At 41.9% G+C, this 260575-nt stretch overlaps 2 protein-coding genes and 4 long non-coding RNA genes across 21 annotated transcripts; 5 read left to right on the top strand and 1 right to left on the bottom strand.

Annotated features, from left to right (window-relative positions):
• Positions 1 to 16993: 16993 nt before the first annotated feature.
• LOC145520421 (uncharacterized) lies at positions 16994 to 23113 on the top strand. Its single transcript, XR_014064457.1, has 3 exons — positions 16994 to 17937; positions 19110 to 20612; positions 21830 to 23113. It is a non-coding gene; the product is annotated as an uncharacterized LOC145520421 (long non-coding RNA).
• Positions 23114 to 29791: 6678 nt separating this feature from the next.
• On the top strand, positions 29792 to 183378 carry QKI (QKI, KH domain containing RNA binding). 16 transcript variants are annotated; one of them, XM_081524453.1, is made up of 10 exons: positions 29802 to 29985; positions 31619 to 31755; positions 32370 to 32487; positions 78619 to 78761; positions 99519 to 99635; positions 147762 to 147905; positions 171744 to 171831; positions 173166 to 173465; positions 176237 to 176311; positions 180269 to 183378. In XM_081524453.1, exons 2-10 carry the CDS (start codon positions 31684 to 31686, stop codon positions 180283 to 180285), a joined length of 1074 nt encoding a protein of 357 aa, XP_081380579.1. In that variant the 5' UTR covers positions 29802 to 29985; positions 31619 to 31683; the 3' UTR covers positions 180286 to 183378. The 16 variants fall into 16 exon arrangements, 14 of the variants coding, with proteins under 14 accessions (XP_081380587.1, XP_081380589.1, XP_081380579.1 ...); XM_081524452.1 differs by having other exon boundaries at positions 29804 to 29985; positions 31600 to 31755; XM_081524454.1 differs by having other exon boundaries at positions 29804 to 29985; positions 173190 to 173465.
• On the top strand, positions 53928 to 57493 carry LOC145519764 (uncharacterized). The gene is made up of 2 exons (XR_014063880.1): positions 53928 to 55678; positions 56575 to 57493. It is a non-coding gene; the product is annotated as an uncharacterized LOC145519764 (long non-coding RNA).
• LOC145519762 (uncharacterized) lies at positions 116382 to 119155 on the top strand. Its single transcript, XR_014063878.1, has 2 exons — positions 116382 to 116946; positions 118104 to 119155. It is a non-coding gene; the product is annotated as an uncharacterized LOC145519762 (long non-coding RNA).
• LOC145519763 (uncharacterized) lies at positions 121553 to 129315 on the top strand. Its single transcript, XR_014063879.1, has 3 exons — positions 121553 to 122172; positions 126672 to 127110; positions 127724 to 129315. It is a non-coding gene; the product is annotated as an uncharacterized LOC145519763 (long non-coding RNA).
• A 5762-nt stretch (positions 183379 to 189140) lies between the features above and the next one.
• On the bottom strand, positions 189141 to 197808 carry LOC145521944 (uncharacterized). The gene is made up of 4 exons (XM_081530891.1): positions 197661 to 197808; positions 196549 to 196777; positions 192182 to 192273; positions 189141 to 189344 (listed from the first exon to the last, which is right to left on the bottom strand). Exons 1-4 carry the CDS (start codon positions 197806 to 197808, stop codon positions 189187 to 189189), a joined length of 627 nt encoding a protein of 208 aa, XP_081387017.1. The 3' UTR covers positions 189141 to 189186.
• Positions 197809 to 260575: the final 62767 nt, after the last annotated feature.

A 260575-nucleotide genomic window follows, 5' to 3' on the forward strand; every position in this document is an offset into this window, starting at 1 on the left:
CTGCATGCACAGAAGACTGCATGCGACTGTTTGTCTTTCTTCCTGCATGTCCTCTCACTGGGTTAATACATAATAACTTTTCCTTAATCAGTCCTGAGTGTTCATTGGAAGGACTGATGCTGAAGCTGAAACTCCAATACTTTGGCCACCTGATGCGAAGAGCTGACTCATTGGAAAAGACCTTGATGCTAGGAAAGATTGAAGGCGGGAGGAGAAGGGGACGACAGAGGATGAGATGGTCGGATGGCATCACCGACTCAATGGACATGAGTTTGAGTAAACTCTGGGAGTTGGTGATGGACAGGGAGGCCTGGTGTCCTGCAGTCCACAGGGTCGCAAAGAATTGGACACGACTGAGTGACTGAACTGACTGAATTTATCCTTAAGGGAACGACCTTGACTTACTTGGCTCCATTGATTCCTGTGCGCTTTCAGCAGCCCCAGTTGGGTGGAGCATCTTTTAGGAAGAGCCAGCACACCCTTGCAGATCTTCCCTTGTTGCTCAGTCAGTAAAGAGTCGGCCTGCAATGTGGGAGACCTGGGTTTGATCCCTGGGTTGGGAAGATCCCTTGGAGGAGGGCATGGCAACCTGCTCCAGTGTTCTTGCCTGGAGAATCCCATGGACAGAGGGGCCTGGGGGCCACAGTCCACGGGGCCACAGAGAGTCGGACACGACTGAGTGACTAGGCCACCACTAGCACTCCCTCCCTCCTGCCCCGCCCCACCTTCTGCCCCGCCTCGGTCCCATCAGACGCAGGGCCCAGCAGGGAAGATGCAGGGGGGCACTGAGCCCCCCACACTCCCCCCTCATGGGGTCGCGGCCAGGAGTGGTCCCTCTAGGGTGAGTCCTAGGTGTCCATGCCTGGACACGCACCTTCGTGTTTCCGCCATATGCCACAAAGGAGGTCAAGACTCAGTGGTGTGCCCTGGGGGACCATCCATGAGGCCTGGGGACCCTTAAGAGGAACCACATACCGTTTGCATGTGTGAGAACGTCTGCAGCTGAACACGCAGCCGGAACATTGAATTCCAAATTTCCGAGGAAGCGAGAGAAGCTAAAACAGTGAATGGGAAAACGGGAAACCCTGTGCCCATGGCCGTTCAGGTGGGCCTCTGCCTTCCTCTCTGCCCTGGCTGGCTTCACGGTCGGCTGCCCCTGGATAATGGAATCTGAAACTGCCTCCCAAGCAAAGGGCGCTGCACCCTGTTAGGTCTGAAAATGAATAATGATGAACCCCGGGGCTTAGTCCTGGTTGGATAAGGATAAATACAATTTAAAATTGGAAATTTGTTTTAAATGGGCTGTTAATTGCTGTTGAGCTTTAAATATTTGAGTTTATTAATTTCTCCCTCACCCCCTGAATTATATTTCAGCAACATTCCCCTGTTATTAGGCTATTAAATCAGACATATCAAAAAGGAAGCATTTATTTATATCTTCAGAGACATGTACATCTAATTAAGATAGTGTTACTGTGCATATTTTATATTAGGCAAATGCTGCCTGTGATTTGTCTCATCAGCTCTGAAGGGCCTTAATAAGTGTTTGGAAGATTTGGCTTGAGCCGGAGGAGGAAGACGCCCTATGTCTGTCTGAGCAGTGAATTCTTAAGAACCTTCACCCTGAAAGAACAAAGAACGAGCTGTTCCTAGACACTGTAAACCCCCTTTTAAAGAATCCAAAATGGATCAACTAGGAGTTTGGAATTAACGTATAAATGTGTGTGTGTGTTAGTTGCTTAGTCGTGTTTGACTTTTTCTGACCCCATGGACTGTAGCCCGCCAGGCTTCTCTGCCCATGGAATTCTCCAGGCAAGAATACTGGAGTGGCTTGTCATTTCCTTCTCCAGGGGATCTTCTTGACCCAGGGATTGAAGCTGGGTCTCCTGCATCGCAGGTGGATTCTTTACCATCTGAGCCACCAGGGAAGCCCTAACGTATATATACACCACTCTATATAAAATAGGTGAACAAAAGGACCTACTGTATAGCATAGGGAGCTATATCTAATGTCTTGTAATAACCTATAATGGAAAAGAATCTGAAAAAGAATATATATATATATATATATATATATATATATAAAATACACACACACATGGGCTTCCCTTGTGGCTCAGCTGGTAAAGAATCCACCTGCAATGTGGGAGATCTGGGTTCAAACCCTGGGTTAGGAAGATCCCCTGGAGAAGGGAAAGGCTATCCATTCTAGTATTCTGGCCTGGAGAATTCCATGGACTGTATAGTCCATGGGGGCGCAAAGAGTTGGACACGACTGAGCAACTTTCACTTTACACACACACACACACACACACACACACATATATATGTATAACTGAATCACTTGGCTATACACCTGAAGCTAACACAACGTTGTAAATTAACTATATTAATTTTTCAATGGCTATTGGGGAAAAAAGAGAATCTAAAATAGTAACCTCTAGAAACAAGTGGTTGGAAAATTGACTGTAATGCCAGAATGAATGTGATGAAACCTGCCAACATCTGGAGAGCACCTAGTGGGTGCCACAAGCTCTTAATGAATCCTCGTCACCTCATGAAATAGTTTTATCCCCATTTTACAGATGAGCAAGACAGAGGCTTAGAGACGAAGCTTCCCAGGTGGCACTAGTGGTAAGGAACCCACCCAGCTGATGCAGGAGATAAGGGTTTGATCCCTGGGTCGAGAAGTTCCCCTGGAGGAGGAAATGGCAACCCACTCCAGTATTCTTGTCCGGAGAATCCCGTGGAGCCAGACAGGTTTTAGTCCGGGGGGTCCCAGAGAGTCAGATGCGATGGAAGCGACTTAGTACTCTATTTGCCCAAGAGGCAGAACCAGGACTGAAAGTAAAGCCTGATTGGAGCTAGTGCATGCCTTTTCCACTTCACCTCTCTTCATTGCCAAGAAGAGTTAGTCCATTCTAGAACATTTGCAACCAAGATGATATCACCCCTTCCCCCTACAAGGTGATGAGAATTGGTTCTTGGGAAGCAAGAAATTACACTCGTTTTACATAAAAGCACAGATATGCATAGAGCACGTGGTCAGGTAAACAGTGCATCTGTGGTACTACAATTTCATTACGCATGTGTCCAACTCTTTGTGACCCCATCAACTTAGCCCACCAGGCTCCTCTGTCCATGGGATTTTCCAGGCAAGAATACTGGAGTGGGTTGCCACGACTTTCTCCAGGGGATCTTCCCAACCTAGGAATCAAACAAGGACTCCCGTGTCTCCTGCATTTGTAGGCGAGTTCTCTACCACTAGCACCATCTGGGAAGCCCTTCAGGCTACATTTAAAGGGCTCAGTAGCCACAGGTGGTTGCCACCTCGACAATACAGACAAAGAACATTTCTATCCAACAAAGTTCTATGCCACAGAGCTGTCCTAGAAACAGGAAATAGGTACTTTTCTTGTAACAAATTTTCATTGAGAACCATCTTTGTGCAGACCCTGTTCTAAGCACAAGAGACGATCAACCGCAAGGTCCTACACATAAAGTTAAGCGCTGCTATTATTCTCACTACAGGTTTCCCTGGTTTCCTAGTGAGAGGGCAGCGGAGTGTTTAAGGATATCAGTGTGTCGGGGCAACATGATTCTGAGTCTGAGCCTAATGATATGGATAAGATAAGTCAAAGTCAAAGCCAAAGTCGCTCAGTCGTATCCAACTCTGCGACCCCACGGACTATACAGTCCATGGAATTCTCCAGGCCAGAATACTGGAGTGGGTATAGCCTTTCCCTTCTGCAGCGGATCATCCCAACCCAGAGATCGAATTCAGGTCTCCTGCATTGCAGGTGGATTCTTTACCAGCTGAGACACAAGGGAAGCCCAAGAATACTGGAGTGGGTAGCCTATCCCTTCTCCAGGGGACCTTCCTGATCCAGGAATTGAACCGGGGTCTCCTCCATTGCAGGCGGATTCTTTACCAACTGAGCTATCAGGAAAGCCTCAAATGACATGGATACATTTACTAATTCTCTCAGTTTCATCATCCATGAAATGGGTCTACTAATAATTCACAGGACTGTTGCAAAGATAGACTGAAGAAATGAATGTCTGGCACAGCAGGTGCTCACTACGTTACTGCTCCCCTAATTAAGATAAAACCTAGTCAGTTCCCCTAACTGTTAATTTGTTCATATAATAGGATATTTTTCCTGCTCTCTGGGATTTATTGGTTTGTTATGAAGGGCCCATCTCAGAATATTCCTAGAGGTTACTTGATAAAATAATACTACCGTCATGCTTAAGTTGTCATAGGAATCCATTCTTTAATTCGCATTTGAGAATTCATTACTCACGCAATAAGCTGAAGAACGTTCATGCAGGTCTTGGCTGCTGCAGTTACCGAAGGCTGGTACTTGAAGAGTTATCAGAAGGTGGGTCTCTAGTCATCCAGGACAGTGCGCTTAGCATTTGCACGAATTTCCCTTGCCCCCTATCACTTTGACGGGGCTCTACTCCCCACAGAAAATTACAATAATCTCTTGACCATCTGTCATGTGAGTCTTCCTCAGTTCTGGACCCTGAGATGGGTGTCCGTTCCACACAACATGGCCTTTGAACCGCGCTGAGAGTGCTGGGGTGTCCACAGCCATTGTGGTCCCACAGCCCTGAAAGCCAGGGTGGCCGACGGGCAAGGGACCACTCGCCTCCCCTGAGTTGGGGGCTGCTGTGTTCCGTCACCTCTCCATCACCTCAGAATCTCTCCCCCAGGCCACAAGCTTGGAGGGGGAGTGGCTTTTCCCCCATGATGGTTATTTTGTCCACAGAGTGCTAGTTATCATCTGAAAGAAGACGTGTCAGAGTTACTCCCTCTTACAGCCAGTAGATAGAAAAGAATCCTGTGCTTCTGAGAATTTTGTGACACGCTCAAATTTTGATAGAGAATTAACGTTAAAAGAAATTGCACATGGAAATCCTTGGACACAAAGAAAGGGCTATAACCCTCAGCTAGGTTTGAACTTCCCTGCCAGAAAATGAAATGTTTTACAAAATGATCAGTTTCACTCCATGGGCAGTGAGGTTGTGAATAAAGAAGTCTTTTTTTTTTTTAATAAAAAGGGCTTTTTCTTGTTTTCTTGTCCTCCAGAGTCCAGAACTTTGTTATATTCCCATCAGGAAACCCTGAGAGTGAACATTACAGTCGACTCCAGATTATTCATGGGTCACCTGGATTGGTTCCATTTCCTGCCGCCCGCAGTGGGTCTCCGTCCAATTACTCAGTTCAGGCGGCCAGGGAGGTGGGCTCCCCCCTCCTTCCTTCCCCTCTGGCAGTGAGAGGAAAGGAGGGAGAAACAGCAGAGAGAGAGAGAGTGGAGAAGGGGAGGCATCAGCATTTCAAAGCAGAATAACAGAGGAGGAATAATTCAATCACAAAAGGACCGGAATTGCTAATGCCTGCGAACCTCGGATAGCTGTATTGTTGGATTTTTTTTTTTTTATCAGAAATGTTTCTGAAAGAATTAAGCAATTTGATTTTTTTAAACTTTTTATTTATGATATGATTTTATTTGCAATAGTTTCAGGTGAACTGCAAAGGGATTCTGCCATACATATACTTGTATCCAAACTCCCCTCCTATCCAGGCTGCCACATAACATTGAGTAGAGTTCCCTGTGCTGTACAATAGGTCCTTGTTGGTTACCTATTTTAAATATAGTAGTGTGCACATGTCCATCCCAAACTCCCTAACTGTCCCATGACCCCAAGAAACTAAGCAATTTAATGTCTAAGTAACAGGGACTAACATAGTTTTGCCTTTGCACGAGAAGAGTATGTAGTTATAACTCAATGCAACCTGGAAGCAATTAGGTTATTCTTGGGGTTAGAGAAGCTTTCTTTTTTTTAAGGCCTGTGGTTGGTTTTTAGGATATGATAGAATGTGTAACAGAAAGCCTGGCCCTGCGCTTGGACTCTGATTTAGACCATCGTAATGTGCTCCTACTTCCTTTAGAATCTTGGGGCAGTTGGACACGTATGAAAACGTCCGCACGGGAAGCGAAGGGAAGCGGAGGAAGCTATGGATGGTGAGATAAGGCGCGGAAACCGTCAGACAGCAGCTGTGTGCCCCCCCCTCGGGACGGGCATGGAGTGAGCAGGCAATCTCAGCCTCATCCATAAGGCACAGTGTGGGCTTCCTTGCTACCGGCGCGCCTCTGCACAAAGGCACTCTGGAGGGGGCTTCACAACGATGGGGACTGATTCCCATTTGGATAAAGGTAACAGCTGGTTTAGTGGGAAAGAACCCGCCTGAACCCGCAGGTTCAATCCCTAGGTCGAGAAGATCCCCCGGAGGAGGAAACGCAAACCCCCTCTGGTATGCTTGCCTGGAGAATCCCCGAGGGCAGAGGAACCTGGCGGGCTACAGTCCACGGGGTTGCAGAGAGTCGCACATGACTTAATGACTAAACAACAACAATATGAATAAACCTGAAATTGACTCTGCTTGTGTCACGGCTTGTTTGGGATTAGAAAAAATGAGAGAGTGGAATTTCCCACCCACCTGTGAAAAGCTTCAGATCAGAGACCAGAATTAACTTGGGGGTCCCTGGGAGCACACGGAGCCCCCAGTAACGAGCAAGCAGACCCTGACCTACCACCTCTGGGGGGTCATTGCCTCCCTCCCTCCCTCCCTCTGCTCCTGGTGGCTCTGTGGCTCCGCACTGCTCGTTCTGGCTCCGTTAATTCGGCCCCAGATTTCCAACACCTACTTTAACTTACGACATGGTTTGGACACACTCACCGGCCATGACCTTGGGCCTCACCCCGGAATATTATTTTCAGCACTGCCCTCTAGCTCTCCCATTGCGACCACGGGCAGGAGGGGCTCCATCCAGTCTGGACCTAGAGGGACAAAGGCCCGCGCAGGGAAGTGCCCTTCCCACCCCCAGCTCCTGGGCGGCCGAGGGGCCCAGTCGGGATGGGGCCGAGGGATGAAGTCGGCCACGCTTGTCTGCTGTGTTCCTACTTCGAGGATGATAATGCCAAAGAATGCTTTTTTTTCCCCCAGGTTGCACCTCTGCGAACCTGACACTCACTAAGGTCTCACCTTTGCGGAGACAAAACCTGCACCCTAGCGACTTGAGAAGATGCGGGAAGCTCTGTCTGAGAAGTGCCTATGGATAAGCTCGGGTCACACTTCACCCAAAATAGAGCAACATGCCTAAAGAGAGGGCATTCCCAGGGGGTAAAGGATCCACCTGCCAATGCGGGAGATGCAAGAGACGTGGGTTCAATCCCTGGATTGGAAAGATCCCCTGGAGGAGGAAATGGCAAACTGCACCAGTACTCTTGCCTGGAGAATCCCATGGACGGATGAGCCTGGCAGGCTACAGTCTGTGGGGTTGCAAAAAGTCGGACACGACGGGGCATGCATGCCATCAACATCATCCTGATGCCTAAAGAGAAAAGGTCAAGGGAACAGCGGTCCACCCTGGAGCGTGACGTTTGCTCCAGTCTTCAAGAACGTGGTGAACACAGCCCAGGACAGGCGGTGGGGAATAAACAGACGTCCGGCCCAGGTGGACAGTACCCATGGGCACCAACACAGAGAAGCTGACACACCAAGTAACTGAGTGTGGGATGGAAGTTCCCCATCACGGGGCCACAAATACACCCCATGCAACGGGCAACTGCCAATCAGAACATTTCCCATGGGGGACGAGAGTCACCAGAGAAAAACCGCTCAGGAACGGAAAAGCTCTACCAACAGACCCAAAAGGAACAGGAGGATCATTTAAACCAGTGTGATATCAAAGAACCTATCTTTGTGTGGTTTCATCCTGCTGCTGTTTTCTCAGGTGATTCTCTAAAACACAGTTGACTATGTTCAGTTCAGTTCAGTCACTCAGTTGTGTCCGACTCTTTGCGACCCCATGAATCGCAGCATGCCAGGCTTCCCTGTCCATCACCAACTCCCAGAGTCTACCCAAACTCATGTCCATCGTGTTGGTAATGCCATCCAGCCATCTCATCCTCTGTCGTCCCCTTCTCCTCCTGCCCTCAATCTTTCCCAGCATCAGGGTCTTTTCCAATGAGTCAGCTCTTCGCATCAGGTGGCCAAAGTATTGGAGTTTCAGCTTCAACATCAGTCCTTCCAATGAACACTCAGGACTAATCTCCTTTAGGATGGACTGGTTGGATCTCCTTGCAGTCCAAGGGATTCTCAAGAGTCTTCTCCAGCACCACAGTTCAAAAGCATTAATTCTTCAGCGCTCAGCTTTCTTTATAGTCCAACTCTCACATCCATACATGACCACTGGAAAAACCATAGCCTTGACTAGACGGACCTTTGTTGGCGAAGTAATGTCTCTGCTTTTTAATATGCTATCTAGGTTGGTCATAACTTTCCTTCCAAGAAGTTAAGTGTCTTTTAATTTAATGGCTGCAGTCACCATATGCGTTGTAAATAACATACCTGTAATTTACATTTGGGAGAAGGCAATGGCAACCCACTCCAGTACTCTTGCCTGGAAAATCCCGTGGACGGAAGAGCCTGGTAGGCTGCAGTCCATGGGGTCGCTAGGAGTCGGACACGACTGAGTGACTTCACTTTCACTTTTCACTTTCATGCATTGGAGAAGGAAATGGCAACCCACTCCAGTATTCTTGCCTGGAGAATCCCAGGGACGGGGGAGCCTGGTGGGCTGCTGTCTATGGGGTTGCACAGATTCGGACATGACTGAAGCGACTTAGCAGCAGCAGCAGCAATTTACATTTTTCTAATGGAAAAAATTTCAGTTATAGCCCCAAGTAAATAACATGCATGATTTAACAGGAGATGAATAAAACTTTGGGGGGGGGGGACTCTGAAATAGTGCTGTTTCCTAACAAAATACAGACTGGTTTTGATCCTTGGTCCCGCAGTACTTTCATAAGACTATAAACTGGAATGGTTTGGGTTACAGGCGCCGGAATAACTTGGTTTACCTTTTATTGCCGAGCACTTTCAACTCGGAGGCGCCTTTCAACCTGTTCTGGACTGTGTTCCCTGTGTCGGCCACACGTGGGTTTGACCACGAGCTTCACCCTTAGCCTAGGGCCCCCCTCACCGGGGAATGAAGCAAGAAGAACAGTGTGCTTCGGTGTGAGCACGTATTGCTCTGACTGCCTCCAAACCCTCCTCATTTCTGGGGACCCCCCCTCTTCTTGGGGGGCACTGCTTCTCTTTCACTGCAACCTTCTGCTTCCAGCGGGGACTGGGTGACAGAGGACGTGCCCCCACCCCGGGCCCCTCACCCCATCTGAGTCCACGAGAGGCTTTCCCTGGGACTTTCCAACTGCCGTCAGGCTGGGGGCGAGGAGGAGGGCAATTTTAGTCAAGTGGTTTTTTTTTTAATTTTCTTCTTGTAGCAAAATTGTGAGATGTGGGACACAGGACCTGCCGGTAGTGGTGTCTCCAACCACATGCATGAAGTCTGTCTGAGGAAAGAAAGACATTCAGTGAGAAGAGGAGAGAGGCAGTCTTGCCAGCATTCCGAGTTCTGGCTCCAGGGGTCTCTGAGGCTCAGTTGCTTCTTTTCATCTGGGATTTCCCCGATGGCTCAGCAAGTAAAAAAAAATCCACCTTCAACTCAGGAGACACAGGAGACTTGGGTCCAATCCCTGGGCACGAAGATCCCCTGGAGGAGGAAATGGCAACCCACTTGCATATTCTTGCCTAGATAATTCCACGGACAGAGGAATCTGTGTTATTTGAGACTGTCAGTAAACTTTTTTTTTTTCCCCTTAAACTATTTCCAGTTGAGTTTATGTTTCTTAAAAAACCAAAGGAGTCGTAACTAACATATCTGTCTGAAGTGTTACACCGCCCGCATTTGTTATAATCCACTCTCATATCTGAAGGAATAAGACTCAGTGAGGTTAAACGTTATCCCAAATCTTACAGTGAGGTGTTGGTATAATTATGTCACTCCCCAGTATATGTTATTAGGAGCCTATATATGTAATTAATAAAGTTTCACACACACCATCTCCTTTGATTTCTGTAACAAGCCCTTCAAATGGGTTGGACTCGGACAAGCATTAGTCGCGCAGTCATGTGTGACTCTGCGACCCTCATGGAGGTTAGCCCGCCAGGCTCCTCTGTCCGTGGGATTCTCCAGGCAAGAATATTGGAGTGGGTAGCCATTCCCTTCTCCAGGGGATATTCCCGACACAGGGATCGAACTCAGGTCTCCTGCACTGCAGGCAGACTCTTGACTATCTGAGCCACCAGGGAAGCCCAGCTTATACAAGCCTTGTCAGCCTTAATTTTAGGTGAGAAAACTGAGGTTCAGAGACAATAGGCAATTTTTCTCCTGTTGGACAATCAGTAAGCAATGGGACAGGGCTTGGACCTTTGCCTTCTGATCTAATATCCAATGGTCTCTCCAACCACACCTCACTACATATCCATACATTCATCGAGACACACATAGACATGCATGCACACCAAGGTTCCAGTCAATCAAAAATGAAAATCGAATTCATCCAAACAACTGTTCTTCTAAGGAATATTTTTAAAAATATCTTAATATTTTAAAATATTGCTGTTCATAATTATTTGTACTTCTATTTTCTGCCAAAACATTAGTTCAGGAACCATCTAACTTCTGCAGATCTAACTGTGATAAAATATTTTCCATTATCTTGAGACTTGATAGCATATAAATAGCTTCCACTGTGTCTCTTTTGGTTTTGATACCTAATGAAATGTGAAAAAGCAAGATGACACATAAAAGAAAAGCAAAAGGGATTAACTTTGGAAAAGTTCCAAAATTAGATCATGTAATTAGTTCACAGTTTAGAAGCCTTTGGTGAAATTAGATTTATGCAAACAAATTCAATTCACATAGTTTAGGAAGACTGAATGATTTTGTAGGTGAATTCTGCTTAAAATTGAGGATTATATAAGTCTTAGTCCTCATTTTCTCTATGTATGAACTGGTTTTAACACCCAAGAAGACCCAAGAACAGACATAAAATTATTCACTGGAAAAACTAATGGTGGACATGAAAATGGTAGAAGACAGGCTGTAACAAGGCCAAATCACAGCCACTCTTAAAGACGTGAACAATCCTGGAAGGCAAAATAGCCAAGGCTCCAAACTTGATTGCTTTGGTTTTCACATCCTTGTGCAACACTGTACAGGGGTGAAACAAGTAAAAGGCTAGAGGGGATGACTGGTTTTTCAGTTGTATTTTTTTGTTATTTCAGGAAATCTAACACACAAAACAGTCAGAGGTGGGATCGCTGTCCTTGTAGGGGTCAGGGAAGGGAACACAGAAGCCCAGGGTGCTGTCAGCCCCTGGACGTGACAAACACTATGGGCCTCTCTCACTTGGAGCCTTTACTACTCAACATGGTGCTAGTAGTAAAGAACCCGCCTGCCAATACAGGCGATGTAAGAGACGCGGGTTTGATCCTTGGGTCAGGAAGATCCTCTGGAGGAGGGCATGGCAACCCACTCCGGTATTCTTGCCTGCAGTATCCCATGGACAGAGGGTCCTGGCAGGCTGGGGTCCATAGGGTCACAAAGAGTTGGACACAACCGAAGCGACTTAGCACACAGCACATTAGCTGCATTTAGCCACATGTTCAAATCTGGATTATGATAATTTGATCATAACTTCAGACATTACTCCACCAGAACTCCTCCTTAGATTATGAACATTCAGATCTAAGATGCAACTATGTAGATGACTAACCAGTATAAACAAATCACCCAATGGAGTAAGTCAACTCATCAAATGTTAAAAAGAAAATGTTTACTTTTTTTTTTTAACTGAATTGACTGGTTGTCTGTCTATATGACAAAATAAAATGATTATTTCATCATGCAAATATTTCTTGGCCGGTTTCCCCCCTGTTTACAGAACCAGCTATTTTCAGACGAGCTGGTACATGTACACACTGTCAGTGTAGAGGAAGACAGGTCAGGGAAGTTTCGAATTTGGCATTTAGCCAGAACACTTTGAATTCAGTCTGGATTCAGGCTCAGCTGTGAAGCGTGTGCCTCAGTGCAGGGCAGTAACAGTTTTAGGTTGAGAAAAATATCGTGATATGTAACAGCTGCCACTCCCAGCGCTTCCATGAAAACAGTGGGCCGGCCTGCCAGTTCACATCATGTGTGAGAACTATGTGTAAACATTCTGAGACAGGCCATGTTTTTAAACTTTGCAATGAGTTGGGTGAAGGTTTCGAGGATCAAATATTTGAGAAACAAAACCCATAAACCTGATGAAATGTGAGACTGGATGCGAGACTGTCACTTTTAATATTTCAGTTCTGAGTTAAGACTTCATAGAGATGTTTTCATTTATTCCTTGCTGTTTTAATACAGATTCAGATCAGTTCTGGTTTGAGAAATGATGATGTTCTGCAATGCTTTTCTATTTGCATGAAACTCCGTGGTAATGAAGTTGAACTGGAGAAGAACAGAGGTTGGATGAAGCAGGAGGGCTGCAAGGTTTTGCGAGGATGATACCTAAATACAGCTGACTGTATTTAGTGTGTTATTTAGTTGTATTAAAAAAAAACAAATTAAAAATTATAAACTGTTTTCCAAACATATATGCATATGTATTTGAATTAACCAAAAATTTCAATTTTGCCTATATTTCTCCACACATGATCATTTCTCTGACATTTTGCATGCTTTGCTCTGATGCCAGGAGAGGCTTTGTCTCAAGATGATTGCACACAGGTTTTCCATCCATCCTCAGACCAGAGCATTTCTGTGACCCTGGAGTAGTTTCCATGAAGTTCCTAGAAGGAATCCTCAATTGGTAGACACCAAAGAAGCTACCTAACCAGGGACAAACTATTTTTCTTATCAGATTTTATTGCTTATTTCTTATTCCATAATTAATTAATATTTTCTAATTATCATAGAAAACATAGCTCAGCAAGAATAAAATAATAACAAAATAAAAATTCTTTCTTCTAAATCAGCGGTCCCCAACATTTTTGTCATCAGGGACTGGTTTTGTGGAAGACAATTTTTCCATGCACTTGGGTGGTAAAGATGGTTTGGGGATGATTCAAGTGCATCACATCTATTATGCATTTTATTTCTTTCATTATTACATCAGCTCCATCTCAGATCATCAAGCATTAGATCCCAGAGGTTAGGGACCCCTGTTCTAAATCTTCCACGTTAGAAATAATATTGCTGTAACTTTGTGCATGTACAATTATTTATACAAAATAAATTCCCAGAAATTATGGCCCAAAGGCAAACAAAATTCCATACCTCTTGATTATCTACTATCATTGAAAGACATAGCAGAAATCTTGTATCAGTTAATAGTATATGAGAAAGTCTTTTTCCTTGCTTTGTTAACAGTGGCTTATATCATTAAGACATATTTATCAATTTTATGGGCAAAAAATACTTTTCCTTTTCCTGGGCACTCTTCCACCCTGTACAGGGTTTGTCTTTTAAAGGCTATAACCAACAGGCTATAAAAAAAAAAAAGCAAGAGAGTTCCAGAAAACCATCTACTTCTGCTTTATTGATACGCCAAAGCTTTTGACTGTGTGGATCACAACAAACTGTGGAAAATTCTGAAAGAGATGGGAATACCAGACCACTGGAACTGCCTCCTGAGAAATCTGTATGTAAGTCAAGAAGCAACAGTTAGAACTGGACATGGAACAACAGACTGGTTCCAAATCGGGAAAGGAGTATGTCAAGGCTGTATATTGTCACCCTGCTTATTTAATTTATATGCTAAGTACATCATGTGAAATGCCAGGCTGGATGAAGCACAAGCTGGAATCAAGATTGCCAGGAGACATATCAATAACCTCAGATATGCAGATGACACCACCCTTATGGCAGAAAGTGAAGAAGAACTAAAGAGCCTCTTGATGAAAGTGAAAGAGGAGAGTGAAAAAGTTGGCTTAAAACTCAACATTTAGAAAACTAAGATCATGGCATCCGGTCCCATCATTTCATGGCAAATAGATGGGGAAACAGTGGAAACAGTGACAGACTTTATTTCTTTGGGCTCCAAAATCATGGTAGATGGTGACTGCAGCCATGAAATTCAAAGACGCTTGCTCCTTAGAAGAAAAGCTATGACCAACCTAGACAGCATATTAAAAAGCAGAGACATTACTTCGTCAACAAAGGTCCATCTAGTCAAGGCTATGGTTTTTCCAGCAGTCATGTATGGATGTGAGAGTTGGACTATAAAGAAAGCTGAGCCCTGAAGAATTGATGCTTTTGAACTGTGATGTTGGAGAAGACTCTTGAGAGTCCCCTGGACTGCAAGGAGATCCAACCTGTCCATCCTAAAGGAAATCAGTCCTGAAAATTCATTGGAAGGACTGATGTTGAAGCTGAAGCTCCAACACTTTGGCCCCCTGATGCGAAGAACTAACTCATTGGAAAAGACCCTGATGCTGGGAAAGATTGAGGGCAGGAGGAGAAGGGGACAGGAGGAGAAGGAGGAGAGGATGAGATGGTTGGATGGCATCACTGACTCGATGGACGTGAGTTTGAGCATGCTCTGGGAGCTGGTGATGGACAGGGAAGCCTGGTGTGTTGCAGTCCGTGGGCTCGCAGAGTCAAACATGACTGAGTGACTGAACTGAACTGATAACCAATAGGAATTTTAAGAAATAAATTAGACTTCTGAGGAGTGTGTTTTAGTCAAGGGAGCTCTGACTTGGAGACCCTGAACTGACTGCAGGCAGACCATGGCCTTCTGTGGTGGTTACACAGATGGTTGGCTCTCCTGTTTCTGGTCAAGATGTGACTCAGAGATGAGTCTGCATCTTGCCCGGGTGATGACTGTGGGTGGCTTATTACATGAGGCCTCCTTGAGGTGTCTCCTCAGAGCCTCCAGTGGCTTGAAGGATGTGTGTTAGTAGGTTTGAGCCACATACCACCAAAAGGGGTAATAGTTCTGTATCTATTTATGCATAAATTGATAAAAGTTGTGTGTGTGTTTAATTTTTTTGATCAAAGCCATGCAACAGTCATTTTGAAACATTTCCTGAATATTCATACTGCTTTCCTGAGTTTTATACAAAATGCCCTTCTGAAATACTTTATAAACAATGTATTCCCCCCTCCCCACCAGGGGCAATCTGAAACACTTCTGTGACCCTTTCACTAAATTTTTCTTTAAAACCTAGATACAGTTCCTTTAAACTTAGATATAGTCAAGTGCCTATCCCTTCAGATAAGAAAGTAATAAATGACTATGAAATAATGCTGAGCTGATACAATTCCCTGTCTTTGCAGCAGATGAGAGACTGTTAATTTCTCTGTGAACAGTTTTTGTCTTCGTTTTTAATGATGAGGCTGATTTTAAAGATACTCTGGTTGTAAGCTAAGCCAAGCATATGTATTGCTTAGATCATAACAATAGTTACATACATAGACCATGGTCAATTATTATTCGGACTTCCAATAACTAAGAACCAAGTAATTCGATTTTTTGGGGTATGGGAAATAGGAAACCATGTCCTGTATCTTACTCTAAATGTGCAGTAGACAGATAAGCATCCACAATTAACAACTCATTTTCAGTCTGTCACGCCAATGTGTAGGGGAGTCTCCTCTTTATGGAAAGGGAAGTTGGAGACTCACACTGGGCTCTCTGTCCTCTCCACCACAGCTGCAGCTTGGCTGTAACAGGCCCGAGACAAGATTTCTCAGCCTTATTTTCACCCTCTGAAGATAACTGACAAGAGCCAGGTTGGGTACGCCACGAATTCATCAGGAAGTTTCAAAAATAACAAACACGACCTTACTCTTTTTATATATTACGACTTACAAATGCAAATAAATACCAGGTGAGGGGTAATGTTTTTTACAAAAGAAAAAAAAAAAGTACACTTTTAAACCAAACACCTGAGGCACAAACATTAAAGATGGTTACAGAGCCACCAGTTGGTGCGGGCAGGGCCTGGACCCTCTGCTCTGGCATTCTGTGTTCGCAGGAGGACAGAACAGAAGATGATTGAAGGTTGGAAAGATGACTGCTCCTGGCAGTGTGATATTAAGGCCATTAATACGTCTGCATTTCAGCTCCAGTGTGCCCATACATTATTCTATCTATTAAAATATCATAAAGATTCCCTATAATTAACGATGACTTAGAGTCTAAACCATAACTAGATGTCATTCCATGCAAACACATTTAGGGTGAATTCACTTTAAAGTAGAATTTAGCTCGTCTAATGAAAACATTATCTACCGGGCACTGAAAAAAAAAAAGGCATTCTATATGGTCAGTGCAATATAAACTCTGACAACCTTCTTATGCATTCATACTCAAATCGTCTGTATTGAAGGAATATGTATTGAAAGAAAATGTTGGCCAGTTCTTTGTTTTCTAATAAAAGACTTATTTCCAATATGGAAACGTTGGCCTTAATTTGCTTCATCAGTGGGAATAGCGGGGCAGCCCGCCCTCATTTTTCAATCATGTTTTAGTTCACATTTGTACCGACTTGACACCACAGTTATATTTGCAACTCCTGAAAGCAAAGATGAAACTTGGTTCCTGCCTTTGTGTTGAGCTGTACAATCTATTTCTCTCCTGGCAACAGATTTTAAATCTCCCTTCCTCTCCCCCTCTTTTCTTCCTTTTCATGGGAACTGTTCGGTGAGCGCCGACAAAGCCCTGTGTGTGTGTTTTCCCCTTTGCCTGGTTTCTGTGTCGGGGTGTGCAGGCGCGCATTCATTAACGTAATTCCTCAACATCCAACAAGAGCGCATCGTAAACCCGGGAGGAAAAGCCTCATAAATATTTAGATGCGCCTTCTACCTTCCAAACGAGAGTGAAAAGGCGTCTTTAGCGAGGAGTTGGTCTGGGTTAATCTGCATGTGAATCAACAAGAGGGACAAAAGGATGAAAAGGTGATGGAAACTCGAATACAAACCCTCTGGTCTCCAGGGGGTCATTCATCTTGTTTTTGTCAATACCCTGGCGAGGCTTGGCTTTTTTCTGCGCATGAGCAAACAGAGCGGTTTCCAAAGGCAGCTGGCGCAGGGTGTGTGCGCTTTGTTCTGTCTTGTGGTGTTCTAAGCCACGAAACTGCTGGACACTTTATATTTGATTTCTTCATTCTTCTTCGTCGCTGCTATATATGGGAACGATGCCTCTCTATTTAGTGATGTATGCAAATACACGAGGCAAGCAGTATGGACGAGATTTTTTTGCGTGGCAAAATATACGTGAAGCTTACCATTGTAACCTTTTTTTATGTGTACAATCCAGTGGCATTGACCACAATCACAGCGTTGTGTAACCGCCACCGCTGTCTATTTCTGGAACTTTTTCATCACCCCAAACAGAACTTCTGTACATATTAAACAACTCCAGACTCTCCCCTCCCCTAACATGAACAGCATTTTTTTTTTTTTTTGCTTAAACTCCGTCCCTAAAGTCCCCATATAGAGTTAGAACTCCTGGCACTCGATTTGGAAGGGACTGGGGTGTGCAAAGCACGGAAGAATGGAAGATAAAGATAAAGAAGTGACATAAAGCTGGAAAAGTCTTTTCTCTTAAGTGTGATTTCCCTGAGCCAATGAACTCAAAGCCTGGGAAGGAATATGGGGAAAGAAAAGTTGGATGCCAAATGGCCTGTCTAGTTTTCACCAAAATAAAAGAAAATGATAGTGAAAGTTAACAGCTTCTGAAAACGCTCCTTTGTATAAGAAATTGGTTTAAGTAAAAATTTCAAAGTAAAAGTCAAAGATAAAACCTTGTACTACCCAATAATTATTTGAGACAAAAAACTGGATTTCATATTTTATAGAATTACTCCACCAAATATTGGGGGCATACAACACTTGACTGAAAACTGAAGTGAAGGCCGGGAAGATAACCAGCTGTAAAAAATTCAATTAATTTATGTTGTTATTTCCCATTTTGCAAATCTTTGGACATATTTAGGTGTTATTGGTCAAATTCCATTACAAGGTAACATATTATGCAGAAAATTTGCCATCCCAACCCCCAAATTCACCACTTATTTTAAGAAATTTTTAATATAAGTTAGGTGCAATTAAAAAAATACATCTTGTAATAACCTATTATGGAGAAGAATTGAAAAAGAATACACACATACACATTCTTTGTGTGTATATATGTATATATAAACTGAATCACTTTGCTGTACACCTGAAATTAACAGAAAATTGTAAATCAACTAAACTTAATTTTTTTAAAAAAATGTGGGCAGTCCGATTGAGTTTGTTTTAATGGAATCTTGTTTCTGTAGAACATAGAGACGGTCTCCCTAAGAATGAGGATGATCAGTTGAGATCACATGAAAGTGACTAATATTCTTCTTTCCTTAGTGGAAGTCATGCTTGCTACCATCACTAATTATTTAAGGAATTTTCATAGTTTGCATAATGTGAAGATAGGATTATCAAGAGGATTTTTGAGGCCAATGTGGGTGGGGGTGGTTGGAGAGAACCTGCAGAGTCAGAGGACTCAGGGAACTAGGGGAAGGGGCAACGCTGGTAAATTGGGAACTTGCAGTCGTTATTATTATTTAATGGGAAAAAAAGGTTTCTAATTAGCTTAACCAAAAAGGCTCACTGACCAAGGTGACTGGGAAACATGAGTCAGACAATAACAAAAGTGGGATCTCAAAGAGTGTAGTAAGGAAGCGTTCTGCCATATTGGCGCACTCTCCTCTGTGTGGGCCTCTTTTTTTGATGCGCTCTTCCCACATAGCAGTTATCACCGTGGCCACTACATCCCTAAAATATCCTCACCCACAACCACCAAGAAGTCCTGTTTTCCTGACATTTCAGTGGGGGTGGTGGTGATGATTGATTAGCCTGCCTTGGGTCCGATGGTTCTATGGGAAGGGTGGGGAGTCCTGTGTGCCCTGCTGAGGGTGGCAGAGGTATTAAACCACACCAAAATCACATACATTTCCCACTCTATAAGGGGGTCTTCACGGAAAGGTGGAGAGGGGGCGAGGAAGTATGCTGAGTAGACAGCTATCGCTCCAACGGTTCACTACAAAATCGATCCTTCATTGAGCTCAGTATTCATGAGTTGTATTGGTAAGGATGAGCTAGGATGCTAGCCAAATGCATATTAATTTAACTACAATAAAAATGTCTCCTTTCTAGGTAACAGAATTGTGCAGGTGAAGAGGTCTGTTGAAATGGCCCTTCTCTAGGCAGTGCTTTTGGGACCCACACCTTAAAGTTTCCATCCACAGGCCCCAGAGGGACAGACCGTGGTGGAGGACACCCCTCACCTCGTATTCTAGAGACAAGAACTCAGTCACGTGGCCACACGTAACTTCAAGAGTGGTGGGAAGTGTAGATGAGCTGTGTGCCCAGGAAGAAGAGGAAATCATTTTGATGAACCGCTACTGATCTTTGCCTCATCAGTCACCACTGTCCTGCAAATGGGCTGCAGATCGAGACACTTGTAGTGGCCTAATACTAGAAGTTACTTATTTCTTACTCTGTGCCAGGGGTCGTTTCAGGGGCTTTGCATATATCAGCTCACACCTTCCCTCTCATCAACCTGAGATGAAGAAGCAGAGGCACAAGAGAGGTTACCAACTTGCCCAAGGTCGCAAAACAAGAAACTGTTGGAACCAGGATTTGATACAAAACAGGTTAACGACACAGGTGATGTTTGTAAAAGTTGTGCCAGGAAACAGTGGAAGTCATGAGGCTCCAGAAGGCTCTTTCCTACTGAGTCCACAGGACCGCTGTTGGGGCCTGGATCCCTTCGTTAAATCAGAGCAATTGTTGAACCAGCCAAGTTCACACCAGGGCAGGACGAACCGTCAAGGCCGTCTGCACAGGTCACCTTCCCAAGGGACCACCTTTCCACCAGGATCCTCGCACCCTTCCCCTGTCCTGGGCCTCAGGCTGAGTTCATAGCTCGCTGCTCCACATCCTGAAGGACTTCAATCATAATCCCACCAAAAGTCCATTGCTTTGTAACTTTCAGTTTACTCCTCCCTTTTGCCACCATGTAAATTTCTTGAATGCAGAGACAGTGACTCACTTTGTCTCAGAGACGATGCCTCATATCAATGCATGAAACAGAGACAGTTGCCCTAGGAGCAGTAACTGGATGTTGACAATAATTCTAATAGCCAACATGCATTGAGAGACTGCTTTCTTCCCAGCATGGCGAAGGGCTATATCATCATTGTCTCACTTTATCTGCATGGTAACACTCTGAAAAGTGAAAGTGAAAGTGACGTTGCTCAGTCGTGTCTGACTCTTTGCGACCCCATGGACTGTAGCCTACCACGCTCCTCCGTCCATGGGATTTTCCAGGCAAGAGTACTGGAGTGGGTTGCCATTTCCTTCTCCAGGGGATCTTTCCGACTCAGGGATCGAACCCGGGTCTCCTGCATTGTAAGCACACGCCACTAGGGCAGTCCTAACACTCTGAAGGGGGTATTGTCAGGGTCCTTGTTTTGCAGCCGAGGAGACTGAGCTTCGCTGAGCTCATGGGGTCTGCCCGGCATCACAGCAGATCCGGAGGTTTTCATCACAGCATCACCCTGCTGGGCCAGCTTGAATTCATTGACGAAGAGCCCCACGGCCTGTGCTCTGTAGGGGTCATGGAGATGCCCAGAGAAGCAGGGAAGCAAGTGCAAGGTCAGTGAAGAGGGTCCAGCGGGGAGTCTGGGGTGTGCGTGTGGGGGTGGAGGTAAGGCTAGATCCCCATGGCCTCCACCGAGAGGGGCTCTGTTAGGGACCCCGGTGGCAGACTGAAAGTCCGAACCGGCAGCTTCAAGCCCAGGAGAGAAGCCTTGGAGGGGAAGGAAGACAGGAGATGGAGTGCCTTTGTCGGGGGTCAGAGAGTGGGCCTGGACTCCCCAGGCACTAGGGCAGCACCCCCATAATGAGGAGGTGTCCCAGGGACCGTCCCTCCGGGAGAGATTAATAAGCGTGTTCCGGAAGTCTCGGAAATGGCTGACCCAGGTCTTCATTGAAATGTAAATGAGGTCAGGCTCTGCACTCCTGGTGGACTTTCCTGAGAGTCTCTCCCAACCTTGTAATTTTCCCCATGTTTGTAATTTTTACAATGACTTTTCTGTAATGAAAACTCTTTCTGCTTTTCCTTATTGGTGTTTGTTTTGGAGGCCAGGGGCACGAGGGGAGGTTGAGGGCTGTGCTCTGCTCTGTGGGCCCCCGGGGAGGATGGACGGAGCTGGTGGAGGACCCAGGAGGAGCTGGACAGGAGAAGTGAACGGCCTCGATTCCTGGGCTAACCGGGAGGAGGAGGGGGACAGGTCGGGCTGAGAGGCCGGCTGGGGACGCGGGGGCTGGGGGAGCTGGTGGCCTTCGGCCTCTTCTAGGACTTAGCTCTCAAACCCGGGAGGCATCTGAATCAAGGCGGATTTCACGTCAGTATCAGGCAGAAGCCAGAGCATGTGCTTACCTCTTTATTACAAGTGCAGTTGACGGTAAATTAGGAGGGAAAGACACAAGCTTTGCAAATCTCCTTTGAAAGGATTTGGGGATCAGAGACATGGGACAGCTGAAATCACCTGAGGCTTAGTGTCGCAGAGCGGGGTGGGGGGGCACTGTCCATAGGAACTGCTGGACCCTGGAAGCTTCTGGCTGCTATGCAGATGAGGCCCAGGCAACACCAACGATGAGGTTTAATTACCATGAAGATATTCCTTTGGACACTTAGGAAGGAGAACATAGAGTGAATGACAGCATTTCTTTTAGTCTTATGAGGTTAATCACCAATTTAATAACTAGATTCCAATAAGAAATGACAGGTCTGAGGACCCTTTTATTTTTCTTTTCAGAAATGCTTTCTAATATGTTGCTATCGTTAACCAGGACTTTTTCCTCAACAGTGTAGATCTCACCAACAATTTCAATAACAGCACAGACTCTTAAAGCCCTCTGAGCCACCTCCAACCGACCTGAACTTGAAGGTCTATGGGAAGACCAGAGCCACTGGAGCACTCTGGGTTGAGAGACGGATGGGCTGAAGACTGAGCTAGCAGGCAAGGACTGGTAGCTTTGTGTTTTGAACTTGAAAACTGAAACTGCTGTTCAGCTCATTTCCTGGCAGATTTGCCTTTTGGAAGTTGTTTCCTTGGTTTCTTTTCTTTCTCATGCAAGTGCCCTTTTCTGCCTTTATAGAATGACGCTGTTAATGAATGCTGTGCAAAGCTGAGACTCCTGAAGACGGTTCAAATGAAGGATCAATGACAGTGACAAATCTTACATTAAGCATTTTTTTTAAAAAAAAAGCTATATTTGCTGGAAACCCAGCAGAGTTTCCCATCTGGAAAGTGCAGAGACAGACCCTGAGAACAAAGTGATGGGACGCGCACGTTAGGGTGCTCACGTACACAGCTGAAGTCACGAATACAAGAGTCCGTGACATCGTACCAGCAAGTTTCACAGTTAAAGTCACTCATGGCCCCTCTAAGACCGCGTGGAGAGGCAGCTGGGGTGATAGGAAGTGACACCTCTGACCAAGATGACAGAGGAAAACAGAGAAGGCACAGGCAGGGAGGCAAGATACTGAACTCGAGACTGAGCGGGGCAGGGGACACCCCGGAGAGAGGGCCGAGCCCTGAGCCCAGATCTGTGTGGTCTGCAGCACAGCTCAGTGATGTGGTCGAGATTTTGCCTTGGGAAAATCTGGTCTAAAAATAGGAGACGAGTTTTTTGCTGTGGTCTATAGCTTGACCCTTGCTTAGTACATAATTGTTGTATACAAGTTACAATACACCAGTTTTATAAAACCGAGATATCCAGAGGAAAATTCTTATCAAGCCCTTACAATGTCAGGGATCCAGTTATAGTTCAGACTGAATCACACCCCCTAGGAATCTATTGATAATAACTCTGGCCCTCCTGGTAATAAGAAAACATGATGATGCATGTAAATTTTGCTCAGCATTAGTATTACAAGGGGCATGCAATTCACTATGAAGCCGGACTCACAATTATAAAATTGTCTATCTGAAAGATTCTTTTTTCAGCCACCTTGATTCATGTGTCCTGGCCTTCACTCTAAAATGATGTGCTGGAAACCATTTGGCTACATTTGGCTACCCTGAAAACCTCTTAAGAGGAAGTGTTGGCTCCACTGGTAAACTGCTTGGAGGCTACACACCCAGCCCCAGGACAGATCCACAGGATCCATAGGATTCTCCAGGCAAGAATACTGGTGCGGGTTGCCACGCCCTTCTCCAGGGGATCTTCCCAACCCAGGGATCGAACCTAGGTCTCTCACATTGCAGGCAGCTTCTTTACCCTCTGAGCCACCAGGGAAGCCCTGCAGATCCCAGGGGAGTGGACATCCTGGTCTCAGAGATCTACTCTGGCTGACGCTGAGGCTCCTGGAGGTTCACTTGCAGAGGTCAAGTTCACCTCGGGAACCCAGTGCTGCCACGGTCTTCCAGTTGCTTCATGTGTGATCCAACAGACTGGCTTGCAGGGGCCAGCTGTGAGTGTTTGCCTCCTCCCACCCTACTTGGTGATTTTAAGTTCCTCAAAACATGAACTATTTTTTTTCCCCGTGATGTCTGATTTAAATAACGAGGGTGGTATTCATTGTTTTGCTTAGCGATGTCTGCTGGGACGTAAGGAAGCATGGTTTTGCTCAGCGGGCGGTGGGGCAGATGCCCCTACTCCTTCACTCAGCTGTGCCTGCTGGCTCGAGCCGCCCATGCTGGGCACCGGAGAAAGCCCCTGACCTGGCTCTGTGCAGCCCACAGTGGCCCATACCTCATATTTTAAGCCCTGGGCCGGCCCTCAACTCTCAGTGGAATGGTGGTTGCTGCAGGTACCGTGGGAGCTCCTGCACTTTCCCGCCAGAAGGCAGGCTCTTCCCAGGTCCCTCCTCTAACCCCAGCCTGGGTGACCAGGAGACAGGGTGGGAGGGGACAGCCCCCCCTGTCCCCCATCTGCCCACTGCTGCAGAGCTGTTTCTACCACCCGGCTGGGAGAGCATGGAGGCCCCAGGCCAGCTCTGAATCTCCCGGGTTGCAGCTGACAACCCAGCCAGCCGGGGATCAAGGCTCCTTTTCATCAGGTTATTTGTCCTTTTGCTTCCTAGTGTCAGCAGTCCTGGGAACAGGAAACGGTTTTGTGCAATGGGAAGTGATAGGAAACTGATGACTAACTACTTTTGAGCTTTGCAGATATAGTTTCAATGTACATGTTTACACACATTCCAAGACACATGTGCGTGGATAAATAAGAGCTAAATCTCGCCCTTACTCCGGTCAGTTTTTAAGGCAGCTTCCTGTGCTCCCGGGATTCTGCTTCATATTCAGTCCTTCACAGAATCCTGACAACCTCCTCGGGTTCCACGGTCCCCTTTTACAGAGGAGAAGAGAGTCAGAGGCAGCTGACGTAGCTGCTGGTAAGTGCCAGGGCGTCCTCGGCTCTTGGTCTAGACACCTGTCCTCAGCTGCCTCCTCTAACGGCCGGCAAACCCTTCAGGGTGAATGTTCTGGGGCGTGTTGCACTGCATGGGGGGTGCAAGAATTCCTACAAATCATCCGTGAGAAAAGCGTTCCCACGGCTCGGCAGGTCACTCCATGGCTGGGCAAGGTGTTATGATTTCATATGTTCACTGTGCAGAAGGAAATACTTCACCGTCTTGAGTCTAGAGATGAAAGGCCTCCCTCTGCGCCCCCCCCCCCCACCAGGCCCCGAGCTCGAAGCCCTGACAGGGAGATGACCAGCTCCTCCGATCCCACTTGGTGTCCGCTCTGAAGCTCTAGCTGAGTGACCAGGCCCGGGTGATTAAGTGAAAGCATGCCTTTGTGAAATCAGGCACTGCACAGGCCAAAATGCAGAGACCTGGTCAGCTGCGGGAGAGGAGAAGGTCAAATCTGGCCATCGGTCCCTGGAGGTCAAGGAGCCTGGTGCAGGGAAGGGCCTGGGGCTTCCGCCCACCAGCAGCCAAGCGGCTGGAGAGGAGGCTGGTCCCCGGGGTGGGTGGTGGATTACTGCTGGCCTGTCCGCTGATGGGACAGCTTACCAGACCGTCTTTGAACCCCGTGAACCTGAGTCTTTCTTCCCTTTCCTCATTTCTCAATTTAACAGTTTCGTGTTCTGGATTCCTCCTTATATTCTCTCTTCTTTCCTGATAGTTACCTGGATGGGGAGATGACGCTAGCCCTGCCCACTGTGAGCCACCGTGCTGGCAGGCAACTTCCCGCTCTGACTTCATTCCAGGCGCACACTATAAATACAGGGCACTGGTTTTAGAACCGCGGGGAACAAAACATGTTACTCATTTCACTACGCTATGTTTTATTTCCACCTAGAAATGATGCGTGCTGCCAATGGATATGGAGAAAATTTCAGTGTAATTAATGCCAGTTAATCAAGTTGGTGGCCCTTGAAGATCTATAAAAGGGAACTGTGACACAGTTTTACACGTGGATTTGAATAGACTATTTAGGAAACAGTGAATGCTGTCATCATCAGTCTGACTTGGACAGTTCAGCCAGAGTATGTGAATGGCCTGATAGGACTGGGGAGAAAGCCAGGCAGCCGTTCTTCTTTGGTGGGAAATATAAACAGTTCACCATAAAGAGGATGAGTCATCATTTTTCAGCTCTGGAAACCTGCTTATAAAAGCATTATTTAGTGAAAAATAGAAAATAAGACCGAAGACTTTGGTATTTCATTGTAACCCAGTAAATACGATTTCTAGAACTCTTCTAATTTTGGATATGTGCTCAGAGAACTTATACATACTTTGGACAAAAAAAAAAAAAGCTATCCATTTTAGGTGCAGTTAGTAGAAACTAGCAAACTCAAGTTTAATGGACATGAAGATGTGAAGCAAACAACCTTCCAACACGTAAATAAGCTGACACAAATAGAGGTAATATTGAAAATGTTTTTAACAACTGGTATGGTAGGTGCTCAGATGAGGCGAGAGCCTGCTGGCCAGGTGGGAGCAGGGTGCCAGGTGTCAGGGTCAGGGGATTCCTGGGGGTTCTGGGAGAAGGGCTCGCTCATGTGGCTAAGAGCTCAGAGCAGTAACTATGTTTTAAGGGGTGTTGAATATCAGTGTTGCCAATAATTGCTTTTTTGTGTGTATTAAAATTTTTTGTGAATAATTGCTTTTAATTTTATATCTAAATAAAGTGCCTCTGATAAAATATCATTGCTATACAAGTCCTTCAATATTAAATCAAGAGGTACCACAGATTCAGGGGACCGTGGATACTATGGGCCCATTGTCCCAAGTAGTATGCTTCTTGCAGTCTGAGACCATCTCACACTCTAGGAACCATTGCATCACGTTGCAAAAGCTCTTCCCACAGTGACAGACACTGTGGCCCCTCCCTGTACTTCTGTTTCCTCGGTCACTGAGGGCAAGGATTTTCAGATGCTACTATTTACTTAGGTAATTATTCTGAGGTGTGAGGAGATTAAACAGCTGCTTGCCTTCTCTGGAGCTCAAATATGTCTGTGTTTCTTTTTGTTTGTTTCATTTATTCAAACAAATAATTATTGAAAGGAGATTACTTGTAAAGCATTTAAAAAGCAGAAAGAGCAACAGGCCTTGAAGTCTACCCTCTAGGAATTTTTATGTTCTCCCAGTATAAGTTTTCCACGAGGAACTCTAGATGCAAATTTTTAGTGTTCTGCTTTTATTAGGTTGTAATATGATTTTTAAAAAGGAGAAGATTTGGTTTTAACCCTTTGGAAATTATAAAAATAAGGCTTTTAGTCAAATGCACTGTATTGTTTACGGGAAACAAAAATCCACTTTTTGGATTTTTTAAAATTAAAAACTTTTTTTTATTTCAACAAGGAGTACCAAATTGGACTGCTAAGATTTTAAAATACATTTCTTATTGCTATTGTGAGACTACCCATCTGTACACGAGGTTATCTTAGGCACAGAAATTAAATTACAACAGAGTCCTTGTGGATGTGGATGAAAACGCCTTATACCGAGTCACAGGATTTCAGAACTTCTAGAGACATCCAAGATCACTCAGCTCAACTCTCAGGGACCGAGCTCCCCCTTCAGTGCTGCACAGCTCCTTCGGCTACAACTGACAAAGCCTTTTTATACCCAGCCCAGGATTCCTGTCTCTATGTGACACCAGCAGTATTTCAATCAGACAGACGAGCTCAACGTTTGAAAAGCTTCAGTATCACTATTGGTTAGAACATTGAAAAAAGACAGGCCGAGTTAGAGACGACAGCCTTTTAGCCATGGAAAGACAGACTTCTCAGGGCACCGAAGTTTAAGTCATAGAGGGGGCAGCAGGGTGCTGGAGGAAGTCACTCAGGACTTGGAAGGTCTGGTTTGAACATTGTCCCCAGAATCGTCCCCTAGTTGTGTGATGAGTCATGTCGGTTCATTAACTCTCTGAGCTTCTGGTTCTTCACTACGAAATGGGGGTAAGAATCAGTTCAGAGCTGCTATGGACTCAGCGAGGTAGTAACTGAAGTGCTTGGCACTTCTTAGGGACTCAGTAAACAGCCCTCTGTCTCCTTGGTCCCACTGGGAGCTCAGTTTAGAAAGTACAATACGGAAGAGAGAAACTCTGGAAAAACAGAACATTTAGTCTATCATCAGCTCAATTTCAGTAAAGGATAATGGCGTTTGACTAAACGGCTGGGACATGGGTAGGCACTTCCCATGCTCCTAAAATGTTCACTCACATGAGCTATTTAAAACTAATGCACAGATTAGGAATTACACAGTATCCGTTCAATATGTCAAAAAAATTTAACCACAGATTCATCCTGAAGGAACCAGATCCTAAAGGAGAACAACACGTGAACCCAACTCAGGGAAACACTATGGAAATCGTTTTGCAATCATAAAACCTTGAATGTTGGAAAGGTGATCAAGACACAGTGAGTATTCAATTCACTCTCATAGCCCTATAATTAACAGACAACTGTATTTTAGTTACTTTCTGTCAAAATATGGAACGAAGAAGATTGGGTTGCATGGCACAAGGGCCTGCATCTTGGCTGGGAATGGTTTTACCTCTCAAGTTTCCTTTAGGGTCAGAGGAGTAGAAACCCGATACCACTGGCTAACATTTACCCCAGCAGAGGTTTAAATCCAGTGTTAGTATTACATTTTCAAGGATCCCGTTAGTGGTTTAAAAAGATGGCACAGTTAACATTAGATGGGAATAGTGCCTTTTATTTTACAAATGCTATATTTATGCTAAACAGAGATAAATATGCCTCACTGAAGGAATCCACCGTACCATTTTATTGATTCCCTTTTTTTTTTTTGGTATTAAAAACAATTCCCAAGGCTCTTCTCTAGGAACACATTGGCTCGATACTCAAGGCCCACCACAGTCGGGCACCTCCTGTTCTTTACGGAAACTCCTACTGTAGAGTCTGTAAGTCTATACTTTCCCATTTTCAAAGTTTTTCGCTATGCCCTCCCTCAGTTCTGTTGCTTTTCCCCAAGCAAGACAGGAAACTCAGCTCCCCGTGCAGACTCGCGCTGGTCCTCATTTCCATTTGTAAGGCACCTCGTCTTACTCATCCTCTCGGTCCTGGTTAACTTTTCATATGGACGTGATGTTAGCTCCCAGCTTAGTCTGTAAGCGCCTTAGGGTTGATGACAGGCATTTAGATGTAACGGGGAATCAAATATTTGTTGATTAAGATATTCACACTTAAAATGTGTCATTTTCAACCTTTTAAACAGTAGCTGATAAACCATCTCACAATTTAAAAGGATACTCAAAAAAATCTATTCAGGTGATAAATAAACTTTACAACGATATTGGGAAAGGTCCATTCCCTTTTTGGATGATCTAAGGATTAAGAGGGACTGCCCTGGTGGCTCAGAGGTTAAAGCGTCTGCCTCCAATGCGGGAGACCTGGGTTCGATCCCTGGGTTGGGAAGATCCCCTGCAGAAGGAAATGGCAAACCACTCCAGTATTCTTGCCTGGAGAATCCCATGGACAGAGGAGCCTGGTAGGCTACGTCCATGGGGTCGCAAAGAGTCGGACACGACTGAGCGACTTCCCTTCCCTAAGGATTAAGGCTTTTAAAAAAAGAATATTTAGGAGAAAAAGCCATCAAAGACTGATGGCTAAGTCCAAGAAACATTTTAGTTCCTGTGAGAACTCCATGGTGCTGATGAAAAAAATACTGTAACTTTCTATTTTCAAATGTCAAGAATGGCAACAAATAACGCCAGTCAAATTTAAGAGAACAGAAAGTGTATTTCCACTCGTGGTTAATTACTGATAGATGTGGGAATATTTTCAGTGTCAACAAATTAGATGACACGGGCTTCCGGGGTAGCTCAAACAGTAAAGAATCTGCCTGGCTCCTCAGGTGGCGCTGGTGGTCAAGAACCCGTCTGCCAACGTAGGAGACGCAAGAGATGCGGGTTCGATCCCTGAGTTGGGAAGGTCCCCTTGAGAAGGAAATGGCAACCCACTGCAGTGTTCTTGCCTGAAAAATTCCATGGACAGAGGAGCCTGGTGGGCTATGGTCCCTGGGGCCACAAAGAGTGGGACACAACTCAGTGATTGAGCAATATTACATGCCATAATTTCTCACAGTGAAAAAAGTTTTATAAGGATCTTCAAATGGGAGCTCACCCATACATATATTGTAACTTACTGTGTAATACACAAATATGTTGTATCTTATTATGAATATAAAAAAGATGTTTTTGTAATAATATAAAGTCTTTCCCACGTTGTTTTAGCTTTTTAAGCTCCTGCAAGGCAAGCGATGTATCCCAAGAATTTGTGCTCCTCACTGTACTTGTCCTTTGTTGTGTAATTAATGGTGTAATACATACACATCAAATATGTGCCAAGCAGGAGTTTGAGAGAAAAGGAAGCGCTACTGTGGATACTGGCGGACAGGCGGGAGGCCTCAGCCTGTCTGGACCCAGTTCCGCGCCTGGTCCAGCCACTTACTGCTCTAAAGAAGCACTCTCTCTCTTTTTGAAATCTGGCTATTCACACCCACCCCAGATGTTTGCTCTGCGGATTACAAGAACTAATGTAGGTAAGGGTTTTGCATAGTTTCTGGTGCATAACAAGTACTCAATATTTTTTGGAACATATTTTTAATGTGCCTACATGTACATTCAGTCTTGAGGGGTTGGGAGTTCCAAACAGAACAAAGTGAAGTCTTTGCTCTCGAGGAGCTCACAGTGTAGCGGAGGGGACAGACAAATTTACGCACAGGTAGACAGTGTCATGTACGGGTGTGAGAGCTGGACCATAAAGAAGGCTGAGTACGGAAGAACCGATGCATCGGAGCTGTGGTGTTGGAAAAGACTCTTGAGAGTCCCTTGGACTGCGAGGAGATTCAACCAGTCCATCCTGAAGGAAATCAGTCCTGAATATTCATTGGAAGGACTGATGCTGACGCTCCAATACTTTGGCCATCTGATGGGAAGAGCAAGCTCATTGGAAAAGACCCTGATGCTGGGAAGATTGAGGGCAAAAAGAGAAGGGGGCAATGGATGAGATGGTTGAATAGCATCACCGACTCAACAAACGTATGTTTGAACAAGCTCCAGGAGATGGTGAAGGACAGGGAAGCCTGGTGTGCTGCAGTCCATGGGGTCGCAAGGAGTCGGACACGACTGAGAGACTGAACAACAACAAAGACAGTGTCAGGTGGAAATAAAAGCCATGAAGAGAACTGTAAGAGGGGTGGATGGGTAAGCAGATAGCAAATGGTAGGTGTGTGTGTCTTAAGTACATGCATACACTATTTTATATAGGGTGGAAAGGGAAGCCTTCTCTTGTAAGTCTTGAGAAAAAGTGTGTGTGGGGGTTGCTGAGAGATGTGTGGGAAAAACTCAGCAAGGAGAGGAAACACTGAAGTAAAGTCCTGGAGTAGGACTTTGAACGTAAGGGGATGGGGGCAGGAAGAGCCCAACACAAGGTCACCAAGGCAGCCGGAGGCCAGAGCACCTGGACCCACAGGCCTCTGTAAGATCTTTGGGTTTTTTTCATCTGTGGTGGGGGGACCACTGAAGAATTGTGGGCAGAAAAGTTACCTTCAAATATTTGAAAAGGCAGAACAGAGCAGCTATTGTCAAACGGTGTAACCATAAGGGATTTGATACATAGGAAATGAAAACTGTCTATCACTGTTCTTTAACTCTGATGTGGCTCATCAAGATTTGTAAGAACCAGTTAGTCATATGAAACTGCAGTTTCTATGGGTCAAAAATAGTGGAACACCATCAAAAGTTCTGACCTTATTGCATGGGGTTAGTAAAGGGGCAGAGGACACAGGCTTTAGAATAAAATATAACTGGATCCGAATTCCAGACCTAGGACTCAGGAGCTATAATCTTGGGCAAGTTATTTAATCTCCTTCTCCTTGGGTTTCCCCTTATGTAAAAATGGGGCTAAGAGCATAACCTAAGTTACAAGGCTGAACTAAAAATTAAATGAGATATACATTCAGCACAAGGCCTAGGAGCTTAATAAAGAAGTGAACAGATTACGGAGACTGAACATTTTACACTAGAGTCAAATGAATAACTTAGTACCAAAACCCTTCCCACCTATCATTCTGCCAGCTACTAAGGATACACACCTTACCTTAGTTTTTGAAGAGACAACAGCGTTTGATTAAATTACTATTCTCTGCATTTAGAATATTCATCCTTTAACAGATAATTAGGTGGATATTCTTGGCAACCCAGTCCAGTCTTCTTGCCTGGAGAATCCCTGTGGACAGATGAGCCTGGCCAGGCCACAGTCCATGGGGTTGCAGAGAGTCGGACAGACTGAGCGACTAAGCCCAGCACAGGTGAATATTCTATAGCTCCACTAACAATTATGGGTGTTGGTGAACTTAAAATACTTATGTTTAATGTTTTCAACTTTGTCTAGCAAAGCAATTCCATTTCCTCTATCGACTTAGCTTGATTTTAAAAGCAAACTCACTTTATGCTTTTTAAATGAATAGGCCAGAAGCTACTTGCCACTTGAGTTTTTGTTTGAAATGCATTTAATAGTTTCAACACAACTCAAAAAGTGTTCCTCAGAATCTGAAACAAAATTTTATAAAACAAACAAAAACACCCAACAAACCAACTTATTTAGAACACGGTAGACATGACTACGGACATGAAACTATTTCAGCATGTCACTCATACAATGGTCGGTTTTTGTATACATTATTTCGTATACATTATCAATTGAACATGTCATAAAGGACTTGCAATAAAATGCAGATGCAGATTTGGTGGCTGACCACATTCTGCAAACCAAATTTTTTAAACGGCAGTGTGGCAGTTCAGAAAATTCCTTCCCAAAGAAATCAAAATGTTTGAAATTGCAGGAAAACCCCCCGTGCCCAGTGTACGGTTATTTCTGCATGTGTGCAAATACCAGTGTTGACTTTGCGCTTTTCCAACCTAGGCACCCACTCCTCGGTCCGCCTCGCCATCGCGGCTGCATGGGATCTTTACTGGACACCGAAGCCGTCGCGAAGCGCTGCGGACGGAGCTCCCGATCCGCTCCGGACTCGGTCCCGCCGGTGCGCCCGCCTCGCCGCAGCGGCTCTCGGGAGGGCTGGGGACCAGGGAAGCGCGGACCCCCCCACGCCCGGACCCCGCCACACCGACCCGGCCATGCCGTCGGGCGGGCCAGAAGCGCCCACGGTGTGGGGGGGGACCCGCCGCGCGACCCTCGAGGCCGGAGGCGACCGCCAGAAGCCCGGGGGGTCGCCGTGCGCGCCCACCGTGGAACCTGTCCTGGCGCAGGACGGCCCGGAGGCCGGGAGCGGAGACTACGCTACGTCGCCGCCCCCGCGGGCTCGACGGCCCGGCCACCGCGCGGTGGTGGCGATGGTGGGGGGGTCCCCACACGAGGACCCCCGCCCACCCCGGCACGCGACCCCCCCCTCCCCCGGGCGCGACCCCTCCCCGGCCCCGCCCCGCCCCGCCCCACGCAGGCGCGTGGCAGGCCCCGCCCCTTCCCCCTTGGCTCCCGGGGCCCCGGCGGGGGCGGGGCGACCCTCGGAAGGGGCGTGGCCGCCGGCCTCGACGCACGCACGCACGCGCTCTCGGGCCTCACGGCTACGTGTCGGGCCACGTGACGCCCACCCTGAAATTCCCCCCGCGAAGCAACAGGACGTTAAAAAAAAAAATGTTTTGTGGGGGTGGGGGCGGGGAGGTTGGCTGAGTGGCTTTTAAAAAACCTATAGTAACGGGGGAAAGGGACGGGGCCGTGCGGCGGCGAGCGCGGCCCTGACATGTCGTAGCCCGTCCCGCTGGAAACCCCTCTCCCCCTAACGCCATAGCCCGACCGCGCCCGCCAAGAAGAGCCGGCGCGGCCGGAACCCCTCGTCCCCCCCACACCCCAGTCCAAAGCGCCCCCGCCGCTCGGCGCCCTCCCCTGTCCAGCGGCCCCTCCCTCCGCTCTCTGCTCGCCCGAAGCGGCGATTCCCCCGGCCCGGCGCCCAGGCCGGGCTGGCCGTGCCCGCCTCCGTCACGCCGGCCGCCGCCGTTCCCCTCAGGCCGCCTGAGGGAGACGGCGCGGCGGCGGCAGCGGCGCCTGGGCCGGGAGCCGCGGGGGGCGGCGGCGGCGGCGGCGGGAGGAGGAGCGCGCCGGCCGGGCCCCGCTAACGGCCGCCCTGCGCGGCCCCGCCCGCCGCCCGCCCCCGGCCCTCCCCGCGCCGCCGCCCCTCCCCCCGCGCCGCCGCCGCCGCCGCCGCCGCTGGCAGCGCCGCCTGAACTGAGGCGAACTCCGCCGCCAAGTGAGTGAGGAGGAGGAGGCGGCGAGGAGGAGGAGGAAGAGGAGGAGCGGAGTCAGAGCGCGGCGGCAGCGGCAGCGGAGAGGCGGCCGCGGCGGGGACCAGCCCAGAGAGACCCCGAGCCCGCGGCAGAGGCGGCGGCGGCGGCCGAGCGGGCGCGACCAGCCGAGCGAGCGAGAGAGCGGGCGGGCGAGCGGCGGCGGCGGCCCGGCTCCTCCTCGTCCGGCGCCGAGCAGCCCCGCGCCCGCACTCGGCCCGCGGAGACCCGCCTCCCGCCCGCCGGCCTCGTGAGGGACGCGCCGAGCCGGCGGCCGAGGAGCGGCGGCGGCGGCGGCGGGCCGGGAGCGCGTCGGGCCGCGGGCGGAAAGTGCCTGCGGGGGCGGGGAGAGCGCGGCGAGCGCGCGGTCCGGCCGCCCGGGCGCCCGGCGCGGGAGCGGAGCGGAGCGGGACGCCGAGTCCCGAGCGGCCGGCTGCCGGGGCTCCCCGCCCCTCCCTCCCTCTCCGGCGGCGGCGGCGGCGGCGGCGGCGGCGGGCGGAGTGAGCTGCGGAGCCTGGAATATGGTGGGGGAAATGGAAACGAAGGAGAAGCCGAAGCCCACCCCAGATTACCTGATGCAGCTGATGAACGACAAGAAGCTCATGAGCAGCCTGCCCAACTTCTGCGGGATCTTCAACCACCTCGAGCGGCTGCTGGACGAAGGTGAGTCCTGCCCGGCCCGGCCCCTCGCGGCCCGCGCCCGGGCGGCGGCCCCTCTCCCCGGGACCCGACGCCCGCCGGAGTGTGGGGAGGGCGGGAAGGTCGCGCGGCCGCCGGCGAGGGGACCGTGCGCCCGGGGCAGGCGAGGCCCGGGCGGGGCGCACGGAGGCGGCGCCGAGGCCGGGGGGCGCGGGGCGGGCGGGCCGGGGCCGGGGCTCTGGCGGGACCCGCGGGCGGGACGCCCCCCCCCCCCTGCGCTCCCTCACCCCGGCCCGGCCCTGCGCCGCTGGCGCCCCGGCGGGTGCGCTCGGGGTGGCTGCGGGGCCGCCGGCTCCCAGCCCGGCCTCGAGCTCCGCGACGGCCCCGAGCTCCGCGGGCCTCCCGGGGAGCAGCCCGGCCTCGCCCGCCCCGCGCCTCGCGGGCGCCTGAAGGACACCGGCCTCGGGGCCGCTCCCGGAGGGGCCACCCCCCGCCCCCCAACGGAGGTCCTGGCGTTTCCCGAGTGGGGCTTGTGCTTTTGTTTTTGGAAGTTTGCGCAGCTTGTAAATACTCGAGGGGACCGAGGAGCGTGGGGCTGGGTGAATTGAAAGGCATCCAGAGCCGACCAAAAGTACAGCCGCCGTAGCCGAAGGCGAGGACAAGATGACAGCGGAAAGCACTTTCCTGTCCTTTTGTTTGGGGAAGCGAGCCCCGTCGGGGAGTTTTAAGTTCACTTTCGGGGGCGGTGAACGCGAAATACCGCGAGGACGCGTGCGGGCGGCGTCCGACTTGGAGAGAACTTGGGCGGAGAGCTTTCCCCCGGGGCCGGGGCCGCGGCCGCCTCGGTGTGTAGGACAGGAAACCAAGGAGCCCGAGAGGGCGAAGACGAAGCGAGCAAAAGTTTGCAGCAGAGCTTCGTCGGCGGAGAGCTGCGAGGAGCGAGGACCGCCGAGGAGGTTCGTTCGGCCGACTCGGAGAGGGCTTGCCCGAGGTCCGCCGGCGCGGCTGGGCCGGAGCGTCCCCGTCCGGGGGCGTTTCCTGGCCGCCCGGGGGAAAGGCGACCACCGCGAAGGGGGTCATTTTTGAAAATTGAATAGCGTGGAGTTTTTTTTTTTCTCCTGCTTAGAAGTATCTCCGGGAGGACTGTTTGAAGAAAACGGAAAACTGCTGCATAGCGATGAACATTGGATTGTAGGTTTTTCGCAAGGGTTTTGAAAGATTTTTACAACAGAGCTGGGAGAAAGGAATCTGAAGGTTGGGGAGCTGGAATGTCACGCAAGAACAAAAGATCGGAAATATCTGCGTGATAAAAGGTGGTTGAAGAAGCATCCCAGGAGCTTTGGTTACCATGAAAGTCTCAGAAACAACTCGAAAAGTAGAAAACTGTCGGATATTACTGTGAACTGTTTTTTTTTTGTGTGTGTGTGTGCTTATATGTTAAACATACAGCAGTAGATAGATCTCATTGAGATGGGCGTTTTTTTCCCCCATTGTTGAAACAGCAAATCTGTTCATATCAAATTGTTCTGGGGAAAACTTGAGCTGTGCCTTTAAGGGGTTCTGCTTTTCCTATTTGTGTTGGCATTTGAAAGATTGTGGAGGCAGAAAACTTTCTGGAATGTCAAAAAAAAAATTGCTGGAACTCTTAAATTGAGTATTTCCAATTGTGGGCGCTAAGGGGCGCCAGTTATTTTTTTAAGCATAAGAGATGTTTGGAGCAAAATGTGTAACATTCTCAGTTACCTGATCTATATTAAATTTAGTTGAAACTTAAATCATAGGTCATTTTGTCATTTTGTGTCCATATATATATTTGAAGACACTTCGGAACAATTTTATCACATTTCATGTGATTTCATGAATTCACATGCGCTATGGAAGGAATAACGCTATTTTTTCTTGGCACATTTTGATGCATTTAAAGTTTTAGTAGCGGTCGTAAAAACTTTTGTTAAGCTTTTTCTTTAAGCGTAGTTATATAGAAGAAATCCTTTATAGTCATTAAAATGCAAATAAGCTTTGATTATATTAGGGTTAAAGTTAAGTTGCAGTCTGAATTAAAATGTTGGATTCAGTAAGACAGCATAGGAGATTATAAAAAGTTTGGAAATGTTTTCTTCTCATTTGTACTATTTGAAGTAAATAATTTGAGTTTCTCTGACTAGTTTTGAACGGTTTCTCATTTGTACTGTTATGTTGACCTGAAATCTCTAAATGGTAATTGAAGTTGGTTCTTACCTTTGGCGTGATAATTTTTAATCTTCTAAATCTAGAATTCCAATTATGTCCATTATTTCTAACAAAGGTTTGTTTGTTCGTTTCTCTCTGTTTGGAAATAGTAATCGTTTGAGTTTTAAATGTTGTAAACCACTGGTTGAGGAGGAAACAGTCTAAGTAATACGTATTTTTTATTTTTATTACGGTTTACTTCCATCTCTGTCTCAGTCTGTGTTGAGTTTTATTTAGCCTTTTCAACTCCCCAGCATAAAGATTGCTCCTGTATAGTAGCTAGGATGTTGAAAAAGGGACAGCATAATGACTAGGAAGTTTGATTGTTTTTTATCAGACCAGTACAAACAGGGAGGAAAAGGGGTTATTCCTTAGTATGGAATAAGCCGCTTCCTGTAATTGTTAGCCTTATTATAAACTTAATTTGACTTATGAAAAATATTGATTTCTGAAGTTCATCACGTTTTTATCTGTGCTGGGTGATTTGATTCTCAAATTTGGCACGTTGTCCTTTACTCCCTTTGTGGCCTATCATTATCCAAAACAGATCAATCTATTTGTTTGTGGTTAGGAATTATAATTTCCTTTGTCCATATGATTGGCTGAAGAATTCTTTTTAAATTTAGTGAAAACTAAATTTTATTTCAGTGGTTAGTTTAATCAAGATATTGTACTTACTGACAGTAGTTGTATCTTCTGATAATTGGAAGTTTTGAATGAGTAGCAATTTTATTTTGAAATATTTTTCAAAAGTAAGCTTTAAAAAAATTTCCTGGTCAGTTTGAGAATATTTATTTGGCCAGTTACACGTTTGGGATTTTTGTGTTCTAGATTTCGTTTGGTTGATTAAAACTTGAATGCTTTAGAGTGAGCATTTTAATTTTATGCCAAGTTAACCTGTAGTTTATATTTTGACTGTGGACTGTGACCAATCTTTTTTTGTTTACTGTTTTTTTTTGGGGGGGGGTAGGAGAGGGGGTGTCAGAGTTTCCTCTGAAGTAACTTTATTTAGCATGGTTGCTTTTTTAGGTTGTTGAATGCATTCTAGGTTGGACCAGTCTCATGAAAGACATAGTATCAGGTGATAATTCTGATAGTCTTCCACTGAGATAGAGACGATCACAGATAGGTTTGAGGTTTTAAAGTGTTAAACTGCTCTTCTTTTAAAGAGACGTTTTCCACGGAACCACCCTGGGACTATCCCAGGGAAAGAAGAGGGATTTTTTTTTTTTTTTTTTTGGGAAACCTTCCTTTGTCGTGAAAATGAAACTTAAGCAGGAACAGTATTTGAATGCAAATTTTGTTTCGATAAAGTATTGCAATTTAGAATTGAGACAGCATAAAAGTAAAAATAAAATCACTCTACTTAAAAATACCAAACAGGGGGAAATGGAGATCTAGAGATATTAAAATTAGGTTTTGAGTTTTCATTTTTAGGCAGATACAAAAATTAATGTGAATATATGGTATAGTTTTTGAGGACGGCTATCCTAAATCTTTTTATTGTGAATAACTGAAAAAGTAGTGCATGGCTCAGAAAAAGCAAATGTGTTAGGGTTCACATTAGTGATCTGAAAAATTTGTGTTCGCTTTTTCATGATCTTTTTTGGGGTTGGGGGGTGAGGAGAGATGTAAATTTTCTTTTTGACCTCAGTTTATTTTTTCTCCCTGTTTCCTCTCCCTTGAAAATGAGGGCAAAAACATATTTTAAATTAAAACTTGGCTTTGCTAGTTAAACATTTTCCAATGTTAAATGTTTCCATTCATTATGCATTCATTATTGAATGTATCATATTTTTAGTTTTCCTACACTTCATTTTTTTTTGAGAAATCTTGCTCAGTTTAGAAATTACATGGTTATTTTTTTGTATTGAGAGGAATTTTGTTATATAAGTTTATTATAGTTGGGTTTTTTTCAAAGAAGCATTGTTGACAATAATTAATATCTGTGACAAACTGATTTTAAGTTGAAGTAATTAATCTGTTCTTTAGGAGCAAAGGTTGTGTTCTTGTATGCACAAACCTTTGCATTATTGGTAATGAGAAGAAAGCTAGTTTTCATAATCAGTTTTTTGCATTATCCTTTTTTCTCCTCACCCAGGAGGTGTCAGCAGCTATAATAAGGTAATAATGGAAATGATAATTTGTATCATGGGTCATTTATTCAACATTTATTCAGTACTTTTGAAGCTTAACTTCTCTGTAGACAGAGTGTGTATATAAAATGTTTGTACATACTATGATGCAGGTGACTTCTTTTTCTTAACTTTATCCAGTTTACATGATTTTGTAGTAAATCTGTAGTCTCAAGACTATAATGTACTTGAGTTAATAGAAATAGGTCTCTGCTAATCACATTTGCTAGTGTGTTTGGTATGAGCACCTTTTCTTAAATGGCTTTGAGAATATCAAGTGAAACAAGTTAATTTTATCTTTTTAATGCTTTGTACACATCTTATTCCTGTTGTTATCCCCCTACTAGTCACAATCCTGAAGCTGAAATGCATCCGTTTTTCATAAGAACAAATGGTTTTTGGCTTCATTCTTAAGGGAAATAGATTCCTGCAACAAAAGACATGAAGTGAACCCCTTCTTCCCTTTCCTGAGCATGATTCAGGTGCTCCTTTTTTGAGGCCAGTATAAGGTTTTTGTTTTGTTTTTTGACTTTTTTTTTGGTATTAAGAGAATTACACCAGTGGTGATAATAAGGGCAACTTTAAAAAATCTGACTGGAACCACATTTTAATTTACTTGAGAATTCAATGCTGTTAATGTACTTTGTTTGACTTATAATGATGCAATTATAAGTAAAACTTGGCCTTACTCTCTTGGAGATGTTGGAAGTGCTATGCTATTGTTAAGTTTTAGTTTTTGATTACTTAAAAGTTGGAGCTCAGTGAACAGTTTTCTGTTACTTACATATCAGCTATTGTGAGATATGCAAGGATCTATTTTAGGGTCAAGGGAAGGGGTTAATGCATGGGCCCATGTCAAGACGTCATAGTTAAAATTATATGCTGATTTTTTATTTACATGGTTGACAGGACTTTGTCATTTTCTCCCACCCCTCTTTTTTTGACATGAAGACAGTTCAGTGTGAATTCTAAGTGCAAAAATGTATTTTTCTCTTAATGAGAACTTTTAGGAAATACTTATCCCTCTTTTGAATTGGCATTTCAGTGTTGGGACTCAAAATAGCTAGGTTGTTTTTACAGGTTTATTTTCATTTAACAGAAAGCAAAAATAGCATTAAACTTTTCATAGTACAGTGTGTTTTGTTAGTGTGACTCTGTTACGATATTTGACTGTAAATATAACCCCCTGGTCTGTGTTAGGTACTACTCTCTATATAGTTATCATCATACTTAATATTGTAATTTCACCTCATTTTTGGTCTGTCTCTGGTTTGTAATGTCATCTGTCTCTCTTGTCTGTTAGAAATAGTTTCTTCAAAGTGGCCACCTCGTAGCCTGCATATGTGCGATCTCGGATATTTGTTGAATTAAAAAATAGGTTCACACTTAAAATTCTTTTTTCATTTCTAGTTTCTCTAAAATACGTTCATTTCTAGTTTCTCTAAAATACGGGATTAAGAAGATGGTTTTGGGTAATTAGAAACAAAAAGGTACACATATTTTTCTTAAAAATGGTATTTTTTAGAAATCTTACAGTATTTTTTGCAGTACTTGCCCTCAAGGAGCTTAATTTTATTTTGCTACCATTGGGATGAATGAGAATCAGGAAGATACAGTTGCTTTACTTGAGCAGTAGTTTCTAGCCAGCCCTCATCCAAAGGGTATCGGTCCACCGGCAGGGAAGGCCTGTCAGTGTTCGTCTCAGCGTGTGCACGTTTTGGCACTTGTGGAATTACATAGGTGAGCCTTCCCCCAGTCAGTTACCTATAAAGGCAACATTCAGCAGATATATATGTCTTGTACTCTGCACAGTGAATATGAAAGATTTCTTCTCCCTAAGCGCTGCTTTGATGTGCTCAGGATAAATAAGGACTATTTGAATGGTTTTAGTTTAGAGGAAAGCTGAGTGTAAACATGGGCCGTTACAGTAATTTAACACAAATAGCAGTTTTTAAGACACAGGTGTTTATTGAAGCTAAGTTGAAAGTGTCATTACTTAGAAGACTGATAAATTGAAAATTTCAGATAACTGAAATTTAATTCTCTTAAAAGGAGTCTACTTCTCTGCTTTATCCTTGACAGTGTTTTAAAGTAAATCTGTCAAGAGTTTAACAAATACATAGCTTGTCGAAGTTAAGTGATTTATCCAAAATTCTTGTAATTAACAAGGTGATGACTGTACTTAATGTTCTCAACATTTCCTCAGTTTCCTGAAGCAGAAACTCATTTGAAAACCTAGCAATCCTGTCAAATCTAATAAAATAAACAGAATTGTGTTTATGTCTATATTGTTGTTTCATATATTGATTCTAACCTACATATTTTATTAAACTTAAGTTTTGCGGTTAGTGAAATGATTCAGTTTATTTTTATTTATTTTTTCTATCGCATTACTTATGTTAAAGCAGAATTTATCAATTTGGATGCTTTTCAAGGAGGTTGAAGTCTCAGAAAAACATGAAAGTGCAGTTAAGTTCATGAAGTGGTCCTGTGCTATATGGCCATGGTTGTAAGGAAAGGGTGTATGTGTTTGCCTGTGTACAAGCCTGCATGTGTATAAAGGGAGCCATGCAGTGGATGTGAGCTGGCCTTGAAATCCTTGCGCATGAGTGCTACAACAGTGAAGTTCAGAGCAAGGAAGTTTTTCAAAGTAAAAATCTGTCTGGCCTCAGGATTGAAATGATTATATATCAACAGTGGAAAAGGGAGTGGATATTAAATATCTTGCTTTTGACTTTAGCGCAGGACGAGTTGTTGTAAAGATGGGGCATAATCACCTGGTCATTTTCAGATGCTTGCAGGAAAAATACACAACATACATGTATTTATTACATTAAAAAGAAAACGCTAGTAAAAAGCAAACTTTTATGCAATTTTTATATGAAACTTTTCCGTTAACTCAATGTCATAATATTTTATAGCATCTGAAAACTCATTTACAAAGAGTGTTTGAAGAGACTTATATGTGGAAAAAACTGGGAGAAATATGAAACATTTCTTCTTAGATGCAGTTGAGTGTAAGGCGTGCTAAAGTGGTGCCAGAAGATCATGGAATTTCAGAGCTACCAGGGACCTCGAGTTGGGGGATAAGGTCTTCCTTCCGCAGTGGCAGAGACCGAGTTAGGAAGACTTGTGACTGGTCCAGATCACACAGCAGGGTGGGTGGTCTGTGGGTTGACCGCACCACTGCCGACCTGGAACAGAGAAGGAGAACAACTTCTGTTGCCTTGGGTTGCAGACATGATGGGGAAAAAAACCAGATGAGGGTTTTCCTGCTTCTGTGATATGTTGGGCTTCAGCAAAATGCTTGTCATAGTTTTGGAGCTATAATACACACACACACACACACATTATTAAATGGTAGATCTTTATAATAATTAAAGGGCTAATAATAAACACAATTTTAACTCATTCACTTAAACTGATTAGTAGCCGAAGGATAGAGCTTTAGCTCTTAAAATCATGGTACAAATAAATCTAGTGAATATTGAGTATTGTTTCTACTTTTTATTACTGTAAATTCCTATTTTTAAAAACTACTTGAGAGGAAACCTGTCAGAGTTTACTATTGGGCGATTCAAATCAGGAATATACAAACTTGTATTAGTTGTAGATTAGCGTTGGGTGGTTACAAGCATAGGTAGGCAACTCTAATGAGAGCCAAAAGGTGGACGATAGTAACTCCCGTGGAAATAGAGCTGCAGTAGGTAGCGCCTGCATCCTGTTCCCAAGGCCTACATCTGGAGCTTTCACTGTTTGTTTCCAGTAGATGCAAAAGAGTATAAGCCACCGTTACTTGCTGTATTATGGTAATGTGTCACTCTGATAGAATTAGAAGAAATAAAAATTTCAAACCAAGACTATATATGTTACTGTGAAATTAACTGCCCCTAATCCTTTATTAGTGTAGCTGCTGCTATCACCATTGTTGCAGTGATGCTCCCATTGTTAGAACAGGTATTCAGGTGTTGACTGCGTGTGGGTCTGTGTACACGCGTGTGCCAGCATAAACATGAAAATGAATTTGTGTTTCTGTCCATATGCTAAAGAGACTTATGTTGCAAAGTAGTAACAGTTCTTTGGCTAATAGACTTGGGATCTGTTCATGACTTTACAGCTAACTGATTAGTTTGGTGATCTTGGACAAGATCTGTAACCTTTCTGAACCTTAGTTTCTAAGTGGAATTATCAGCTACACTGGTAACTTCAAATCAAAATGCTCAGAGGATGGAGAATATTATATGCAAAAGAGTTTCTTAGACTATAAGGCAGCATCATCTAACTTCTGTCAGCATTTTCAGGTTGTTTTTCATAGGATGGGCGATCAGAGAAGCAAAGCAGTTTGTAGAGAATGAGAGAAGGAAAAAAAAAAGGAGAAGGGAAAATTATCCAAATGAATATCAGCTAGTTTTTGTGTGCGGGAGAATCATTCACTTCTAACATTCTGGAAGTTCAGAAGTCACTTTATGCCGAAGTGTCTAATAAGGATTTTTTAAGAAGTGGAACTTTAGTTGGTATTAATAGGTGAATGGTATTATTAGTTGGTTTTTAATGAGGTGAATGGGAGGGTAAAGGATGTTCCAGCAGAAGGGAAAAGTGAAGTATTATCAAAACAGTAGTGATGGGAGATTGAAAGACTTTCATAAAAGTGTGTTTCGAGGAGGTTAGTTGAGATGACAGATGCGTGTAGAGAGGCAGTGAGAACGAAGAGACGAGCGGAGCCGGGAAACCAGTTTACAGCTGTGTCGTGATGGGCTCTGAACGCGGGGGTGAACAGTTCAGGTTTTACTCTGTCTTGTGAGGAACCATTGATGACTTGGGTTAGATCAGGATGCCATGATGAAATCTCGGGGGATAAACTAGCAAGCATACATTTAAGGAAGTAGACTTTGGACACTGTGGACAATTAAGACAGTAGGGAATTTGGAAAGATTCTTATATTTTCTCCAAATATTTAAGAAAAAATATTTTTTGATTTTTCTGTGTTTCAGATTTTAACGTTTTCGAGTTTTTTTAAATGGTGTTTTAACTGAAAATAAACATATGCAAATTATTTTTTTCTTTACCTGTAAGTTACTGTCTTCATATTAAAGTACTGAGAACACATGGGGCTCATGTTTTTACCTGTCAGTCCAGTTTTTGATTACTTAGAATTGCTTTCGTTTCTGTATGAATTAAAGAGAATTGAAGAAACTCTTGGTTTGGGGAATCTTGGGAATTTTTTACATAGTTAGACTTGAAAATTTTGTTTCAACCACACTTACATAATACTGTTAAATATATGTGTGTCATCAAGTACAGTGAAGACTTTCTGGGAACTTGACTGCTCATCACCCACTTTACTTTGTGTGTGTGTTAGCGTGTTCGTCTCGCACTTGTGTCCACCCCATGGACTGTAGCCCGCCAGGCTTCTCTGTCTGTGGCATTTCCCAGGCAAGAATGCTGGAGTGGGTTGCTATTTTCTTCTCTGGGGATCTTCCCAACCCAGGGATTGAACCCAGGTCTCCCGCATTGCAGGCAGATTCTTTATTGTCTGAGCCACCAGGGAAGCCCACACTTTAATTTATTTAAGGTAAATTAGAGATTTTAGCATTCTGTCTCTAAATATTTATATATCTGTTTAAAAACTAACAAGTTTTCTACATAGTAAATTCACACTGAACAAAATGGATTAATCCTGCAATTCTTGTAATAACCAATCTGTATTCAGATCCCCTTGTGTGCCAAGTTGCTTTGATCCTGTTGGACTCTTTGCAACCCCATGGACTGTGTAGCTTGCCAGGCGCTCTGTTCATGGGATTTCCCACACAAGAATATTGCAGTTGGTTGCCATTTCCTTTTCCAGGGGAACTTCCCAACTCAGGGATCGAACCCCATCTCCTGCATTGCCTGCCTCTTGGGCACTGCAGGCAGATTCTTTATTGCTGAGCCACCAGAGAAGCCCCTCAGATCTCCTTTTATCTCTAGAATATTCTTCAAAACTGAATTGGCTTGTGGAAATCAGAATCTGACTCAGAATCACTTAGTGAATCTGATTGTTAGAGCTTGAGGCCTTAAATCTAGAATCATCTCTCTTTTTTTTTTTTGACACCGATGTAACTTTCTTGTTACTGAGCTTGTTCCTTTCTGTCTTCTGTATCTATTACTTTGGAATCCCAATCCACAGGTTCAAGTAAAACACCATGGGTGTCCCTTTCCCCTGGGAACCCAGTTTTGGTTCTGCTGTGAGGGAACCTAGAATATGCTCCCAATGGCAGAGTTAGATGCTTATTCTTATTAAGTGTTGGTTGGTTTTCAAAGTAAAGTGTTGGTTTGCTAGCTAGCTCAAAAGATGACTAATGAATTTTTTCTGTGTTTCGTGATAATTATTAAGGGCTCAAGAATCTTAATAAACTCACTGCAGTTAATATTCTTTGTGATGTTCAAGTTGTCACAGTTTTGGCCTGTGATAATCTTAACTGGCTTTTGTGTCTTTCGGAAATCTTCCTTGCTTTCTGGGACAGTTTGATGTCCCAAACTCACTTGCCCCACAGATAGAATTAACCCTTTCTGCAAGGTGGTTTTTTTTTTGTTTTTTTTTAGTGGAAATGGTATTAGAGATGTGAATTTAGTCCCTCAACATATTGGTTGCTGTCAGGGTGAGGTTACTCCCAAGCCATTGGCCGTTTTCTGTGAACAGTGCTCGACAGTCTCTGTTTTAAGTTAATGAGTTCATGTTTGTACGGTCAATTCAATTTTAACATTTATTTAATTTTATAATTGTATCTTTCTTTTTCTGCCAACACCAAAATAATGTGGTTTCTGACAGTGACAGAATTTCCTATTTACTTTATGCTACAATGTAAAGAACATATTTTCATAATAACATTACTAATAATTGTAAAACTACTGAACATATTTAATCATTTTTAATATATTTTAGACATGTTCCAAATTATAGGTGCAACCAGTGAGCTCTTGTTCTTCCAATAGATATAATTTTCTTCCTTCTTTCTTTGGCTTTATTTAATTTATAGTATTTTTTTCTACCAAATCTTGTTTTTGAGCTTTTGATGTTGTCAGTTATTAGCTAAGTTCTTTTGCTGTTTTACTGTTACTATTAGTTTTTACCTCATGTCCAGCAGAAATTATGGGAGAATATATATATTTTATAATCAGGGGTTAGTGAGTGTGTGTGTTTATGGAGATATGTTCCAGAGAGACAGAGAACTTTAAGATAACCTAAAAAGAAAAAGATTGTGTTGTTCAGGTTACTGCTTTGTATCTTAAGCCTAAGGATAGAGAGAGAAGAGAATGTAGCAGGCAAAGTGTTTTAACTTAGTGAATTTTTCTGAATAATGTTGGTAAAAGAATAAGGACAGGTCTAAGCTTTTAAGGTCCTATGAGTTAGAGGAAAAAAAATCCCTAGGTAGAAATTAAGTATTAAATTTTATTTTTAAGTAGTTGCAAAATCTCTACTGCAGAGTTTTTGTCCTTAAGAACTTTGGTAGTAAGGAAGTTATGTTCCAGCAGATGGAGATATTAGTACACAAAAGACAGTGTTCAGTGATTAAAATGTGTTGAGAGAGAACTCTCTTGCCAGAATAGGAAATTTTTCTTCCTTAAATTGTAAGAAAAGAGTTGTTGTTCAGGAATATGACAAATATTAGTTGCTAAATTTAATTTGGGGGTAGTACTTAAATCAGTTGTGATATTTCTTTAAAGAGTTTTTTTTTAAGAGACCACGTGTTACTATGTTGACTATATAAAATATGAACGGTTTAGGACATTGGATCGATTATAGCAATATTCTGAAATATTTTCTGCCTTTACAGCTTCGTTGTTTGAATGGCTTTTGTTTGTTTTGGAAAGGGACTGTGTCAAGTCTGTTTAAACGTACTGTTTGTATGTTACTTTTGCCGTTCTAAAATCTTTAACCAGACAGTTGATTTTGGTTTGTTAATCTAGGTATGAAAAAAAATGTGTGCCATAGTTTACTGTTATATGTTGTATAAAGAGAAAGTTCTTTTGGAGATTGTAGTTTTATTGTAGTAATAAAAAATTATCAGCAGTAAAAGGTAATTTTGTCTCACTTTATTATCGTTTATAGCATTCCTTATCAGCTTTTTTTGGTTAGGTGAGTATTATATATTTTGCTTTGAAAATGGCTTGCAATTTTAAGTTCCTTCTTAGGAACTTTTTGATTTGTGGAGATATATGTTTTACTATTAGTTACTGCATTTAAATTATATGTTTCTAGTTGTTAAACTGAGCTTTTTTTTTTTAAATTGCCAACTCAGTTGTCAAATACCATTTTTCCTTCCATTACTTGAAGTTGAACTCAGCCATGAGAGAGAAGGATGGATATGTTTACTTTGTTCATATTTGGAGGACCGGGAAGAAGAGGTCGTCTGTGGTGCCTTTGTAGAGTGGATAATAGCTTGCGTTTACCACCCCCCCCCCAGACTTTTGCTCTTTTTTTTTGTTATTCCTGAAATGTAGAGAATTGAAGATGCAAGCTTTTTTTTTTTTTGTCCTTGTGACATGGCTTGCAGGATTATAGTTCCCCTACCAGGAATTGAACCTGGGCTCTGGGAGTGAGTGCGCTGAGTCCTAACCACTGGACCACCAGCGAACTCCTGGAAACGCAAACCTAATTCACCGTTCACAGTGAGGTGCTCTGCGGCCTCCGAGTCCTTGGAAGGGTGGTGCTGTGAGGGCAGAGAAGTATCCTAGCATGCTGTCTTTGAACCTTAATGTGAATTATTATTTTTTGAAATAAATTATGTCATGAGCATTTTCCCCTGGCATTTTATATCATTTAACAATACAGTTTTTATGGTAACAGTTCATCTTATAGAGGTACATTTTAATTTATTAACTCTTCACTATCGTACATATCATTTTGCTTTCAGGAAGCTTACATGATGATGTATCAGTGGTTTCAGAAGTTTAATACTTAACTGTTTAAGAAGCCTTAGGTTACTAAGTGTTGTAATTCTTTTATTTTTGTAATGTGGTACTTGGAAATCAGCGTTTTATGTTGCATTCCAGTAGGAAATGATTGCTATTATGTGACATGCAATTTTTGAGTAATGTCAGTTGCATATTTCACATAGTAGCTTTTAATGACAGTGTATTTATTTGAAGTTTTTTATTCTATTTGCAGATATTTGAATGCATACTATTGTGTGGCATCTTAGGAAAAATACAACAAAGCTTCAGATTCATTCCATACCTTCAAGTTGTTTGAGTAGTAGGGTAGGTCAGTCAGTTCAGTCGCTCGGTCGTGTCCTACTCTTTGTGACCCCATGGACTGCGGCATGCCAGACTTCCTGTCCATCACCAACTCCTGGAGTTTACTCAAACTCATGTCCATTGAGTCAGTGATGCCATCCAACCATCTCATCCTCTGTCGTCCCCTTCTCCTGCCTTCAGTCTTTCCCAGCATCAGGGTCTTTTCCAGTGAGTCAGCCCTTCGCATCAGGTGGCCTAAGTATTGGAGTTTCAGCTTCAGCATCAGTCTTTCCAGTGAATATTCAGGGTTGATTTCTTTAGGGCTGACCATCTGCAGTGATTTTGGAGCCCAAGAAAGTAAAATCTGTCACTGTTTCCATTGTTTCCCCATCTGTTTGTAGGGTAGAAAGAAAAGTGAAAGTTGCTCAGTTGTGTCCGACTCTTTGTGACCCTGTGGACTATACAGTCCGTGGAATTCTCCAGGCCAGAATACTGGAGTGGGTAGCCTTTCCCTTGTCCAGAGGATCTTCCCAACCCAGGGAATGAACCCAGGTCTCCCACATTGCAGGTGGATTCTTGACTGGCTGAGCCACAAGGGAAGCCCCTTTGTAGGGTGGGTAGCATGAAATAAAAGTAATGAAGTTGGAACTTCCCTGGCTGTCCAGTGGTTAAGACTTTGTGCTTCCACTTCAGGGAGCGTGGGATTGATCCTGCTCAGGGAACTAAGATCCTATAAGCCTCACAGCTCACCTCCCCCACCTTAAAAAAAAAAAAAAAGTAATATAAAGTCATATAAACAAGAGAGAACTAAAGACTGTTGTTAAAGAGGTAGCTAGGACATGCCAAGTAGGATCAGTTCTCTACTGTAGATAAGCTTAAGTGCCTGGAGTTTAGCTTCTGTCCTGTTGATAATGGGAGACCCATTTAAGGGTTTTTCCCTTTATATCTTACTCTTAGGATTTTTTCTTCTCTTCTATATGTCTCTATATTTATGTTTAGTGTGTATTAATGTGATAGATTGCTATGCTTGCTACATATATTCATATTCTTGAACTTATCCTTTTCCCACCCCCCATTCCAATATTTTGCCACTTCAGTTCAGTCACTCAGTCATGTCTTTGTGACCCCATGGACTGCAGCGCGCCAGGCTTCCCTGACCATCACCAATGCTCTGAGCTTACTTAAACTCATGTCCATGGAGTCAGTGATGCCATCCAACCATCTCATCTTCTGTCGTCTCCTGCCTTCAATCTTTCCCAGCATCAGGGTCTTTTCAAATGAGACAGTTCTTCCCATCAGGTGGCCAAAGTATTGGAGTTTCAGCTTCAGCATCAGTCCTTCCAGTGACTGTTCAGGACTGATTTCCTTCAGGATTGACTGGTTTGATCTCCCTGCAGTCCAAGGGACACTCAAGAGTCTTCTCCAACACCACAGTTCAGAAGCATCAATTCTTCGGCACTCAGCTTTCTTTATAGTCCCAACTCTCACATCCATACATGATTACTGGAAAAACCATAGCTTTGACTAGACGGACCTTTGTTGGCAAAGTAATGTCTCTGTTTTTTAACATGCTGTCTAGGTTGGTCATAACTTTTCTTCCAAGGAGCAAGTGTTGTGGAATTTCATGGCTGCAATCACCATCTGCTGTGATTTTGGAGACCCCCCAGAATAAAGTCTGTCACTGTTTCCATTGTGTCCTCATCTATTTGCCATGAAGTGATGGGACCAGATGCCATGATCTTAGTTTTCTGAATGTTGAGTTTTAAGCCAGCTTTTTCATTCGCCTCCTTCACGTTCATCAAGAGGCTCTCTAGTTCTTCTTCACATTCTGCCCTAAAGGTGTTGTCATCTGCATATCTGAGTTTATTGATATTTCTCCCAGCAATCTTGATTGCAGCTTGTGCTTCATCCAACCTGGCATTTTGCATGATGTACTCTGCATAAAAGTTAAATAATCAGGGTTACAGTATATAGCTTTGATATACTCCTTTTCCAATTTGGAACCAGTCTGTTCCACATCCAGTTCTAACTGTTGCTTCTTGACCTGCATACAGATTTCTCAGGCGGCAGTTCAGGTGGTCTGGTATTCCCATCTGTTTAAGAATTTTCCACAGTTTGTTATGATCCACACAGTCAAAGGCTTTGGCGTAGTCAATAAAGCAGAAGTAGATGTTTTTCTGGAACTCGGTTGCTTTTTCGATGATCCAGCAGATGTTGGCAATTTGATCTCAGGTTCGTCTGCTTTTTCTAAATCCAGCTTGAACATCTGGAAGTTCACAATTGATGTACTATTGAAGCCTGGCTTGGAGAATTTTGAGCATCACTTTGCTCGCGTGTGAGATAAGTACAGTTGTGCAGTAGTCTGAACATTCTTCGGCGTTTTTTCTTTGGGATTGGAATGAAAACTGACTTTTTCCAGTCCTGGACCATTGCTGAGTTTTCCAAATTTGCTGGTATTTTGAGGGCAGCGCTTTCACAGCATTATCTTTTAGGGTTTGAAATAGCTCAACTGGAATTCCATCACGTCCACTAGCTTTGTTCGTAGTGATGCTTCCTAAGGCCCACTTGACTTCGCATTCCAGGATGTCTGGCTCTAGGTGAGTGATCACACTCTTGTTATCTGTCACGAAGATTTTTTTGTAGAGTTCTTCTGTGTATTGTTGTCACCTCTTCTTAATAGCTTCTGCTTCTGTTAGGTCCATACCATTTCTGTCCTTTAGTGTGCCCATCTTTGCATGAAATGTTCCCTTGGTATCTCTAATTTTCTTGAAGAGATCTCTGGTCTTTCCCATTCTGTTATTTTCCTCTATTTTTTTGCATTGATCACTGAGGTAGGCTTTCTTATCTCTCCTTGCTGTTCTTGGAACTCTGCATTCAAATGGGTATATCTTTCCTTTTCTCCTTTGCCTTTCGCTTCTCTTCTTTTCATAGCTATTTGTAAGGCCTCCTCAGACAGCCATTTTGCCTTTTTCATTTCTTTTTCTTGGGGATGGTCTTGATCCCTGTCTCCTGTACAATGTCACAAACCTCCGTCCATAGTTCATCAGGCACTTTGTCTATCAGATCTAGTCCCTTGAATCTATTTATCACTTCCACTGTATAGTCGTAAGGGATTTGATTTAGGTCATACCTGAATGGTCTAGTGGTTTTCCCTACTTTCTTCAATTTCAGTCTGAATTTGGCAGTAAGGAGTTCATGATCTGAGCCACAGTCAACTCCCGGTCTTGTTTCTGCTGACTGTATAGAGCTTCTCCATCTTTGGTCTGATTTCAGTCCATCAGTCTGATTTCAGTGTTGACCATCTGGTGATGTCCACGTGTAGAGTCTTCTCTTGTGTGTTCTTTTGTGTTTTTTTGCCACTTCTTTTTTAAATCTGTGCATACCTGCTTTGGCTTTTTGTTCTGTGTCATTTGGGTTTGCTGCTGCTAAGTCGCTTCAGTCGTGTCCGACTCTGTGTGACCGCATAGACGGCAGCCCACCAGGCTCCCTGGTCCCCGGGATTCTCCAGGCAAGAATACTGGAGTGGGTTGCCATTTCCTTCTCCAGTGCATGAAAGGGAAAAGTGAAAGTGAAGTCGCTCAGTCGTGTCCGACTCTTAGCGGCCCCATGGACTGTAGCCTACCAGGCTTCTCCGTCCATGGGATTTTCCAGGCAAGAGTACTGGAGTGGGGTGCCATTGTCTTACTTACCGCTTTATTTTGATGCTTTTTAGTTTCTTTGTGTGTGTCTGTTGGTTATTGTTTTGGGTTTAGGTGCAGGGAGGAGAAGGATTTCTGGATTAGGGAATGTGTGAAGAGAAGCTTCTAGAAGGGTGAGTTTCAGCTGTGTGCTAGAGGTGAGTTGCCAGCCTATCTTGGTCTGCCCGTGTGGTATGGGTCTTCCTTGACGTCTGGTTTTCATTGTCCTCTCCATTTGCTTTGGCTCTAATGGCTTGAGAGATTGCACTCTCAGGTTGGAGGGGAGAGATGGAAGATGTGCTCATTTAATTGTGCTTTGTGAGAGGCTTTAGGAAAGTGTTTTTGAGGCCTGTTTCTTGTAATGCTGACTTCTTCAGGTGGTCTGAGAATAGAAGGGTTCTGTAGTCAAAGAAGTACTACATATTCTTTTGTGAATTCAGTATGTGTTGATACATTAAATATACAGGACGTGCAACCAAGAATTTTCTGAAATTGGGTAAAAGAATGCATTTTTTTTTTTCTTCTTGGAACAAATGGTCTGAGGATATATTATGGGAAATACTAGAAAGAGGATTATAAAGACCTGTCTATCTAGAGAGGGGAAAGTTTACATAATAATTGTTTGGGAATCTTGATTTTGAATGAGAATGCTGGTTCAAGTCAGATCAAAGTACCCTTTGAAAAGACAATTAAACTTCATTTAGTTTGGGACTATTTCATATTCTGTCCTGAAGCAAGTGTCCTTTCTGGCTTTATATAACAACTGAGACAGAGAGTTTCAATAGTGAATTTTATTTGAATCAATGTATGTTACTTAAATAACAATGTAGATTTGCTGTTTAAAAAAACTAAAGTCCTGAAAGTAAAAACAGAATTTTGACAATTTAAACAGCAGAGTAAAACATGTTTTGAAATAGATATGCATATAGAAATATGTTGGTGTACTAATATATGACTGGCTTAAGTGTAAAATTTTTAAATTTGGGAACTACTGAATTTTAAGGTGAAGAAGAATTGTTACATTTTGAAAAGAAAACTATTTGGATTGTTTAATGAACATGGAGATGCAGTGATGCAGTAGTTTTTTGAGGTCTGTAAATCAGTAACCTGTTGAGTGTTTTCTGGAACTTCAATTTTAATCTATGCATAAAAGATGGTAGCTCTCTTTGTCGGTACAGTAGTTACTCAGTCTTATAAAATGACGTTTTGATGACATTTATAGTTTGCAGCAGCCTTTCAAAAGGGGGAAATACAAGGGTTGGATTTCACTTGGAAGGCCTGAAAGATTTTTATTAAAAAAAATTTTGTCCTTGTTCAAAGAAAAACCTCATAATTCAGATTTTAAAGCTGAAATGAATCTTAGAGATCACAGTTCCGTGCTTTCGTTGTATAGTATGTAAATGCATTTTATTTACAAAGGCTATGAAGACATTTGGCAGATTAGAAACTACTGGTTTCAGAAGTGATAGCTCTTTTGGCTCTTGTGGCAGAAGTATATCTGTAAGTTATATTAAGTTATATTACTGGCCAGAAGGTACTTTGGGGCCTGATCCCCTCTGTGGAGAATTATATCAGGACTGATAATTTGCATAAGGTGTCTACCTTCTGATGTGAGTGGTCTCAGTTATTTTAAATTTTATTTCATTACTTGAAATACCTGCCTACCGTGTTTTAGCTTTTCCTCTAAAGAGTAAAACTAAGCATCTCACAGACACAGTGATATTGTCATTAAACTGATGTTAAGTCAGTTCTCTTAAGTCAGGTTCTCTTAAGTTTGTTGTAGTCTCTTTCAGCATTTTCTTGCAGACTGAATCTAGGTCTAGGAACAGTTTAGTGTTTATTTGCATAAGAGCTTTCACTGTCCATATTTTATACAAATCTTTTAAAGTCATTTGTTAAAAGTTATTCCCCCTCGCTCTGCCCCCCGCCTTTCGTTATAGGTCATGTGTCTTTTGAACAATGTGGTCAAGTCCAAGATAAAGAGAAGGGAAAGTGAGAAAGCCATGTGGTATGTTCTGAATACTCAGTTAGGGTTCTCTCTCATTGCTGTACTAATACTTAGGCACGTTTGCATTGATGTTCTGTACAGGTTGAAAGAGATGTCTGTAAGAAACTTTGTCTTAAGTTAAAGACCTAAAGGGCAAGAGAGTCGAGGATGGATAAATGGATCAGTTAGAGAATGCTGGTAATGAAGGAAGGTGAAAGTAAGATCTGAGGTAGAAAATCCTAGGCTTGTGTTTAGGTTATAGGAAAAGGTACAGTTGTCCCTGGAGCAATACAGTTGTGAATTCCATGGGACATTTACGTGGACATTTTTTAACAGTAGATACTACAGTACAGCAAAGTCCATGGGTGGCTGAATTCACAGTTGTGGAGAAACTGGATGCAGAGGGCCAACATAAGTTAATACTGGATTATTCGTCTCTTTGTTCAAGGGTCAGTTTTGTTTATTTTACAGGGTGGTGGGGGTATGAGAAGTTAAAATCTTTCATTTTGTAAATTGAGTCTTGTTTGATTGTTAACATTATTTGTTGAATAACAAGTATATATATCCTGACAGTATAAAAGTGAACCAGAACAAATGGTATATATATGAACCAGAAGAGGTATATACCTTAAATTTTTAAATGTTTCCTAGGAAGAGACATACTTTGTTATGCACACATACATAAATATTTATATAATAGCTGAAATGGAAGCGTCATGAAATAGTAATTTTTATTACCTATGGTATAATGTAGTATTTTCGTGTTCTATTCCGTTTAAAAAATACTGGTTTTGACTAACACTATAAATTTAGTGGATAGTCATCTGTGTAGTTTTAGGAAAACTTATGTTGACTTCTGCTATAATTTAGTTTTCAGTACACTTAAAAAAAAAAATCTAGTACTTTGCTGCAGATACAAAGATGAAGAAGGCATAGTCCAGTTTTTAAGGAGACATACAATGGAATGGAGATAGACATGGACTGAGAAGTGCAGTACAGTGCTTTAACTGCTGAGACAGAGGCGTGCACAGGTGAAGATGGAAAGGGACCACATTTCCTAGCAGGAAAATGAAGATTTCTTCTAGGTTCACATTGTACATGCGTATGTGCTAATTCGCTCGGTCCTGTCCAACTCTTTGTGACCCCGTGTACTGTAACCTGCCAGGCTCCTCTGTCCATGGGATTCTCCAGGCAAGAATACTGGAGTGGGTTGCCATGCCCTCCTCCAGGGGATCTTTCTAACCCAGGAATCTAACCGGGTCTCTTAGATCTCCTGCATTGGCAGATGCAGTTATGTCTCCACCACCGAGCCACCTGGAAAGTCCAGGTTCACTATGTATGATGTGATAATTTCTCTTATTACAAGCTTCACTTAATGTGAAATTGAGTTCTCTTTTTTCCCTGTAAATTCTAAAATGAATACTGTCAAATTAACTTGAAAATAAGAGATTTCTGAACTTTTGGTTTACAGGCCAAGTTTGTAAATGTTAATTTTATAGATAATATTTAAAAAATTTAAATCTCACAAGTAAGTAGTATTGTTGTCCTAAATATGCCATGGTGAATAATTGTAATGCCATTATTTTGGAAACATTTTTATTTCTTTTCTGACTTTTTTTTCCTTTGAAGTTTATGTTGTGACTTATTAAGAAGGTAAAGTTAGATAGAAGTGTTCTATAAACAGATATATCTTATAATTTTCTTTGACCATTGGTTATTTGCCCAGATAGTGAAAGTTAAACTACAATACAAACCATAAACTTTTAAATGATAGGGTAAAGATGGATACTTAATTATCCAACACTTAAAAAAGCATTTTGTCTCTGTATTGGAATTTGAAAATACTCTGTATATTGACATTTGTGGTTAATTGATTTGCAACAACACTGATTGTGAAAGTTAGGAAGTTGGTTGCATTTTAGTTTAAAAACTGAAACCATGTCATTTCTGTAGACTCTCATTGTTTTTGTGGGTTACACAAAGGACCTGTTTCAGGTCCTTCGTGAGTGATAGGCTACTGCACCAGGTTGAGGGGGCTAATATCTATGGGGATGTGGTGGTTGCCTTAGGATGAATTCGGTGTTAGCAGTGAAAAATGTTTTCCTTACAGTTCTTGTGCAGCAGGCCATGGAGTAAAGCACATTTTTATAATAAAGGTGATGAATTTAATCGCAGACTGGCAGCCAAATGGAAATTGCAGACCTTGATACTGGGAGAAAATTGCCTATAAAGCAACTCTTGAGAGAACAGGCTTTAAATTTATCCACCCGTTTCAACATTGAGGAGAACATAGGAATCCCAGGGTATTCTGCTTGGTCTGTTTAGTTGAGATGAATGACACTTGAGTGTTCTGTTTAATAAGAGTCAGAGATGGTTGGTTTGAAGTTGCTTATGCTTTACACATGAAACCTTTAACACAGTTTTATATTTTATTAAAATTCTAAAATATTGCTGCCTTTTTATATATCAGCACATTGGTAAGAAAGTGAAGTCACTCAGTCGTGTCCGACTCTTTGTGACCCCATGGACTGTAGCCCACCAGGGTCCTCCGTCCAGGCAAGAATACTGGAGTGGGTTGCCATTTCCTTCTCCAGGGGATCTTCCCAACCCAGGGGTTGAACCCTGGTCTCCTGCATTGCAGACAGATGCTTTACAATTTGAGCCACCAAGAAAGCCCGCACATTGGTGAGCGTAATGAATTGAAATCCGTTTACCACACTTACTGTTATATGCCATGTAATTCATATTTCTACCGTTTATATGATGGAGTACAATCTTAAAGGATGCAGAATAATCTCGGTTTATAAGTACCATTGGGCTTCTCCGGTGGCTCAGTCAGTAAAGAATTTGCCTGCAATGTGGAAGACCTGGGTTGGGAAGATCCCCTGGAGGAGGGCATAGGAACTCACTCCCGTATTCTTGCCTGGAGAATCCCCATGGACAGAGGAGCCTGGTGGGCTGCAGTCCAACGGGTCGCAAAGAGTCAGACATGACTGAGCAACTAAACACATAAGTAACATTGAATTGATAGAATGTCTGTCATATAAACTGTCAGTCTTTACTATTTTATATTTAAACAGCTTATATTATAAAATTTAAGCACAGAATGGTAGAATTTCTATTATGGGAAATGTGGACTTTGTCATTTTTTTAAGTAATTAATGATTGTCATTTCTTAGAAATAGCTTAACCCTTGATCCAACATGCAGTGTTTAGAGTGTTTAATCTTGAATCTTGGTTTTATTGTTGCATGTATTTTGAGGTGCGCTTCCCCCCATGATACACATATTTGTTAACAGATATGTGTCCAAATTTAGAGAATTATTTGTACTATTGGAAAATGAGGCCTGTCGGAGGATGGTAAATGTTTAGCATGTAAAAGGCCACTGGAAAATATAAAAATATTTCTTAATATACTTACAGAAATCACTGGGTTCCAGAGGGAAATAAGAATTACCTCTAGGAGGTTGTCGAATTTTGCTTGGTTACACAACCCTGTTCTGACAGATTTTATTTTCTGGATAGTATGGTACATTATATCGTAAGAGTATACCTGTAATAAGTCTGTGTTCTCTTTGTGTGTGTGTGTGTAGCAGAGTTTTATTAAAGTATGCAAAGGGACAGAGAGGCTTCTGACATAGACATCAGAAGCAGGGCAGAGAGTGCCCCCCTCACTGTAGTCTTATCAGTGTGTTCTCTTTAAGTATAGAATTATGGAAGTGTTTACTTCTAAAGTAAATATGGAAGTTGAATATTTTTTGATTGAGAGAGCAAGAATAGAAGGAAGAAAAAAGTCTTAGAAATTTTATGTTTAGGAAACAGCTTATTAAAGTTGTGCACACGAGACTGAGGGTAAGAAAACAAGAAATAGGAGTATTGTTTTTTCTTATTAAAACAAGTACCAGCAAGTGTATCTTTGCCATTGGAAGTAGTTTCATTTAAATTACTTTAGTGGTAGATTGATTGTAATAACATCCATATGAGAAGTAAGCTTCCATGAATGTTGAAGATGGTAGAGTGTTTAACTATCTCTGAAATTTGCAAAGTTTAAAATAAATCATCTTCTCTCTTCTTTGATGTATGCTTGGTCTTTTGGTTTATTTGGTGGAAGTAAACTGTGATAGACCCTAAAGATACTATTCTTTGTGCTGTACGTTTGTGAGAGAAGTATAATTATTTTAACTCTTGATCCTCCTGATCCAGTAAATTGGTATATGGGAAACTGTATTTTCAGTTTCAGAAAAAAACTATAAAATTTCATGTACTTAACATACAGGATAAAGTTAGAATAAGGTATATGGACCATATATAACTTGTGTACATATATAATATGTATGTTGATATAGTTCAAATATATATTTTGTACATATAATATTTGTATATAAAGATACAGTGTATGTCTATAACATGACTTTAATGATATATAAGCATTGTGTATGTATTTGCTCACATGTGTATATATGTGTGTACACACCTGTAGACTTACTGTACTTCTTTGAAACTGTTCTATTTGTAGTAGGTTGAGTATAATTAATTATTTGTAAGCTGACATTGAATTCAGTTTCCATAGACATTGATGGTGGTTTATTTTTAAAAAAGGCTTTTGTTTGTCTTACTGCTGTGCTTCCATTCACATATAAATCTATTATTGTGATAAAGGTAGTCGCATTTTAGCTCAAGATTATCTATTACTATGATAAAGCTAGCCACAACTTAGTTCAAGATTGTCTATGTCAGAATCTGAAACACCTGGAGCATCTACGATTATGAGTTCCAGATGGATTTTAGAATTACGTGTTTGAAAAGTCATATCACTGAGTTAGCTCAAAATTGCAAGTTTGTCAGTGGAGTGTCCACGGTAATATTGCAGTTTCAAGACGACAGTGTAAGATGTGATCCTTTCGTGTTGTGTTGTTTGTTTTTGTGTAGATGAATATTTTAAGGTATTAAGTTGTAGTTACATAAAGGTATATTACAAACTAGAATGTCTCCTCAACTTCCTTCCCTCAAATTATTCATTTGATGTTAAAATAATCTTAAAGGTCCTGAGAAGTGGTTAAACCTAAACAAGTCGGATCCTGGAGCAAACACCTTTTTTAAAAAGAGTCTTGTGGGAAAGGTGCTGTAGAGGACGGTCACTCCCAAGTATTCAAGAGTTATTTTTATAAGCCAAGTGTACTGTGGGTTTTTTTTTTTTTTCGAGTAGTTTGTAAGATTTTCCGATTATATGTTTGAATATTTGAGGAAGAGCTTAGTAAAAATGAGTTGGAAAAATTAAGATGTCGCTTTATTACTCTGTCTCCTTTTGCCATTTGTGGTGAATTAACCTGTAAGAAGTCATTTGCAAACAGTATTTGGTAGGTACCTTTTCTAAGTATCTTTTATGCCTTATAGCTTCTGCAAAGAGATCAATTACAGATTTTTTGTAACAGCTACTCGTTAGATCAGCAAATACTGTCTTTCAGACCCACCTGTCAGGATATAGCATTTCCAGAGTATATCATTTTACATCACAGTCGTCATTGATAGTGATGATGATATGGACATACTTACGCATCAGGCATGTCTGCTCCTTCCCTTCCTCCCTCCTCCTTTTTCTTTCTCTCTCTCCCTTCCTCCCCTCCCTCTCTCCCTTCCCTCCCTCCTTCTCTGTCTCTCTCTCCCTTTCCATTATCTCCTTTAATCTTTCCAGCAATCCTGTGGAGCTTCTAATAACTTCATTTTATAGATGATGAAATGGAGGCTGAGACACTATAATTTTTTTTTCTCCAAAGATTGAACTTTGAACAATTTTTATATTCTTTATCATAGATTTTTATTTACAAGTCTTTAGTCAGCTCTTCTGTAAATTTCTTAAAAAGTAAAGTTTAATCTACTTGTTTAGGTTAATTCTGAATAAAGACCTGGAGAAGCAAAGTTTTTCTCTTAAGTTGTCCTTAAGAGACAATTTTATATGCACATTACATTAAATTATCTCAAGCTACTGTAATTACAACTCTTAAGGAAGGTGGTGGTGTGTTGACTGTGTAAATAGCTTGCTTGGCTTGAAAGTGTCATTCTTTTCATAAGAAAACTGCACAACATGTTCAGAATGCAGGAAGTATATTAAGTTTCTTTCAAAATTTGTTCCATTTAATATTGACCTTTTGAAAGTGGGTTTACTTTTTAAGTATTGATACTCTGCTGTCTTACTGAAGGTTCCTACCAGTGTCCCCAGGCACCTATGAATTGACCAGATGTTGAGAACTTATATGGGCTTCCCTGATAGCTCAGTTGGTAACAAATACATCTGCAACGTAGGAGACCCCGAATCAACTCCTGGGTTGGGAAGATCCGCTGGAGAAGGAATAGGCTACCCACTCCAGTATTGTTGGGCTTCCCTTATGGCTCAGCTGATAAACAATCAGCCCGCAATGCTGAAGACCTGGGTTTGATCCCTGGGTTGGGACCTTACATGGCCTTTTCCACCTTGTTGTTGTTTAGTTGCTAAGTTTGCAACCCCTTGGACTGAGCACCCCAGGCTTCCCCGTCCTTCACTATCTCCTGGAATTTTCTCATATTCATGTCCATTGAGTTGGTGATGCCATCTGTCTAACCATCTCATCCTCTGATGCCCCCTTCTCCTTTTGCCCTCATCTTTTCCAGCATCAGGGTCTTTTCAAGTGAATTGGCTCTTTTCATCAGGTGCTTTAAAAAAAGTATACTGAGGGATTTTTAGTGTACATCTTATCCTTTTCTTGTCAATGAAATTATTAGTCTTCAAAGGGATTTGGCTTCAAACCACTATTAAGGTAGGGTTTCCTCTTTAATGATGGAATTTCACTCAGTTTTCAGTGTGATAAAGGTGGTACGGTGTTGTTAGAAATGAGGTTTTTTTTTTATTTTGGTTTATATAAGTATTTTTCTACTTGTCCCTATCAAGGTGGGCTTTGGTAAAGACAACTTTGTTCTTAGAAAGTCTTTTCATTATGAACTTTGCATGGGGGAAAATACGTATAGTTTTCAAGGAACAAATACCCAATTTGAATGGTAACTTGCATATCTTTAAACCTTAGTATGGCTACTCTATAATAAATAACTCTAAAATAAACAACCTCTGGTTTGTGATGCATGAGACAGGGTGCTCGGGGCTGGTGCACTGGGATGACCCAGAGGGATGGGATGGGGAGGGAGGTGGGAAGGGGATTCAGGATGGGGAACACATGTACACCCGTGGTGGATTCATGTCAATGTATGGCACTTATTTTTTTTAATAAAGAAAAAAGAAATAACCTCTGTATTTGAGAAGTTTTTGAGTAAATGAAGTACCTAGAGCAAGAAAAACAGAACCACTTGCCTGAATAATCATAGATGTTACTAAAAATAAGTCAGAAAACTAAGATTTGGGAAAAAAATCCTTAAGTGGGACAGAAGACTATATTTTAAGCTTTTTTCGTGTATCAGATCCATCAACATAATTATGTATCGTAATAGTGATATATATCCATGCTTTTTCACTTTTATTCTCCTTTTCTTCATAATGATTAAGGTGCGAGTTTATGTATCTAGAATCCAGTTTTCCCTTGCTTGGTCTTTTCCCACTTGTTCAGTCGCTCAGTTGTGTCGGACTCTGCGGCCCCATGCACTGCAGCACGCCAGGCTTTCCTGTCCTCCACTGTCTCCCCGAGTTTGCTCAAGTTTATGTCCATTGAGTTGGTGATGCCATCCAACCATCTCATCCTCTCTTGCCCTCTTCTCCTTTTGCCTTCAGTCTTTCAGACTGTAGAACCAAATGAAACTATAGAACTCTGGCTTGCTCTCCAAAAAGTGCTTTGTCTATTGTTCAGGCCCAGGTATTTATATCCCAGGACACTCAGCCACATCCATCAATCACTGCTAGCACTCTATAATCTGTTTATGTAGAGACCAGTTCTTACTGCAGGATTGCCTGGACCATGTTGCTTACAGTGTGTCCCCGGCATGGTGCCTTTACCATAGAAAGATGAGTCGTATTCAGTCAGGAATAGCTTCTTGAGCATCTTTTATATGTCAGATACTCTACAAATATTTACATATGTGAAATAGTTTTTCCTAACTCAGAAGCTTAGGTCTAGATTTCTTTATCTTAGATGTCCTTAGAGATGAAAGTCCTTGTAGGCTATTGAAAGCTTGCACGATTTGTTGGAGAATGTGCAGCCAGTCCCTGGCAGAGCTTAAATGGGAATTTCCTTTGACTTTCATTTGGATTGTACCATTCTTCCTGTCCTTAGTTATTATTGCATATATATTTCTCTGTGTTTCCCTGCATATCTTTGATTTGGACCGTGTTCACATCTTTTTTCCCCCCCTTTTCTGTCTGGCTCTTACTGTCTGCCATCACTGCTTTTCCCATTATCTAGACCACTTGTTCTAGTAGCAGCCAAATTTAATTTTGGGAGATGGAGCAATAAAGTATGAGACAGACCTGGGTTTGAATCCTGACTTTAACTTTCAAGTTATGTGATGTTTGGTGAAAGTATTTAGTCCCCAAATCCCAGTCTCTGAACTATGAAGTGGAGATGAGAATAGTGTGTATGTGTAAGGAAATCCATGTACCCAGACTGGAGTCATAATGTGCTGTCCTACAGGGCAGACTTTGTAGGGAGATGCATCCTTCAGAAAGGATCTGATCTCATGACTCTCCTCTCCTCCCGTTGTAAGGGAACTCCGTTTAGTCCCCAGTGCAATCGTGCTGTGGCATTCCAGGCAGCCCTGGAGAAGGTCTGGATAAAGGGAAATAGAGACCGAGTAGCAGCTGGCTGGTTTGTTTACAGAGGAGAGCTCATTTTAAACTCTCTCCTGTAGGGAGGTGATGCTTCTTTGTGCATTTTCTGGTAGGCTCCCTTTTCCTGGGGGTTTTGTCAGCATGCCTACTCTTGGAAGCCCAGTCTCGAGCAGAATGTGAAGCCCAGAGGAAGCAGGAGCTCCCAGTCATATTTTGATTCTTGTGTATTTTATCTCTCATTTGATCTAAAAATACAACAGAGGAATTTAACGTTGGTGTAATAAAGGTGTTATTAAGCAACTGCTGTCGGTGGTGGTGGTTTAGTCGCTAAGTTGTGTCCAACTCTTTGCAACCCCGTTGACTGTAGCCCACCAGGCTCCTCTGTCCATGGGATTCTCCAGCAAGAATACTGGAGTGGGTAACCGTTCCCTTCTCCAGTAAATTCTCCTGATCCAAGGATTAAACCTGCATTTCCTGCTTGGCAGGCAGATTCTTTACCACTGAGCCACCTGGAATGCCCAAGCTAATGATAGACTCTCACAAATCCAGAATAGAGAGAGCTCGTTTGAGAAGGTGAATCCGTTCCTGTTACTTTAGAAGGAAGAGGAATGAGTTGTCAGCATATAACCTACTGATGCTTTAGTGGGGTTTCAGGAGTGTTTGTAGCTTTGTATGCCAAGAGCCCTAATGAGGTTTGCTCAGTCTCTGTTTTCTCCAAGGGTTTAGATGTTGGGAATATTGCAAAGGGCAAAAATAGAGCCATCTGCCCCCTCCAGGGTTTACATTTCTTTTGTAGGAGACAGGCAGTAGGCAGTATATACTTTTATGGTATATTAGACAGTATGAGTTATAAGGATACATTGAACAGGATAAAGGGAATCAGAGTGTTCTGGGTGGACTGGCAAATTGCAGTTTTAAATAGAGAGATTGGGGTGAGCCTCATTGAGAAATTGACATTGGAGCAGAGATTTAAGGAGGTCATTACAGCGTGAGCTGTAGTGCTGTCTGGGGAGAATGGTGTTCTATGGGGAGAGAAGAGGTTGGTGCAAAACCGAGACCAGAACCAGCATCTCCTTGTGTGGGCCCAGCTGCAGCTGTGAGTGGGCACAGTGGCTTGGTCAGGCGAGGAGGGCAGAAAGGTTGAGGGGGAGCGGCACAGTGACTGAGATGCGAAATCCCAGCAGGGTTCTGATAAACCTGGTCTGGCCTAGGAAGTCTCTGAGGTCTAATTATTTACGATAATGTTATCTGACTTTTTCACTTGTCCTCCTCCTTGCTTGAGTGTACATTGGAGTGTTCAGAGGCTGCGTGATCCTGCAGGAGGCTGAACTGAGAAGAAGCTAGGAGAATCCCACTGTCTCCATTAAGAAAGACATTTAAACCACATCCTCACTATTTTGTTGGAAAATAGAGTATTTTCTATGAAATGTTTTCTGTTAACATGTAATAGAGTTTGCTGTTTTTTTGAGCAAATCAAAAGTAATTTAAACACATCACTTTTGATTTCTAGTATAGTAGGTATTAATAGATACAAATCTCATGGACTTAAGCTCTCTAGGCTCCTTGTGGTAATATTTTAAGGATGGGGTCCTGAGACCCAAAATTTTGAGAACAGCTCCACTAGAGAGTTTTGAGCAGAGGAGTGACATATTGCTTGGATTATTGTAGGCTGGCTCTGGAAAATAGAGAATAGATTGACAGGGGGCAGAGGTGGAAGCTGGGAGACCAGTTAGGTTATTTTAGTAGTCAAAGTGGGAAATGCTTGAGGCTGGAACTAGGTGGTGAGAAGTGGGGTTCAGTATATATTTTAAAAGGTAAGCATATAGTACTTGCTAGTGAATTGGATATGATCTGTGAGCGAATGGACTTGCCATTTTCTGAGTTCAGGAGGAAAACGTCTGAGGGGAGGCAGATAAGGAATCTGATTTTGAATGTGTCAGGGGTACCTGTTTAGAAGGTGGTTGGATGCAGGTGTTTGGAGCTCAGGGAGAGGGTTCATCTGGAATGCCCTCACCCCCACTAGGTTTTGCTGGATTCTATTGGTAATGGTTTATATGACAGCACTTTGGCTTCCAGTGCACGTGTGCTAAGTTGCTTCAGTCGTGTCCAACTCTGCAACCCTATGGACTGTAGCCCACCAGGCTCCTCTGTCCATGGAATTCTCCAGGAAAGGATACTGGAGTGGATTTGCCATTTCCTCCTCCAGGAGATCTTCTTGACCCAGGGATTGAACTCATGTCTCTTACCTCTTCTGCATTGGCAGGCAGGTTCTTTACCACTGGTGCCACCTGAGAAGCTTCCATTTTAATAAGTTAAAGCTATATGATCTCAAAAAACATGCTGTATTCTACATTTTAAAAAGTTCACATTTAAACTGCTTTCCAAGAATATTAAATTATAGTAGAATGTGCACTTTGAGTTAGTGAAAATTTAATACAGGTAATTATGTCAGTGGCATATATAGCATGACTTAGATTTTCTGAGTCTTCAGTTCAGTTCAGTCGTTCAGTCGTGTCCAACTCTTTGCTACCCCGTGAACCGCAGCACGCCAGGCCTCCCTGTCCATCACCAACTCCCGGGGTTCACCCAAACCCATGTCCATTGAGTCGGTGATGCCATCCAACCATCTCATCCTCCGTTGTCCCCTTCTCCTCCTGCCCCCAATCTTTCCCAGCATCAGGGTCTTTTCCAATGAGTCAGCTCTTCGCATCAGGTGGCCAAAGGACTGGAGTTTCAGCTTCAACATCAGCGCTTCCAATGAACACCCAGGACTGATCTCCTTTAGGATGGACTGGTTGGATCTGATCTCCTTGCAGTCCAAGGGACTCTCAAGAGTCTTCTCCAACACCACAGTTCATTCTGAGTCTAGTTCTTTGTAAAGTAAAACAACTTTGGTTTAAATAAAGGGGATCATATTGTTTACCATATTAATGTTTTTAATACCCATTATGTTGACATCTGAATATGTTGCTCTTGTTACAAAGATGCAAGTTTTATTCCAATTCAGTTTTGATACTAAGGACCTTTTTGAATATTGGGTATAGCAGATTTTTCATTACGGCTTAAAAAACTCTCCTTAGTTTTTTCATTGTATGAGGGATTTGTCTCGTATAGGGGCTGCTGTAGCACCTGTGAATGTCATGTGATGTTAATTTGCTTTAGTTTGTGGGAGTAAGGTGATGCACAGGTAAATGTAAACATGTTGCATGATTACACATCTGAGGCTTTTCCTACATTGAACTTAGGTGGAGTTTAGAATACAATTAAAAAAGATAATTAAAAATCTAATTGTTTGCTAGGAAAAGCAATTCATCTCTCCTTCTTACACAGACATAATTCCTTCGAAATTTGGGGAAGTTCTGTTTCATTTTCACTCTGATTTTAACAAATTCCCTTTAAAGCCCTCAGAGACTTGGAGTTTGAAGAGGCTAAAACACATAGAGATGGACACCTTCTCAAATACAACTGTGGTAGAGCCTGCTTACTCGAGGGTTTGGTGCTTTATAAGACTGTCATTTAAACTGAGTCTTGGTGCCTAGTAGTTTTAAGACATTTTGAAATGTGTAATTCTGACAAGAGTGGGATTGTTTGTGCTTCTTAGTTGGTCACTGAATTTATTATTTGTCATTTCTTGTGATGGATTGATACAGAGAGAGCACAGAATGGGGTTCTCTATGAAGAAACAGGAGGATGCACCCCTAAAAAATTTTAGAGCTGGAAAAAACTACATGTGATCTGGTCTAACCTCATTTCACAGAGGAGGAAACTGAGACCCAGAGGTTAAGTTCAAAGCCACACAGCTACAAATTGCAGCAAATCAGAAATAAAATCCAGGTTGTATAAATTCAAGGTCAGTGTTTTTTCTCATGCTGCATGTAGTTCTTAGAAAGACTCTCTTTCTACAGAAGTGAAAGTCACTCAGTCGTGTCCTACTCTTTGCGACCCCATGGACTGTAGCCTGCCAGACTCCTCTGTCCATGGGATTCTCCAGGCAAGAATACTGGAGTGGGGTTCCCTTCTCCAGGGAATCGTCCAGATCTCTCATATTGCAGGCGGATTCTTTACCATCTGAGCTACCACAGAAGCCCATTTCTACAGAAAGGTCATCATTTATGGATTGTAGTCTTTTTACTTGTTCTTAAGGAGCATTTAAAGTACATATGTTTTTTAAGCAATATCTGATAAAATTAAAGAGATTATTTTAAAATTTTTAGGTATTTTGAATTAAAGATGATATTGAATGATTTTGAGATCCGCAGTGTTACTGCTAAACAGATGTTTTCTTTTTCTTTTTTTTTAGGCACTAGAAAAGTAAGATGTTTGCATCGCTTTCATTCTCTCCCACAGCTATCCTCCTTCGTTAGAATAAGTAACTTTGAAGGCTAAAGCAGACAGTTTTCTTAAAAAATGAGTTTAGACTTATAGAGAAACAGAAAAAATAGTGCAGAGGTTAATGTTAACTCATATAACTAGGAAATTAACATTGATTCAAGATTATTTACTCATTTGCAGATACTTCCTCAGATTTCACTAGTGTTTCTACAGGTGTGCTTTTCCTGGTCCAGAATCCGATCAGAAATCCCACATTGCGTTTGGTGGTGATGTCGTCTTTCGTTTCCTCTCTTCTGTGACAGCGTCACATTCTTTCATGATACTTTTCTTGACACTTTGGAAGGCAGCTGAACATTGAAGAACATTCTTGAACTTGGACTTGTCTGAGTTCAGGCAGTTTGGACAAGAAAACCACAGAAGTGCTGGTGGACCCTTCTAAGCACATCACACCAGAACACGTCTTTCTCTTGATATTGACTAGCATCTGGTTATGGTGGTGTCTGCCAGGTCTCTCCGCTGTGCGGTTCTCTTTTTTCCTTTGTAATTAGTGCATGTCTTGTGGGAAGATACTCTGAAACTGTGCAGATAGCCTTGTTTCTCAAACTTTTGTTCACCCATTTTAGCATCCATTGAATAGTTTTCTTGCTTGCAGTAATTATTACTCTGGTGGTTATCTATGATGATTTTTCTTATCCGTCTTTCCTACTATATTTATTATTGAAATTCTACAAGGAAGACCTGTCTTTTTCTCCCACTTACATTATTCAATTATTTATATCAGTATAAATGGATTATGGGTTATAATCCATTATTATATTACAAGTAAAAGCTTCTTAAAAATATAGTTTTGAAAAGTTAATACATGGAGATGATTCAAAATTCAAAGGCCTGTAAAGAGTATAGGGTGAAAAATCTCTCCTCCACTCCTGTATCATGGTTACCCATTTCCATTTCTATGAGCTTATTTTTATTCTTCCAGAAATACTCAAAAGGGTCGGGGAAAGAGTTCTTAGTAAAAATTGCTAGATTCTCAAGTATTACTATTTATCTGGATTGTGATAACACCTACCATTTTACCATTACATATTCTGCAGATATTCATGGAGAGATGTTTCTTAACTAGATTTCTTAACTTTCAGATTTAAATTTTAATAACAACAGAAATTAATATAAAAGACTGGTTTCTCCTGCATATTCTAAAAAATAAAGGACCAGGAGGCAACATTTTTATTAAATAATAGTTGATATGTAATAGGTAAAACTCACCCGATTTAAAAGTAACTAACCTCCAAACAAAATTCAATTTAAATAAGGTTCAGTTTTTTTTCAGTTGATTTTTATTCACTTAAAAAGTGCTTTCTTTTTTTTTTTCCCTAATAGCCTGTTGCCATTTTTCATTTATGTATCCATTTATTCATTTAGAATTGTCACTGTTCTGGGAACCGAGGCCTAGATTTCATTCATAAAACTGCTTTCTGTTAACATGGAGTTAAAGAGGAGGGCTGGAAAGACTCTTTTGGTAGTTGCTAGTAAACAGTGAACATATTGGACTAAGCTTGTTAACAGTATGGCTGTAGTAATAAACCAAAAATTGGTTTGTTCTACTTTCTTATTTTATATTTCTAATTATTAATACCATCTCTTAAAGTGAGTTTTAAAGGCTTCTTGTTCCAGAGTCCTTTATGAAACTGTAAATAAAAGTTGCTTGCACTATCTGTGATATTGGGCAAATTCTTTAATTTCTGAACATTTTCTTCCTTCCTGCTTTCCATTCCCCCCGTTTTTTTTTTTTTTTGGAAAATGTGTATTATAATAAATACTATCTTAGATTCTGTGAGGATCACATGATAATTCATGTACTGAATTTTAGCATGGTGAGGTGCTCATATTTTAAAAAATAGGTAAGTCTTTGTGGTTTATTTTTAGACTTGAGAGTCAATAACTTAATCCTTATTATAATTTTATATGGGGAATCCTATTCTGCATTTTGATTTAAATTAGTTTCTACCATCCTAATGAAAATAACGATTATTTTCTAAGTGTTACTGTTGTTAAAAAAAAAAAAAATGAAGTAACATGAAAACTAAATTGTCCCTGTAAGATCACCTCCCAGAGACGATTAGTCTTAGTAATTGTTGTATCCTTTTGTTGACTTCTGTGTGTCTGTTTGAAAATTCACATACTTCAGTTGTGATCATATAATAGACTTTCTTTTTTGTAACCTTTGAAAGAGCCTTTCCAGGGAAATGCAGCTACTGTTAAACACCTTTCATGATACATAACTGCTGCTGAGAACAGTCAAGGAACTAGGACGGACTATTTCATACTTTGATATGAAATTTACCAACAGTTTTGAGTAGTTAATTTCTGGCAGTTTAAAGGAGGGCTGCTGAATTTCATTTTGTCATTTTTCTTTTTGTACTTACAGTTCTGAATTGATTAAAAAGTAAAAAAGGGTCCCATCTATAGCATTGGCAGTAGCTTGATTCCTGCCCCCCCCCCCCGCTAGTTTCAATGTAGTTGCCTCAAATTTAAATCAGATTTATTTGGTTGAATAAGCAAAATATGTTCTATTAAATAGCGCATATTCTCTAGTAGCCTGCTTTTTAATTCATTTCTTTTCTTTACCTTGTGGATATGGCTTTTTAAAATTAGAACAGTGAAGTTATATTATTCTGTGGGTTTTGTTAATATCTTTAAAACTCCCTGTATTTAGTAAACCCTGAATTAGAGGTTTCTTTTTTTAGAAGAGATGTTTGTTGCCCCTAAGTGTACAGGGCACCTAACAGCCACCTCGTGGGGTGTTGGCAGGTGTCCTTCAGTTATAAGTAGACTTTTAATATTATTGTTATAAGATTTAATGAATTTCATGTGAATAGAGACTGGTGATTTGTTAATTAAGACCTAAAACAGCTAACATCTTACTTTGCCCTTTGTCTCATTGTACCAGTTTAGTGTCCAGCAAGAGATGGATGCAGATAGGGAAGAAATCATTGATCCCATTTAAACTTCATTTGGAATGATCAAAGCTGTCATTTTAACTTTGTTTGTAAAATTTATACTGTGTACCTCAAAGCATATATATATATATATTTATAAATAATTGACTCTTACTTTACTGAATAAGGGAAAATGTTAAATTAAAAACAGGCTTTAATGGTCAAATGATACAGTAACCTTTTCATTTCTTTCTGTATTTTAGCTTCAGCTATATTAATTATAATATAGATAATATTTTTGATGAATTTAAGTGCAAAGGTCAAAGAAACCAGGTAGATGCCCAAATGTGTATGTCTATCATATCATTATAGCCAGTTGTTGTTCAGTTGCAGTCGTGTCCAACTCTTTAAGACCCCATGGACTGCAGCACGCCAGGCTTCCCTGTCCTTCACCATCTCCTGGAGTTTGCCCAAGTTCATGTCCATTGAGTTGATGATGCCATCCAGCCATCTCATCCTCTGTCGTCCCTTTCTCCTGCCTTCTCTCTTTCCCAGCATCAGGGTCTTTTCCAATGAGTCAACTCTTCGCATCAGGTGGCCAAAGTATTGGAGCTTCAGCTTCAACATCAGTCCTTCCAGTTGAATATTCAGGGTTGATTTCCTTTAGCATGGACTGGTTTGATCTCCTTGCAGTCCAAGGGACTCTCAAGAGTCTTCTCCAGCACCACAGTTCGAAAGCATCAGTTCTTCAGTGCTCAGCCTTCTTTATGGTCCAGCTCTCACATCCATATGTGACTACTGGAAAAACCATAGCTTTGACTATATGAACCTTTGTTGGCAAAGTAATGTCTCTGCTTTTTAATACATGTCTAGGTTTGTCATACTCTTTCTACCAAGGAGCAAGCATCTTTTAATTTCATGGCTGCAGTCACTGTCTGCAGTGATTTTGGAGCCCAAGAAAATAAAGTCTGTCACTGTTTTCATTGTTTCTCCATCTATATGCCATGAAGTGATGGGACTGGATGCCATGATCTTTGTTTTTTGAATGTTGAGTTTTAAGCCAGCTTTTTAACTCTACTCTTTTCACCTTCATCAAGAGATTCTTTAGTTCCTCTTTGCTTTCTGCCATAAGGGTAGTATCATCTGCATATCTGAGGTTATTGATATTTCTCCCAGTTCGTAATTCCAGCTTGTGATCCAGCCAACTCAGCATTTCTCATGATGTACTCTGCATATAAGTTAAATAAACAGAGTGACACTATAGAGCCTTGACACACTCCCTTCCCAGTTTTGAATTAGTCTGTTCCATGTTCGGTTTTAACTGTTGCTTCTTGACTTGCATACGGATTTCTGAGGAGGCAAGTCAGGTGGTCTGGTATTCCCATCTCTTGAAGAATTTCCCACAGTTTCTTGTGATCCACACAGTCAAAGGCTTTGGCATAGTCAATGAAGCAGAAGTAGATGTTTTTTCTGGAACTCTCTTGCTTTTTCTGTGATCCAGTGATGTTAGCAGTTTGATATCTGTTTCCTCTGCCTTTTCTAAATCCTGCTTGTACATCTGAAAGTTCTCAGTTATCATATTGTTAAAGCCTAGCTTGGAGGATTTTGACCATGACCTTGCTAGTGTGTGAGATGAGTGCAATTGTACGGTAGTTTCAACATTCTTTGGTATTACTCTTCTTTGGTATTCAGTGAAAACTGACCTTTCCAGTCCTGTGGCTACTGCTGAGTTTTCCAAATTTGCTGGCATGTTGCATGCAGCACTTTCATGGCATCATCTTTTAGGATTTGCAGTAGCTCAGCAGTAATTCCTTAGCCAGTTGAGCAATTAGAATTAGCTGTCACAACATTAAGTTTAACATGTGGTTTGCATCAGATTTTTTTCAGTGTTTGAAAAAGTCATCCTTTTAAAAATAAATTTATTTCTTTTTGGCTGTGCAGGTAGGTCTTAGTTGTGGCTTGAGGACTTAGCTGCCCCTTGGCATGTGGGATATAGTTCCCTGACCAGGGATCAAGCTTGCATCCCCTGCATTGTAAGACAGATTATTAACCACTGGACCACCAGGGAAGTCCCCCTGAAAAGTTATTCTTTTAATCTGCATTGTTACAGATTCTGAAAATAATTTTTTAATCCTTTTTAAAATATATATCATTGAATTTTTTTTTTTCTTTACTACTGAGGTGGTAGATTTTTTATATTTCCCAATCTTTGTTTTCTTGGTTTAAATTTTTTGTTAAAATTCTAAATCAGAAAGTAAAATAGGGCTATATTTTACTCTTTATCTAGTCTTTCAATTTTGCAGCATTGAATTTATACACAGCATTTTATACTGATCTTTGGAAATGACCATTTAATTTTGTAATTTAGATTTCTCAGCCTGTGTTTTTCTGTTCTCCAGTATTTTTGTTTGTTTGTTTTTATTTCTGACACTCTTCCACAGAGTGGTTAGCTGTTAATTTGATAATTCTGATTTTAAAAGAATGTGCTACACTACTACTTACAAAAAAAAAAATTCTGAAAGAGATGGGAATACCAGACCACCTGACCTGCCTCTTGAGAAACCTGTATGAAGGTCAGGAAGCAGCAGTTAGAACTAGACATGGAACAACAGACCGGTTCCAAATGGGAAAAGGAGTACGTCAAGGCTGTATATTGTCACCCTGCTTATTTAACTTATATGCAGAGTACATCATGAGAAACGTTGGCCTGGAAGAAGCACAAGCTGGAATCAAGATTGCCGGGAGAAATATCAATAACCTCAGATATGCAGATGACACCACCCTTATGGCAGAAAGTGAGGAAGAACTAAAAAGCCTCTTGATGAAAGTGAGAGGGGAGAGTGAAAAAGTTGGCTTAAAGCTCAACATTCAGAAAACTAAGATCATGGCATCTGGTCCCATCACTTCATGGGGAATAGATGGGGAAACAGTGTCAGACTTTATTTTTCTGGGCTCCAAAATCACTGCAGATGGTGATTGCAGCCATGAAATTAAAAGACAGTTACTCCTTGGAAGGAAAGTTATGACCAACCTAGATAGCATATTAAAAAGCAGAGACGTTACTTGCCAACAAAGGTCCATCTAGTCAAGGCTATGGTTTTTCCAGTGGTCATGTATGGATGTGAGAGTTGGACTGTGAAGAAAGCTGAGCAGCACCAAAGAATTGATGCTTTTGAGCTGTGGTGCTGGAGAAGACTCTTGAGAGTCCGTTGCAGTGTAAGGAGATCCAACCAGTCCATCCTAAAGGAGATCAGCCCTGGGTGTTCACTGGAAGGACTGATGTTGAAGCTGAAACTCCAATATTTTGGCCACCTCATGTGAAGAATTGACTCATTGGAAAAGACCCTGATACTGGGAAGGATTGGGGGCAGGAGGAGAAGGGGACGACAGAGGATGAGATGGCTGGATGGCATCACCGACTTGATGGACATGAGTTTGGGTAGACTCCAGGAGCTGGTGATGAACGGGGAGGCCTGGTGTGCTGCGATTCACGGGGTCGCAAAGAGTTGGACACGATTGAGTGACTGAACTGAACTAATGAGAATCTGCTTAATAGCACCGGGAACTCTGCTCAGTGCTCTGTAGTCACCTAAATGGGATGGAAATCCTTAAGAAAAGTGGATATATGTATACTTATGACTGATTCACTTTGCTGTACAGCAGAAACTAACACCACATTGTAAAGCAACTATACTTCAAAAAAATTTAAAAATGTGCAGAATTGTAACGTGGCAGCGGATGGGATGCATATACAGTAGTTCAGATACAGTAAAAGTGGTGGTAATGGAAAAGCTAAAAGCCAAAATTAGTTAAGGCTTAATGAAACATAAGAATGATTTCAAAACAAAGCTTTTAGTTAAATCCATAGGTGAATTAGGGGAAAGGGAAATAACTCAAGGCCAATGAATTAGTAGGTTGAATAAAACAGAACTGTGTAATAACTGCTTTTCCTCTTAGGAGCATAATTCACTGACTGATAATTGAGCTTTAGTTTGGAAAAGGAAAATATCAGGATAATTAAAGCAGAGAAATATGAAGAGACAAAGCAGTACAGCCAAGGCAGATTTTCGGGACTTGATGAAAAATAGTTTTCAAGCTATTGGAATTTGAAAAAAAATGTGATGACTGAATATCAATTCAAGAAAACATGGAAAATGAGAGGGGCCTGACTGCTAGAAAGGCTAATACTCCCCAAAGCTGAAAAAATTACATTCTCAACTTGTTAGCACAGCCTTTAGATTCCAGAAGTGGTTATTTCCTGTTTAGCTCTGGTGGATCCAGAGGAAGATTCCAGTTCTAGTGTAGCTTGACATGTCATCAGATAGTTGATAAAATGTGCCTGAAGTTTTAATACCCAGGTTAGAGAAGTATGTGTGGTGTGAACTTGCAGTTAGTTGGATCCTTGCCTCACAGAATAATCATCCCTTAAGAATGTCAACTGACAGATTATCATCAGTCTGAAGGTATTAGTCTGGTAGAAAGTAACCATAAAAAAATGTTTGTCTACTGCTGTCTAAGGAAACAGCTGTAGAAGTATGAAATGGTTGAAACTTAGCTTAGACCACTACCATGTCAGCAGTGCACTGTGCTGGCCCAAGAAGTTAAGGTATTCTTGAAGGTGCAAAGGGAGCGGAGTGTTTGGGACTGGAGGTAGGAAGCCTTAGGCTGCGTACTCATTGGCGGTCAGGGAAGGATGTGTGTGGTTCAGGGTTTCCCATTTTAAAATAGACAGACAAATGAATTATACCTAAATGAGTAAGAGGGTATGAAACTATGTCATATAGCTTAGAGAAGAGGACGCTTAGATTTCAGAACTTTTCAAGTGTTTGTAGTCATGTGAAAGACGCTTTTTTATGAGCTTTGGAGTGTTGAGTGGGGGTGAGTGGGCGAAATTTCAGGAAAGAGAAAATTCAGTAAATTTATAACATTTGAGAACTTTTAATTTAGAGATGTCTAAAGCAAGTTTTCTTGATATTGGGGTTATTTTTTGGTAATTATAAGTAGTAGAAATTTGTATCCTTGGTGAGTAAGCAAATGGTTCTGAACTTTTACTTCTCTAAACCACTGTGGTAGTTTGGTGAAGGTAGTGTGGAGATGGGGACATTAAAGTCATTATATTTTGTAATGTTTGATGCAACAAAAGAATGTATAAAGCATACTAATTATGAGGCATTTGTATGTTTCATAAATGAACACCTGTGAGCCCACCACTTATGAAGGAATTAGAGCATTACCCATGCCCATACCTATGACAGGTTTCTGTAATACTTTGCCTTTGATCATGTCAGCTTGATAGGATAGCATTAAAAAAAGCTCTGCTTGCTAGCCTTCAAGAATGAAGTGCTCTGGAGGCAGCTTTTAAAACCATCGGAGTTATGGGGAAAATAATAAATGAATTTTTGCTTAGTGAGGTTGGAAACCAGTGGATTCATTCACCATCATTCAATAAGCAACCTTTAATTATAAATACAGGCTACCCACTCCAGTATTCTTGGGCTTCCCTGATAAACTTTTGGTAAAGAATTCGCCTGCAATGCAAGAGACCCCGGCTTGATTCCTGGGTTGGGAAGATCCCCTGGAGAAGGGAAAGGCTACCCATTCCAGTGTTCTTGGGCTTCCCTTGTGGCTCAGTTGGTAAAGAATCCGCCTGCAATGCTGGAGACCTGGGTTTGATCCCTGGGTTGAGAAGATCCCCTGGAGAAGGGAAAGGCTACCCACTCCAGTATTCTGGCCTGGAGAATTCCATGGAGTGTATAGTCTGTGGGGTCACAAAGAGTCAGACACAACTGAGCAACTTTCACTTAGACTTTTCACAGGCACCGAGAGGTTAAAAGTAAGAGACATCTAAAATGACACAGTTACTGTTAGAACTGGCATCAGAGCTTGTTCTGACTTAAGTGTCATAAGTAACGTGCCAAGAAGTGCTAATGATTTTCTGGCTAGAAAGGTGCTGTTGATAAAGGCGTAGTACTCAGCTGGTTGGACTCGACAGTGAAAATTCTAAATACCTTGTGAACTCAAACTGTCTTAATCATCTTTTCACTTTCATTAGCGCTGTCTTGTATGTAATTTCTTTCCTATTATTAAATTGAGTGATGTATTTTAGAGACTGAAATAAACACGGTAGAAAGATTTTTTAATTTTAAGAAAAGTAGAATATGTAATTTCATTGTGATTTTGCTTCACATACTCCTGTCATTAGAAAACAAAGTCAGAGTTCCTGTCCTCTTGACTTCTTTCTTGATCCTAATACCCTGTCTGTGGCAGAGTTGATGCCTGCTTTCGTGTCTAATCCCTATCTCTTACTTACTGTTGTTCTACCTTAGAGTACCTCTGTATTTATATACCTCCCATATTAGACTAAATTTTTTGAGAGCTGGGACCATGACTTGTTTAACTTCATTGCCCTAGAACCTGGCTCATTCTTCTCTCCATTCACCCATCCATCAATCCCATTTACTGAGTATTAATTGAGGACCCACTGTATTCCCAGGCATTATTGTAAGAACCAAGGATATAATAGGTAACAAAATTTCATGGAACTTTTAAGGTATTAAATAATCACAAAAATGTTTCTAGAAATACAGCATAAGTGGTAAATGTATCTTTTCTTTCATTATGTCATCTGGTCAGATAGATATATGTTATTGGGTTTTTTTGTATATTGTTTTTAAATCTAGTCATCTGAATTTTTTTATTTATGATTGATTCTTTCGACTTTTCTAAGTTAGATAAATTTGTTTACCTGAAAATCACTTTTTTCTCTCCAGCCAACTGTATTACTATGTTAATAGATTAAAAAAAATACTGAATTATTCTTGCATTCATGGTGTAAATTCCACCTTGTCTTAGTGCATTAGTGCATTATGCCAGTGATGTCTGTGCATTTAGGATATTTGCATCTCCATCTATAAGCAGATTTTGTCTATGGTTTCCTTTTATGCTATTACCAGGTTTTTATTTGAGGGTTATTAGCTTCATAATAAGAATTGGGCAGCTTTTGAAGAGGAAATTTTAATGGAATAAACTAATGTTGAAAGTGCTTCTTCATAGAGACCTGGACTGAAGGATATATGTTCAGTTTTAATTAGATTAAATTTTTCTCATGAGCTCCATTTAATTATGTGCTATAATTACATAATTATGTAAACAACCATTTATATTGTTGGTCACTAGAAATTTGATTTGAGAGCTGCTGTCATATGCTAATTTAAGATGAGCACTAATTTGATACTGGACATCTTTGGGGAAGATTTCATTATGAAAGCAAAAGTATAAAAAAGAACTTAAAGAATCAGGCCTAGCCTTTATAATGTAGTTAAATACAAGGTACCTTCTTTTGATTTTCTTTTACAAAAGTTCACTTGCTATAAGAGATAAACATTTGGTACACTTTGACAAGCAAATTGTTAAGAGATAAGATTTGTCATAAAACGAACATTGCCATCACTGAAGCAGAAAATGTACTGTAGTGCAAAATTTTCACCGATTGGACTAGTATAACTGGGTAAAAACATCTTTGATCATGCCTTTTTACTGCAGTGGATTTTATTTAACTGAAAGCAATTTAAATAACTAGTTAAGAAAATTAAAGTCTGCATTGCTTTTGATAGTTCCTTAATAGCAATAAATTGAAATTCAATGTTTGGAAGTCATTTAAATACAACACGAGTGGTAAATGTATCTCTCTTTCCAGGTGAAGTTGTATTTTTGTATATTTATGTATTCTTTAACCTAGTCGTCTTATCTAAATTTTCTTATTAATAATTAGTTCTTTTGGAATCTTATTTTTAAGTATCAATACTAGTGGACCCAAGCCTCTTCCCAAGGGAGGACATAGTGTATATCATTGAGAGTTGGTTACAGAGATATTCAGCTAAATTAATAATGACAACTCTTATTAGGGTATTCCAGTAGGTAGGGGCCTATCCTTCAGCACATTGTAAAAGCTACATAAAGAACTCTTGAAAGAATTGATTTCTTTGTACAGGACTTGATCTGTTAAATAGATTTTCTCTCTCTTTTTTTTTTTTAAGAAGTCATATTTATACCTGAGAACTGTCATGATAATTGTTTTAAAAAATCATTGACTTTAGGTATCTCTGGTTTCTTGTATTTCATTCATTAGCTCAGTGTAGTTTGATCTCCATACCATCTTTTCCTCACAACTTCTGGATCAACACTGACTTAGTGGTCAAATCCAAGGTACCCTCTTTTTGCTCTTTACCTTACTATGCTTTTGTGGTATTTGATACTGTTGATCACCCTGTCCTTAAATCTGTCATGTCTTAGCTTCCTTGATGCCTCTCTTCCCTGTTTTTCCTATCTACCTCCATTCCTTCTTGGTTTGGAGCTTCTTTTCCTGCTCCTTAAATGTTGCTTTTCCTAGGGTCATTCAGTTCTTTCTTCTCCCAGTCCTCCCTTAAGACATCTTTTTTGTTCCTGTAGCCTTAACCAATACGTTTGTGCATCACATTTAGACTTCTGAATCTCTGTATCTATTGGACATCTCTGTTTGGGTATTCCAGAGATACTTAAAATATCTAAGGAAGTGGTCCAGTTTGAATTTCATTCAGATAGATTAGTTCTGAAGTATAAAGGAGCCTTTGGCATTAAGTGTTGTCTGATAGGCATTCTTGGGGAGTTATTTGGCTGAAGCTATCATTTGTTTGGGCATGGAGAAATTAGGTAAAATAACTGGTTTGTATTATAGTGAATAAGAGCTTGGGCTCTGAAGTTATTTTTAATAAAATATATTATTTGGTGTAAATTTGATTTCTGGTAGAATTTACTTAAGACTGTAGTTCTGTTATACACAGACTTAATCCAGAGAATGACAGAATAGGTCAACAGCTCTTGACTTCTTTAAGTTTTAACACTTAATCTGTGAAATCCTCCCTTACCGTCTTATTTATTTTTTTCCTGGGCTAGTAAGAATACTTTTTTGTCTAACACATTTAAAATTTTTACTTTTAACAGAAATTAGCAGAGTACGGAAAGACATGTACAATGACACATTAAATGGCAGTACAGAGAAAAGGAGTGCAGAATTGCCTGATGCTGTGGGACCTATTGTTCAGTTACAAGAGAAACTTTATGTGCCTGTAAAAGAATACCCAGATGTAAGTATATTTTGTTTATATTCAATGTTTTGTTTTGCTTTTTTCCTGCTTCACATTCTTTGGAAAGAGATATATCTGGTGGTAAGCATTGGCAGCTGCTTTAACAAAAATTTCACCTAAGCAACTAGAAGTGTGAATAATTTAAAATTATTTAAAAATATATATTTTCATTTGGATGTTGCTGTGTCACTTTGGAAATGCACACAGTAAAGACTTAGTTCTAGATTGTAAATTGAGGCAAGAATTACGGAACGAGCTTTGGCTTGAATGTCAGAAAGCACCAGGTACAACTTGGTGCTTGTCTCTGATCTAACCTCCGAAGAAGCTGTACCGTCCTTTCAGGGAAATGAGGGGCTAGACTGTGATGGTTAAGGATCCTTGCCGTGCTAAAATTTTTATCATAACCACTATTTATAATTTTTTTCATCTTAGTTCCTTGCCTAGCTATTCTCTGAGTATCCTGTCCTGGATAGCCTCCTTATACTATACAATTAATTTTTAAAAGGCTCCAAACTCTTTGCCTTTTGTACAAAGCCCTACGTGATATGGTACTTTCTATCTCTGACCTCATCTTAAATGATTTTCCTTCTTCCTCAACACCCTGTAGTCACATTGGCTGTTAAGAATAAGTCTGTTCCCAGCCCAAGTACCTTTATGTTTTCTGTGCATTGATCTTAACCGGCTGGCTTCTTCTTGTCATTGAGATTTTAGCTTAAATGTCACCTTAGAGAGGCCTCCTCTGACCATTTAGTATAAAAGCAATCTGTTTACTCATTATTTCACATATGTCTCTATTTTTCTGCAATAGCACTTATTATCTAGTTGTTTTTTTTCTTGTCTCTCCCCAGCAGAATATAAGGTACTTAAGAACCTGTTTCTGTTACTTACTTCTATATTCCCAGTGCGTGTAATATTGGCACATAATAGGCATCCAGTAGTTGCTGAATATTTCGAGGCAAATCAATGTCTTTTTGCTGCGCTTCAGAGGACTTTTCTGAAAGGAAGTACAAGAAGGAGTTGATACTGTAAAGTCAAAAATGTGATGTGCAGTCTAAGATGCATTGATTATGTGGATACTTATCATAGTTTGGAGATTGGAAATAAATGTCGAGTTGATAGGGGGAAAATGTTGATATTACATAAGGTGAATTTCTGTTAATAATACAGTTTTCTTACAAGTTAATGCATTTACTCTTTTAAATAAGTATTTTTGTTGCAAATATATAAACAATTCTGGATGATGTAGACAAAAAAAGAGTTTGTTGGAAGATAATTGGATATAGTATTAAGGGTTAAAGGAATAGCTGGAGAACAAAGCTGTGTATAAGACAGGAACCAGGGCAGGTTTGAGAACCTCAGTAGTGGAAGTTTAGACCTTCCCTGTTGAGAGCCTTGCTCTTTTTCTTTTTTTAACTTGCCATTTAATAATATTGTGGTAGTTCATACATATACATGTATAAATTCTCCTTCAAACTCCACTTCCATCCAGGCTGCCTTGTAACATTGAGCAGCATTCCATGTGCTACATAATTTGCCATCATGCCTCTCAGATTTTATTTTCAAACTTCATACTCTTAGGAGAGAGAATGTATTTTGGACCAGTTTGCCATGAGTAAGGCCTGGGATTAACTGACATAACCTAGACCACTCTGGGTTTTGGATTATTTTTAGGAATGGTAAATTGTGGTTTGGGCAGCTGTCCATCCCAGTTGGCGTCTACTACTTTTGTGTTTCATTATCTCTTTAAAAGATAGCTTTAAAAGATGTGCATGTTTAAAGGATAAAGATCCAGCACTAGTCATACAGTATGTAAGAGCATGAGACTCTGTTAGAGAATATAACCGTGACTTGCCTGATCCCCATTCTTAAAAAAAATGCCATGTAGGGAGTGATGTTTATATTGCATTACTTAAAAGACACAAATCCTGTATAATCCTCTTAAGTCAGAAGAGATGTGTTTTATGTGTGGATCCAAAGGGAGGCACCTTTTTACTATACTCCTGTCCTTTTCCACCAGTTGAGATTCATTGTCATGGTCAACTTCAGTTGCTGACAGTTGTGTTAGAGTGAAACAATGTCTAGTTCAGTGATTCTCAAAATGTGGTCCTGGGACTATAGTATCCACACCTCCTGGGAACTTGTAAATGTTCAAACCTCAGCCCAGACTAGTCGAATCAGCAACTCTGGGGCCAAAGCTCAGCAGTCTGCCTTCCAAGCCATGTGGACGATACCATGTGTGCTGAAGCTGGAGAAGCACTGCTCTCATTTGTGTAGATGGTCATCCTAAGCCAGGCTCACAGGCTGTCACGGAGGGTCCTTTTACCAGGCGTTGTTTCAGGAGGCAGATGGGGTGGTGGAATCTTGAGGAGCAGGCATTGCAGTAGCAGACAGACAAGAGACAAGTGGATGTTTTCTTTAGGTCATGTCAGTGCTGTGGGAAAAGGGAGATACACAATGGCTATGTGTTTACAGTCAAGGAATCTCTTGTAAGCTGAAGGGAGTGCAGAGACATGAGTAGAGTGATGGGGGAGGGCATTCAAATTGTCTGGGGAAAGGACATTTCAGGCAGCGAGATGAGCAGTTCAGTGAGCATGCTTGGGAAGTGTGGTGAGATTCGAGGTTTGAAAGTTAGCAGAGTACCTGTCCTGTAGAAATTTTGGATACTACTCGATGTGAAATGGAAAGCTGGGGAGTGTGCTGGGCTCAGTTAGGTTTTAATAGCTTATTTCTGGCTTCTGTGTGGAGAAAGGCTATGGATGATACTGACAGCAGGGAGACCAGCTGGGGGCAGAGGAGGAACTTGAACAAGAGGACTTAGAAATACTCAGATCCTACATGATTGATAGAGCCAGTAGGATTTGCTGGCAGATTGGATGCGGGAGGTGAGGGAAAACTCAGAGAAATAGCTCGGAGGTTTTGATTGGTTAAAGTTAACAGTCACCAGTTCCTGAGCTGTGACACACTGAGGGTAGAGCGGGTCTGGGGGTTGGGCTTCACATTTCTGACTTAAAGCTGAGTTTGAAGTCAGACATCCGTATGTAGGCATGTCAGTGAGGCAGGTGGTGTATGAGTTGTGGATAATTTCTGGCACCCAGAAATATCTATTTTATCAAGACTTTTTAAATGAGAAATTCAGTGGTTTATAGGAGAGAAATAGATATAAGCCATTTTGGTCCTCCAGACCAGTTTTTTAATACCTTGATTTTAAATTTCCTTTAAAAGAATTTGGCAGAGTTGGAGTCTGCATGTAATTTCTCTTTGAGGTTATCAGTACATACCAAATGAACAGTAACTAACTGTGCTGTAGTCTGTACTAGGAACTGTATCTCATCATTAAAAAAATAACTAAAATGAAACGAGTGTCAAATTTTGGCAGTATAGAAAATATTTTTATTTCAGAATTACGAATTAGGTGTTGGTCACAGTGAAACAAGTATGTGTTTTTCTTGTTCCTTTTTTTCTTAATATATCTTAGAGATCATTACATATGCTTTTCTCTTACCTCCTCCTTCTGTATGAGGAATTGATTTTGTGAGTGGACTCATGCTCGGACTCGAAAATGCTTCTATTAAAACTTCATAGGGGCAGTGTAGTATGGTGGTCCAAACGTGTGAACTCAGACTCCTGGCTGGCCCTGATGCTTGTATTGTGACTTTGGGCAAATCCAGTCATTAGTTTCTTCATCTCTGTATAGAGGTAGTCTCTCACAGGATTGTGAGGACTTATAAGTGAATTAGTACATGTAAGACATTTGGAAAATGCCATAAAGCTGTGTAGCTGTTGCCAGAATATAAGCTCCAGGAGGGTGGGGGTATTTTCCTTTTTGTAGTCTCACGGCCTGGGGTAATGTCTGGTCAACGGTAGCTGTACAGTAAGTGTTTGTTGTGTGTGTCTGTATGAAAACTGCAGTCTTTTAAATATTGCTGAATTTTAAAAAAGTTGTCTTTTAAGTTTACATATAGCAACTTATTTATAAAAAAGTAAGTGTAAATTTGGAGATATTGTTTTGGTTTTGACTGTGTATAAGTCTGGGACTGATAAGAGAAGGAAGCCTTAGATTCAGTGTTTGAGAAATGAGATTGTGCTGTATTATGTCCACAGTGTTTTTTGAATCAGTGGCTTAATGGTGTGGGAATGAGAAGGTAATATGAGTAGCTTGTTGAAAATGTATTGAAAATTTTTTACAAATTTGACTATTAGTATTTATACTTATTAATAAAGTGGATCGTATTGCATCTTTGCTAGTATTGAGCACATCCTGGAGGTGGGGATATTAATTCAGTAAAGAAAACTTCTTGATACAGTTGAGGTAATAATGGGTTTTTGAGTCAGGTTTTGAATCCTGGCTTACTCCTTTAGTGGCTGTATTTGTCAGCAATTGCCACAACAGTGCTCTATGTAAGCTATCCTAAAACTCAGTGGCTTAAAATAACAAGTATTGATTTCTGTGCTCTTTATTTAGTCTACACTGTGTGGGCTGGAGTTCTGCTGATTGGGTTTAGCCAGCTTGGCCTGGGCCAGCTGTGGGTGTTGAGGTTACCTTTATGTTACCTTTATGTTCCTGCTAGGCTCAGCCCAAAGGGGCAGCAGCTGCTTGGAGCAAGCTCTTCTCCTGGCAGGTCACTGGAGCGTCAGAGCCAAGCCAGATTGCTTAAACACATGAAAGACCTCTGCTCTTTCTCCCTCAGCCAACATTCCCTTAGCTTGATGGTTGTCAGCTGTGGATTGATCTTGCCCTTCGGGGGCATTTGGCAATTTCTGGAGCTATTTTTGGTTGTCACAATTGAAGGGAGTACTGGTGGCATCTAGTGGAGAGGTGCCACGGATGCTCTTAGACATACTACAGTGCACAAGACAGCCCCAACAACAAAGAATTCTCCTGCCCCAAATGTCAACAGTGCTGAGGTTGATAAACTGTGTTATCAGTCACTCTGTCCACATGAAAAGGGACTGGAAAAATAATTGAGACTATCACATTGACTTTGAGCCCATGTTACTTTAGAATGTTTCCTTGTCTATGAGATCAAGTTTCCTTTATAGAATTAGTTAGAGTAATGAAGATAAAAATATATGGTATCTGATAGACCACTCAGTATGGTTCTTGTGATCATGAGTAAGGAAAAAATCCCCATCCTTGAAGGAGCCCACAGTGTTGTACAAAAGAGAAAAGCTGTTGCATTAAATCATTTAAGACTATTTATCATACTTTCATAAAAGGACAAACAGGAATGAAGATGAAAGTTATACATACATAGGCCATCATAGTGTTGGTTTGGCCAGTTATTAAGGAAGGACTTGTTTGAATCCATGACGATCTTATAAACAGTATGTGAATGGAGTTAACTCTGATTGATAAAAGTAAAAGATGTTGTGTTCCAGTGAGTCAGAAATAACTGTGTCATTAAAGTCGCCTGGTTATGTTTCTGTGTTCTGAGGAAAGGTTTGATAGGATCTGCCAGAGGGGTAGATATAAGTAGAATAAGTTCCCAACATTGGCGAGGTCTGGCTGTCAGGTGCATTAGTTAGCCTAGTGTATATGTGTATAGATAGATTGCAAAACTGTTTTAGCTTCGGGCATGTTATGATTAGGTTGTAGTATGAGACTTTTCCCGGAAACTTTTTATGAAGATAATTGGACTTTCTGATGTTTTAAAAATGGGTCTTAATTTTGAACAGTTATAGCTTTGAAAGGATTGTCTTGGATCTAAGCTGTCATGAGGACATATATTGTCAGTGTGTTTACACATATTGTAAGATGGGTAAATGCCCTTTCAAATATTTTTTCCAGCTTGTAGGACTTCAGCATGGTAACGGTAATTAATAATGTGGGTTTATAATGTTTTTCACAGTACTCTCTATGGAAAGTCAAAGTGGCTCGTTCATATCCGACTCTTTGCGACCCCATGGACTATACAGTCCATGGAATTCTTCAGGCAAGAAGACTGGAGTGGGTAGCCTTTCCCTTCTCCAGGGGATCTTCCCAACCCAGGGATCGAACCCAGGTCTCCCGCATTGCAGGTGGATTCTTTACCAGCTGAGCCACCAGGGAAGCCCAAGAATACTGGAGTGGGTAGCCTGTCTCTTCTCCAGCGAACTTTCCTGACCCAGGAATTGAACCGGGGTCTAGCTCCTAATAATAATCTATGTTAATGGTGGAACGTAAGTTTTAAATTCCTTTTCAGTTTATTTCTCCTGGGCTTGCAGATAAAATTTGGCTAGTCATAGCTTCTGAGTTGTAATAGAGTTATTGGTCAGATTCAGTTTCTTAAGATTGTCACCTGCAGAATGGCTGCTGAGCTGACTTTTGTTTTGGAGGAATTATGAGAGAAGAGAGATCAATTTAGTTGGTTACCTTTACTTAAGCCTTTGTTCCTTTGACTCTTGTGGCTTTCTTGTGTGGAAAGACTCGATATAAACTACTTTCGTTTTTCGTTGTTCTGAGAAACTAATGGACAGTAAGTAAAAATTTAATGATCGGCCAAGTCTTTCTCTTAAATACCTAGGTTAAATCTTGATATTTGACAGGATATGATCTTAATTATAAGTGAAAATAAAAACATCTGCACATCTCTCTGATATTTTATATAGGAACCTCTTAAGGACAGATTGTTGATTTGAAGAAGATTAGACATATATTTTTATTGAATGGTGTAAAATGTTTCAGATTACATATTAACCTATTGGAGTTTGTAATGTAGCAGTACAATTTGATAACATAGAGCATGTCTTTAAGTTTTAGGAAGAGACACTATTATTGTTGACTTAGAACTTTTAAACAGATCAATTCAGTGAAGGTCAGTTTCATGACCTTTGGTTTTCAAGTTTCATTTTTATTTCACTCTGCAAGGATATTTCAAAGGCCTGCTGTGTACCAGATATTTAATAGGCTCTTCGTGGTCTGAGATATACTAAATTTCTTAGGATGTTACTAGAAATTATTCCAATAAGGATTTCAAGACAGTCTGAAAACTATTTTTGTTTGGTTTAAATTTTTTCAAAGTTTACGATTTTTAAAATAAGCAATCTTAGTCGTACTGTTCTCTCTGTGTGTGTCTTTTGCTGAAGTTTATGCACAGTAGTCTTACCATAGGGATGCTTTCTTTTGTAAGTAACATTTTGATATTAAAAAGGACTAGTGTGTAGAAGAACAAGCTAAAAGATGGAGTTAGTTTTTAGGGAAGAATAATTACATGTAAGCAAATGTTTTCCAAACTCAGTTGAGATAGAAAATTTTGCCTGTGATTTATCTTATCCAAAAAGAGATTGTTAGGATCTATTTGGTTAAAATTACTGTGACAGAGGTCTTAAGGAATTAGATGGAAGCCTCATCACAGGCGTTAACCTCCATATCTCTAAGATTCTCACTGAAGTAATCAAAGGAATAGAAAAGTTAGAGAGAAACCTGCTCCTCAGGGCTATTGGGTGTTAGATGTTAAAGGAAAGGTCAAGGTGCTGATCTTTTTTGGGCCCATTTTGGGAGAGCAGTGTCTCCTGGGAGTGAGTGAAACAGTCAGTAACAGAATCTTCTTAATGCTAACCCTATCCCCTCTAAAGTTGGTGAATGAAATGGGGTGTGGAGTAGTCCATGGTTATACCCCTTGAGCTTGGCCACCCATTTTTGTGCCTGCTTAACATAGGGGATCTAAGTTTATTTTGTGAGTGAATGAACTCATTATTTATACCTTCTTTTGGTTTGAGTTTGAGCAGAAAACTACTGTAGCTTTTGATAGAATTCGTCTTAACTTTTGGGGTTCCCAGGTGGCCCTGGTGATAAAGAACCCGCCTGCCAATGGCAGGAGACATAAGTGACGTAGTTTTACCCTGTGGACATTGAAAAAGAACTTTTTAATGATTATCCATAGAACTAAATTTAATTATTTCTTTGGTAAAGTATATTATATGTCTTAGTAAACCCATCCCTTTAGAACAAAATAGTTTATAATAAATTAGGAACCTCCTGTAATCTTGAGTTTGGATTGCAATGCATGCGTTGCTCAGTCACTTCAGTCATGTGTGACTCTGCGGTCCTATGGACTGTAGCCTGTGGGCTCCTCAGTCCACGGGATTCTCTGGACAAGAGTACTGGAGTGGGTTGCCCATGCCTTCCTCCGGGAGATCTTCCTGACCCGGGGATGGAACCCCGGGTCTCCTGCATTACAGGTGGATTCTTTCCCGCTGAGCCACTGGGGAAGCCCTACCAGGCGTCTCTGTCCGTGGGATTCTCCAGGCAAGAAGACTAGAGTGGATAGCTATCCCCTTCTCCAGGGGATCTTCCTGACTCGGGGACTGAACACTGGTTTGCTGCACTGCAGGCAGATTCTTTACTGTCTGAGCCACCAGGAAGCTTTTAAGTTCAAAAACAGTATCAGTAGCGTGAACTTGGCCATCTCCATGTTTCATATTGGTATTATAATTTTTTCTTCATTACTTGGTAAGGAATTGAGCTTAAAAAATTTATCACCGTTGTATTGTTTGGGGTTATAGAACAGTGATTGATTATTTTTTTGCCTTTTTATTTGTAAGATTATATAAGAGCAGTACAAATTTGCAGTTTTAAGGACAGATTAAACAAAAGAAAAAAGCAGAATCTGAGAGATTGGAAACATGAAGGCTACAGAGGAGATATGAGTATAAAACTGTAAAATTTTGATATCATTCGGTGGCAAGGGCCTGAAGAATGGCAGTGACAGTTGGAAGAAAGACAAGGGGACAGATTAAAATCAAAATCTGAAGATTTTGTAGTCTGTTACATGTGGAGGATAATATTGTAGAGGAACCAAGAGTAAGAGATGGTAAACGTACTGTATTAATAGAATTTAATAATTGAAAATCACTGTGACCTGAGTTGTTCTTAACAATTTAGAAACATTGAAGCAAGGGTAGTGTAAGCTACCAGTAAGTCAAATGTGACTAAAATTTATGCCCCAGAAGATCAGGTTTCTTTAAGAGCTGAATTAGTACTTTTGGAGTAGTGTATGAGGGTGATATTTACACCGCAGAATTTAAGAAACCGATTTCAGAGAGCCTTAGGCTGTATTCATAATCAATACATGGTCAGGATTACTAAATATTTGATCTCCCAGACTTATCTGCAGGGTCTGAGGTAACACTTGTAAGCTCAGTCTTGACTCAAATAATCGTACTTTTCTCTCTGTGTGTCTTTTGCTGAAGTTTATGCATATTTGCCATTGAATTCTGTGGATGAAGTAATGATCACGTACAAGTTTTCATTCATATGAAAGGTTTGGTTAAGATACAAAGGATGTGGATTTGATCCTAGTCAGTAACAGACAGGTGAGGATATTGAAAAGGGGTCATCATGTGAAAGGAGTATGGTAATGCTATGTTCTGTGATGTATGTGGAAAATAAATTACATTTGGGCTCATTGTGAAAGTAAACTTGAATCTAAAGAGGGTTTTTCTGGACTTTGTGCTAAACATTTTGAGCTACACATGAGCGCCTGGTAGAATCAGGGTCTTCAGAAGAGAGGCTCTATGCTATACTGATGAAGTGTCCGGACTCTAGGTGTTTGAGGATTGGGACTGCTTTTGTAACCTCGAATGTATTAAATGGAGATGATAATGGTAACTACCTTCTAGTGTTGTTGTGAGGATTAAGTGACTTAATGCAGGTAAGTCTTCCCTGATAGCTCAGTTGGTAAAGAATCCGCCTGCAATGCAGGAGACCCTGGTTCAATTCCTGGGTCGGGAAGATCCACTGGAGAAGGATAAGCTACCCACTCCAGTGTTCTTGGGTTTCCTTTGTGGCTCAGCTAGTAAAGAATCCACCTGCAATGCGGGAGACCTGGGTTTGATCCCTGGTTGGGAAGGTCCCCAGTGATTACCCACTCCAGTATTCTGGCCTGGAGAATTCCATGGACTATACATGGACTTTTCGATGTGGCTGAAGTGCCAAGCATCGAAGTTGACTTTTATGGAACACTCATAGTAGAACATACTTCATAGTACTCCACACCTAAGACATGTTGAATATCATAGTCCTTGCACTCATGATGCTTCCATATTGAAGCATCATCAGGGAGAGACCTGCTTCTCAGGGCTATTGGGTGTTAGATGTTACGGGAAAGGTCAAGGTGCTGATCTCTTTTTGGCCCATTTTGGGAGAGCAGTGTCTCCTGGGACTGAGGGAAGCAGTCAGTAACAGAATCTTCTTAATCCTAACCCTGTCCCCTCCAAAGGTGGTGAATGAAATGAGGTGTGGAGTAGTCCTTGGTTATACCCCTTGAGCTTGGCCACCCATTTTTGAATGTGGGAAATAATAGTTGTTTCTGTGACATCATTAACTCTCATTTGGATTTTACTCTGAAGACAGTCAGGCTTCTATTGAATCAGGTTTTGGAATGTTCCCGTGCTTCCTGTATTAGTTTCCTCTCTGTGCTGTATATCGTGTGAGGCTCTGTGGATGCACACACACACACACACACACACGCACGCGCGGACACACACACGCGGTGCTGGTTTTTGGTTTCAGGGAACTCTCTGCTGGCTTCTGATTGCAAAGAATGCCCTGTAAAAGACATGCAGATTATTGCATACGGTGAGGCAGGAGGGCTTTAACAGGTGGGTCCTCACTTAGGGGAAAACAGCCCTCTCTTGGAGTCAACAACCAAGGAAGTCACAGAAGGACCACTTGAGCTTAATACTATGAAATGAGAATTTGACGTGTTTGGTGAGAAGGAAAGAGAAAGAAAGGTATTACAGGGAACAAAAATTCAAAGTCCCCACTGTTATAGAGAGCAACATGTTTCTGAACAGAAGGCTAAAAGCAAAGATAAAGGTTTGAAAAGTAGCTAGGGATCTTTTAAAAGACCTCATGTGTAAGTGTTTGGACCTTACACTTTCAAAGATACTGTCCTCTATTTGTGTCATCAAACCCTTGTTGGCTTTCATTGCCTTCATATCTTTTATTTTAATTGATTAGATAATTTTTTATTTTTCTAAGTACTTGTTATTTAGTTTCCTAAAGAACAATCATCTTACTAACCTGAGTTTGTTTTGAATGGTTTCCTCCTTTTTGCAAATGATATTTATACTCAAAAGAGAAAGACTTGACATGATTTAGGATATCCAAATTCATATGCTATAAATTTAATATTTTGGTTATTATTGGTTACTTTTCTTCACTTTTACATCTGTTGGTGTAAATGCTTTTTCTTACATGTCCTGTGTCACCAACAGAAGATGTGTATGAAGGCCTAATATACTAATGGTTTGCAGAATGGTTCCTTTAGTAATTATGTACCTTAAGAAGACATATTTGGCTGCTTATCTAGAATTAACATGAAGATAGAGAAGGGATAAGACATCTGTCTCTCCAAGAGCACATGACATTTTGATACATTCATTTTTTTTTTTTTAAACAGAAGACTTTCATTGATTTTTTTTTTTCCCCCTGAACTCTTGTATCTCTGGCCATACTGGTATAGTTGGTTCAGTTGGTATAGTTCTGACATGAATATTGGTTGGTATTTTCACTTACATTAGTGAGTAGATGAAAGTGAAAATCACGAGACATATGTTGAAACTTTGTTCATAAATGCCCAAGCAGTTTATTTGCTGAATTGGATAATGACTTCAAATATGGGAAGAAGGCTGTGCTATTCACAGTGGACTTTAGATTTAGCAGACTTTTAAATTTAATCTGCATTGTTAACCTTTTCTCCCTTACTGTCATCAGTTGAGTCAGTGAAACTGGAAATCAAATCAAACAAAATATTCTGGTATTTTTAATTAAAAACAGTTTTGTTGCTAAGTAATCACAACTCTTCTCTTATTTTACATACTTGCATAAGATGGCTTACTAGTGTTGACTACATTAGAAGTGGTCCATTTTTATCCGAACAGAAGACTTTTATCAAGAAATACACATTTGTGTGTATGTGTTTGATACTTACTATGTTGCTTACATGATATGATGTAAAGTTTATAAATATCTTACTTAAAATTGGAAAAGACCCTGATGCTGGGAAAGATTGAGGATAGGAGGAGAAGGGGACGACAGAAGATAAGATGGTTGGATGGCATCACCAACTCGATGGACAAGTTTGAGCAAGCTCCGGGAGTTGGTGATGGGCAGGGAAGCCTGGTGTGCTGCAGTCCATGAGGTCACAAAGAGTTGGACATGACTAAGTGACTGAACTGAACTTAAAATCACCTTAGCTATGCTAGGGAAAATATTTAAGAACAGAGGATCAGTTTATTGTGCGAAAAGCAATCCAAAGAAGTGCATCTTCTTTTTAAAATTGTTTTTCCAAAATTTTAAGCAGAAATTAAACATATCTTAGAAGCGTTTCACTGAAATGCTTTTGAAAATCATTTTTTATTATGCTTTGATAGTGTGCCACAAAAGATTTTATCTTTGTACATTTCTTAAAAGGTTAGTGGAAAGATTTGCTATAATACTTTATGTTTTGTCATTGAGAGAACTAATTTCTATTTAAAATTAAGTCAGCAGCAACAAATAGCATTAGCCATGATTGTTGTTAACCTCTTCTTTAGAAATTAACATGCCACTTGAGGGAGATATAATTGGTAAGCCACAGAGAGGTCTGTACTTAAATAGTAGGGTTAATGACTGTCTTTCCTTTTTTTTTTTTCTCTTTTCTTCTTTCTTTCCCTTCTTTTGGCCTTTAAAATTTGCAGTTAGCTTAGGCTGTTTGAAATGATTTTCTTTGAATGTGTTGTGACATTGTTTTAATTGAATGAAGCTGCAGAACTAGCATGATAAATCAACACAGAATGAATTTTAATGCAAGGAAAACAATATTAACTTGGAAATTGGTTGCAGTAGACAAAGCAGCTGCTGTGATTAATTTTTTTCATTCTCCACTTACACCATTTTGAGAAGGATGCCCTTGACGGTTCCAATTATATTTGAGTCCCAGGGGCATGCACTTGAACATATTTGAGCTGGTTTTTGCTGGTTGTGGTGCAGTAGAGATTGGCTCATTTTTAAGGTTAGGGAAATTTTGTTGTGGATTTAATATGTTGGTTTGACTGGCTTTAAAACATTTTTTAGTTAGTAAATAATAATTGAGAGTATTACCTAGCTATGGCAGAAAACCTTTTCTATGTAATGCTGTGGTTTCAGCAAAAGAGATTTACTATATGAAAAGAATAGAATGTGCCAAAGATGGCGTCCTTAGGGTTTGTGTCTCAGGAGTGGAGCCAGCCGCTTCAGTAGAGGGCACAGATCACCAAGTTACATGTTAGTTATTTGACGTGCTGAAGTACCGTCGGTCATGCTGCTTTCTTCCACACGTTCTTTGGCTTGTTTCAGATATATAAGGTATATTCTCTATACGAATTACTTCAGAAAAAGATCTGTATAGAGCACAACTGTGATAGAGGAAAAGCTGGCAAAGGTTACTTATTTTAAGAAACAGTCAAGGTACCAAATAGAGTAAAGTCGTTTTCACAGATTTCTTGAGAGCAAGGAGAATTTCTCCTCTTTCTCCTCCTCCCCTTTCTCCTTAAAAGAAAAAAAAAATTCTAGCATCTATTTTACTCTCTACTGAGTAGCAGACCATGGATACATATACCATTAAGTTGAATTTGAAAATGAAAGGTTGTTTCATATTGTACTGAAAAATACTCAGTCAGTGAGGCATGGAATGTGGAAATTCTTGTCTCTGTTCAGGCCGTTTGAGGAGAGGAGAGGGAGTGAAGTTTACAGAATCTGTGACTGTATATAAAGATAGGGGTTAGCAAGGCCTGTTGATAGATTTTCTGTGGTAGGTGTCTTTTTCTCTTTCTCAGACCCTCATTCTAACATATTTTCACGCTGTACTGCCTGAAATTAGTCACTTCTAGATCTACTTAGATTTAAAGGCAGCCTCTTTAAAAATTTCATGGACTTCTCTGTTAAGTACTAAGGGTAATTCAGACCAGCTGAACAATTTCAGTAAAATAGGACACAGAAGGGGAACAAAAACAAAAACCAGACATCTGCTTGAATGCATCAGAGACCTAGCAAGATTGTGAAGAACTGCTAATTCAGGATTCTTGGGAGGACAGAGAATCAAGGTTGAATGTAAGCCTGGCTTTGTGAAACTCCTTTTCCTCTAGGTATGTTTGCTGAATCTGGAGAGGACAGCTGAGAGGCTAAACTTTGGAGGACATAGGTCTAATCTGTATACGTGCCTTCCCATCTCCAGTCTTGGCTTTGGATAGGAATCTTATGGGTGTGCATTCCATGGGCAAGAGTGAACTAATTTCCTAGGCCTTTACAGGCTTTGCATGTCAGCATCAAAATTGTGTCAGCCTCAATAAGCAAACTTGTATTGAGGTGATCTTGGGTTGCTAGTTAACAATAGGTGCCTGGCAAAAGCTGACATATATTCTCTCTGGAGAAAGATAACATCACCTTAGGCCTTATATTATTTCTGTAAGCTGTTTAGTAAATACATTGTCTGGCACATGCTAGAAAACAAGCAAACACACAAAGAATGCAAAATGATGTTAACAGAAATCTGAAGAAACAAGACAAAAGAAACACATTCATCAAGACTCTAGATATTAAGATTACTAGACCCAGAGTTTATAAAAGTTATGCTTGTTGTGTGTATAGAGACAAAAGACAAGTTGGAGAAATATGTCAGAGTAATGGGAGCTATGAAAGAAGAGTCAAATTGAATGTGCCAGAGAAATAGAAAGTATAAAAGTAAAATCAAACTGAAAAATTCCTTAACTGGGATTAATAGGTTTCACAGAAGACTAGAAGCTTTTGAAGAGAGAATTAATGAAAATTAACCTCAGTTGAAAATTCAGTATGAAAATAAATTTAAATTTAGAAAATAAATTTAAATATCTTATAAATATCTTTATATCTTAATATATATAGGCTTAAGGGCAAAAGGTACTACTGGAGAAAAAGAAGACCACTTCATAATGACAGAAGAATATAATTTTGTATATACCAACAACACAGTTTCTAATTGTATAAAGCAGATAGAACTGAAAGGAGAAATAGACAAAAGTTAATCACAGAGGAGTTTGCCTGCTTTTTTTTTCCTAAGATTTTTTTGATATGGACCATTTTTAAAGTCTTTATTAAGTTTGTTGCAGTATTGCTTCTGTTTTATAGTCTGGCTTTTTGGCCCCAAGGCATGTGGGATCCTAGCTCCCTAGACAGGGAGCAAAATTGCACCGCCTGCATTGGAAGACAGAGTCCCAACCACTGGACTGCCAAGGAAGTCTCATGAACACCATGGAATGTTTAGAAAAATTGGCTATGTACTGTAGTTAAAAGTCGGAACAAGTATTACAGGGTTGATATTATGTATGGTATGTGTGATATTATATATGGTATGCATGATATCATGTATGGTATAATATTATGTATGGTATTGTAACATAGGACGTTGGAAATCAGTAAAGATACTTAGGAGATTCTCATAATGTTTGAAATGAGAGTAATATGTTTAAATATTCAATAACTGAGTGACTTCACTTTCACTTTTCCCTTTCATGCACTGGAGAAGGAAATGGCAACCCACTCCAGTATTCTTGCCTGGAGAACCCTAGGGACGGCGGAGCCTGGTGAGCTGCCGTCTATGGGGTCGCACAGAGACGGAAACGACTGAAGCGACTTAGCAGCAGCAGCAGCAGCATCAGGTTATTTGGTCTGAATGATAGCGGCATACTGCATATTCAAAATTTTGGGATACAGCTGAAGCCAGCTCAGAGGAATACTTAAAGCTTTAAAAGTATATTTATTAGAAAAGAAGAAAGGGTGCAATAAGCTGAGCATTTGTTTCATAATATCGGGAAAAGTACAGCAGATTAAACGTAAGAAGTAGAAGGAAGGAAGTAGTAAAGGTAGGAGTAGAAATTAATTTTAAGACCCCTGAAAACCATCACAAAATGAAGAAAATCAGTGTATTGGCTGGCTACTACTGCGTTTTAATGAACTACCCCAGAAACTTACATTAAAACAACCACCATGTATTTAGCTCCTGCTTCTCTTGTGCATGCTGGTCGTTGAGGCTGGGCTCATTGCAGCAGTTCTTCTGATCGGCCCCTGCAGTCAGCTGCAGGTTAGCCAGGCACCTCTGCTTTTACTAGTTACCTGGCTGTGGGCTGACATGGATGGGGACTAGATTGCTTGCCTTTCATTCTCAAGTGGGTTAGTCTGAGGCTGTTACATGGGAATAATAGGGCCTAAGAGAGGAGGTACACATAAGGCTGAGACTTAGGCTTTTAATACACATGTTATTCTTTTCATACATTGTATTGGAAAGCCAGTCACCATGCTAACCCCAGATTCAGGAGGTGAGAGGAGCTGCAGAATTACACTGCAAATGGCATAGGCTTCATCTCTTTAGGGATGAATGGGTAGTTGTGGTCATTTTTGAAATCATTCTACCCCTGTCAGCAAAAGAAAAGGTATATTCTTTGTAAAGACTGAAAGACGTGATCAAGAGAAGGGACGACATAGATAGCCAGTCAGGATTGAAGTGGGACCATTGTTACAGATCCTGTAGATACTAAAGAAAAGTCTATGAAAGCTTTATATCAACAAATTTGAAAATTTAAACTATATTGACATATTTCTAGATAAACACAAGTTACCAAAATTGACATATGAAGGAATAGGAAATCTGAATTAAGTAACTGAATCAGTAATTGAAAACCTGAACAGAGAAAACCCTCCAGACCCAGGTGCCTCCACCACTGATTTCTCTCCAGTATGTAAAGAAGAAAAGCACAAGTTAACTTCTACAAGCCATTCCAAAGAGTTGAAAAAGGGGGATTACATCCCAGCACGCTATGAGTCCAGAACAGTCTTGATGCCTAAACCCCGAGAAACATATTATGAAAAAGACAAATTACGAGCCAGTTCCATTTGTGAATGTAAATTTAAAAAATAAAATTGTCACAAAGAAGTGCTAACAAACTGAACCTGAACTGATTTGTAATAAAAGATAATGCATCATGATCAAGTTTATTGTAGAACTATAAGGGTGGTTTGACATTTGATAATGAATTGTAATCCATTGCATTACCAGAATAAAGAAGAAATATTATGATTGTCTTAATAGATGGCGAAAAAATGTGATAGATTTAAACACCCACTCATGACTAAAAATAAAAACTCTTAGTGAACTAGGGAAAAGAATGGAATTTTCTTAATCTGCTCAAGTATACACAGATTGCTTCAGACTTAATAGTGAACTATTAAAAACTTTATTTTTGAAATCGGGAGCGAGTCAAGGATAATACACTTTATTTGACTTTGAACCCAAGATGTGCTGGCCAGTGCTGTAAGGATGGCCAGAAAAAGAAATTAGAAATATGATGTGTCAGTTACGTATTTTTTCTTTTCTCTTGTTTGCAAGTGACATGAGTCTGTTACCAAAAGAATCCAAAAGAATCTACAGAAAAATTAGAATGAAGAAACAGGGTTGCTGGGTATACTGTATGATAGAAAAAGATGAATTATGATTTCACATGTAAAGAATGAAATAAAAATATGATTTACAGTAGCAAAAATGAAGCCCCAAATGTCTTGGAATAAATCTAACAAAAACAGGTAAAGGCACACCAAGAAAGCTTTGTATTCTTGAGAGAAATCAAAAAACACCTAACCAAATGACAAAATTATACCATTTTCATGATCCTGAAGATTGTTATAATATCCCAATGAAAATTATTGCTAGTATCACTTTAGAAATTGACCACCTATTTCTGAAATCTGTATAGAAACACAAAGACTGAGAGACCTTTGAAATAGGAGCAAGGTGAAATAACATGCTATCCTGCGTATTAAGATTTTGAAAATAAAGTTACATTAAATGACTAAACCAAGTAGATTAATTAGAGAACCCAGAAGTAGACCCAGCTATATCAACATGTGTAGATGTTACTTACGACAAGAAATAGCATTGCACTGTAGATTGGGTGAGAGGATAGTCTCGTCAGCAACATGTAGTGGACCAGTTGGGTATCCACGTGAGAGAACAGAAGAAGAGAAGGTTGTTTTCTCATCACGGACATCATTTTCTGGTACACTGTAGACATAAGTCATAACAATAAAGCTTCTGAAAGTTAATACAGAAGGATATCTTGATGACCTTGGGATGGGGAGAGACTTCTTTTAAACAGGACACAGAAAATATTGTTAAGGGAAGACATGAGCTGCTTTAAAATTATATGTGATTTAATTCAATTCAGTCTGGTTAAATTAAGTCATCTTAAGACACCATTAAAGATCAAAATGGCAAGCCACAGGAAGGGAAAAGGTATTTGCCACATGTGTGACTGCAAAGTGGAAATCGATAAGAGAGCAAAACAACACAATGGAATAGTCTGAAAACTTCACATGTGCTTCAAAAAATATACATCTGCATGACCAAAAACATAAGAAGTATTGAAGTGTTACCAGAGAAAAATCCTCTCCTCTTTTGGGAATGTAACTGTGTACGACCGATTTAGAAAGTAGTTTAGTGCTGTCTACTGAAGGAGTTTTGGGGAATTTTCCGGGAGATGATGAAGGACAGGGAAGCCTGGCATGCTGCAGTCCACGGGGTGGCAAGGTTGGACACGACTAAGCCACTGAACAACAATCTCCTTTACCAGCAGTCTTTTCCCTAATGGGACAGTCCTTTGTCCTGCTTCTTTAGTTTATACACTCTTGCGTGCAAGAGCCTCCCTCAAGTTAGAGCATTCCTCAAGTCTTTGGTGAACTTTGTCTATACATACTTAAGTATGAAGCACAGAATTTGAATTAGAAGCTCGTATTCTTGAACTGGGCTTGCTCATTGCAGGGTTCAGTTGGAGCTGATCACCTGAAGCGAAGTGTCAGCCTTTGAGAATGGAGCCAAATGCTACAGTGTGAGAGTCTTTTCTTTGGGCAGCTTTTCTAGAGATGAAAACTCAAGCCTGATACCTGCAAGTTAGATGCCTGGCTATTGCTACTCTTTGAGCAGGGTTTGGCCAGTTGTTCTCTGTATCATTGCCATCTTTTCTTTCTGGTTTTCTGCAGAACTCAATGCGTGAGTTCCTGGTCTCTCTGGAGTTCTGTAGGGCAAATTTGCTATTTGATCGTATCCCCTTCCGTGGACATTCTGAGCTGACTTGTTGGTTGAGGGCCTGAGGCTTCCTAAAGTGGATTTGTAGTAGACTTCATTGACTGTGGTCCGCTATGTGGCGGACTTGGTATTGGGCGTTTCGTGTATGTTGTGCTGTGCACACATGCAGTTCTTCATCATGGCCGTACCAGGTAGTGTGGTCTCCATCACAGGACAGAGGCTTATTTTATATGACTTCCCAGTTCTTAATGATTACTTAGTATTGGACCTTGAATACCAGTTGGGATCTGTGTGCTTTCCAAGTATAAAGGTGTATCATTTACACATACAGTACTTCAAGTACAGTACAGTACTTCAGTTTATTTAGACTGGAGATACGGGAGGAGGGTTCTTGACTGGATGACTGCAAGGGTTTAGTTGGGTGAAGAGGTAGATCAAGTCCTGCATGCCCAAAACTAGGCGAGGGTAAAGGGTTTTATTTGAATGTAAAGAGATGGTTCAGGCAAGTTTCAGAATTGGGAATCTTGTATAGCTGAGTCAAGGACCCGAGAGTCTTTGCTTGGGGTGGAAGAACTGATATCATAATCCCCTAGGGAAGAGGAGTTTCTTCCATCCTCAAACGTGTACACGCACATCTTTCATTTGGGAATCACTTCTGTAAGATGTGGCAGTGCTGGTGAGCAACTGAGGCAAAGCAAGCAGCCTTTGGAGCACAGAAGACTGAGGAGGTGCCCTGGCTTCTTACGCCCCGAGAGCAGTGGATTCTGGCATATTAATGTTATGTAATGATACACTAACAGTAGGAATAAAATGCAGGGGAAACGTAGGAAGCATAGTTATCAGTAACCTGTTTGAATAAGTAGATAAAAACTACCCATGGATCTTTGTGAAACTGATGATATAAACATTCATTTTTTTGTCTTTTATGTAGATGACGTATGAATGAGGAAAATTTACTTTTCAGTGTTCACAGTCAATCTGTTCCTCTCATTGGCCTTTTAAAAAATTAATTTCTATGTATGAATATTAGAAGTTTCTGTGGAGGGATGATAATTATATACAGTTATTTCTTATCACTGTCCTTTTTGTGACAAGAGTTAAGATTCTTTGTCAAAGTAGTAGTACAAACTAAAGGTAGAGATGGGAAATAGGAAAATAAGAATGCAGATACAAAATTGTGCAAGGATTGTGGGAAAAAAATGTAGACTCTTATGTCTTAAATAGTATAGTGTGGAATCCAACTTTGGCCCTCAGTGTTCTGGCAGCCAACCCAAAAATACAGTGCTGTCTGAACAGTCGCTGAAGTATAACTTAGATCAATTAAGATAGGAATTTCCCCCAGGGATTTCTGTATAAAAGGCAGCCACTATTTAACATAATAAATAGCTCCTGGAACCCTGTCATAGAAGGGATTTGTTGAACTTTTCGTGTACACTTGTTTAGAGTGTGCATGTTGATGGGCAGTTGAATACAGCACCTGCTTTAGGTAGATTCTACTGTTCCTAATCCATGATTTGTACTAATGCACATGAAAATTTCAAGCTAAACCATGAACTGCTGTCATTACACCCCCAAACTTGGCAAGAAATTCATAAGATTTTATTTCAACTTAATATTTTTAAAAATTGAATTAGAGAAAGTTAAGTATATACTTTAAAATAACTTTAAGTGAATAATGCACGGTGTTGTTTTTCTTCCCCCGCAGTTTAATTTTGTTGGGAGAATCCTTGGACCTAGAGGACTTACTGCTAAACAGCTTGAAGCAGAAACAGGATGTAAGATCATGGTCCGAGGCAAAGGCTCAATGAGGGATAAGAAGAAGGTAAGTCCTTGAAAATGGGGCCGTCCTTATGTGAATAATGTACTTATACTTTTGAATTTTAATAACAAAATATCTAGACCTTAAAGCACTGTATGTTATTTCATGCCAGAAAATTCTTAACTTTTTAAAGGTGGTGTCATGATTTTCTCTTTTTGATTATCGTTACTTTTCATTTACCTAGCTAATATCAGTTAATCCATCATATTCACATGGATTTCTACACTTGAGAAGCTGCCAGTTTGGAAGTTAGACTATTCAATGTTGTATGTATTAAAGATGTAACTGAAACTTTGAAAAATCTAAAATGTTTCTCTTGATGAGATTTAAATGAGAAGAATCAAATGAATTACTTTGAATTTATTTAAAGTATATTGTTGTTTTCTGCTTTTTTTCCTTTTGCCACTTCTTATTTTTCTAGTTTACCTGCTTTAAATACTGTTTTTTCAGAAGGTTTTATTTGCCTGTTTCCTTTTATCCAGTGATACTATGAGGCAAAATACTTTGAATTCTATCTGTGTGAAAAATGTTTGCCTAATTTTTTAAGAATAATGTAGGTTTTGTTTGCCAAAGAGTAAATGTATTGTCAGGAAGGGTTTGTTGTGTGTGTGATTCTTAAATACATCGCCTTGAGAGAGACGTTGAATGACGGAGCCGCGGGCAGCCCTGCTGGAGCGCGCTGCGCGTGGACTCGCTGTGGAGCTGCCGAGGGAGTGCCGGACCCGTAAGAGGCTCTGGCTTCCCTCACATAGGCTTCTTTTTGAGCTCTCGCCTCATTTCATTTAAACTCGCCCAGCAGCTGACTGGGTCTCAATCATTTTCTCTCCTTACAGATAAAGAATGACTTAGTAGTTAAGCTGAGGGGAGAGGCCCTCAATAATATTAATTATCTGTAAATTTTATTTTAAGCTGTTCTTGTCAGATGAGTATAAAGATACTTTGAGGAAAGCATGTGAGTTCTCCCTGAGCATATTTAGCAGTTGTATTTAAAGCAATCTTTTTTATTAGAATCTTAAAATAACCTAATCACTCTGTGACTCAGCTGAGTGGCTGTCTTGTATTGCCCTGCAGCGTTGCTTCCCGTGTTTGTGCTTATGGCTGCTTTGCATTAAGTGATGCTGATTTAATAGCCTAGGTACAATAAGACAAACTCGCAACAACTGAAGGACACATCTTCACCAAAAGATTAGTGTATTCATCAGTTAAACAAGTTGTTATATCAGTTAACAAAGCACGTTTTACCCTCTCCTCAGCCTCTGTCAATTCTGTAGTACCAGCCCTCCCCTCACACACACGCTGAGGGGTAGAGCTTGGAACCCTGTAATGAGACATCGCAAGTTCTGTTTCAGTCAAGTTAAACCTGGAGCCTCAAGAACGGTTTTTTGCCATCATTTTGTCATACATTAGAGTGGTTAAGAGTATAACCTCTGTTACCATCTTGCTTTCATTTCAATCTTGCTTCTATCACTTAGCACCTTTGTGATTTTAGCAGATGACTTCGTCTCTGTGCCATGTGAAGTGGGAGTAGTGAGGTCCCTGTGAGGTCGCTCTGATGCCTGTGAGGATTACAGAAGTTGTAAAGCACTTAGCCTAGTGTTTTGACACATAGTAATCAATCAGTTAATGTTAGTGATTGCTCTTTAACAAATTTTGTTTACATTGTTAGTACATTTTCTGTTTAAACTCTTATATTGTATCATGGGGGAGTACTACAATTTTTAAGCTTTGGAAATGACAATACTTTGTTGTTGCTTTGTGACCTTTAAATATCCCATATTCTCACAGCTTTTTTGTTTTGGTTCTCTGATGGTTGGTGTGTCCAGATTCTGTCTTGTCCACTTTGTTCTTAAGCACAAACAGAAGTGGCTAACACATTATATTTTTTTTAATTTGTACTGTTGCCTAATGAAATAAAAAAAGTTTACAGATTACATAATGCGTGAAAACAATGATAGATTAAGACACCAACAAAATATTGACTGCAGATTGCATTTTTAGTTTTATTAAGTGCTATAGATGAATATACTTTGGGAATATCCAGTTAATTTGATTGGCTACCATATGTTTGATATTATAGTGAAGAATTATGTGTAGACTTATAATGCCAAGAGTGTCTTCTGTAATATTAATTTAAATCTATACATACTAAATTGTCAACCATATCATTTTGGTTTACCCTGCTCATTGAGTTCTTAAAAATGTTAATAGAAGTTAAGTCAAAATGGAAGGTACTTGTTGCTTGGCTATTATTTTGAAAAAGAACATGAAAAATAGATGGAGACCAAAAAATACTGAAGTAAATAATAAGGCTGATTGAAGCATATTCCATGTGTTTAAAGGAAAACTAAACTTTTTCATGCAGAGTTATCAGTTTATGTAAAAGCTGAGAAAGCTAGAAAATAAATCTTAATTTGCTAACTGTCCATGGTATTAATGATGGGATGCTGTTTGCTGATTTGTCAGTAATGGCATACCATGTCTATTTTATGGAGTGTTTCTCTGCTGTTTGATGAGTACTTGGCATAGAGTAGGAACTGGAAAAAAAAACATCTGAGAAGGGATGAATGTGTAGGTAGTGAATGAAAGACATAGAAGTTCCTCTCTCCTTTACCCTCCCCAAAGTTTTTATGAATAGAGAAAATGATAAATTCTATGTGTTTTCAGTTCTTTGGGGAAGATAGACAGTACTATATCATTCTAAGCTGTTGGTTTTAAGCAAGGGAATGAATATGCTACTTTATATTTTTCATTTTCCTGGATTGCTGTTACTTCAAAATTATTGATGGGCCCAGCAGCATTGTCATTGTGTATAAATACCCAGAGGAATGGTACTGGGTAATTGCAGGAGCCTAAGGGCAAGAACTTCACTCACACTTCATAACTGACTAGGGAGCTATGCTTGTCTTTCTACTTCCCACTCCCACCTGAAAATGTTAGCGCGTGAGATGTCTGCTGCTGCCGTGGTTCAGTCGCTCAGTCGTGTCCGACTCTTTGCGACCCCATGGACTGCAGCACGCCAGGCTCCTTGTCCTCCACTCTCTCCTGGAGTTTGCTCAAATCCATGTCCATCGAGTCAGTGATGCTATCTAACCATCTCATCCTCTGCTGCCTCCTCCTACTGCCCTCAGTCTTTCCCAGCATCAGGGTCTTTTCCAGTGAGTCGACTCTTCCCATCAGGTGGCCAAAGTATTGGAGCTTCAGCATTAGTCCTTCCAATGAATATTCAGGGTTGATTTCCTTTAGAATTCACTGGTTTGATCTCCTGGCAGTCCAAGGGACTTTCAAGAGTCTTCATCACCACCACAGTTCGAAAGCATCAATTCTTCGGTGCTAGCCTTCTTTATGGCCACCTGTCACATCTGTACCGGACTACTGGACATGACAGAGCTGTGATCCGTGAAAGGGGTGAGAGGCCTACAGTTGATCAAAGTCGGGTGTTGGGTCTTCTGAAAATGTCCAGTGGGACTCAGCAATTCTGGTTAGAGCTCTTTGCTTGAAATGAAGGGATGTGCACTCAAGGAATCAGATGGCCATTCAAGGGCAGCTAATAGCAGTGGCCAGATGGTATTAACCACATTTACGATCTGTTCAGTGTCGTATTCAGACTGTGCAAAAATCTCAAAAGATAATTTTTACTCTTCTAACAGGAATGAAGGCTTAAAAGAGGTCAAGTAACTTATCCAGTCCCTTATTTCTAACTGTTAACTACACTCAGTATAAACATGCATCTTGCTGGACATGGACATTCAGCTCTGTAATTCTTTCTCTTCAGGATATGAACTTTGAATTTAAAATTAGATAAATCTGTTATAAAGTTTTAGTTTAGATTTTAATATATTTCCCAAATATATTTGACCATAGTCTGTGCATTCTGAGAGATATCTAACTTCTTGAGGAACTATAGTGTTGTATGGACCATGATCTCTGAAGTATTATTAGAGGGACATACTGTACAATTGCAAACATAGGTAGGATTGCGTAACTTTTTTATTTGCCACTTTTCATATGTGTACACATTTTTCTCCTATTCTTACGGTTCATAGATGTTTTACCTAGTTAATATGTGATGTTTTGAGAAAAGTTTAAAAGCGTATATGATCAGAGAAACAGTATAGTGAGGCACCTGATCCTGTCGCTTTAGAGGCTACTCTTGTTGACAGTTTTGATGCGTCGAGTAGATCATTCTTCTTGCATTGGTATATACACTTTCACATGTGTTGTAGAAAGTGAGTCTTACTATTCTTGATGCTTTGTAATTAGCATTTCCTGCAGTTCTGTACCCTGTCCTGTCAGTTTAATTGACAAATAATTGAGCTTTATAATGTCTGAGAGTTTGTGCTGCGTGATAAGAAAACTTAAAAGATAGCTTAAAGCAATATTAGCAGTATATGCAAAAATTAATTTGCTTGTATGGGGGAAACTTAGACTTTTATTTTTATGAAGGATGTTATTGCTTTCTCAACACTTCAAAAATGATCAAATTGATACAGTTTTTTTTGGTTTGACATACTAAAGAGGTTGTGATAGCCAGTGACATTACAGCAGGTACAAACATGGTCTAGACAGCCCACTTTATTAATCTTGTTGAATGCTAGACTTCTGACAACCTGGAGCATAAGTGTAGTTTATTAAAACAACAACAACCAGAAAAACAACTTGGGTCACGGCAGACTTTCAGCACTGTTTATTCACCCCCCAGTGTCGCTGCCTGTCTCCGTCCATGTGTGCCTGGTTTCCCCCTGTCCTCCTTGCCCCTCTGTCTGCCAGATGGTCTGGGGAGCAAGTTCCGGACATCATCTCAAGCTGCAGAGACTGTATTAGGTGTTTCTAAAATAGAAGGGCTCTTCAGCGCTATCATATTTGTGGGTTTTTTTCATCACCGGAACAATTTCTTTGTATTGTTAAATGTCTGGTCAGTGTTCCTAGTTCCCCTCTTGTCTCATACATGTGCTTTTAACAGAGGTTTAAATGGTGTCCTTGTGAGGGGCTCATACATTGCATTTGATTGATAGATCTGTTAAGCCATTCTCGCCCTGGCCCCCATTTCTCTTTGTAGTTTATTTGTAAAGGGTCTGAGTTACTTGTCCTGAAGAATTCCTGTGGCCTTGCTGATTGTATTTTCATGGTCATGGCCATGTTTATTAACACTTATCTCTGTCCCCTGTATTTTTGGCAGTTTGGTAGTGAGAAAGGTTTAATAAGGTTTAGTTCTCCTGCCCTCCCTTCTTCATTTCCTTTCTTCCTCTTGAAAGAAAATTTTATAAGTAAATGTTGTTGTGGTACCGAAAATCTAGTGTTTTTTTGATTTTAGCAATCATTGTTGATTGTTTTTCAGACCTTTTACTTCAGTAGGAACTGCAAAACAGTTATTACCCTATTTCTTTGCTATTATTAGTTAGATTTAATTTTTATAGGAAAGGCTGGATAAATGGTCAGTTTATTTTTGTTTTTTTTGACTCAGTCCCTTATTTACTAGGTTTAAAATAGTGAATTGGTTCCTAGGAATCCTCCAGACGTGTAGACTTAGCTTTTTGTTTTGTTTTTATTTGAGTATCATTATGAGAAGGCAATGGCACCCCACTCCAGTACTCTTACCTGGAAAATCCCATGGATGGAGGAGCCTGGTAGGCTGCAGTCCATGGGGTCTCGAAGAGTCAGACACGACTGAGTGACTTCACTTTCACTTTTCACTTTCGTGCATTGGAGAAGGAAATGGCAACCCACTCCAGTGTTCTTGCCTGGAGAATCCCAGGGAGGGCGGAGCCTGCTGGGCTGCCATCTATGGGGTCGCACAGAGTCGGACACGACTGAGGTGACTTAGCAGCAGTATGAATGCATTGAAACAGTTTTGATGTATTTCAGTTCATTGCACCACGGTTTGAAGGCATCAGTTCTTCGGCCCTCAGCCTTTTTTATTGTCCAGCTCTCACATCCGTACATGACTACTGGAAAAACCACAGCTTTGACTATACAGACCTTTTGTAGGCAAAGTAATGTCTCTGCTTTTTAATACGCTGTCTAGATTTGTCATTGCTTTTCTTCCAGGGAGCAAGCATCTTTTAATCTCATGGCTGCAGTCACTGTCCACAGTCATTTTGGAGCCCAGGAAAATAAAGTCTGTCACTGTTTCCATTGTTTCCTCTACTTGCCATGAAGTGATGGGACCAGATGCCATCATCTTCCATTTTTGAATGTTGAGTTTTACATTATATTCTTTATATTGTAGTAAACTTGTGGTTGGGCACAAGAAACGAATTATTGTTTTAAATGTTTTCAAGAAGAAAAGTGCTATAATTTTCTATTAGTCTACACAGCCTTTCTCAGCTAGGGTTCTTCATATTAGAAGTTCTTCAGTTTCACTAAGAGTGGTTCATAATGAGTACCATTCTAGATAGGAGAGAAGTGATCTATATATAATTTATGCCTTGGGCCAGGCACTGGATACTTGATTCCTTTGGTGGAGTCCTTTGTTGAGAAAGACTGTATGTACCCTGTGAGGAATGTTTTTTTTCTCTATTTTATATTCCTGCCTTACCACATGCTCTGACCCCTGCTCTTGGTACCTTAGACTCAATGTGTTGAAAATAGGAATTTTTATGGATTCTCTCTTAAAAATGTTAGTTTTAAAAACTGAATCCCTAGAAACTTTCATGAATCTGATTTGAATAGTGTGTGCGTGCTAAGTCGCTTCAGTTAGGTCTGACTCTTTGTGACCCTTTGGGCCATAGCCTGCCTGGCTGCTCTGTGCAAGGAAGGGGTTCTCCAGGCAAGAACACTGCAGTGGGCTGCCATTCCGTCTTCCAGCTGAATAGTAGTATTTAGCTATAAAAACAGGTCAGTTGATTTAGAAGAGTAATTATGAAAATTATAGTATTATATATCTATTTGGAAGGAACCTTATTAAAGCTATGGAGTCTAACAGTTAATCATATTTAATTCTGTGATATTTTAGTTCCTATAGTACACACGGTTGTCACTCAGTTTTCCCAACCTCCCACCATAGTCAGTACTTTTTCAGGCAGTAAGTAGTTTTTGAACGCCGGTGAATTTTGTCCTCAAAGATCTTTTACCCTGAGAGACTGATATATTGACGGTAGACTAATGCACAGTGTGGTGTAAATAACAGATGTTACACATTGTGCAGTGGGGAGCCAAGGAAGTGATGAGTTCTTTCACAGGTTGAGGACTTCAGGAAAAGCTGGAGAAGATTGGACTGGAGTAGGAGTTTACAGGGCAGATGAGTGGAGTGGTGTTCTAGAAATAAGAAGTAGAATCACCCAGTGTGTGTCCTTAGCTGGTGCTTGGCATGTTGCAGTGAAAGTTACAAGGTTTAGTGGGAAAAATGGTGTTGGAGACAGGCTCGGATCTGAGGATATAGGGCCTTGAATACTGTATTAAAATGTTTTTCTTTGGAAAACGGTGTATCGGCACTCATATTTTTAAAGTAAGAAGTTATAGGATACATTGTTTTAAAAAGAGAACCTGGCTGTAGGAAAGATGGGTGTAGGGAGAAGAGATCAAAGGCCACAAATAAAGAACCAAGTCTTAGACAGCTTGACTTAGAGAGTTCTGTGTGTGTGCAGAAAATCTCTGAACCTCAGATCCTCTGATCCTAATTCTACTTTGAATACAAAACAAAAGAATCTCTTCACCTTAGGGCCTTTGACATACTTAATGTCCTGTGTCCTAAAGGTGTCTTACGCGAGCTTATAAACTAATACCCTAGGAACTTCAGTCCTCCTCCACTTTTTTTTTTCTTTTTAATGTCATGGAACATGGTACTGAATTCAGCCTCAAAACTGATTGATTGGTTTCTTGTTAAAGAGAAAGGAAAGCCTGCATTTCTGGAAGAATTTAAATCAGTACTTTTCAAATTGTCTGCCACAAAAGACCATTACAACAAAATTCGAATTCATCATAGACCATTTCTTTTGTAAAATTATTATACAGTGAAATTAATTATCAGAGAAACAATTTTAAAAAGACAATTTTCATCCTGTTTAAAACTTTATGTCAGCGGAGAAAAGTACCTGGTCAGAATGCTGTAAAAGTTTCTAAACACCCCAGGAACTATAGTGCACAAGCCTCTTCTGTGCATGGAATTTTCCAGGCAAGATTACTGAAGTTGGTTGCCATTTCCTTCAGGGGATCTTCCCGACCCAAGGATCGAACATGAGTCTTCTACATGTGTCTCCTGCATTGCAGGCGGATTCTTTACCACTGAGCCACCAGGGAAGCCCTAGTGGACAGAAGTACCCAGTCAGAGTGCTATAGAAGTTTCTAAACACTTGATTCTAGACTGGGAGGCTGTACTCGGAGCAGCACTGGCTTCAAGATCGCTCACTGTCTGATTGATCGGCCACTGTGAAGGAGCCCTCTGGTGACCTCCTCCTCCACTTTTCTTCTTTCTTCTCATACCCTCATTTTTACTGTGAGTGTTTTTTAAAACAAATTTCATTTTGGAACATGGAATTTCACATGGAATTTTTAGTTCTGTTTCTGGTTACATGTTCATTTTGGACTTACGCAACTTAGATTTAAGGTAGTGTAAAGCAGTGCAATACAAATTAAACATTTATTTCAGATTGGATAGTATTTCAATACATTTTTATAAAATAGAGTCATTCCTTTGCCTTTATTACTGAGAAAGTTCAGGAAGATTTGAAATAAAAATTTTGCTACTGTTTTTTAAAATGCAGGTTTTTTTTTAAATTTATAAGACTCTTTAAGGGATAAAAAGATGGGCCCAATGAAAATAAACCTGTTTTCATTACTAAAGTAACTCTTTAAGTAACCTGTAAAACTTAAGCTAATTACTCTGCTATAGATCTAATACCACGATGAGTTAATTGTCCATGTCTAATGAAATGAGACATGAGTTTCAGTGAAAGGGAGAATCTATTTTATCACTGGATGCTGTTAATGAGCCTTTTAAAATTAAGTCTTGATTGGATTGTAGTCAATTTAGTTAAGGAATCTTTGCGTATCTTATAGTATATCGTGTGTAAAGAAGTTTTTTTTCCTCAGAAAGTTTGGTTCTCTGTGAACAGAATTAGTAGTGGAATGTTGCTTATGTGTTCATCATTATGCTACATCAGTTGATTTTCTTTTTTCAAAACCCTTTAACAAAGAAATTCAATGGAAAATTTTTGTCAGTTATATTAGTGACGAATTATTAGACAATTTCATAAGTGTAGTGAGCTATCTTACTGTATCCTACTGTTTTTATTTTTCTTCTTCAGTTATGAAAGATAACAATTTAAAGGAATTATATTGTTGCTTTTTGAATTTTAAAGTGTTTTTCTTTTTAAATCATGTGTAACTGTTAACTCTTTGACTTTTAAAGACATGTATAGTTGTTAATTCAGAAGTTGTCATAGGACCAGGATGATATCATAGTCTTTGGGCCCAGAAAATTTTAAACTTGTGATTCTTCATTTTGCAAATTATTTATTACTTAGAAAAGAGAAAATAGAAAGTGCAGCAGGTAGTTAGGACTGCTTTTAAAAGGTCTTAATAAGTTTTTTAACTTAAGTTTTTGCTTAATTCAAATACCTATAAAGTATTCTAAATATAAATTACTAATCACTTCACATAGGAAATACTAATATTTTTCAGATTCTGATGTGAAGGGAGTTTTGTAACATTTCACCTTTGTATCTAGTAAGATTAATTTCTGGCTAGTAACCTTCTTTTTCATTCTTGGATGTTTGGCAAGGGTATTTAAAAAAAAAATGCTGTGTCCCCTCAGTTCAGTCGCTCAGTTGTGTCCGACTCTGTGACCCCATGGACTGCGGCACGCCAGGCTTCCCTGTCCATCACCAGCTCCTGGAGCTTACTCAGACTCATGTCCATCGAGTCAGTGATGCCATTGTGTCCCTAGCACATAATACTAGTTTACCCCATATTGATGATATTAACTTTCATAATTTGGTTAAAATGGTGTCAATCATATTTTTTCATTGTAGGGATACTCTTCCCCCTTTTAAATGAACTGGTTTTAGGGGAGTACTTTGATCCTTTGTAAATATCCTGCTCCCAAGAAAATTTTGCCCAGTGATTTTAGCATTGGTTAATGACCTATCCAAATTCCTTATTACTGTAATGCAGTGTTTGCAAAACTGTTATTTTTCTGTCATTCCCTTTACATTTATTAGTTGACATTGAATTGTGAGAAAGATATTGCCTGCCTGTCATTTCTGATAGGTTCAGATCTCTTTCTGTGTGTACACTCTTCCCCCAATCGCCCGTGTGGATTTAGATGTCCACTGAATTCCAGACAGCTTACCCAACATGTGAACTTGGTGAATGGGTGGGGTGGCTGGTGAAAGCAGTGCTGAGCTGGTGGGGGGTCGGTGGTGAGGGTGCGGCTCTCATTGTTGCTGTGAATTTGTTCACAAGCCTGTGAGGTGGCTGCTGTTGTCCTTCTGCTTGTAAGACTAGGGAGGAAGTGGAAGCACAGGGGAGGGTCTCTGCACCTGGCTAGTGAGCTGCCTGCTCACAGTTTGAACTCAGGAGTTTAATCTTTATATTGCCATCTTTTGATCGCCTTATTTCCATTCTTCCTCTCCGTCTCCCTCTGGCAACCAGAGTGATTTTTAAAAAGTAATCCTGCAGTATATTTTTCTGTGTTCAGCGAGAGTCAGCTCTTCACTGGGGCTAACAAGGCCCTGCCTGGTCATGAGTCCTGTCCTGCTGCTGTCCAGGCTGCTTTTCCCTTGGCTGCCTCTGTGCCCCGCGGTGTGGGTCACAACAAACTGGAAAATTCTGAAAGAGACGGGAATACCAGACCACCTGACCTGCCTCCTGAGAAACCTGTATGCAGGTCAGGAAGCAACAGACTGGTTCCAAACTGGGAAAGGAGTACGTCAAGGCTGTATATTGTCACCCTGCTTATTTAACTTATATGCAGAGGACATCATGGGACATGCCGGGCTGGATGAAGCTCAAGCTGGAATCAATATTGCTGGAAGAAATATCTCAGATATGCATAATTTCTGAGATATGCAGATGGCACCACCCTTATGGCAGAAAGCAGAGAGGAACTAAAGAGCCTCTTGATGACAGTGAAAAAGGAGAGTGAAAAAGTTGGCTTAAAACTCAACATTCAGAAAACGAAGATCATGGCATCTGGTCCCATCACTTCATGGCAAATAGATGGGAAACAATGGAAACAGTGACAAACTTGATTTTCTTGGGTTCCAAAATCATTTGCAGATGGTGACTGCAGCCATGAAATTCAAAGACACTTGCTCCTTGGAAGAAAAGCTGTGACAAACCTAGACAGCATAATAAAAAGCAGATTGGTTACTTTACCGACACAGGTCCATCTAATCAAAGCTATGGTTTTTCCAGTAGTCCTGTATGGATGTGAGAGTTGGACTGTAAAGAAAGCTGAATGCCAAAGAATTGGTGCTTTTGAACTGTGGTGCTGGAGAAGACTCTTGAGAGTCCCTTGGACTGCAAGGAGATCAAACCAGTCAATCCTAAAGGAAATCAGTCCTGAATATTCATTGAAAGGACTGATGCTGAAGCTGAAACTCCAATACTTTGGCTACCTGATGCGAAGAACTGACTCATTGGAAAAGACCCTCATGCTGGGAAAGATTGAAGATAGGAGAAGAGGTGGACGCCAGAGGATGAGATGGTTGGATGACATCACCAGCTAATTGTTCTTTTTCCCCTCAAGTAATATACATAGTGTCTACTAATCTTTCAGGGAAGTCACTTTTTCTGTTATTGCTAATATCTTGTATACTTATATATGTATGTGTCTTTCTGTCTAGGTATATACAAGGTTGTAGTACTCTATGTCAGGAGATAAAGTATAAGTTCTCCTCACCCACTGCCAAGCAGTTCAGTGTCCTGTTTCCATTACCTGATTTACCTTTAGTTACTATAAACTTTTTAATTTGATTATTTAAGTTGTATAGATAATTATACAATAAAAATAATTTTACCTATCAACTTTTAGAATTTCCATTATGTACAGGGCACTTTATTTTTACTTGTTGATATAAAACAGAGTAAGATTTTTGTGTTAAGGCTGTCTTAAGTATTTGTTCAGGTTTTTCACATATCTTAAAACTTCAGTAGGTACTCATAGTTGTTGAGAAGCATCTCACATCACAAATATAATGACTTAGGACGCAAGGTTTTTTTAAATGTATTTTTTATAGCTGCTGCTAAGTCGCTTCAGTCGTGTCCGACTCTGTGCGACCCCATAGATGGCAGCCCACCAGGCTCCCCCGTCCCTGGGATTCTCCAGGCAAGAACACTGGAGTGGGTTGCCATTTCCTTCTCCAATGCATAAAAGTGAAAGTGAAGCCGCTCAGTCGTGTCCGACTCTTCACGACCCCATGGACTGCAGCCTACCAGGCTCCTCCGTCCCTGGGGTTTCCCAGGCAAGAGTACTGGAGTGGGGTGCCATTGCCTTCTCCGATTTTTTTTTTTATAGCAGGTTATAGTTATCAGCCTGGCTTGCTGCACTCCATGGGGTCACAAAGAGTCGGACACGACTGAGAGACTGAACTGATTGATAATTATCGGAAGAAAATAATGAAGTCACTATGGAAAACAGTACATGAAATTTGTTTAGAGCATTATACATTTGTAGAACTAACTGATGAAATAATGCTAAATTAAAAAAAATTATGATGTATTTGGTATGAAGGCAGAAATCAGTTGGTAGGAAATAAACATTTTCCTAATACAATGTCTCTGATAGAGGCTTTTTCCACATGGAGTGTTTTCCTGTAGACAAGGTTGAGAGGCACATAAGTACTCCAAAATGATCTTTCATGTCCTCTGTCACCACCAGTTAGAAGATACCTTCTGGGAACTTCTGCAGTTGAGTTCAAGGTGCTTGCCATTCCTAACCTCCCTCACTTGCCTCAAGGCTTGTTTAATTAGAACTTGCTTTAAGGTATACCCCAAAGCGTATCATCATTTTCCATTAGGGTTTCTCAGGTGGCTCAGATGATAAAGAATCTGCCTACAGTGCAGGAAACTTGGGTTTGATCCCTGGGTCAGGAAGATCCCCTGGAGAAGAAAATGGCAACCCACTCCAGTATTCTTGCCTGGAGAATTCCTTGGACAGAGGAGCCTGGTGGGCTACAGTCATGGGGTCACAAAGACATGAATGAGTGGCTAACACTTTCACTTTCTTTTCTCATTAAACTAGTCTTAGTTTGGGGCTTTCCTGATAGCTCAGTTGGTAAAGAATCTGCCTGCAATGCGGGAGACCCTGATTCGATTCCTGGATCGGGAAGATACCCTGGAGAAGGGATAGGCTACCCACTCCAGTATTCTGGCTTGGAGAATTTTAGTCTCTGTATTTCTTTTTAAGTCAAGTGCCTAGACCTGTGCTCTCCTCAAGAGGGTAGACATTGGCCATCTATGGTTATTTAAGTGAAAGCTGAATGAGGGAACAGCTGAGCTGTAAAGTCACACAGTCACGTTGAAGTGCTCAGTATGGACCTGTGTGTGACAAGTGGCTGCCCTTTTGGTCAGCAGATAACAAATCATTCTCACTGTTACAGGAGTTCTTTTGGTTAAAGCTGCTTTAGGCAGAAATGTGCATAGAAAATATGGAGAAACAAAAGGTTGGAAACAAATTATTCCTGTTTTTAGCTTTGTATTTTGAAATAATAAATTTTACAAAAAGAATACAAAGATCTCGCCCCATATACTTTTTACCTCATTCACCAATTTTTGATGTTTACCAGTTAAGTTCTCTCAGGCCTCGATGTTCATGTACCTCCCTTCCCTTCCCTCCTTTTCTCTCTCCCTTCCCCTCTAAGTTGGAATAATTCTCCTTTCTTTGTTTTTTCCTGACCTGGATTATTTTGGGGAAATAAATTTTTATTATTAAAAATACTTAAGAGATGATTGTGAATGTTTGGCAAGTTTTTATATTTTTCTATTGGAAAATAAACCAGATTCTCAGGGTGCTCATTTTGTTTTTTAGGCTTTTCTTTCCATTGCCATTGATACAATTTGTGTTTAATTAGATTCATTCAGGAGTCACTGATCTCCATGTTTTTTCCCTTTCTGAAAATCTCTTTAAACTCATTATGAGAAGTGTTAAAAATAATTCAGAAATGTGCTAATGTTTGCACTCTTAACTTGTATCTATAATCACCTAGATACATGATGTCTTTTGGACCAATATGCAGTATATGAATCGGCCAGTGATAAGTAAAACCTAGTCTGGACATAGCAAGTGATGAGTTTTATGGCAATAAAGATAATGAATACTGTCCCTGACATCACTTTTGAGCAGTTCTCCTTAGATGGAATGATTGGATGAAAAAAACAATTAAGCTGTCAAGGAAGACCAGGACCCATTGTGACGTAAGTGCCAGGCTTGATGAAAAGTCTGAGAAGCAGTGATAGTGGTATCAGCATGGTCAAATACAAAGTCTTGTCTCATTGCCATCACCAACAAGGTACATTTAATTTAACCTTAAATGGCAAAGGAATACAACCAAGTCCATTATCTGCTTCATATAATAGTGTTTTATTTTCAGTTCCATTCTCTGATCTTCTCAACAATTCAGACCATTCCTAACTGCCCCACACACATTTATTCACTTTTTTTTTTAATCTAGAAAATTATTTCTTCTTCTTTTCAAAATCTGTTAACATTTAATCAGTATTTTTTGATTTTCTGCTTTGAGCCACACTCAAAACTGGGTGGGGGGAGGGGTTGTTCCCATGTAACAAAACTTGAGAGGAAGACAGAAAATAAATGGTAAAGAAATGAACAGGCTAATATAGATAGTGATCAGCGCCGTGAAGAGACTAGCATGAACTGGTGTGATAAGTGTGATCAGTGTGGAATGTTTTGACTTGAGTGGCCAAGAAAGGGCTGTGTGAAGAGACGTGTAACATGTGACAAGAGAGTGAAATGAGAGCAAGTGTGAGGGCGCCCAGAGAAGACTGGTGGACAGTCGGAGGAGGATGGGAGGGTGGGCAGTGAGCGGGGAGAGCGCCTTCTGGGTCGGCAGCGGAAGGAGTCTGGATTTTATTGCAAGAGCAATGGGAAGGCTGTAGAGGGTTTTAAGCTGAGTGGCGTGACCTGGAGCCTTGAGAGTGGGTTTGTAGAGGGATGTGTGCAGGGAAGATAGAAAGAGTTGAAGCAAGGGACTTGAGAGTGAACTCCTGCAGTTTTATGTCTGAGTTCCCCAGTGAAGTGTGAGCATAATTAATACCGATTAGAAAATTATGTTGTTCTTACCACAGAATTTCAGTCAGCCAGTTTCTTGAAATTGCCATAGTATAGGAGCATCACATAGAAAATGCAGAAGAAACACTTTAAAAATTTACTTAAATGCAAAGAACTGTCAAGACTTAAATTTACAAAAATGAGGAAAAAAGAGAAAGCCAACAAGCACTTTATAAGTTAGTTGAATAGGACTTAAGTTTAAGAAGCAAAGTTGTAATTTAAAACCTGTAAGTAAAATTAATTGCCTGGGTAGAGACAGTAAATAAGACAGTAAATAAGTATAGTTTGCAAGAATGTCAGTGGCCATTTTACTTTTATCCAATCATACCCACACAGAGGTAACAGCTGTTGATCTGTAAGTGTAAATGTTTCCCTTCTCCCCAGTATACATGATTCTTTACCATGCTAACACTTAATGTAAACCTAATAAGTGAGATGAAAGTGTTTTCTCAATCAAGTGTTCAGAATATTTAGGAGTAATAGGTATCATTTAACAGAAAGTTTTAAATGGTGCATTTAAAACAATTTGTTGACCAGTATTGAAGTAACCCTAAACGGACAGTGTCAAGTAGGGCGTTCTTTTGATCACTTAGCATGGCTTCCCACTCAGCTCATGAACTTGATTGTAGAGAGATTTATTCCTAAGATGTTAATGTTTTTAACATTAAAAAGAAACTCAAGGCATTTGAGGCAGAGGTTTTTTTAGACAATAGTTGTTTAATGAGTTGCTTGTATATACAAGAGAAGAGAATAGGCCTGATTGCTCACAATCTGATGTTTCGAAAAGCATTTTCCTGGATCTTATGTATTTGCATATCTAATTGCTGTGTAATCAAAACTAAGTGAACTGTAGCTACTTGAAACTCTAAAATGAAAGGCAATCATCTGTATGGAGGGGGTGCTTACATGCAGGCTAGCCTGAATATTAGCATTAAAGGCTTCTTGTGTTTAATTATAGGTGTCTGACTGAGCAGTAAATGTATGCTTGTGTAATAAAGAAGTGAATGTGACCCTGAAACATCAGCTCTGCTTTTTGGTAACAGAGCCTTGGCTTTGAGAGAACTTAGCACCCTTTGTGTATTTTGGTGATAAGGTGCTGGAATGGTTGTTAATTTCCTGCTTTGTTTGGTATAGAAAGTAGTGATTTCACACTTTTCTTCCTACCAGTGACAGCACTCAATTAAAATGGGTATTAAAGCAGCTGTAACGCCCTAGGTTATCTATTGGGAAGACATGAGGTGAAGAAAATTAACTTGACTTTTTCCAGCTGCTTGTTGGCAGCTTTGTTTTTCATAAATGGAAAATAAATAGAATAGAAAACTATTTACTCCAGGATGTACCCTATATCCTTTTATAGACTAATATTATTTCTTGGTGCCTCATAAGTGGATTATTAAATTAAGAGGGATATTCTTAATATTCTTAAATGTAATTTGGAGGTAGCCATTGATTATTTGAAAGCTCTCTGTATATTTTAACTTGTTTGAACTTCTAAATCTAGCACAAGTTTAAGGCTCTCTCTCTTTTTTTTTTTTTTTTTTTAAGTTTCCTTATTGTCAAATCAGTAAATTACCTGTTAGTTTGTGTGGCATCAGTTGACATTTATAACTTAGGTCTCTTATCAGTGTAATTTGGATAATGAATTACTACTAAGGATGACTGTGGGAGGATTACAGGCAATGCGTGTAAAGGATGTATAAGCATATGTAGACCCTCTGTACGTTGTTTGAGGCTGCACTACTCACTGTCATGTCTTTGAATATTTTTTTGTCTATTTAAAAAACTATGAATGTCTTAGAGTAAACTTCCAGTGTATTATGTTTTTCTGTGCTTGGCGTGCTGTCATGTACTTTCAGCCAGTGAAGGCTAGTATAGTGGAACGCATGCTTACTTACATTACGCGTTTCTCAATGAGCATAACATTATATCAGAGTAGTCTCAGCTAGTTGAATGTTCTACATTATGTGTGTTTACTCTGCTCTGAAAAGGAGTCCCAAATTCTGGCTGATCCCTAAATCACATATGTGCAAAACAGACTTAAAGGATCTCAGCTGAAGAGATCAGACTTAGCACCTTAGGAAGTTGGTAGTTATGAATTGTCAGCCACCTTGGCCCCACTGGCTTCCCTGGTGGCTCAGACGGTAAAGCCTGTGCCTGCAACGCAGGAGATTTGGGTTTGATCCCTGGGTTGAGAAGATCCCCTGGAGAAGGAAATGGCCACCCACTCCAGTGCCCTTACCTGGAAAATCCCATGGACGGAGGAGCCTGGTAGGCTACATTCCATGGGGTCGCAAAGAGTCGGACACGACTGAGCAGCTTCACTTTTGCCTTACTTTTTCACTTTCACTCGGCCCCATTGGTGTTTATGAAACTTCACACGTGACAACTGGGGAATTCACACTCTTTTCAAGTGCACATGTGCACTCACCTGGATAAAAACATGGTAGGCCATAAGGTGATGAAGATTGCAATTATATAGAGGATGAGCTCTGCCCAAAAGGAAATTAAACCCCAATTATTTTTATATAACTAAGATGTCCCAGGAGAAAATAGAAAATATTTTTAACTAAATGATAATGAAAATACAACATAAAGTTTCAAGTATGAAGCTGAAGCACTGTTTACAGGGAATTTATATCTCTAAAAGTTTATATTTTAAAAAATTCAGTTATCTGGTTTTCTACCTTATTAAAATTTTAAAAATATACCAAACTAAAATCAGTAGGTAGAAAGAAAAAAATAAAATAAATTACTGAAATAGAAAATGGACAATAGAAAAAAAAATTTTAGAAAAGATTAATAAAATAAATAGAGCTCTAGCTAGACTGATCTGAAACAAAAGAGTGAAGACCCTGATTACCAATGCTGCTGCTGCTGCTAAGTCGCTTCAGTCATGTCTGACTCTGTGCGACCCCATAGATGGCAGCCCACCAGGCTCCCCCGTCCCTGGGATTCTCCAGGCAAGAACACTGGAGTGGGTTGCCATTTCCTTCTCCAGTGCATGAAAGTGAAAAGTGAAAGTGAAGTCGCTCAGTCCGACTCTTCACGACTCCATGGACTGCAGCCTACCAGGCTCCTCCATCCATGGGGTTCTCCAGGCAAGAGTACTGGAGTGGGGTGCCATTGCCTTCTCCAGTATCTGTAGTAAAATAGGGGGCTTCCCATGTGGCACTAGTGGTAAAGAACCCACCTGCCAACACAGAAGACCTAAGAGATATGGGTTTGATCCCTGGGTCGGGAAGATCCTCTGGAGAAGGGCATGGCAACTCACTCCAGTATGCTTGCCTGGAGAATCCCATGGACATAAGAGCCTGGCAGGCTACAGTCGATAGGGTCGCAAAGAGTCAGACACAACTGAAGCAGCTTAGCATGCCATGCATGCACATGATAAAATAGGGAACATCACTATAGATCCTACAGATATTAAGAGACTTTTATGGAGTATTATGGGCAACCTTAAGCCATTAAACTTGACAACCTAGATGAAAAGTCTTTGAAAAACATAAATTATTACCAAGAAGTAACAGAAATTTGAATAGCCCTATACTGATTAAAGAGACTGAATTTGTAATTGGAAATATCCCTAAAAGGAAATATAAAGCCTGGGTACTCACACTAAAAGATTTTTGTCAAACTTGAAAAAATAGCATGAATCGTCTATGAATTTTTTCATAAAAGATATGAGAATACTTAATTTTAACTTTAATTACCATAAATTGGTAGTTACTAGCTTTAGCATGATACCACCACAAAAAGAAAATAAGGATATGTTTATAACTTTAATATCTGTGAATTGATCAGTGTCATTCATTGTGTTAATATAGTAAAAAGTTATACGATTATTGCAATAGATGCATAAAAAATATTGAACAAAATTCAGTATACTTTCATGATAAAACCACCTAGCAAGCTTAAAATAGAAGGGAATTTCCTCAATTTGATAAAGACCAAATATGAAAATACTTAGAGCAACATCATATTTAACATGAAGACGCAATGCATTTCTCCTAAGATTATGAATAGGTCAGAGATGTTTGCTTTCATCATTTCCATTCCCGTTTGTACCAAACGATAGTCTTAGCAAGTTCAGTAACTCAAGAAAAAGGAATTAAAAGGCATACAGACTGGAAAGATGTGGAACTCTTTTTTCCAGACTGCCTGATTGCTGTGTAGAGAATTCTGAGTCTTGTAACGGCTGAGTCCAGCATGATGCCAGCTTGATCTTAAATTGCATACACCAGGTAGCATAGCTTGAAAATACACGAAGTAAAAATGACCAGAACCAAAAGAAAAACACAAACCTGCAATCATAATTTTAGCACCACTCTAAATAACTGATGGAATAAGCACGCAAACTCAGGAATATAGAGGATCTGAACAACACAACTAGCAGACTTGACCTAATCAACAAGAAAAGAACTTTGTACCCAACAGTGCCGTAATTCATTCTTTTAAAGTACTTGTGAAACATTTTGCCAATAAAGAAAGCCTTAGCAAAGTTTGGAGGTCTGACATTATTCACAGTATGTTTAATCATAATGGAATTGATCTGGAAATCAACTGGAAATGTGAAACTAAGCGTTGATCGTAAATAGTTACATTAGATGTAAGGATTTAAAAATAACAGTGAAATAGATCAAAATGAAAGTGAAAGTCGCTCAGTCGTGTCGGACTCTTTGCCCCCGCATGGACTGTAGAGTCCATGGAATTTTCCAGGCCAGAATACTGGAGTGGGTAGCCTATCCCTTCTCCAGGGGATCTTCCCAACCCCGGGATCAAACCCAGGTCTCCCGCATTGCAGGTGGATTCTTTACCAACTGAACCACCAGGGGAGCCCAAGAATACTGGAGATGGTAGCCTTTCCCTTCTCCAGGGGATCTTCCCAACCCAGGAATCAACCCGGGGTCTCCTGCCTTGCAGGTGGATTCTTTACCAGCAGGGAAGCCCCTTATTAAAGCAAAATTTAATAAATAGAAAACGTACTGAATAGAGAACTTTAACTAAAATATGTTTCTTTGAAAATTCACGGAGTAGATAAACTTGTATAAAACTGATTAAGAAAAAAGAAACAGAACTAAATTTGATGTCATTAATTGTAGCACTATTATTTTCTGTATCAGCGAGGGAGAAAGAGCAAGCAAATAAACTGGAAACTTATTGTTCATATAAAAGTTTTGTGTAGACTTAGTTCTATCTTTTTTACTCTGTTCTGTGGTATATGTTGAAAGGGAAATACAAGTGGAATTATTAAATACATTTTTTAAGACCTTCTCAGAGAGTTCTATCTCACTTTTTTACTCAGTCATGCTGTATAGTACTGTAGTCCTGGAATGTCGATGATGAAGCATTTTTAAGGAGTGCTTCATTATTCTTCCGGAGAAGGCAATGGCACCCCACTCCAGTACTCTTGCCTGGAGAATCCCATGGACCGAGGAGCCTGGTAGGCTGCAGTCCATGGGGTCGCAAAGAGTCAGACCCGACTGAGCAGCTTCCCTTTCACTTTTCACTTTCATGCATTGGAGAAGGAAATGGCAACTCACTCCAGTGTTCTTGCCTGGAGAATCCCATGGACAGAGGAGCCTGGTGGGCTGCCGTCTATGGGGTCGCACAGAGTCGGACACAACTGAAGCGACTTAGCAGCAGCAGCAGCAGCATTATTTTTCCCTATAGTTTGCCCCAAGCTACTGAGAGTTTTAGTACACATTCTTGTCAAGGAAAGCAAAGTCTGAGATTTTTATCCTACTTGTAATCTACAAGTTAACTTGCCAGCATATTTTTGAGGATTCTGGAGGAATACTCAAGACTCCTGAATCAGAGACTAGACTTGATTATTCACAGCAAAAGCAGTAGCAGACTATCAGCCTGTTTGCACTGATTCCCTGAGCCTCAGTTCCCAGCCTGACATCTGTACTCTTAGAATGCTGCTTTGCTGAAGAGGGGCCAAGGTCCCAGCACTTGTGAACAAGCAGCAGACAGTAGTCTTCTATGCCAGGATTCAAGATGGGGTCTCCTTGTCCCGCTTATTACCTGTGTGACTACAGAAACTGCTTGGTTTGAGGAGATAGATGAGATTTGCACCCTTGCACAGCCCATGGGAATATGCGGGGTTGTTCCAGGCTTGTGGGAACCTCTCTCCCCCAAGAGTGGTCAGGCAGGGACAGCTGTGTCCTCCTGCTGATGAGCTTACAGTGTTAGTAAGACTCTACAGGTTTCAAAGATGTTAAAATATTTTTTAAAAAGATTGTTAGAATGGGTGACGTACTGTAGATTAATGTTAGTGAAAATGAGGGTCAAATAAGAAATATTGGAGATATTTTTTAAATCAAGGAAAATTCAGTGGACAACTTTAGAGTTAAAATTTGAAAATTTACTAACTGAAATTCTATATTTCATAAATTTTTTCTGAGACAGTTTTAATAGTAAAATCTAATAAATTCTTTTTTCTGATTAGAAAGTAATGAAAGTTTTGTGTGTGTGTATGGAACTGTACTGACTGGTTTTAAAGCTGTGAGGCTAGCAAAATTAACCTTTGGTACCTGGGACAATTCGAAAAGGAAAGTAAAACAAAACGGAGGAGTGCCTTGAGTACATTTAATTTCTGTCATTTTACTAGTTGTGTATGTTACTGAGGGACAGCCGGTAGACTAGTGGAATTAGAGTAAGAGCTATTTTAGTGTGATATGTGTGTATATTGTGGAAAGAGAGCTTCCCACGTGGTGCTAGTGGTAAAGAACATGCCTGCCAATGTAGGAGACATAGCGACTTAGCATTGCACGTTGTGAAAAGAAGGGGTAGACCCAGGGGAACGGCACTTGAGAAGTGGAGATATAACTGTTCAACAGTGGTGTTAGGAAAGTTGGGTTTGCATATGCAAAAAGAAATTCAGATGAATTAAACACATAAAAATAAAGAGCAAAACGGTTAACTATTGGAAGAAACTATAGGAGAATATATTTGTGACTTCAGAGTAAGAAGGGAATACTGAGAAGAAAACTCCAATAGATGTGAATCCGTTGGGGAAAAAGTCTTGTTATGCAAAAGACACAGTGAACTATTAAAGGACAAGCTAATGAAGTATTTGTATTCAGGATATATAAAGAATTCATTCAAAAACAAAAATAAGACCACAAATCCAGTAGGTAACTGGGTAAAATGTGTGACATGACAACTCAGAACAGGAAACTACAATCAACAGTGAACCCCTGGGAAGATACTTTACTACATTAATACTTAGAGAAATGCACATTATAGTGAGAGTGATATATATACCGTTTGATACCCATGGAGTTATAAAGTTATCAAAATTCCTATGTGACTCGCGTGGAGAAGGAAATGGCAACCCACTTCAGTATTCTTGCCTGAGGAATCCCATGGACGGGGGAGCCCGGCAAGCTACAGTTTGTAGGGTCGCAAGAGCCGCACACGACTTAGCCACTAAACCACCACCATCACCACCTCCTGACTCTGGAATGTGGAAAAGCACAAACTCTGACTCAGGGAGGGGGCAGGTGGGTGCTGAGACAGCTGCACTGGACAGCGATTTGGCGCAGTGTCTGTTTGGCGGTAGGTGTTTATGTTTAAGATCATGTGTTTGACATTTTATTATTTGTCAGTTCCTTAAGAAACTCTTAAAGGAATACATGTATTCTAGAAGATGGATGTGTGTTTATGCAGCATTGTTTATAGTGATAAAAATATTGGAAAACATTAATGGGGAGATGGAAGTTCTGGTTTCTCTTTGTAATAGAATATTATGTGGTAATGAAAAGGATCAAACACACTTGATTTCACATATACTCAATCTTGAAATTGTGATGTTTAAAAAAGAGCGGAGTTTTTAATCTTTATTCTAGGTACTTTTCTGTTTTAGTGTTGAGAAGTATATTGATGTATTCTTTATGCATTGTGCAGTTTGAAAATGGAGCTGTATCACATGATGATGGCGTTATTCCTTATGTGAAATGAGATTGCAAGAGATTTTATGTCTCATTTATTAAACTATTAAGAGACACTTTAACTATTGAATATTTAATATTTTGGGTTGTGGGGGAGATCGGTAATTAGGTACTCTTTTCTGTTTGAGATACAAAATTAGTCTAGCAATTGATGGTTAATAAGTAACCAAAGTTTTTCACTTTTCTTTTTAATCTTTCTCAAATGTGTCACCTCATTGCAACCTAATCTTTTCATTTATGTAGGAAATTGTTTTCTAAGACTGTCCTCTTAAGATTAAATACCAATAAACTAAATTCATCATATTCCTGGAAGTTAAGGTAAAAATGAGAATAATCTTTCAGTAGGTTATTAATGTTACGGGCTCTTTGTAGAAACTTAAAAATATGTATGCATACACACAACACACATACATTCTACTATCTTTCTTTTGCTTGAAGGTCTTTTTTGGGTGAAGTGGAGGATTTCTAAAACTTCATCTTAAATTGTTATATTTAGTTAAGGGGAAGGATGGGGGCTTGTGGCCCTTTTGATATACTTTAATGCCTTGATGACTTATTTAAGAAGTCTTTTCATTTTCCCTGTCTTAACTCCTTTCCATCATGTTTATTGAGTAAAGGATTAAGACAGGTTTAGTAAAGAAATTGTTTTTTCACACCAAAAATAATTCTCTCTTAGCAGTGTGGGTTTGTTACCAACACAAGTTCATGTAGCCATCACAGTGAGGCCAGATGAATTGAAATATCAGTGCTTGGAGCAGAGAAAGGTTTATTGCAGAGCCAAGCAAGAATAAGTGTCTTAACAACCTTGAACTCCCTGATGGTTCTGGGAGAGGTTTTTCTAGGCACAATGTGGGGGTGTGTGACTTTCTTCTGACTGGCTGGTGGTGAGGTGCCAAGGTGGCCTTCCAGCAATCAAATGATCAGCTTAGATTTGCTTCTCCCGCCTGGAGGGGGTGCCTTTGTTCCTGTAGAGAAACTCAGAGACAGTTCTGTGTGTTGCGTCCCTTAAGGAAGAAGCAGGACCCTGCCCCGGGGCTGTACTGCAGTTGTCCTTGCCAGCTTCTCCTTAGTTTCTCCATCACCTCTGCTCCCTCATTAGCAACTGTTTGAACCTGCCCTTTGGAACTCTGGGAGGGCAAAGGAGGCTGAAGAAACTAGGCTGCTGTTTCCTACAAACAGGAAACCTGGGGCCACCAAAAGACTTTGTGCCTCGGATTACCCTTTAGAGTCCTGCTAGATTTTAGGTTTGGTCCAAATTCTGGAATAGGCTTTAATATTTTTTGGCCTAAAAATACTCCTTAAACCTATTTTGACTACTTTGAAACACATGTTTACCAGTGGTTAGCCTCTACATTCATACCAAAGTTATGGCTTTGGTGGCTTAATGAAAGTGAAAAGTGAAAGTGAGAGTCACTCAGTCGTGTCCGACTCTTCGTGACTCCATAGTCTGTGTATAGTCCGTGGAAGTCTCCAGGCCAGAATACTGGAGTGGGTAGCCTTTCCCTTCTCCAGGGGATCTTCCCAACCCAGGGATTGAACCCAGGTCTCCTTCATTGCAGGCAGATTCTTTACCAGCCACAAGGGAAGCCCAGTGGCTTAATGGGGCTACTTTAAATTTTATTGTATAGTTTTTGTGAAGGTGAAACTTTAATGACAGTATAAGTCAGGGGTTAACCAGGAAGTGGCAGGACACACACACACACACACACACACGCACACACACACGACGAGAAGTTGACGTTTACATCTGAGAAGTCCTAGTCCAGGGTCCAGAGCCCATAGTCAGGAAAGACAGTCTACAGGGAAGGGAGAGCAGTCCAGAGTTTAGAAAAGGCCTCATCCCCAAAAGTTCCAAGTGAATAACTTAGGCCCGCCTAGGATAATCTCCTTTTGAATAAAGTCCACTGGGTAATGGCTTTAGTAACATACACTGGATTCATTGCAGAACAGATTGCTGCTTGGTTGGATAGCGGAGAGACGGTGTTTATATGGCCATTGCTTCCCTTTTGTTCCGTAAGCTCTTGGGAAGGAATGCACTTTATTGCTCACTCTGACTGGAAACACACTAGAACCCAGACAGCTAACTGTTCTTAAATAGTAGCTTGCTTTTTTGGTTATTGATACTAAAGATTAGTTTCATGGATGAGCAAGGAATATGAATTTATGTTAGGAGATATGTAGAAGATACACAGCTATTTCTAGGCGGCTAGGATCAGTCAGGAGTCACCTGGTCCGTTTTTGGTCTGTATTTAGATTATACTTAATGATAGATAGGTTTACCTGCCTCTGGTAACTTTTTCTTTTTTTTCCTCCCTGGCATTGATTTTATATGTTTAGTGTACAAACCCCTTTTAACACTTAGTGTGAAGGAAAGTGGTAATTCAGAAGATTTTTATTTAAGCAAGATTACAGTTTATTAGAATTCAGGTAATCTAGAGAGATGACTAATTCTTACCTCAAATTGAAAAAGAACTAGAAACTGACTTGGGAATGCCATTTCCAGGAAAACAGGTCACATTAACTGAAAATTAATTCATTTCTTGATTCCTTTATTCAGCAGACTTAATAATTGTGTGTGTATATGTGGTAGGCTATATGCCAAGTGCTGAAGATACAGTCAAATACAAAGATACAGTGCCTGCCCTTTTATAGGCAGGATGGACAGGTACAGGTTTTATTTAGAAGGGGCTCAGAAAAGCAAGGTTGGAAAATATTATGTTTTACATAGAAATAATTTTTTGCTGGTTGGCTTAACTAGAGTAGCTATAGAGCTATAAAGTTTTGAGGTTTCCTGGGTATATTTTTCAAAATGATTGCAAACTACTTGAATAGAGTATCTTATACTTTAGTGGCAGGAAGGTCTTTTATTACTGTTGCTGTTGGCCTTAAAGGATATGAGCAAGGGATATAAATTCAGGTTGTTAACTGTTAACATTAAGGTTAGATCTGTACATGAATATAAATCATTCACAGTTCATGAGCTGCTAACTTTGAGGTTTAGGGTTCCATTTGTTGTATCATAGCTTCTATTAACCACAGAAAAGAAAATCAGTTCTTGTAGCATGGAACAATTAGGAAAAAACACTCTGTTCTTCAGAGAAGGTAAAGGTAAATCACTTTGTAAATACATTTTTTTCATAGGACGTCAATTTTGTATTTTGTCAAGACCCGGTGAGGTAAGCCTGGGAAGGCGGCAACAATTCACCTGTTTCCAACTCTCCCAGGTGCACTAGGTGTTTATAGAAGCTTGGATTTATAATGACTGTGTGCATTTCTTTATTTGGTATTTATCCTTAGCGTGAAAGTAGTCGTCGAACTTTCTGTTCACGATGACGTCCTGTTGGTTCGTGTTCTGCTCTGCAGATAACCTTCGCTGAACTGAACTCCCGTTGTTGGATAGAGTTAGGGTTACTGAGCACGGTATTTTCTCTCCCATTTTCCACCAGGCTTTTCACTAGCTAAACATTTGAGTACAAAGAATACTGTTAAGATTTGTCAGGCAAGAATCCTGATCCTGAGTAGAAACCTAACCCATAGTATAAATGAAAACGTGAAATACACAGACATGCAGAGTCGCCTTATCAGACCCTGTTGGTAGTGACAGTCAGATGACTAGGACTGCGAGAGAGGTTCAAAATGAAAGAGCTTCAGACACAGCTTCACACAAACGGGGCCTTGGCCTCCCCTGGTGGCTCAGCTGGGAAAGAATCCGATTGCAGTGTGGGAGACCTGGGTTCGATCCCTGGGTTGGGAAGATCCCCTCGAGGAGGGCATGGCAACCCACTCCAGTATTCCAGCCTGGGAGAATTCATGGACTGTACAGTCCATGGTGTTGCAGAGTCAGACACAACTGAGTGACTTTCACTTTCACGTTTCATTAAGAAGAGAAAAGGTTCATTGATGCTTCCGGTACGGCCTAGTAGAGAGAGGACACGCGAGAAAGAGTCAGATTTGCATACAGTTTTGGATCTTCTACTTAAATCTGTGACCATTTTCAAAAAGATGTTTTCTCAATTATAATGATTACTATTAACATTATTTAAATTGAACTTTGTTCTCAAACTTAGCTACAGTAATTGTTAATTCATAAGCATTGCAGTGATTTCATATGGTTGTTACAAAGTTTGTCTTAGGCCTGGGCAAATGTTTTCCATTGTATTCATGTTTCATTTAGATGGTACATAACATCCATTACCTCCATTCCTTAATTAAGAGGAAGTGGAGCCAAGGATATTGTGAAAGAGAGTAGACTTGGGTGTCTTGTCCAAGCACATTTTATTATGTTTAATCACTAGTGGACAAGTAATGTACTCTTCCTTGGTCAGTGAAAATATTTTCCTTGGTCACCAATGAAATATATATATATATATATATATATAAAAATATATAAATGTGTGTGTTGCTGCTGCTGCTAAGTCGCTTCAGTCATGTCCGACTCTGTGCGACCCCATAGACGGCAGCCCACCAGGCTCCGCCATCCCTGGGATTCTCCAGGCAAGAATACTGGAGTGGGTTGCCATTTCCTTCTCCAGTGCATGAAAGGGAAGAGTGAAAGTGAAGTCGCTCAGTCGTGTCCGACTCGCAGCGACCCCATGGACTGGAGCCTACCAGGCTCCTCCGTCCATGGGGTTTCCCAGGCAAGAGTACTGGAGTGGGGTGCCACTGCCTTCTCCGAAATGTGTGTGTATGTATATTTTAATTGAAGTATTGGCCACCTGATGTGAAGAGCTGACTCATTGGAAAAGACCCTGATGCTGGGAAGGGTTGGGGGCAGGAGGAGAAGGGGACGACGGAGGATGAGATGGCTGGATGGCATCACTGACTCGATGGACATGGGTTTGGGTGGACTCAGGGAATTGGTGATGGACAGGGAGGCCTGGCGTGCTGCGGTTCATGGGGTCGCAAAGAGTCGGACACGACTGAGCAACTGAACTGATTGTTTATTTACAATATTGTGTTAGTTTCAGGTGTACAGCAAAGTGATTCAGTTATAATAGATTCTTTTTCAGATTCTTTTCCATTATAGCTTATTGCAAGATATTGAATATAGTTCCCTGTGCTACATAGTCAGTCCTTGTGTATTTTATATAGAGTAGTTTGTATGTTTTCCTTCCCCACCCTTTTGTTCTTTGGTAACTATAAGTGTGTTTTCTGTGTCTGTGAGTCTGTTTTGTTTTGTAAATAAGTTCACTTGTAGCTTTTTTTTTTTAGATTCCACATATAAGTGATATCATACAATACTTATCTTTCTCTGACTTCATTTAGTGTGGTGATTTCTGGATCCATCCATGTTGCTGCAAATGGCAATATTTCATTCTTTTTTATGGCTGAGTAATACTTGTTTGTGTGCGTATCCCACATCTATCCATTCGTCTGTTGATGGACATTTAGGTTGCTTCCGTGTCTTGGGTGTTATAAATAGTGCTGGTATGAACATTGGGGTGCAGGTATCTTTTCAAATTAGAGTTTTTATCTTTTCAAGATACAAGCTCAGAAGTGAGGTTGCTTGATATATAGTAACTATTTTTAGTTTTTTGAGGAACCTCCATATTCTCGTGGTGACTGCTCCAGTTTACATTCCCACCAACACTCGAGGAGGCCTTCCTTTCTGCACATCCTCTCCAGCGTTTATTATTTGTAGTCTTTTTGGTGATGGCTATTTTGACTGGTGTGAGGTGATAGCTCCTTGAAGTTTTGATTTTTGTTTTTCTAATAGTGATGTTGAGCATCTTTTCATGTGCCTATTGGCCATCTTGATGTCTTCTTTGGAGAAATGTCTATTTAGGGCTCCTGCCCACCTTGTGATTCGGTTGTTTGGTTTGGATTTTTTCTTTTTATATTAAGCTGTATGAGCTGTTTGTATATTTTGGAAATTAAGCCCTTGTCGGTCACATTCTTTTTAAATATTTTCTCCCATTCCATAGGTTGTCTTTTCATTTTGTTTATGGTTTCCTTTGCTTAACAAAAGCTTGTAGGTTTAATTGGGTCCCATTTGTTTATTTTTGCTTTTATTCTGATGGGACATATTTTAAAGCTATTATTAAGATTTTTGAAGTAGTAGTATCTGATATACACTCATATAGATGTTAGTTGATAACAGGGAGAAGAATATAAGAATTTCACTTTAGTTCCATATCACTGAAACTTGAGCATGTTTGAAATGATTTCAAATAAGAAAACAAGGCATCTGAACTTTTCTTTTGTTCTACTGAGAGATTACTCCTTTTTTAGGTGATAAAATTGAATTGTCAGGTAATTAGCACAAATTATAATAATAACAATGAAATAGTTGAGCACTAATTATAACACTGGATAATGTGTGAAATATATAAAAAGTGATGATTTGTAATGCTAAAAAATCTTACGTGTAACAGGCCAGGTTTTAGTTGACAAAAGTTCAAGATTTTTAAAAAAAGTTTTTAGGGAAATTATAAATGTTGGCTGCATAATTGTAATTATTGAAGGAAAGCATTTATGTTATTATTTTTGCCTAGTAAAATCCCTATAAAATGAAAAAAGAAGGTAAGAGACAGTTTTAAAAATGACCCTTTTTAGCTTGACCACCACCTTGGGCTTCCCTGGTAGCTCAGATAGTTAAGGAATCTACCTGCAAGGCAGGAGACCCAGGTTCGATCCCTGGGTTGGGAAGATCCCCTGGAAAAGGGAATGGCTACTCACTGCAGTATTCTTGCCTGGAGAATCCCATGGAGAGAGGAGCCTGTTGGGCTGCAGCCCATGGAGTCACAAAAGAGTTGGACATGACTGAGCAACTAACACTTTCACTTTGTGTTTGAAGTGATGTTCTGTTCTGTTATTTGTGTTCATACTTATATTCAAACTCTATTGAAACCCATTGAAATCAGGCTAACAGCATCATTGAAGAATAGTTTTGATGTTTTTAATTTATTAAACATCTTTGACATGTCACAGTCTTACTCTGGGTTGGTTATATTTCAGAAGTACCCACAGGAAGTGAAAGTTATTCAATATCTTTCAATGGAAAATTTTGTTCTGCACTAGTGAGCTGTATGAGTTTTTTGGTTATGTCTTGTTAATCAAATTATACTAAAGGGTTATAAGAAAGATGTCACTTCTTATATTTTGTTAACCAAATTTTAATAAAGATTATGAGAAGAGTCTTGAATTTTTATAGGTTTGGAATGATAGGCAATATAACGTGGGAGAAACATGAAACCCTGGATTCACCTGGTTCTTTCGATTAGTGATGATCCTGGACTTCTCTGGTGACTCAGACAGTAAAGAAGCTGCCTGCAATGCGGGAGACCTGGGTTCAGTCCCTGGGTTGGGAAGATCCCTCGGAGAAGGGAACAACTACCCACTCCAGTATTCTGGACTGGAGATCTCCATGGACAGAGGAGCCTGGCAGGACTGAGCAACTTTCACTTTCAATTAAGTGAAGTTAACTTTGCTTTTTATCCACTGGGAAGTATAGATGTGTGAAATATACATTAACACTTTGAAAATACTAGGAAAAGAAAAAAAAGAACTCTGCTCATAATACTTCAGTTATTTGGACAATTCACTATTGTGTTTTTGATCATCATCAGACGTTATATCATCCAAATTATTAGCCAAGAAGTGCAGAAGTATGCATTTCACAGTAGTTATACATACTAATATCTGGCTGTGTATCAGAAGTGTTTATAGAGCTTTTTAAAAACATAGATGTTTCCAGCACATCCCTACAATAATTCCTGAGATGTGTGGTGGGTTCCTGTCTATGTTTATTTTAGTTGAAATAAGAAAAATAACCTTAAGATACTTAAATATACCAAATAATGTTAAATTTACAAGCATTTTGGATAAACACAGAGACTGTTAACCATGGATTTTGTTTACTAATTCTGATCTTACTTCTAGAACTTTTTTTTTTTCTTTTTTTTTCTTTTTCTTCTTTTTTTTTTTCTTCTAGAACTTTTCAAGGGTGACAGTAACTACCCAGAAAAGAATTATGACATTCCAGGTATTTGAGGGTGGGTACCTATATTTTTTAATCAGGAGGAATTGTTAGTTGATTCCTAATTTATTTTTTCTTTCTTTCTTTTTTTTTACTGTGACTTTAATTTAGAGTCTTTGTAATTGAGGAACTGGTTCTTTCCTAAGTTGTTTGTGTTAACATAATATCAGGAAGGAAGTCCTATAGTGGAGTTAAGGGAAATCCCTGTTATCTGAAAAGCCGTCTTGAAAGAAGGCTTAGGGAAGGAATAGGAGTAGTAGGAGTTATGCAGCAGAAGCATGAGGTACTGTGAGCTAGTCACTGCCTTCAGCATCCTTTTTTTCATTCAGTCCTAGCAACCCTGTAACCTTTACAAATGAGGAAGTAAAATTTCATGAGATATTTATGGTATAACCTAGATCAGTCATGCTTCATTCAACTTTGATAGCATAGTGAACTTTGATGTCTGTCACTCATCTCAGTTGTAAGCAGTTATTCTGTTATTGCTTATTTCATGTCTGTCTTCCTTTCTAGCCTCTAAGCTTTTCAAGGGCTAGCATATTTGTCCAGTTACCTGTTATAAACCTTGTGTACTAGGAAAGTATCTTCTGTGTAGTAGAAAAACTTAGCAAGTTTATTGAAAAATCAATGAATGTATGAGGGAGTTAGTCCAGGTTATTACTGAAATATGGTACTGAAGTAAGGCTTGCATTCGAGTTTGTGTTCTCTTCTCACTGTATTATGTGCCTTGTCCACTTCTGTGGGTAGAAAATGTTTTATTCCAGATATTTCTGCAGTGCTTCTTGTTGTTTAGTCACCGAGTTATATCCAACTAGTTGGACACAATGCCATGGACTGTAGCCCTCCAGGCTTCTCTCTCCATGTCATTTTCCAGGCAAGAATACTGGAGTGAGTTGCCATTTCCTTCTCCGGGGAATCCCAACCCAGGGATTGATTGAACCCATGTCTCCTCCATTGGCAGGTGGACTTTTAACCACTGAGCCACCAGGGAAGGCTTCTTCAATGCTTATTATGATATACAAAACCTTTTGCCAGATATGTTAGGGAAGTGATTTCTAATACAGATGAACAGTAGTTTAGCATGTGTTGAGTAAAGAAAAGACATAATCATGGTAAAGAAGCTTAGTCTGAATTTAATGATGTCCTTTAAATGACTTTGTATTATGTTTATTATGGTAGCATGCATATATGTTGAGAAACTAGTAGTATGTTTTTATGTGATACAGCATTTAGTTTATAGAATATATATACACATATAAAATAAGACAAATGCAGGTAAATATTTGAGGAGGAGTTGCTGTTCAGTGGCTAAGTCATGTCCAACTCTTTGTGACCTCATAGGCTGCAGCACGTCAGGCTCCTCTGTCCTCCACTGTCTCCCGGAGTTTGCTCAAATTCATGTTCATTGAATATTTGAGAGACCTGGTTAAAAATATAAAAGAGGTGCAAGTTCATATCTGTGCAGGGGTGTAAGAACAGAAAAATATTAAGCTACTGCCTAAATACCAAACTCTTATTTAGGCATTTAAAAATGCACCGGGCAGGAGGAGAAGGGGACAACAGAGGATGAAATGGTTGGATGGAACCACTGACTCAATGGATATGAATTTGAGCCAACTCTGGAGGTAGTGAAGGACAGGGAAGCCTGGCCATAGGGTCGGAAAGAGTTGCACATGACTTAGCAACTGAACAACAGCACAAATGCATTGTGAGTAAATTTAAAAAAAGACACCTGTCTTGCTCTCTTGAGGCTTATTATTTTATATTGGATGCAGAGGACTATATTATAGTATTAAGTATTATTCTATAAAGCCATAAAATTCTATGGAAGGAAGCACAGTGAAGGAGATGAATTCTAATAGAGGGGGTGACTTAGGAAAATATTACTAAAGAAGTAGTATTTGACCCTATTCTTCGGTTATTTAATTTTTTATAAATTCCTCTTACTGCTATTAGTCTCTTTGTGTAGAGCTGATGAACAAAATGGTTTATTCCTCATTCTGGGAAACTGTGGTCATCCTCCTTTATATGTTGTTTCAAATCTAAAGCTTACACGGAAGGCAGTCCCATACTGTGATCAGCTGAGCTCTTCTCCAGTCTGCAACCCCAGAGATTACAGGTGGATCTTTATTAAGCTTCTTTATCCTAAAAACTGTATTTTGAAACAATCTCATGTTTTATTTAATATGTTTAATATATTTTTATTGACAAAATTAAGTTTCTTAAGCTAGTACTCTTTATCCCCAAAGTATTTTTTTCAGTTTTTTTTTTTTAATTATAACTTTAGTCATGCTATTTTATTTGCTATTGTTCAGTCATCCCTACTCCATATTCCTAGGTCATTCCCTATACTTTTCTGTTACTCTTTGATTTTGTTATTTTTTTCACTTTTTATTTAACTCTTTGATTTTAAATAGTAGCCTGTTCAAACCATGGTAACATCACTTATGAGATGCTGGCAACTATTCCATGTGCTGTACAAACATAACACATTTAGAAGTTACCTCTGTTTTATAGATGAGGAGACCAAGGTTCAGATATTTTGCCCAAAATTAAGGGTAGTATCATGAATTCCTAGGAATATCATCAAATGGATATAAAAATCGTATTTTAAAATAATATTCTAAACAAATAAGAGGCACCCCTGGTGGCTAGGACAGTAAAGACTGCCTGCAATGCAGGAAACTTGGATTTGATCCCTGGGTCGGAAAGATGCTGTGGAGAAGGGAATGGCAACCCACTCCAGTACTCTTACCTTGACAATTCCATGGACAGAGGAACCTGGTGGGCTGCAGTTCATGGGGTTGCAAAGAGTCAGACACGGCTGAGCAACTAATACTATCACTACTAAACAAATAATTGTTTTGTTTTGAGTATCTATAGAATTTACTTTCTGAATAATTTCCCTCAGGAAGCAGAAGCTTTGTGGTAGTGAACCAAGTGTTTCCACTCACTCGCTGTGTCCTTAAAGCGATCATACAACACAGGCCTGGCAGTGATCTTGGCTTACGGCAGCAAGTTATCCTGTAGGTAGTTTTATCAAAATGTTCATCTTGTTTCTTGTTACAGTTTTGTGTGAAATAATTTTAATCTTTTTTCATTGTTGTTCTTTAAATATTACAGTTATTAACCTTTCTTGTCTTCTTAATATACTGTTAGTTGTAAAATCTTTAGGGCAGAAGTGTATAATCATAAGTTTAGCCAAGTGACATTGAGTAAGTCAGGTTTCTGCCCTTTAGTTTATGTCATTTTCAAGTGAGAAACAGGTATTATAATAATATCTACTACCTCTACTAAGGTTTAAAAAGTTTTTTAACTTTATGGATATAAAATGCTAAGTACAAAGCGCTGTATATGTTATTTTTCTTCATAGTAATATGAGCCATGACTGCATTTTTGTATCGTGCTTGCTCTGTGAGCATGGTTTGATATTGAGTGGTTATGTGGCACTTATTATGATCAGTGCTAAGAGATAGGAGTTGAGTCTGATTCCAGATTTCTTGGAGCTTTTTAGATAGTAAGACTTGAAAGATTGAAGGCGGGAGGAGAAGGGGACGACAGAGAATGAGATGGTCGGATGGCATCACCGACTCAATGGACATGAATTTGGTAAACCCCGGGAGTTGGTGATGGACAGGGAGGCCCGGCGAGCTGCAGTCCAGGGGGTCGCAGAGTAGAACACAACTGAGCGGCTGAACTGATACTGAAGACTTGAGTCAAAAGAACAAGTGATAGAATGGGAGTGAGGGGACATCCTGTCTCAGAGGACCTGGAGAATTTTTCTTTCAAAAGCTATTTCTGAAATTGAGTTTTTGCAGATTTTGGAAATAAAATGGGTATGGGTAGAAATGGTAATCTTTAACTTTTAATCGTCTTTCCTTGATTTGCTGTCAGTAAGTAAATACTTCAGTTTAACACTTTAAAACATCACATTTTAAGACAAATGGTTGTTTTTCTATGCCTTTAATAATCTTTATGTCTGCTAGATGGGGGAAAGAATAAATCCAGTAGGAGGTTTCATATATAAATAGTGAAAGGGTTCTGTTAATGCTCTGTGGAAGCACTTCATGCCTCCGTGGATGTTAACTACTTGTATGTGAGTGATCATTAGCAGCAGAAACGTAGCCCAAAGTTTCCAAAAAGATTTCCTGCCAATTCCTCATACTCTTTTTTTTTTTTTTTTTTTTTTAAGCATTAGGCAGCCACTGGTATTTAAACTTGAGGAAAATGAAATTAAAAATCACCTGGTCATTTTTGTCCTTCTTTAGGAAGCTGTTTGTATATGTTTAGTTCAGTCTTTTCAGCCTGACCTATGGCATCATCAAGATCATATTTAGCTTCCCAAATGGGCATGGATACTAGAAACAGCTCAGCTCTAGTGAAGTTCACTGATTTTGGTCAAGATGGGGACAGATTAGTATTACTTGGCCATAGTTTCGCCATAACTGTTGATAACATAAGTTTGGTCTCGACACACAGTAATTACAGTTAATTAGAGGAATTAATATATGAGAATTGGAATGAGGATTTAATCTGATACTTTTTTGAATTTAGCAAGTTGTTCCACTAGCTAAATTTAATAAGCCTTTGTAGAATACCTACTGCCTATAAAGACATTCCTAGATAATGATTTCAACAAACTGAATAAAAGTATTCTAATCTCTATATGTTACTAGAAAATAATTTGCGTTGAGAACATGATTCCTGCTTAACTAAAGTTTAAGTTAAGATTTTTTTTGAAGTCAATTTTATAACTGGAGTCAGTGAGCAGTTACATATAACATACTTCAAGAAATGTTCCTCAGTGCACATTTCTTAACCTGATTTAAGATTGTATGCACAACTGGAGATAGTTATCTGTTAGGCTCTATCACTTGGCTTAAAATGTATTATTCATAAATGTGTTATTGAAACCTCGGTTTGCTTCAATACGTAACTCGTTCCAGAATTCCTCTCTAGGAGATTTTGGGTATGAACTTCCACATTAAGAGCGCAGTAGGGGGAGAAGTCTTGTGCTCGTTTGCCTGACTACGAATGTATAATGAAAAGAGTCTGTCAGCAGGGGTTGGGGCAATCATTGTGTTCTGATTCTTCATGTTGTACAGTTACTTTGTTGTTCAAACAGATATTGTAATTAGAGCATAATTTTAAATTTCAGAGGTTAGTGACTCATTGAGTTTTGTTTTGTTTTTTTTTTGGTTTTGTTTTTAATCAAAAACAAAAGCAGTTTCTCAGGTTTTGAGGAAGTTTTTTTACTGAATATTTTTATATCACTGTATACAGCAAGTGAAATGGGTGATGTTTTATTGAGAAGTTATGCTTAAAGCTTATTTCACGACGGCGATTTAATCAGCCCTAACTTAGGAATGACGTTGGGTGTGTATGTGTGCATTGTATATTAAGACCAAATTTTCATCTTCCTCTATTGAAAACTCTGATGACTGGAAGAATTCTGTGGAAGTGGCCAAAGGTTTATCATTTTTGTGTATTTGTGTCATTGAAATTTGGTAGGCATTTCTCTCTTCTAGTAGAAAAGCGTATTTGTAGGCCTAAGAAATCTGTTTTACCAGGTATTCTCTGCTAGTTATTGATACTGTGTGTGACTTAATCAGGAATTCATTGATAAAGAAAGAGCATATGACTTGGAATTAGGGGGGAAAAACACAAAATAAATTTACCAAGTCATCTCTGTTAGTCTGTTTCTTTATCTGCATCCAAATTCCCTACCAGCTTTGAAATTCTGTGAGAACAAGCTGAGCTTAAAATACATCCCCCCCCCAAATGTTTAGAGGTAAAATGGTAAGAGTAGAAAAAATTCTTCAGTGTCAAGACTTCATTGTTCTGTGTCTTTCACTAATTTGTGGTGCTATTTTAAGGCAGTTTACTCAGTTTTAGGGCTCTTGTGTAGGCGACACCATGATGTAGGAAGCGTGGCAGGCTCCGGACCGCCCCCGCCCCCGAACCTTTCTTTCTGTGTGGCTGGGGCGGGCCTTACCACCTTAACCTCCTCCCTGACCGGTGAGGGAGGGGGAGGCCTGGGGCCGCAGTCTCACCACGCCTGCTGGGACGACTGAGTGAGGTGACATGTTTGTATTGCTCGGTGTGGTACTTGGCAAGCAGTACGGTAGGTAGTATCATCATCATTTTCATTCCTGAATTTCTTTGTCATCTCATGAGAGACTGAGAGCTACTTGAAATGTATTTTTTGATAGTAGACTTGCCAAGAATATAAAGTATTATTGGTAATTGTGTCTATCTGCTTCATAGTCAGGTGTGAATGGTATTATAGAATTGTTTTATATGTTATTAAACTTTAATTTACTGGATAAATTAAGATGCATTCCATTTCCTTGAATGCTGTCTTGTCATTTCAGATTACCTTAAATAAAAAACCAAGATCAGTGGTTTGATCTTTGTTCTTATTTGTACACATTGTAATTGTTTATAAATAACTTGCCTTTGCTGTCATTTTGCTTTATTATATTAAGATATATAAATTTAGTCTTGCAGTTTCAAAAAGGCTGACCTTTTTTTTTTAACTGCATTCTTCTGATATGTTGTAACAAGGTAATATTAGCTGATAGAATAAAGGAAAAGCGCTGTCTTTTGTGGGATATGAAAATCAGACCTCATAAACATTATCCTAGAAAATCTGAGTGAGTTGACTAGAAGAGAAGTAAGAGAACAAGAATAAAAGATAGGGGTGTAAGGGTTTTCAAATGTAGCTCGCTACTTAAATAGGAAGTCAAATAGAAGCAGGCCCAGAAACAGACAAATGATCAAGGGAAACGAGAGACTTATTTGGGCAGACACAGTAGTAATGAATACAGCAGTGGACTGTGAGGAAACAATTTGATTTTAGTGATGCTCACCAATAATAAAAGCTCAGTTGTTCGTTTCAGTAAATCTGGTAGCTAAAGACAGTGCACAGATAACTGTCAGTTACAGTACTACACAAGTAGAGTGCAGATCAGGTCAGTCGCTCAGTTGTGTCTGACTCTTTGCGACCCCATGAACCACAGCACGCCAGGCCTCTCTGTCCATCACCAACTCCCGGAGTTTACCCAAACTCATGTCCATCAAGTCGGTGATGCCATCCAACCATCTCATCCTCTGTCATCCCCTTCTCCTCCTGCCCCCAATCCTTCCCAGCATCTGGGTCTTTTCCAGTGAGTCAACTCCTGGCATGAGGTGGCCAAAGTATTGGAGTTTCAGCTTCAACATCAGTCCTTCCGATGAACACCCAGGATTGATCTCCTTTAAGATGGATTGATTGGATCTCCTTGCAGTCCAAGGGACTCTCAAGAGTCTTCTCCAACACCACAGCTCAAAAGCATCAATTCTTTGGCGCTCAGCTTTCTTCACCGTCCAACTCTCACATCCATACATGACCGCTGGAAAAACCATAGCCTTGACTAGACGGACTTTTGTTGGCAAAGTAATGTCTCTGCTTTTAAATATGCTATCTAGGTTGGCCATAACCTTCCTTCCAAGAAGTAAGCGTCTTTTCATTTCATGGCTGCAATCACCATGAGCAGTGATTTTGGAGCCCAAAAAAATAAAGTCTGAACTCAAAATGGATTAAAGATCTAAATGTAAGACCAGAAACAATAAAACTCCTAGAGGAAAACATAGGCAAAACACTCTCCGACATAAATCACAGCAGGATCCTCCATGACCCACCTCCTAGAATATTGGAAATAAAAGCAAAAATAAACAAATGGGACCTAATTAAAATTAAAAGCTTTTGCACAACAAAGGAAACTATAAACAAGGTGAAAAGACAGCCTTCAGAATGGGAGAAAATAATAGCAAATGAAGCAACAGACAAACAATTAATATCAAAAATATACAAGCAACTTCTGCAGCTGAATTCCCGAAAAATAAACGACCCAATCAAAAAATGGGCCAAAGAACTAAACAGACATTTCTCCAAAGAAGACATACAGATGGCTAACAAACACATGAAAAGATGCTCAACATCACTCATTATTAGAGAAATGCAAATCAAAACCACAATGAGGTATCATTTCACACCAGTCAGAATGGCTGCTATCCAAAAGTCTACAAGCAATAAATGCTGGAGAGGGTGTGGAGAAAAGGGAACCCTCTTACACTGTTGGTGGGAATGCAAACTAGTACAGCCACTATGGAGAAGAGTGTGGAGATTCCTTAAAAAACTGGGAATAGAACTGCCATATGACCCAGCAATCCCACTGCTGGGCATATACACCGAGGAAACCAGAATTGAAAGAGACGCGTGTACCCCAATGTTCATCGCAGCACTGTTTACAATAGCCAGGACATGGAAGCAACCTAGATGTCCATCAGCAGACGAATGGATAAGGAAGCTGTGGTACATATACACAATGGAATATTACTCAGCCATTAAAAAAAATACATTTGAATCGGTTCTACTGAGATGGATGAAACTGGAGCCCATTATACAGAGTGAAGTAAGCCAGAAAGAAAAACAACAATACAGTATACTAATGCATATATATGGAATTTGAAAGATGGTAACGATAACCCTATATGCGAGACAGAATAAGAGACACAGATGCATGGAACAATTTTATGGACTCTGAGGGAGAAGGTGTGAGGGTGGGACGTTCTGGGAGAATAGCATTGAAACATGTATATTATCATATGTGAAACAGAACACCATTCCATGTTCGATGCATGAGACAAGGGCTCAGGGCCGGGGCAATGGGATGATCCAGAAGGATGGGATGGGGAGGGAGGTGGGTGGGGGGTCCAGGAGGGGGAACACATGTAAACCCATGGCTGATTCATGTCAATGTATGGCAAAAACTATTGCAATGTTGTGAAGTGATTGGCCCCCAACTAAAATAAATAAATTTATAAAAAAAATAAATAAATAAAGTCTGACACTGTTTCCACTGTTTCCCCATCTATTTCCCATGAAGTGATGGGACCAGATGCCATGATCTTAGTTTCCTGAACGTTGAGCATCCGGGATATATGTACCCGGATGCTCGGACAGCCAACTTTTTCACTCTCCTCTTTCACTTTCATCAGGAGGCTCTTTAGTTCTTCTTCACTTTCTGCCATAAGGGTGGTGTCATCTGCATATCTTAGGTTATTGATATTTCTCCCGGCAATCTTGATTCCAGCTTGTGTTTCTTCCAGCCCAGCATTTCTCATGATGTACTCTGCATATAAGTTAAATAAGCAGGGTGACAATATACAGCCTTGACGTACTCCTTTTCCTATTTGGAACCATTCTGTTGTTCCATGTCCAGTTCTAACTGTTGCTTCCTGACCTGCGTACAGGTTTCTCAAGAGACAGGTCAGGTGGTCTGGTATTCCCATCTCTTTTAGAATTTTCCAGTTTATTGTGATCCACACAGTCAAAGGCTTTGGCATAGTCAATAAAGCAGAAATAGATGTTTTTCTGGAACTCTCTTGCTTTTTTGATGATCCATTGGATGTTGGCAATTTGATCTCTGGTTCCTCTGACTTTTCTAAAATCAGCTCGAACATCTGGAAGTTCACGGTTCACATATTGCTGAAGCCTGGCTTGGAGAACTTTGAGCATTACTTTACTAGCATGTGAGATGAGTGCAATTGTGTGGTAGTTTGAGCATTCTTTGGCATTGCCTTTCTCTGGGATTGGAATGAAAACTGACCTTTTCCAATCCTGTGGCCACTGCGGAGTTTTCCAAATTTGCTGGCATATCAAGTGCGTATTTATCTTTTATTTTTTATAGTACTACTCTACTTGTGTACTATAAAAAATAAAAGATAAATAAAAATAAAAAATAAAAGATAAAAGTAAGTATTAAAACATTCTGGACATGGGTGATCAATTGTATAGTTTGTGGGTATCAGAATCCGTGTTTGTGAATAGGCCAATTTGTTGACAACCTGGAGAAAATATGATCAGGAAATGGCGCCTGAAGTTAGTGTGGTTTGAAATGCAGGGGTGGATACACAGCAGCTCGCTGTCAGCACCAAAGAAAGCTTATAACTGCGCTTCAGACTTCCCACAAAACCAGCTAGTTGGTCCTTGTTCTGAAGTATTAAAAATTCACACTGAACTCAGAAAACTCATTCAGGATCAGTAATAGTTGAGACGTAATTGTGGACTAGTTTGGAGAAGAGAATGAGCTGGACATGTTGAGTGCTTTACAGAGACTGACATACACTTGTCAAGTGAGCAGTTGACTTTGGAGGTCTAGAAGTAAGGAATGTACTGGAAGTATAAATTTGGGAATTTGTGGATACAAAAAACCGCCATATTATTGTATATTGCTGAAGATTTGGTGGCAAATTATATGAAATTCTTTGGGTAAGTGTAAAACAGAAATTGTAATAATTTGCAATGAGCTATTTTTTCTACATCAGTTTCTCAGCTGTTCATTCCTGAAATACTGTTTAAAATATGACTGTATAAAGAAATTAATGCCTCAACCAGTTTCTAGGGATACACCACCTTTAAGTGAAGTTGCTCAGTCATGTCTGACTCTTTGCAATCCCATGGACTGTAGCCTACCAGGCTCCTCCATCCATGGAGTTTTCCAAGCAAGAGTACTGGAGTGGATTGTCATTTCCTTCTCCAGGGGATCTTCCTTACCCAGGGATTGAACCCAGGTCTCCCGCATTGCAGGCAGACACTCTACTGTCTGAGCCACCAGGGAAGCCTGTACACCACCTTTGGTGCATCTCCATTTTGCCATCAGACACTCTACTGTCTGAGCCACCAGGGAAGCCTGTACACCGCCTTTGGTGCGTCTCCATTTTGCCATCAGACACTCTACTGTCTGAGCCACCAGGGAAGCCTGTACACCGCCTTTGGTGCGTCTCCATTTTGCCATCAGACACTCTACTGTCTGAGCCACCAGGGAAGCCTGTACACCGCCTTTGGTGCGTCTCCATTTTGCCATCAGACACTCTACTGTCTGAGCCACCAGGGAAGCCTGTACACCGCCTTTGGTGCGTCTCCATTTTGCCATCAGACACTCTACTGTCTGAGCCACCAGGGAAGCCTGTACACCGCCTTTGGTGCGTCTCCATTTTGCCATCAGACACTCTACTGTCTGAGCCACCAGGGAAGCCTGTACACCGCCTTTGGTGCGTCTCCATTTTGCCATCAGACACTCTACTGTCTGAGCCACCAGGGAAGCCTGTACACCGCCTTTGGTGCGTCTCCATTTTGCCATCAGACACTCTACTGTCTGAGCCACCAGGGAAGCCTGTACACCGCCTTTGGTGCGTCTCCATTTTGCCATCAGACACTCTACTGTCTGAGCCACCAGGGAAGCCTGTACACCGCCTTTGGTGCGTCTCCATTTTGCCATCAGACACTCTACTGTCTGAGCCACCAGGGAAGCCTGTACACCGCCTTTGGTGCGTCTCCATTTTGCCATCAGACACTCTACTGTCTGAGCCACCAGGGAAGCCTGTACACCGCCTTTGGTGCGTCTCCATTTTGCCATCAGACACTCTACTGTCTGAGCCACCAGGGAAGCCTGTACACCGCCTTTGGTGCGTCTCCATTTTGCCATCAGACACTCTACTGTCTGAGCCACCAGGGAAGCCTGTACACCGCCTTTGGTGCGTCTCCATTTTGCCATCAGACACTCTACTGTCTGAGCCACCAGGGAAGCCTGTACACCGCCTTTGGTGCGTCTCCATTTTGCCATCAGACACTCTACTGTCTGAGCCACCAGGGAAGCCTGTACACCGCCTTTGGTGCGTCTCCATTTTGCCATCAGACACTCTACTGTCTGAGCCACCAGGGAAGCCTGTACACCGCCTTTGGTGCGTCTCCATTTTGCCATCAGACACTCTACTGTCTGAGCCACCAGGGAAGCCTGTACACCGCCTTTGGTGCGTCTCCATTTTGCCATCAGACACTCTACTGTCTGAGCCACCAGGGAAGCCTGTACACCGCCTTTGGTGCGTCTCCATTTTGCCATCAGACACTCTACTGTCTGAGCCACCAGGGAAGCCTGTACACCGCCTTTGGTGCGTCTCCATTTTGCCATCAGACACTCTACTGTCTGAGCCACCAGGGAAGCCTGTACACCGCCTTTGGTGCATCTCCATTTTGCCATCAGTCCTCTCTGCTTCATTGCATCTCTCTTTTTTTTTTGTCCCAAATTACTAAAGTGAGAGATTTCGGGAGTGGTTTCTTAACTGCAGGTACACTAGGGTATAGGAGTGGACACCCTGTAATTTTACTCTCTCTTGTTTGTCTATAGTAAAAGAGAACCTTTATGGATATGTTTTATTGACTTGCCAATCCCAGATTGCCTTTGTTATCTGTTTGAGAAACAGAGGATACAGGGAGAAATTATATTTGTGTTGAATAATGACTTGGCTCAGATTCACTGTTGATGAAATTTACTTCACTCTTCCTGAGTTAGAATGGATTACAATTGTATAAAAGTAGCTTCTGCATAGAATGATCTTAAAACCTCTTTAAAAATGAATTTAATATGCTCATGGATTAAAAGTATGCATTTCTATAAAGCCTGATGTACAAAATACCTTCTCTGCTTTCTAACAGCCACCACTGCTCACAGTCACTTCCTACTGTTTCAGGAGATTCTTTTGGTATTCATTCTCTATTGCTGCATTTGGTGCTCACCTTACTTCTGGTTTATTTTTTTGCTTTGTTTTGTTTTGATCTCACTTTTTCATTGTGATGAGAAGTCATTGGGCCCTTTACATTTGGAAGCTGTTATTATTCAGTTTTGTTTTAAAGTATGTATTATGTTGATGCTTTTTCTCCCTTCTGCTTCCTTTTCCTTTTTTCTTGGTGAGACATCAGCCATTCCTTCTTTCCACCTCTTGTATTAGCTCCCTAATCTTTGTTATTCTCAGCCATTTTCCACCTCTGTCTTTACTCTTTACTTGGAAAAAAAATTCAATTTTTATCTTCAGGCACCTCTGTCATGTTTTTTTTTGGTTTCTTCTGTCATATTTAAGTTTCAAGAATTCCTTTTTATGTTTTGAATTCCTTTAATAGCATTTTTTGCTTATTTCCAGGATGCAGTGTCTTTTCTTAACTCTGAGTACTTTTGAGTTTCTCTTCTCCTTGTCCCGTGATTGCTTTCTTCAGGTAGTTTCTGTAGTTGGGTTGGCCATACTTTCCAGAGAAGTCTTCTGGTCTCTGGCCCCAGTGTGCGGGCTGGGGGTTGAGTGGGAGAGAAGACTAAATACCTCAGCCTTCAGTGTTTTGAAGGGTCCTGTCACCTGCCCCTCATAACCCAGTTCCAGAATATGGAACTCTTTAGGGGATACGTTTCTAGTCTGTAGCTAGAAATTAGGAAGTGCTGGATTGCTAGCTGTTGAAGGAATGGGGTTGTGGAGACGGAGCTGTTCCTTAGTGAGAACTTGGCCGGTTTTCCCCTCTTCGCTCCACCCTTGCACCACTTCTGCTGCCGAATTCCTGAGCCTTATGGAGGCTCTAGAGTGTGAGCGGATTTCTTCTTGCCTGGGTCAGCTGAGACCCTGACTACTTAGCCATCTGTTTTCTAGTATAGTTTCCAAATTGTTTCCTTTTCAGTTTTCTTCTTTCTTATAAGTTAGGTCGTGCATTTAAACCTCTACAGTGTTTCAGAAGAATTTTAGGAAGGGGTGAAAGGGCACAACTACATTAGTTTCATGTTTCTCTCTTAGTGTTTTAGAAACCGTAAGCAAACATTAGGATAAGTATAACTTTCTTTTATTTTTGTAGTTTTAACTGGTACTTAAACTGTTGAATTTATTAAGAGTATCATTTACCAAGTGTAGTTTTCATTCTTAGGCCTTTCTAAAACATTTTGGATTATAAATGTTCCTCCCTTCTCCTTGTATTAATATCTGTATACATTAATAATATACACATACACATGCTTTTTTAATGCCTTTGTCTACTAATTATAGCGTCTATGTTAGTCCTAGGTTTTGATTGGTTTTTCTTCTTATATGTTTCCTTTTTCTCTTCCTTTGCCTGTTGATTTCTGATGAGATGCCAGATAGTGTGAATTTTAGGGTTTCCCAGGTGGTTCATTGGTAAAGAATTCACCTGCCAATGCAGGAGCCACAGGAAATGCAGTTTCAGTCTCTGGGTCAGGAAGATCCCCTGGAGAAGGGAATAGCAATCCACTTCAGTGTTCTTGCCTGGAGAATTCCACGGACGGAGGAGCCTGGTGGGCTACAGTTGATGAAGTCACGAGAGAATTGGACACAACTGAGTGACTAAACACACACAATGTGAATTTTACTTTGTTGGGTGGATACTTCATATTCCTATAGTTATTCTTGGGCTTTGTTCTGGGACACAGTTAAATTGGAAATGGTTTGATCCTTTTAGGTCTTGCTTTGAGGATTTATTTAGGCACTGCTGGCATGGCACTGCTCAGACTGCTGACTGATTATTTTCCACTCCTGAGGCAAGACCTCTGTGTACTTGTCCCAGTGTCTTGTGTGTCATAAAGTTTTCTACCTTGAATCCTTTGATTGGTTCTTTCTCTGGCCTCTGGTATTTCCTCCCCCATACGCGCTGAGTGGTGTTCAGTTGAATACTTGTGCAGATCTCCACTTTCGAAGTGAAGTGAAGTGAACGTCGCACAGTCATGTCCAACTCTTTGTGACCCCACGGACTTCAGCTTGCCAGGCTCCTCTGTCCATGGGATTCTCCAGGCCCAGTAGACTGGAGTGTCTAGCTGTTCCCTTCTCCAGGGCATCTTCCCAACCCAAGAGTGGAACACAGGACTCACACATTGCAGGCAGACTCTTGACCGTCTGTGCCACTAGGGAGGCCCTCCACTCTCTCTGTGCAGCTCTTTTTTCCAGTACTGGTTTAGGTGACTTCCGGCTGCTGTGCCCTCCTGGGTCTCGAAGGTCAGTCTTCTCAACTCGGAGGGGCATCCTGGCACCCTTCCCAGCACGGCATCCTCAAGCTTCCCAGGCCAGGAGGCCTGGACGGTCGTGGGCCTCCCTGCGTTGGCTTCCCATCCTCAGCCTCACTGTCCTCCTCCTCTTCGGTTGTTGTTAGGCATGAGAGTGAATCTTGTTGATGTTACTTTATCTTGGCCCAAAGCAGACATTCCTTATTTGTATGGGTGTGGAGATACTTTTGGGTTCATTAAAACATAAACACACAGAACTTTATCACTTCTATAAAAAGTGATCACTTCTATAAAAAGTTTTATTTAACTTTTATTAGAAGTTAAAACTTTTTATAGAAAAAATTGATCAGATAATAAATTTCAGTGTGGTAATATTGTCAGTGTTTTTCAACATAAAAATCAAAATCTGGATTTTAAAATTGCTTTTTATTGTTACAGTAGAGGTATGTCTGCACACTTTATATTTGGCACACAGATAGCTGTGAGGTTCCCAGTTCCTTGACTCATTGACTGCTTGAGTCTCTCAGTTTTTCATGGTGTCCCCTTGACGGAAAGAAATGCTGAAGAGTTTTTCTTCCTATTTTTAAATGGTTACTTCCAAACAGCTTAGTTTTCAAAACAACTTAAATTGAAATTTTTGTTTAAATTTTATTTATAAACAACCACATTGTTTATTAATGGATTTGTTTTTCTCTTGGGCACTGTTCAGATTCTCAGACTGGACACTACCACCCTCTTCCTGTTCCACACTGATTTCACATGGACATGGCTTTTTATTACAGCAAGCACTGAAAACCTAACATTGCAAAGATAAGACATCATCAAAAGGAATGTAGTATGATCTAATATTGATAAAGACAAGTATTTTAAGCTCGAAGGTTGCATGGTGTCTGATAGGCATCAACTGTTGCTGTTTGCCTTGAAGCCTCAAGTAGCTTGTGATAGTTGGTGAGCATGCTGGGCTCTCTCTTTGAGTTCTCTCCCTGGGAGCACATCAGCAGCCGGCCACAGCCTGGTGTGCTTTGTTTGGTTTCCCATTTCCCCTCACAACACTTGGGTACATTTTCACACCTAACAATATTAATAGAAAATAAAGAGAAACGTCAACTTTAAGCACTCATTTCTATCCTTATTGTCTGAGTTTCATATATTTGTTTTCCCTGGCATGGCCTCTGCAAACATGTGAGTTGTGGTAGAAAACTGTATTTTTTAATACCAGTTTATTTTTCTTTGATTGGAAGAATTTAGTAAATAGTATTCACAATTCAGTAAATAGAATACTTAAAGATGAAACTTCAAAAAAAAGGTATTGTTCATTGTTTATGTGTGGTACCTTGCACTGAACCCTATGCATTTATTTATACCATTTTGATATTCATGTTTATATTGTTTTTAATTATTAAAATTATATTTATGAAATACTTATAAATATATTTGTATATTATTTCTAAAGCTTAGAGCAAGAAGCAATTCTGAAATTATTATAGTTTAGGTGAAAGGGACATATGGCCAGTCTCTCCTGTAGCTTGACAGTGTTTCCCCCTGGGGATCGCTGGGCCATCTGAAGACACTGGGGAATGAAATGTCGGTGCTCTCCACTAAAACTAGTGTTCATGATGGTACGGTTAGAGAGTGACTGTACAGGTCACCGTTGTTAAAGGAAGGTCTGATAGAACTACAGTTAAAATTATTGTTACATTTATTCCTTGTTGTGATTATTTTTATAATGAAATGGTTCCATAATCGCTACTTGAAATGCTTAAAACAAATGGCATTTGTCTACACAATAATGTCTGTTGGCAAAATACTTTTCCTATTCTTGAATTCAGCCAGTGTTACTAAAAGCAGTTGCAACAAAATGGGAAAACCGCTGAATTTGAGAATGAAAATGTTGATTCAGTTCCTAAATTTGGCAAGTTACTAGCCACATGGCCTTGACAAGTGACTTGCTTAAATTTACCTCAGTGACCTTTTATTTACTCATAGCAAAACAGTGCAAGCATAGCTTAATGATTGCAGCAGGTCATTATTATGGATAGCAAGATGTGGTCTCTCTTTGAAAAGAAAAATCTGTAATAGTGTCCTTTGTAAATTTTTTAGGAGGAGCAAAATCGAGGCAAGCCTAATTGGGAGCATCTCAATGAAGACTTACATGTGCTGATCACTGTGGAAGACGCTCAAAACAGAGCAGAGATCAAACTGAAGAGAGCCGTTGAGGAAGTGAAGAAATTACTGGTGCCTGCAGTAAGTAATAATTTCCAAATCTTAGATTTATGCCCAAGATCTTTTCGGTTTAATTTTTTAATTATTATAATGTTTATGTTAATAAAGAATAGGTTATTACTTGTTCAAAATTTTATTTAAGCACAAAATATAAAAATAATTTATAAATCATTTGCTATAGAGTAAGAGACAGACAGACGCTGCCCCATTTCTTAAATGGGAAAGTCTGCTCCCTGTTTATTTTTTGTGAGGAAATGTTGTGAGGGGAGCAAACCAAATCAGTGGCCTCTTTTTCAAAAGTGTGGTTACCTTTGCCATCTCTCTGTCACAGTGTGAAAATGTAGGTCCATCATCAGGGAGGGCTGATGAAAGCTTTGTCTCTCTCTTAGATCCGTTTCTCATTGCAGACAAGTAATGAGTACATGAAGTCTGTATGAGTTAACACTTCTGTTGGGTGATCTCTGTTAGTAGGAGTGCATTATTTGTGTTGCCTGTGGATTCTGTGGGCTTCCCAGGTGGCACAGTGGTAAAGAACCCACTCATCAATGCAGGAGACACAAGAGACCTGGATTCCATCCCTGGGTCAGGTCAGGAAGATCCCCTAGTGTAGGAAATGGCAACCCACTCCAGTGTTCTTGCCTGGAAAATTCTAGTATCGTTGTACCTGTATTCCTTGTGACTTGGTTCTAATTTTTCTAATTTTGATGACTTGAATATGTTTCCATCAGTTTACATAACACCACACATAACTTACTGTTCAGAGTTCAAACCTTTTAAATTCAAATTGGGGTTTCAAAACAACCTTACAGTAAGTTCCTTCCCGCCACCCAACCCCCACCCCCCTTTCTCCCAGCAAGCATGGGAACTCAGACAAGCCTTAGCATTTTCTAATTTCACTGCAAAAGTATTGTAATAGGGGTTCTGAGATGATCACACTTCATCTGTAGAGTTGTAGTACTTTACCTGACAAACTTGTTTACTCTGGATAATACTGTTTTTATTTTAAATGTTTCTTTGATTTCAATAATTATTTTAGTCTCTTTGTTTCTTCAATCGCAAAATAAAGCATGCATAACTAGAGAAAAGTCATTTCTTCAGTTACAAATAGTGTAACCAGTCTGGCAAGTCTTAATGTGTTACTATGAAGTATCTACTAAAGATGTTCTTTCTATCATAGGTACAGTTAATTAGTTGTTCAATCTCATTTCCATAAATCTGAACTGTGCCTCCTTTAGATTCTTGAGATCTTCAATATACTTTTATAAATACAGTGTAACATTTTGTGGAAATCAGATCATCTTCACTGACAGATAAGGACTATGGAGCAGTGCCCTGATTTTGCTCATCTTTGGGGACTTAGGTCATACTTGGCAGAAAAGAACTGCTGATGTAAATCTGCCTCCAGTGTATTTCTTGAAGACGTATTCTTGCCAACCCAGTTAAAATAATCTCTCTTTTCACTTTTAGTCTTAACCCACTCAGTTCATTCTCAGAAATTAGTGATTTTTTTGGTTTGTTTGAGTAAATTGTATAATCCAATGACTGGACGCATGACTCCTCTGGAAGCATGGTAACCAGTGAGTTACCTTCTCTGAAACTCCTTGTTGTACACTGAAGAAGTGTCTCTTAATTGTAAAGAAAGTATAGGTAGTTGTGAAAACTTTAAAAGTCAGAGAAGGAAAATGTTTGTGAAATAATTTTAGTATTTTACTAAGTATATAGGTAGAACATTAAGCAGAGGTTTTATAGGAGGATATAATGATAGCCTTCTTATTTTAAGTGCCTCCTGTGAGAAAATTAGTTACTTGAAATTGTTAGGAACTTGTGATTCTTATTTGTGATTTGTGTTTTTATGTAGCTGCTAAGTTCTAAAAATTAGTTGGGTAAAAAAACTCTAGTTTTTATGATTCTTACAGAGTTTTACAGTGTAGACTGTTGACTTTAGCTAATTAAGACAGGCCGTGTTAGCACTTGTGTTTGTTATTAGGCCGTGTTGCAGTGTGCTACTGTATGCTTTTCTTCACATTTTTGTTTCTTTAAGCTTCTATGATAAAGTTACTAATTTAATCTAACCCTTTGATAAAATACTCTTGTAATTAGACAAATGGTATTTTAATAGATTAATTGCTAATTTTATATATGTAAAACTTAGTCTTTTAGATATGCATGTTGAACTGGTTTATTGTAATTAGAAAACTCCTCAGATGACACTTTAGTGCTTGTTTTTTCATTCACATAATAATTCTCACACTTTTCCTGTGAGCCTTTCAGAATAAACGAGGCTGTTAAATTTCTTGGCTGAACTTACAGTTTTTGCTTAACATTTACCTAATGTGCTTACAAATACACAGTATTTTGAGAAATTATGATCTCTTATCTTTATATGTTCAAATCACTTTATCATAGATTTGATCCTTACAGAGAGCTTGTTTATTAAATTAATTTACTCATTTTCTGTCATCAGATGTTTTCATTTCCTTCATTCTCACTACACTGATACTGTAATGTACTATAAATTTCCATTTCTCCCATTCAAGTACTAACAAGGCCCAACCCTGCTTAGCCTCTGAGATCAGACAAGATTGGGCGCGTTCAGGGTGGTATGGCCGTAGACTAAATTTCCATTTCTTTTTGCCTTTTTTAACAGAATATCTAAACCTACTTTTAATTAAATTTGGTCTTAATATCCTCATGTATATATTATGACGATTAATGACTGTGCAGGGCCTTGTTAACCATTTTAAGAACTTTGGCTTTTAGTCTTGAATGGGTGGGCTGCCCTGGTGGCTTAGATGGTAAAGAATCTGCCTGCAATGTGGGAAACCTGGGTTGGGAAGATCCCCCGGAGAAGGGCATGGCAACCCACTCCAGTCTCCTTGGCTGGAGAATCCCATGGACAGAGGAGCTTGGTGGGCTTACAGTCCATGGGGTCGCAAAGACTCAGACATGACTGAGCGCTCTAAGCACTAGAATGGGTGAAACCATGGGAGTTCTTAAGGAGAAGGGAATGATGTGATCTGATTAATGTTTAGTAAGGATTACTGGTCTGCTCTGTTTAAAACAGAATAAATCACACAAGGTGAAAGAAAGGAAGCTTTTGTAGGAGTTCACAAATTAAGGCCCGTGGGCCAAAACCAGCGTTTGAATAGCCCATGAGCTTAACATGGTTATTACATTTTTTAATGACCAGGGGGAAAATATCAGAAGAATAATACTTGAAGAAGAATAATACTTCATGAAATGTGAAAATTATATGAAATTCAAATTGCTTTGTCTGACAAGTTTTATTGAAGCACAGCCATGCTTATGCTTCTTCGTTTACACATTGACTGTGGCTGCATCTGAGCTCTAGTGGTGAGCTGAGTAACTACCACAGAGACCGTATGCCCAGAAAAGCCATTTACTGTCTGGTTTATTACAGAAAAAGTTGGCCAGTTCCTGGACTCTTAACATTAATTCAGATGAGAGGTGAGGATGAGTTGGGTCAATGTAGCCACAGAAGTGAGTCATGGTCTCATTTCTAAGCGTATTTTTAAAGTGAAACTGGCAGGATTTGCTAATGGATCATCTATGGGATGTTAGAAAGCAAGGCGTCTGGGATGATACCAAGATTTTTAGCTTGAACAACCGGAAGGATATAATTGCTGTTCCTCTGATGAAGGGTGTGTTAGGAATAAATTTTGAAGAAATTACTTGGAACTCAGTTTTGAATCTGGTAAATTTAAGATGCCAGTAGCTATCCAAGCGTAGCTCTTCTAGTATTCTATTCAAATTAACAAATATTTATTCCAGGTTGACTGTATTTTAGAGCATTAGAGGTATAGAAAGTTATTTAAAGCAAGATGTTTAATGGTTAGGACAGTGGCAATTCCCTAACTATATTTCATAAGATACTTTTCATAGGTATTCTGGATAGCAGAAAGCCTTTAATAAAAGTATTGTGAACCTCTGGTAGAAACCATTTCCAAATTTAATTGACCATCAAAATTTTTTTTCTGAGAGTGTATTCACCATCTAGTGTTATAGAGATACCTGTTTAACTCTGAAGCATAGTCATTTTGAAGACATGAAGAAAAAAAGGCTCTTCTTCAGGAACTTTTTCTTTTTTTACACAAATAAAAACTCATTGATTTTAAATGTACAGCTTGGCCCTTGACAACTGTATGTATTTACAACCACTACTACAGTGAAGGTTTTCATTACCCCAAAAAGTTTTCTCTTAGCCCTTTTGCCATCAATTCAGATTAACAAATTACCATCACAATCAAGTTAGCATCCATCCTCTCATATACTCATTGTTTTTTTGTGTATGATCCACTCTTAGCAAATTTCAGGTGTACAGTGTAATTAAATGTAGCCACTGTACTGTGCCTTAAATCCTCAGAACTTACTCATCTCGTAACTGAGAGTTTGTGCTGTTTGATGGACATCACCTCTTCCCTAGCCCCTGGCAACCACCATTCTACTCTCTGGTTGTATGAATTTGCCTCTTTTAAATCAGTTTGCTTTTTCTAGATTTCCTTTCTTTGTACTTTCATGCAGCTTGACTTTTTTGAGTTTCATCCATACTGTTACATGTATCAGTGGTTGTTCCTTTTTATTGATAATTAGTGTTTCATTGAATACATAAGCCACAGGTTGTTTCTCCTTTCACTTGTAGTTTTAATTTTTATTTCTGTGAATACAGATGATATGGAGCATCTTTTGATGTGCTTCTTGAGAATTCATATATCTTTGATGAAGTATCTTTAAATCTATCATTCTTCTTGGCTTGTCTTTTTTTTTTTTAAGTGTTAAAGCAATTATTTATGTGTTGAAAATGAATCCTTTATTGGACAAATATTCTAATCTGTGACTTGTGGTTTTCTTTCGGTTTTGTGGAAAGGCTTTTCATTACAAATCCATTTCATTCATATTAATAAATATTGAATTTAGTTTATTTCCCTGTTCTTGTATTTTTCAAGGAATTTGTCTTTGTCCTCTGAGTTGGTAGATTTTTTATCATAAAGTTGGTCATAATGCTCTTTTTAAGGTCTACCCTGTTCATATAGGTTGTGTAAGCTATACATGCACACATGTGCACACGTCAAAACTGCCATTTCAGTGCCTTCAAAGAGAACACGCTAGTATACACACACATTATTAAAATGAATGGAGATCTTTACACACCTTTCAGTAATTCAGGGGGAAAATGGGAAAGAAAACCTGAACATTATCTACCACCTTCATCTAAATGGGGCTTCCCTCATAGCTCAGTTGGTAAAGAATCCGCCTGCAATGCAGGAGACCGCAGTTTGATTCCTGGGTTGGGAAGATCCCCTGGAGAAGGGATAGGCTACCCACTCCAGTATTCTTGGGCTTCCCTTGTGGCTCAGCTGGTGAAGAATTTGCCTGCAATGTGGGAGACCTGGGTTCGATCCTTTTGTTGAGAAGATCCCCTGGAGAAGGGAAAGGCTACCCACTGCAGTATTCTGGCCTGGAGAATTCCGTGGACTATACAGTCCATGGGGTCGCAAAGAATCGGACATGACTGAGAGACTTTCACTCACTTCATCTAAATGACATTTATAAAACACATAAACAACTACCGCAGAATACATGTGCTTTTAAGTGTAAAAGCAATATTCACCGAAACAGACAATATTATGGAATATTTAAAAAATGTCCTTTAACTAATTCAAAGAGAATAAAATCTTAACAAAAAGCATTTTTTGGAAACAGAATTCAGTTACCAGTCAGTCACAATAAGATAAATTTAAAAGTCCCAAATACTGGGAAACATTTGGAAATAACTCACAGGTCAAAGAAGAAATCATGAAAAAAATAGGAAATATTGTGAAGTGAATGGTAATAAAAATACCACATAATATTATATTTGGGATGCAGTTAAAGCATTATTCAGAGAAAATATTTTTAGCATAAATTAAAGGTCTCAAAAGTATAAAAGCAAAGTCGTAAGTCACTAATAGTCCTAATAGTCCACCTTTAAGAAGCTGAGAAAATAAAGTTAAAAACAAATCAAGTAGAAAGAAGATAAAAAAGCAGAAATCAGTGAAACAGAAAAGGAACAAATAGAGAAAATCAACAAAACCAAAAGCTCGCATGTAGCACTAAAAGATGAATAAAACTAAATAAAATTCTAGAGAGGTGATGACTTTGGAGATAGCACAGTCTGTTCTTGGAGTGCAAGTTTTAAACTGAATTGTTAATGAACTGATGGCCCTGAATTTAGTTCTTGACCAGAGGATCAATAATTGAAATATGTGGTATCATTGGCCTCCTTTTCATGTTATTGGGAAAGAAGGATTAAAAGATCCAGCTGTAATGCACTCGCCCCTGATAGAGCTGTAATGTGAGAGAGCGTCTCTCATGTACAGAGGGTGTTGCTGCTGTTTTTTGCCTTGCACAACCATTTTAATCTGAATGGGAAATCTGTCTAGGGACCCAGAGTACAGTAATTAGCAGTCTCTTCTGAGTGTCAGAGCGGAATTAACCATTGTAATGGTTTAGCTGCAGGATAAAAGGATTGAATTTGGGTCTTCCTGTCTGCCAAACTAAATGAGTTGCCATGGGAATTTTTAAATGTGAGAGGCGTTTACCTAAAACAGTTTGGCGGGTTTGAATAAACTCGTAAATTACAGGTTTGAAAGGAACCAGTCCTCGCTTCCTCTTACATAGGCAGTACTGTACAGAAGGCTGATAGCTTCTTATATTCTTCATGAGAATAAGCTGATCCATGCTGCCCTGTGGATGATCCTATTATTAAGGCTTGTATTTCCCTAAGTACAGTACAGTCAACAAATTTAAGAAAAAGATATTTTGTTTCAGATCTCTGGAGAAAAAAGTGATAATTGTAAACATAAGTTTGTCTTCCTAGGTTAAATATATCTTCAAGTAATGCTATTAAGTGTTTTATTTTAATAAACATTACTATAAGATTAATTTTTTGCTTAGGGCATATAATAAATAGATATCTTCATTTGTCTCACAAAGATGAACATTTAAAGCTTTTTGGAAAAGAGATGAGGTACTCATACTCATAAATAGGATTATTTAGGTTGCATGTAAATAACCTGGAGAGAGAGCTTTGTCTTTCCCTGTCTCTCAGAACTGGGTTTTAGTGTAATGACTTATTAGTGAAGAAATGCTGCCTTAAACGCCTCAGGTGATGAATATCACTCTACGCTTGTATAACCTCATTCGTCCTCAAGGTATCAGTAATAGTGATATTTCTTGCATTTGGTGCTTTATATCTGCTCTCTAGAAAAAACATTCAGTGAAATTTAGGTATTTAAAATTTAAAAATGTGAGACTGATTCACACAATGAATAAGTTCTTCCGCGTGGTCTGGGGAAGTCTGTTAACATTTTCAAGCCACAAGATTATAGTAAGGAAAGGGAAAAGTTGGTTGCTGCTAAATAACCTTCATGGCCTGAAATTGTAGATGCAAGTTACACATAATGATTGTTTAATTCAGATGAGAAAGTATAAAATAAATATTTTTAAAATACAATAAATGAATTTTATAGTTTAATCTTTACTAAAGGTATTAAATTATATTAATATATCAAAGTAGTCATCTGAATCTGATTTTGTGTTTCTGAGATTGTTGTTAAACCTTAATTAAACTAGACCCAACGATAAGTAAGACTTTCTGAAAATCTTCATTTAGACGTCGAATACAAAGACCATCATAGAAGTCCTAGAAATCCTGGATTCAAGATGGCATGACATGATACAGGCTAAGCATAAGGTTCTCTGATGGGAGTCGGTATATACTTCTTGATAAACATAGTGAGAGAGAAAAGTTTCAGGAATTGAAATGTGCTGGGTTTTTGTTTTTTTTTTTTTTTTTTTTTTGCAGAGTGGAACTACTGAATACATTTTAATAGGATTTTACATCAGTTTCCCTGTATGCCTCACCCACATTGTTAGCTGTGCTGTTTGTATATTCTGCATTAGACCGGCTACAGGAACATTGTTCCAGCTAGAGTTTTCACAAATAATTAAAGCACTGTATCTTGGGATAGATAGCAGTCTATCAGTTCAGTTCAGTTGCTCAGTTGTGTACAACTCTTTGTGACCCCATGAACTGCAGCACGCCAGGCCTCCCTGCCCATCACCAACTCACAGAGCTTGCTCAAACTCATGTCCATGAGTCCATGATGCCATCCAACCATCTCATCCTCTGGCATCCCCTTCTCCTCCACCTTTGATCTTTCCCAGCATCAGGGTCTTTTCCAGTGAGTCAGCTCTTCACATCAGGTGGCCAAAGTATTGGAGTTTCAGCTTCAGCATCAGTCCTTCCAGTGAATATTCAGGGCTGATTTCCTTTAGGACTGACTGGTTGGATCTCCTTGCAGTCCAAGGGACTCTCAAAAGCCTTCTCCAGCACCGCAGTTTAAAAGTATCAATTCTTCAGCACTCAGCTTTCTTTATAGTCCATCTCTCACATTCATACATGACTACTGGAAAAACCATAGCTTTGACTAGACAGACCTTTGTTGACAAAGTAATGTCTCTGCTTTTTAATATGCTGTCTAGGTTGGTCATAACTTTTCTTCCAAGGAGTAAGCATCTTTTAATTTCACGGCTGCAGTAACCATCTGCAGTGATTTTGGAGCCCAGAAAAATAAAGTCAGCCACTGTTTCCACTGTTTCCCCATCTATTTGCCATGAATGAAGTGATGGGACCAGATGCCATGATCTTAGTTTTCTGAATGTTGAGTTTTAAGCCAACTTTTTCACTCTCTTTCACTTTTATCAAGGGGCTCTTTAGTAGTTCTTCACTTTCTGCCATAAGGGCAGTGTCATCTGCATATCTGAGGTTATTGATATTTCTCCCGGCAATCTTGATTCCAGCTTGTGCTTCATCCAGTCCAGCATTTCTCATGATGTACTCTGCATATGAGTTAAATAAGTAGGGTGACAATACACAGCCTTGATGTACTCCTTTCCCAATTTGGAACCAATGTGTTGTTCCATATCCAGTTCTAACTGTTGCTTCCTGACCTGCATACAGGTTTCTCAGGAGGCAGGTCATACAGTCCATACAAACAGATTAAGAAAGCATGACAAAGTGTAGATTTTAAGACTTCAGTCACTATCACTGAGCTCTCTTTACTCCCCATCCAGCCTTAATGTTGTCTGGCAGTGGGGTCAGGCTTTTTAAACAGAGGGCTTTTCCTCAGACTTGAAGCTTCACTTTTAATGAAGCTTCTAGGTGATGATAATAAAATGTGTCTTATGTACAAGGTCTCATAAATAAAGACTGAAGAAACACCCTCCTTTTTGTTCTTAGAAGGATTTGTTGAGGGATAGCTTGTCTAAGTACAGATTCTTTGGGAGTTGACTGTTTAGATAGCTTGTAACTTTTAAAGCAAGGGATTCTAGGCTTAGAGTAATAGGGCAGTGTATATTTATTCTCTAAGAAATATTTTTGCAGTTTATTTAGGAAGTCCTTCCATTTTAATCTCTTGTTCCATGCACCCCTCAGAATTTGCTTGTTGAATCTCCTATGTAACATTTTACACTTGCTTGAACCCATTTATTTTTAATTATTAATGTTTTTATTCCATAATTAAATATGCCACTCACTGGCTGGGATAATGCACTTTAGTTTTTTATCTGTTTCCCTATTAAATGTATGATATTCTACACAAATCTCTAAAACTAATATAAAATATATTTTATTAAAGAATTTAAATTATTTAATAGAAAAATTGGTGAGTAATGTTTCATTGTGTCTTCTTTAGTTCAGTTATTTTCATACATCCCTTTAATTTGTTTGCATGCCCTTCTGGTGGTTAGTAAGTAGCATCATGTTCCTTTTATATAGGTGAAACATTTGTAATCCATTCACTCTGTACTAATGGACACTGAAATTGAATTGGCAAAAATGTTAAGAAAGCCAAACACCCTGTATTTTATTTAATTGCTCTTTATTTTTTGATCCTTATACTCAATTTTTCTTGACAACATTTCAAATGTTTTAGTGTTACAATATTTATAAGTAAAATTCAGGTAGCTACCATTGTGAGATTTAAGAAGTATATTCATGATTCAGATGAGCATTTTAGTATTGTTTCAGGTAAATTTACTTCGTAGCTCATCTTATGGCTTGAATTGCCTTCTGTATTTTTGATAACTGAATTTTGAAAATTTAATTTCAAAAGTGATACTTTTTAACAACAGGAGTTCTCCTTTATGGGAATTTCTCTGAAGCCTATGTTTATATTGCAGGATTATGTAAGTGGATGTGTTTTGTTTTTTATTCTCTTAATTTTGAATGCCTTTGTAGAAAAAATAATCTTTAAAATACATTAAAATCATTTAAGTATATTAAAATCAAATATAAATTGAATTGTTTTTACAAGTTATACCATTAAACTGACATGGCATCAGTTTTTTTTTATTAAACATCTTTATTGAATATAGTATCTCCAGATAAGTTAGCAGATTCATGAATTCACTTACATTGTGATACTGTTTTACGAATTCTGTGAATGATGACAATATGCTGTGTTTAAATAAAATTCCTTGATTATTGAATTTAGCACCTGTGGAATTACAACATACTTGTTATAATTTTTTTATATTAAAAGACTCAGTGATTGTCAAAAGCAATCATTTCACAAACTTATATTGAGAAATTGCTATTTACCAGGCTCAAAACCGGGAAGGTTTAGATTTAGTAATATACATGAGAATAGGACAGGACTAATTAGTTTCCTAGTTACCTTTTTGATCACTCGATGGTTGTTCTTCAGAAACGTCATGCTCCCACTAAAAGTGAATACTTTTTCAGAGTGATCTCTCCCGTTTGTTCTTCTTGGTCAGTCTCATCAGTAACCGTGTCTCGGAGGACCACTGCCATAGTGATTGTTTTTTCTTATGCTTTTGATCTTCAACTCTGGATCACCAGTGTTTTCAACACCTCCCTGTGGATGACGTATTGGCATCTCAAACATAACGTGTCCAAAGCTAAAATCACATCATTCCCTGTCCTTCTCACACAGTGATTGCTCCGTTGTGTTCTCTGTGGATGGCATTAGTTGCCTGGAAGTCAGATGTCCTTCACGTCCTCTCTGCTTACCTGCAGACCCCCTCCTTCCCATCTGCTTTATCACCAGGTTCTGATCCTGCCTCTTTAATAGCACATGACTTACCTTTTCTGCTTTCTCCCCTGGGCTAGATCTCTGGTACTCCCTCAAGTTGCGGCTGAGTTCCCTCTCCCATAGCTTTGTGTGACGAGAACACTGGAAAAGCCTGTTTAGGACACTGTTTAGGAAGATGTGTGCATCTTCTGGAAAGAAGTGGGGAGTAAATAAATGCAATTCATCCTCAGAGTATTTATCCAAAAGAAATAATCCCCAATCATGAGAGCAGTTTATAACAGCATTCTTTATAAAACAAAAGGTTAATGTTGAACAGGGGGGAACCATTCAGTACCACCTGACACACATATGGTTGGTTTTATCCTCTAACGATCTCTCACTTCTATTCTTAACTCTCCATCCCCACTGGAATTATCTCAATTCAGACATCATTATGTGTTGCTTGGATTAGGAATCTGTAATTGCCTCTTAATCTTTATGATCTTGCTGTATTTTTCCAAATATTCTCCTTACTGAAGCTAAAGTGATGCTTCTGAAATAGAAACCTAATCATGACTCTCCTTAGGCTAAAACACGTGAATGACTTCTGATTATTCCAAGGAGTACATCCAATTGCTTGAGCATGACTTGCAAACTGTTATTACCTTACCAGCTTCATTATTTATTTCATACTCTTGATTCTAAATTTTTGAACATGTTCTTTTCTTCAGAACCAAGTTTATTCTTTCTGCTCTTTAACTCTTTAACTCTTACTCATCCTTTTAGTCTCAAATTGTATAGTGATACCCCAAAGCCTTCCCTCCCCTGTTCATCACCAACCCAAACTTAGTTCAGCACTCTTGCACTGTGTCTCTGGGAAAGTCGTTATTGTCAGTTTGTTTTAATTGCTTAATTTTATGTTTCCGGCTCCTTTCCCCACTCCTCCAGCCCCACCCCCACCACCAGTTTTCTCGAGGGCAAACTATTTGTTAGGTAAAAACTATCCAAGAGATAGTGTTTCAGTAAACATTTATGTAACGAATATAATTTTATTTTAGAATTTCAAGAACTATAATATAAAAAATTTTGATGGACTATTTCATAAAAATAGGACATAAAATTGAATAGCAAACATGAAAGGAAATATGAAAAGAAAAATTCCATTCATAGTGAAACCTACATAGGAATAATAATGTTGTTTTCCTATAGTAGTAGATTATGGATAATTTTAAATTACAATTTTAAAGCTATATAGAAGCACCTAGATTTTGTCTGACTTTTTGCAACTCCATGGACCGTAGCCCGCCAGGCTCCTTTGTCCATGGGATTCTCCAGGCAGGAATACTGGAGTGGATTGTTGTTCCCTTCTCCAGGGGATCTTCCTGACCCAGGGATCGAACCCAGGTCTGCTGCATTGCAGGCAGGTTCTTTACTGCTGAGCCACCAGGGAAGCCCAAATTTAAAAAGACAGTACTTGAGTCAATTTGTTCATAAGTCTTAATCATTTCAGTGTTTTCTGCATACAGTTCTTGGGCATATCCTACTAAATAGAGTAATGATCCTGCTTAAGATGCTGCTGTTTTTGCCTTCCTTGGTGGAATATCACTGGTACTTTTTTCAAGATAAATCAGTTTAGTGTGTATGGAAAGCAATCTATGAGGCAGATGCCTTTCTTCCCGTTTTGTTTTGTTTTGCTTTTGTAGGCCCCATGAGGCATGAGGATCTTAGTTCCCAGACCAGGAGTGGAACCTGTGTCCCCTGCAGTGGAAGCACAGAGTCCTAACCACTGGACTGGGAGGGAAGTTGGTGCCTCCCTTCCTTGATAAACTCATCAGGTGTCATAGGGAATTCCTTGGCAACCTGAGCAGACCTGTTCCCTTCCAGGTGCTCCTGTTGATACTGCGGTACAGCTCTGTCACTCAGTCGTGTCCGACTCTTGGCCACCCTGTGGACTGCATCACACCAGGTCTCCCTGCCCATCACCAACTCCTGGAGCTTGCTCAAACCCATGTCCATCAAGTCGGTGATGCCATCCAACCATCTCATCCTCTGTCATTCCCTTCTCCTCCCACCTTCAGTCTTTCCCAGCATCAGGGTCTTTTCCAATCAGTCAGTTGTTCACATCAGGTGGCCAGAGTATTGTAGTTTCAACTTCAGCACCCGTCCTTCCAGTGAACATTCAGGACTGATCTCCTTCAGGAGTGACTGGTGTGATCTCTATGGGGTTCCGGGGCCTCTCCAGAGTTTGCTCCACGTGCACAGCGCAAACACTCATCCAGGCCCTGGGGGCTTCCCCGGTGCCGCTAGTGGTAGAGGATCCACCTGCCAGTGCAGCAGATGCAAGAGATGCGGGTTCGACTTCTGCGGTGGGAAGATACCCTGGAGGAGGAAATGTTAGCCCACTCCGTATTCTTGTCTGGAAAATGCCGTGGACAGAGGAGCCTGGCAGTCTACAGTTCCTGGGGTCGCAAAGAGTTGGATACGACTGAGCGACTGACAGCCTTAGGTCACAGCACACAGCTGTCCTCTGTGACTTATAGTGAGATCTGTCTACTCTTTGAAGAAAATAACTCCTGGGCTCTTATAATGCTTTCCAGCATTTATCATTTTTTTTCCACTATTTTCAGTTTTGTTTCTACTAGTAATTTTATGTTACTAGTTCATGGGTTCATTATTGGATATGGTGTGATTCTTACTATTCATAGAACAGCTCAGAATAGCAGCCAAACCCAAAATGGAAGAGCCCAAACCCAAAATGACTGTACATAATCAGCTTGCTTAAGCAGAGTGGATTTATTGTTGTTCAGTCACTAAGTTGTGTCCAACTCTTTGCGACCCCGTGGACCGCAGCATGTCCTTCACCATCTCCTAGAGTTTGCTCAACTCATGTCTGTTGTGTCAATGATGCCATCCAACCATCTCATCCTGTCACCCTGTTCTCCTTTACCTTCAATCTTTTGCAGTATCAGAGTCTTTTCCAGCGAGTCAGCTCTTTGCATCAGGTGGCCAGACTGTTGGGGCTTCAGCTTCAGCATCAGTCTTTCCAATGAATATCCAGGGTTCATTTCCTTTAGGGTTGACTGATTTAATTTCGTTGCTGTCCAAGGGACTCTCAAGAGTCTTCTCCAACACTGCAGTTCTTCAGCAGTAGCCCTTATTTATGGTCCAGCTCTGTACATGACAGTTACTGTAGCCATGAAATCAAAAGACACTTGCTCCTTGGAAGAAAAGCTATGACAAACCTAGACAGCATATTAAAAAGCAGAGACATTACTTTGCCAACAAAGGTCTGTCTAGTCAAAGCTATGGTTTTTCCAGTATGTACGGATGTGAGAGTTGGACCCTTAAGAAAGCTGAGCGTGGAAAAATTGATGCTTTCGAACTGTGGTGTTGGAGAAGACTCTTGAGAGTCCCTTGGACTGCAAGGTGATCAAAACCAGTCCATCCTAAAGGAAATCAGTCCTGAAGATTCATTGGAAGGACTGAAGCTGAAGCTCCACTGATGTGAAGAACTGACTCATTGGAAAAGACCCCTACGCTAGGGAAGATTGAAGGCAGGAGGAGAAGGGGACAACGGAGGATGAGATGGTTGGATGGCATCACTGACTTGATGGACATAAATTTGAGGAGGCTCCAGGAGTTGGTGATGGACAGGGAAGCCTGGTGTGCTGCAGTCCATGGGGTCGCAAAGAGTTGGATGCAACCAAACTGAACCGTACATGACTACTGGAAAAACCATAGCTTTGATTATATGGACCTTTGTCGTCAAAGTGATGTCTCTGCTTTTTAATATGCTATCTAGGTTTGTCATCGCTTTTCTTCCAAGGAGCAAGCACCTTTTAATTTCATGGCTTCAGTCACCGTCTTCAGTGATTTTGGAGCCCAAGTAAATAAAATCTGTCACTGTTTCCACTTTTTCTCCATCTATTTGCCCTTAAGCGATGGGACCAGGTGCCATGATCTTAGCTTCATGAATGTTGAGTTTTAAGCCAGCTTTTTCACTCTCCTGTTTCACCTTCATTAGGAGGTTATTTAGTTCCTCTTCTCTTTCTGCCACTAGAATGGTATCAGCTGCATATCTGAGGTGATTGATATCTTCTGGCAATCTTGATTCTAGCTTTTGCTTCATCCAGCCTGGCATTTCACATGATGTACTCTGCATATAAGTTGAATAAGCAGGATGACAGTATACAGCCTTGATAAACTCCTTTCTCAGTTTTGAACCAATTTGTTGTTCCCTGTCCCATCCTAACTGTTACTTTTTAGACCTGCATACAGGTTTCTCAGGAGACGGGTAAGGTGGTCTAGTATTACCATCTCTTTAAGAATTTTCCACAGTTTGTTGTGATCCACACAAAGGCTTTCATGTAATCAATGAAGCTGAAGTAGATGTTTTTCTAGAATACCCTTGCTTTTTCCTGATTTATCTCATGCCTACTTTAAAATGAGGTTTTTAGATTGCTTTATAAGTTTCCACTTAGGAAGTAGAGTATTTGCAAATTACTTCAGAAGTGAAATATTTTTCATTCCCAAAGGAATGTGTTGTTTCTAAGTTTTTATTTATTATTATTTGAATCTTCAGGTGTGACTACAGCAAACCTGGCTTCCTCACTTTCATTGGATGCTGAGTATAAGAAGTATTCCAGTGCTTTATTTACATAGTTCCTATCTTTTGTTTAATTTTACCAAGGAGATAACAGCTGTCTTATATATCTTAGGAGTAATTAAGAGGATTAAGCGAGATAACAAAGGTTAAATTCTCTGTAAACACTTAAAATAGAAAAGGTTACTCGAATTTCAGGGGAAACAAGTCTTTAAAAAATGAACTAATTAACTTAATTATTTTTTTCTGATCAAGGAAAACTGTTAAGTGTCTGAATAATCTGAAACAGAGTTATAGTGCAAAAGGCGACCTGATCTGCCTTCACTGCTTTTGCTGCTGTCGTGCCTCCGAGAGGTCAGGTGCTGCTGCTTGGCGTTTGAGGAAAGTTACCGTCTCTCTGCGGTCCCTGCTCTGTTTTCCTCTGGCCTTAATTTAGTTCAGAGTTCTTGTCAACTGTGTATAATGAAAGTGTACCTTATGAAGCAAGAAAGGAAAAACATTAAGATGGGAATCAACCAAAATTAAGGACCTCACCGTAATGACTGTATCCAGAAATATTCAGTAATTTGAATATAAGGAAAACTGGTAGTGGTGACTTCAGGTTGCTCTGAGGACCATGTGGCTTTCTGCGTCTGCTCTCATTGAGGTCATTAGACTGTGCTTGGAGACTCAGAAATAGGATCGGTATGTCCTAGTGAAAAATGGGTTACTGGGAGAATTCCTGTAGGTGATGAAAACTGAGTGGCAGGTTTGCCCCCGTTCCGTTGTGTGTGCTCTCGGCGTCCGTGGTTGGCATCAGATCCTTCCAGTGACTTGTGATCCCCCCACACTGCTCACCTGGGCTCCATCATACTCTGGTATAAGCTTCTGTCACAGTGTAGTGTTTCCTGCTGCTTCTGTATACCTCTCACAGCAAATAGATTTTCAGACCACTGTTTTCAGGTTCCCACTGTTTGCCTTCTGCTATAGAATAAGGCTGTCTTAAATTCTCAGTTTGTAGCCATCCTTTCTTCTATAGCCCCAACCATATAGTTTGATAAAGTCCACCTAAAATACAGTCAACTTTAGGGTTTGTTTTTTTTTCCCCTATAAGCATGTGGCTCTACTGATACTAGTATGTTGCCTGAGTTGCGGATCATAGAAATCTTTCAAAAGGTTGTCATTTATGTTAAGCTTACTATAAAAAGTAATATTTCAAATTATACAGTATTTCATATAGAAAGGAATAAATGCTTTCTAACGAGACATGGCTTTTCTGAGGTTGTCAGTACTTTTAGATGAATCTATAGCTTGTCAAAAAAAGACAATATATTATCCCAAGACAAAAGTATTTGTTAGTCTTATACAATAGTTTATGGAGCTTTGTGTATATTTCTTTGTCAGTGAGTGAGTGAGGCTTTAAGCTTTTCTGATGAACTAAAATGCCTCATGCTCTCTCAGCGTCTTACTTTGCTTTATCAGTGTTAAGTTGTTGCTGCTAAACCAGAGATTGTGCTTAAATGGGAGAATGTTAAAAGTGTAATAGATGGAAAATAGAAAAAAATATGCCAGGATTCCCCCCCGCCTTACTGTGTCTCTTAACATTTTGACCCACAAATTTTTCAGAGAAGCAATCTTTTTTGCCCTTAGAGCTAAGAACTTTTTTGCCCGAGAACGAAGGGCTTGCTTTGTGAAAGACAGTCGGGCTGTATTACCCAGGTGATCTCCTGATGCTAATTTGGCTTTGCCTCTCCACCTAAGTATAGCAGTTCTGATACATCTTTTTGATACTGAGTTTCTGTTACGATTCTGGAAATTCCTCTAACGTGCTTCAATTTGTGAACATCACTCTTTCGGTGTGTTGGCCTGGTTAGTGGAGTATCTGCATCCTAGCAGGTGCTCAGTTGCCTCTGTTAACACTGGGAAAAGGAAGCACATGGAATTAGGGAGCCTTAAAATAATCTAAAGAAATAGCAGATCATCTGCTTAAACTTTTGACACAAAGTTGGTGACATAAAAAGGAAAGGAAGCTGACGTGACCATAAATGTCAGACGGGGAAATTCAGATTCTGTGAAGTAGTGCTGGGGAGCCTCCTCTTCATCAGGAAGACAGAAACCACACTAGATATTTCAACAGAGAGAATAAGGTAATTTGTTAAATGGGTGTTGAAAACTAAAAAGGAGAAAGGAGATAGAGTGTAACACAGTTTTAGAAGCTCTAAGAAATTGACTATTATCCCAGGACTGGGAGATAAAAGAGAGAGAATGGTACTGTTATTAGGTCTTAGACACTGGAGAAAATTCAGTGCAGAGGCAGAATCTCTGGCAAAGTGGTGCCCCTTGGCTGCTAAGTAGCTCACAAGAGTGCATACACTGGTTGTGGCCGAGGGCTGTGGCCGCTCAGTGAGGCTAGTTCTAGAAGTGCTGGAAAAGAACTCTGGAGACTGCGAGGAGCTGCCCCTTCCAGGTGCAGGGCTGAGAACAGCTGGCACAGGAGGGGCGCCCCTTCTGCCCACAGCCAGCACTTCAGTCTCCCTTTGATGCCCCTTGGTGTGTCTCGGTTGTGAGGGCCTAACTCACCAGCTGGCCTGGAAGACGCAGAACCATGTAGAGTCCTAGACCCAGCCTTTGAAAGCGTGTAGCGGGTCAGCTTGAAATTTAATTGTTTCTGTATCATCTTGGAGAAAAAATACTCTGAAAATGGAGTGGGAGGTAATTTTTCTACTGGCTCTTTATATGCTAAGTTAAAAAGTAGACCTCAGATTTGTGTTAGCCGTCTCCTTGACGTCTCCACTGGGGTGTTTGAGCATTTCGAGCTTCGTATTTCCAAACAGAACTTTTGATTCCATATCCCTTCAAAGGCCTTTAAACCTAAATGCCATTCTCTAATGTCTCATTTTCCCTCACCCACTCTACCCAGTCGGTCATCAAGTCCTGTCAGTGTAACTCCTTTTTCTGTCGGTGTGGTTACCTCCGCCCAGTCCAGTGCTTCTGTCACCTGGACCGGGTTAAAGCTGATGGCTGGGTCTCTCTAATCATACTGGAGCCCCAAACAGTCCATTCACAAAATACTAAAGCAAGCCTTTCAAGACAGGCACTGTTATGTCACTGCCCTGTGTAAAGCCCTCTATTTAAATTTAAGTTGGTCAGGTTCTTTGTCAGACGTTTTAGCTGACAGAAGCAGATGCAGGTAATGATTGGTATTAATTCTTCATAACCTTTGTCACTCATTCTCTTTGTTACTTGTTCAGCCCTGTTCTCCAAGTGAATTAAGTTATATACTTTTTATTTAATGCTTGGAAAACCTTTTCTACTCATTGTTTCAAATTTATAGAAAAGTAAGGATCAATTTTTTAAAATGTATTGAGAAGGTTCATATTTGTGAGGCATTGCAGACTAAAAGAAGACTGGTTTATTGGCTGTTTGTTGATTCATAGCTACAAGTCATGAAATTTCCTTTAAAAAAAAGAAAAAATAGAAAAGATATCTTCTTCCTCGTGGCTGTATGTGATTGATTACCCCAAAAGGAGCAGCATGAATTTAGAAATGTTTAGAAAAGGCTAAACTCTGGAGAGGCCAGTGATCTTCCTGGGCTGTAAGAAGAGGCATAAACACAGCACAGCATGCTTCTAGACCAGGTCTCACCTCACTTCGAGGCAGGAAAGCACGGAGTGTATCCTAGGGGACAGTGGACAGATGATTTCGAACAGTGCAAAACATTTGCAAATAGGGCTGCTTTTAGAAGTTACTCAGCACCTTGAAAGCTAAGCTAGAAAGTTTGGGCTTTTATTACAGGCAGTAGTTCAAATTATTGTGCTAATTGACATTTTAATTAGTTGGAAATATTCACATATTTGTTTTAGCTCTCTGTTGTCATTAATTACATTACATTCATTTTTCTTATGTGAATTCTTTGATGAATTCAAAAGATACTTCCACCTGAAGTTACCATAAATTACATAGCAGAAGGTATAATGAGGACTTTGGATCAGGTACTCCAGTTTGAAAGCCAGTTTTGCATTGTAATGTTTGGTAAGCTACCTAACCTTTCTGAGCTTTGGGGATAATGAAATACCAGTGCCATAGATCTGTTATGAAACATAAATGCTTAGATGATGAGGATTTAATATCTAATTCTAATAAGGTAGAACGGTGTATAAATTGTTCTACTTTAAAATGTTACTCTGATTTAATATTAACCATGAACTATTTCTAGCAGTTTAACATAGCTGTTATATATAGCTGATAACATAGCTGTATGTTAAGTAATATGTGCATAAGTTATATATATTTGTATAGACCCATAATTTGTCATTCTTAATTGCAGAACCCAAAAAGTTCAGAGAAGTGTGTTTATAGTCTGTTTTTATCCCACTTAGTTCAAGTAATCTTTATATATTTTCCATGCAAAATACATTTACCCCATGACCCAGCAGTTCCACTTCTAGGTAATTATCCAAGAGAATTAAAAACTTAGGTTTGCCCAAAAAAGCCTTGTACAAGAATTTTCATAGCAGCTTCATTCACAGTACCCCGAAACTAGAACACCCAAATATCCATAGTCATGTCTTGAGATACAGAGCATCATGTTCTGTGAGTGCAGAGTGGGTGGGAGTGCTGAGGATGCAAGAGAGGCTGATTCTGGGCTGTTCTGCTAGGAGACGTTGGGGTAGCCTGCCCCACGTGACATGATTCAGTGTGTGCCGTAATTTGTGACTGTGTCACCATGGTCCATGTCACTGACACCACCCAGTGAAAGCGGAGCTGCACTGGTTTTTATTCTCCTCTGCTGATGTCACTAGATTGATTTGTTTGTTTCCTACACCCTGCAGACGTGCATACACACATCTGTATACACATGCCCTACACATGCACACATGTATTTCTTCCATCATCTTTGTCTTTCTCCCAAGTTTGACACTGCTGCTGCTGCTGCTAAGTCGCTTCAGTCGTGTCCGACTCTGTGCGACCCCATAGACGGCAGCCCACCAGGCTCCACCATCCCTGGGATTCTCCAGGCAAGAATACTGGAGTGGGTTGCCATTTCCTTCTCCAGTGCATGAAAGGGAAAAGTGAAAGTGAAGTGGCTCAGTCATGTCTGACTCTTCGCGACCCCATGGACTGTAGCCTACCAGGCTCCTCCGTCCATGGGATTTTCCAGGCAAGAGTACTGGAGTGGGTGCCACTGCCTTCTCCTTTGACACTGCGTCACCCGCTAATGAGTGTGGTTATATTGTTTCCAAAAGACACTGTTCAGTGAAAACATGTGTTCAAGCAACTCTTCTTTGTACAGTGCTGTATATGAGGCATTGTGACTCATTATTTCTTTCATCTTTATTTCTTGTTAATTTTTGGACATTTTCAAATATGTACCACTTTTTCACTGTGGAAGATGAATGAAGGTATACTTACTGTCTTTCTATTTAAATAAGGTATAGTTTGTATACTTCTTTTAGGATTATGTTGCTCTTGTTCAGTCACTCAGTTATGTCCCACTCTTTGCGACCCTGTGGACTGCAGCACGCCAGTCTTCCCTGTCCATCACCAGCTCCTGGAGCTTGCTCATACTCATGTCCATTGAGTCATGTCCATGCAACCATCTCGTCCTCTGTCACCCTCTTCTCCTCCTGCCCTCAGTCTTTCCCAGCATCAGGGTCTTTTCCAATGAGTTGGCTCTTCGCATCAAGGTCTAAAGTACTAGAGCTTCAGCTTCAGCATCACTCCTTCCAGTGAATATTCAGGGTTGATTTCCTGTAGGGTTGACTGGTTTGGTCGCCTTTCCTTCCAGGGGACTGTCAACAGTCTTCTCCAGCACCACGGTTTGAAAGCATCAATTCTTTGACACTCACCCTTCTTTATGGCCCAACTCTCATGTCTGTACATGCCTACTGGAAAAATCATAGCTTTGGCTGTATAAACCTTTTGTTGGCAAAGTGAAGTCTCTGCTTTTGAATACACTGTCTAGATTTGTCATAGCTTTTCTTCCAAGGAGCATGTGTCTTTTAATTACGTTTAAATTTGAAACAACTTAAGCTTTAATTTTCAGTATTGCTAGCTTTCAGTGGACAAGTTAAAGTTTTATCATAGTATATTTCTAATTCTTCTGTTTCAGTGATAGTGCTTACTTATTTTTCTTTAGCAAGTATTGTTGTATCTTTCAAATAAATCATATTCCTACTTGTTTTCACTCATCTGTGCATGTTCGTAGGAATCAGGAAGAGCAGTTCCACAGGGTGCGCGTAGCTTCATTTTCTGTGACTGCAAGCAGGTTTCTGAAAAGTCAGCAGTGACACTAAATATTGTCTTCATGATAGTTTCACTTAAGAAATTTTTTTTGTAGTTTGTTAAAAGCCCACTTAGCAGTTCTTTTTATTACAAATTATGGTACCCTATTTGCTGCCAGGGACAGAGTTTTGTATGATGGGAAAGGACTGAGAAGTTTGTTACCTGCTCCTTTCTTGAATCAAGAAGGACCAACGTTACATCAGAAAAATGTATCGTTGGGTTCCTTTCCTTTTAAAATGTTAAGTCCTGGGAGTATAATGTGTAAAATATGTGAGCAGCACACAGTTTCATTTCTACCACTTCTTCATGGGTGAACCTCATTTTTCTGTGGCTTAAGTTTATTCTGTAGGATTGAAACATTTGAGATTTCTAAATAAAGATGTCTCATTGTGATCATTTAAAAATAGCTCCTAGCAAATGACGTGGGGAGGTGAGGTGGGTAAGGAAGGTAGGCGGTGATAAATGAGAACGAGGCTTTGCACTCAGGGAGCTTGCTCGTTTCTTGGTAGTTGTGTATACAACAAACTTTAACTCAAAGCAGAAACATACGCTCTAGGGATGACCCTCTGAGAAAGGAGCACTTAGGTTGAAGTCTGCAAGGATAAAGTAGGATTTGGAAAGAGGGATGAGGGGTAGCGTGGAGTGCAGAGACGCAGTCAAGATGGAGGCAATAGGAAGAGGCACAGAGATGAATAACAGGAAGTGATTTGGTTTGATTTATGTCATAACAGATAGTAGGAGATTCATTGATTTAACTTGAGAAAATTTGGGGGATCAGACCATAAGTAGCTTAAATGTATTTTTTTTTTTTTTTTAGCTAGTAAGAGACTACACGGGTTTTAAGACATGAGCCTGTCAAGAAACATTAAGATGGAAGTTGTGATTTGGGCAGTTAACGGGCCATTGTGCATAGATTGATTGGAGAACAGATATACTGTTAACACATTATAGTAGTCTTGGTAATAAACCAGTAATGCCAAGGGCAAGAGTGATAGCAGTAAATGAGGAGAGTGGGGCAAGTCCAAGGTTAAGGAAATGGCCCAAGAGTCTTGATGTCAGAAACATCCCTGGTTTTTGCCTGGTGTATACTTATTAATATAGTAGTGCTCCTTTTTGCTGTAAAAGTTTTCATGTCTTGGACAATGTATCAGATGATCTTAAAGACTGATTTGCTTTAGAATTGATAGCATTTGCTAATTGAGGGGAGAAAGGGATTTGGGGATAAGAAACCAGAATGTAGATCAGATTTTTAGAAATGCTTACGTTTATGATTTTGTTAAATTTTCCTCTTTTGGAGAATTAAACAAAATTTCCTTACCTGAATACCACAGTTGAATCTTACATGTTTAAAATCCCAGTTTGTTTTTGTTTTTTGTCTTTTAATGAAAACTTAGACTCTTTAAAATGGTAGATACTGTACAGACTATACTATATTTAATTTACCTAACATTTTCATTGATTCCATTTAAAAGTAAAGCTTTTTAAGAGCTTGTTAATACATCAGGGTAGCTTACGTAAGAAGTGTCGAAATAGAAATGTAGCTGGTGGCAGCTGAGAGCATCTTGTGTGTTAATAGCCCATTACTGAATGGCCTTTAGCACGCAGCAGCTTTTGTCTCCCTTGGAGAAGGAAATGGCAACCCACTCCAGCATTCTTGCCTGGAGAATCCAGACAGAGGGGCCTGGCGGGCTGTAGTCCGTGGGGGGCAGAGTTGAACGTGACTGAGTGACTGAGCACTGACTCACTCCCTCACCTTGTGTTTCCCGGATCTTTTTTTCCTGACTGGAGCTGGTGGCTGTGGTCACATGATGCCGGTTTTAGGGTTTTGCGTAGATACGGCTGTCGTGTGTGTAGGCCATTTCAGGTGCTTAGTGCTCTTGTCTTTTCCATGCGTAGGCAGAGGGAGAGGACAGCTTGAAGAAGATGCAGCTGATGGAGCTTGCGATTCTCAACGGCACCTACAGAGACGCCAACATTAAATCACGTAAGACCAGAGCTTACAGCTGTCTCAGCTGCTTGGTCCACAGACCCCTCTCCTTTTGGCAGCACAGCACATGAACAGTTAAAGTGAAGAGTTGAAATAATTGTCACTTGATATGGGACTCACCGTTCCATTTTTACTGTTTTCAAGAATGACGGCACTCCCTTGATTTATTTTATGCCAGCATGCCTAAGTTTTGAGTTCATAAGCTTTTCTTTTATTCTTTTGATGAAATTTCAGCTTCTGAATTCAAGAGTTTCAAAAAATTTTTTGGTAACTACAGATTTAAGACTTCTAGTTTATTTTGTTACATTTATGCAAAGGAGAAGTTTTTTCTAAAAACTAAAGGCTAATTTGGAATATATATGAATGCAGTGATTCTTCTGTTGAATTCTGTTCTTTCACCTTGCTTGCATGTTTTTCCTCCAGTATATTTTTTCTCTATTGATTTCATACATGAGTTCACAGAGAGCAGTAGATGATACAATTTTTAATCCCATTTTCCCCTTGATGTGTATTGTGCATGCTTTCATAAACTGTAAGAGGATTGCTTTTTTATATTAAAAATGAAATAATGTGAAATTTATATTTTGAGACAATCTTAAGTTTTATTCATCATTCATGTAAACATAGTATCATTTAAATTACAGGTATAGAATTTTAAAGACATAGCCAGCTTTCCAAAATATAGGCACCCTAGTGTGTTTAGAGTGGTTACTTTTTGTAAATGGTTGGCTTTAATTTACTCATGAAAATGAGTATATCATTAATAGTCATGTGTTTAGGAATGTGACATTTTTTTGGATTTTGTATGAAGAAGTTAATCACTACAAATGCAAGAAATTAATAACTGTTGGTTGTTTGGCTAAGTTAATACAATGAAAATTATTATTTCCTTCATTTGAAACTGAAGCTACTCTTTAGAAATACAGTAAAACTATTTCTGTGGACTCCAGTTACAGAGTATTTTTAACATCTTTTAATGCAAGTGTTTTCTTGTGCTTCTGCATGCACCTTTGGTCTCATAAGATCTTAAAAATATAGACATACCAAATATATGAAGTAAATGTAACCTATTTTAATGGTGATGTTCTTCCCCACCCCCTCCCTTGGCTTTTAAAATTTTGCACATTTATTCTTAATCACATTGGGAAAGGGGAAGCTGTTTTGCATTTGATTGGTGTGCTTTGGCATTTTTGTGTGATCAGCGCATGTACTAATGATTTCCTTTTATTTTTCTTCTTTTCTGCTTTTTCTTTTTTCCTACTTCCCTCTCATTTTCCGTGTTTTACACTGCTGTCTCTGTACTTCCTTCTAAATTTCTTTGCTTACTGTAGCAGCCCTTGCCTTTTCTCTTGCAGCGACAGCACAGGCTGCTCCGAGGATTATCACTGGGCCCGCGCCCGTGCTCCCACCAGCTGCCCTGCGCACTCCGACACCGGCTGGCCCTACCATAATGCCTTTGATCAGACAGATACAGACCGCTGTCATGCCAAACGGAACTCCTCACCCTACTGCTGCAATAGTTCCTCCAGGGCCCGAGGCTGGGTTAATCTACACACCCTACGAATACCCCTACACGTTGGCACCAGCTACATCAATCCTTGAGTATCCTATTGAACCTAGTGGTGTATTAGGTAAGTTGTTCTCCCTGTATGGTTAACAGCATTTTTCTTCATCATTTTTGCTACCCCAGACTTTGATGATATATCCATTTTAGAGAGGCAAGACAAGCTTCCACTGGAAAGACTAAAAACTAAATTTTATTTCAGCCTCTTGTAAGAGTTCCTTCTTTAAATAATTGTACCTGAAATTTATTCAGATGCACTTTGGTGACCAAAGGTCACTTTGGTTGGGTAAATTTGCAATGAACATTTTAAACAGAAAATGCTTTTCACGTTTGACATCACCGAGGTCATTCTGAGTGTTAGATCCCACCCATAGGCCTATCCCTTCATCAGCTCCACCGCTCAGAGTTTTTAGATTGCTTTTGTGTTGGAGATTTATTTGTTGGCTACATTTTCAATTTTTGTGTGAAAGTCTTTTGAGACATTTTAAAACTGATGTGTGTTTTCTGATATTTGTGGTCACTTAAAATATAAAAGGGACCAGATAAATAGTTGCATTCTTCAGGTTTCTTCAATTTTTCTCTTTTGAAGTCCTAGTTTTAATATTAAAGATAAGAGACGTTCTTAATTTCAGTAGTACAGAATGAAATTGATTAAGTAATACCAAGTCTCACTGAATTAGAATCACAATTGAGGCAAAAATTAAGATCATGCTGTAAACACTCAGTTTTACATAAACAAAAAGTGGTGTGCTTGAAAAAGACATTACTGACGCCTTTTTTTTATAGAGTGGATTGAAATGCCAGTCATGCCTGATATTTCAGCCCATTGACTGCTGGATGAAGGACTAGAGCAGCAGCTGTTCTAACACGACCAGTCAATGTGGACACACTGTTTCTGCGCTGCCCCTTTGCTTTACCAGACAGAATTTGAGTTCTTTTTTCTTGAATTGTACATGACTTTGGTGCTGCGTGCATGCTGTTGACTTTTAGGACTTTGATCTTTTAAAGTTATTTTTTTCCCCCAGCATTAATATTGATTTATAAAAAATTGAAAGTTTTTAATGAACCTGGACACTAAGATTGAAACTTGAAAATTCATTGTTCAATTAAAAAAGGCCACAGTGCTCTGTATGTTATCTGTGTGTGTGCATGCACTCAGGTGCGTTTTGTTTCATGAGCAAATACATTTTGTTGTACATGTTTTCCGTTTATCTCTAAATCATTGTAAAAAGTATTATAGGTCAGAATCATACAGTAGAACTGTTTCTGAGAGGCCTGTTTCTGTTGCACATTTCTTGAAGCATTTTTACAATAACATGTAACCTGTAACCTGTCTACGTTTTCCTTTCTGTTAACGCTCTGTCCTGTGGCCCCATGCCTGCTCCTCTCCCCAGAGCTCCTCTCTGCTGCACGCACAGCGTCTGTTCGAGGAGTCTGACTGTTGCTTCCTGCAGGGCTGGCACTCCGAGCCACCAGCTGCTGTTCCAGCACTCTCAATGCAAGATCGCGCTGATTTTGCCTCATCGAATTACACTTATATAAGATCAGTTTTTCCAAAATTGAAAAGGGGGTGATGGACCAGTTTACTGCTTAGAAACAGCAAGAGGCACTGCAGTAAAATTTCCCATTTTAAAGCAATGTGCTTTTGTTGTGTTGGAAAATTTTTATTTATAATACCTAATTATTAGACGGACAAAATTGAAAGTAAAATACACAGATACCTAATTGACATTCATAAGGTGAATAATAATGAGCACTAAATGACAAGATTCCATTATCAGTTTTATTTCTCACTTTGCCACCTAAGCAGTAAAACATGATATTGACCACTTGGAGAACTGAGACAATGAATTTCAAGTTGCTATGTTATAATCAACTTGCACACAGATAACATGCATGCTATATATCAAGTCTCACATGAGTATTTTAAAATAAGCAGTGCCCTTCAAAACAGATGCAGACATATGTGTTGGTGGTAGTGAGGAGATTGGTATTAGCCTCAAATCTTCATTGATGACTAATTTTTAATTCCCTTCCTTTTATCTTTAGGTATGGCTTTCCCAACGAAAGGCTAAGAATTCAAGAACGGTCTTAACTGAACCCTCATCAGATCTGAATTTAACAAATGCTTAGTCTCAGCAGCCTCCAGGGGGGTGGGAGGGAAGCTTAGCCTAGCAGTCAGTGACTTACTTGCACTTTTTGCACACTGATAGAAAGTAAAAGTATGTTATTAATTGGTTTAGCCTGTAATCTTACAAAGTAACGGTAATTTATAAAGGAGTGTATAGTAGTATACTGACTGCTAAGTGTACTATACTGTTTGCTTTACTAATCACCTAATTCATTGCAGTTCATACTTATTGACTCGAAGTTTAGAACCACAATCTGTAGGCTTTAAGAATTGCATTTAAACTTTCTTAAGTGATAGACTCTGGAAGTGTGGTCTTAAGGTTAGCAAATGATTGTCAGTATTAAACATGGCATTATTTAAGTAGTCCTGCTGCAAGAAAGGCACTTCAGTGAATATGTGACTAGTAAAGCCTGACTATGTTTGGATCTAATAGAGTTCGTGAAATCTGTAACTTGGGATTATAAATGAATGGATAAAATAGGTTAAGGCCACTATGATTGAAATGAATGCAGTATTAATAGACGCATATATACGCAACAGATAAAGGGTAATTTTAAGACTACTGTGCCTTAACGTGTTTCCTGAAACAAAACTTTTGTAGTAAATGAACATTTGAAATCCATTGTGATAAACCTGCTGTTAATGTTTGTTTTCTTTTCCCTTGTGAATGTTTTCTAACTTTGTCTTGGTAATTGCAATTTAACTAGGTGCGGTGGCTACTAAAGTTCGAAGGCACGATATGCGTGTCCATCCTTACCAAAGGATTGTGACCGCAGACCGAGGTTAGTTTAGTTCTGCAGTTCTTGTTTATGAGAAATGCGTTGGGTGTTCATAAAGTTTGCAACACCACACCTGATGGAAAAAACATCACTGCTTGCCTGCACATCATTTCTTTTCCTTTTCTAAATTAATTTGTAATAATTGAAAGATTTAAGGGTTGGGTTTTTTGGATGTTTTCTTTTCCTCCCTTCATATTTTAATTTATTAAATTCTATTTTAGTATGTACAATGATTTATTTCTACTAAAATGTAAATTAGTCCATCTGGGGAGCTATTAAATTCTGATGTTGCCTTGTTTTTCAGGAATAATTTTTGGTAAAATTTACCTTTTAGTTCTGAAATTTTGGGTTGGTTTTGCAAAAAGAGCTAAGCAGATGGTGCTTTAATGAGAGAAGTAAAGGAATATATTCCTCCTGTGTCCTTTTGGAGAAAACTGAAGATTTAGTTTCCATTTTCCTTTTTAATAAGATACTTGAACCCCACTGTATACACACAATGATATACATGTCAGGTCCTTAGCTGAAATCAACAAGGGGCTGTGAAGATGACTTTGATGAAGTTGGATTTTTTTATAAATGAGAGAATCATTTCTGTTTTATTCTTACATTCTTGTCCGAAAATGGATCCTTTGATTTTTGCCATTTGCTGCTAAAATATATCATCTGAAGGTAAACTATCTCTTGAAGTTTTGTGGTGACATGAATCCAGCTGTTTGAAAGTCCTTTTTGACTAACCCATGACTGGAAAATAAGTCTTCATTTTTCTCCTTTTCTACATGTATAATTTGTGTCCTATATATGCCCTTGGACTCTTCTATAAAATTATTTATGTTTATTGAGGAGTGATGGTTTTGGTTTATTGACATTGTTTTCTGAGTTTGTCATTACAAGGTAGCAATCCAAAACAAGATTTTAAAAAAGGATTTTTTTTTTTTTTTGCAAACTTCTGTTATGGCACATCTATTACCTACTAATTAATTTGATCAAAGTCTCTAATATTAGTGGTGGAAAGTGATGTATTTACATCCCAGTCTTACATTTTCTATCAACTTGAGAAAGACCTAACCTGTCAGTTTCACATAGTTATCTTAAATACTGATGGACACAAATGTTGTCCACATCAGAATAAAATACCTTTCCAAAGACATTGATGATATTTATTTAGCATCATACATAATTAAAGAGTTTGAAGACTTTTAACTAATACACATATTACTCAGAGATTATTGAATAAACAGACTCCCCCCCCCAAGGTCAGTGGTTATCTATGAAGATAATATAAATGTAAGTACGTCATGCACCACAAGCAAATAAATGACCCTTTTTGTATCAGAAAGTCTCCCAGTGAAGGAGGAAATTAAAAAAAAAAATCTTTTAAGTAACTTTTCAATTTAAGGAAATTGAATAATTCCACGAAGAATTGGAAGTTTTTTACATTGTTCATGTCTAAAACAGTTTTAAAGACTATTTTAAAGTAGTTTTTATTCTGTTTATCTTTCCCTGCATGCCCTTTTAAAGAGATTTCTCATAATTTTATTTTAACACATTTATTGGTCTACTCAACACTCCAGTGCCTTGAGACAGTTGAAAATATTAGAAAGATTATACTGTATTTGAAATTGACAGCACATTCCATGAGAAGCTCTTTTGTAGTTTATGTGTTTTCATTAGTTCTGCCACTGTTTTTATTCAAAATGCAATGTCAGCAAACCGAAATGCTCTTTTTTTTCTTTCTTTCTTTTTTTTTTTAAATAACAGATACTTGTATACTGCTGTTACTATCACTGTATGCACTCATTGGGTCTAAGGGAGAGGTCTGAAGTCCTTCACTTAAATTATTTTATGATACTACTGTTTTCTCTATTTTTGAGGTTTTTTTAATGATTATTTTTTAATCTTTTGAAGGGAAGATTATAAGTATTCATTTATGCAAGGAAACTCAGCCCTTAGACATATAACCATGTAATTCTATATGAGCATTTAGAGTACTGCATGGTTGACAAACATCTAGTTCTTTACTAAAAATAAAACCCCCCTGTACACATATTTCAAAACTGAATATGAAGCCTATAAAAGACCAACTGACTTTTTAGTTGTAATGAACCATAAGTGATTTTGCACGGTTGACACACCTGTGTGTACTGTAGCAGGCCAGGACTTGGCAGAGGACATACTCTAGGTTTACTGGTATATATAGAAATAGTAGTTTGCTTGTTTATATATTCCACACTCAAAAAAGCATAATCAGAATTTTTCTAAATAATGATTTTATAAAAACCATCATTTACATAATTTGTATAAAAAGCTTAATACAATTTTAATCAAAATTTTAAGTAATTCCAAAAATGCTTTAAGATTCTATATTTCTGGAGTACCTATGAAGTGGTATGACTACATCATGTTAAATATTTATTTTCTTTAACTTTGGAGTAGCAGCTTTTATTTTAAATAAAATTCCAATTTTTTTTTTAACAAATTCAGGGAAGATTTGGTCGCATTGAAGATACAGTATTTTTGTAGTATTTATAAGCTGTCCTACGTGATAGACTTTTAGGAAGCATTTTTTTTATATGAAGGTAAACCAGTCCATTATATAGATCATTTAAACTCTGAACATTACACTTACTGGGTTTTGATTTATCAAGTGGCACAGAATCTGCCTTTGCACTGAATATCTTTTCATTCACATCTCCTCTGCCTTAGTCACAGTGGCAACAGTACAGAAAATTCTCTCAAACCTCAGAATATAGTAGAAATAATTAAAGCTGTTGAATGAGTCTTAAAAATCATACTACTGTTAAGTGGACCAAGTTTGGTGAAGCAGAATGTGACAGAGGTTGATTAAGGAAGGAGCAACTCAAGGACATTGGGAACGATAACTTTTCCACTTGAGAACTACTTTATGTTTTACTGTAATTTTTTTTTAATTTTTTTGTTCTGTTATTTTGCAAAAGAAAATAGTATTTACAGGTGGCTTCTTTTAAAATATATAAAGCAGGAATGTATATGAAATGTCAGATTTTATTGTATTTGCAGAGTATTAGCTTTGAAATTGAATAAAGAAAGCTGTTTGTAGTTTTAAAATGCCTTATTGGTATCAATTAGAAATTTCTTCTATTTTTTGATGTACTTAGAGCTTTTTGAGTATAGAATTTTAAATGGCAGGATTTTACAGTGTTTACATGCAAGTGCATTTTATAAGTGTTCTATATGTGTAAAATAGTATTTTCAACTGGAAAGTGTTGGCCAGCGCAGAAGGCCTGGCCCTTTTCTGGTTCCCATGATGTTGCCCACACTGCTAGACTACAGTTTAGTGTTGCTTTGTATCATGAGGCCAAGAAATTCCATGTTGTTTGTAAATAGAATAATTGAAAAAGCAATAAACATTTATTGAACAAAAGAAACTTTGTTTGGCCCAGAGTTTATGTTGAACCAGATAATTCATAGAAATTTAAATTTCTTTAGATTCATTTCTGTTAATCATTGATTATTAATAATCACATCCATCATTAATAGTTGCTTTAATGCTTGCATCTGAGAGAATACTAATGCTTAATAGCAGTCAGATACTGATAGCTGCGCTGACTGTTTCAGAATTCTGTATACCAAACCTATTCATTGATGTTGTTTTCCAGTTTCCTTCATTGACTGCTACTAACTATTAGTTGTTAGTTGTATTTTATTTCTATTTTTCCTGTTAACAGTTTTTTTTTGTTTTTTTTTTTTGGTGGGAATGGGCTCTCCTTCATTTGTTCAAATCATGATATGGAATTGTCATGATTTTTATTGTATTCTGTAGATGGTGTCAATCAGTTTGTCAGAATTAAACATGCCTTTTTTTTTTTATTAGTTGTGATTAGTTTTTCATGTTGTCATTAAGCCGTCACTAGCTGAAACTAATCTCTTCTCTATCTTTTCTTTTCTTTTTTTTTTTTTTGTTTTTTGTTTCTAACCACCCAGCCGCCACCGGCAACTAACCTATGACCTTCTGACCTCTGAACTCTTCACCCAATGATGACCTGACCATGCCTGCCTGCTGATCAGTTAACTGGTAATCGCCTTTGCTTGCCTGTCGTCAGTGCAGCGAGCTGAGGCACTTGTCCGTTCGTCTTACCATCTAACCAAACAAAAGACAAAGAAATCGTTGTCCTCCAACTCAGCTTTTGTTTGTTTCGTTTTGTTTTTTCTTTTTCTGTTTGGGTGAAAGTGGTTCTAGAACCTGCACTGAATAGTAGTAAAGCAATAAGGCCCAATTCATCCCACAGCACTGATCATCTTTTAATATCCCACCCTAAGCGAACGGTAAGAAGGCCTCACTTCAGAAGGGGAGACAGATGGCCCTTAACTACTCAGTGACAGAGGCAGTTACTGTGAGAGACTTCTAGGAACCTCTCTTCATAGCGAGTCAAAGTTCTCTGAATGTACTGTGTGCTGATGCATCATGCATGAACCTTTGGTCAGGGATGTCATTGGTGAAGCGATTTCAAAAAGTATTCAAAATTTGATATGCTGTTTAGTCACTACAGTGCCCTCAAAGGGCAGAAGTTGCAGCCTTTTTTATATTGCCTGCCAAAATTTGAAGTATTAGAAGTGTGCCATGAGAGAAAAACTTAACAAGGAATTTTCGAAAGTAATGCAAAGAACAAAACTGCAACACTATTTTTAAAAAGATAAATATCTGAGTTAAAATTACTGAACCTTTATTTTACACCTTCTTTAAAAAATATATGAGAACAAGGTACATGCATTATGTGTCACATTACTGGGCAAACTGTTCAAATATTTTTTTTAAACCTCCCTGTATAGAAAAAAATCATTAAGGATGTAAAAGCCATGCTTGCCTATTTGCTGTATACATGTAATGAAATTGTAGATAAAGTGTAGTGCATTGAAACAAATGAACAAAAAAAGTAGATACTTTTACTATACAAGGGTGCTGGTGCAGAAAAAATATATATATTTTTGGAAATGTAGCATTTTATACTTTCAAGTGTTATAAAAAAAAGAAAAAGAACAAAGAAACCCTTTATTTCATTAAATGATTTTTTCTGGTGGTTGTCAAGAAACAAAAGACCAAAAGAGCCTTTTTGTCTTTCTTTTTTATTTTTTAAGTATTGGAATAAGTCTAAAGAAAAGAAAGTGCCTTATTTTCCTTCATGGTCATTTAGTCAAGTGTCTTGTAAGATCAGCTCCTCCCTCAGAATACAAGTCAATGCCTGTCACTCAGTCGCCCAGTATGTGAAAGAAGATGTGAGGGGAGACACATGAGTTGATGGTTTGAATTAAATGATTTTTGCCACATTACCTTGATATCAATTTGCCAAATCTGATACTGTGAAAAAATTTGATAACTTTTCTAATTCCTAACAAGTAAGTTTTAAAACATTCTTTTAAAATCATAATCGAGTGCTTTTGGTTATTGGTATACTTAATGTTAGCCCAAAGGATTCTGAAATAAAAATTACGTGTGATCAGAACACCATTTCATAGACAAAATTAGAACTTTATTTGGTGGGCATGTTGTTGGATTTTTTTCTTATTAATTGGTGGTAATAGTATACACAGCAGTCTTTTTCACGAAAATGAATCTTTGTGATTTTCATTCTGGATAACTGTTTCTAAATGACCCAAATTTAAATCAGACTCATTTCTACCAAACCAAATCACTTGTGTAGTCCATCTCTGCTGATTTTAGTGCCCTAAGCCGCCACCACACACACACCCCCACACACACACGCCCCCAGCCCCCATTTAACTTTAAAGGACTGTGAGAGACTCGCATCATTGTGCATATAGTACTCAACTAGGTGTGAGTATAAACTTGGAGTTTCTCTGGACGCTCAGTCAGCTTTGTAGCTGAAGCTATCTGTGCACAAAGCTCTACATCTGAACTCTACAAGCGACCATTAAATGCCCAGTACCAGATGTGGCAAATGGCGAGTGGCCGTAGGTCCCCAGCTCATCAACTCCTGCCCTCTACATACCTTCACAGCTTCACGGTCAAAGGTCAGCAGTAAGCTCAGTATAAGCACCTTCGCGGTGACCTCCATCATCTTGTCTCACTTGGAAACCGTTTTCAGTTTATTTACTATGCAATAGACATTCATTGTTCTGCATTCAGCTAGCTTTGGTTTAGTATGCCACTTGCTTTGTCTTTCTGTTACACATACAGTTGTTTTGATTTATTTACCATATGTGCTGTGCCATTTTGATTTTTATTTTGTTTGGTTGGTTGAATAAATTTGCGACACTCAAACACTTGAGGTGATAGTTTAAAAACGATACCAGTATTTGATCCAGTTTCATCTCAACTGTGTGATACCTGGACATTTTAGATGTTTATCAAAGGTCTTTTATGGGGAAGAAAGTAAATGTATGGGATAAATGCGTGACATTTATGAGTAATGTTGGCTCTGAACAAACGTTTGAAAACTCAGTTGATAAAATTTTGGATCAACTGAAAAAAAGCATGACTTTTGAAATCTCTGAATGCCTTGGTTCTCAGTATTATCATTCTTTATTGAATTTCTTTCTTATTAAAATATGTAGTTTTTAAGACTTTTTTTTCTGACAGTATTATGTAATTTTTTAGCGCGGGTAGATGGGAGTGTCGCTTGTATGTTACCGTGCAGCTGACGTGTATTTTTGTCTATTCTTTATTATCTCAGTAGTTTCATGCTATGTATGTACCATAACCAACCTATTGCCTATGAGAAACATGTAAGATAATGTATTTACAGCCATTGTTACAAGTTTATAATGTATTTTTCTATCTTGTTTTATATGTATGTTATATAACATTCAAAAAGAATTTTTTTCTTGATTGAGAAAAGGATACAAAATGCAAAATCCACAATTTTGATAACTGAAAATTGCCAGTTGTTTTGCAGTACTTTATTATATCGGGTGTCTTGTCTTTCTCGGGCTTTTAGTTAGCTAATGAATGAATACATTAGACACTTCTGGGTTTTAGTTGGGATTTTACATAGCTTGCATTTTAATTCTTTGGTTCTTTGCTGTTTCTATTAACCCATAGCATTATTTTAATAAATGTTATAATATCAACCTACTAACTCTGGACTATGTCTGTTTATTAACCTTTACATGTTTAATTAAAATAAACAAATAAAGACAAAAGAATGTAAAGTCTTGAATTACTGGACTAACCCTGAAGAAAGTGACCACAGATAACATAGCGTGACTTGTTTTTATGTTGTTTGTCGGCTGACAATTCCGCACACTACTGTTAAAATGGCTTTGGTTATTCTGGCCTTTTACCTTGGGGGGTAGGTGCCAGTAGAGACGGGAACAAAGTAGTGTTGGTTTGAGGCGTTCTCCTAGTCTTGCCACCTGCCTTTCAACCTCTGCATTACTAATTCCACACTTTCTTATTTTTCCTTCTCCAAAATAATCACTGTCTGCTCACAGCATATAAAGAGTAAAGAGATTTATCGTAATGATATACCCAAGAAACCAGTTTGATTCTTTGTTGAACCATTTTTTACATTTCTATAAGTAGATAATCTCATGGTCACATTATAAAGCAAAGCATCTGGTGATGTTTTACCTTTCTTCAAATTTGTGTTTTAATTGAACATTTTTCCAGTATAAAGTTATGAACTGTTTCAGCTAGCTGCTCCCGTTAAGGAAAGCCAAAGGTAGAGTGACTCCGTGTCTCAGGCCAGCCCAGTGTCGGCCGTTCATGACAACCACAAACGCAGATCCCTCAGCACGAGGTCAGACAGCATTGCTGAGCTTTCTCTCTCACCCTGTTCCACAGTACAGTCACAATACATTAATACAAGAAGTCTAAAGGGGAGGAACAGTGCATTTGAAAAGTAATATATATATCGTCGTTTGCATAGGAGTTAATTTAAGGAGATTTATTAACTTACCTTCATGCTTTTCTTAGCTGCAGCCTAGGTGAACTGACCTCTACTTATCGATTCTTTTAACTCTTGAGGTGCATTTATGTTTCACAGATATTGGTATTTCCTTTTCTGTGAAACAGTCTTCCTGGATAATAAAAATTCTCAGGACGAATTTTTGCATTTGCAAATAAATAATGCCTTATTTTTGTAAATTGCTTTTTATTTATTTTGAAGTTCTAAAATTTGGGGCTGAAATGAGTCACATGTTACAGAAGACATAACCACACCAATATGGTATTAACCAGACTGTCAAAACGTAGTCCCATAGTATATATACATATATGAAATACATAGAATAGCGAGAGCATCAATTGAGATGGTTCTTTTGATCAAACAAATATATTGTTTCTCTGATGGGGAGGGGCAATCTATTATTGTTAGGTAGACAGCTTTAATATGCTACTATCTATACAAGTTCACATTGCCATACAGTTAATATATATTATTTTGTAAAAATTTGAAGATAACTTTCAAGCTGCTAGTGTACAAGTCATCATGGTACCATGTCACTGAAGTTGAGGAAGAATTTCTATGTATTTTATTCCACATTTTCTGAAGCCTGTGAATGCAGTCTCATCTCATTTTCAGTTAAGAGTACTTTTATGTATAATTACGTTGTATTGCCACCTTTTATGTTGTAAAAGTCCAGTTTTAAAAGGCAAAAATGACAAAACCCATTTTTATACAGGCTATAATAGTATTAAACTTGAAATCGCCAAATTGTTAGAATGATAAAATGCCAGAGTCAGTTTATTGTTTTATACTATTAGTATTTGACAAAGCAATTGAAAGTTACACTTTCAGTCGAGAAGTTGGTAGTTATGTACTTGCAGTCAAGCATTTTTTTCTTTGGGAAAATAGAGCATGAAAGTCAATATTCACCAACACCCTTGTACTCTCTGTGTGGGAAAGCCCACCTCGGGGACGGTCAAATCACCCTGTCCATAAAGCCAAGATGTGTGAATGTTCACACAAGATAAGAGGTGGTTAAGGTTTCTCAATAAATACTGAATAAATACAAAAGGCTGTAAGTTGTTTAGTACAGCAAAAGCAGACAGTAGGTGTAATTTAAGTTACATTGATTTGCTCGTTACCAAATCAAGACTATAATTTACCAGCTAACTTTTATAAATGACAGTCTAAAGTTTCTCCAGTTTGAGGGGGAAGGGTTTGTGTGTTTGAAATAAGATGTCTGTCATGTCTTGGTAACAGCAATTGTAGGGTTACCAGCAGGTGATTTTTAGTAGAATGAAATGTATTGCTAGATTATAATCCATTATTTAATAGCAAAAATTATCCAGAGAACTTTTTAGACTCATGAACTTTCTAAGTAAATGTCATTTTTAAACATCGTCAAAAGTTTCTTACTATTTTATTTAAAATGGAAAAATAATTCATTTTATAGATAATTTTACTTTTAGAAATATTCATATGGTACACACATGTAATTTTATCTGTGGTTTCTTTTAGCATATTACCTAAGTTGAAATGCCTTTGCTATGAAGACACATAACAAAATTATATGCCTCCCTGGTACTCAATGCTGAATCAAACTGGTTCACCTACGTGTAGTACTCTCCTTTCTGTGTTTCTGCCGCACTAATTGCAGGGGGTTGGGAGAGAAGGAGGAAGAATTGATTCACAGGAGAAGTGGTCGGTAGGTGCAGCAAATAGCACAACGTGGACTTCTCACTGCTTACAGTTTTGCTGTCCCTTCATGGCAAAAGACACTGCATTGCAGATGAAGCACAGCTCCCAGAGTAAAAAATATATATATATATATATATATCTTTTTGAAAATGCTATTATTGAGAAATTTTGATTACCAAATACATCTTTTATGGCTTATATTGTAGTGGTGTGTATAAACATTTAGAACTTGTGGAAATTGTATATACAGAGAAAAGTTGAAATAGGTCTTTCCAAATCGTATGTGAATGGAGAACCACGTATGACTGTACATGACGTGCAATAAACCAACTGGAAAAAGCGCATGTGCTTCATCCTCTCAAGCCGGCTGCAGCTGAAACGCTGCTCATGCCCCTCCCCAGGCCCACACGTGTGCAAATCCAAACCCACACGTGTGTAAATCCAAACCCCACACGCGTGTAAATCCAAACCCCACACATGCAAATCCAAACCCACACGCGTGTAAATCCAAACCCCACGTGTACAAATATGCTCATGCCCCTCCCCAGACCCACACGTGTGTAAATATCAGAATAAAGAGTGCATGTTACAGTTTTAGCTTCTATTGGTGCTTTTAACCCTATTGAGCAGAAAATAGAAGAATCTGGCATTCTGGAGCTCTAATTCCCTTACCTAGAAGCCGATCCTAACGTTACCCCTGATGGCAGTGATGGGAAAAGGCAATCACTGGGCCGATTTAGCTGCAGTGTTGCTCAGTTCAGTGTGCATCCGAAATGCTTGTTTCTAACTAAGAAATGCAGGTACACTTGTGCGCAGTTTTGATCTGGTGGCCTGTGGACCTTACTTCCCTGATCAGGGCTGGGATGCACAGGCCCTGCACTGCAAGTGCGGGGGCTTAGCTCGACTGCCCAGGGAGGTCCTTGTGTATCGTTTTTAGATACAAGAAGAAAGGCGTGCTGACCAAATTTTGATCCTGTGGGCCATGTGTCAAGGGTTAATGTTACCAGTTTCTTGAAAAGGGAAGAATGGGTTAAAAAGAAATAAAAAATCGGTGATTTGAAACCTTTTCCCAGAGATTTTACCTTGACATCTAAGTTTTAGGGCTCCTTGCACCTTAAGTTTCCCAGTCCTCACTTACTCATAAGTAGATGCACCATTCTTCTCCCCCTTTCTGATCACTCACTAGAACCTCTGTCTTCCTTGGCGGGATTCCCTTCACACGCTTCTGGGAGCAGCTGTCAGAGGTAGGACCTGAGCACAGGGTCCACGCCAGCTGCCCGCAGGCTGCGTTTGGCCTGGCCAATACAGGGCTGCTGTTGCTTCAAAACCCCGATAGACGTTTTTTAGACTCTTCATAAAGTCGACCCTTCAGAGACCAGATTACCCAGAAAACTTCAGTCTGCGTGTGCCTCCGATAGCCATCAGATGAAACACAAACGAGTCCCGCTACCCCTTCTGAACCCAGGTCCCACTGCTCAGTCACGCCGCCGCCTCCGTACAGCCAGGAGTATATGTGTATGTAAGGGTCACACCTGGGCTGTGGGCAGCCACACTTCCATCTCGGGTTAGCCTTCTCACCTCCCTGATGCCTATAGACACCGGTGCTTCCCCTTCAGATTCAGAATGGTAATTCCAACTCGACACACACCAAACTAGCTTCTCAAAGGGTGTAATTCAAAACAGGTTTTCAAGTTTTCCTCCTAAAAGATCAGATGAATATGGTTTCTATTTAAAGATGGCTTTCATAATTCATCTATTTCTTAATACTTAAGGAGGAATTCCTATCGCATGAAGGGACAGGATGAATTAGGGTTTCCTTCCAGATGTCACTTCTTTTTTTATAATTATCTGCTACCTCTTTGTAGGAGCTTCTTTTTGGTCTTGTTAGAAAGCAGCTAAGGTAATCAAACATTTAAAAAACATACCACACCTAAAAGAAAATATTAGTAAGTTCATGTTTTTCCAGAAAAAGTACATTAAAATCCGAGTCTGCAGTTATACGTGCTGTTTTGCTGTGTTGGAGTAGAGAGCAGAGCCCACGGCACGGGGGCCTGTTTCGATGCTCTCTGCAGCGGTTCCAGTTTGAGGGAGCGTCTCAAAGTTAGGATGGAAAGTTTTAACTCCTGTGGTGCTGATTTCTTCGTGTATGCTCTGGTTACTTAGCTGAATACCAAGGAAAACTTGGGGGAAGTGATTACAAGTAAAATATTAGATGAAAATACTCACAAATGAATCCAGAAGTAGTTTCTTACAGAACTATTCGAGTTGATACTAAAACTTCCATAATCACTCATTTAACTTCAAACTTCTATCAAGGTTAGGGGAGGAATAAAGTGCCTTGCCTATACTCAAAACCTGAATTTTAAAAACCTTGTCACAGTGTTTTAAGTAATTTCGCCTAAAAATTAAAACAGACTAACAGTACGGGTGAGAAGCTGCCTTGAACACTTTCAAGTAAATTACATAAGGGATGCTTTTGCCCAGTGATTTTTCACTTAGGTAAAAGAACATTGGAAAAACTGTTCAAAAGTTAAACTTAACTCTAAATTTCTAGATGGTGAGGAAATGGAAAACTTGGTATTAGTGGGTGGAGCAGTGTACTTGTGAAAACACGAGCGGTAAGAATTCTGAGCTAAGGTCTAGGTTGGCATGCCGGGGAAGAACCCCGCATGAACAAGTCAAACGCCCCACCCTAAACTCGGATATTTTTCAAGCACCAGTTTGTGGGGCTATTAGCAGGAACATCGGTTTTTAAGTCAAAGGAAAATTAAGAAACTGGGAACGTATGACATCACATCTGAAAGGAGTCTGTCATCACTCAGGATCTGTGTTGCCTTCAAAATGAATTAAATCTCTCATAGCTCTCAGAGCTTATAATGAACGCAACCTAGCATAGCGAGACACAAAAGAAAAAAAAAGATGCCGTTCAAGTTATACTTCTGTGTCTTCCAAAGAACACTGCATTTTCATTGAATTCTACATGAGTCTGTGTGACAAAGATTCTGCCCTGTGCAAAGGAAAGACCACCAATGTGAACTCTTGTCAGTTACCTGTACTAATAAACACCAAGGAAGCCTTGTAAATACCTTGACTCCTTCAGAGGTGTTAACCCAAATTCTTCTAAATTGCTTGTTATCCTCTTCTGCTAAAGATTCTCCACCTCCACCATGCTAGAGGATTTATAGCAAAGCAAAGCTATTGAATCAAAGTATAGATTGTATCTGAACTAAAACTAATGAGAAGTCATTGGCGGGAGGTGCAGCTTGTTTTAATTACTGAAATACACATGTAATATTTTTATCTACAGAACTCCACATCTGAGTAAACATGCAGCAAGCTGTGGCTGGAGAGAGTATCATTAAGGGGAACGTTGGGAAGCTCAATCTTTTCCTTACCGCCGTCTCCCCTAAATACAAACAGAGGTACTCCTTTCTTCAAGACCCCGTTGGACAGAGCTGGTGGAAAAACAGAAAAGAAAAACGTAAATTTCATCTAAATAATGCAGACTTGAAGGATGGAGCTGGTTACCACACCAGCTCCCATTTCTTAAGTTTGTTTTTTTTTTAATCTGCGATCCCACTAGACCCAGAGGTGATGATGAGGCAAGGCAGGCCGTGAGGTCTGTTTCCTCGCAGGTTCCTAGCCAAGGATTTGGGTAAGAGGGTCGAAATGAGCCACCTCTAGGAGAATCCTCTCCTGGGGGCAAGGAGTGCCTCGGGTTTGGGTGCCCAGGAGGCTCTCTGCCCACTTCAGTCTGAGGACTCCTGTCCTCCCTATGAAAGTTTCTGAAGAGTAGGAATTCTCTGTAGAACTGCTGTAATGAAAATAAAATTTGGAAATAGCGGGGAGAGAAGTTGTCGGGCTATATGTTAGAAAGGGATCGTTGTAGTACCAAGTTGTATACCAGTGGCTTTAACTATCAGCTAAAAGACACTGGGAAGTGTCCCAGCAGGAATCGTGTCTGTCTGGCACCCTGTGTTACTCAACATTGATGAATTATCACACCACAGTCAACTTCTGAGCCCTTAACCTGATTGGACACATGGGGTTTATCAGATGCAACAGTCAATCAGTACATGATTCAATAAACTCAGGAACATGCAATGAACACAAATAACCGTTTCTCTGTAATTGGAATGCATTAAAGCCAAAGAGCTATGCATCAAACTTGTGTTGCCCAAATATGGTAAAGCCATGTAATAAGATAGATTAATGGTTTAAAATCAAACACATTTCAACTGTCCATGTCCTTTCAAAAATGCTCCCATGGTGACCAGTTTGGGAGGTTTTGCTATCGTTATTCTCATTACTCATAAGCCTCAAGTATGTGGTCTGGGTAGACAGCAAAGATAGGAAGTTTCAATAGAAGACATCAGTTTTTTGCACAAGTAATTTTTAGCCTCTTTCTGCAATAAAATGTATCAATTTTTCCACCACCTATTAATTACACTCTTCAAACAAAGCAGCTCCAAGAAACTGTTAAAATATTTGTGAGGCCATAAATTAAAAACCGTAGAGACAAGTGTATATTGTGTATGTTGTACATTTAATTTTGTCTGTCAGTGCAGTATAAGCTTGCTCTCCACAGTTGCACTGTGGAACTTGGCCAAAAACATCCAACCATCTAAAAACTTGGTGTGTTGCAAAGCAAATTTGAAACATATAACCTGGTCCTTGGGAGTTCGTGTGCTTTGTCAAAAGGAATTTTAAAACTGTATGTCCATTATCCAAATAAAGATTTCAATTCTACATGTACATTATAATATACCAAGTTATTTTAGAACATGTGTGTTTTCAGAGATAATTATCTTTATTGAGGCTGCTTGATCAGTTGCTTTTTCATGGTTTCTTCAATCACAGAAAATGTCACAAATAAATAGACATCATTTTATCTTCTCAATTTAGTGCCCTGGTGATTCTGGCAAATATTTTTGTTTGTCTTATTTTGTTTTCAATAGACTTTATTTTTTAAAGCAATTTTAGGTTCACAGCAAAATTGAGCAGATGGTATAGAGGTTTCCCGTATATTCTCCTGTCCATCACTTGAACAGCCTCCCCCATTATCAACATCTCGCACCAGAGGGGACACTTGTTAAAACTGGTGAACTTGCAGTGACATGTCATAATCACCCAAGTCCATGGATTACACTACAGTTTACTCGACACTGTACTTGCAATGAGTTTGGACAAATGTATACATCATTAAGGTACCATAGGGCTTCCCAGGTGGCTCAGTGGTAAAGAATATGCCTGCCAGTGGAGGAGACTCGGGTTCAATCCCTGGTTCAGGAAGATCCCCTGGAGAAGGAAATGACAACCCGCTCTGGTATTCTTGCCTGGAGAATCCCATGGACAGAGGAGCCTGGAGGACTAGAGTCCGTGTGGTCACAAAGGGTCGCACACAACGTAGTGACTGAACAACAACAGAGTGTTTCCACTGCCTTCGTTAGACTTCCATGCCCCATCTACTCATCCCTTCTCCAACCACTGATCTTTTACTGTCTCCACAGTTTTGCCTTTTCCAGAATGTCTTGTGGCTGGGATCATACAGTACGTAGCCTTTTCAGACTGGCTTCTTTCACTTAGTTATATGCATTTAGTTCCTCCATGTCTTCATGACTTGATGGCCCATTTCTTTTTAGTGCCGAATACCATTCCACTGTCTGAATGGCCCGTAGTTTATACATTAGGTTACTGAAGGACATCTTGGTTACTTCCACGTTTTGGCAATTACAATACTGCTATCAACATGCGTGTACAGGTTTTTGTGTGGCCCCGGTTCCTTTGAGTAAATACCAAAGAGCACCATTACTGGATCATGTGGTAAGAGGACATTGAGTTTTGTAATCTCCAAACTGTCTTCCAAAGTAGCTGTATCATTTTGCATTCAGAATTTAACTGGAGGATGCTGATTAAGGAGGTTAATATATAGATACACGAAAGTGAACGTCGCTCAGTCGTTTCCTACTCTTTGCGGCCCCATGGACTGAATTCTCCAGGCCAGAATACTGGGGTGGGTAGCCTTTCCCCTCTCCAGGGGATCTTCCCAACCCAGGGATTGAACCAGGGTCTCCTGCATAGCAGGTGGGTTCTTTACCAACTGAGCTCTCAGGGAAGCAGCCCATATAGAAATATAGATATGTAAGAATTTTGAGACTGAACTGGTCAGTTACATTGTTTCAATAGACAACTCCAATTTGGAATCCATGCAGATTTATTAAAACCACAAATATAAGTGAGAGAAGAGCTCTCAAAATTCCTCAGCTGTTTTATTCACTCGAAAAGTACTCACGTGCTATAACGACCGTGCTGAATACTCTGCCTATCCTCCTTGAGACAAGAAGAAGATACAGCCCTTGCTTTAAAGCAGCCGACAGCCTAGAACTGCGGAAGACAAAATCACATAAGAGTAGTATGTTAATTGTCCAGCCTACAGAACAACGGGCATTCCAAGTCCTAGTTCTATGCAGAGCATCTAGTAAACATATGATTCTCTCTTGTGAAGAGGGAAGCAAAGCAAACGTTTATGGTTAAAGATGGTTGGATTTTAGTAGCAAGTCTTGCTTCCTGGTGTAGCCGGATCTGAAGTAACCTCATTTCCTCAAAGCCCATCTTATTGAATTATTTTTCAATAAAAAACATCTTCAAAAGCCACTTCATTTTGGCTGTTCAATCTTCTGGGAAATAAGCTATCTGTCCTCCTTCTCTGGCTTCTTGTTGGGAAAGGTGTTTCTTAGACCCAGGCCCCCAGCGGCTCATGCCCTAACCCTCCATGTCCTGGGGAACAGGGGTCTCCTCTGGATCCAAAGGCAAGCCCTCGTGGGATGTAGCCCCACTCCAGATAGGATGCTTACGGCCCTGCACTCCTAACTCCATCACCAAGCTCAGAAATCCTTCTTGTTCCCATGGAATATGTGAACAACAGCATCACCATTAAACAGCTCTCCTCAAATCCCTTTATTAGGGTCGTTGTCTAAGAAGAGGCATTTTGTGTAACCATGGCAGCCTGGCTTTTAATCTCAAGACAGTCTCTGGACTTTCAGAATAAAAGACTTTTTTTTTTTTTTTTTTTTTTTTTTAAGTCCTTTTGCTGGATCTGTTCTATGAAAGCAGCCTCAGATAGAAGTGGGAATACACCTAGAGTGATCTTGAAGATAGTGGCACCACGTAGGGTATACTGTCAGTTTCATTTCTTATTGTGTTTAACTGCGATTGGAACCTAAGTGCTTAATAGATATTTGCAGAGTGGATAAATGCCACCATATGCCCCGTTTCCAAAGCTGGTGCCTAGAGAACTGTCAGTTCAAAGGTAAGCTTAGGCCTTGAAACTGGCGTGGGAACCAGTGGACTGGCTCGTGGACCCGCCGTGGCAGCCCCGAGCCAGGGGCACAGGCCATCTCTGGGCACTCAGGTCAGCTGGGCCCGCCCATGGTTGGTGCTGCCTATGGGCCAGGACCATCTTGTGCCATCTCCTCCACCTGCAGGACTTAGACGACCTCCTCACTCACCTTCTGGTCTTCAGGGCTGTCCTTGCTCATCGTTTTAAGCAAACACTTAAGTCATAGATGGGAGAACAGTTTATTAAAGTCTCCCTAAAGGGGCTTCCTGGTGGCTCAGACGGTAAAGCGTCTGCCTACAATGTGGGAGACCTGGGTTCGATCCCTGGGTCAGGAAGATCCTCTGGAGAAGGGAAAGGCAACCTACTCCGCTACTCTTGCCTGGAGAATCCCATGGACAGAGGAGCCAAGAGTTGGACACGACTGAGCGACTTAACTTTCTAAACTTTAACTCAGAAATGATCCTTTTATAAGCATCATACATAAAAAGAATTAGAGAAAAACAATGGACCAAAGCCCCTTAGAAGCAAAAGCCACTTTGTGATCACGCAGACTCACACCCTACTGCTTACAGATGAGGAAACATGCCCAGAGAAACGATATTCCTAAACTCATACACTTAAGTAACGGAACTGGGAATGGAACTTCTGGGTGGTTTGAGCCTCCGCGGTATTCCAAGAAGTGACCCCTTTCAGAGCTAGAACCATCCAAATCTAAAAGCATAGTTTTCTCACGGGGCTTCGCAGAATGTGAACATCTATACTGTGAGTGAGCCCCCAGCTTCAATCTTTTCACCGTTTTCAGTGGCATTTGCTGAAAACAGAACCTAGAGGCACATTTTCCTTGCGTGCGTCTGACGGAATTCCACTGCGACAGGCAACCCACAGCACCCGTCCCAGGGCTGAGGGGGAGAAGGGGGAGGAGGTACATATATGGACGATTCCAACCACCAGCTCTTCTGGGTCCCCGATGTGCTTGGCAGGTGAGGGGCTTGACGGTGGTGTCCGGACGAGCAGTCCTGAAGCTCAGAACCCCCAGCCCCTTGGGTCTGGGGTCCTGAAGCGGCCTCTTTCTCGATATCCCCACCTCCAGCTTATGCCAGCATCCACCCAACTGGACACGTGTGTGCGTGCTACGTGGCTTGTCGCGTCTGACTCTGTGAGGCCCTGCGGGTGGCAGTGCACTTTCTGCCAAGCTTCCACACCTGCTGAAACCTGCTCCATCCTCCCCCACCCTTCCTCTGCGGACAGGAGGGAGGAGGACGAGAAAGCGATGTGTCTGGAGACCTGGCTTTGGGCCCAAGACCCTGGAGGTCAGATTGGTTCCCCAGAACGGGGCTTCCCACAGTTTTTCCAGGACACATTTAGAAAATCATGGAATAGGTGACTGGAGCATCGGATGGAGCTGCTAACAACCTGAACCAGACCCTGGTTCACGAGTTCCCAGATGAGCGGACAATATCTTGGATGCATTTCGAATCCCACTGTGCTGCACAGCAGAAACTGACCCAGCAGTGGAAAACAACTATACTCCAATAAAAAAAGTAATTAAAATCCACTCCCTTTATGCCAGGGGTACGGGATAGGGTAAGAAGCTTTCACTTTGGGGGAAGTCGCAGTATGATGGCAAATGTTGGACAGCCGACTCGAATGAATGAGCTTCAGAGTGACAAAATGTAACAGCTGGGAAACTAGGGCAGCTCACCTATCGTCTTCCACGTGGCCGTGTCAGCTTCCACTGTTTGAAATTTGTCTGGACTTTCTATTACCGAAAATCATTATAATCTGCTTATTTTTCCTACCAAAACATAAGTAAGGTACTATCTACAAGACATGGGTTTTGGTCTTCCTGGATTCTTTTCCTATATGACTGGTCTCCTATTTCTGAGCCAGAGCTGAACATTTTACTAAGATTTGACCTCTGGGAAATTATTTTGCACTGCTGTCCATGTTGATGAAAAAGCTATAGAGGACTAGAGACTTAGAACATTCTGAGTGGGATAAAAACGAGCTTTATTCTCACCTTAACCTGCAGCAATCATGTTCACACTATCAGAAACTTAGAGTTCTCTTTGGATCTGCCAATAGTTTGAGCCTCAGCTGCTTCTAATCTCCTTTTGAAGAGACGTGAATCACTAATGGAAGATTTCCGCTTGGTTTCCGTGATTCTGAAAACAAGTTTGTTTTTTTTTCTTTCCCCTCGTTTTCCTCCGCCAGAGTAACCTGATTCAGATTTACCATTTAATTTTGTGGGATTTCAGTTTCCTTGAAGTGAGCACGATTTGATTCATTTCCCACGAAATTTAGTTCCCTGTGGATCTTGTGATCCTACGGCATGGCCAGCGGGGTGGTTCTTACCTATAGAAAATGTTCTGTAGATGCTGGCGCTTTACTTCTTAAGGAGCAGTTCATGTTAATGTCTTCATCAGAAAGCTGTCGGCTGGTGGGGCATGTGTATTTGCACAGTTCTTACACCTGATGTGGGTTTCTCCAAACTGTAGAGTTCACCACTGAAATATCTACTATTAGAACACTACACCACGTCTAGATTGAACCCTAGTCTACAAACTCTTAGATGCTTCTGGTGGCTCAAGGTAAAGAATCTGCCTGCAATGCAGGAGACACAGGAGACATGGGCTTGATCCCTGGTTTGGGAAGATCCCCTGGAGGAACAAATGGCAACCCACTCCACTATTGTTGCCTAGAGAATCCCACGGACAGAGGAGCCTGGTGGGCTACAGTCCGTGGGGATGCAAGGAGTCAGACGTGTCTGAGCGCTCATGTACCTGGAAACTCTTGTTTATTTAACCTAAAAATCATTTATAGCAGCAGTCTCCAATCTTTTTGGAACCAGGGGCCAGTTTTGTGGAAGACAATTTTTCCACAGACCAGGTTTGAGGGAGGTAGAGATGGTTTTGTGGTGTTTCCAGCTTATTACATTTATTTGCGCTTCATTTCTTATATTATTACATCAGCTCCACCTCAGATCATCAGGCATTAGATCCCAGAGGCTGGGGACCCCTGATTTATAGCAATAATTACTAGTGAGTGCAAAGGCCTCATCCTCTATAACAAAATCTAAAAAAAAAGTCACCTACTGCTAATATTTGAAATGATACACCAAAGACTAAAAATACCCAAACACGTGTCTGACAATTGTTGCCTTAAAATGTGAGTGCTTGGGCTTCTAAAGGGATTTAGTTCTGCGGTTGTTTTCACAACAGAAATCAATTGGTCTTAACTTACTTTCATTGATAAATCCTTGGAAAGTATAGACTTAGATCAGGACTCTCGGAGAAGGGGAATAACCCAGTGTTACCCACCTTTCAGTCACTGTGGAGGGCACAGCGCAGACTGCAGGGCTCCAGTCCGCACGGGGCGCCCGGGAAGGGGGTGAGACGGGCTGCGGGGACGCCGAGGGCGGCCGGCCGTGCTCAGGAAACCGGGGGGCTGCAGCTAGGGTTTTGGAGAAAGGCTCGTTCTCAGGCATCTCTTTGGGAGGCGCGTGACGTAACTTGCAAACCTCTTTCTCCACGTGATGCTTGATTTCTCCTTGGGGCAGAGGAGCAGGAAACACCCCGAGTCTGTCAAGTCTCTGATCCCCAAGTTTCTTCACCTCGGGTCTGTCCTACAGGGGGCTGTTTGTTGTTGTTTAGTTGCTAAGTCATGCCGGGCTCTTTGTGACCCCATGGACTGGAGCCCGCCAGGCTCCTCTGTCCATGGGATTTCCCAGGTGAGGATACTGGAGTGGGGTGCCATTTCCTCCTCCAGGGGGTCTTCCTGACCCAGGGACCGAACCTGGGTCTCCTGCAGGCGGATTCCTTACCTCTGTGACTGGGGAGCTCCCCTCCCTCTTTCCCCCAGCCCATGGTGTGCTTTTTAGCCATTTGTATTTTCTCAAATATTAGCAGGAATGTGACTCTCCCTGTCCCTCTTTCAAGGAATGAGGCCCTTGTTGCCCTTGTCATGATTGCTGTAAGGGGCTTTTAGGGTGAAGAGGGTCTGAGTGTGTCACAGACCTGCCCCCGGGGGGCTGGGGACAGACCTGGGGAAACCCTGCCTTGCTGACCTGCAGGGTCACCCCTGTGTCCTCCCCGGTTGGTACAGACTCACAGTCACGCCCAAGAGTGATGTGAACCACAGCGCAGGTGGAGAAAGAAGGGAGGTTTTCTGTGGCCGAAGAGCAGCCCATTCTTGCATCCCATAGAACAGGGTTGAGCTCTTACTTTTTAAAAAAGTGTGATTTCTTTTCTTTTCTTTTTTTTTGGAGTTAGAACTTACTTGTCAGTCACTCAGACTCTCCAATTAGAATCTGACGCCTGTAAAGTTTTATATAAATATCTTTCTTACATCAAAGTAGTTCCATTCATCCGCGTGACATGGGTCATCTGGGTTTGTGGTAGCTTCCCACATCTGGTAATTTTGGACAGGTTACTGAAACCTCGCGTCTCAGATTTCTTATCTATAAGGTGGACGAGCAGTGCGCACCTCACGGGGCCCTTCAGAGGATTCAGTGAGCGAATGAATCGAAGCTTCTGCTCACGTGGCCCGGCGCCGCTGTATCTGCAGCAAGTATGTTTCATTGTTGCGTGTTTCCTGCCGCTACGCCGCAGACGTGTATTTAAACTGTTTGGAGTCACTGGGAGGGGCATTTCCTACTGCATGAAAGTCTGGAGAGTTGGGCACCCAGGCCCTCTGGGAGTGCTGAGCAACGTGCTTTTGCACATATTCTACATGATTTCAAATAACTGTCATCGTTTATAACCAGACCTGGGGTTTCCAAATAGAATCTAGTTAAAGTCCTTCCACAACTCTGATGGTTTAATAGGGAGCTCAGCTTGGTGCTCTGTGATGACCCAGAGCAGTGGGGTGAGGGCATGGGAGAGAGGGTATATACGTATATATATAGCTAATTTGTGTTGTTCTACAGTGGAAATGCATACATTTTAAAGCATTTATACTCCAATTAAAATATGAAATAAAAATAAAAATATTGCTATACTTTGCAAAGAAACAAAAAAAGGCCATTAGACCAAGGTGATTCTAACAGCTTGGCAGCCTATGTAAGCAAACCCAAAGCCCATAATGCCTCAAAGTTAAAAACCTGAACCCTGAGGCCTGCCAATTGCACACCGCCAGTGAGGCTTTCCCAAATAAAGCGACTTCTTAAATGGTAACCAAAGAATTTCCTTCCTTTGCTTTCAAGTCTCCTTGTAGAGATCTTGCCCCTACCTCCTGTCAATGGAGCACTGCTATCCACTTCTAATCTGTGTTGCTTGACTCAAATTAACTTGTGCTCAAATAAACTTTCAACATTTAAAAAATGATAAAAGTGAATGAAATTCAACTCATACAAAAATGAATTACTAAAGTAAAAGCTTCTACGTCCATGCACAGAAAGATACGGTAAGAAAAAAAAGGAAACGCGAGCTTCTCAGCAGAAGGAAAAAATTAACAACAAAAGCAAAGAACCCACAAAGCAGAGGATAATTAACATTGTCTTTCAAAGCGAATTTTGAGAGAAAGACATCCCTGTAAAGCAACAGCAACTCTGAAAGAACATCACAGATCACAATTGTTTAAAAATTCAGAGATGGATGGGACTCAGGGGAAATTTTGGAAAAAATGCCAAATCATTTCATATTGCAAGGTACACAAGGGAGAATGAATACCATGGAAATAAAAATAAGAAAAAGGAAGCAAAGAAAAAGGAAGAAAATTGATTAAAGGAACTAGAAAAAAGAAAAAAAATCGACTAAACACAAGCAAAAGTTGTTACGGAACCAGGTTCCTTTGCCAGGAGCACAAGCCAAACGCTGACAGGCCAGCAGAGAAGGGGCTTTCTCATGAGGCCGCCAGGCAGGGGCTGCGAGGACAAACCTCAGATCTACCTCCTAGAGGCGGCAGCCCGGGCTGTCAGTCAGAGGAAGCCGAGGAGTGGGGAGTGTGGGGAACGCCGACGGAAACCAAACAAAGGTGAGGTCTGTGCCGGCCCCGCCCAGCTGCAGGGCTCTGCAGGGGACTCACACGTTAGCGTTTTCTGAGGGTGGCGTTTCTGGCCCTCTGACGTCAAAGGGTCCCTGAGGGCACACTCACACAAGCCCGGTTACAGGCGTGGTCGTCCCAACCATTCTGAACAGACAGGTCAGTTCAGAACCGGACCCAGCTGATTTCAAGTTTCTGAAACACAACCCTGGCGAATATCTCATTGTTTAGGCTACTAGATGCTTGGAGGACATGCTAGTTTCTCATATCAACAATCGAAGCCACACTGAGCCTGAGACAGGTTATAGGTCCAATGGATCTGATGATCACCCTCAGTTTCAAAGAGATACAGTATTTGTATAATTGATATGCACAAGGATATAAAGCAATACAATAGGAAAGATATTCTTAAACTATCATTCAAGAAAGCTTCTCTAATTTTTTTAACGGTGTAAAGTGTCCCTAGTGTTTATGTGGCGGCGATCTATACCTGAGAATAGGCAAGAAAAAGGAGATAAGGAGGCAGGACACAAGCCACCTTCTAGTGGGTTTAGGAGTCAGGGTATTCAGGTCTGTCTTAGAGCTGCTTGGAACAGACACGTGTGTCACTGGAAGGGACAGCGGGCCCAGAAACATGAATAAACTTTCAATTATATGAGAAATTAATACACGACAAGGTAGTGTTTCAATTCAGTGGGCAAAGAATGGATTACTTAACACACATTGTTCTGGCATAGCCAGCCACCAATTTGTAAGAAAATAAAAATCTATGAGACTCTTATCTGTTGTCATTCAGTTGCCAAGTCATGTCTGATTCTTCCCGACCCCATGGACTACAGCACGCCAGGCTTGCCTGTCCCTCACCATCTCCTCGAGTTTGCCCAAGTTCATGTCCATTGAGTCGGTGATGCCATACAACCATCTCATCCTCTGTCACTCTCTTCTCCTCCTGCCCTCAATCTTTCCCAGCATCAGGGTCTTGCCCAATGAGTAGGCTTGTCACATCAGGTAGCCACAGTATTGGAACTTCAGCTTCAGCACCAGTTCTTTCAGTGAATATTCAGCATTGATTTCCTTTAGGATTCAAAAAACTAAGATCATGGCACCTGGCCCCATCACTTCATGGCAAATGGATGGGGAAACAACAGAAACAGTGAGAGACTATTTTCTTGGTCTCCAAAATCATTGAGGTCACTGACTGCAGCCATAAAATTAAAAGACGCTTAAACCTTGGAAGAAAAGCTATGACCAACCTAGACAGCATATTAAAAAGCAGAGACATTACTTTGCCAACAAAGGTCCATCTAGTCAAAGCTATGGTTTTTCCAGTGGTCATGTATGGATGTGAGAGTTGGTTATAAAGAAAGCTGAGCACTGAAGAATTGATGCTTTTGAACTGTGGTGTTGGAGAAGACTCCAGAGAGTCACTTGGACTGCAAGGAAATCCAACCAATCCATCCTAAAGGAAATCAGTCCTGAGTATTCATTTGAAGGTCTGATGCTGAAGCTGAAACTCCAATACTTTGGCTACCTGATGCGAAGAACTGACTCACTGTAAAAGACCCTGAAGCTGGGAAAGATTGAAGGTGGGAGGAGAAGGGGATGACAGAGGATGAGATGGTTGGATGGCATCATTGACTCAATGGACATGAATTTGAGTAAACTCTAGGAGATGGTGATGAATAGGGAAGCCTGGTGTGCTGCAGTTCATGGGGTCGCAAAGAGTCGGACATGACTGAGTGACTGAACTGATACTGATACTTTCTTTAGGATTGACTGGTTTGATCTCCTGCTGTCCAAGTGACTCTCAAGAGTCTTCTCTAGAACTACAGTTTGACCAAAATATATTCTGTGTTAATTAAATATTCAATTAAAAAATAAAAAAACAGTATAACACTTCAAGAAAAATAAACGATTATATTTACAGTCTGAGTTGAGAGAGACTCTTTTTGGCAACCTGGAAACAACAAAAGGATAGGCTGAGACAACTATCTAGAAGCCAGAGAGTTTTGTATGGGGAAAAAGAAAAAAGTAAGCACACTTTAAAATGAGCAGAAATATAGGCATTTTTGAAAGTAAAAGTGAAAAGTGAAAGGGTCGTGTCTGACTCTTTGCAACCCCATGAACTTGCAGCCCACCAGGCTCCTCTGTCCATAGGATTTCCCAGACAAGAATACTGGAGTGGGTTGCCATGCCCTTCTCCAGGGGATCTTCCCTACCCAGGGATTGAACCTAGGTCTTGAACCCAGGTCTCCTGTGTTACAGACTGATTCTTTACCGTCTGAGCCAGCCCATCAGACATGGCAGAGAAGGTAAAAATTCACAATTGCTTTGGAAAACAAATTGGGAATATTTATTAACATGAAAAAACACTGACCGTTTAACCCAGTAGTCCCACTCCTGAGAATTTAGCTCATAGAAACAATGCACTGGACCTTAAGAATATTTATAAAGATGTTTATCACAACATTGCTCACAGAGGCAAAACCAAATATAGATGCAGAGTCAGGGAAATGGTTACATAAGTTACAGTACAATCACTTGGAATATGAGGCAGCTGTCACAAAAATAATAATTAGAATGATACAGAATTGCAGGATTTGTACAACATATTATTGCATGTGAAAACAGAAGCTATATAATATGATCTCTCTTTCATTAAAAAATACCTGACCCCTTCGTGATCTCTGTATAGGTACATGCATGTCATAAATATGGGTGAGTATGATTATCTGAACACTGAGAAAAATATTTTAAAGCCTGTGATGTCATTGACATCACGTGGTGGAGACCCCTCTGGTCCCCAGCTTGCTGCATGGATATTCCTCCACCCGTGACCTGACCATCACACTCACGGCACGTATCTTAGCTTTTGGCACATCTCAGCTCAACAACTTCTGTGTTCACGGGGGTAACACACCGCTGCTACAAACGAGAAACCAAGGCATCTAAGAGCTCAAATTAGGTAGCCGTTTACTTCCTGTTCAAGGTAAGTGTTCAAGGTTGACTAATTGCTCTCCTTCAAGTGGTGATTTGGGGAAACAGGTCACTGGAGAGCTGGAGACTTGTGATACTGCAGCAAAACACTTGGTAAAACTACGCCTGCAGCTAGTTTTTCCCTGGTAGCTCAGTGGGTAAAGAATCCGCCTGCAATGCCGGAGACCCAGCTTCGATCCCTGGGTCGGGAAGATCCGCTGGAGAAGGGGAAGGCTACCCACTCCAGTGTTCTTGGGCTTCCCTTGAGGCTCAGCTGGTAAAGAATCTGCCTGCAGTGTGGGAGACCTGGGTTCGATCCCTGGGTTGGGAAGATCCCCTGGAGAAGGGATAGGCTACCCGCTCCAGTATCCTGGCCTGGCCTGGAGAATTCTATGGACTGTATAGTCAGTCGATGGGGTCACAGAGAGTCGGACACCACTGAGTGACTCTCACTTTCTTTCCTCACTGCAGGTACCTGGAAGGCAGACCGCACGCCTGCCCAGCCAGCAGCTCCAGGGAAAGGCCTGTGTCCTGACTTTCCCCGCGGGTGCACGTGGCCCGCGTGGCCTGGCTCACAGCCGCGCCCTCCATCCACGTCATCAGCACAGCTTTTACTCTCCTCCCTGACCTCTCCTTTCTTAGTCATGTTTCTCCCTGACTCTGACCCTCTCGCCCCTTATAAAGACCCTGTGATTACACTAGGCCCTCTTGGCTAACCCACGGGTGTCTCCCCATCCATCCCAAGGCCCTTAATTAATCACATCTGTAAAGTCCCTCTTGTCAGGTAACATACTCGTGAGTTTCAGGGGTTAATATTATTAACATCTTTGGGGGGAATATATTATTCTGTCACCGAGGAGGGGGAAAGAGAGAAAGGAAAGGAAAAGAAAAAAAAAGCCCAAGCGCTGGTACACTATGCAAAATCATGTTCTTTGTTTAGCATTAACAAGCAACTTTTATTCTTTTTTTTTAATATTTAAAAATAATTTTTATTAGGGTACAGTTGATTTAACAAGCAAGCTTTAAAGAGGAAACAATATTTGAAATAAAGTCATGGAGGAAGAAGCAGAGAGTAAGGCAGCAGAGAGGAGGGGTAGGGAGTGAAGACAGCAGTTTTCTAGGCGCAGTTTAAGCTGGTCTATCCATTTATGCCTCCGGGCAGGCAAAGGTATTTCGTAAGAAGTCATTTCAGAATTTGATTTTACTTCTCGCACTTAGCGTTTCAGTTCCCTTGTCGGGACCAGAAAGGCGAGTGAGGTCGTGAATGGAGGTTTTCATTTATAAAACGTCCCCAAGGTGCTGCCTTTTAAGGACAGAAACCTGCGACTCTCTCTTCATTATAGAGTCTCAATCCCTTTTTCTTTTTCTCCTGGACTGGTGTTCACCGAACAGTCCATCCACCCGACAGCCAAGCCGGGCTTCCTCCAGTGCCTGTCTGTCGGTAGGTGCTGGGGAGATTCTTGGGAAAGCCAGGTAGCTGTTAAAGATGGTACTGAGATAAAAAAAAAAAAAAGCACGTAAAAGAAACTTGTGAGAGAGAGCATCCTTTGGAGAGAAATGCGCTGAAATTAGATGTGATATCTATTTTTATCCTCTTGAAATTCAAACTTTTTGGAACCAAGAGTGAGGGTTACCAGGTGACCTTTCTTTCTTTCGCTTCTAAGGAGTTTTAGGAACAACCATGTCCTTTTCCTCCTTATCTTGCCCTCACACTGAAGACTGGATGTGTCCTCATGGAGGCCGCCAGGGAGCGGACTGCAGCGCGTGGGCAGAACAGGAGGGGGACGGGCAGTGCCCGGGGAGTGGGCACAGCGAGGGGTGCGAGGGGCGTGCGGGGAATCAGACGCGGATCCAAACGCCCGCACAGCTCCCGTCTGCGGTGCCCGAGAGGCCCAGAGCCCACCCCTGACACGCAGACCCTCTGAGAGCAAGTTAGCAACGCGACTCAGAACCTGCCTTTCCTTCTCAACCCGGCCGGCTCCCGCCCACCCGCCTGCCGTCTGTCGCCGAGGACCACGTGGGTTTGCAGGTGAAGCTGGGCTGGGGCTGGCAGGGGCGTCTCCGTGATGATCGGTTTCGTCCACTGCGCTTGCAGCCCTCACTCTGCGGAAAGGAAAGGCAGAGATGAATCCAACACGGATGCAGTCCCCTCCGTCAGCGACTACTGTCCACGGGCCTTTACAACTGTGGCTGGCTCCAGAGGTATTAGAGTTCAACCATCATTTATGTTGGTCACAGGAGTTGAGAGTGTGTAATAAGATTCCAGAGCTCACGTTTTGCATGAAGCACGTAGGAGCCAGGATGAAGCTGGTTCATAATCTGATGTGGTGTGTTTCAGTGAAACATAGTTTGTAATCAACAGTGGAGCAAAGGCTGTTTAGACAATGTCAGGTCATGGTCCAATCCACTGGGGCAGCCTGGGGGGAGTTCCTGTTGTCAAGAGAGAGGGAGAGGGGAGGGGGGACACAGAGAGACAGATGGACAGAGGGACAGAGAGACAGAGGGACAGAGGGACAGAGAGACAGAGGGACAGAGGGACAGAGAGACAGAGGGGCAGAGAGACAGAGAGACAGAGACACACAGAGAGACAGAGGGACAGAGGGAGAGGGTGAGAGGAGAGATGGAGACAGAGAGCCGGCGATAGAGGACATGTACAGGTGGGAGACGGGGCTCTTCTCTAGGTGCCTCCTGAATTACCCAGAAGGACATTGCTCCTCACGGTGGGCATCTTATTATCCCACATGTGTGGGATGTCCCACACATCCCTCGTCTTATTATCCCTGCTAGAAAGACCACAGCCACAGGCTGGCCCCAGGTTATGTGAGGGCCGTGTGTCAGCAGGTTGCATTGTATCAAGGCGGATACAGACTTTATTTTCCAAATTGGGAGCTGAGAGCTGGGGAAGTGGGCAGACAGGTGTGACATACTGCAAATCTGCAAACATCCAGAGGGCAGTGAGCTTGGACACGCTTTGTGGACGGTGAGCAGAGCCCCGTGCTAACCGCACTGAGAGCTTTGTTCCAAGACAACTGTCTGTTGCTATTTTCACCATTTACTGCCCCGCAGTCCACTTACCCCTGCAAGGACGTGGTGAGCTGGGGGTGGAGGCTAGGGGTGCCCCAGGCTCCCTGCAGCATCACTCAAAGCAATCACATTAATGGGGATTTCGTGTTAGCAGAGTGAAGGGCTGATGCAAAACCACAATGTCTGGGCAGGAAGCAGCCAATTGCTATCTGGGCACAAGCTCCCATTTCATTAAGTCTGCTGCTGTGAAGCCAAATGAAAGCTTATGAAGTTAATTGAGTAAAACACTGAGAAACTGGCATCTTCTCCTAAGGTTGCAGCGACTAGTGGGTCCTGCGGGAATCACTAAGAAATTGTTTTGAAGGAAATGATTTATAAGGATTTCCTTGAATATTTAAAAACATAAATGAAAAGTCCTAGGGGCCTGTCTGGTCGTTCTGTGGATTTTCTAGACCAAAATATATCCTGATACGCTTTAAAAACGCGTTTTCTTTGGTAGATCACAGAATAATAAAACTTCTGGTTTTTTTGTTTGTTTGTTTGTTTTAAATCCAGGTCTCTGCCCTCCTATTTGTTTATGTCATAATAATTTTACTATTAATTTACATTTATTAACATCAGTGCGGGCACAATATTTTGTGTGTGAGTTGAACCAGTAGATGAAAATGTTGTTGAAGTAAAAATTAATTTACCTCTCTCCTTCTCTTTTCCCTTCAGTCCAGGGAAGGCAGCGGACGCTAGGATGGTCTTCAGGGAACCAGGGGTCCTGGATCATTCATACAAGTCAAGGCTCTGCCTGGTCCCCCCTCTCAAACCCTTTATCCGCTCTGCTAAGGTCTTAGTTTTCTGGCTCCTAAAATTCTCTTGTTGTAGCATCCACTGCTGTGAAGTAAAGTTTGTTGTTGTCACTGTTTAGTTGCTAAGTCATATCTGATTCTTTGAGACCCCATGGACTGTAGCCCACCAGGCTTCTCTGTCCATGGGATTTCGCAGGCAAGAATACTGGAGTGGGTTGCCATTTTCTTCTCCAGGGGAACTTCCTGACCCAGGGATGGAAACTTCCTCTCCTGCCTCGTTAGGCAGGTCCGTTACCATTGAGCCACCTGGGAGTAAAGTTAAGTTTTTCATTAAGATGCAGATTCCCCAAAAGAGGACACATTTTGAGCATTTGTTGTTGTTGTTCTGTCGCTCAGTCGTGTCTGACTCTGTGACCCCATGGACTGCAGCACGCCAGGCTTCTCTGTCCTTCACCATCTCTCAGAACTTGCTCAAACTCATGTCCATTGAGTCGGTGATGCCATCCCACCATCTCATCCTCTGTCTTCCCCTTCTCCTCCCGCCTTCAATCTTTCCCAGCATCAGGGTCTTTTCCAATGAGTTGGCTCTTTGCATCAGGGTCTAAAGTATTGGAGCTTCAGCTTCAGCATCAGTCCTTCCAATGAATATTTAGGACTGATTTCCTTGAGGATTGACTGGTTTGATCTCCTTGCTGTCCAAGGGACTCTCCAGGGTCTCCTCCAACACCACAGTTCAAAAGCATCAGTTCTTTGGCGCTCAGCTTTCTTTATAGTCCAAATCTCACATCCATACATGACTACTGGAAAAACCATAGCTTTGATTAGATGCACCTTTGTCGTCAAAGTAATGCTCTGCTTTTTAATATGCTGTCTAGATTGGTCATAGCTTTTTAAGCGTCTTTTAATTTCATGGCTGCAGTCAACATCTGCAGTGATTTTGGAGCCCAAGGAAATAAAGTCTGCCACTGTTTCCATTGTTTTTAGCCTTATCTTCACCATATTTTGAGTCTTATCTTCATTATATATCCTTGGATCGTTCCTATGAGTAGACTTTAGCAGAGGAGGCAGGCGGCCGCTGAGGTGGGGAAATGCTATGAAAAGGCAAGGCGGTGATCCAGCCTGGCTCAAAACTGCCTGGCTGCAAAGCTGCCCATGGCCATGCCCATCCGACTGCCTCTCACGTGCCTTTGTCTGCATGCCCAGACTTTGCTGAACTTTCACTTTGAAGCTTCAGTCATAGGATACCATCCCTTTGAAAGTGTATCTTCTGTTTTAACATGTTTTGATTTGAATCACCTTTTTGTCATTTTGTCTCATTTGTGTTGTTTTCTTACAAAAGCCAAATAATTTTTCCATCTTCATGCATGATAGTCACTAAGATTATTTAGCTGCATAAGTTAGTAACAGTCTATTATCCAGAAAACTAGTTTGCATTTCATTTGGGGAGAAGATTTTAATAATTAAATGCAATCAATAGTGGCATTATCATTCTAGCAAATATCGGAATCTGAAAGAGACGCTGTCAATTTGCACTTAGTGCTAGCTCCATGGATTCCGTTAATGGCTCTCATTTTAACAAGCTTAATCATTTTTATAGGTTTTCTCTGATTCCATCTCCTTTCCCTGTTTTATTACTTGGCTCATATAAAGCCTTCCGTGATTTAGTTAACAGGAGGCAGAGAGACTTCTGTATTTCCCGCTTGATATCAACATGAGATAAGTCCCTTCAGAGACCTTTTGATCATCCATATTGTGTGTGGGCTATACTTACATTTTTAAAGGCCCATTTAGTTAAAGAAAAATGGGAAGTTCCATGGTCTTAACTTCCAGACTCGTTTGTTCTCAGCTAAGCATTCATTTCCTCCTGTTCCTTTGGTTCTTGGGTAAAGGCCGAGGGAGGCTGCAAGCTTCCGAGGCCAGGCGCTCCCTGCCCGCGGAGACGGTGATGCCCAGGGCCGCGGTACTTGTGTTCAGCGCCCGGAGACACTGCCGATTTCCCCAGGCCTGTTTTCACACCAACACAGCGGTGGAACCCTGGTCACCTCTGTCTGAACCGTGATTCTGCGAGGGTCTCTGCTCCTCTCCCCGGGGTGTAGCTGGCCCTCCCTCCGGGCGGGGCTGCCATTGACGTGACCGGAGTCAGAGGCGGGCGGACAGGAGCCTGGCCCCCAGGGTGACCCCTCACTCTCACCATCACCTGTGCACCCTGAGATGCAGACACAGGGAAGAGGAGGGTCCCTCCCCCCGCCCCACCCCGTCTCCCTTCCTCCCTCTCTCTCCTCACTCTCAGGCCCAGGGCATCTGCAGGCATAGCTGGAGGCCCAGGGCAGTGCCCCAAGGGCTGGGGGAAGCCTGGCGGACTAGCCCAGTCTAGGCAGTGTGTCCTGGCAGGGGCTTGTGTGGGGGACTGTGTCGTGGAACGTTCCCCAGCCCCTGTGGGACAGTGACCCCTTTGTCCTGCTGGAGCAGCCAGCCTGGTGCTGAATTTCAGGACCTATGACTAGAGAGGATGCGCCTGGGACCCTGCATGGAACTCAGCCTTCCTGGGACTGCTCTGCACTTTCCACAGTTGCCAGGAGAGCATGTGGCTGGTTTGCACCTTTATAAACAGTTTCTTGTTGTTTCTACTTATGTTACTGTTGTTGTTCAGTCATTAAGTCGTGTCCAACTCTTTGCAACCATCTCCTGGAGTGTGTCCTCACCATCTCCTGGAGTGTGTCCAAGTTCATGTCCATTGAATTACTGATACCATCCAATCATCTCATCCTCTGTCATCCCCTTCTCCTCCTGCCCTCAATTTTTCCCAGTATGAGAGTCTTTTCCAACGAGTCGGCTCTTTGTATCAGGTGGGCAAAGTATTGAAGCTTCAGCTTCAGCATCAGTCCTTCCAATAATTATTCAGGGCTGATTTCCCTTAGGTTTGACTGGTTTGATCTCCTTGTTGTCCAAGGGTCTTTGCTTATAACAGAAGCAAAAAATTTCTTTTGCTTATGGCCTCTGACTTTAAGTTTGCATACTGCATGTATATTTCATAGAGATGAAATGTACTGAGGTAAAATCAGTTTCTAGAAAGCCCATAAAAAAGCAAGAGAGTTCCAGAAAAACATCTACTTCTGCTTTATTGACTGTGCCAAAGCCTTTGACTGTGTAGATCACAAGAAACTGTGGGAAATTTTCAAGATGGGAATACTAGACCACCTGACCTGCCTCTTGAGAAACCTATGTGCAGGTCAGGAAGCAACAGTTAGAACTGGACATGGAACAACAGACTGGTTCCAAATCAGGAAAGGAGTATGTCAAGGCTGTATATTGTCACCCTGCTTATTTAACTTATATGCAGAGTACATCATGAGAAACGCTGGGCTGGATGAAGCAGAGGTGGAATCAAGATTGCCGGGAGAAATATCAGTAACCTCAGATATGCGGATGACACCACCCTTATGGCAGAAAGTGAAGAAGAACTAAAGAGCCTCTTGATGAAAGTGAAAGAGGAGAGTGAAAAAGTTGGCTTAAAACTCAACATTCAGAAAACTAAGATCATGGCATCTGGTCTCATCCCTTCATGGTAAATAGATGGGGAAACAGTGGAAACAGTGAGAGACTTTATTTTCTTGGGCTCCAGAATCACTGCTGATGGTGATTGCAGCCATGAAATTAAAAGACGGTTTCTCCCTGGTAGAAAAGTTATGACCAACCTAGACAACATATTAAAAAGCAGAGACATTACTTTGTCGACAAAGATCCGTCTAGTCAAGGCTATGGTTTTCCCAGTGGTCGTGTATGGATGTGAGAGTTGGACTATAAAGAAAGCTGAGCACTGAAGAATTGATGCTTTTGAACTGTGGTGTTGGAGGAAACTCTTGAGAGTCCCTTGGACTGCAAGGAGATCCAACCAGTCCATCCTAAAGGAGATCAGTCCTGAATATTCATTGGAAGGACTGATGCTGAAGCTGAAACTCCAATACTTTTGGCCACCTGATGGGAAGAACCAACTCATTGGAAAAGACCCTGATGTTGGGAAAGATTGAGGGCAGGAGGAGAAGGGGACGACAGAGGTTGAGCTGGTTGGATGGCCTCACTGACTCAATGGACATGAGTCTGAGCAAGCTCCAGGAGCTGGTGATGGACAGGGAGGCCTGGTGTGCTGCAGTCCGTGGGGTCGCAGAGAGTCGGACACGCGTGAGCAGCTGCCCCGACTGCCGAGGAAGCCCATGTTGTCCTTCCCACTGGAGTCCGTGCCCCCAGTGTTCAGCCAGGAGCCAGCGGCAGAGGGGCAGGTGGCCCACAGGTGCGGAGGCCTGCGGTGGTGGGTGGATTCCTGGTGGAGTGACCACCTCTGTCCTCCCTGGGGGGAGGCAGCCAGGCAGGACCGTGGCCTCTCTCACTGCATGTCATGCTCCATGATATGCAAATCTTTAGTAATCAGGATGTCACGCACGAATGAAAACACGAAACAAGCCTCTCTGAGAATCTGGCTTCAGCGTCCTGACGCTTGCTGCCGGCTCTGCGCGGTGCTGGGGAAGCTTGGGGCTCACTCCGGCAGCCTGTGGCCGTGGGCTTTGTGAGGTGCCTGTCTACAGGGGCTCGTCTGCTTAGGGTGGGGCCAGGCGGGCTCCAGCGGCCTTTCCAGGGCAGCTGTGGGCTGGAGGTGATGGATGGGCAGAGGAGGAGTCACTCCTACAAACATAAAATCAAAAAGAGAACAGAGTGGGGGTGGGGAGTGGGTGGCAGACTCACTTTTGTGGACCCTGACCCCCACCTGGGGGCCCTGGGGAGGGTGTCTCCTGCAGCGTCAGGATCCCTTAGGGGATGAAGAATTCATCGAATTTCTGTCCGATGTCTTCTGCCTCCGGGAGAGGGGTGGGGTGGGAGGAGAGGACCGGAGTGTCACACATGTAGTCAAGCGAGGTGACAGCAAGCTGTTCTTTTTGTCATGATTGGGAAACCGTGTCTGAGCTGGAATGAGACTAATGTCCACTCTGGAGCCGGCAGATGAACCCACGTCATGCTTTCCAGGGGCAGAGCTGCCAGGCCTCTGCGTCCGTCAGCAACTCACCTCTGGGACCCGTGGCCCTGCGCTTCCCTAGAAGGGTCGTGAGAATGAGGAGGATAAAAACACACACGCTAAGATGGAGTCACCAAAATGCAACAAACACTCAAGACAGATGAAAAGTTCCTCCGTGTCCCCATAAACGGGGGGCTCCCCATGGTTCAGGCACAGTCCATGGGGCCACACAGAGTGAGACATGGCTGAAGTGACTCAGCAGGAGCAGAGCATGAGAAAGACGTGCAGTAACAAGATGTTAACTGGAAGAATTGCCAAAAAGAAAAAGCAGGGTATGTCCCTCTGGGGGTTGACGCTGGTGTGAGCTTTCCAGGAAGGACAACAAAAGCACAGATCTCAGCTCTGTTCATTTAAATGCTCCTTAAAGCCGATCTCCCACCAGGTTGGATTTATTTCCTGGGGCTTCTGCGACAAATCACCAAGCATGGTGGCTTAGAAAGCAGAAATTTACCCTCTCATAGTTGTGGAGGCTGAAAGTCTGAAATTGAGATGCAAGCGGGGCACACTCCCTCCAAAGTCTAGAAGCGGATCGTCTCTGCCTTGTCTATCTTCCAGTGACTCCACGTGTTCCCTAGCTGGCAGCCACCTCACTCGAATCTCTGTCTCCATCATCATGGGCTTTAGGCCCCACCTAAAATCAGTCCTGAATATTCATTGGAAGGACTGATGCTGAAGCTCCAATACTTTGGCCACCTGTTGAGAACTGACTCATTGGAAAAGACCCTGATGCTGGGAAAGATTGAAGGCAGGAGGAGAAGGGGACGACAGGGGATGAGATGGTTGGATGGCATCACCGACTCAATGGACATGAGTTTGAGCAAGCTCCGGGAGATGGTGATGGACAGGGAAGCCTGGCTTGCTGCAGTCCATGGGGTCGCAAAGAGTCAGACACGACTGAGCGACGGAACTGAACTGAGGCCCCACTTGGACAATCCAGGATCCACTCATCTTTCTTCTACAGCATTTTGAGATGTAATGGACACATAACCTTGTGACATATAACAATGTGTTGATAGAATACACTCATGGATTTCAAAACGGCCACCATGGAGTAGCTAACACCGCCATCATGTCGTGTATTTACTGTTTCTCTTTTTGTGGTGAGAATATTTAAGATCTGCTCTCTTAGAAACTTCCAAGTATTTAATACTACAGTCTTAAATTGTTGTACTGTATGGTATTAAGATATTGTATTGTTAACAATAATCACCATGCTGTAGGTTAGATCCCCAGAACTTATTCATGTTTTTGCTGAAAGTTTGTGCTCTTTGACCAACATCTCCTCTTTGCCTCCTCCCCTCAGCCCTTGGTAACCACCACTCTAGTCTCTGTTTTGATGATTTCAGGATTTTTAGATTCCACATCTAAGTGATATCGTACACTATTTGTCCTTCTCTGTCTGACTTACTTCACAGCCTAATGCCCTCAAAGCCCATCCATGTTATCACAAATGGTAGAACTGTGTCCTTTCTCATGACTGAATGATGCCCCACTATTGCCTGTTTATTTCTCACATCTTCGTCTATTCATCTGTTAAGAGACACTTAGGTTATTTCCATATCTTGGCTATTGTGAATAATATTATGGTGAACATGAGGGTACAGATATCTCAAGGAGATCCTGTTCTCATTTCCTTCAGCTACATGCCCAGAAGCAGGATTGCTGAATCCCATAGTTCCAGTTTCAGTTTTCTCAGAAAATTCCATACTATTTCCCATAGCAGCTGTGCCAGTTTACATGCCCACCGATAGTGCAGAAGTGCTCACTTTTCTCCATATCCTGGCCAACACTTGTCATTGCTTGTCTTTTGGATAATAGCCCTTATAACAGGCATGAGGTGATAACCTCACTGTGGTTTTGATCTGCATTTTCCTAATAACTAGTGATGTTGAGTACCTTTTCACGTACCTGTTGACCATCAGTATGTCTTCTTTGGGAAAATGTCTGTTCAGTTTCTCTGCCCGTTTTTAATCGGATTTGTTATTATTATTGAGTTGTGTAGGATAATCACAAGATCTTTAACTTAATTACATCTTCAAAAACCTTTTTTCCAAATAAAATCACACTTAAAGGTTCTGGGGGTTAGGAAACGGACATATCTTTTGGAGGACCACCCTCCAATCTCCTGCACAGGTATAACTGAATGGTATTTATTTCAGAATGGATATTTTTGGCTGCAAGTAACAGAAATCACAGCTCAAAACTAGCTTAGACAACAAGGAAGTTCATGAGCTCAATAATTGGAGACACAGAGAACCCAGGTGTGGTACAAGCCAGTGGAGAAGACTTCTCAGAGCCACCCTAAACCCAGAGAGACCCCCATCCCCACCCCCTTCCTCCTGGTGTCTGCTCAGGGTCTTCCGGCCCAAAGGGGTGGAATCTGGGCTAAGCAGTCATTCCCTCCAGGGCCCCAGCCAGTACCCGTGATACAGACAAATCATGGTCTATGTCAGTTCACGTGACTACACCCTGAACCCAAACCCTAAAAGGAGCTAAAAATGAGGGGAAAAAAAAAAAAAAACAGCCATCCAACACAAATAATTTCATTTAACTCCTTTCCAGCTGATGCTGAGATTTTTCTCTTTAAAACCATAGATGTTTTGGTAGGAAATAATTCCCAGCTTTAGTATCCTATAGCCAGAACCCATGTATCCTAATTATGGTAAAACTGAAATCGATGAAGAGCAGTCTCCTTCAGCAAATTTGCTAACTACTCGCTGTGAACCGAGTGGAAATGCATCAAATCAGCCTACATTCAGCAACCTCATCAACCTCGGGTGAGATTTCTGCCACAAGAAAACGACTATTAACAAAGTTAAAACTATGCAATGACCAATTTGATTTATTTCCCCTTAAACTGATTGATTTTTTTAATGGAACTACAAGACTCTGTGGTATAGGTTATTGTTCAAGGAATTTGTTCTCTGCCAGGCCTTTCTGCTGCAGGAGAGAATTCTGACAATTTAGCTGACCTCAGCCCTGCAACCTTTCCTCTTGACATGAGCGGATGCGATGCAACCAGTCTTACACCCACTGGTTTGCTTGCCTTGTGTTGAGCTGATCCGCCAGGAGAACGCTCTTCCACTGTCTGGCCCATCCCAGCCCCTATGCAGACCTGAGCATGAAAGTGAAAGTCACTCAGTTGTGTCTGATTTTTTGTGACCCCGTGGACTATACAGTCCATGGAATTCTCCAGGCCAGAATACTGGAGTGGGTAGCCTTTCCCTTCTCCAGGGGATCTTCCCGACCCAGGAATCGAAACAGGGTCTCCTGCATTGCACGCAGGTTCTTTACCAACTGAGCTATCAGGGAAGCCCGATAGAGCATGAAATAAATGTGAAATAAACATGAGCCACGGAAACAGTGGTATTCAGGAAGTCTGTATTATAGCTGCAACTGATGAAGAAATTCCTATCTGTGCCTCTTCTGCAAAATCAGAAAAGTCACCCCAGCTAAAAGAACATCTCTGCTGGCCAGGTGAGCCATATAGAAAATCTGGGCTCTGACACATGGGAAATTTCAGAGTTATCTCCCCTCAAAGAAAACGGGAAGTTGTCATCTGTCTGAAGACCAGATTCAGAGTCAGGAGAAACAAAAACACTTTGTGAACACCCAGTGAAAGTGAAAAGTGAAATTGTTAGTCATTCAGTTGTGTCTGACTCTTTGGGACTGTAGCCCACCAGGCTCCTCTGTCCACGGGATTCTCCAGGCAAGGAGACTGGAGTGGGTTGCTATGCCCTCCTCCGGGGGATCTTCCCAACCCAGGGATGGAAGCTGGGTCTCCTGCATTGCAGGGCATTCTTCAGCACTGAGCCACCAGGGAAGCCCTTCTCATACTCTGCCTTTCTCTAAACGTCCCTGCGGAATTTTGAGGTTTTGCCAAATCGCTTCAGTTGTATCCTATTCTTTGCGATACCATGGACTGCAGCACGCCAGGCTCCTCTGTCCATGGGATTTCCCAAGGCAAGAATACTGGAGTGGGTTGCCATTTCCTCCTCCAGGGGATCTTCCTGACCCAGGGATCGAACCCACCTCCCTCATGTCTCCTGCATTGGTAGGTGGGTTCTTCACCACTAGCACCACCTGGGAAGCCCCTCTGAGGTTTTGGAGACACACACTCTAAAACTTCATGGGTTGAGGGTTTTGGTTGCATCTTTGGCAACTCATTCATAAGAAGAAGGTATGAGCTGGTCCAAAAGGGGGGAAAAAAATCTACAAAATCTATGGCATTATTATTCAGAGGAGATTTTTCTGGTAGAGTTATTTTTTCAATAAATTAATTTTACAGATTTTTAAGGGGTAGCTTTTAGATGAATGGATATATTACTTGAATTTAAATTCAGCCCATTAAGTCATCAATTATGTTGTTGTTGCAGCAGCATGTCTTTACACACACAAATAAAAAAGAAAACAACACAAGAAAGCTATTTGCTTTACTCTTTGGGGTGAGCTAAGCCAAATGCTTAATAAGATTTACCCTTTGCAGTCAGAGCCGGGGCTGCCAGAGAGGAGAACACACAGGAGACAAGCTTTCTTGACAGGAGTCATTCTGCAGAGTGAGAGGGTGGAAGACGCAGCCACGGCCACCAAGTCTGGAAGAGCACAGCTTCCTTGGCTGTATCCTCCTCCATTCTGCTCTTCTTCCATTTCCCTGATCTATGAGTCTGTCCCCCTGATTCCTATTCCAACTCCTTTGCTCCTAACTTGATTTACTTCCTTGTTTCCTTCTTCAAATACAACCCAGTTCCACGGAGTTTGCTCTAACCCCCCAAAACTTGACACCTGGCTTTCTCTGATCACAATCTGTGTTTCGTTTCTCAGACGACCCTAGCTCTTCACTGTGATCTTTAGCTCAAACTGTGGAGTGCTTTTGTGCAAATTAGAAAAAAGGTATCCTCCTTTGGAGAAGTACTTCGGAAAACGATTCTCTTCTGCTTGGTCACAGACCACAGGCTCAGTACTTCACCAAGATGCCAGCGTGGCTTTCCACCCCACACACCCCTTTGGGTGAACTTCTGTGCAGTGTGAAAATGGCAAGTCATGTGGGTACCCAGTGCTAGCCGCCTCACCGTCCCCCTTCTCAGCCCCCAGGTTGTATTGGTCCTCATTAGTCTGTCTACCACCCGACCCCTTGGTAAATCTTCCAAATAAGCTCTCCATGCTGTCTCTGATTCCTCTGCCTCCTGGTCCTTTCCTGGACCACACCCAGAGAAGGTATGTTTGATATGCCACTGGGTCCTCGGCCTGGCATATGGAGCTGGTAGGATGGTGCTACCATTTACAGGAGTCCTTGGCCAAGAGCTTGGGAAGTATTGAACTGAGAGATGCATTGCTTCTTTTCAATCAGTCCATTAATCAGTCTCACATCACTTTCTGTTTGCTGCTGCATTTTGCAGAGAAAGTTGTTCATCTCGGAAGACTAACGTCAACTCAGATTCATGTAATAGAACTCAGTGCTGCTGGGAACTACTTCTGGTCATCTTGAATGGCTTCTTCCCATAGGTCCCACAGAATGTACTACAAAACCACCATCCTTGTCAAACTCCCACTTGAGTGTCCATTTTTGGGAACAGAATGTCTTACCTCCACCTTACTGTATCACCTATGAAAACTCGTGGCCATTTGAGTTTTCCCAGCTTCTGCATTCTCTATTTTCTTTTCCATCTTCACTCAAACTCACCTTGTCCTTTACACCTCAGTAAAAGAGGTGTCTTTTCTTCTCTCCTAGGCTCCACTCAGACCATTAATCAAAGCATTGGCTATCTCTTCTGCAAATTCACTTGGCCAACTTTTCCTTTTCCATGTCCTATAATCTCTCTTGCTTGCTCCTTTGCTTCATTTTCCTGGAACTGGCACCCCAATTCTAATCCTTACGACCTCTTACCTGGGGTTATTTCATCAACTTCACAACAGTGTCCCTTGTCTAGACACCCCCCCTTCAACCTTTATACAGGCTGCTAGACTAGTCCTTCAAAAGTTTAGCGTCTGGTTGTAGCACTTCCCCTCCAAAGAAAGCCATCAGAGGTCTATCGGTAGTCCACACAGAATCAATTCCAAACCCCTTAGCCTGGTCTTCAAGGGTCCACATATTCTGGGTGCAATGGGAAACTACAGCCTCAATTTCCATAATTCAGGCTACTAATTTTTGCTACAGTAAATGGAAATATTTTCTTGTCCGTAATCATCAATGGTTTGAGTCTCTGGTTTTACGCATGTACATGTGTTATATTAAATAGTTTTCAAATTTATTGCCAGCTTTCTACAGGCTGTTTTGTCAATGTTTTTTTTTAAAGTATAAATGCTACCTATATAATAATTTTACTTCTAAGAAGTTATTCTAAGGAAATAATAGTGGATGAATACAAGATTTAGGAAACACTTTAAATTTAAGTGTATCTCTTTTTATATGGTAGCCTTGTTCCTAATGTTAACAATTATTAAATTTATCCTTAGTACGTGTGTGTGTTACAGAATAAGAATAATATTATAACTAAAAAAAGATAGAGGCAGCAATCAATTCAGGACGACTTTCAGATGTTTTTGACCTTAGGATATACCCCATTAAAGATATCATCAAAATGGTGTATTTTAAGGTTGTTATAATAATTCTTCTGTGTAGATAAGATACCATTTTGGATATTCTTCTGGCTTATTTTCAGTTTTTTGAGAGATATTTTTATTTGTAAATTAACTTTGCTTTTTAAAATTTGTAAAACATTATGTCGACTTAAAAGCCAAAACCATCGGATCAGGAGTGTTCAGTAAGATCTACCTTCTCACCTTGGCCCCTCTCTCCCTTTTTAGGTACACAAAGCAGCATCCTAGTGATGCTGTTCTGCAGCTTGGTTTTTTCACGTAACTATTTATCCTGTATGAGGATCACCTCACAACCACAAAGAGACATTCGCTATTCCTTCCACAGCTATATAGTTTTCTGTTGTCTTCAAGTCTAATCAGTTCCATTCCCTATTGATGGACCTTTATGTTGTTAGCCGTCTTTGCTGTTATGAACAGCACTAAGGTAATAGCCACTTGAATATATCATTTTGAGTTTTTGCCAGTGTATCTTTGGTACAGGCACCTACATATGGAATTAATGGTTCAAAAGCGTGAGCATATGTAATTTCATCAACTCCTGCCAAATCTCTTTCTACCGGGACTGAATTATACTCGTTCCCACAGCAATGTATAAGAGTGCCCCCGTGTGTGGTCAAACTTCTGGAGTTTTGCTAATTTAACTGATGAAAAGCGGCATCTCAGTGTAGTTTTAATGAGCAATTCTCTTATTATGGGTAAGGTTGAGCATCTTTTCCTAAATGCATTATTTGTGTTTCTTTCCAATGAACTGACTTTTCATAATACTTGCCATTTTTTCTCTCAGGGCACACTGTTATTTTTTTAGATGACTATAAATTCTTTTTTAATTAATTAACTTCTATTTATTTGGCTGAATTCGGGTCTTAGTTGCAACATGTGGGGGTGTGTTAGTAGCCATGTTTAAACAGACAAACCATGCACGGCGTCCAGGCCTCACAATCCCAGACACCCCCATCCTGGCTGAATGAATGACTGTTCGTTACCAGAGATAGCCTGGCCTTTGTTGTGTCGTGTGGGGTTTTTTGTTGTTGCATACAGGTTCAGGAGCTGTGGCGCGTGGCCTTAGTTGCTCTATGGCATGTGGGATCTTATTTCCCCAAGATCAAACTCACATCCCTTCATTGCAAAGCAGATTCTTCACCACTGGACCAGCAGGGAAGTCTCCACACTGTTATTGTTAAGAATGAAAGCTGTTTCGAGCTTCCCTGGTGGCTCAGTGGTAAAGAATCTGCCTGCAATGCAGGAGGCTTAGGAGATGTGGGCTTGATCCCTGGGGCAGGAAGATCCCCTGGAGGAGGGCATAGCAACCCACTCCAGTATTCTTGCCTGGAGAATCCCATGGACGGAGGAGCTGGTTGGGCTACAGTCCATAGGGTTGTAAACAGTCAGACATGACTGAAGCGACTTAGCACCAACGCATGCACAGCCTTCAAAACAGAATCATCATCTTTACATAGTTACCATTTTTCTTTAAAAACTTTCCACCAAGCTAGGGGTCCACAACTGTCAATTAGACCTACTGACTAGTATTTCATGGTGTCAACGCCCACCCCACACCCCCAGCCAAAGACCATCAGGAACATAGACCTGTGCTTGAACAAGCTGGGTTGATTACCTGCTGTCCTGAAGGGCAACGTCCATCACTGAGAACTGTGGGGCTGGCCGTAAGATGGTGTTAAAGAGCACGTATCGGGTTTGGGCTTTAGTTGGGTGATTTGGGGGAGGAGTTAAGCTTTGCTCTGGCTTGGACACAGTCAGGAAGCGGTGGTAATTCTACGACTGGGTCTTGAAATAAATTTATCTAGAGGGAAGACTAGGTCAAGGCCAGGCTATCTCGGGTAACGAACAGTCATTCATTCAGCCAGGATGGGGGTGTCTGGGATTGTGAGGCCTGGACGCCGTGCATGGCTTGTCTCTGTTTGTCGTGACTGCTGGTGGTCTTAGTCTTGTCTTCGTCCATCACGGTCACAAAGTAGCCTTGTCTGATGTGACATTTTGTGAAGCGGTCTGTGTTCACCGGGAGAACACCAAAGGCTGCCAGGCCGGCTTGCAGCAGCACTGGCATCCGGATAACAGAGGCAGGCCCGGCCCTGGACACCTGGGCTGCTCTGTGTCCCACGGGGCACCAGAGCAGAGCCTCAGACCCTGCAGTGGCAGGTGACCTACCTCGTGATGTTCACTGACGGGAAATTCTGAGGAGTCCTCGTGTTTAGATGTTTATTTCACATGGCATTGTGTAATCCCTCGTCACACGGGCCTGTGATTCTATTCTGGGCCAGGGTCCAGAACTATGGTCTTCTTTCTGGCTTAGCCTCTCAATGTCCAGAAGGTCTTGTTAAAAATGATGTAGCCTCAGGTAGGGGAAAAGACCCTGATGCTGGGAAAGATGGAAGGCAAAAGGAGAAGAGGGCAGCAGAGGATGAGATGGTTGGATTGTATCGCCAACTCTATGGGCATGAATTTGAGCAAACTCTGGCAGTCAGTGGAGGACAGGGAAGCCTGGAGTGCTGCAGTCCTTGGGGTCGCAAAGAGTCAGACCCGACTTAGTGGCTGAATAACAGCAGCAACAGGGTACGGGGCGTCTGGCTCTGAGAGGAGGAATTCTGACTCAGGGAAGAAGGAAAAGGCGGATGAGTCGGGGAGGGTTAGCAGCCCAGGGATGGGGGTGATCAGCTCCAGGACTGGCAACTGGAAAGCCTCAGAGTGGTCCAACTTTTCTCCAGTTTTTCTTAAAATTCCCATTTCTCAGTCCTCTCACCTCAAACAGGACTTCTAGAAGTGGATGGCTCTGGGGTAGCAAATGGATAATAAGCAAGAGGAAAGAGGGTTGGCAGCATTTGGTGTATTAAAGCTAAAAGTCATTAAGCTGTGTTAGCAGAGCCTAACAGGGAGGGCGTGGCTGTAACACTTCAGAAAGCGCACACCTGGGTTGGATCAGAAAGTCTAAGGCAACATCTAAGTCTCTTGAAAATCTCAAAATGCAAATGACTCACACTTCACGTTTTAAAAATAACATATTAGGCCAACAAGAAAATAGGTATTTAAGTAATTAGAAATAGCACCACATATCTGAATATTGAAAGCAGGTTTGCAACCACCTGGAAAGCTTTATCACTTTTCTGAATTTCACCATTTTCATTTGCAAGAGATCCTTCTCTAAAGTTTGATGATGATTGGATGTGATAACGTGCTTTCACAGCATCTGGTACACTTCCTGACACATAGTAAAGACCCAATAAATCATCATCAACTGTAATAATAATGAATCTGTATTTTGTGTCTTAAAATATTTTGTGCACCTCGAACAAGTTGATATTACCATATTTTCTCTTCATAAAGCATGTTTAAGTTATAATTTGAAGGTCATAAGTGGGCTTGTCTACACTGCCAGGATGCAAAAAGTTGAAAATAATTAGATTGTAGGGGTCTTTGCAAGGAGATCCAACCAGTCCATCCTAAAAGAGATCAGTCCTGGGTGTTCATTGGAAGGATTGATGTTGAAGCTGAAACTCCAATACTTTGGCCACTTGATGCAAAGAACTGATTCATTGAAAAAGACCCTGATGCTGGGAAAGATTGAAGGCAGGAGGAGAAGGGGACGACAGAGGATGAGATGGTTGGATGGCATCACTGACTCAATGGACATGAGTTTGAGTAATCTCCAGGAGTTGGTGATGGACAGGGAGGCCTGGCATGCTGTGGTTCATGGGGTCGCAAAGAGTCGGACACGACTGAGCGATTGAACTGAACTGAGGGGTCTTTGAAACCATGGGAAGGCTTCAAGCCCTCTTCTTCTTGCAGAAGTTGCAACCTGCCCAGCTGCCCACAGACCTCTGCATGTGGTGTGGAAAGCCACTCTCGGATCCTCCAGGAAGTTGCAGAACCAAATCTTAATGACGTAGGAGACTAACCTGAGTGTGGTCCCACCCTGGCTTAGAGTGTGTCTGAAAGAAAAGTCTTACCCTGTGTGTCTAACCTCACTCCTCAGAAGTGCTTCTTCTGCACTAAACATGCCTGAGAGGCAATGTAGTCTCAGAGCCCCGGGGAGAAGGCAGAAGGGGGCTCGGTCCCTGCACGGTGCTGAAATGGACAGAGCCACTCTGAGCACCCAGGTCCCCAGGCTCCAGGGAGGCGGACTGCCATCAGCCCTGTCAGTTCCCACGAGCAACAGCAGCCTGGTGGGGAGAAATGCCACTTTGCATGGGAAAGGTAGAAAGTTGTGGATCCTTGGAACTTAGCTGATTAGATCCTGCCTTTCCCACTGGAAAAGCAACTTGAAAAGTCACAACAGCATTTCTCTCTAGGGCCACCGGCAGCTGTAAGCCTGTTATTGTTGTTGTTCAGTTGCTAAGCCGTGTCTGACTCTTTGCAACCCCATGGACTGCAGCACGTCAGGTTTCTCTGTCCTTCACTGTCTCCCAGAGTTTGCCCAATCTCACATCCATTGAGTCGGTGATGCCGTCCAACCATCTCATCCTCTGTTGCCCCCTTCTCCTCCTGCCTCCATCCTTCCCAGCATCAGGGTCTTTTCCAATGAGTTGGCTCTTCACATCAGGTGGCCAAAGGACTGGAGCTTTAGGTTCAGCATCAGTTCTTCCAGTGAATATTCAGGGTTGATTTCCTTAAAGATTGAGTGGTTTGATTCCCTTGTTGTGGCAGGGACTCTTGAATCTTGTGTAAGCTTGCGGCCCTATTTAAGCCTTCTTCCCAGAACATGGTGTTTTTCATGTTAATTGGAGGGACGGTCCAGAGTTTATTGAGCAGACCCACAAAACCAGAATTTTTTTTTTTTTAAAGAAAACACCTTTTATGGCTTCCATTAAGTGGCATCAAGAACAACCTAACCAATAACATTTCCTGCCACTTTCCTCTGGACCAGACTGGCTGTGCCCTTAGTCTAAAGCACTGATCACTTGATGATATAGTTAATCACCAATCATAGTCTTAATATGGTTGTAAGTTGCCAATTATTACCTTTGGGGGTGATGTAGAAATGGACAATACTTTGGATAGCTTTTTTTCCTTTTAAAATATGAATGCTTTGAGGTTGGAATAGTTATCTTTTGGCCATATGATTGTCCTCAATAGCCAGAGTTATTCATTGACTCAACACTAAACATTTATCATCTATTGAGCACTATGGTATGCAAACCAGCAGTCATCCAAAGAGGTCCACCTCCATATGCACAGAATGTGTAAATATGTTAGGCTACATGACAACGGGGATTGAAGACTGCATATGGAATTAAGGTTGGTAGCCAGCCAACCTTGAAATAAGGAGATTATCCTAGATTGTGTGGGGGAGCCCCAAGGTAATCACAAGCTCCCTCAAATGCAGAAGAGGGAGGTGGGAAAGTCAAGGCTTGAGTGATGAGATGTGAGAAAGACTTCCTTGCTGGCTTTGAAGATGGGGGGAAAGTGGCTGTGAGCCAAGAAATGGGGGCAAGAAAACCAAAGAGACCATTTCTCCACTAGAGCTTCTGGAAGCAACCAACCCTGCCAGGGTCTTGATTTCAGCCCTGCGAGATGTGTGTCGGACTCAAAATTCTCCATAACTATACCAGATGTGTGCTTTTAAAAGCCAGTATGTTTGTGATGATTTGTTACAGCAGCAGTAAGAAACTAAAACATCACCTTCCACGATCCGGGCTCTGTGCTGGACCCTGAGCATAAAAGGTGGCAGAGATGTGGTCCTGCCTCAGTGGACTCGCGTGCACTCTGGTGAGAGGGGGCAGGCGGTTGCCCCGTGGAGCGGTGACTGTTTCGGTCCATGTCTTCTTGCTCACCCAGGTCCTGTCTACATGGTGACAGCCCCTCGACCCGTGGGCAGGGAGTGGCTGGAAAAGTGCTGAGCTCGCTGAGAGTAGTGGTTGCTTGGAATTACCCAACTCCACCGTTTTCCACTCCAGTTGATTACATTACTGCCGCCAGGAGGGTGGGAGTGCACTTGGCCTTGGGGAGCTTGTCACTTGCAGGAGGATGGACACCCCCTCCTTGTCGGTTACGGATGCTCTGGCTCTAAATTGCTTGGCCTTGGTTTTGTCATCACGGCATTGATGGGAGGAGGAGCAGAAAGGCGCAGCTTAGCATCGGGACAAGACGCTGAGCGGGAGGTGCTGCCTTTGGGGAAAGGAGAGAAGCAGAAGGTCACCAGCAAAGCCCGGCGTAAGCGCCCGAATCAGAAAGCGCAGACAGCACGGGCTCCGCTGCGACCAGATCCGAGCAGCGCTGGGGGGAGGTGGCGGCAGCGGAGACCCTGAGCGCTCCCGGTCCGCAGGTGAGGGCCTCGTCCTGAAGGCCGAGAAGAGTGAGGTTTCCCTTTACTGCACGGCAGCCACTTTCCAGGCCAAGCCAGAGGTCAAGCCATCTGCCCGCTCGCTTCATGTATGTGGATCAGGTGGCTTCTTCAGGGACAGGAAACGGTGAAATCAATACATCACTATTTGAGGGTCCCTGGCTGCCGTGTGGGCCTTGGAGCCTGAGCTGAGCTCCCGGAAGGAGGTGTGGTTCCCAGTCAACTCACCACAATTGCCATTTAGGCTCAATGACAGCCTCGGCTCTCATTACCCCTCAGTTACCAGATTGTCACCACCTCGCAGCGAAGGGTGCCTTTTTCTTGGCTCTTCGTGGCTGTGTCTTTCAGGGTTGAGACGGGAGGGGCAGACACAGAGCTGGCTGCTGGGCGTGCATCCCAGCGGAGGGCTTCACTTTTCCCACATGTGTGGGGGCACTTACTCCTGGGAAGGAAAGTTATGACCAACATAGACAGCATATTAAAAAGCAGAGACATTACTTCGCCGACAAAGGTCCATCTAGTCAAGGCTACGGTTTTTCCAGTAGTCGTGTATGGATGTGAGAGTTGGACCATAAAGTAAGCTGAGTGCTGAAGAACTGATGCTTGTGAACTGTGGTGTTGGAGAAGACTCTTGAGAGTCCCTTGGACTGAAAGGAGATCCAACCAGTCCATCATAAAGGAAATCAGTCCTGAATATTCATTGGAAGGACTGATGTTGAAGCTGAAACTCCAATACTTTGGCCACCTGATATGAAGAGCTGACTCATTTGAAAAGACCCTGATGCTGGGAAAGATTGAAGGCGGGAGGAGAAGGGGACGACAGAGGATGAGATGGTTGGACGGCATCACTGACTCAATGGACATGAGCTTGAGTCAACTCCGGGAGTTGGTGATAGACAGAGAGGCCTGGCGTGCTGCAGTCCATGTGGTCACAAAGAGTTGGACACAACTGAGTGACTGAACTGAACTGAACTGCTCCACCTGCACCCCCCCAGCCCCATGGTTGAGCCACAGGCCCAACTTGCCACCATCACTGCTCCTGAAAACCATCCACGGACGTTCCCCCTAATGCCTTGCATTGAAGGACGACCGAGCATTTTTCTTCCCAGGTTTCCAAGTTTACATAAGGCATCGGCAGGCCTCTCCGTGCGGAGGGTGACGGGAGTCTGGATGGAGAGCTTTGTGGGCAGAGGTGCACTCGGACCCTGCAGGGACTCAACACGCCATGAGGAAAGTGATGCCCACTGAGTCTGGATGAAGAGCTTTGTGGGCAGAGGTGCATTCGGACCCTGCAGGGACTCAACACGCCATGAGGAAAGTGATGCCCACTGAGTGGGGGCCCCGTCCCCCACTCCCACAGAGAAGAGTCTGCCTGCCCAGTGAGGACACTTAGGACCACATGATGCTTAACTAATGAAAATCCCCCCACCCCCCGCACAGTTTTGTATAAATTATCAATATATTTGCAGCGAAGGTAGATTTTGATGGAGAAGGTGCTTGAACTATCCAGAGAGTTGCTTCTGTTTCCAGGTTGTTTTGTAGATGGGGACCAAGTCTGATTCAGATCTTCTCTTACGAACACTGCTGATGACTTACTTTCTGTTAGTTGAAGCAGCCACCTCAGATGGCAAATATTAAAGATGCTGCTTTAGAGCAAAGTTTTGACTCAGCTGAACTGAGTTGAGATGTCTGGTGGTGTTCGATGCAGCCACCCCAGGGGGCAGGATGAGCAGAATGCCATGATCCCATAATATGCCCACAGAAACCAAAGCATTCATTTACCGAATAACGGGTTCTTCATATTTCGCACACAGATTGCACTGTCAGAGCAGTGAGAGCATAAGATACGAAAAGGCGCACTCTTTCCAGGTAATGTAGGGAAAAATGTAATTTTGCAACACTCGATCAAGCAGGAGGCTAGAAATTGAGATTGAGGGAGAATACTGTTTTCTGTTTAAAGAGCATGAATACGATTTGCAGAGAAAATATCTGGCTTTCATTTTTTTTCTTTCATTTTTAAGAGTTAAAGATATAAAAATTTAAAATGTAAGGGGTGTGTCTCCACGTTGTGTAATAAGCAGGGTAGAGAATGAAAAAGGTGATTTAAATCCTAGAGGCTAAATTTAGCTTTGTTTTTTCATAAGTGACTCATAAAATACCTTACTGAGAAAAGCTGAATGAACAAAGGGAAGGTAATTCTTCCTCATCTTGGGGGAAATTAGAAATTATTTTTAAAGAAAATACCACACAGGCAAAGTCTTGGTTATCTATCGCTATGTAACAAATTACCCCAAAGTTGAGTGAGTGAGTGAGTGAAGTCGCTCAGTCGTGTCCGACTCTCTGTGACCCCATGGACTGCAGCCCGCCAGGCTCCTCTGTCCACGGGATTTTCCAGGCAAGAATACTGGAGTGGGTTGCCATTTCCTTCTCCAACCCCAAAGGTAATGGAGTTAAATAAACCTTTATTACCTCAGCGCTTCTGTGGGTTAGGAATTGAACGCAGCTTGGTGCCTTGTCTCCGAGTCCTCACACGGCGGCCACGGGGTTCAGCTGGGGCTGCTGTCTCAGCCGGCGGCACTGGAGGGTCCACTTCCAGGTTCAGGACACGCGTGCCGGGAGGATTCAGGCCCTCGCGGGCTGTTGCCGGAGCCTGTCCTCAGCTCCCGGCCTCACATGCCTCTCCCAGGGGCAGCAGGTGACAAGGCAGCCGGCATCCCTGAGAGAGAGCGTGAGAGGGCGAGACATGGGCTGGAAGACAGAAGTCACCGTCTCCTCATAGCCTAAGCCCTGAGGTGCCATCCCACACCTGCTGTCTTCCGTTCACAAGAACTTTCCCCAGACCCCAACCCACTCACGTTGCTGAAGCAGAGATATGTGAAGTGAGGCCATGTCACCCCACTGGAGGCCACGAGCTCCTCTTGGGCCGAAGGATATTTTTGTTAGTTAAGGAAGCGGGAAGAAGGGAGGAGGGGGTCTTTGTGGGATTCTGGGGTTCGGGGCTGAGCTTTAGGTTGACCACACCCTGAATATGTTCTTCATAACGGGGACTCTCAAAGAGCAAGTCTTCTCTTCCCTGGTTTTTCCCAGGCCCTGGGCGAGGCCACACATCCCCGCGGCCCCGGCCGAGCCTGGTACAGTCACTTTGTTACTGCCAGGCTCTGCTCCTGTGGCTTTCCCAAGGGCCAGTGACCAAGGAGCCCTTGCAGGAGTTCTGAATTTTAGGTTATAGATTCGGGTGATTGAGGAAAGTACGCTATTTACTTTTTCTAAAACTTAATCCCTTTCTGTTTTTTCTAAATCTCTGTCTGTTCCTAGATCTCTTGCTGCGTGGTCTTTCCATCCTACTTTAAACTGGGCAGCTTTTCGTCCGTTGTCATCATTTGGTTCGTCTGTGGATGTGACCGAAGTGTGCAGTGTCTGAGCGCATCCTCAGCGCAGTCAGCCTATCCCCCGCAGTCAGCGCATCCTCAGTGTATCCCCCGCAGTCAGCGTAACCCCCGCAGTCAGTGCATCACCCCCCCTCCGCCGCAGTCAGCGCATCCTCAGTGTAGTCAACGTATCCCTCGCAGTCAGCGCATCCTCCGCAGTCAGTGCTTCCCCGCGCAGTCAGCCCCACGTGGCAGGTGTTCTGATCAGTGCTGTGCAGACGAGGAAACCAAAGCTGGGGCAGAGGAAGCAACCTGGCCGGGTCCTCCCTGCGGGGAAGGTAGGGAGCTGCGATTTGAAGCCTTGGCTTTTTCCTTCCAGAGCTTCCGGCTTCTCTTGTCTTGCTGACTTTCCTCTGCTTTAAATAACAGCCATCTGCACACACATCTTGATCCCTTTCCAGGATATAAACTTCTGAGGGAAGGGACCTGAACACAGCACACGATCAATAGATAATTTTTTTGAATTGAATAATTAAACATACAGGAATTGAGTAATGTGAGTGATGAAGTCTAAAAACAAGTGGTTTTATGTCGAGACAGAAAGGTGTTTTTTTTTTAAGTGTAGGTTCTAGAAAAACCTGATATTTGTAAAAAAAAAGTTCTTAAGAATGTAAATTCATGACCTACCACAGACAGCACTGTACTTCTGATAAGCAGTGTTTGTTCCAACAAGAGCGGTTTGGTGTTATGAATTATTTAATTTCTCCTTTAACATGGAAAATAATTCAGATCTGATCACATCTTTTGAAAATGTCAAGTGTGATATTGAACCATTTTCTTAGCCTCTCTGCTGGTGGGAACCTGGCACCACTTCCTGGGTGGTCCATTCTAGCCGGGCCCAGGGGCTAATGCCCCTTCAAAGTCAACTCAGGAATGTTTCTGCAGAGAAACTGAGACATGAAATGCAAGTGGGATGAGAAGTTTACTGTGCTCAATATCTGGATATTGGAAACACCAGCCAGTGGTTTATTGAGTAAGAACAGGGTCCCCAGCGTCTCAGGAGCAGAGAGAGCTCGGGAGATGCAGGTGCCCATCCTCATGGAGGCCGGAGACCTGAGACACAGGTGGCAACTCGTGTGGGGGGCCTGTCTCGGGCCCAGGTGATTCACCCTCCTCCCGACCCTAGGAGGTGCTCTTCAGCCCGTTTTACAGATTAGTGAACTAAGTCTCAGAGAGGTTAGGTAACTTCCTCAAGGCTCAGGAGGAAGCCAGAATTTGCCTCCAGGCTCAATGGACATATACTTGAGCACACTCCGGGAAATAGTGGAGGACAGGGAAGCCTGGTGTGCGGCAGTCCAGTTCAGTTCAGTTCAGTCGCTCAGTTGTGTCCGACTCTTCGTGACCCCATGAACCGCAGCACGCCAGGGCTCCCTGTCCATCACCAACTCCCGGAGTCCACCCAAACCCATGTCCATTGAGTCGGTGATGCCATCCAGCCATCTCATCCTCTGTCGTCCCCTTCTCCTCCTGCCCTCAATCTTCAAATGAGTCAGCTCTTTGCATCAGGTGGCCAAAGTATTGGAATTTCAGCTTCAACATCAGTCCTTCCAATGAACACCCAGGACTGATCTCCTTTAGGATGGACTGGCTGGATCTCCTTGCAGTCCAACGGACTCTCAAGAGTCTTCTCCAGCACCACAGTTCAAAAGCATCAATTCTTCAGCGCTCAGCTTTCTTTATAGTTCAACTCTCACATCCATACATGACCACTGGAAAAACCATAGCCTTGACTAGACAGACCTTTGTTGGCAAAGTAATGTCTCTGCTTTTTAATATGCTGTCCATGTTGTCATAACTTTCCTTCCAAGGAGTAAGCGTCTTTTAATTTTATGGCTGCAGTCACCATCTGCTGTGGTTTTGGAGCCCAGAAAAATAAAGTCAGCCACTGTTTCCACTGTTTGTCCATCTATTTGTCATGAAGTGATGGGACTGGATGCCATGATCTTAGTTTTCTGAATGTTGAGCTTTAAACCAACTTTTTCACTCTCCTCTTTCACTTTCATCATGAGGCTCTTTAGTTCTTCTTCACTTTCTGACATAAGGGTGGTGTCATCTGCATATCTGAGGTTGTTGATATTTCTCCCGGCAATCTTGATTCCAGCTTGTGTTTCTTCCAGCCCAACGTTTCTCATGATGTACTCTGCGTGTAAGTTAAATAAGCAGAGTGACAATATACAGCCTTGACGTACTCCTTTTCCTATTTGGAATCAGTCTGTTGTTCCATGTCCAGTTCTAACTGTTGCTTCCTGACCTGCATACAGATTTCTCAAGAGACAGGTCAGATGGTCTGGTATTCCCATCTCTTTCAGAATTTCCCACAGTTTATTGTGATTCACACAGTCAAAGGCTTTGGCATAGTCAATCAAGCAGAAGTAGATGTTTTTCTGGAACTCTCTTGCTTTTTCGATGGTCCAGCGGATGTTGGCAGTTTGATCTCTGGTTCCTCTGCCTTTTCTAAAACCACCTTGAACATCTGGAAGTTCACGGTTTGAGGTCGCCAAGGGTCGGACGCCCTTAGCCAGTGAACGACGACAGCAGCTCTGATGTTCGGAAGTACACGCGCTCGTTTTCAGTGGTACAAGTGTGTCGTTTGACCAACGTCAACATCGTGACATGACTCAGTGCTCCAGAGAGAAGTTCCATGTTAATTCTGTGGAACACACACTCGCTGTCACTCAGCCTCCTTCGTGGGGAAACTCGGGTCTGGAGAGCTGGGCCCGTGGGATGATCTAGGCATCCAGGCCATGTCCTGGGGGTGTGAACACAGAGCGATGCACTCAGTTAACTTGCTTCTGCCGTGAAATGACTGCCTCCACTAAAGACACTGCGTAGGTCCAACATGTCACTTATGTTATGTCCAACAGGACGTGTCTGATGAAGCCTTGGAAATCTGGGGTCAGGAGGAGCCTGACATTTCCACTGGGCCCACGAGGAGGCTCGGGGCCACCCCCATGCTTCATTCATCCCCCGCTTGGAATTTACTCACACACAACCTCTGCGTACGTGGGAAAACCACCCGAATCGGTGCGTATTTTACTACTTTCCTTGAATAGCTTCAGATCATTTCATTTCCAAATGGGGATTTGCTGTAAGCCTTTCCAAATCTCCCCTTGGAAGTATGTGGGTGTTGAAATATAAATGTGAGCACATAAATATTTCACTCTGTACACAGACCTCCTCCCACTCTCCATGTGTAATGAGGCCAGCCCAGGTGGCAGCTTCAACATCCTGTGTCCGCAGGCATACAACCGAGCAGGCGCTGGCAGCCGCTGCCTGTGGGCCCAACCCGGCCCACCTCATAGTTTAATAAATACAATTTAACTTGAAAGACAGCCACACACATTTTGTTTCTGTACTGTCTATGGCTGCTTTTGTGTTAAAATGACAGATTTGAATAGTTGTGACGGAGACCTTATAGATAGCCTCCAAATCCCCAAAACATTTACAATGTGACCCTTTATTAAAAAAAAGTTTGCTGACCCCTGAAATAAGATGCAAAATAACATAATGTTTTAGAAATTCATGTTTAAAGATAGCTTCAGCTGACCCTCATAGCTCAGTTGGTAAAGAATCCACCTGCAATGCAGGAGACCTCAGTTCGATTCTTGGGTTGGGAAGATCCCCTGGAGAAGGGAAAGGCTGCCCACTCCACTGTTCTTGGGCTTCCCTGGTGGCTCAGCTGGTAAAGAATACACCTGCAATGCAGGAGACCTGGGTTTGATCCCTGGGTTGGAAAGATCCCCTGGAGAAGGGAAAGGCTACCCACTCCAGTATTCTGGCCTGGAGAATTCCATGGAATATATATATAGTCCATGGGGTCGCAAAGAGTTGGACATGACTGAGCGACTTTGACTTCAGCTGACCCATGTAGGGCTTCCCTGGTAGCTCAGATTGTAAAGAATCTTCCTGCATTGCAGGAGACCTGGGTTCAATCCCTGAGTTGGGATGATCCCCTGGAGAAAGAAATGGCAACCCAGTCCAGTATGCTCTCCTGGGAAATTCATGCACAGGGGAGCCTGGCAGGCTACAGTCCATGGGGTGGAAAGAGTCTTACACAACTGAGCAACTAAACCACCACCATGTAGCTAACAGGAGAGCCCTTTATTGGGGGTGCTGTGACCACATGCAGGGGTCCCCAACCTCTGGGATCTAATGCCTGATGATTTGAGGAGGAGCTGATGTAATAATAGAAATAAAATATATAATAAGTGCAATGTGTTTGAATCATCCTGAAACCATCCCTCCCTTGCCCGGTCTGTGGAAAAACTGTCTTCCACGAAACAAGTCCCTGGTGTGGAAAAGGTTGGGGACTGCTGACGTAGGGGTTAGTGAATACTTCTACTAAAACCCACTTCATCTCATGCATAGTGTAGTCAAGAGTCTTGGGTTCCGGACACAGGGTGGGTCCCAGTAGGAGCCTTCTCACTAGACATGTGTCTTTAGGAGGCTCCTTTTTCTCTCCAAAATACCCGAGCGGTTGAGAGGGTCAGAAGAAATAACAGGAGTGAATTTCCCTGTGCTATTTTGTGCGAGGTTTGGTTTCAGAGTTCTGTTTAGCCCTTGAACTGTGATAGTTTTCACTCAGGGACAGTGTGTCTAGGCGTCCTTTTACCCAACCCCTTGCTACCCCCTTCCTTGCCCCATCCTCATTTGGGATCTAATCCTCATTAGATTTTGGGAGTAGTTTGTTAAGTTACATATTCATTATAATTTTCAACCCACAGTATAACTGTGGGTTGAAAATTATACTCCACTAACTCTGAAACTTGAAGGAGGAGAACTTACAATATAGATTCTGAAGCCACTGAAGGAAAAATACTGAAGAATTGAAGCAGGTCTGTATGTAATTAGAATAAGTTTATTTTTAAAACACTTGAGTTGGCCAAATAATTTTCTTCTTTCCCACTTTGCCTATGTGGACCTATCCTCAGTTAACTAAACTCATAGAAAGTCACCGAGAGGAGAAAACTCTGTATTAAAATAAAATTTAAATGCATTTTCAGCACAGATTGAATACAAGAACCTGTAAAGATTTATGGGCATTATTTCAAACATCATTGAAATTAGACTTAATTATCTGTGCAATTTTCTGGAAATAGCATTTTAGCATTTTTGATCAAGTATATGTCATTACTTTAAAAATAGAAATGCACCAAGCTGCTTGTAAAAAAATTTCCCCAAAAGCATAATTGCTAAATTGCCCATTTGAAAGAGCCTGTCTTTTTCCTTTCCTCATCCCTAAGAATTTTGTCACCCCTGCCTCTTAAATTGGCAAATAAGTCCTTTCTGTCTGTTTGCTTCTTTTCTCGACCATGATGATTCTGAGGGCCGGCTGGGTTCTCGTGAATACCCAGAATATTCCCATGGAGGGAAAAGGGAAGCTATTCCCTTTTCAGGAAGTTTTAGACTTTGAAAGGACCTAAAGAAAGTGAAAGTGTTAGTCGCTCAGTCATGTCTGACTCTTTGTAACACCATGGACTGTAGCCCAGAAGGCTCCTCTGTCCATGGAATTCTCCAGGCAAGAATAAGGAAGTGGATTGCCATTCCTTTCTCCAGGGGATCTTCCCGACCCAGGGACTGAACCCCTGTCTCCCGCATTCCAGGCGGATTCTTTACCATCTGAGTCACTGGGCAAGAGTTGAAAAGACCTAGGTGAAAGGCTTTTTACTGCTCGGCTTCTCCTTGGGGAAAAGTAATCGTGTATTTTCTGAGTGTGCCTCTGTCTACACCGCGTCGAGGAAATTTGAAATTTATCAAGTTGATGAACTTAGATATTTCAGCTGAGTAATCGAGCTTGCAGTCTACTCTTTTAATGGCTCCTTTCCTTCAGGGTGACAGTGTTAAGTGTGTGGAGCTTCCCCGGAGGCTGTGATTTGTTCCTCATTCTTGGCCCCTTCGCGGGAGCCTGCATCACACAGGTAAGATGCCGCGGCTTCCTGGGGCTGCGTAGACAGAACGTCCTCTCTTTGTGAACAACGCCATCTGGGTTTGGCCCTGGCCTGGTGGTGCCCTCAGACTCGATTTCTCCCCGTTTGCTCCGGGATCCACCCCGAGGCTCCCTCCACCCCTCCTGAATCTAGCCGATGCCTGGCGTGCCGTCTGCCCCCAGGCCCGCATGTACACCTTCTTACTCCAGGGCCGGTTCTCTGCTCAGTTCTGCTCACCACCGACCCGGCCACGTCCAGGTTCTGTGATCTCCAGACCCACTGATCTGTGCCCAGCTCTCGCTGGCCCCTGGCGTCCGAATGTCCCTGTGTAGGAAGAAAAGGCCACCACGTCCGGTGCCTGGAGGCCTCCGGTTCGGCCTGGAGAGGGTCACAGAGTGACGGTGTGCACTGACCTTTCGGCAGGACCTCTTGAGAAGCAGCTCCATGTGGAAGGCCAGGGATGACCCAACTTTGAGACAGAGGAGACCCACTTCTTGGATTTAGACGTACCAGGAAAGCAGAGCCGCTTTGGGAGCTGAGAGCCCTTGGAATTGATGTGTTTAAGACGAGCGTGGGCTGAGAACCAAGGGCAGAGCCTTGAGGAGCCATGCCGCTCTGTTCACGGGTCAGTCTCCAGTCCAGGGCCCTGAGTTCAGGTCTGAGTCTTTCAGTGTGTGTGTGTGTGTGTGTGTGTGTGTGTGTGTGTGTGTCTGTGTCTGTGTGTATGTCTGTGTGTGTGTGTCTGTGTCTCTATGTGAGAGAGAGACACGGGGTCAGGGAGAAGGAGAGAGATTAAGACAGAAGCACCCACGGGGAGGGTTGGGAGAAGGTGCAGGACATGGTTGGCTCATCCAGGCGGAGCTGCCTCTTCAGGAAGCGAGTCTGTATTCCTTCCCTCCAGGGCCCATGGCTCCCTGTCCCCGGGCGCTCCCCTGCCCTGGCAGCCCCTGGGTGATGCACTCTGACGCAGCAGTGGGAACAGTGGGTGACTTCTGAGACTGGGCTTTCAGGGTCTCAGGGCCTCGGCTCCCTCTCAGGAGGCAGCACGGCCGCCCCCCCGCCAGCCGCCCTGGGGAGACAGGGCTGGAGGAGGGCTGGGCGGCCGCTCAGAGGCAGGATCCCAGGTGTGCTGGCGAGGCCGTCCCCCCAGGCTAACTGTCCCCTCCGCGCAGATGCACAAATGAGCATGGGGAAGCAGCCCTGACAGATTTCTCAGAAACGTGACAAATAATAAATCACATTGTTTCAAGTCCATGAGTTCTGGGATCATTTCTTAGGCAGCAGATGCTCAGTCAAGCTGCTTTTCACAAATGCTGTAAGATATTTTGGGGTCTACCTCCACTTCTTTGGGGGAACACAACGTGCCTCCGACCTGCTCAAAGGATTTATTATCCTACCAGCTGGCAAGGGATTTCCCCTTAAGAAGAGAATATTCTTTTCGCAAGTAGGGTGGTGCTGGGGATGGATGAGGCTTCAAGAGCTGCTCTGGGGAAGAGAGAATCAAGATGTCAAAGTAACAAAACTTCTGTCCATGAGACACACACGGGGGCTGGGCACTGGAGGCGGGGGGAAGGCTGGAGCTGAGCATTGCTTTGCTGTTGTTCAGTGGCTCAGTCGTGTCCGACTCTGCGACCCCATGGACTGCAGCACACCAGGCTTCCCTGTCCTTCCCGGAGTTTGCTCAAACTCATGTCCATTGAGTCAGTGATGCCATCCAACCATCTCATCCTCTGTCGTCCCCTTCTCCTCCTGCCTTCAATCTTTCCTAGCATCAGGGTCTTTTCCAGTGAGTCAGCTCTTCGCGTCAGATGGCCAAACGATTGGAGCGTCACTTTGGTGGGGGGCATTTGTACAAACGTCTGAGGGGCTTTGATTGGAGTCATCAGTTGATTTGCTGCAGACTATGCACTTCCATGCTTTACACACGAGAGCTTATGGGGGCTTTTATTTGGATGCCCAGGGATGTCTGGTCACCCACAGTTTCAGTACATTGAGGACCTGAGAGGTTCTCACATGCTGCAGGTGTTGCTGAGGTCGATGGTGGGGAAGTGGATTCTCTGGGCACCCAAGGGAGGCTCAACAGTCAGTGGAGGTCTCATTAAGGGGTCTGAGCAGACAGTCAGGAAAACGGTGGACTTCGAGCACTAGCTGGTGGGTGTCTTGGTTCAAACCTGTGTGATGACTCGGGAGAAAACCAGAACTAACCTGAGGTGAGAACCACACTGGGGAACTGGGATCTGCTATCGAGAAAAGGTTAGGGAACCTGACCAAGGAGGTGAAAGACTTAAACTATAAAACACTGAGGAAGGAAATTAAAAATGATTCAAAGAAATGAAAGCTATCCCATGCTCTTGGATCAGAAGAATTAATATTGTTGAAATGGCCATGCTATCCAAAGCAATCCACGGGATTAATGTGATCCCTATCAAATTACCCATGATACTTTTCACAGAATTAGAACAAACCATCCTAAAATTTATATGCAACCATAAAAGACCTAGAATTGCCAAAGTAGTCCTGAGGGAAAAGAACAAACCAGAAAGCATAACCCTGCCAGACTGCAGACAATACTACAAAGATATAGTAGTCAAAACTGCGTGGTGTTAACACAAAGACAGACATGGCTCAATGGAACAGAATAGACAGCCCAGAAATAAACCCACACACCCATGATCAATTAATCTGTGACAAAGGAGGCAAGAATATACAATGCAGAAAAGATAGTCTCTTTAGCAAGTGGTATTGGGAAAGCTGGACAACTGCAGGTAAATCAATAAAGTTAAAATACATCCTGACACCATACACAAAAAATAAATTCAAAATGCTTTGAAGACAATTATAAGACATGGCACCATAAAACTCCTAGAAGAGAACGTAGGCAAAACATTCTCTGAAATTGTACCAATACTTTCTTAGGTCAGTCTCCCATGGCAATAGAAATAAAAGTAAAAGTAAAATTAAACAAATGGAACCTTATCAAACTTGTAAGTTTTTGAACAGGAAAGGAAACCATAAAATGAAAAAGACAACCTATGGACTGGGAGAAGATATTTGTAAATAATACAACCAACAAGAACTTAATTTCCAAAATATATGAATAGCTCATACAGATCGCTACCAAAATCAGACAATGCAATAAAAAAATGGGCAGAAGACCTAAATAGATATTTCTCCAAAGAAGACACACAGATGATCAACAGGAACATGAAAAGATTCTCGATGTTGCTACTTATTAGAGAAATGCAAATCAAAACTACAATGAGTTATCATCTCACACTAATCAGAATGGCCATCATTAAAAAGTCTACAAATAATAAATGCTGGAGAGGGTGTGGAGAAAAGGGAACCCATCCACACTGTTGGTGGGAAGGAAAATTGGTATAGCCACTGCAGAGCTCAGTATGGAGATTCCTTAAAAACCTGAAGGTAGAGCTCCTGTATGATTCAGCCATCTCACTTTATCACCAGAAAAGATAAAAACTCTATATCAAAAAGATATATGCACCCCAATGTTCATAGCAGCACTGTTTATAATGGCCAAGACAAAGCAACATAAATGCTCACTGACAAGTGAATGGATAAAGAGGATGTGGTATATATACAGTATGTATATCTACATACTGGAATATTGCTCAGCCGTAAAAAGAATGAAAGAATGCCATTTGCAGCAACACGGATGGCCCTAGAGATGACCACACTAAGTAAATTGGACAGAGAAAGGCAAATATCATGTGATATCATTTGCAAGTGGAATCTAAAAAAATGACACAAATGAACTTATTTACAAAACAGAGTCATAGACATAGAAAACAAACTTGTGGTTACCAAAGAGAATAGTGGGGTGGGGTGGGCTAAGCCAGGCATTTGGGATGAACAGACACACACTACTATATACAAAACAGATAAACAACAAGAACTTACTATGCAGCACAAGGAGCTGTATTCGCGACCTCGTAATAACCTATGATGGAAAAGAATCTGACAAAGTATATGTGTAGATATATATCACTGAATCACTTTGCTATACCCCAGAAACTAAGACAACATTGTAAATCATCTATACTTCAATTTTTTAAGAAAGGAAAAGAGCCAGGAAAAAAGTCGTCATCCTGCTAATGTGACTGTGATTCTAAGCTCTGCTCTAGTGAGAATGGGGGACTCAGACGCTTGCCTGTGCGGGAGGGCCAGGGATGAGGAGGCTCTTAGTGGGTGTCACTGCGTTTAGATGAATGGCGAGTGGATGGGAGACGGGACTCTGCAGGACTGACTGTTAACTTCCAGGAAGAGAATTTACTGTGTGGTTTTCTGGCTGACTCAGCAGATCAAAATAGTTTCGAATTAACTTTTTTTTTAAAGTGTGCTCCAATTAAGTAAATAACCACTTACTAACGTTCTTCTGAATAACTTTATGCACCTGTATTAGTTTTGGTTATAAATAAAAAAACAAAAATGACCACAGCTTGAGCAGCTAACAACAGAAGAAATCATCACCAGTTAGTTTCTGTGCCTGGGAGGTCGGGGTGGGGATGTCTGCGTCCTTAGCTCAGGGTCTCCAGAGGCTGCACTCAAGGTGTCGGCTGGGGCTGGGGTCTCTTCGGAGGCTCTTCTACGCTCTCGTGTCCTTGGCAGAATTGACTCTTCACCGCTGCTGCTGGGGGGCTGTCCTCAGCTCCCCGAGGCCCCCTTGAGCAGTTGATAGCATGGGCGTTTGCTTCTCTGCAGGCCCGACAGCAGGAGTGAGTCCTTACTGTGTCGTCTTCTTTCAAAAGCCCCCTCTGCTTAAGGCAGGCCCACAAGGGATAATCTCCTTTTGATCATCAAACACCAGGGATTGGTAACCTCACTGCAGAGCAATACCCCCTACGCCCACAGGTCCCTCGCACACCACAGGGACGTGCATACCAGGGTTGGAATCGTGGGGGCGTCTCAGAGCCCTGCCCCACACTATCGGTGTTTTTGAGCAACCCCCTCCCGGCTCTGGAGGGCCTCTCACGGACTGTGCTCCTCTCCTTGCTTTGTCCTGCCTGGCTGGTGACCTCCCTGCGTGACTTGGATTTGCACGTGCAGCAAAGCCAACTTCTCTGTTCCTCTGACCACAGGGCTGAGGGTCTGCATCTACCTTCCCCCACGGAAATGAGGGGAAAGAGGAAAGATTTCCTCTCTTCTTTGGTTTTCCAGTGAAAAAGTAAAAGTCCCTCAGTTGTGTCCAACTCTTTGAACCCCATGGACTGTCCAGTCCATGGAATTCTCCAGGCCAGAATACTGGAGTGGGTAGTCTTTCCCTTCTCCAGGGGATCTTCCTAGCCCAGGGATTGAACCCACGTCTCCCACATTGCAGGCAGATTCTTTACCAGCTGAGCCACCAGGGAAGCCCAAGAATACTGGAGTGGGTAGCCTATCCCTTCTCCAGCAGATCTTCCCGACCCAGGAATTGAACCAGGGTCTCCTGCATTGCAGGCGGATTCTTTACCAACTGAGCTATCAGGGTTTTCCAGAATATATTTTAATTCAGTTAAGTTGAAAGGGAAGAACTGGATTAAATCAGGAGAACCAGGAAAAATAATGTATCAGTGTCTCATATTCAGAAATCAGATTTTAAGTGACAGGAAAGGTCTGGCCTCCATGGAGCATTTTCACAGAGGCGGTGTTCACCGGACACGTGCTCATCTTCCGAGCCAGCCCACGTTCATGGAGAAACTAGCTTGATGATCAATGGGAAACCAAGGGTCAGCGGGTTTGCATTTTGTTAGATTCTCCCGAGGTGTCCAGATGACGGTTTTACCCTCCTTTCCTTTGTTCTTAGATGCACTCTGCTCATTCAGAACACAACTAACTCAAAATCAACCTCTGCCGTGTTTCTGCAGCCAGCGCTCTGGGCATGGAGGTGACTCAACAAGGTAATTAATGCCAACATGAAACCATCAGCGTGTGTGGGTGATCAAGTCTAAATAACTCAGAAAGCAACACCCGATGTGTCTGCAATGTTTACATACAGACTCTCACCTGGTTTGCCTTTAGAGCAGCTCCCAGATTCCAGGTCGGGTGATAGATTACGAATAATGAGAATGTTACTCATGCCCCCAAAGCATGACATTTGCAAATCACATCATCGTTTTGCTCTTAAGAAAATACCACATGATTCTATTTTGACATATTTTATTTTTGGGAAGAAGAGCAGTTTATGTATACAGGCTCCCCTCAGAGGACCTACAAAGGCTGGAGCCTTATCACATAAATAATTGAGGCATGAGTGTCATCACAGGTATAAATCAAAAGGACACGTTATGCTTCCAGATTTGCTGGTGCTTGCAAATGTAAGTTGAGCTTCGTAAGGTGATGTGTCACCTGCAGAACTATTTGAATGGCTTCAACCTCACTAGCTGCTGGAGCTCGGCAACCAGCCTAGAAGCTGTGACTTCGTTGGCTGGTGTGACGCAGGCCAAGTTTTACTGTGCACATGGAGAGGGAGTCCGCTGAAAAGCTGGCTGTGCTCTAGAGCAATGGTTCCCTGACCTGAAGGTGCAGGAGACTCACCTGGGGAATTAAAACACGGATGGTGCGGCCACCCGCAGTTCCTGATTCATTGCCTTTCTGACAAGGTCCCAGTGATGCTGACCACACTTTAGCTAGAACCAGTGCACTAGGAAAACAGAGGGTTTCTTGTGGAAGGAAAGCTGGACTTTTCTTTAAGAAAACACTTTGATGGAACCCTTTGGTTGACAAGTTCAGCTAGTTCGGACTCAAAAGGACTCAGCACAGAGGAGTAAAGAAAAGGGAAAATGAAGTTGCTGTGTGTGTAAAGCAGGGCGTTTGTGGCTGACTGGCAGCCAGAGAGCAGACTCAGGGTTCTGATGATGAGAAAGGATGAAAGAATGGGGATTCAGTCTAGAGTAACATAGCAGCTTCCCTGGTGGCTCAGCTGGTAAAGCATCTGCCTGCAATGCAGGGGACACTGGCTTGCTTCCTGGGCCAGGAAGATTCCCTGGAGAAGGGACAGGCTACTCACTCCAGTATTCTTGCCTGGGAGAATTCCACGGACAGAGGAGCCTGGTAGGCTACAGTCCATGGAGTCACAAAGAGTCGGACACGACTGAGCGACTCACTTTTTTCAACATGGTGGCAGGCTGAGCAGAGACAAGGCTCAAAAAGAATATCCTGACAGGGATGGGCCAGTGGATCCTCAGAAACACCAGAGTCTGTTCTTAAGTCTGGTGTTCAGTTGGAAGTGGCCTGTGGACCTGTGGCATGCTAGCATCCCTGAGAGCTGCTTAGAAATGCCCAGTTGGGGGGCTTCCCTGGTGGTCCAGTGGCTTAAACACCACACTCCCAATCCAGGGGGCCCAGGTTCCATCCCTGGTCAGGGAACTAGATCCCACACGCTGCAACCAAGAGTTTGCATGCCCCAAAGATCCTGTAAAGAAGACAGAAGATCCTGCGTGCCGCAAGTATAATCAACAAGATCCCCAAGCAACGCAGTGCTTCCCAGGTGGCACTAGTGGTCAAGAACCCGCCGATGCAGGAGACAGAAGAGATGCAGGTTTGATCCCTGGGTCAGGAAGATCCCCTTGAGAAGGGAATGGCAACCCACTCCTGTATTCTTGCTTGGAGAATCCCAGGGACAGAGGAGCCTGGCGGGCTATGGTCCATAGGCTTGCAAAGAGTCAGACATGACTGAAGTGACTCAGCAGGCACACCAAGTCATGTGATTGCAGGTGGAGGCTTGAGAAGCCCTAAGGCAGAGCTGCCCCGAGTTTACGATGTCAGCACCTCCTGGGACACATTTAACACACAGATTCCAGGGCCCCATGCACCCCTGAGTCAGGGTGCCCAGAGAGAGGCCTGAGAAACTGTGTTCAGTGAGAAGGTGAGCTGATTCTTATGATGAAGAAAGTCAGGGAAAGACAACTTAAGGGAATGAGGGAGAGACATGTCCATGCTTGGAGCAAACAGAGGTGGGGACAGGACAGCAGCCCTGGGGGCACAGGGCAGGCAGGGATAAAAAGTAAGTAGGCAAGGAGAGTTTATAACAAATGTGATGGGGAAATGCAACCTCACTGCCAGGAACCCTCAGACCGACTTGCCAATACCCAGAAGGCCTCTGATTTCCTCTGGACCAACTGTCCTCAGATGGGTGGGGTGGGGAGAGGTTATTGGCCCGTTGGGGATGTTCAGCAAAGTCTGGAGATGTTTTTGGTTGTCACAAGTCAGGGTGTTACCCAAATAAGTTCATTTTTCCTCGACCCGTAATAGCCCAAAGGGCTGAGACACTTTGCAACAAAGAGAGTTTATTCGTAAGACAGTCAAGTGAGGAGACTGGGTAACTAGTCTCAGATTTGTCTCCTCAAAGGCCAGGGGCTTGGGGTATTGGCTAGCTGAAGAATAAAGGGGCAGGTGGTCTGATGCAAGGGCAAAGGTGATTGGAAAAAGGCGGGTCCCTGCTGTTCTGCACAGGCGTAACTAGGCTCCAGGCCTCTGCAGGTGTGAGGACAGAGGTGCTCAGTAAGATCTGACGATGAAGTTTTCTGCCCTGCGATGTCAAACAGTCACAGAGCAGACATTCGCGGATACCCAGTTACAGGGTCAGTGGTCCTATCCACTTTTAACCAGCTCAGCTCCAACTAGACACAGTTGATTTCAAGTTCCTGGAAAACAACACGGGCAAACAGCTTATTGTTTAGGCTGCATGCTGCTTGGAGGACATGCCTTAAAACAACCTGTGAAGGCAGGTGAAATGGATTTAACCCACTGTATCAAGGACCGCTGCTGGCATCTAGCAGGTAGAAGCCAGGTTATTATTAACCATCCAGCAACGCACAGGCCCCGTATTATCGATTCCTGGGTCTCGGAAGTGCTGAGGCTGGAGCCCTGGTCTAGGACAGCGGTTCTCAGTGGGACCCCAAGCCAGCAGCCGCAGCATCATCTGGGAACATGGGGTCTGCTCAGACATGCACACTTGGGGGCCTGCACATCAGGTGCTCTGGTCGGGGCCCGGGGATCTGTTTTAGTAAATGTTCCAGGTGATTCTGATGCAAGCTACGGTCTGAGAACAACTGTACACTTCACAACACAGCACACACACACTGCACATCATCACATGAAAGTCTTTATTACCGGACGACACCTGAGTCTGTGTTTCTGAAAGAGTGGTCTGCGCTCAGATTTCCTGGGGCGTGCCATCAAAATGCAGGGGCCTGGCCCCACCTAGGACCGGGACACGCACAGCGCCTTTCCCCCCCGCTTCCCAGACCCCGAGTGGTTCTTCCACTCTTTCAAAGTTCAAGAACCATTGCCTTGGACTCCTCGCTCAAATGAAGGTCACAGTTTCCTCCATTGCCTTCTCTGGTTTTCTTTTTTTTTCCATGTGAAAGTTATACTTGATATTCAATTTAGCCTGATTTCATGGGTAGGTCACGGCGGATATACACACTCTCAGGGCTCCCAGCCCGCGGCCTGGTGGGGAGGCCCCAGGGGCCTGGGCGGCCGCGGCTGGCACGCTGACTTCTGCGTGGGGTCCATGCCTGCTCGTCCTTCAGGAAAGGCCCACTTTAACTGCCCTGTGACCCGGGTTTCTGGGGAAAAAAAGGTTTTGTTCTGCCGAAAAAGGAGAGAACTCCCCAACTTTGCTCACACCCTGGCACACAGAGAACGAGCTGTGGATCCGCGGAGGGATCAGCTGAGGCGCCTCGGACCCCTAACCGGCTGCTCGGAGGCCCGAAGGCACCCAGCAGGGGCCTCTCGGCCGCTCGGGAGGCCGGGTGGTCAGTGTGTCCTGGGGGAATCACGTGCCCCAATCGGAGAGGCGGTCCCCTCCCCGGGCCGAGGTCAGCCCCGGGGTCTCTGATTCCGCTGACAAACTCCTCTCTGTGAAGCTGTGTGTCTTTTGCTTGTGAGGACCTAGCACTCACCCAGACGTGTTTGGGGATTTCCCCGATAACGTGGCCAGGATTGGATTGCTCTGGGTTGCTCCAGCCTTCTCTAGCATCTTGTTTGATTTAGCGTCAGTTGATTGGACATCGTGCTGTGGCAGATCCGTGTACGTCACGTGGCTCTGTAGCAACGCTGAAAAACATCACGGGAACTACCTCCATTCTCCTAATGAGAAACGGAGACCTCGGAGGAGGGAAATGACTTACCCCAGGTCGCCTGCTCACAGCACAGTGGGGGTGGGGTGGGGGTTACCCTTTCTCCTCCCACCCTCCTCCCCTCACCCCCAGATTGGAGACATAGCCAGGCTGGGAGGCCAGTTGCCTGGAGAGTGGATGGAACCACTGTTCCCAACCCCTTCAGCCCGATAATCAACTCCAGGGCCACTTAAATGCTTTTCAGGAAACGTGACTGCAGGCTTACTGCGTGTAAAGTTCTGTATGAGAAATACTGAACATCAGGGAGAAGCTGGGTATTTTATCAGGTCAGTCCATGTTCTGGTTTTAATCTTAATATTTCAAAAACTTGAAACCTTAGGTGCACAGGAGATTTATTTTCAACCACAACAAGGACAATATCGGAGAACATGAATCATTTTCGTGTAATTTTTCAGGAGCAGGAGGTCACCAGAGCTGTCCGCCCCTTTCTCTACGTAGCACACTGCCGGACTGCAGCTACCAGCTTCTCTGGCCATTGGGCTCTGTTGCCACGCTGCCAAGTTCTTGCCACTTCCAAGCCTGCCCATGAAACATCCCCGCAAGAGAGGCTTGCTCATCCCCCCTCCTCTGCTGGCTGGACCAGGTGACTTTGAAGGTGTGAGTTGAAGATGGCAGAACCAACGCCAATCAACAGGGATCAGCTAGTCACAAGGCTTTCGCAACAAAACTAAAGCATCACTTGCCATGATGGGGTGGGGGAAGCCTGCCCTCCCGCCTGCTGTGGGCTTCTTCCAGGGAGCCAGCAGCCAGGGATGGCTCACGCAACACCCCAGACAAGAGCAGACCCTCCTCGGGCTGGGTCCTGGCTCCACTCCATCAGCTGGGAGGCCCTTGTGAGTCGTTAGCCACTGTGAACTCTGTTTATGCTTCTGTGAAGGGAGACACGCTCTCTGCCTTCATTTAGGACCATTTCATGTAGGTTACTTGCTGGCCACTTGATGAGAAGAGCCCACTCACTGGAAAAGACCCTGATGCTGGGAAAGATTGAAGGCAGGAGGAGAGGGGGATGACAGAGGACGAGATGGTTGGATGGCATCACCGACTCAATGGGCATGAGTGAGAGTAAACTCCAGGAGACAGCGAAGGACAGGGAAGCCTGGCGTGCTGCAGTCCGTGGGGTCGCAAAGAGTCAGATAGGACTGAGCGACTGAACAACAACTTGCCGGACCTTCGAGCATCTGAATTTTCAACTCTCATATGACTCCCGTGGATATTTTTATTATGAACACAGTAGCTTAGAATTTATACAGTAAAACCTACATTAAAAAAAATAAAGAGCACAACCTGTAGCATCTGTCTCAGTGAATTGAGCTCAATTAGAATGCATTACAAACCGATAGTTGAACATCTCCCAGCAACAGCCAAAAACGACAGGCAAAGATGCTGTTTTGCAGGGGAGACTTGAAGGGGAGCCCTCCAATTATTTGGCATCCTCTGGCTCTAGGTCCTTGGGTTCAGGGTCCTTGGTTGACCTAAGCTCATCCTACGAGCCTTAAACTCCTTGGAGAGAATACCGTCTTGCCCAATCCTGGAGATGCGGAGAAACCCGCTTGGAAGTCCCGTTACCAGCTGTTTCTCTGGTCCATGGTTTTCTCCAGTTTCTGCTAGGCCAAAGAGCAAGGAGTCATCACTGACATTCCAAATGCCTGCTATGGTTAGGGAAAGACACGCAAAACCTACATTCTCAGCTCTTCTAATGAGGTCAGTGCACAGGTGTGGTGCCATGCTAAATCGCTTCAGACCCCATGGACTGTAGCCCGCCAGGGTCCTCTGTCCCTGGGATTCTCCAGGCAAGAATGCTGGAGTGGATTGCCATGCCCTCCTTCACGGGATCTTCCTGACCCAGGGATTGAACCCACGTCTCTTAAGTCTCCTGCATTGGCAGGCTGGTTCTTTACCACTAGTACCACCTGGGAAGCAGGGGTACTGTCATCCCTGTGAGAACCATCAGAACCCCTGCCGTAGAAGCAGCACCACCCTCCAGCCTAAGGGTGTTAGAAGTAGGGGTTTCCCCAGAAAGAGTTAATAGCCCTTGCAAAGCACAGAGCTCACCATCTGGGACTGACTCCGGCAGCCCCACGGGGAAAACAGCTTGCAAAGCAGTTGAGAGCCTGAAAGGCAGGAGTACAGAATTTGAGAAATGGATCCCCGAGAAGCTACGTTTAATGCAGAGCGGAGACGGAACGGCCCTGGTACTGCATTCCCCGAGCCGGGAGAATCGTCCTTGCCACTCTGAATACAGTTAGAGGCTTGGTTTTGTGAAAATGAAGACTCTCCCTTTGAAGGAACAGAAAACAAGATGAAAACGTTGGTATATGGGGAGTCAACTAATGGATTCCAAGCCGTTTATTTCAATTCAATTTAATTCAAGAGATCAGTAGTCATTTATTGTTCTCCCTGGTTCGGAAATAGTCTGTGTTTCGTATTTTTTCCCCTGGTTATGCATAAAAAGTCACTAAGCAGGAAAACACGAAAAAAATTCTTCTCATGACAGAAAAACGTTCCGGAGTCGTTCGTGCGTGTCCTTCTTGGGTGTCGCGAGCGGAGTGGGGAAGGAGGTCCCGTTGCATGACCGGGGGTCATGGTAGATGAAGGCTGAGCAGGTACCACCGACAAAGCCACACGGGCGCTGCCCTGAGGGGCATTCAAAGCGGGCTGACCCAGCAAAACTACCAAGTAATCCTTCTTTTATGCTCTGTGCCGGGCAGTTTGTGGAAAACATGCTTTGCAAATAGGGCTTTTCATTGAAGAGTCCAAGGGAGAGGTCAGAACATCACCAAAGTGGTCTGAATTTGGAAAATAAGAACCACGAGGAAAGGCGAAAATGGTGCAAAGACCAGCAGCATCCCCGGGAGGCCTTAGAAATGCAAATGCACCCCCAGTCTCCAGAATCAGACACGCCAGCCTGGGGCCCAGCACCCCGGTGGTAATGAGCTCTCCAGGCCATCCTGAGGCAGGCTAAGCTTTGAGGCATGAGGGGAAGGGGCCCAGACAGCACAGGCAGGAGAAGGCGCAGGGGACCAGGGCGTCCATATGCCTCTGCCTCAGACTTCTTTCCCTCATCTTCCAGTCTTTTCCCTTTCAGGTCCCTGGCCAACCAGCCAGGCCATCCACAGCTGCCCACAACTTCATTTCCCAGGTGGTACTAGTGGTGCAGAAGAGGTAAGAGACTTAGGTTCCATCCTTGTGTTGGGAAGACGCCCTGGAGGAGGGCATGGCAACCCACTGTAGTATTCTACGAATTCCCTGGTGGCCCAGATGGTAAAGGCTCTGCCTGCAGTGTGGGAGACTGGGGTTTGATCCCTGGGTCGGGAAGATCCCCTGGAGAAGGGAATGACAACCCACTCCAGTATTCTTGCCTGGAGAATCCCATGGACAGAGGAGCCTGGCAGGCTACAGTCCAGGGGGTCGCAGAGTTGGACCCGACCGATCAACAACATTTTCATCCATTTACCGTCTCATCTCAGGGAACTTCTCTTGAGACTCCAAAAGAATGATCAGGTGCATTGCCCAAGGCTCTGACCATCAGGAGAGCTTTCCCTCAACAATAGCTTTTAAAGACACCCTGATTGTTGTCCTGCACCCACACACCTAGCTGACTCAACCATAAACCAAGGTCCTCCTCTAGCCTCAGGCATGGCTGGAGGAACAGGTCCTGGTGTGACCATGGTGGGTGACACGGGGTGACCTCATGCAGCTGTCTTGTCCTTCTGGGTCTACTTGTGTTGGAATACACATGTACTACTTTCATCTTACAATAGATGATACTGAAAAGCAGTTTTTATTTCCCCTAGTAGCACTGGTGCTTCTCTGCAGTGGCGACTGACAGCCAGGACATCCAATCATTGGTTTCCTTTCCTGGCGGTCCTCATGCCCACCCCTGCTGGTATAACACACCCCCACTGACCTGCCGTGAGTTACAACCCTTTGTGATCGACACACGCGAGTGCTGGACAGTTGAAGGGAAACTATTCACTCTTAAAAGAAAGCACATAATTTCAAGAGTTACCGGCTGTCATCTGTACAAACCCATAATGATGAAAAGAATTTATGCTGCAATCTTCTGTCTTATTTATTTTAGGTTTATCTTTTCAAAGCTGACTTTCTTATGTCAGAGTCTGGTTCTACCATAGCAGAATAGAATAAAATCTTAGCTTTCACACTAAAAAAATACATAACGTTTCTTAAATAAAAATGAACTGTTACAAACCAGATGCTACTTTGAAGAACAGAATTTATGGTAATTTTACTTTTTAATATGACTTCCCAGGTGGCACAGTAGGGTTTCTGCCCACCAATGAAGAAGATGCAGGTTCAATCCCTGGGTCGGGAAGATCCCCTGGAGACGGAAATGGCAACCCACTCCAGTATTCTTGCCTGGAGAATTCCATGGACAGAGAAGCCAGCGGACTACAGTCCCGGGGTCACAAAGAGTCAGACACGACTGAGTGACGGAGCACGCACACCTTCTAACATAAATAAGGAATCTGCTTCTCAATTCTATTTTTTTAACATTTATGATATTAATTAAAATCATAGTGCCTTAACCAGCAACATACTTTTCTTTCATTTTCAGAAAAAAAAATCTCTTATTCTCCTAAAGGAACTCTGAAATAAATAGAAATGGGGCCAAGACATAATTTCCCTGATTCACTCACTCTCCATTTGAAATTCCACTAACTCCCAATAGTGTCTGTTTGAGTATGTTTGCATGTTCATTCCACTTTTAAAAAGGTGGACTGATTGCTTTTTAGGCTAGAGCAACACTCTATGAAAATGAACTCTTCTTAGGCAGGTGGTTTACTTGGAACCCAAGATAAATGTTGAAGTTCTTCTTTGCTACTTGACTACCCCCCCCCAAGTTCTGATTTAATGATATCCTTGTTTACAATTTGAGTTGGCTTCTTTGACTGACCTCTGCAAAGTTGCAAGTGACCTGACTCTTAGCAAGACAAGGTTGCAAGCTGCAGAGAGAGCTGTTTCCCTTCCACCCCTGGTTCCTGCGCTCTGTCTTGTAAAGTGCAGTGTGTGACATCACGTCTCAGTGGATCACGGTGTCCTGAGGCTGGGTTCCTGCTCTGCTTTGGGGGGGTGGCGGCGGGGTGCTGGGGCTGCAGTCAGTAGTGGCTGGAGGGGAGAAGCATCGTCCTGCCCTGCGGCAGCTCCAGAAATTCCCATTTGGCGGATGGGAGTGGGGGAGGGGACAGGAAGAATCAAGGACACTTATTTTGAAACTGTCTCATACAGTAATGTGTTAGCTGCTCAGCTGTGTCCCACTCTGTGTGACCCCATGGTCTGTAGCCCGCCAGGCTCCTCTGTCCATGGGATTCTCCAGGCAAGAATACTGGAGTGGGTTGCCATTTCCTTCTCCAGGAGATCTTCTTGACCCAGGGATGGACCTCAGGTCTCCCGCACTGCGGGCAGATTCTTTACCGACGGAGCCACCAGGGAAGTCCCGTCTCATGTGGGGAGTGCAGTATTTTTATTTCGGTGCTGTGCTGACTGGAGGGGATTTGCAAGTGTTGCTAGAGACTCAGGGGGTTCAGCTCTCCTAATGGCATCACACTGAGGCCCCCTCCCTGGGATCCAATGAAGAAACGTCCCAGAGAGGCAGCTGAATCTGAAGCCTCTGACTCCTGCCCAGAGTCAGGTTGCCTCTCTGAGGCTCAGGCCAAGAGAGGCGAGGCGCAGCCCTGCTTTTGTCCTTGAGGGTGAGGGAAGCTTAGCAGAAAATCAGCTTCTTTCTGTATCTCCGAATCTCCTCCCGTTGCTATGCCTGTTGTAACTGGAGCGAGGTGGCGTGGGTCTGGCTGATTCAGGATTTTATGGCGAATGAACTAGAACAGATATGGCCCTGCTGGCAGGAATCCCAAGCTCATATACTTTCCTCAGACCTCTGACTTGAATAATGAAAATTCAGCCGCGCAATCCAATTGGGAGCCAGGTAAACAAGAGAGAGAAGGGGGAATAGGAAAAGATAAATTAAATCATGAAGCAAATGTCAAGTGGAGGGCAAGGGAGAAGCCAGGCTTGAGCTGGGGATGATCTTTGATCTGCAACCAGGATCTCTCACTAACTTTCTGACGGGATCAAATTAAATGCAATCAGTGGAGGTGGCTGCATGGCAGGAGTCTGCAGAATCGACTCCCTTAACCCCCTGCTAAAGAGGGGGCCGTGTCTCTTGCCCGAGGACTCGTGTCCTGTCGCGCCCATGACCTGTGAGTCCCTGGCCCTCGGGCTGGGACCGCTGGAGCTCATTTCTGCCAGGGGTCAGGTCTCGGCACAGATGACCGGCAGCTGCGGCCTCTGGAGACGTTGGGAACACAGCGGTTTTATTTGCTTACTTCTGGCTTCAACCCTGACCGATGGGCTTCAGCTTGGATCTGGCTAGGTCTTCAGTCTTGTGCAGATTGACTTTCTTCTCAAAACTATCTCTTGTTGTTTAGTTGCTAAGTCATGTCCGACTCTTGTGAATCCATGGACTGTAGCCCACCAGGCTCCTCCATCCATGGGATTCTCCAGGCAGGAATACTGGATTGGGTTTCCATTTAAGATCTCCCAACCCCAGAGGCTGTCTCCTCTGCTCATGTGGAAAACCTGTCTGCTAGGAAGGCACACGTCTTTGTGTGCAAAGGATTGAAATCCATAGCTAGCAGCAGCCCCGCTGCGGGTGTACAGATTCCATGACCTTGAGCTGGATTCTCACGCCATTTCACCGTTTACTCTTGGCCTCAGGAATGACAGATTTTGGGGACTCCCTGAACAGAAATATTGTCTGTGTTGTGGATTCAAAACCAAAATAGACAGCCAGCTGAGCCAGGGTCCTCTGGATGCTCCAAAGCAGGGGAGCAAGCACCCCTCGTGTCTGCCAGCTTCCTTCTAAGAAGTCCGCCTTGTGGTCCCCTGCCTGGCAGTCTGGTTGGAGCGATAAACTCACCAGGTCAAAAGCTGATGCAAGGCTTTGCCGGGCCGTGTGTCCAGCAGAAAAGATCAACAGGAGCACGACCTCAGGAGATGTTTGGGGTGAGGGTACAGAAGGCAAGCTCTTGGGCCCCTGTGCTGACGTTTGATGCCACTTGGTGAGTTACCAGTGTCGACCTGAGCAGGTTAACTGTCCTCTTTGCGCCTGGGTTTCCTCTAATGTGGATGGATTAGCAGAATGGACAATGAGGATTCAATTAGTTCTATGCCCAAAGCACTTGGAGAAGCATCTCATTCACAGGAAGTGAGTGCCCTGGTTTTATGGGGCGAGCTGATCACTCCTTTTTCCTGATCAACGGGGCTTGTAGGGATTCATGGGCATGAACCGCCCTGTCTGGTTGGGTTCAACAGGCAAGGCTTTCCAGAGGGGGAAGGATGTGCGTGGAGCCTCGGGAGACAGATTTGGGCAGAGGAAATAAGGGAAACTGCAAGAACGCAGGCCAGGAGGCTTGCTTTGGGGTCGGGGTGTGGGACCCGGCCCTGTTTCGTGACTCGCCCCTGACGGTCAGCTCTCCTCGGGTGGGAAGCTGGTCTGCGTGGAGCCTGAGAATGAATCACAAAAGGCTGCAGCGGTTTATCATCAAGTCCCGCTGACTCCCGGGCTCGTGAGCTGGGGTCATCTGTCAGGAAGCAGTGGCCAGCTCTGGCTGAAGCGGATGGTTTATTTTGGAGAAACTCGAGAAACTCTGAGAGCAAGACTGAGGCAAGAAATGGCTGGTGGAGGGGAAGGAGGATATTATCAAAGTGCCATCACTGGGTTGGAACGAGAGCTCAATGCCAACTGGACTCAGATCAGCATGGACCTGGTTGAGGATATCAAAGACTGATCTGTGATGGGAAGCAACTGGAAAATGGAGGCACTTTGACTACAACGTTCGAAAGGAGGCCACTGTTGATCATGTGTTGAGACTTTGTGTTGGCGCTGAGAAAAGCAAGACAAAGTCTTACATTTTTATTTTTTTTTTTCGGTGTTTCTGTTTTTATTTTAGAAAGTTCACACAGCTTTCCCAGCTCTGTCCCAGCTCTGGCTTCGGTGACCCCATCCATCCCTAATGCCCTATCGGTGACAGTGACAGGCCAGAAGGGAGGCTGGGCCCCAGGGCGGCAGGAGGCTGTGGCCTGAGGACCACCTGACTCCACCGCAGTCCCAGGGCCGCAGTGACGGCAGTGAGGCGGCCGGACAGAACGTGGGTGGGGGGCCAGGAAGCATCTCGACCCTCCTGGCCCTGATAAAGAGTGGGAACCAGGGGGCGGGCACAGGAGACGTCTCAGAAAGACTTGCAGGCTCCGCGGTTTCTCTCTCCTCAAAACGTTTCCTTCCATCATCCCTTACTCCTCCTTTCAGCTTGCTCTCTGTGCTGGGCCATCACAGGAGTCCATCCTAACCCCACGGTATCCTGAGCCCCCCGCACCAGATGGAGACACCTCCTCATTCTCCTGCTGTAGACGTCGTCCCTCTGCAAAAAGGGCTCATCTCCTGGGCTTGTGAGCTGGAGTTCCTACCCGCGTGCATGGCCTCTGCACATCACCCACAGCCCTCAGCATTTCTGGGCTCCTCTCACAGACTGAGCCTCACATCCACCAGGAGCAAGATGCCTCCTTTTCAAGCAGGAATCCCCAGAATTCAGGCCATGTAGAGTTTGCCCAGCTCCCTGAGGGACTGTGGCCAGGAGTGCCGGACTAGGAGTGGCCCTGGCTTGAGCCCCTGAGAATCAGGGATCTTGAAAATTCGATCCCAGAATCTGATTTTCAGAGGAAATTACTGACTACTAAATGCAACACGGAATTAGTACTAAATGCAACATGGTGGTAGCTTGAGGGGTTGATTGGTCACAGAGATCTGGGAGCCCCAGAAGAGTGCTGTGAGTTCTAGGGAGAAGACAAATGCCTTATTGAGCATCCTTGGAGATACCTGAATCTCTGGAAGGTGAGAATGAGGCCTGATGAAAAAGCTTTCCCTGGGACAGCAACACAGATGTTCTGGAGCAGTCTGCCCAGCATTCCAGTCCACACATGCAGGTCACTCACATGCTCTGTCGGCCTCCACGGATGACTGTTTTCTGCTGAAGCACTGCCTCTCAGGTTGTTGTTCAGTCACCCAGTCGTGTCTGATTCTTTGTGAGCATGGACTGCAGCACTCCAGGCTTCCCTGTCCATCACCATCTCCAGAGCTTGCTCAAACTCATGCCCATCAAGTCAGTGATGCCATCCAACCATCTCATCCTCTGTCCTCCCCTTCTCATCCTGCCTTCAATCTTTCCCAGCATCAGGGTCTTTTCCACTGAGTCAGATCTTCAAATCAGGTGGGCCAAGTATTGGAACTTCAGCTTCAGCATCAGTCTTTCCAGTGAATGTTCAGGGTTGATTCCCTTTAGGATGGACTGGTTTGATCTTCTCTCAGGTAGATGAAGGTATTCTGGATGAAACGTGGTCCTTTGCAAACTTTAAATATACAAAGTTAAACACAGACTGAGTTAGGACTTCCCTCGGGGTCCAGGGGTTAAGAATCTACTTTGCAATGCAGAGGACATGGGTTTGATCCCTGATAGGGGAACTAAGCTCCCACATGCTGCAGAGCAACTAAGCCCAAGAGCCACAACTGGAGAGTCTGTGCACCGCAATAAAAGATCCCGCAGGCGGCAACTAGGACTCAATGCAGCCAAACAAATACATAAAATAAATATTTAAAAAGTGAATTAGATCTAAATTTTGCTTAAAAAAAAAAAGATTGACTGGGTCAGTTCAAACCAGGTTTTAGTTGGCTTAAATAAGCATACTGGACTGCAGGTGGCTCGGAACCCCAAGAGCACTGGTACACACAGTGAAGTGATGAGGCATTTCTGTCCCCTGAACCTTAGGAGTCAATTGTTTAAAGCATATCCAAGCTTTCATCAGCCTAGTTTTTTCTTGGGATTAAAAATAAATTAGATAGTGGATTTTGAGTATATGGTCTCCAACTCCCTGACTAATTTATCTTGAAGGGAGAGAAACTATCCAATAGGAATGGAAAAAGCCTCTACTGAATCCATCGGTTAATCAACAGGGATATATTGGCAAAATGATTAACTCTACTGGAAGATCATGGTTCTGGCTGATTCTTTTTGCAATCTGAGTGAGGGAGGTAGGAGGAATGTGTGTTCCTGTTTGGCCTAAAAGTTACACACATTTCTCAGGCTGGTGCAAAGGGAAGGGGTATGGGGAGAGGAGAATTTGCATCACTTATTTATTCCTTGAAAAATTGAGTGTCTGTTATGTCTAAGATGCAGGTTTAACTTTTTTTAACATACATGCTCCATACAGGTACACAGAGACACAAACTTCAAACACACATACAGAGACACACACACACACACGCACATAGACACAGACACACACAAACCCATACTTACATTCTACCCTTAAGAAATTTTACACAGAAGCCTTCTTGACCTTTTGAAGGAATATGTAACATCAATTTAAAACAATTTAGTTTTGGGCAAGAAAATGATCTGACTTTGGCAAAGACAAGAATAAAAGCACTAAGACCATCCATTAACATCTATCCGGGCTTGCGTTCAGTATTCATTCAAGTTAATAACCATCGCTCCTCTCCAAACCCCGCCCCATGATACTATTGGATTATATAATAGACCTCAATAACTCTAAATGAGCTATTATATTCTGCCATATAATTATATATTTAGGACACATGTATGGTTAAAAAAAGAAATCCACAGAAAAACACTGAAACAAATTGCAGAGCAATTTCAGTGACTGATTATATTTAAGCTGCAGTGTGTCAGCTGTTCTCATTTTTTTTTTCCGAGTTCCTAAATTTGCTAGACAATATTCCAGAGCTTTCAAGTGTTGGTCTTTATTTTGGAATCAAAATCATTTTGGAAATGTAAAAAGCCTGCTTTCCTGATCTTTTCTTTTTGGGCCTCATAAAATGGAAAAAAAAATGGCACCTCATTTATTTTTCTTGGCCAAGTCTTTTATCTGCACGTCCTAGTCAAACAATAACAAGAAGGATAAAAATAAAAGCAGTTTTCATTAACTAGCACTTACTTCTTGCCAAGTACTGTGGTGTGTATTTCATATCATCTCATCTTAATCTTCACAACAAACTTATGAGGCATGAGTTGTGCAAAGACCCCAAAGTATTAAGTTTCTTGTTTCAAGGACACATGAGTCATAAACAGTGGAGTCATGATTAAAGCAGAGTGGGCTGGACCATTCTGATTATTTGGAGTGATAATGACAGCTAATGTATTTTCATTTCACAAAGTATTTTCACACATGCTATCTAACTGAGGCTCACAACAATCCTGAGAGCGCAGATTTTGGTGTTATTCCCATTTTACAGGTGCAGAACTTGAGGATCAGAGGGACTGTGATCCTCCCAAACTCAGCTCACTTCCCAGGAGGGCTGCTGGGGGCCACGCAATATGTGAAGCAAAGCCAGCATGAAAACTGGGTTGTCTGAATGCAAATCTGGTGCCACTCACAGTTTCACACTGAAGAAACAAAATCTCTCAGCAAACCAAGACACACACACACGCACGCACACACACACACCATCTAGGGACTCTCTCTTTCTCTCTTTAGTTGCTAGGTCATGTCCGACTCTTTGCAACCCCATGGACTCTAGCCCACAACGCTCCTCTGTCCATGGAATTCTCCAGGCAAGAAGGCTGGAGTGGGTTGCCATTCTCTTCTCCAGGGGATCTTCCTGACCCAGGAATACAAACCTGGGTCTCCGGCATTGTGGGCAGATTCTTTACCAACTGAGCTACCAGGCACTAGGAGGAGTCTTTTTCCCGCAAGCATCAGTCAGGCTAGCAAGGACATCTTGGTGAGCACGGGCACCGTGGAGCCCGCCCAGCTGTGCGCCCGAGCTTGGTGAGGCTGGCGGGGCCCTGATGAAGCGGTCCAGCCTCAGCATCTCTGGATCTCAATTTGACTCTTCTCGCAGGTCAGGGCGTGATGTGGGGTAAGAACCGGGCAAGCCGAGAAATGCGGAAGAGTGCAGGGGGGTTGTCCCAGAGGCTGGAGGTCTAGGGAGGTGTGAGGAAGAAGGCCTGGGGGTCGTGGTGAAGAGCAGCAAACCTTGTGAGCACTGTGTGCGTTGGGAGAACACTGAAGAGGTCCTTTTCATCTTGAGAACGCGCGCCGGGGGTCACGCCGGGGGTCTACGGGCGTGCACGCAGCCGCTCCTCATTCATTTAACGCACGATTAGATGTCAGGGCTGTTGGCGCCACATTTTAGGAAATGACTATTCATAATGGAAGTCCTGGCAGGGTTTCCTCATAATCAGCAAAACGGGGCGGAGGGCTCAGCTGCGGCACTCCCGCCAAAAGGCTCTTAATTTACGAGCGATGTGAACTTACTGCTGGCTGCCAGAGAGCCAGATACGGGAAGTGATACAGTAAGTCGTCGGGGGATGTGCTAGTTCTTCTCTTTTCATTTGACAACCACAGGAAGTGGCCATTAGCCAAGCCATCTGAGGGGGAAGGCATCTGATTGTTCTGCTACGTGCTTGGTTTCTTGAATAACTCAAAGGCCTCCCAGCAAGGGCTGCGGGGCGGGAGTGGGAGAGAGGGTCCCAAGGCTGGGCCCCGTCATCAGCCCTGGGGACTGGGGCTCCACACAGACCGGCTGCCGAAGGGCTCCTGGGACGTTTCCAGGTTGGGCCGGGCTCACTCAACTTTATCAAAGCCTTACAAATCTAGTTTGGGGTAAATGGTGAGGGGTGGGAAATGGTGCATGAAGAACTTATACATATCCAATCCCTTTGTTTGCTCACTTCTAGAAAGAGCAACTCAGCATGATGAGACTCCGCATCTGTCTGTCTGCATGAAGGCAGATGGAGGCAGGACTTTGTATCCTGGCCTGACTGCTGTGGGCACTCCTTTCTGAAGCCCAGACTGCGGCCTGAAAGTGGGGAAACTATCAGAACTCTAAGCTGATGAGCCAAGGCCAAAGGCCCTGCAGAGAACCTGGGGACACCCATGTTTGGGAAAGTTGTCTCTGATAAAAGCGATTCCAAAGATGCTGTCATAGTTTGCTGAAAAGAATCCCTGGGATGGTATCAGGTAACCAAAGCCACAGACATTACCTTTGTGCTGAGGGCTCAGTCGTGTCTGACGCTTTGCCACCCCCTGGACTGTAGCCTGCCAGGCCCCTCCGTCCATGGGCTTCTCCAGGGAAGAATACTGGAGTGAGTTGCCATTTCCTTCTCCGGGGGATCTTCCCGGCCCAGGGATAGAACCCTCGTCTCTTGCGTCTCCTGCATTGGCAGGCAGGTTCTTTACCACTTAGCCACCAGGCAGCCAGAAGCCACAGACAGTAGGTCCCTTGCATATGCACTGAGCGGGCGTCACAGGAGTGTCTGGGGGGAGGATCTCCTCCCTTTCTACCCCTGGGATGTGGTTTGCTCTCTCAGATCTCTGGTTTCATACCTTCCTTTTCCAGCAGGGCCACCATTGCTCTTTGACTTCCCTGAAATAAATATTTTGAAATTCATCAGAAAAGTTTTCTTTTTTAAATTAAGATAAAAGATTTTGATGGAATGGTTCCCGAACTTTCTTGCTCTTGAGAATTACTTGGGGATCTTTGTAGCATTCTGATGCCTGGCTCTCACCCCCGGACACCTGATTTAATTTGTGTGGGTGCTGACCTGAGAGTCAGGATTATTCAAAGCTCCCCAAGTAACTGTGATGAACACCATAGTCTGGGAAGCACTGCTCTGGTCTTTTTACTCTTCATGACATTCCCCAGCATATCCGCTTAAAAACCGCTTAGCAAATTTCCCATCTTTTCATAAATCCTTTTCTCCAACTTGATATTCCTGAATTTTCTAGAGCTTGCATAGTATCATGATGTAGTAGTCCCACGGGACGAGTTCTGTTGCTGTCACAAACAGTGTCATTTAACATCAGCAAGGCAGGTTTTATCCTCACTCAGGCTGCATGCCCAGCGTGGGTCTGCAGGGGGACTGCTTGTGGTAGACTTTTGGGGACCCAAGTTGACCAGAGGCTTCATTTTGACCTGTGCGTCCCTATCACCTTAATTAGAGGACGTTATCTTGGCAAAATGCACCCGGTTCTTAAACCTTCAGCTGGGGAATGACCCTTTACTTGGATTCTCATTGCAATGGCCGAAGAAAATCATATGGTTTTGCCTCCTGTCAAAGGGGCGAGGAAGCACGATCGTACCACGTTCCTGAGAGAAGGAAAGCCAGAAATATTTGGAGAATAGCAACAGCTATGACTCGTGGATTTCTGATTTTGCATTCAAAATTCTTTCAGTTTGGCTAATTCCATCAAGACTCTTTTTTTCCCCTTTCGATTTTGAGAAATTAAGAGATTAAAATTGCTTCAAAATGGCTGGGACCCAGGAGGGAGGGTACTCGCTTTTCTCAGATCCTCTTGTGATTATATTCTTGGTTTGATTACTCTATTATTAGGAATGCATCTTTACCCCAAATAATGGCAAATCCTACTGATGGGCTGAAACAGCCTGTGATTTTTATGTCTCATGTGTGAGAAGTCTGGGTGTCAGCAGTCTAGGGCGGGTTCTGAGCCCTTCAGGACTTAGGTTCTTCCTGGGTTTTTGCTCAACCACCCTGGTATTTGTGCCTTTGTTTTCATGTTTACCAACCCACTGTTATCAGATGGCAGCTGCCACTTCAGACGCCTGCTCCAAGGTACATGCAGAGAAGACCCGGGGAAAGGAAGCCGAAGGCCTCAGTGGTTTTCCTTTGCAAGGCTTTGCCTTTTTATTTGGGAAGCGACCCTTTCTGAGGCTTGCATGTCTGTCTTAACTGGCCAGAGTTGGAGCTGCCCAAGGGCCTATGTCATAGCGGAAGGCAAGGAGACAGAGCCAGCCTGCCGAGCCAGCCTGCCGTTTAAACTGCCAGCAGTGAGCCCGATTTGTGCTGGAATCCCCAAGTCTAGCCCTTGGGCTGTCGCCCCTGAGAAGTCCATAAAACTGCCCAAGTTAATTTCTGATAACTTTGTGACCTCAGAAATGGAGTCCAGGCTTTAAGCTGTAAAAAGAGTTAAAATACCTTCTATCACAATGTGAGCTTTTATTGGGTAACCTGGATGGCTCTTTACAATTGACTTCCACTTAGATTTTGGGTCAGGTCATAGTGAGCTACTCAGAGAAATAGTTGTTGTTGTTTAGTTGCTAAGTCATGTCAGCCTTTTTTGTGACCCCATGGACTATATATAGTTCGCCAGGCTCCTCTGTCCATGGGATTTCCCAGGCAAGAATACTGGAGTGGGTTGTCATTTCCTTTTCCAGGGGATCTTCCCCACTCAGGGATCGAACTTAAGTCTCCTGCTTTGGCAGGCGGGTTCTTTACCACTGAGACACCTGGGAAGCCCACTTAGAGTAATCAGTTCAGTTCAGTTCAGTTGCTCAGTCACATCCGACTCTTTTTTGACCCCATGGACTGCAGCACCCCAGGCTTCCCTGTCCATCACCGACTTCCGGAGATTACCCAAACCCATGTCCATTGAGTTGGTGATGCCATCCAACCTTCTCATCCTCTGTCGTCCCCTTCTCCTCCTGCCTTCAATCTTTCCCAGCATCAGGGTCTTTTCCAGTGAGTCAGTTCTTCGCAACAGGTGGCCAAAGGATTGTAGTTTCAGCTTCAGCATCAGTCCTTCCAATGAATATTCAGGGCTGATTTCCTTTAGGATTGACTGGTTTGATCTCTTTGCAGTCCAAGGGACTCTCAAGAGTCTTCTCCAGCACCGCAGTTCAAAAGCATCACTTCTTCGGTGCTCAGCTTTTTTTATGGTCAAACTCTCACATCCATACATGACTACTGGAAAAACCATAGCTTTTGGCTACATGGACCTTTGTTGCCAAAGTAATGTCTCTGCTTTTTAATATGTTGTCTAGGTTTATCAAAGCTTTTCTTCCAAGGAACAAGTGTCTTGTTACTGTAAGTAATGTATTACTTAGAGTAGTACTGAATATGAAAAATGGAAAATGTCTCTACTAAAACAATATAGCTGATGCAATTATAGTTCAGAGACTTTGAATGCCAGAGCTTTAGAATGCTGAGGCTGGGTGAACTAGGAAGCAGAACGGTTGAAGCTGAGCATCCCCCGTTGAAATGGAGAATTAAGACAATTACCCAGCACTTCAGGCAAGAAGAGGAAGTGCTTGCCTTTCTGAGAGTGACCTTCTAGAATCCTGTTCCATAGCATTCCCCAGGCCACCGAAGCGCCACAGGGTTCTTGGCATCTTTTCCCTGGACTATTGGGTTTTTTCATTTTGGAGAAAAGTGGTTCTTAGGAGTTAATGGCATTAAGATGTGGCCTGGGCTTTTGGCTGGTAGATCTTCAGTGAAAGCAGATGGCCACAATGGTATTAAAAACTAAAGACTGCAGTAAAGCTTTTAATTGAAAACAATTGGACCCTGCTGGATGGTAATTACCTTGGCTGCTTGCAAATAATATCCTGCCCCTGATGCTGTAAAAAAAGAAGCTGAAACCCAGTGAGCAGGATCTGCTTGATCTGCCTCTAATAAGGATGGAGCTCCCCCAAACTACTTTCTCCAGGGGTCCGCCAGTAAAATGAGTTAGAAACGAAGTGGAGAATTTGCTGTGGCAAGATCTGTGAAAGCAAAGCATTCATTTCTAAAACAGCCTAATGGATCCACATTTACTTGGAGAAGATTGAAATTCCAGCCACCTTCAGGAGACAAAACATTAAGATGCTTTACATGCTTCTTTCTTTTCTCAGTTAATGATAGACCCTGACGAGGAAGCTGTCTCATTTGGATGATTACCTTTAAGATGTTTGCACATGAGCTGCTGCTCGCCCGCCAAGTTGCAGGCCTTGAAAAGCCTAGGCTGAAGGGGAACGCCAACTTTCCTCTTACAGCTCTACCCTCTCAAAGCTCCCATCGACTCAGATAACGTTTAAATGTGGAATATAAAACTCAGGAGGCATTGATGTAATAATGCTCTTACGGACTCAGCCCTGGGGGTTAGATGCACAAGCAAATTTTGGCCACAGACTCCCTTCTAAATCTAGATGACAGACTCTCTTAGTTAGAAAGGATGGTTTGGGGGAAGGGAGATGGGAGAGGGTCTTAGGAGGCCATGGATTCAGTGGGTCTCCCGAGAAA

The sequence above is a fragment of the Giraffa tippelskirchi genome, chromosome 9, assembly GCF_054371585.1.
Source record: "Giraffa tippelskirchi isolate mGirTip1 chromosome 9, T2T-mGirTip1v1.2.pri, whole genome shotgun sequence".
Lineage (NCBI taxonomy): Eukaryota > Metazoa > Chordata > Mammalia > Artiodactyla > Giraffidae > Giraffa > Giraffa tippelskirchi.

What these genes read in the sequence shown, in the direction of transcription:
- QKI (XM_081524453.1), top strand. Translation starts at nt 31,684, where the DNA reads ATGAGCCTGGCCAGGCCACAGTCCATGGGGTTGCAGAGAGTCGGACAG. An exon ending in CTCCGGACTCGGTCCCGCCG is followed by an intron (nt 32,488 to 78,618) that starts GTGCGCCCGCCT and finishes TACTTTTAACAG; the next exon opens with AAATTAGCAGAGTACGGAAA. An exon ending in AGACGCCAACATTAAATCAC is followed by an intron (nt 171,832 to 173,165) that starts GTAAGACCAGAG and finishes TGCTTACTGTAG; the next exon opens with CAGCCCTTGCCTTTTCTCTT.
- LOC145521944 (XM_081530891.1), bottom strand. Translation starts at nt 197,808, where the DNA reads ATGAAACATACTTGCTGCAGATACAGCGGCGCCGGGCCACGTGAGCAG. An exon ending in ATCTGAGACGCGAGGTTTCA is followed by an intron (nt 196,778 to 197,660) that starts GTAACCTGTCCA and finishes CTCTGCCCCAAG; the next exon opens with GAGAAATCAAGCATCACGTG. An exon ending in CAGCACGGTCGTTATAGCAC is followed by an intron (nt 189,345 to 192,181) that starts GTGAGTACTTTT and finishes TTTTTCCACCAG; the next exon opens with CTCTGTCCAACGGGGTCTTG.